Here is a 208,512-nt window from a genome sequence, read left to right as displayed (position 1 = left end):
GCACCCGTCACGTGCGGACGTGCCCATCGACCGCTCGATCGCCCGGCCTTTGTTCGCCCGGCTTTTGTTAGCCCGGCCATTGTTCGCGCGGCCTGTGTTCGTGGTACATCTGCCGACCAAGTGTTTTTTCCTGGAAGTTTTTATTTGTTTTGTTTCCTTTCGTTATTTCTGTGTTCGTGGTACATCTGCCGACAAACTGCTTTCCTGGAAGTGTTTAATTGTTTTGTTTCTTTTAGTTGTTTCCGTTTTGTTGTGTTTTTTCTTTGTCCTATAGTAATCGTGCCGCATCGCCACCTGTGTTCAATAGAACCGCTCAGGTCCGAGAAGTTGGGGCCTCACCGCAAGGCGAGTGTCTTCAAGACCCGGGGCCGCCCCACCTGGGCACTCAGCGATCATGGATGCTGTGTTCGCGGAATTCCTCCGACTTCGTCATCCACAGCTCGCCTCAGAGTTTCTGGCTTTCAAGGCCAATCACACTGCGAGCTCTCTCGAAGACTCCGCCGTGCTCGCTGCTCCTGCGTTGCCTGTACCTGCGTGCAAAGCTTCTACATCGAGCACCGCAACCTCCGTCGTGCCTGCCGTTCCCGCGTCGCCTATACTGGCGAGTAAAACTGCTGCGTCGTCCGCCGTGGCCACCGTTCCAGCTGTGCGATCATCCGCGGCCTACGTCGCGCCCTCCAAAACACCTGCTCGTAGGTCACCGGCGCCCGCCTCCTCGTCCTCCGACTCTGACTCGGAGATGGAGGTCGACCTCGCCCCCGCCTCATCGACGGATGGATTTACCCTGGTACAAAGGGTAAGAAGCGTGCCGCGGAGTCTCGAGCTCCCGCGGCCGCTAAAATTAGCAAAGCCGCGAACGCGTCGCGCCCCCGCCCCCAGACTCCCGTTGCGCCTCCAGCCCGTGCCAGTCCGTCGCCGCGTCCGGTGGCACAAAATAAAACCCAGTCCCCTCCTCCGGTAATCCTTCAAGAGAAGGCAGCTTGGGATCGAGTTTCCCGGGCCCTTAAGGCCAAAAATATCAATTTCACGAATGCCCGTAACCTCGCGAACGGCATCCAAATAAAGGTGCATTCATCTGATGACCATAGGGCCCTCACCTCTTACCTCCGTAAGGAGCGTATAAGCTTCCACACTTATACGCTTCAGGAGGAGCGCGAACTCCGCGTTGTAATACGCGGAATCCCTAAAGAGTTAGATGTAGAGCTCGTAAAAGCCGACCTGTTAGAACAAGGCCTACCAGTGAATTCTGTGCACCGTATGCACACTGGTCGCGGTAGGGAGCCATATAATATGGTTCTAGTCACCCTCCAGCCTACCCCCGAGGGTAAGAAAATCTTTAACACACAGACCGTCTGTAGGCTCTCTGGTATCGCTGTCGAAGCCCCCCATAAAAAAGCCACTCCTAGCCAGTGCCATAACTGTCAATTGTATGGGCACTCTTCCCGTAACTGTCACGCGCGCCCCCGATGCGTCAAATGTTTAGGCGATCACGCCACAGCCCTATGCACTCGCGATCAAAAAACCGCGACGGAACCGCCTAGCTGCGTCCTGTGTCGAACACAGGGTCACCCCGCAAATTACCGCGGATGCCCCCGAGCCCCGAAAATAAATCGCCGCGTCGCCCGCCAAAACCGCCTCCGAGCTTCCGGCCCAGACATCAAAGCCTCGGCACCCTCTGCGTCGCAGGCTAAGCCAGCGTTCGTTCCGGTGGCGGTGCCCAGTGTCTCGGCCTGGGCGAAACCGCTGCCGTACACGAACACGGCTACAACTCCCTCCTCCGCGATTCGTCCCGCCCCCGCGACTCGTCCCTCTCCCGCGACTTGCCCTCCGACTGCGTCCGAAAATCTCGCTTTAGCGATCGACTTCTTTCAGTCGATCAACTTTGAGCGCGTTAACGCTTTGGGCGACGCCATTCGCGCTGCCTCCACTGCACAACACTTTATCGCCGTTGTGCAGGAATACGCCGACGTATACGCGTCATTAAATACGTACGTCCTCCCCTCACTCCGCCGGTAATCAATGGCGTATATAAGTAGAATAAAGCCCCTATCCGTGACGATAGGATTTTTTAACGCTTACGGTCTCGCAAATCAACGTGATCAGGTTTCTGACTTTTTGCGTGACCATCAAATTGATATCCTTTTAGTGCAGGAGACCCTACTTAAGCCCGCGCGCCGTGACCCTAAAATTGCGAACTATAACATGGTCAGGAACGACAGGCTCTCTGCCCGTGGTGGTGGTACCGTCATTTACTATAGAAGAGCCCTGCATTGCGTCCCGCTCGATCCTCCCGCGCTCGCTAATATCGAAGCATCAGTATGCCGAATCTCACTGACGGGACACGCGCCGATCGTTATCGCGTCCGTTTATCTTCCACCGGATAAGATCGTTCTAAGCAGTGATATCGAGGCGCTGCTCGGTATGGGGAGCTCTGTCATTCTGGCGGGCGACCTAAATTGTAAACACATCAGGTGGAACTCACACACCACAACCCCGAATGGCAGGCGGCTTGACGCGTTAGTCGATGATCTCGCCTTCGATATCGTCGCTCCGTTAACCCCGACTCACTACCCGCTAAATATCGCGCATCGCCCGGATATACTCGACATAGCGTTATTAAAAAACGTAACTCTGCGCTTACACTCGATCGAAGTAGTTTCAGAGTTAGATTCAGACCACCGTCCCGTCGTTATGAAGCTCGGTCGCGCTCCCGATTCCGTTCCCGTCACGACGACTGTGGTGGATTGGCACACGCTGGGCACCAGCCTGGCTGAATCTGATCCACCATCGCTCCCGTTTAACCCGGACTCTACCCCGTCTCCTCAGGATACCGCTGAAGCCATAGACATCTTAACATCACACATCACCTCGACATTAGATAGGTCATCGAAACAAGTTGTAGCGGAGGACTTCCTTCACCGCTTCAAATTGTCCGACGATATTAGGGAACTCCTTAGAGCTAAGAACGCCTCGATACGCGCCTACGACAGGTATCCTACCGCGGAAAATCGTATTCGAATGCGTGCCCTACAACGCGACGTAAAGTCTCGCATCGCCGAAGTCCGAGATGCCAGATGGTCTGATTTCTTAGAAGGACTCGCGCCCTCCCAAAGGTCTTACTACCGCTTAGCTCGTACTCTCAAATCGGATACGGTAGTAACTATGCCCCCCCTCGTAGGCCCCTCAGGCCGACTCGCGGCCTTTGATGATGACGAAAAAGCAGAGCTGCTGGCCGATACATTGCAAACCCAGTGCACGCCCAGCACTCAATCCGTGGACCCTGTTCATGTAGAATTAGTAGACAGTGAGGTAGAACGCAGAGCCTCCTTGCCACCCTCGGATGCGTTACCACCCGTCACCCCGATGGAAGTTAAAGACTTGATCAAAGACCTACGTCCTCGCAAGGCTCCCGGTTCCGACGGTATATCTAACCGCGTTATTAAACTTCGACCCGTCCAACTCATCGTGATGTTGGCATCTATTTTCAATGCCGCTATGGCGAACTGTATCTTTCCCGCGGTGTGGAAAGAAGCGGACGTTATCGGCATACATAAACCCGGTAAACCAAAAAATCATCCGACGAGTTACCGCCCGATTAGCCTCCTCATGTCTCTAGGCAAGCTGTATGAGCGTCTGCTCTACAAGCGCCTCAGAGATTTCGTCTCATCCAAGGGCATTCTCATCGATGAACAATTCGGATTCCGTACAAATCACTCATGCGTTCAACAGGTGCACCGCCTCACGGAGCACATTCTTGTGGGGCTTAATCGACCAAAACCGTTATACACGGGAGCTCTCTTCTTCGACGTCGCAAAAGCGTTCGACAAAGTCTGGCACAACGGTTTGATTTTCAAACTATTCAACATGGGCGTGCCGGATAGTCTCGTGCTCATCATACGGGACTTCTTGACGAACCGCTCTTTTCGATATCGAGTCGAGGGAACCCGCTCCTCCCCACGACCTCTCACAGCTGGAGTCCCGCAAGGCTCTGTCCTCTCACCCCTCCTATTTAGCTTATTCGTCAACGATATTCCCCGGTCGCCGCCGACCCATTTAGCTTTATTCGCCGACGACACGACTGTTTACTATTCTAGTAGAAATAAGTCCCTAATCGCGAAGAAGCTTCAGAGCGCAGCCCTAGCCCTAGGACAGTGGTTCCGAAAATGGCGCATAGACATCAACCCAGCGAAAAGTACTGCGGTGCTATTTCAGAGGGGAAGCTCCACACGGATTTCCTCCCGGATTAGGAGGAGGAATCTCACACCCCCGATTACTCTCTTTAGACAACCCATACCCTGGGCCAGGAAGGTCAAGTACCTGGGCGTTACCCTGGATGCATCGATGACATTCCGCCCGCATATAAAATCAGTCCGTGACCGTACCGCGTTTATTCTCGGTAGACTCTACCCCATGATCTGTAAGCGGAGTAAAATGTCCCTTCGGAACAAGGTGACATTTTACAAAACTTGCATAAGGCCCGTCATGACTTACGCGAGTGTGGTGTTCGCTCACGCGGCCCGCACACACATAGACACCCTCCAATCCCTACAATCCCGCTTTTGCAGGTTAGCTGTTGGGGCTCCGTGGTTCGTGAGGAACGTTGACCTACACGACGACCTGGGCCTCGAATCAATTCGGAAATACATGAAGTCAGCGTCGGAACGATACTTCGATAAGGCTATGCGTCATGATAATCACCTTATCGTTGCCGCCGCTGACTACTCCCCGAATCCTGATCATGCAGGAGCCAGTCACCGTCGACGCCCTAGACACGTCCTTACGGATCCATCAGATCCAATAACCTTTGCATTAGATGCCTTCAGCTCTAATATTAGGGGCAGGCTTAGGGACCCCGGTAACCGTACTCGTCGAACTCGACAAAGAGGTCGACGTGCAACCTAACCCATGCATCAGCCCGCTGAGTTTCTCGCCGGATCTTCTCAGCGGGTCGCGATTCCGATCCGGTAGTAGATTCATTCGCGAAACTATTGCTCTTGAGTTGTTAGGTCTCCTTCGGAGGCGCTCGGGCAGTTGTTAGCAAATCCCACCCCTCTTGGCTGAGCCTTTGCTCGCCCACCTGTCCTGGTGAAACTGGAAAGGCCTTCGGGCCACCAGTAAACTTTCAATCATAAAAAAAAAAAAAAAGCTATATATAAATAACTATGACATCTTATTCGCTGGTTCGTGATTTTATGTACTTATGGATCTATAATCTCCATATATAAATAAAAGAGAATGTATGTGTGAATGAATGAATGTATGCCAGATTAATATGAAACTTAGCACACATGTAAGGGGTAACATGACCATTTCGACGAGAATAGTTAGTTACTAGTGCTGGATAAGTGGCGCTGGTGGCAGTGATTTTTAACCCTAGGTCACTATGTAAAAGAATGTAGGTATGTGTCCATGTTTGTTCACCTAAAATTATCTTCTGTAGTTAGCTTCAATCATCATCTTATAGCTTTTATCGTTTAATATAAAATTGCATTTTGTTGTGGGCGTAGCCGTGGGCGCATTTAGTATTATATATGTACATCAACTGACAGCTTATGGACGAGAACATGACATAAGAGCTCTTTAACGCGGGAAAATGCATCGTTACCATTACAAATTAGACTGTAATAGTTTTTGAATTACAAATTAAAATCTTATGAAACCGGGGATACTTTAGTAATGAATAATGAATTATAATTTAAGAATATTTAACCATCTAATTCATAATGGAGTGGCGTAAAATTTCATTTAAGTTTGATAAGAAATATGAGCAAATTGTTTATGTATTTTAAAAACAGTTAATTACAAAATTACGTATATTTTAAACAATATTTAATCTTCTTCTTTGTCTCCACCTTATCCCACTAGGTGGGGTCGGCACAACGAATTTTTCTATTCCATTCTCTTCTATCAGCCGTCATCTCAACACTCAATCCTCTCTCTCTCTCATATCGTCATTCACATATTCCATGCATGTCTTCTTCGGTCGACCTCTTCCCCCTCTACCTTGCACTACCATTTCCATACATCTCCTAGTGACAGGCATCTGATCACATATCCATACCACGCTAACCGTCCGCTCTTTAATTTGTCAATCAACGGGACTATTTTCACACTTCCTCTGATGTACTCATTGCCTATTTTGTCCATTCTTGTCATTCCATACATCCATCTCAACCTTCGCATCTCTGCCGCGTGCACTCCTCTTTCATGCTTTACTTTCGCCTCCCACACACGTCATCTCGGATCCTCCCGATCCACTAACGGTGCTTTTAGGTACTTCAAGCACCGGTCACCGTTCTCGTCAAACCCGTCGCTTGCGACGAAGGGCTCGACGAGTAAATTAACTCTCAGACACAACCCACTGAGTTTCTCGCCGGATCTTCTCAGTGGGTCGCGTTTCCAATCCGGTGGTAGATTCTGCGAAGCACGGCTCTTGCTAGGGTTCGTGTTAGCAACGTCATCAGGTTTGAGCCCCGTGAGCTCACCTACAAACGTTAGGGTTACGCTGAAATAGCCCCTAAGGCTATCAGCTTAGGTAGGAAAAAAAAAAAAAGCCTCCCAACATTCAGATCTATACAGCACGACAGATCTAAAGATCGTTTTGTACATTATTCCCTTGATCGCATGCTGTTGCAGAGACCTGTCGCCATTTCAACAATATTTAATGTTTTTACAATAATAAGCTACATTCTACAAATAAATCAACATTTATAGTATATATCTTCAATGTTTGCGGTTAGATAATAACACACTAATGAATTTTCCTGTTTGTGTCTTCGATTAAAATATTGTAGTTATAATTATTTCCTCATCGTCTAGTAGTAATCAATATAAAAAAAAAACGAAAAAAAGAATAAACATTACTGATCTTATACAAAGCTAGTAAAACGTTAATTTAGTAAATACCCATTACTAGGATGTAAGTTTTAGGAATTATTTCTATTAACCGAGGCCAATATTATGTAACTGTAATTTAACATGTAGGTAACTTACCGTCACTTATCTATTGAGTAAATGTCCTTGAACATTCAATCTACGTACGTATGAAATACGTACTCAACAAATGTTCACGATTGACTTCCGCGGTGAAGGAATAACATCGTGTAATAAAAATCAAACCTGCAAAATTATAATTTGCGTAATTACTGGTGGTGGACCTCTTGTGAGTCCGCGCGGGTAGGTACCACCACCCTGTCTATTTCTGCCGTGAAGCAGTAATGCGTTTCGGTTCGAAGGGTGGGGCAGCCGTTGTAACTATACTTGAGACTTTAGAACTTATATCTCAAGGTGTGTGGCGCATTTACGTTATAGATGTCTATGGGCTCCAGTAACCACTTACCATCAGGTGGGCTGTGAGCTCGTCCACCAACCTAAGCAATTAAAAAAAAAAATCTTAGCGCTAGTACTAACATTTATCGGAAATGTACCAAGGCTGAAATCATCTCCGCATAATTTTGTTGGAAGTAGTAAATTATGTTACTGTGATTACCATCGCTGTTGTAGCGTGTCGAGGTTACGTCAGACATCGCTCCGGGCGTCTACCATTAGGTATATAGTACATATATGGAATATAGATTATTTGGATTACATTTAAGGATATACGAAAGCGTAGATGTATAAAATTAATGAACCATATATTGCATAAAGTTAATAGATCCACAATTATAATTGAAAATTCCCAGATGTAAGAATAACATCGTATAATCAAAATAGATAACGTAAAATTTATAGTTTGTGTAATTATTGGTGGTAGGGCATGTTGTTAGACAGCAGGAGTAGGAACCAGCGATGCATGGCGCTGCCATTTCTCCCGGGAAGCAGTAATGGGTTTCTGTTTGAAGGACGAGGAAACCACTGTACAGTACCTAAAACTGAGATTTTTACTCGCATTTCAAGGTGGGTGGCAACATTTGCATTGTTGATGTTTACGGGCTCCGATAACCATTTAGCATCAGGTGGGTTTTGGGCTCGTTCATTTATCTAAGAAATCAATAAATTTAAAAATGTAGGTACTCAAATGGATATCATGTAATATTATTATATTCGCATAGTATTTATAATGATAATATTCTTCTTGAAATCAAGTCATCTTCTATATTTACTTTGTAGGTAGTCATTGTTACGTAGGTAAGTGACATGCACTTGAACAAATTTGAAAAAGAAACGGACAAAGATTAACTTTAATTTCTACCATAAATGCAAAGGTGTGTATAAAAGCGGAGAGTTACTGTTTTCAAATGAGCAAGAGAAGCTCATTTTCCACCGGGTGCTATCAAAGCTCTTGTACATTATTTCAACGTAAATTCCATGGCCCTTGAAGCGTGAACCCGAAGTCTACGACAAAAAAATCATGAAATATATAATTTCTAGACTTTTTTATAATGTTTACAATAACAGATAGATACATCTGTCTAATCATTACCTATACCTACTGTTTTAACACATAAGTATATAATATTTGATTAGGTAATCATAAAACTCGACAATCATAATTATAGTGAAGTTGTTACTTATTTTTGCAGCTTTACATATTGTTGGAAATTCTCGTTCTGTACACTAATGACTACAAAATGATGGGGTATTTTGGTCGAGTCCAAGGTCAAACTAGGACCGATACCATCAAAAGACCGTTTGCTAGTGATATAATTAAGAAGAAAAAAACGAACAACAGTAGCAGTAAAACCGATAGTTGTATATTAAGCTCAACAAGATAATAACATTCATATTTTTCAATAAAATATTGTTACTAAAATATGTTCTTAAATATGGTAATAAGTGTAACGTGTTAAACGTAATCGATTTTATGTTTGTAACGGGTTATATTATTTTCCAAGAGGGCGAGTCTTACAAAAGACTGTGACCCGATTAATGCAAGCTTTAGATTGACGTCGGCGAGTGTTGCGTGGCGCCCGCCGCCCATTGCCACCTCTGTCCGAGTGGGCAGCTCGTCGACTCTGCGGCCAGTCTACGGCTCGCGCCCTCCGCGCCAGCCCGCCCCTAGCGAGCTTCCTTAACCACCACAACCACGCCATTCCCTGACTCATGATACGCGACGATCTTTAACGCACTCTGTTATGGACAAGCGCGCGACCAGCGGCAGGGGCGAACCCATTCCGAGCATCTTAAAGAAACCAAAGAGCCGACACAAGGGCGACCTCCTGGACAAGAGTACCAAGATCAAGCTCGAGAAAGTGGAGGGATCTAAGAAAGGCGGGGAGGTGAGCGCACCGTTGCCGCACGGCTGCACCCCGCTCATGTACGCCTGCCAACAGGCCGACTACAAGACTGTCGTTGAGATACTGAACAAGGATGTGAGTTTATCATCACTCCACTCATTCACTGGTCATAATAGTCATCATTCAGTATTCCATCGTGGCTGTGATCATTCTATATGACAGGGTGGTTATAAATAGATATTAGTTAATAATTACGGACAAGGCAACATTAAAAAAACCAACCTGAATTTAAAAAAAAACCATTTAATCCAGAATCTTGAAATTATCGAAGTCCTGTTGCTCGTATATAACGGTTCATAAAATTCGAGGACCATCAATTATTTTGATTCAATTTTGAAAACTGTGCTTGAACTATGAGATTGTTATAAGAATAATAATTAAACGAATAGGTACCCTAAAAATTTTTTTTGGAGACGAGCGTATATCTCTGCGTTACGATTTACACGTATTTTGAGATCGAACATTGGCACTATCTTTCTTCATCCCCACAATTTCTGATGCGAAGCATTTCGTTTCCGTTTTATCTTTAATTAAATTTAGTTTAGTAGTTCCTTGAATTATTCGTTCAAAATTGTGATATGTGTATGTGCGTATATAACATTCTTTGAAACAATAATAACAAAGGGAACACGATAGAACGTGGGGTGCCAGTCAATCAATATATTATTATGTAAATCGACATCAATTGAAAGGGAGCGTTCTCCACACACGTGTCTGTTTCACGTGTATTTGCTTTGAACATAATTAATTATCGTTTGTTATTGAAGTTTTGAACTAATAAAATTACAATTTTTTTTATTTTGTTCGTTTTCATTCATAAATTACTTTCTTTACAAACACAATACAATAAATTGAACAGCAAGACTTTAAATATATTTCGTTTAGCATTCATCGTCGTCAATACGTGTTACTATAGAAATCGTATTACGTATTTCTTTTGTACCTGTACCATTGTTTTAATGAAATTCTTAAGTTGTTAGTCCTTATGATATTACGTTTATTTGTTACTAGCTGACCCGGCAGACTTCGTAGTGCCTGAATCGATAAATAAAAGACTTAAACTTTTGTATAAAATAAACTTAAAACAAACAAAAGGAATCTGTCCGACGGGGGACACATCAAAGGAAAAACAAAATTGTTATTTTTATTTAATTCCGAGCATTTTCATATTTATCTACCTTTTGAACCTTCTCTGGACTTCCATAAATAAATCAAGACCAAAATTAGCCAAATCGGTCAAGCCGTTCTCCAGTTTTAGCGAGACTAACGAACAGCAATTCATTTTTATATCTATTATTTGTTATGAGTAGCCATCGTCTGTGCGTGTTCGTGACCGCGGCCTGCGTTGCGCGTTGCACTACTGCGCGTCTAGCGGGGCGGGCGCGAGTCAAGCGGCGAGGGCGGCTTGTGCGGACCGCGTGCTCATGGCAGCGCCAGCGCTTGCCAAAGCCCGCGACGCCGACGGACTCACACCGCTCCACCTCGCCGTTGTTCACGGAAACGTTCCGCTCGTGCAGACGCTGCTTGCCGCCGGCGCTGACGTCAACGCGACGGACGACGAGCAACATACCGTTGTTCACTGGGCGACCGGTAGGTTCAATATATTTATTTTTTTATCTCAAATTTTGAGTAGTCGAAACAAATAATTTCAGAGGTTGCACGAACGATGCAATAAACCCTTTTCAATATCGCCTTCGTTTTTTTTACTAATGAGGGATTACTGGTGGCCCTGAGGCCTTTCCAGTTTCACCAGGACAGGTGGGCGAGCAAAGGCTCAGCCAGGATGGGTGGGATTTGCTAACAGCTATCCGAGCGCCTCCAAAGGAGACCTAACAACTCAAGAGCAACTGCTTCGCGAATGATTCTGTTATCGAATCGCGACCCGCTGAGAATATTTGGCGAGAAACTCAGCGGGCTGATGCATGGGCTAGGTATGACTTTCGTCTTGCGGGAAAAATGGGACACATTTACTATACCATCGCACTTATCTATGTCTTAAGATAATAGGCGAAACTGGTGGTAGGGCGTCTTATGAACTCGCACGGACAGTTACCACCACCTCGGTTATGTCTGCCGTGAAGCAGTAATGTATTTCGGTTTGAAATGTGAAGACTTAGATTTTATGTCTCAGGGTGGGTGATGGCATTTACGTTGTTGCTGCTATGGGCTCAGATAACCACTTAAACCCAGGTGGGCCGAGAACTCCATCCATTTAGGCAATAGAAAAATGGAATTGTCATACATATATGCAAATCAGACCACGCACTCACGTATGGTTTCCTCGCACCTGAATTATTTCCTACATAAGCTGGTGGTCTTGAGATGCTATTCCAGCGCAACCGAGCTTATCGACACGTGAGATACTATACTACCAGTAAAATTGGAGGAGCAGAAATAATTTGGAAAACAACGGATAAGTTATAGGGAATGCAGTAGCCATAGCGATAAGTGGCTGCGATCGTATACCTCTTATCGAATAAACAAAGATTAGTGTCCTCTATTTTTTTTTATCATACATGTTGCTTGCTGCTGTGTTGTTTTCATCATCCGAACAATAACGTAGTAGATTTCAATCAATTAGTATTTCCAAATCCATTGTAACGCAAGCACTTTGAATAGTTCATCAAAACGATCAAACCGCAAGCCGCTTACGATTCTATTTGTGGTAAACTGAAGAGAATCGTTATCTAAACGGTGTCACTGAGCGATGTGTTGCCTTGTCGGATATCACCGCAACGGGCGCGGGCTGTGGTTGACGGAGCGCAGACACGCGACCAATTAGTCACTTCTTCTGCCTTCACTTTCTACCCATCGATTATTATCTATTGAGTCATAAAGAAGTATTCGCCGAGTGAAAATACATATCTCTGATTCAGTTTTCGGATTTCGCTTTGCATTATCAGGTCCATTTTAGTATCTTCTATCTACGCTAGGATAAAGGCGCGTAGCGTTTCATTACGTCACCGCGTGTTTTATGTGGGCGTGCCCCTACATATCCACTCTTCTTTATTTAAATTAAGAATTAATAGGTACGTAATTTTACAACTAATGGCACAATGATAGGCAGCGGCTTGACTCTGCCCCTGGTATTGCTGAAGTCCATGGGCGACGGTAACCCTTCACCATCAGGTGGGCCGTGTGCTCGTCTGCCTACAAGGGCAATAAAAAAAAAACGTATTTGCTGTTAGGTTATAATACTCCGATTGTGAAGCCCTGCCCATCAGTGATTTTGTCTGTGAGTCCTAGGTTGGGAAAGATTAAAAATCAGTTTTAATTAGAACGCGCAATTTGAGCAACTGTGATTTTGAACGTTACGAAAGTACTTTGTATCAATCTAATCTTTAGGTTAAGTGGTGACACGAAATTTCATCAATGAGTAGTGTGTAGAATGGATACTTCGGTGTGTCAAGATCACAGTTTCGTTTTTTTTGTTTTTGGTTTCGTCACGTTTCGTGTTCGTTCGTTGGACACCATTTATTCCGTCAGAAAATGGATCGCGTCCAGTTATTTCGTGACTTGATTTCATTTCACTTAGGTATACATACATATATACAAAGTATGCCCATCGAAAACGGAGAAAGTTACCAAGTGAAACCGATGAGATTGAGTTCATTCTGATATGTTGCAATCGATAAAGATTACAGATATCGAGATATCGTGCGCAGTATTTTGAGAAATCGGGGCTTCCCATACATTTTATAGTAGGTACTTGTGTTGTGTTTTAAATACCCATAACGCAACTTGAACCAGCATGACTTAGTGTTGACGTAGTGTAAATTTAATCTAAAAAATATAAATGTTTATACGTTCCTAAGCCATTCATTTCTTTGTGATGAAACTTGCGACTTTGTTATTATTGTTGTTGGCATTCCATTGAAGGTCTCTGTCATACCATCAAAGCGGTGATAGGTAGTACGCGAGTAGTTTCAAGAAGTCGATGTTTCTTAAATAATCAGAGAAGTAACACTTGGTTTCTAATAGTAGGAAATGTATTAAATAGAATTGTATGAAGATAAAATTAGGAAGAAACCCACACTACACACACAGTAATAAACGTTTTGACATCAAAAACTTCCAAATGTTAAATTTTCAGTGTTCACTTATATAATATTTAACCGTATGTAATAGTTAAGGTACTATTGAAATACTGCAGTATAATGTTGTCATTTTCTAGTGGCCAGCGGAATCAAGGGGGAACGTGGGGGTAGTCCGGCGTCCGTTATTGAGTGACTGGCAAGGTTAAGACCTTGGTATATATTGTTTATTAACGTTCGTGATATTTAGCTAGGACATTCAGGTTTAGTGTTAAAGGTCACGTTATATTCATAGAAAAACAATTCTCAGATTTGTGGTTAAACATTGAAATTGTTATCAATTAGCATGCTACTGCTAATACGTACTGTTACGAGGACATTAAGAAAAGCTTTTTAAAAAAAAGAAGTTTATTTAATTCTAATAATTAAAACATTTGTAACTGACAATTGAAATTATTTGGGGCAAGTGTCACCGGGAGCGCGGTTAGAATTCAACTGCGTGATCTTTCGGCAACCTAACTAATAGTCCAAGATCCCATTTTTTTACAAATTAATTTTTAATTCTTTACCTGATTATTTAATTTTTAACTGATTTTCTTTTAATATTAATATTTAATTGATATGAATCAACTGTAAGAGAGAGATAGAGAGACAGAGAGACAGAGAAGTCAATATATCCTAATACATGTCTCACTCAGTCTCTGCGCGTGGATAATGCCCTCGCGCTCTTACTTACCCACAGAGGTATTAAATTGAATTTAGGGGATGATTGGCCCCTTGGATCGGTCTGTCTTTTTGTAAGAGGTTTTAAAATAGTTGTCTGGTGGACATATATAAAAATCAGAATTCACGTGAAGTTAGGTCATTATTTTGGGAGCTTTAAAGCGTCTGCAAAGCAATTCGGCCGACGGAAAGTGTCTGGGAGTACTGGCGACTTATTTTTAAGGATATTGCCTAAAATATACGTAAAAATCAGCTTTCAGAAAATACGTGAAGTAGGTCATGATTTTATGTACCTTGAGTACCTGATACCTGAAAATTGGCCGTCTAAGCAAGGTAGCAGGTAGGCATGCATTCTTAGTACATACTAACACTACGCAATCGGCCACATTTCGTTCGTCAGGAAATACGTGACGTCTGGGGGCCCTGGGATCTTACTCTACTAGCTGCATTACGTCGTGACCTTATGTTGCATTTTTAGGTACATTAAGAATATATAACAGTGCCACTCGCTGAATCTACGCCACTCGTTCCTTATTTATTTTAAAATTCGTTTAACATAGCAACGCTTGGGAAATTTGACAACAATCAAAGCGGAAACACTTCTACTGTACAGTACTTTTATAACTCTTTTAATGCTGTAAGCATTCTATAATTCATAAAATTTGAGCGCAACAACCAATCTCCATTTCCAATAGTATGGCATACACCACATTCAACCATTTCTATCAGATACTACAAGTAATAGCGTGCAGTAAAAGCGTCTACTTGGAATCGTAATTAAAACTGATATAACAATAGATGATTCGTCATGAACTTTATACGTTTAACACTATTAAAAATTAAGGCAAAAATTCAATGAGATACCTAAGACTATACAGTTCTTAGAGAATAGTTTATGCGACATTAAGTATCGCTAAAGTATTATCAAAATGATACTATTGATAAAATGATACTGATACACAAGAATACTTTAATCAAGTATTATGTAATTACTAGTAATGTTCCGTATATATACGTATATATATATAGTGATATTATTAAATTAAGCAACGAATTATAAAATATTAAATACCAGTTAGCTAGTGATAGCAAAAGCGGCCTTAAAATGTGCCAACCAAACTCCTCTAAACCAAAAGCTAAATGTAGCAGTTTTCGTATATTGTTGTCAGTTTGTGGTGAAGTCGGTGCATTACGAGCTGTACTAGCGTCGGGGGCTGACGCGGCTACACCGGACCAGCACGGCGGATACCCATTGCACTACGCCGCACAAATGTGCGGGGCTCCAGCAGCTACTGATCACCAGGTAAAGTTCTAAACGTACAAAAACGTAATGTAACTCTCAACACCTATAGAAGATATAAGATAATTTTTTTAACAGAGTAGAGGGGCTGCATTAGAAATTTTGCGAGCTTTAATCAGAGAAGGAGGAGCTAAAGTAGATGTTAGAGATGCTGATGGACGTACGCCCTTATTATGGGCGGCTTCCGCAGGATCAGCAGCAGCTGTTCTCGCCTTACATCAAGCTGGAGCCAAGGTTGATGACTCTGACAGGTACTTTTGACTTTATACCTTGAATTGTAAACAACACTTTAAGAATCGATATTAGTTCTTCTCCGTTTTTTACAGAGATGGTTTGACTGCTTTGCACTGTGCAGCAGCACGCGGACACACCGAAGCTCTAGAAACTCTGATAGGTCTGTGTGGAGCACGTGTCGATGTTTCTGATTCACACGGCTGTACGCCACTCCATTATGCTGCGGCGCTCGGACACGCTGACGCCACGGCAGCGTTGTTGCAGCATGGCGCTGACGCTCATCGACAAGACAGAAAAGGCCGCAGTCCAGCTCATACTGCTGCTGCTAAAGGTCAAATAGAAACTGTCCGTATACTTGGTAGGTAAAACCAAAGTATATCAATGCAAACATGTAAATAGGAACTGAGCGCTGTTGGTTAATAAAACGTATTATTTATTCTAGGAGCACGGGGTGCAAACTTGTGGCTTAGAAATTCTAAAGGTGATCTACCTTTACACGAAGCTGTCGCATCTGGAAGAAGGGAACTGGTCAAATGGCTGTTAGATGGCAGACCTTCCCAAGTAAATGCAACTAATCACGAAGGTCGAACACCACTGCACATAGCCGCTGCCACTGACAACGCAGACCTTTGTCGTCTGTTATTAGATCGAGGTGTGGATGTTAATTTAGTTGCAAGATCATCTAAGAATGAACCGATCACGGCTCTCGATTGCGCCACGTCTCGTGGGCATCGTTCAACTGCAAAATATTTACAGATGCATGGAGGTTTGCCTGCCTCTAAGTTATCTAATACTCAAATTATGATTGATGGTGCGCCTATAACAGGATTACCTACACGAAAAGTCACGAGTACTAAAATAGACGTTCGTGATAGAATAAGAATAGAGAAAAGAGAAGTTGTCGAACTTTCCAGTCCTGTAGTTGAGCGCAGGCGAATAAAGGATAACAGTGACAGTGATTCTATGAGCACTATTTCATCTGATGATAGAAAAGTCACAAAAAAAAAACGTGAACACAGATATGCTGATAAATATTGTGAAAGGAGAAAGAGGTTAATGTACTGTCAAAAAAGTTTTAGCGATGGCTATGATAGTGATTTAGATGGCAAAAGTAAAAGAACGCATTACGAACGAAGTTACAGGCGCCCCAAAAAAAGCAGATCGAGGAGTGAACCCTCGAGAAAACACAAGAATAACGCAAAACATCACCGTAGATATTATAGATCAGATTCAGAAAGCTCTTCAGACACAACAACGAGCTCTTTGCATAGAAAAAAAACTAAGCGACACCGTAAGAGAAACAAGAAAAGAAAAAGTTCTTCGTCGGATAGTAGTAGTTCTGAATCTACCGAAAGAAGGAACACGAAACGTAAAGGCAAAAAAACTTCAATCCACATAGAAAACGATGAAGAGAAGCAAAGTATTAACATAATCAAATACAATCAAACGAGTGTAGATAATTCACAAACTCACGAAAAAAAGGAAGAAATAGCAAATGTAACAGAAACTACCTTGAAAAATTATATTGAAAAATGTGAATTTGAGATGCACAAGACAAAGACACTGAGTGAAACCGAAACAGATACTGTATCAATTAAAACAAATATGGTTGTCACAGAAGCTCAAATTCACATGGAACGTGAATCTAGTCAACAAGGCAATTCAGAAATAACTGTAACAGTAGATTCTTCAAATAATGTATCAATTGAAACGGCTAACATACCTGTGGTATCAGCAGAAGCTAAAACTGAAAACAGCTTGCAGAAAGAAACTGAATCTTTAGACATAGTAAAAGCTGCCGAAGATTCGCAAGCTGTAAACAACGAGTCGGAGTTATTAGTTGATACTCAAAAAGAAGAAATTAAACTTGATAATTCTACAACAAGTATCACAGAGAATCGATCATCCACTAATATTGAAAGTCAAGGAACATTGAGCGAAAACAATACAATGCCAGAATTGGAACAGAACCAATCTGATGATAAAGAACTTGAAGAAAAACTAAGCAAGGATTCACAAGATTCTAGCAAAGGTGATATAAGTGCTGCCACAAATTTAAAAACGGGTGAATCTGAATGCATTTCTACTATAGAAGCTACACAACATACACCACAGCGTTCATTTCAAATACTCTCTACTCCTGATGAGGCTTATAATAAAAGTCAAGAAACATTCGATGATTTAAAAAATATCTCAAATGAGTCTAGTGTCGATAAATCAGCATCTCACGATAGAGGTAGCTCACCTGTTGCGGGTCACAATCTCATGGGAGAAGAAGTTGATCATACAGTTGAACAACAGAAAACAGATGTTTCAAAAAGTGAACAAAAAGAAAATGGTGCTGAAGCTATGAAAGCCACTGATGAAAAACGAAAAGAGTTTAGCTCCACGACTGGAAGCAGTACAGAAAATTATTCCACCACAGAGAAAGGTCTTGTATCGATTCTTAAAGATAGCTCTAATAGTGAACGTGCGTTGCAACAGGTTATTATGGATACTGTCTCAGAAGAATACGATGTGAATTTACCTTTAACGCCTAAGCAAAGTAGAAAAGCATCTAGAGATAGTCAAGTAATCAGCAGATCAAATAGTATTTATGAAACAGAAAGCTACAAAGTACTTGCTGAAATAGGTGTAGAGGACACCTCTGACATTATGAAATCATTAGACATGCAAAATGACATTGAAGATGAAAAGGATATGTGTTTTGGAAGCAAATTATCAAAAGATGCAAGTATAAATGGAAGAGTTGCTAGTATAAGCGACAATGAAATTTATAGTCAAACTGAAGCAAACGGTCGAAGGAAAAAATTTAGGAAAAAGGGTCGGGCAAAAAGTAGGACAACCATTCGTTCAAAAAGCGAGGTTTCGGAGCGAGGTTATGAATCAAGCGGAATGATGGACTCTGGGTTTGAACCTAGTCCAAGAGCATTGCAACGTCGTATTGTTAGTCCCCGACTCGCAGCTTATTATCGTCAACGAAATGCAAGCGGTAAATATTCTGGGAAATCCGATAGTAGAATCCCTATTCGTAAGCCCGGAGATAAATGTGCCGTCGATATGAAATCCGTTACGCAACGAATTCAAACAAATATGAGAAGGTAAGTAATTATCTGAGTAACCATAACCATAACGATATATTAATTTGTGAAACTTATCGATTACACTAATTTATAGATATTATTGTGAAAGAAAAATATTTCAACATCTATTAGAGTTAAAACGTTTACAAATAAGAACAAGTAAAACAAACGAAGCAGTTTTGGTCAAAAGGGCAATAGACGAGTATAACAAATCAAGCCTAGCAAGCGTTGGACTGGGGTCTTACAACAATCCTGATTATTCCTTTAGCAGTTTTGAAAAATTTCTTTATGAAAGCCTCAGAAAGTTACAAAAAAGTGGTAAAAAACATTTAGATAATTTGCCCGAGAAACCTTTTGATTTCGACTATGGCGAGAGCGAACTGTATAAGATGACTGCAATTCCTGACAATCCATGTTTATGCACCAGCAAAACGCATAGATGCTTTCATGCGATTCATGCGTACACTGGAATACCGTGTGCTTCTTATTGTAAGTAAAACTAATGAGTTACTTGATAATTTATTTAACTAAAGCTAATTATGTACTTTTATTATTTTTAGTACCATATAAATGGGATCACCACACTATGCCAAAACCCTCAACTACTGGTGTGACAACAAAATCTAAAGGGTTTCTTCCTAAAATCAACTCGAAGCCTCCTACTGCAACGAGTAGAGCTCACGTTACTTTAGAAGTTTCTAATGGGACAGAAAAACAATTAATTGCTTTACCAGCAGAAAAACTAGACAAAAATAAAAGATATTACGTAACATTTACCGTGAAAGGCTCCGAAACTCCTTCTGATAATGATCAAAGTTCACCGAAAGGAAAAATTAAGAATAAAAGTGGCTAAGTAACTTGGAAAGCATAGAACTGCCACAAGAGTTGAAAAATTTAGCTTTGACTGAAAAAATCCGTCCGGTATAGAACATTTATTTTTGTATAGAAAAACATGAATTGTTTACATAACATAGTAGAAACAACGGTGACGCATTGCAATGTGTAGTCTTCCTGAATCAATTTTATAAGCACTAGTGAAATGTTTCATTGTCCGTTGTTACCTGCACTGAACGACAAAATACTTGATAATTATTAAATGTAGATATTTCCTATAAAATGTATTATTTTGGAGATCCCACTCCCTTTCCTTTTTGGGTCAGAAGGGAATCGCGGAATCACGATCGTTGCGTTGGGGACACTTTGCATAACGAAGTTCAACGGATTCAAAACCATTGTCATTCAACATTCATAGCTCATCAGAGGCAGGCTAGGCCAAGGTGACACGTTTCACACGGAACGCATATGTACACACTGCGAAGCACTGCTCTTGCTAAGGCCAGTGTTAGCAAAACCTTCTGGTTTGAGCCCCGAGAGCTCACCTATACGCTAGGGTAACGCTGATATAGTCTCTCAAGGCTAGCAGCATGGGTAGGAAAAACAGTCGTAATGTAGAATGTCGTTTTGTTTTCAAAATAAAAGTGAAAAAAAAGCAAGTGTGGAAGTATTGCATTACAGTTTATTTTAAATAAGTTTAAACATTACAAAGATAATATTTTCTAAGAAGACTATAGTTTACACTCCGAGCAGTAAGGCGACGCCCGCCAGTGTCCAGCGCGTGGGCTTATCTTTTGTCTTCAAGTTGAATGTCCACACGAAAGTAGGTCCTCGCATGCTACAAAAACAATACACTTTAATTTTTTATCAAATGCTTAAACGACAAGCAAAATGAAATACATAAACAACAAGCAAATGACATTTCTATTTTTAAGAGATACACATAATAAAGTGATTTACATCTCGATCAGCAACATTACCGTATGTATTCACTGGTGGTAGGACCTCTTGGGAGTCTGCACGGGTAGGTACCACCCCGCCTATTTCCGCCGTGAAGCAGTAATGCGTTTCGGTTCGAAGGGTGGGGTAGCCGTTGTAACTTTACTGAGATCTTAGAACTTATATCTCGAGGTGGGTGGCGCATTTACGTTGTAGATGTCTATGAGCTCCAGTAACCACTTAACACCAGGTGAGCTGTGAGCTCGTCCAACCATCTAAGCAATAAAAAAATTAAAATTGAACGTTGTGAACAACTACAATGCAGACTATCTATGCTTACATTAAATATACATGTCCTGCTATACCTGTTTTAGTATCTACTACTACTACTACAGGAATCTTCCTGTAATCGTGTGCTCAGTTTTATTCGAAAATATCTTTTTATTTGCTAGCAGAGATTCAAACTCCGGCATACAAAAACGAAGTCTCACCGTATCTTATAAACGGGACATTCGTAAACGTTCCTGGTGTCTTGTTTGTCCTGTGTGACGGCCTTGACGTAAATGACTGGCATCATGGGGAAGAGCTCCATCATGCGGGACTCGACGATGCCGCCGGTGGCCGTGTCCCAGCGAGCGCCCTCCATGTACAGACCGTGCACGTTTGCACCTTCGCGGGGTGGCGCACTGAAATATTTTACGTCATAGGCTTCGATCAATAATGGACTATTATTGATCAAAGGTCATAAGCGTATTTTTCGCCTAATACGTGTTCATAAATGACTTCCACGGCTATTATGGGATAAGGGTCCAAGCTGGTTACTGGAGGCCAAACCAATTGCGACGTTAAGGTCGCCACCTACGTTGAGATTTTTATTTTTTTAGAAAGGAAATATTACTGTTGGCCTGGAGGCCTTTCTAGTTTCATTAGGACAGTTGGGCGAGCATGGGCTCAGCCAGGAGGATTATGTATGGCCTATGACTCAATTAAATAGTATCACGAAAATTATATTTTTATACTCATTTATCCTTGGAGTCATTCGTGAACGTGACTTTAGTACCTGTATTAGTGTTATTTTAGTATTTTAGTAGAGATTTGTGTACCCGCTGCCGCGCTGGTGAGATATGAACACCGCTCGTTACGATTACACCGGGTGACCTATTGTTTAGGGGCACGACGATATAAGAATGACATGGCGTATGTAATTAAATAAAATCTCTAAACCTAGTAAAATATTAACGCGTAATAAGTTTCTTCATGCAGCCAATTTCTCGGTATTTTAGAGAACTTTATATTTGGTAGGCTGGGTATCTACGGTATATTCTAAAATTGCGACAGAAAAAGATTAATTTGATTTTAAGAATTGTGTGGTTCAGGCCACTGAATCGATTTTGATTAATTTCGCTATGAAAATAGTTCGAACTCTGTGAAATAAAGCTAACTTTTCTACGATTGAACTATGGTGCTTACTTGAAGTCTTGTCGGCTCTTCTTAGTGACGTCGCAGTTGAGACACATCTTGTCTAGAGGCCACTCATTTTTTCGGGCTGTCTGTTGCATGATAGCGGTCAGGAACGACTGCGGGTTGAAGAACCCTGCTAACCACACTGCAGGTGGCAGCTAAAATAGATTACAACAATGAAATCAACAACAAAAATCGTCATATTTAGCTGGAAATTTAAATAGGTCCTGGTGGTAGGACTTCTTGTGAGTCCGCACGGGTAGGTACCACCACCCTACCTATTTCTGCCGTCAAGTAGTAATGCTTTGCGGTTTGAAGGGTGGGGAGCCGTTGTAACTATACTGAGACCTATGAACTCATATCTCAAAGTGGGTGGCGGCATTTACGTTGTAGATGTATATGGGCTCCGGTAACCACTTAACACCAGGGAGCTGTGAGCTCGTCCACACATCTAAGCAATAAAAAAAAAATAAAAAACAAATAACCGGTAACATTACTGCTCAACGGCACATTCTAAATTACTTAACTCTAGAAAACTTCCAAATTTATAATTTTGTTAGTAAGACTAAACGTACATTAAAGTCACCGGACCAATTCTCCAATTCAGTCAAACGCAGGCACAGATCCGAGAACCACGCCGCCAAGCCCAGTAGACTGGGATACGCAAGCTTGGTCCACGAGTCCGGGACATTGTCCATGAACAGTGACTCCATTAGCTTTTCCATGTCATTGCTGATTGTGAGTTCACCCTGGGTCGAAACAAATAATCAACACCAGCTTACCAAGAAATATAATACTGTTCTTGCATTAAAATTTGTCAATGGGTGAGCCAATCGTTGATAACGCGTATCAAAGTCAGGTCAGAGGGTCTTAGATGATGATATTCTGTTCGAGTTCAGACTACTATTATAAATAATGTTTAAAACGGATTCTGGCTACGATTTTTAGTTTTAATGGGTTCCCAAAATTTCGATTCGGCTGCAAGGACCATGATCACGGGTGGACTGCGGGTAGGATATAAAGAGAAAGTCGTGTTTAGAGTCCGTTAAATAATAGTGTTTATAGTGTAGATAACCGCATCAGTTGAAAACAATCCAGATTATTATACAGAAGATATCCAAACTCCGTCTCTGCTACCATTTTCCGATTATAGGTTCGAATAGAACAAATATTATCTTAAGCTTCTATCTGGAGTACTAGTGATAGAGTATGAGTTATGTTGCAAATCCTAACGGGAGCGTACAAATATAGTTCTTATTTCTAACGCGAAGGATCAAACGTAATTTCATTCTTATCTCAAAAATAAGCCACTTTACTGACATAAGAGGACATTAAAACATCAGAAGACTTTTTAATACTTCTTCGTCTTCTTTAGTTTTTTTTTTCGCGACTGGGGATGCGTGGGGTATGCGCTACTCGTTGGGCGAAAATGACTGAATCCCACCCACTAAACGACTCCCCTGTACTCTCATCCGACGCCTGTGTGCTTAGTGCGAGTTTTTTAACGTTCTCGATAGCGTAAAAGTTAGCTCATATTTGTATGGAATCGTTTGCCTACGCTTGCCGCTAGGGGCGCTGTTCCAACTGCATACAGAATTGGGCTAGCTTTTACGGTACCTATCGAGAAAGTAAAAAAACTCGCACTAAGCATACTGATCCCCGTCTGAGATAGAACGCCTGAGATAGAAATATAGCAAGGTAGGGGAGCTACCGCGGAAGACTTTAATACTGCCCCCATTACGGCGGTAAATTACTTCTAAATAACAAGTTATTGAGTTATTTCTGCAGAACGCTTGATGGACTGTACCATACTGTCGGTAAACTCAAAGAATCAAAATCATGACTTCACCTTCAAACCAAGCTCCAACTCTTTCAGCGATCGTCTGATTTCACCCATCAATCGGTTCATACGTTCACACTCCTGCAGAGCGACAATCGTATAAGGAGTCAGCTCTTCCACCTTTCCCATCAGCTCTTGTAGATTGAAGGGCTCGGGGACCCGGTCTAAGATGTCGTCTAGCATGTAGCGTACCTATGAAATTTTTCATTACTTTATTCATTTCAAAAAATACTCCAACTTGGTAATCGTGATGTTTTAAAAGCTCAGGAACTATGCTTTTCGTTCACATTTTAGGGAAATTACACGATAATTTTCAGAGTAGTTTCAAAAAATAGGTGTGTGGTTTATTTAATTTAAATTTTTGGTTATGTATCGCTATACATAACCAAAATACTGTTGTACAACTTAACGCTAGCTACGACAAATTCACAAATACCAATTCTTCTTTAGTAGCGCCTCCGCCGGCCTGAGCACCGCTGTCCCTTGGCTGCATTTCGAACACGACCTTGTGACAAAAACATATACGTCAATTAGAAAGATACTTACGAGAATAGAAGGAACGGAAACAAGTTAAATAAAATATAATACCTTGAAGAGACGTTCTGATACAGTTGTTAAATATCCAATTTCTGCATTAGGATGAAGACCGTATAGATATGGAGTCTCTTCAGGTAGGAAATCGTCTATGTATTGATGATAGCCAATATAATCAGAATTAGGGGGAGATATAAATCCGGGCGCTAATTGCAGTTCACCATCAACCTATAAAAATAATGACAAATTAATATCTTATTTACTCTCCCCAACTACCTTGGAATCAAACTATAAGGAGCAGTAATTCTTTTACCAATTCCGGTTGCATGTACTCAACGAGGAATGTTCTGCAGAGTCTCCTGTCCCAATCATCTGTAATGTGACCGCCGTACATGATCTCTCCGAATAGATACCTCAAGTCTTCCCAAGGAACCCGAGGATTAGCCTCCAAATAGTTATAGAGCACGTAAACGCAGATTGTTAAATCGCCAAAATTGAATGGATATACCCTAGTAGGGGTTATAAAAAACCAAATTAAATTATAATAAGTCTGGGTTTGAGGAATTTATACATAAAAAATTGGGAATTGGCAAGCAATTGAGAATTTTTAATATCTAATGCCTAAATAAATTACCTGTTCCAACCTTGCGGCCCAAATTTCCGTCTTTCAGCAACGACAGCGTGGAAATAGCAAAGCGCAAACAAAACTGACTTGAACTCGGCCTCTTTGCTGCACATCTCAAGAGTTTCCTGATTGAAATTATCTAGAGACTGAAAACGAAATATTAAAGTAATAAGGCGTACAATGTAGCTAATTTTAGCGTTAAATGAACATCATAGTATTTTCGATGATACCTTGTGCAAATTAGCCCACATACCGATTGGAGGCTCATTAGTAATTTTGATTGCAGACTCTAAGATACCTTGAGGTATAATATGGTAAGCCGGATCAGCTGCAGGCTCTGCGCTCAAATAGAGTCTGAAATTGACAAAGTTCAGATTAAAGTGCCAATTCTGTTTCATGACTAATATTTTTTTGCGTTACCTGTATTCTGGTAAAGGATTTTCAAATGTTTCTTCCATCTTCTTTTCTAAAGTAGCTAGCCATTTCGCTACCAAGTGTATGTTCTGCAGGATGACCCAATGTCCGTTAGCCGAAGCCACACCCATAGCTTCCTCGGCCACTATCTCCTGACCTTGACCAAGTGAAACGATGTGGAAGTTCTTCTTGTCTGTCGAAAACCCTAATTTACGGCCTAATTTTTCGAGATCCTACAAAAATACGATTTTTTTTATAATAAAAATACTTACAACGACGGATATTAGTAAGACTTATATACAGAATTATGAATTGAAAAATTGTATGTACAACTGGTATATTCCTTATGTGTCAAAGTAAAAATGAAACAAAATTAATACCGTTTTTTACGGGTTTCTCCTACAAGCTACCATAATTTAATGATATACGTTAAAAAAGTTATATGAGAACACATAAATGTGTTATAATACAGCACTCTAAACATAAATGGGACTACGCTGATACCTTGAGCGGATCCACTCCGGCCGACAATATAAAGAACATAGCCGTAGTGGAATTACTTTCTTGGTATGACTTTTCAATCGGAGGCGTCCGAGCTTCCACATACTTCGTGCCCAAATTCTCTTCACAAAACGCACTAAAGCAAATTCGTATATTCGTATATCGACTTTTTTTATGTTTGAGACATTACTGGTGGCTCGAAGGCCTTTCCAGGTTTACCAGGGCAGGTAAGGTAGGTATATCGACTAAACTGACTATCGCGATTAAAATGAAACTCAATTATATTTTATATTAAAACATTTCCAAAACTTTCCGACTAAAATCTGACCCAAATCTATTCCGATATTTTACTCTAATCAAATCAGGCTCTTTACTTAATTAAATAAAGTAAGTACAGAGCATCATTTATTTTAACTTCGTGACGTAATTTCCGTGTTTCTCAAATTGTATTGAACAGTAATCAAACAAGTCATAACTAAATTTTTTTTATGGTTTTAATATGTTTTACCTTGAGGCGTATGACATGCGGTCAGGTCGCAACGCTCTCATGATACACAAACGCTGTAAAGAGGTTTTGTTCTTCCATTCACCAGGAAGTTTATCTCTTTCTGGTGCCTCTCCGTCAGTGTACTTTTGCCATCTGAGAGACAAAAACCACTTTTTAAATTTGGAAAAGCCTTATAATACATAAACATTGATAAAAAAACCCACATTCAAAAGAAGACGGAATTTACGCACTCAGTGAATATGTATTACGAAATGTATGATAACGATCAAAATTCGACCATAATCTACAACTCCTTTGGATTCATTTTATGTATAACATTTTGAGATTCGTTTTGTTATTGTCATTTATTTCTTGTAAGGATAAACTCCTTCCTATTATTTTTTATCGGTATCAGTACATAATGCTAATTAATAATTAGTTAGTTAACAAACAAAAAAACCGGCAATTGACAAGCAGAAAGTAATATGTTAACATAATATATGTAACTATTTTCTTTAGTTTGTGCGAGTAAATTACTTTTTCTTTACATTACTGTAAATACTTTACAGTTTTCGTGGTCACGGATTACTGAAACGTCAGAAATTATCTAATGAAATAATTTAATGCGTTTCGGTTTGGAGGGTAGGGCAGCCGTTGTAACTATACTATATCTTAGAACTTGTAACTATACTGACTATACTGTTGTAAATATACTGAGATCTCAAGGTGGGTGGCGCGTTTACGTCTATGGGCTCCAGCAACCAATTAACACCAGGTGGGCTATGAGCTCGTCCACTCATCTAAGCAATAAAAAATAAAAACATAATGTTTAATGACAACAGAAAATGCTGGATTAAATAACCGTAAAAGTAGTTTTATGTCGTACTTTATTGTTTTATGTTTGGATTACCTTTTAGTAGCACCTTCAATGTCTTTATCGAGATTTTCGAAGGCGTCCATTTTTGATAAGGCAACGATCCCGCCCCAGGAATTATTCGAGAGCCACGAATATGGAGACACTTCGGGAGCGACCGCGTATTTTAGTAAAAAGTCTAATTCTCTTGGATCTATTTTACCTTCTCCTTGTAAAACCTAAAATTATATATTGAGCATATAAGCTGCAGATTTTTATTTGCATTTTTTTTATAAATGTTCATTACTGAATCTAGAATATTCATTAAATCAAGCATAGTTGAATATAGTTAATTAAAGCTACACTACAATCTAGGTTAAGGCAAAATAATACTCAATTTAAACTAAAATCTAATTTCTTTTAGTAAGAACATAAAATCGAGGAAATGTTAATGATAGCAATTGATTGATAGCATTCGTAACGCGAAAATCAAGAAAGCTAAGATAAGTTTATTTTTAAAATACTCAAACCGCTCCCGAAATCACAAAGGTACTTACGTCTCATAAGTGAAAAACATTATTTGCTAAGCCATGTATAATATTTGAGTTGCTAAATTTTGCTTTTGCATTTCGGGAACGTTCGAGAAGTTTCGATCATATTATATAAACAATCTTAAATTGCAACGGGAAACCCCAGCTCCGTTATGATTTAGTAATGAACCTCATTTACCTGTAGCGTGATTAAAAACAAGAACACCAGCTTGTCGCGTTCAAAAAGCCCTCTGCTGGTATAGACGAACACCGAGAACGTTATACTGTCCAACAAGTTTCGTACTCGGCCTTCAAGATCGTCAGCCGGCTCGGCCCGGGCCAAGGCATCTCTGAACACAACGCTATACGCCTTTAGGGAGAACTGATACATAGGGTTGATCTTGTAGATCTCGTTCAATATGAAGTAGAGGAGGGAAGCGCGGTTTGCAGCTCGTCTGTAAATAAGGATGTCATCCATAATTCACAATTCTTTTCTTGTAAATAAATGACGACAGGATATTCCATAAGTTCTTAACCAGCCTCGATCAGTCGGTTTTAAAATGACGTGAATACAGCTACACAATAAAATTTACGTGGGTCGCACATCGCACGTCATGATATCGACGGGAGAAAGCGAAAATGTCGTAACATGCATTTTGAGCTAACTTTTTACCATATTAAATTTATTATACATTATGGCTCTGGCGTCAAATTGGTTTTTTTAAAGTTACGGCAATTCCGGTTTCTTTCGTCGATATCATGTTCATCATTGTTATTTGTCCAATAACTCCTGCAGCCAGTTTTCGAAGGTTCTTAGCTTGGTTATGTCTAAGCGGATTTATGATAATTTTGATAATTTTTCTAATTCTATATTCCAATGTCATTTCTTTTTCAATTAAAAAATGGCTCAATGGCTTATTAATGGTTTATAAACATGCGTACTTTAAAGAAAAGAAGCCGTCTGTAGTATCACTTGGAGTAAATCACCAAGTGCTGTTAATCTCTTAGACAAACAGAGCCCCTGTACCCGGTATAGGCATTCCGTTCATATTAAATTTAGAAAAATAAATAAATTGCATTACTAAAACGGCTTTCTAATTTAAACCGCATCGTATACCACGCATTAAGAGAGAGGGTTCTGTTTTTTTTTTACTTTTCATCTACCAAACCCACCGGTTATCCTATAAAAAAATATTTGTAACTGATCTCTAAACACTGAAGACATTTCATTTACCTGTAACGTTCTCGAGCCTCATCTATTTTGACTGCCGTAATTTTTCCTTCTTCGACTTTTATTTCTATATCGGCGGCAGTTTTCTTCGTGATCTCCAAATTAATAACCAGCGCTGAATCGCTAAGGATATCAGGGCCGGCGGAAGACAAACGCTTCAAAAGATCGTCTTCTAGAGTTTTAAGCGTAATCTTAAAATCGTTTTGTTGCTTAGTGAGACCGGCACGAAGACTCTCGAGATCAGGTCTTTCAGCTTTCACTACTTCACCCAGCAGTTGTTCTTCTAACCTGGCAGATATCATTACATCATCCAAATAAATTGTCTCAGTCTCAAATATGATGATAATAAAACGGTTAAATTCAATTTTAGGGTGCGATTTATTTGTTTCGTAGGCATTTTAAATGTATAATAAATGTGGGTGCACACCAGTACACAAGCTATGTGACATGATAAACATTTTAAATATAATCTTTACCCGTCTCTTGTGACTGTGAAATTTATGAGTGTACATTGTGCTTGCATCTCTGGTTGGTAATGTGGATTGGCCAATTTCGTCTGTATTACCAGACGGAAGTTTGGATGGTAATCTATTTCTCTATCACCAATCTGAAAGCGAACACAATGTGAAGAAATAAAATCAATTAACCTTATAAGATAATACTAAACTGTGTCGTTTGTAAATAAATATAAGGGATAATTATTATTTAACAAATATGTATTGTACAAAAATAAGAAGAAAACTATTTTTTCATCCTGCTAGGATATTAGGCACACGTAATAAAGTTATTGTATTCTAATCGGTATTAAGAACAATGACAGTGGACAGGCTGAGATGATAATGAATCTGTATTTAAAACGTTTAAGTTACCTTTAAGTTACGTTTTTAAAATTTTCAAGGCTTAATCGAACGACTTGAAGTTGGTTAGAATGTAAGATGAAAGATCCTGTCGCCCCCCGTATAAGATCAAGGGAACAAAAACGTGATAAAAGGGTTTAATTTGTATGTACTTATTACTCCAAACCTATTTTTATTAGAGTATTCGAAAAATAAAAGCCCACAAAATTACGATCTTGTTTCGTCTACTGATCCTCTGGTTACAACAGATATTTCCACTACTTGTATAATTGTGTTAAAATATTTACGTTTTAGCTTAAATTTGTATGTGAACATTTTTCGCTCGTAAAAATGTCGTGTCCCTGTTATATACCCAAGTCATATATAAAATTGTAACATAGAAAAACGTAAAATCTGTGATTAACTAATACTTCAAACGAGGCTTGTGGAGAGTATTAAGCGGTAGGCAGCGGCTTGGCTCTGCCCCTGGCATTGCTGAAGTGAAGAAGAAAAAAAAATCTGAAAGATATTTAGTTATATTGACTTTAGGATTTCCTCAAAACTAAATCAGACTATTATAGCAGTTTTATATCACTATTGTGCAGCTGACAATGTATTTCGTTACCTTTTTTTTAGGATTGTAGGATTACTGGTTGCCCGGAGGCCTTTTCAGTTCCACCAGAACAGGTGGGCGAGCAAAGGCTCAGCCGAGAGGGGTGGGATTTGCTAACAGTTGCCCTAGCGCCTCCGAAGGAGACCTAACAACTCAAGAGCAGCTGCTTGGTTACCTTTAAAACTTTCCCTTTGCGTATGAGCACACGTCCTAGCAGAGGCTCAAGCACAGCATCCACAGTTTCTCCAATGTTCTCCAGCAGAACCACGTTTCCGTTAGTCACAGCACGTTCGATACGATCCAAATAATTTCGTTGCGTCAGTCTTATCACTACTAAAGAGTCGCCATATCTTGATTTAATCCACTTTATACCTTGACTGGAAATTATTAAACCATTTAAATGACTCGATGGTTCAGTAGCTACTTCGTCTGACTGTTGCGCCGGGAGTCGTGGGTTCGATTCCCACAACGTGGAAACATTCTTATTCTGAACACTTTTGTTTGTTTACTCGGTCTGTTTGCTTATCTGGGTGTTTTTTATCTATATATGTAGTTATATATTTAAACGTGTTTGTCTCATGTCCTCATAGTAAAGGGAATCCTAATTTGGAGTTGGAAGACCGTGTGTGACTTATTCGTGGTTATTTTTATTAATTTTAGCTTTATAATAAAACTTTTAGTAATAAGTAATTTATAAAATTACACGTCCTTTTTGCTTAAAACCCAATTTCAGAAGTTATGCGGTGAAGTCAGTTAGTTCTCTACTAGCATTCGTATTTATAATCAATCTTTATATAATTATCATGTCGAGCGCCGGACATTGGTCTATCTGAATACGGGTCAATATCGTCAGGTCTTGAGAATAGATACCGCAAATTAAAACATTGACTTTTTTGAACATTTTCATTACCGAGATATAGAAGAACTTTGCTGAGTGTATAACTTAACCAAATCGAATATTGTAACTACGTATGGCCAAAACTTACAGCTGCGGATCAATCATTAATGGCCAACGTGCCGAATTTGTCAAAATAGTAGCATTTTCGGTGCTCATGGAGTCAGTAGGCAAACCCTCGTTATTCCAGCAAGCCACTTGAGCGTCATCGGTCAACATTGACAGTGGATCCAGTCCTTCGGTGGTTTCGATTTTGGGCTATTAACACAAAGTCGAAACATGTTTTTAGACTAAACTCAGACATAACAACTCCTTAATTTAAAATTCATTTACAATAATCAACACTTAAAGTATTGCGCATTGTCCAAAATCGTTGTGGCCTAAAGGTTAATACGCCTCCTGGTGTACTCGTACCGAGTGTTACGACTATGCCCGTGTTCGAATTCAATTTCTGGTGAAGGATTGAAGGATCGTGTATATCTTTATAAATATATATTATTTATTCTGTGCGTGTGTTTGTCACAACTCCTCCTAAACGGCTGGACCGATTTGAATGATTTTTTTGTGTTTGGGTGGCACTCTGGATAGTTTAGATTCACAAATCAGCCTGGCAGATGGGCTTTAGTCAGTATCCATCTATCAGTATTTATCTTTCCTAGAAACAATTTATATGGCAAAACAACGTTTACCGGGCCAGCTAGTATATTAATATAAATAAAACCGGAATATTTTATAAATTTGGATAATCACACACACAATATACAATTGAAAATTGGAACAGCTGTTATACAAAACACTTGAGGCTTCGACCTCACATCTAAAGAGTGAGGAACTTTAAGTTGTGATGTCTAGCTTGATCATCCACTTAACACCAAATTGGCCGTGAACTCATTCACCGGTCAATACAACAATTCATAATATTTTATCGCCTAGTTTATCAAATATCTTACGTTTGTTTTCTGCAGAGTTGGTATCCAATCCTCGTACATTAGCTGTTGTCGGTAGCCTCGCATGAAACACCCCACGTAAGATATGAAAGCCGTTATCAACAAAACATCTCCAGGTAACATAACACCAGATTCCTTCAGGTTCACCACCGTTGCCGACCATCTGTATTGAAATACAGTTTATCGACAGTGAATATGTATATACATACCTTTAAACGAGTAATTCTTGTATATTAATATATACTTATATAATCTGAATCTCGGAAACGGCTCCAAAGTTTTTATAAAATTTAGTATACAGGGGATTTCGGGGACGATCTAGCTACGATTTATTTTCAGAAAGTGTTGTTTTATTCGTGTTTTCAATAATCAACTCTTCCCGACATCTATTGGCGAATTATAATACTATTTTTCTTAATTGAGGGCAACTAACCGCTTCAAAGACACAACAAGATGGCGTTATCAAAAAGAAAACCGAACAAAGCTCGGTCATCATCTAGTATGTATAGTATATATGACTAAAAGCGAACCAAACGCAGTTTGTAGACACTCGGGGATAATATTCAAAATTATTTGCCTTATTTTTTCCGAAGCGAGACCATTCACAAGTCTGTTTGCCAAATCGATTGTCGCATTAGTGGCGTCAGCTTCGGCTTGACACTTCATCTTTTCGTTGACCGCTTCTTGGAAGGCTTTTAATAATACCTCTAATTTCTCTTCCAATTCCTTGAAGATTTAAAAACCGGCTAAGTATTTTCCGAAGGATGTTGTTTTTATCATGTCAACTTTTAAATAATCAGTCCTAGTCGGTGTTTATAGTACTCATATTTCATATCAGAGCTAACAGGTTTGGCTATAAGCATAGAACTTCATTGTTAGGGTTTAACCGCGAGCCTTTTAATCGCTGGCTTACAACCGCAAACTAGTAAAAATAAATGTAGATAAAAATATCTACCAACCGACCGACGAATTGTTGTACATATTTCCACATAAAAGCTTTAGAGAAATGTATATTTGCTTAATTTCAAAAATCTATTACTGCTTAGTTATCTAAATAAATTTGTTACCTTTTAAAATTTTCAAAATAAAATGTTTCACTTGTATTATTTGACTATACCTTGATCTGATCAGTCAAGAAGGCAAGTTTATCTCTTGCCGCTTGAAGTTCGGCATTAGCCTGGTTCAAAGCTCGACGCTTGGGTTCGACGACAACGTACACGTCGTAGAATTTCACTATATTAATCACCCAAGCACACAGACCAGCTGCTGCAGCCGACTTTGACATTATGAATTCAGCGTTAAACTCCGGGTTCTTGATGTAAGGCATAACCGCCTACGAAAACATAATCCTTATAACTCTTTTATATTTCGTCATTAAAATCAATAAGTCACATACGGTACCTTTATAACGTCAGGATGTATATTCTCCTTGTCATAGAAAACCAGATCATTCAAAAACTGATCGACTTTTGCCATTATACTCTAAAAGAAAGATATGATTGCATTAATTCCATAATGTGACGAATCTATTATAGGAATACGAGATTGTGGCTTACCTTACAAGATTTCCATGACCTGTCTTTGGGGATCTTCCCTTTCTTAGAAAAGAGTACGAGGACAGCTGCCGTTACGTTAACTACGGCGTCTGGAGGTGAGCCGAAAGACTTTAGCTCGGTTAAGTTATTTTTGTTTAAGGTGTTTAAGGCTTCTTGTGCTGCGAGTAAAGCAGGCTCAGCTTTTGCTAAATCGTCAGCGCAGATTTTAGCTTTTATTGTAACGTCTTCTTCTATCACTTTCACTTTCTTCTCTTCTTCAGCAGCTGTTTATGTCATAAGAAAACTAGTTACATTACTTTTACCAAATGCATTAGTTTCGTCTTTAGCTAAGTATAAAGGACATTCATTCATTAAGGTAATGATAGTTACCAAATGCCTTTTCTTTGGACACTTTTTCACTTTCAGCTCCAACAACTTCGATAAGTGCTTCAGCGGCCCTGTTCTTTTCTTTTAAAATTATTTCTTGTTCAGCTAATGTGACCTTAAAATAAATTTAAAAATTTAAATCACAGGTATGATTTGCTTTTGATATTTCTAATGATACATTAAAACAGACAGGCATTACCTTCAAAACGGCTACATCCGCAGCACAGGAAGCCAACTTCTCCAAGCCGTTTTCCAATCTAGCGATCATCATCTTCAAGTTTGTTGTCTTTTCATTTAACAACTTCGTGTAAAGTGATATTTGTTCGAGGAACGTTTTAGGTGTGGTGTAGTTGTAACGTCGCTCGTTTTGGAAATAAACGGCTGACATTTGATTCACGCTTTGATGAACGTGCGACATAAAATTAGATACAGGATCTACTAAATCTGGCTGAAATGTTTTATTGAAAATCAATGAGAAAAAATATTTGTATTGCATGAGTATGGCATTTCTGCTATTATAAGAAGTTAAAGTAAATAAAGTATCAAGTAACATAAGTGTAATCAGTATCAAACTATCATCTATTTTTTTAAATGAGCGACGCTTATAGCATTGGATAAATTTCAACAAATTGATTTAACATTGAACTAATAATTACCGGTAACGATTCCACTTCAGATATAAACCGTTTCGACACAGACCGTAAAGCCTCACGTGGCCACTCATGGAACCAGTTAATAGCTGTGCAATTGACAATGGATGGGAACTTTCGAGCTCGGATACGTAATGTTGCACCTACTGGTGAAAAGCATAGTACGACCTAAAAGCAACAAACATTGTAAATATTTGAGTTTTTTCAAATTCTTTTTTTTTTTTATTGCTTTGATGGGTGGACGCGCTCACAGCCCACCTGGTGTTAACTGGGTACTGGAGCCCATAGACATCCACAACGCAAATGCGCCACCCACCTTGAGATATAAGTTCTAAGGTCTCAAGTATACTACGGCTGCCCCACTGAAATAGGCTGAAATAGGCAGGGCGGTGGTACCCATCCGCGCGGAGTCACAAGAGGTTTTACCACCAGTAATTATGCAAATTATAATTTTGCGGGTTTGATTTTTATTACACGATGTTATTCCGTGGAAGTCAATCGTGAACCTTGTCGAGTACGAATTTCATTAGAAAATTGGTACCCGCCTAGGTTTCGAACACCGGTGCATCGTTCAACACGAATGCACCGGACGTCCTATCCGTTAGGCAACGACGACTTTATTAACTGAATGATAGTGATTTTATATAAAGTTATACTAACTTTTAGCATCGTTCTTACTCGATTGATGAAAAATCTCCAGCAATTCTCTCGAGTATCCGGGACACCCGAAGCTTTTGTCTAAAATATTAGTGAAAGTAAAAATTTCCATTTTCATATTAGAATAAATCATGGAGTAAGCCGCTTACAGCAACATACCTCTCCTCTGACTCCGTTTATAATATTTTCAATTTCATCATCAGCAAGCAACTCTGGTATTTCACCAGAAGCCAACAAGTCGTTGATCAGTACGAGGAATCTTTCATCGGCTACCTGAGCGTCCGTCATTAAAAACACATTTCCTAAATTCTTCAAACCGGATTTAATATAGAGGGTCGCTGTAATAGAAGTTTAAGTATCATACATATAAAGTAGACATTTTTTTTGTATTAAAAACTTTCTTTATATAGTTCCCATGGTAATCACAAAAACGAAATAAAAAATTCGATACTCATTAATTACGTACCTAAATCTACTTTTAAATCGTTAATACTGTATCCTTTTCGCAATTGTATCTGGAAAACTTCTAATGAGGATATAAATGCAGACAGTCTGGATAACGACTGTTTTCCTGATCCTCCGACGCCGACCAACAGGGCATTACCTCGGGGTGCCTCTAATATTCGATTTATTCTAAAATAATATTGATAAATAATCTCAAATTATTAGGATAGACATAATGATTGAAAAAAATCTGCAAGCAATTATTACAAAACAAGTTCGTTCACCTGCAAATATGATACATTGCATCTTCAAATAGAACGAGGTTCATAGTGGCCACGAGGTCATTATAAGAAGACAAAGATTCGTCCAACAGCTTTTTTACTTGAGGCCAGTCTCTGATAGGAAAATATTTTGGGTCACCCACCCCCTCAGCAAAATGACAGTAGATTAAAGGTTTCTCGAATACTACATTTTCATCGTAATCCTATAAATAATAAGTGGTTAAAAAAGGACCAAAATGTACGCGTACTTGTTAATTGTTTAATTTAAGTAGAAAATGTATTTGTCGCTAAAGGCTAAACCTCGCAATTTTTCTTGATAACTTCACTGATGAGCTTCTGGAAAGCTTCATTGTCAGCTTCCTCGACCATTTTATCGGAATAAACACGCGTTGCTTCATGCATCCATAGTCTGATCAAATCTGATTGCGTTTTTATCGCGTCTCCGGTTGTAAAAAGCATGCCCTGTTAAAATTATTTTTACCAAACTTTATTTTTATGATATACTAAATTAAAAATAATGTATTACACTAGAAATCTAGTATTTGAACATCGTAATCATAATCTTAAGTATCATAAAATGTTTCATTGTTTTTAAAACTCAATTTTTGCATTTTGTTGATGTTTGGTTTCTGATAAAGCGTACCTGGAATATATTTGATAGGTCTCTCAAATTAAATATGTAATGAAATTTAATTGCTGTTGGCAAAAATGCCGAAGCCAATTTGTTGTGGAGTGTAAGCGCTGCGTTCACGAGAGGCTCAGCATAACGCTGCACTAAAGGACCAAACTTATTCAACGGGTTGTTTACATGCTGAGATAGGATTTGTTTGTAAATATGGAAGCACGCATCGATACCGGGAAAACTGAAAAAGAAACCAGTGCTTTGTAAACAAAAGCTCATGGTGACTTCTCAACACATAATAAGGTCAATGAATTACCTGACGGCAAATGTGCAGAAGTGTCTCTGTAAACGAGGATCAATGGTAAAGGAGCCGGCTGTTGGATTCATGCACGCAACGAACATACAGTTAGATATTTCTTTTAATGATAACTTTTGGCGGTCGTACCTGAATGAAATTGTTTCTTAAAATTGTAGTCCATTTAAAAGCTTTGCAGCATACTGTGTGGGGTTTTACCTACCAATGTTTGTAATCCATAAACTCTCGGATAAGTGTGTGCGGTTGAACAGTACCATATGTATCAACTTCAGGCATGTTAAGATCATCAACGAAATAAATCATGAACTTGCTTCCCGGCGGGCCAAAATTTCGTCCAGACTTCTTTTCTAATGGCTTTTCTAGAACTTTCTGCATCATTTCTGTAAGAATCAAACATTTCTATGACCGTTATATTACACTATAAGTACACAAAAGGAAAGAATACTTTTTTTTAAACTAACGATGAAGTAGTAGTTAAATTTAATATTATAGCTAGTTATATATAGCACTTACCAGATGTCGTATAAAAGTTGAAAGGTACATTTGTGATCGCGTACGATTCCGGTAATGAATTAAGTTTAGCAGCAACACTAACAGTTTTGCCACTACCGGCGCTACCTACTAGCATCACCGGCTTTTGTTTGGCCAGTAGCAGATCCATAAAGAACCTTATACGGGTGGTCTCCGAAGTTGATACTAAGCATGACTGAAAATAAAATTTTGTAGTACACTGCGCTGCATGTACTTAAAATGGCTAATGGTGGACACAATCAATCACCGTTGTATTAACTATAATAAAGCATGTAAAAATAACAATTTCATTTGACTTCACTTAATTCTGCATGACATTTGGCATATTAAATCAGCATTACAAAACACTTAACTCTCAACACACCTGCAACGGTAAATCGGGATCGAGCTCAAATGACTCCACTTTCTCCGACCACGGGAGAAATTTCTTTGTCTCCGGATCGATAAAGAAACTGAACACATTGCCGGTTGAAGGGAATTTAATTTGCTTAAATTCGTTACAAAACCATTTGCTGAACTCATTGCGCCAATCTACGAGTTGATCTTGGAACAGACCAGACCCAAAGCCCCATACAACGGAAAACGCAAAGTATGTCTCATACCTGTAAAATACGATAATTGTAACTACATATACATATTAGATGTTTATATTTAATGATTTTTTACAATATAAAGGGTATCTAGTTCAAACAGACTACATGGCTTTTGGTGTTAGTAGTGGATGAAAAATGCATAGTAACATTAGATTTAAACAGACCATTCCTTGGGACAGTCGCTGGGTAACAATGATTTGTTCAGAAAGCACTCCAACAAATAGCATGTCAGCTGAATCTGCTGCAAATCCGTTAATGGAGTGATACGCTTGTACTTCTTGCACGATTCCAGTAAAGACGGTATGTACTTATCAAACATTATAGTCAACATTGCTTTCTCTGATTCATCGTCACGAGTCGTATCTATCCATGAGGCTACGAAACTGCAATAACATATTAACCTTTCTATATTTCAACTATCTTCATTTTTAAATTTTATTTAAAGCTTTATCATTACATAGGGCACTTATCTTTCAATAATTTTCAAGGTGTCTCATTTTTAGTTGGTCGTTATTACTATCCAGTTAAAAGTACAATTTCTGTTTTTTACTAGCGTAAATTGGTAGACGATTTCTGGTTTCACCTGATATTGAGCGGTTATTTGGGCTTACCGACACCACAAAATAGATGCCCCTACCAACGTTGAAGTTTATTTGCGAGATAATGTTGCATTGGAATAAAGAATATTTTACGCCTTATCTACCAAAACATACGACTGCTTAACATTAGCAATACGGAGCACCTATCACAAAATAGGCTCGAAAACAAAATAGATATTTTGGTAATATAAAAGTAGTGATTTAAATTAGCTATCTCTTCTGAATAACCGAATATTACCGTGCAAAAACTGTTGGCCAAGTAAATAATGTCTATATTTCACTTACGGATTCCAACCTAGATCCTGAGGGTTGATGTACAAAATACCGGCTCGCGATACCGTCGCCGGTGTCGCGGTACGCAAATTAGATATTTCAAACAACAGCCTCATTGATTTCGTTAATGCGATTCGTTCATTGCTGGCCAAAGTTAACACCTTAAAATAATAGAATATCCCAAAAAAATATTGTACCAATTTATCAAAATAAGAAAGTACATAATATTCCATCAAAAACACATACTTTATTGTCGTCCATTAAAGTGTTCAAGGATTCAATCCACATTGGGTCAATATCACCGTCCAACACGATCCATTTTGGTCCATCCCCAGGCATGTTTGCCATATCCCTCATGATCGTCGAAAATAAGCCATCCTTCCATTCTCGCGTAGCTTGATTAATAACACCGAACAACTCATCATTAGTTACAGCTTTCGGATCCAAATCATTGTAAAATGGTTTCTGTTTTAACAAGTAATATGTCTTGTACAAACATTGCCACACCATTGATTTGCCAGTTCCAGCAAATCCTATGATGAATACTGAGTGACGAACGGCAAATAATTCCACTAACTGTACCATCTGAAAACAAAACATGTCATTTTTCAGATTGTAAATCCTCATTGTGATTTTGTCGATCTCAGGCGTTTTTCTCATAATGCCTTATTATCTTAAAAAAACTACCAATATTATATATATTATTTTACATTATTTTAAAAAGAATAGCCAATTACTGCTCGATTAATGTAACAGCCTTCATTTAAGTTTCAAAGACCAGTGTCATCTTTCTAGGACAGTAAAGACGACTTATAGGTTTGGCAGCTCTTTTTGTGCCAGATTTGTTCCTATAAGATTGTAGATTACATTCATACCTTTACGGTGAAACAATATGTGTTCTGTTTTGAAAAATGGCACAATTATATGCAATGAAACGAATACTTCGACCAGTTTCACCTTTTGCCTCAGATCACGCCAGCATTCATGTTGTGATGTAAAGTAAAAGGTATTTAAACTCTAGTCACGTGAACTCTCGTGACTTGGCCGATATCGGATATATTAACTGGACATTCTAATAAATAATATAAGATCCTCTCTTCAACCAAATAGAATTTTAGTTATACATAAAAAACAACAAAATCTCTTCGAAATTCCAATCAAACCGATAAAAATCTTTACTTTTAGAATAAAGCCAGGTTCAGGCTGCAGCTTCATCGAAAGTGCTCCCTCAATCAAACTTTTCTCAAAGTCCATGTCTCTTTTTCTCGGTACATCTAATGCCGGGAAAAGATCTCCAATGAGTCCCATAAACACAGGTGTGTCATCTGTTACAATCTTCGGGATGTTGAAGTCTCTTAAAGCTCTCATCAACACTTGATCTTCTGGACGCTGACGATCACTACGCTATAGAAACGAACAAGTTTCGTATACTTCTCAAATAATAATGCAGTTTCAATGAGTGTATATAAAGACTTTTATATACCTTTAAAGATCCAGCAACCACCAGTACAGATTTGATGGCTCTCAAACCCCAATCATAGTGATCTTGTTTAGATAACAACTCTCGGCACAGCATATACAAGGTAATAAACTTGCGCGCCAGTAAACGAGCTTCTTGAAATCCTTCGGCAACCAACATGATCTCACAAATCAGTTCAAAATCCGGTACCACCATGGCACAGGGTCTAAAAGCATATGATGAATTAGAGAAAAACCCAAGTGAACCAAGCTCTACGGTCGCCAGGCCAGAATAATTTCTTACTACCTTACCTAAACAGAGCCTTCAAATTCTCTGGCAGTTCCGTTCTTCCCGCATACCCTGGATTCATAGTAATAAACATTCCCACAGTGGATATGAGCGTTATGTACTCTCCCATAAAGTCAAACTTTTTCTTCTTGGCTTTAATTGCATCTAGTACACTCTTCACTTGGACTGACACTACTGACAAAACTTCCACCGATATTCTATTGAACTCATCGAAACATCCCCAAGCACCAGTTTGGGCCAAGCCTTAAAGAAGACCATAATATACATATATTGAAGTTTTCTACCAAATAAATTAAATAATAGAATATTTTTTATAAATTGCTTAAATGGGCGAACGAAATATCCGCACGCACACTAGTGTTGAATGGTTACCAGAGGTGACCGGAATTAATGAACAGAAGGGGTGTGGTTTTGCATCATGATAACGCTAGACCTCACACATCTTTAGCCACTCAGCAAAAATTAAGAAAGCTTGGCTGGGTTAATGCATCCGCCGTCCTGACCTTGAACCTTCACGTTTCTAACTGTTTCGGTCTCTCCAGAATTTTTTAGGCAGTGTCAGGTTAACATCACGAGAGGACTGCCAAAATCAATTGTCGCGGTATTTTGATCAGAAGCCCCAAAATTTCTATAGCAATGGGATCATGTCCCTAACTACAAGATGGCAAAAAGTTATCGAACAAAATGGTACCTACATACTTTAGCTAAATGTAAATAAACTATATTAAAAACTGTTATGAATTTTCTTAAAAAATGCGAAGAAACTTTTCCCCAACCTATTATATTATATTATACTAATATATAAATCTACAGGGGTTTTTACGGATGTTCCGTTATAACTACTGAACCGTGTATCTGATTGACTTGGAACTTGGTATCCATGTAGAAAATACGTATACTTAATGGATAAGCTAATATTTATATGAGTGTTGGACTTCCTACACCAGTTGCGGGGGCTTAATGATGAGAATCTTTGTGGAGGTGAGAAATAATAATGTTAATTTTAAATGCCCGGCGAAGCAGACGGGTACAGCTAGTATACTAATAAGAATATACAACATTTTCTTCTCAGTAAGTACTCGATGACTAATGTATTTTGTTTTACCCAAGATCTAACAATTAAAATTTGACAGACGTGGGGCCACTAAATCAGATTGTCACTTCACAAAAATTGAACTTCCTAAAACAGTGAGCCCTTTTGCGACCATTCTTAATTTCAGTTTTTGTGCTCAAGACAAGAACTGCGTATGAATACCTTTGTAAATATTTCCACAAGATTTATAATCCATTTGCTCTGAACAATTGAACACGTATACCATAATTCCTAGAGCTCTGCCCAAATCTTTGGTGGTTTCAGTTTTACCAGTACCAGCTGGACCTGCTGGTGCACCGCCCATTATCAAATGAAGACTCTGGAAGTTGGAGTTAGTTAAAACTCTGCTATTTCATACAATAGTTACAAATTTTGCATATACTTAAACGTATATATTATATTGAGGTAGAACTCGTTCATACCTGTGTCAAAGTAATGTAGCATCTATCAGTTAGAGGTGTGATGACTAATCTAGGTGTGTTCCCTAAATATTCGTAGTCGTATAGAAATTGAGCATCGCAAATATTAGCGAAACAATTATTTAAGTTGCTGTCCCAGCGATGCCTAAAACATGCACAACAAAGTTTTAAATAGTGCTAGTCAAACTTTTACGGGTAAATAATTTGAGAAAAGGCATATATGTTAAAAATATTCAACCTTAACTGACTTTGCCATTGGAACGCATTTGAAGTTTCCACCTTGGCAACTATGAGTTTAGCTACAACGTCTCGTGAATGCACGTCTATGGTACAAATAGTCATGATTTTCTGACGATCTCCCACAGTCAGATCGCTAAGAAGTAGAACAATTAATGCGTTCAGTTGGGCGATCTGTTTTTTTTGATAATCTTTAAGTGCGTTTTCATAACCTGTAATAAAGTATTGGTTATATTGATTCCGTTCACATAAATATTCATCATCATCATCAACAACGTTCACATCATGATATTTCAGTTCTATAAATTTAATGATACAGAACAACGGAACTCATTTGAAACTTCTGAAACTCATTTGAAAATATTCAAGGAAGTCTATCTAACCTTCTTCCAATTTTGCAAACGCCTGGTTTGTCTCCGTGGTCCACCAGATCTGTGTGCCAACCAGCGCTGGCTGGGCCGGCCAGTCGAACACCCACTCGTCTCGTGATTTATCCTCATACGATTTCACACAATGCTCGAAAATATCGCGCAAAGTATAACGCATGCAATCTGTCACTCGGTTTAACCAAAGCTCCACCTGCAATCACCAATTACTTACATTCTTTCATTTCTTACATTCTTACTCTCAAAATGGACCCTTTCATACACATTAAGCCTAAATTTATTTTTACAAGTTTGGTTTTAAGCGCAATCTTAGCAGTTTTAAATGAATTTAAAAGATGAAAATTGACTTCACCTTTCCAGAACAATCACAGCATGGTGCTTTAAATGGCACATGTTCTTCGTTCTCTTTGGATATCATCTCATACGCTTGCTTACTACCCGGTTTCGGAAACACCAGTTTTGCTAAATTATCATACAACTTGGTAAGATGGCGGCATACTGCAGGTGGATTGTTGCCGTTTGATAAGATATCTGCCAAGAAAAATATCAAAATAGCCAAATTGCATTATTTCTTAATGTGATAATTTATGTACGAATCGTTTTACCCAACAAATCTGCAGAAGACACAAAATAAAATCTTGGATAAGCCAATCGTTTTGTTTCCAAGTAATCGTTAAGTGCCTTTTCGCAAAGATTGAGAGCCTTCATTAGGTCTTCAAGTTTGTCCAGAAGTCCGGGCTTATTCGTAGCTTGCACAACGTTTGGAGTGACTCCAATATCTTTTAGTAATTCCTAAAATTTAATGGAAATAAAATTGGTTTCAATTAGGCTTAATGAATTATTATTTATCTCTATTCTTATCGATGGTACCTTAAATGTCTTATCAATTCCATCAAATCTCTTGGAATCTTCCGGTAACTGTGATCGAATATCATCAGAACCGACAAAGATGCTTTCCAAATACTGCCATTTCCTTTGTACCTCGAACCATAAGGCGATCACAGCATCAGCGGTTCCTAATTTCTTTTGCCAAACTGTTACCTCCGTTTCGTAAAAACCAATGAACTTTGAGGACATCATATTTTGCACTTGGTTCTGAAATAGAGAAAAGCAAGTTAAATCGCTAGAAATATTGCTAACTCTACATGACTACTAAAGTAATATTATTTGTAAACTTGAATTTTGTAAAAATTTAAGGAAACCTGGTTGTCTTCTAATGTCTCCACCAATTCTTCGCTAGCTTTCGGTAATTTTGTACCAGTTCTGTCATGCGTGGTATAATCGAATTCCATGATAGCCCATGTTGCCTCCAATTCTCTGAAAATAATTATTTATTAGAATGATCGATTTAATTGTCGTTTGTGCCTTATATTCAATAGATTTCTTTAAATAACTAATAATTGGGAAGGTATCATACCTAAGCGTTTTTTCCATGGCTGCCTCCTTAACAGACTTATCGACAATAGTTTTTACCTCCTCTTCATATTTATGTAGACTAAGAGCTAACAGATCAGCTAACGTGGTATCATCATCGATGTGGAACTTAACCTAGAAAACATCATAGCGTTGTGATTCTTAAGAGCAAAAAGCGCTTAAATTGAAATTGGTTTTCTAAATTAAAATTTTTGTTTTAATTATAAAGGAGTATGACTTACCTCTTTGTATAATGTATGAATCTTATGTTTATAATAATCAAAATATGTACAGTAGTATAACAAAACACCTTAATCTACGTACGTATGAAATCTACAATAGAAACTCAGACAAAATAAATGAATGATCTGTTAATTTATGTTGTGATGAACTTCGTGTGGCACGTAAATCGAGACCATTATCTTGTATTTCTTTCATCGAATAAGATCGATTCATCATCCTGTATGATGTCCTATCAGTATTATCTTCTATTAACTTAGGCCGTCTAAAGTCTTGCAACTGAAGGTACTTTATATTATTATGTTCTTTAATTTCTTCATCTGGTGTCGTTACTTCTATGCCTTTTGCGCACTCTTCTATAGATTTAAAATCTTCTAATACTTCCTCGAAAATAACATTTCTTTCTAGTGATGAAGTTGATGGTGATGATGGGTGTGAGTTGATAGTCATGAGGTTTAAATGAAGTGATTTCTAGGAAAAAAAATGAATATTACTTACAAACTCAAATATTACGTGAACATTTTGTTAGTATAAATCGTACCTTTGTCGCCATCATCAGTTCGATCCAATGTCTGTCTTTTATAGCTGGGTTCTGTAAATCGGTGACGGCTCGTAGTGATGTCAGCAAATTCTTTATTATCCCCTCAATTACCAGGTATGGTTCCCTTATTCACAACAGGATAAATTAATTAATTACTTTAAATAATGACTCGTTTCATCTATTTTTCAGTTTTCTGTTCCAAGATGCTTAAATCCGATTATTCAAAGAATCACTAACAAAAAAACAATAAATGACGATATCAAAAACAATGTTGCTTACCAAACCCTCATTTCCTTGTCCAACTGTCGCAAATCTTTTGTGAAACGCTTGCATTCCTGATCCATACCATCTGCATCTATCTTCTTCCATGGAGATTTCTTCCAAAACTCTATTGTTCCCATCACTAGAGAATAATAGTCCCAAAGTTGCTACGAAAAATTACAAAATATGTAATAAATACATTTAAAAATACTTTTTTTTACTTTCTCAAGTAATCGCGACTGGTCATTGTGGCGAATCTTGTTGTTGTTAACAATATAACAAAAACATATTATATATATAAAAACGTGTGCAATTCACACGTGGGAAAGTTAAACCTTCAAAAAGTTTGGCTTCAAGATAATGTGACGTATGTATATTTCGGCAAGAGGATAATTGTAAGTTTTAGTAATCATCATAGTGATACAAAGTTTGATAATTATTTTATTTTTTATTTGTATATATCACATAGATTTATTCAGAATGTATGAATATTAGGTACGAAGCAGAGCACAAAGGTAACCACGTATATAAGAAACACTGTAAAATGCTTCCTATCTCATTTTCTCCCATGTTAAATCTTATGAATTGATGTGTCTGTCTCTTTTTACTGTCGCTTTTTCGTTTCATCGACTTTCGAATCTCAATTTGTTAAAGAAGAACTTCAGAAAAACAAGTAAAATGTGATTTGATCGCTACTAATTACATAATATTATTAATTTTGGCAATCCTTAGCAAAATCCTTTACCTTAATAAGCTTAATTTCTCGCCTACATTGTTTCAAGTTCTTCTCATCGGGAGGTTGTATGTCAAATAGCGTACAAGATCTCTTCAGACCGTCAACAATTTCTTCGAAATTCAGCAATTCTTGGTGAACCTTATCGATTTGCCTGTACGGTTCCTTACAAGCCTCTAAGAACATCTGTTTCAAATAGAAAATCATTGTCAAATAAATTACCTTTTAACTACATTATCAAGCGCAATGAAACGGCACTGGTTTATGAATCGGATTTTTTGTGGATTTTTGAAAATGTGAATTGACTGTGTTAAATCAATTTTGCAATATTTTATTTCTTCCCATATTATCCACAACAATCTGACTATTAATTAAGAGAATTTCAGTCCAAACACGACTTCACCTCAGTTAGCGCACATTAATTGCGCTCTTTATTTTCGAACCTAACTTTCTCTATTTCTACTAATGGCAAGGAATGCTATGCATTCGCACAATATCACTGTCCAAGAACTTCGGTAGAACAGGGTTCAATCTGATAATTCCGAAGTTTGAAGGAGAGGGTCTGGTAGGCCTTAACATCACGTGGACAATGCGTGGGCCATAGGAGCGCCGTGCGTCCTCATACTAGCAATGTTAACCAAATTTAACAATACAATCCCGTTTAAAAGGTGAGGATGACTGTTCAAGAGATGCGTCTCGATTAGTATTATATTATAATAAACATTTGTGCACACCTAAGTTCTAAGCTATAAGGATTTAACAACTGACCGAACAGATTTTTTTAAAGATGGTAGGATACTGGTAGCCCTAAGGTCTTTCCAGATTCGCTAAGACGGGTGTGACTACTCAAGGCTTTGCTAACAGCACAGCTTTACTGTTCTCGATCCTTTCTATATATTCGATTTATTTTTCTTTATAGCTTGACTTATTAACAAACTCATCGTGGGTTAAGATGACCAAAAACTATATTGAGGGGTGAAAGTCTATTTGGATTAAGCGACATTTTTGCAACTTTACAGGAGAGCCATTTAAAGTTTAAAATTAGGAAAAAAAATGCATAACAAAAAAATCTTCTTCAGCTATTTGAATGGAGTAAATTTAATTGAAGTTCAATTAAAAACATCGAACTGCTGATACTGACACCAAATAAAACGCACCTTTAATTACAATAAGTGTCGCGTATTAAGCGAGGTGTGCTTAAACCAAGTGACTATTCACGCTTTATATCATTATTACCGTTATATACAAGTATACGTAAGCTCTACGAACCTCTTTCAATTTAAACTGCTCCCTGTACATAGTTAGCCGTAGATTGATAAGGGCTACTCGCTTGGCGATGAGAGCAGCTTGTGCGGCTTGCAAGGGTGCTACGTTGTTCTTCATTACTGTTGCCAGTTTAACTAAGTTACGCCATCTCTCCGGTAAGACGTCCAACTGGGATAATGGTTAATGCCTATTTTAGTTAAGCGAGAGCAACAGCAGTAACACATTAGTAGCATTGTTACTTTAAAGTGGTTGGATAAAAGTGCTATAGAAAGCGAATAATCTGCTCATGTCTAAAAACGCGACATGACATGCGATAGATCGCAAATTTGAAACTGATTACGGAATTATCTCAACCGGTTATCGGCCCTAAATCCCTTAATTCAAAAAGGCAATGTCTTGGACGAACGTTTGTTCGCCAGAATAACGAAAAATTAAAAAATAAATGTTATGTAATACCCACAAAAACTATATTCATATGCAACCATTAAAACTCTTACCAAAGTATGTACCGAATAAATATGAAGTTCAGTTGACTGCAATCCAGTAGCGTAAATCAAAATGTAAAAGTTTATAAAAATATATATATTTTTTTGACAAAATGATCACCAATTTCAAGTTACTTTCAACAAGGGCCTTTAAAAACCTCACCTGTTCATATGTCTCTTCAGGGAAATCAACGCCGTATTCCTTTAATACATCAATAATATCCCTTAAAGGGTCAAACATCTGCTCCGTGCCCGCATCTACCTTCGCTCGGACTTCATTAAGAACGCGCATCACCTTCAGAAGACCTTCATAGTCATCATCTCCCAGTTCCACTGATAATTCTTTTGATGCATAGTTAATAAATTTCTCGAGATCATCCAAACTATAAAGGAGATTACCCATTCGATTTGGTCGATTATTGGACAAGATGCATGTATTATAATCATAACTATAGATAGGTATACAGGGTGTATTGCAACTATTCCGTCAAACAAAGACAGATGGTAATAATGTAGATCGTGATTTATTGTATATGTATTGGATATATGTATTGGGAACAAATCAAATCACCTATATATAATTTCACGATCTCAAGGGATCGCGCGTTATTTTAAAGGTTCGTGAAACATAAAGCTACTGAAATCTCAAGCGCTTATGCTTAAATTTAGCTTAAAATTAGCTTGGTAATAGCATCTTTGATTATTGGAAACGGTCCCATCCCACCTTGTATTTTGTTGACTAAACTAACAAATGAAGTTGCTGCAAAAGATGATAAGAATAATCTACTATTTAGGTAACTCAGTCCGATGCTATGTGCGATAAGTCAGTTCTTTGGTGACTAGATCTTTTTGGCGGTTATATTGGCAGTAGTGACTAATGGTTCAGAGCGTTATCGGAAATGAGGTAATTATAATAATTAAATACCACAACTGGTTAATCCTAGCGTTTATTCGCGTCTGAAACTTAAAAAGTAAAAAGCAACGGAGCTTGCAGTCGCAGCCGCATGTCATGACTGCGCACAATTTTGTTTAAGTAACAAACTTTGTCCCTAAACCTTAATAATCCTTTCAAAATATTTGTATAGAATACACTAGTACAATACCTAGTCTGCACGTGGTCTTTGAGATTCTGTTTGTAGAGATTACTCCATTTGCATATAATATTCATAATGGCTTGGTTCAATCGTTTCAAGTTAAGTTTTAGCCAACCGTTGCAGAGATAGTCGCCTGGAAGGGCCGCGACTTCATCGTACATGAGGTTATATTTGTCAATCTGAAATTCAATTTTGATTTCACATTTTTTTCCTACCTATGCTGATAGCCTTGAGAGGGTATTTCAGCTTCGCCTTGACGTGTAGGTGAGTTCAGGGGCTCATCCTGAGAAAATTTGCTAACACGAATCCTAGCAAGAGCAGTGCTTCACAGAATCTACCACCGAATCGGAAACGCGACCCACTGAGAAGATGATTGGAAATGAATCATTGCTCACGTTTTTATTTGTGAATATGAGAAAAATCATCTCACCTCTTTCTGGTATTGCTCTAAACTTGGTTTACTCTCGGGGGGATCGCAGCAATTCTCAAATCTGTACTTATCAAATTCCTCCGGCGGTATGACGCGGCCGTATTTCATGAAAGCAGCCAGCGTTTCTTGCCTGTCCTCCATCCACAGAGGAGTGTACTTTTCATACCTCTAAAACGTGAGGAACCAATATAATAGCTATAAAAAAATTCATACCGTCCATCTGGGTAACTTAAGCTTTCCGTTTAACATTAGCCCACTTACTCACTTTTACATACTTAATATCTATTTTTTTTATTTCCAAACGAGATAGATTTTAATAGGTAATGTTTTTAATTTCAATATCTGATTTATGCGTTTTCTTACCGTTGCATACTGAACGATATCATTAATACTGTTTTCAACTCTTTTTAATATTTCATGATAGAGATCTATCATGGCCTCCTCTCTGGCTATATCATCTGTAAAGTTCAATCGGCCATTAATTCTATAATATGTAGTTCCCACGGCACAGAAAAATCATGAGGCACTGGAGATATTGTACCAACCAGGTAGCTACCACCATCCTACCTATTACTGACGTAAAACCGTCACGCTTTCCGATTTGAAGAGTGAGACAGCCCGAATGGAATATAATTGAGACTTTAACCTCATGTCTCAACGAGAGTTGACAGTTGTAATGTCTTTGACTCCAGGGAATTTAGACAGGTTGGACTGTGAGATCGTTCAGCCACGTAAACAATAAACAAATAACGGGAAATATATGACATAACACTGAACCTTCATAAGTCGCCAATGGAACGATTGGATCGATTCTCTCAAAGAGTGTGGCCTGCAGGAACATGTCCTTCATCATTTCTCTGAGTGTATCATATAAACCATCCTCGTCGTCTATATCAAGCGATGGTGAGAAAAATATATCTAAAACGTAATCAAAATGTTAACGAAATCAAAATTAAAATCCACAACATAAACATTTCAAACTTACACAACCAATGTACCAAGTTGCTCAAAAAAACAATTTCAACAAATTAAATTTTATTAAAAGGTATTTTTAAATTTGTAATGTTGTTTAGACAGTTACTATTTACTTATTATATAGCTAAACTAATACAGCAGCAATTATTGAATAAATTACCTGGATCTCTGAGTTCAGCAATGATTTCCAAAAACGCAACTCGGGGACCTTTCTCCAAATCTGTTTGTTTTTCGAATAAATCAAGACTCGATTGTATGGCTTTCATTATTTGTTTAGAAACCTATAATTTTATATGTCGAGACAGTTTAGCGATATCAGCTCCTTTGATATTATAATTATAAATTCGATCGCGTTGGAATTACTTACCAATGAATCAACATACTCTACATAGGCAGGCCATCGTTCTGCTCTGAAAGCCTCTTCCTCCATTTCTATGCGTTCCGCTTCGATATCTGCCAATTCTTCAGGGTCTACAATTTCTTCCTCTTCCTCTGCAGGAGATTCTACCTCTTCACCTTATGATAAAATTATGTAGTTAGTACAGATTCACTTTCTGTAATATTCCGATTTATTTTTATAATAAGAAAGCTTTTGTTGAAGTACAAAAAATATGTATTATGGATAACATACTTCCAACCTAATTTTCATAAACTTTCATAAATAATGAAACAAACCTGCATCTCTTCTTGATTGTCTGTCTGCTTTTTCAGCTGCTTTTTCCTCAGCTTTTAGCCTGCGCGCTTCTCTTCTTTCAAACTTAATTCTAGCTGCCTCCGCTTTTTCCATCTCCCGTTCTTCCCGGACGAGTCTTTTTTCCTCTCGCCGCTGCATGATCTCAGCTAATTTGGCAGCTCGAGCTGCTTTCTCATCTTCATCTATTGTACTTTCATCAACTTCTTCCAATTCTTCTTCTTCATCTTCAGACTTAAATTAAAAAAGAATAAAATAGTGTACTTTTTTTTACTCAAGCCCAATACTGAATGAAGTTCATAGTAACAAAATGTATTTAATTAGGTTATAGATTTAATATTACAAGTGATGTAACTTACCTCCTCCTCTTCTTGAATATTGAAAAATAGCTTATAATTATCTTTCAAGATAGTCTGAAACTCGTCATGACTTGCTATAATCTGGCTACGTCTGGAACAATAATACATTAGTTGTTTTAAAAATTTAAAGGAACCCCACTTTGAAACTTGGCAACATCACTGCCCACGCGAAGACCATACCTCTTGCTGAATCTATGATGACGTTCGTTTACAGCCAAAAGTTCTAATTTGTCGGGATTTACTTTACGATTATGTAGCGGCTTGTCGCCCCATTCGGCGATGTTTGCCAGTCCACGCTTGACATTGTTTTGAGCTGTTAGTACACGCTCTTGCAATGTATTGATGGCCGCGTACACTTCGGCTATCCAATCGGCGACTGTAGAGAAAATGTTTCGAAACGTATTGCATTTATTATTAACTAAGGTTATTTTAAGTTATCTCAGATTGTACACCAAATCATATTTAATTATGTGTAACTAATTACTATCGATATATAAAAAAATATGGAATTAATGAAGTTGGAATCTAGTTGATTATGAAATATTACAGTCATCGTTCCAGGTGAGTTCTTCAACGCCGCGACCCAGCAGTTCATCAATAGCCGAAATCTCCTTCTCAATAAGCGCCACCTCTGTTTCATGGCTTCCCTCTCTAATAGCGTTATACCAGGCTATCGCACGGTTTAAGCGATTCATATCGTACTGTAAACACGTAAATAGTGACGTGTTAAGTTAACACAACCTTACTGGGAAATTACCGAAGTCGCTTGTACTATATGTACCTGTAACTTCTCATTACGACCATACAATTCCAGGCCATCAGGCGGAATCCCTTGTTTGTCCAAATACTTCATGTATTTTATTTCTCTCAAAAGCATTACCAACTGAAAAAGTTAATCTCATTTGCTTAATCATCAAACAGATAATGTTAAATATTTCTCTAATATCATCTGACTCACCTCTGGACTAAAGTTATTCCTTACGAATGGTGGATCTCTGTATATAAGGTTCTTTGCTAAATGTGTTTTGCAAATAGGCGGCACAGTGGCGCACCATTGCTTGAACTGTCTATCCTCTAAAACGTTCAAGTATCCTAGCATCTCATTGTGCTTTTGTTTCATGTACAAGGCGGATTCTGTTTCGATTATTCTAGAAAAAAATTCACTTTCTAAGATGAGCATCATTACTTTAATTCGATTTTCGCAAATCGTAAACATAATTGAAATTAATTTTACGGTTTAATCTCACGTTTTTAATATCATTAAGTGTATTATTTCCGACTTTTCAAATTTTTAACATTTTCGTGATCCCGTAAAAGTATTTTGACTAAACATGGCTAGATTGCATTTAAATTGTGTACCAGAGATTTTCACTATAAATTTCGCTAAATTAAAGCATTGTAAAATTTGGGTTTATTTGTTAAATTTTCATTAATGAACTTACGGATCTTCAAACAAAATAAAATCTTCCATGGGCGCTTGGATTCTCCTTCGCAATTTGTGAATCCACCAAAGCATACCACCGATTGGCGGTAGATACGCGTCTACCATCGGTCTTTCCGGACCTTTCGTCATTTTCTGTACACACCCAATATTTCAAACATGAACCTAATTTAGCTTGTTCAGGCAAACCGAGAGTAGTTTTAACACGCTTTTATTAACTTGGTATGTACATACATACACATAATATGATTATATTTATGTATGTTTGTTTATATGTAACGGAATCTTTGTACGTCATTTTCGATTTCAACACGTCCAATTAACTTTAATTTATTTTATTTTTTTAGTGCTTAGATGGGTGGACGAGCTCACAGCCCACTTGATGTTAAGTGGTTACTGGAGACATCCACAACGTAAAGGCGCCACCCACCTTGAGATATAAGTTCTAATTTCTCAGTATAGCTACAACGGCTACCCCACCCTTCAAACCGAAATGCGTTACTGCTTCACGGTAAAAATAGCCAGGGTGGTGTACCTACCCGTGCGGACTCACAAGAGGTCCTACCCACCAGTATTTACCCAAATTATAATTTTGCGGGTTTTATTTTTATTACACGATATTATTCCTTCACCGTGGAAGTCAATCGTGAACATTTGTTGAGTACGTATTTCATTAGAAAAATTGGTACCCGCCTGAGATTCGAACACCGGTGCATCGCTCAACACGAATGCACCGGACGTCTTATCCGTTAGGCCGCGACGACTTCAACTTCAAAATATGCACACACACTAACGGACTAATGACAATAAATGTAAAACTTCGCCAAGGGTCCTGACTAATATAAACCAAAATAAAAAAAACCATGTAATTAATTATTGTTTGCTTGGTTTGCTATTTAAACTTTTTTTTTAGTTTAAGATCTACTTAAATTATTATTAGCTTCTTCTTACAGCCATTTCTTCGTCAAATATTTCTTTGACGGCATCCAAATTACTGTGCATAAAGTCCAGTAACTTCGTTAGTTTCGGTTTCAGTTCTTTTTTTATTATGGGACGATGAAACAAATCTCCGATGATTTGAAAGAACTGAAACAACATGTTATGATTTTAATGCCATCGTTGAGTAATATTGACTTTAAGCATATTTCCGATTCTTATAAATACCTTGAAGAAATGTTCTAAATTATGACATTCGTCTAAGCCTTGGGAGAACAAAGACGCAAGACGTCTATCAACATCTTCTAGCACGGCCATGTGCTTTTCGTAATCAGCAAGAAACTTCTCATCTTCAGGATCGGCTGGATCGTACGTCATATTACCCAGATTTTGATAAATTATTGTGTACTCTTCTAGAACCTGACAACAGACAATATTTGTGGTCAAATTAGAAAAATTAATGTACATACGTATTTAATAATGACAATGCAGTTTCGCTTACCTACAGGGATTCTGCGTTATATTACATAATTATAAGGAACACCGAACTCTCCTCCATCGTTATAAGTGACGGTGGATTGAAACTGCCCAACCCACCAATACGTATACATTTTCACTCAAAGACAGTTAATTTCATAGCGTAAATGCCCATGGCCTTAGTTTGATGGTTCTATGTACTTAACAGTATTTTAAAACTTAAAGCCACTATCGGACTCAACAAACACCTCAATTACGTACGTTACAGAATAACAACTCTCTAATCCTTCATTCCAGAAGGAAGGTCTATTTCATAGCAAAAATTGGCAGGATTTGTGTCACAAAAATCACCCATGCCCTTGTTATTTTAAGGACAAAATATTTTCATGTACATAAATCCTAGGGTTGGGATTAGATAAGGATTGAATAGGGTTGGCAGTTAGTGTTTTGTGTTTTAATTACTTAAACAATGCAACCCAAACGCTAGCCTCTATACACAATCATCATAATCGAAACAGTAAATTTGCAATTTTTTTGCTTTGGTGGTTGAATGAGCTCATAGCCCACCTGGTGTTAAGTGGATACTGGAGCCCATAGACGTCTATACCGTAAATGTGCCACCCACCTTGAGATATGAGTTCTAAGGTCTCAGTATAGTTACAACGGCTGCCCCACCCTTCAAACCGAAACACATTACTGCTTCACGGCAGAAATAGGCGGGGCGGTGGTACCTACCCGTGCGGACTCACAAGAGGTCCTACCACCAGTAAAAATAATACGTCACTCAATCTAAACATTGTACCTTCATGCATTCAGTACTCAGGATCTTGCCTCTGAGACCGCAAAATTCAACTTTCTCCAACTTCAGTATTTCAACGGTCGACTCTAGAATGTTCTCGATCATTTTCAAACGCTTCATGTACACGTTGAACCGCATGAACACGCGGTCAAAATCGAAAGACCAACGGACCGGCATCACGCCGCCGGGAAAGAACGTATGCACTTTGTCACGATTTACCTCATAAGTCTCACTGCAAAATTATATTTTTAAATATGTTTATCTGTTTCGCGTTATAGCCGGATAAGCACAACTTTGTAGCGGACGCGGTCTGTCTGTAGTCATGTGACAAACAAAGTTAAATTTTAACACGACATAAATATCGGGAACCCTCCAAATTTAAATTTTTTTTAGATCGTTAGCCATTTCACAAATGCTCTTATATCCGTTTTTTTTTCAAGTAATTTTCAGTAACGAACAACAACGCACACACATCTATAACAGTCCTACCTGACTCTTACCTGAGTGAGTAAATACCTATAACTTACATGAAATGATTTAAAATGCTCATTGCTTTTCTTATTTTAAGAAGCTGTTCTTCAGCGTCTCCCTGAAATATGGCCGTAGGGTCTATGGAGTTTGTACACTGCTGGATAACTAAGTTACACACTTCACGAAGTAAAGCTAAAAAACCACAAGACTATTATTAGGGTTTTTTTTTACATAAACTATGTAATCAAAACATTTAAATTCATCAAATATTTCTTGACAATTAAATTAAACAAAATATTACTTGAACCGTAACTTACGAATTAGCTTTTCGATATTACAGTAATATCTTGAATTGCCCCACAAGAGACAGATGCAGTGAAACATGGGTCGGATGAGACTCTTCGCGTCAGCAAAATCTGTTCCTTCAAATGTCTCAAAGTGCATTATCAATGGTTTTTGGTACACGTAAATGTCACGGCACTCGACGATGGCTGTTAACAAAACAAATAAGATTTGAGAGAAAACAAATGAGATTTGTTTTGTGAGAGTTTTCTCTATTGGATCTCCAGACTTCAGTCCTCGTGCTAGTGAAAAAAACTCCTTGCTAATTCTAAATGAATTTGGTTTTTTTTTTCTAGCAATGGTAATTTCAAAAATCAAACAAAAAGCTTTTTAATAAAAATCCAAACTGGATATGAAAATAAATATTTTTTTATGCTCGTGATAAAAGTGAAAATTACGTTGGAAGATACCGTTTCATGGATAGATAAAGCATTACTAAAAAAAAAATATTATCCTATCCTTTAGGCGATAATGACATATTAAGCGACTTGAAATTTCACTAAATTTTAATCGTTCATATTATGAACTATAGGCCAATTCCACTGTTCGACATCGACCGATATTTGCCGTAAAGCAGTCAATAGTTTCGCTTTCAAAGTTACAATAGTCGTTATCCTAATGGAATCGAGACTTCTACATTGTTGTTCAAATCGGAGCGTGAACTCCAGATGGAACGCGAGCTCGTGTGCTCATTTATGACAAAATACATCAAATACTTTCGAGCCGGGTACGATCCAGAGTGGCTTGTTTGACTAGCCGATGCCTACGCCCGCATTGCTGTTAGCGTGGACCTATATGTTACTCATGACGACTCTTGTAGCTGAAAGTAAGTATTGTACTTTTTGACGAAGCATGTTGCGGATAATAACATGTACTTTTAGGCTATTTAGGAATATTATGTTCTTTTTTATAACAAATACAAAATAAATTATTTAAATACATCAAACTGCCAAAGACTCACCGGCTACCACATTAGTTAGCATAGACTTGAAGCAATTGAGATAAACGCTTTGGGTCTCCTCCAGATAATTGGCCATTCTCTTGACGCGAGGATCCCTTAGTTGAGAATATATGCCCTCAAGGTTGCGGAGTCTGGTACTATAGAACTCTATATCGGCGGTTGGTAATGGGAATCTTGTTCTCTTAAAGGCTATAGGTATTGTTTAAGCAAAAAAACATTAGTATTCAAATACAAATGCAAAAATATCCATATTTAATGAATAGATCAATAAATCACCCATATAAGAGTCTTCCTTGAGCAAATCATGAACTTGTTGTGCCCATTTTATGACAGCGCCTTCGATGTTGGTCTTTAGGTATAAATCGACATCTTCACCGTCACTACAAAAATACAATTTTACTCTAAAATTATTCTCTTCATATATACATAGTTGAAATAATGAAACAAACTTCAGTAAGACTTTGTGAAGTCGTCACCATTATTTCGCTATTTCTGTCACATAAACGTATTTTTTACCTTTCTTTTAGTCTAGCTTCCGCGTGATAAATATTCTCGACGCCAGCCGGCATGGGTAGCATGACCTGACTCGACATTTCGCCTTTCAGCTGTGAATATTATACGAAACAAACGTAAGATACGCATTATAGATAAGCCATTAAATTTATTCGACTCTAAAAAAATTGGTCAGTACAAAACAATAATGATCAATGAATAGGTTTTATTAGAATAGGTTACACGGGCATTATTTTAAATTCATTTATACACATTGAACACAGACGCGTTTTGTACATAGGGATCGTCAAAAAAGAAATATTAGCGAGAAAAATAACTGGTGCTAAGACGTCATGTAGGTGCCAACAACCTGCCTAATTCTGCCACGAAGCAGTAATGGGTTCGGAGTTGAAGGTTGGAGCAGTCTTCGTACTACAGAATTGAGATTTAGAACTTATTTTTCAAGGTAGCGACATTTACATTCTTTATGTCCAGGTGGGCTGTGAGCCGGTTACCATCTAAGCAATTTACAAGTCCTATAGCATCGAAAACAATAAAGTAATCTTGTCAAACTACTCGTGACCGGGAAATATTCTGTTCCACAAACACAATTATATCCCAACCTGATGCATTAAATTCCTTAAATCATTAACATGTCTCTTCATATCGTTTTGCACAATTTTAGGCCATCCCTTTTGATTCTCTGGATTACAAAGCATAGGCCCTATTACTTCATCGGCCAACACGCTCAGATCCATCAGAACGTTACCTGACATTTCACCTATAGTTACTGCCTGAAAAGTCAGAAACGAAAATTCATCATCATCCTCAGTAGTAGTATAGGCTGAATAAAGTAATTAAATCCCAATTTCATCGGATTTTGTGATGTTCACATTAACCCAACTGACTGAAGCTACAATTTTCTTGCTATATATGTATGTCGGAATTTCCTCAAGAATATTGTCTCCAACCATGAAAACCTTGTTACAGTGCTCAGGATCACTATAAGGTAGTCAAAAAGAAAAAGTACCCGCAAATACACACTACGGGTCTATTTACGGTGGAAATTTACTCGTACTCGCTTTTTGTAGAGCTTGTGCGGAACTAGATATGTCCGGGTAAGATTTTAATTGAACACAACTGAGGTTCCGTCATAATCACGACACTTCATTATAATAATAATAATAATACAGGCCTAGTTCCGGTCAACACTCTCGCTTGTTTCAAAACCGTTCAAGGCACGGAATAGATAACCTTGTGTATCTATTCCGTGGTTCAAGGTAACCATAGACCTTTAAAGGTAACGTACTAGGTTAAAACAATCCTGGTGAGAGCTCACTAAATAATATTTTAATAGTGTAAATTGTCGCGCACATTTAAAACAATTCGTAGCCATAAATAATAAATAAATAAGTACCTTACGAAAATTGGCTTGTGTTATTTTATCGTCAACATTTCTTAGGAAATAAACCATCTTTCCCCTGCTTATAGGTGGAAAACTTGTCGAACATGTTAGCATGCCAGCCGTGTTCATTCGAAAGACTATTATGTCATATTTTGGCATATCAAAATATCTAAATAGAATATGCTGAAATTAAACAAACAATTTATTGCATAGAGTGGTGAATGAACCTGGTGTTAAGTGCTCAAGTAATCAGGTTATACAATTTTCTGAATTGCATTTTCATCAAAATGCGTTAGTAATTAAATTATCTAATAAACATATAAGAGCTTATTAAACCCACTCTTTCATCTCCAGTGATGAACTTAGCCCACTTGTCTGCCTTTTGCTTTAATGTCTTCAGTAGGTATTCACTCATAAACTCCAGACGAGTATCGACATCTTCTTTCTAAAATGAGCAACCAAAATAAAGGTTACGTGCAAAAAAATCGTTTTCATTTTATTTTATTTAAACCTTATTTTGTTGATTTTCAAAATTAACATACGTAAATCATTTAATCTATTTATAGTAATATCCATAGTTTAACCAGCCCATTCTTAATTAAAAATTAAATAAACGAGTGATCTCTTGTTGTTTCTATTTGTTGTGAAAAAATAATTATTGTAGGCTAATCTAATTTTGTATTTCCAAATATCCATAAAGTTCTTAAAAATAACCTGTTACTCTCTTTTAATTCATTTATTTCACTATAATTTCAGGCGCTTCAAATACTCCACAGTAGAAATGTGTAATGTTAAAATGACAATGAAGCTGTAGGAGTTGAACAAGAGACAGCATACTGTGCTAGATTAGCCCGTGACTGCACTATCTAAGGTTAAATCGCAAATCGTTCCAGTCATTGGAACATCTTTGCTGAAAAAAATCCTATAAATTTGGCTTTGGGTAGCCCATTGGGGAAAAAAACGCATACGTGCAACATAATATGCTTATACGTTTTTATTCTTATGGTATACAGGCCCTTATGATATTGCAAAATAGGCTTAATTTACTACTTTTTGTCAGTTCAGTGTCTATTGAATATTTATCGCCAATGTCGACAAAGGCAAAATAATTATAAAAATATCTCCTCCTATTTAATTAAAAATAACTTCTATTTTCACTTACATCTCCCATGACTAAATTTGACTCATAAATTAACTAGATAACATTCGTTATACTTTCATTTTGCGTAATTAAATAAGAGATATTTGCATACAACTCAAAACAATCGATCGATATTTAATCAACAAATTCGTAACCATAGCAACCCCGCCGTAATTTAAATTTTACAAACAGTTGAGGTTTTAAAATAGTAGCGATGAAATGTTAAAAATGATCACCTCCTTTAATTTTAAAGAGAAATAAACAAATAAAATAAAAATATTAGGTATAATGATTTTATTAAATTGAAATTGAGCCTTCGAACTCAAGCTCAATTAATTAAATTGTTCTGGTGTTTTGTTACTCAAGTGCAGTGCCAACATCCACATTGTGATGTCAACATGCTCCAGTAAGGTCTCAATTGCATAGTGGCTGTCCCAATCCAAACGGGAAGGCATGAATCACTTTTTTTTCTACCTACGGTGGTATCGTTAGAGGGTTATGCCAGCGTCACTGAACTAGTAGGTGAGCTCACGGGGGTCTAACCTGAGGACGTTACTAACAATAACCCAACAAGAGCAGTACTTCGCAGAATCAACCAACGGAGCGGAAACGCAACCGACTGAAAAGGAAAACCGGCGAGAAACTCAGTGAGCTGTGTCTGTGGGTTAATTTACTTACCGAACCCTTCGTCGCACGCGACGGTTTCGATGACCGGTGCTCGAGGTACCTAAAAGCACCTACTCAGGAGGATCCAAAATGACGTGCTTAAGGCGACGTCGACTGTTTCGGTCCGCAAGATCGGGTATGTAGTTACCAGCGGCCACGGCAAGAGGGTTTTCGTGTCGAGCCGCTTTCTCAAAATGACGCACCGATTCTGACTGTATACACCTACTGATGGAGTCTAACTCCATATCGTCGTGAAGATCCACGTTCCTCATGAACCACGGTGCTCCAACGGCTATCCTGCAAAAACAGAATTGGATGATTTGAAGGGGCTTCAAAGTAATTCGAGCCGCGTGAGCGAACACTACACTTGCACAGTTCATGACTGGACGTATGCAAATTTTGTATAATGTCATCTTATTACGAAAGGACAATTTACTTTGCTTGCAAATCATCGGATAGACCTGCACAAATGCGGCAAAGAAACAAAGGCACTGGATGTAGCTTCTCGGGATCTTCCAAAAAGTCTCAATAAATAACCACTATTTTACTGAGACAATATTTCATCCCATATCATCTCATCTCATTTCATTTTATTTCGTTTTCATTTCATTTCATGCTATGTTTCTTAATAATCAACTTCACTTCATTTCATAATATCATTTAACTTAAAAAAAAGTTATCATTTATATTAACATAAGACTTGACCTAAAGGTCTTAGTAACCAGGTCATAAAATCCCTTAAAAAAAAAAGTTTCGCGCCAATTAAATGTGTTTGGGAAAGGTAAACTTGTCAGTGACGATAAAATTAGTTTTAAATTTAAATTAAATAACATATAACGGGTTAGTTAGGTTGTGATTTAGTAACATGGAAGGTTTTGATGATCCTGGTGTATTTTTCTCTGATAATTTTGGTGTAGAAGAAAACGAATCTCAAGATCATGTTAATTTACAAGCAGTCAAAAAGAAATTCAAAGAATTCATGAGACAGTTTCATACTGGAAACTTCAATTACAAATACAGGTAAAAAATCGTTTCTTAACCAGTACCTAGCATAGGATTTCAAACTAAACTTCATTCCTTGATACAAATTGTAGAGATGCCCTCAAACGCAACTATAACCTAAACCAATATTGGGTCGAGATAAATATTGAAGATTTGTCTAGTTTTGATGACGTTCTTGCTGAAAAATTATACAAGAAACCAACTGAACATTTGCCTATACTAGAAGAAGCTGCTAAAGAGGTATTAAGACAAGTTGTTGATACATAATATTATGGTATAACTAATTATTTATTACTCCTTCAATAAAACTGTGGATAGTTTGACAATGCACACCCACTTAAAGAGACTTGTAACATTAAATTGTTTTGGACCAAATTATTATATAGTAAAACTTGAATACAGTGTATATGAGCTGTTAAAATCCTTACATAAAAAATTTAAAGGTATTACTAAACAAAACTATCTTTAAACTAGATAAGGAGTAAATAGGCTGAGTTGACTAGTTTTTTTTGAAGTCTAAACATCATACACGAGAATGCCACCATCCACCTGGAAATAAAGCTATAGTCATTATCATACTATTTTCAATCACACTTAAGATAAGTGTAACAACATTCTAAATTTAACCTACATAAGAAAGAGACTGTTTTGAAGTCGTTGTGACCTAAAAGATAAGACGTCCGGTGCATTCGTGTTGAAGCGATGCACCGGTGTTCGAATCCTGCAGGCGGGTACCAATTTTTCTAATGAAATACGTACTCAACAAATGTTCACGATTGACTTCCACAGTGAAGGAATAACATCGTGTAATAAAAGTGAAACCCGCAAAATTATAATTTGCCTAATTACTGGTGGTAGGACCTGTTGTGAGTCCGCGCGGGTAGGTACCACCGCCCTGCCTATTTCTGCCGTGAAGCAGTAATGCGTTTCGGTTTGAAGGGTGGGGCAGCCGTTGTAACTATACTGAGACCTAACAACTTATATCTCAAGGTGTGTGGCGCATTTACGTTGTAGATGTCTATGGGCTCCAGTAACCACTTAACATCAGGTGGGCTGTGAGCTCGTCCATCCATCTAAGCAATAAAAAAAAAAAAAAACTTATTTTTTTTATAATCTGTTAACCTCTGCTTGTTTTGATATGCAGCACCTAAAGGTTGCAATCAACTAATGTACATTTTCCAGTTAGCTGATGAGTTGACTGCACCGAGACCAGAAGGTGAGGAGAAAGTTGAGGATATTCAAGTGCTTTTGTCATCAGATGCACATTCATCAAATTTGAGGGAGCTTAAAGTAAGTTAATATTTATCTAGTTATAAAATTTAAAAATAGTAAACAGATTCAAATTTAATTAACATTTCGTTATGAGCTTGTCTATACATTTAGGTTAGTAAAATAAATGTTGATTATATGACAAAATACAAAATGAAAAATTTTGTTTAGTCAGAAACTGTATCAAGACTAGTGAAGATTCCTGGTATTGTAATATCAGCATCCGGTATTAAAGCAAAAGCCACAAAAATATCCATACAATGTCGCTCATGCCGCAATGTTATTCCCAATCTTCCTGTGAAGCCAGGTCTGGAAGGATATGTCATGCCAAGAAAATGCAATACGTAAGTTAATTTCATTAAAGTATCCCAATTTTAAAAATAGTATGTTCTTTGGGACCACTAAATTTGAACCTAAAGTAAATATTCTCTATTACTGAGTCATACCAGTTTTGATTTTAAGCCACTAATCTTATGTTTTATTATATGAAGAAAAAGGAGAATCTATGGAAGAAAGTTTCTCAATTACTATACCCTGGTTATATCTTGAGACTGCTCTAGATAATATATTCCCTAAACTCATTCGTGATTTATCTTCATTTTTGTTCTTTCATTTACACATTTCATGTTTCAATTTTCAGAGAACAATCTGGACGTCCTAAATGTCCTTTAGATCCATATTTCATTATTCCCGACAAATGCAAATGTATCGATTATCAGGTAATTGTAGTATTAAGATGTCATTATGTAAATTACATTACAATACTTCTATTTATAACTGTCAGAAATGTTTTGAAATGCATCATATTAAAAGTATTAATGGTTTAGTTTAGTGTGCACATGTGAATATCTTAGAAATAATAAGAGATATAAAAACAGTGATTTTCAAATTAATTTACAGGTGTTGAAACTTCAAGAAGCACCAGAAAGTATTCCACAAGGAGAAATGCCAAGGCATTTGACTGTATACTGTGATCGTACATTATGCGAACGTGTTGCACCAGGCGCACGAGTCACGGTTTTGGGGATTTATTCTATAAAAAAGATAGCAAAAGTAGGGGTTAGTACTGAATATGACTATCATTTAAGAATGACAGTAATAATAATTATGCCAATGATTTTATCAAAACTTCGAGCCTGCGAATTATTGTAGTTCGTGATTTGACATTTACAGCGCGAGGGTCGCGACAAAGGCTCCGTAGGCGTCCGGTCATCGTACCTACGAGCCGTAGGGCTCACCGCAGAGGAAGGTGTCACTAGCGGCCTGAGACCCTTTACTGCAGAAGAAGAAGAGCAATTCAGAAGACTCGCTGCCTCTCCAGACATTTATGAAAGGATCGGAAAGTCCATTGCTCCAAGTGTTTTTGGTGCTGTTGATATGAAGAAAGCTATCGCTTGTCTGCTTTTTGGAGGTAACAAATTACAACAAAACAATGAATAGGTTGTATTGGAAAAACTCTTGCAAACGAAAGATGGATGTAATGATTTCATTAATGCAACAAATATTGTTTGCATGCAATGTAACACGAATACAATGTATCAATAATAAATTTCTATAGAAAGAGTGGCGTTCTAGAGGTTGTGCTATCATATACTTTGGCTCTCATTCTGGAGTTATTAAAAAGGCAAAAAAAAAATATTTGCCTTTGTTACTTAAAAGTAGGATAGTACCTCATTACCCTTTCATTCTTAAGAGTGATTTCACAACCCGTACAATTAAGAGTGGCTTAAATGTTTGTAGAGTATTTTTATATTTCTGTTTTTTTAAATGCACCCTTAGATCATATGTTCTTCATTACTAGTTACTCCATGTCTACTTACAGGATCTAGAAAACGCCTACCGGATGGCCTGACTCGTAGAGGAGATATAAATATACTTTTACTTGGAGACCCTGGTACTGCCAAATCTCAATTGCTAAAATTTGTGGAGAAGGTTGCCCCGATTGGCGTTTATACCTCAGGGAAAGGTTCGAGTGCAGCAGGTCTCACCGCTTCAGTCATTAGAGATCCTGGAAGCGTAAGAAATCCTAGTAATTTAATCAGAATGCCCAAACACATTCATTCTGTTTAACCTGACAAGAACTGAACAACCAACAATCCCAATTCAACAATCAATAATTCCCCAACAATCGCTAATTATCAACTTTTTAAATTATCAAATGACTACTTTGCTATTACTCATTCTTACATACTGTTACTACATACATCTTGCTCATTTCAACTCTAAAATAATTTTGCATTCTAATGTAAATTAGACGTTATTTCTATTGGATTTATTATTGAGGTTATGCATTTTTATAAATTACTACAGTATCTTTTTTCTTTTATCATTAGCGTAACTTCGTAATGGAGGGAGGGGCTATGGTTTTGGCTGATGGTGGTGTTGTTTGTATAGACGAATTTGATAAGATGAGAGAAGATGATCGCGTCGCCATACACGAGGCAATGGAACAACAAACTATTTCTATTGCTAAGGTGAGTTCATATTACCCTCTTATCCTAACTAACAATTGTTTATTGATCATAATAAAAAAAGCAGATGCAACTCAACACTTGCAACAGAACTCAAACTTCTAGAATTACTTTTCGTCCTTATAACCAGTTTTGCTCATTGCTCACAAAAAGAATTTCAACCTGTTTCATTATTTCGGTACATTTTTATTTATTTATTTATTGCTTAGGTGTATGGACAAGCTCACAGCCCACCTGATGTTAAGTGGTTACTGGAGCCCATAGAAATCTACAACGTAAATGCGCCACACACCTTGAGATATAAGTTCTAAGGTCTCCGTATAGTCACAAAGGCTGCCCCACCCTTCAGACCGAAACGCATTACTGCTTCACGGCAGAAATAGGCGGGGCGGTGGTACCTACCCGTGCGGACTCACAAGAGGTCCTACCACCAGAAAAATATAAATACAAAATTATACTATATTGCTTTATTTCCAGGCGGGTATCACCACTACATTAAATTCTCGTTGTTCTGTCCTGGCGGCCGCCAACTCTGTATTCGGACGATGGGACGATACTAAAGCTGATGATAACATTGATTTCATGCCAACAATTTTATCCAGATTCGACATGATTTTTATAGTCAAAGATGAACATGATCAGAACAGAGATATAGTGAGTATAGCCTATATCAGTTATTTCAGAAGCATTAGACCATTAATAATGCCATAGAAAATACATACTAGCACGCGCTTTTAGTAAAGAGACAGAACAATCTTGTCCTTGCCCTCCTCAATCTGAACAAAAAATGGTGTGTACGCTGGTAACGAAGTAAAATTGTTGTGACGTTATATAATTACTACTAGCTATTACCCATGTCTTCGCTCGCGTGTTCAAACATTAATGTCGTTGTAGTTACCCGCGGGAACGAGATGTTTTTACATGATAAAAGGTAGCCTATGTCACTCGCCTAGCCTAATACTATCACATTAAAAAAAAAACATTATTCCTCTGCTTCGTTTCTACGTGATAGAAAGACGTTTGGCTTTCTTTTACACTTTCACTTTTGAAAATCTAAATGTGATTTATAAACTCACACATGTATGTCTTTTTTAAATACACCCTTGGTGTCTTAATTTTTTTTTAATTTGTGTTACTCTCTTTAGCTCCGCCTTCGTGGAGTCTAAACATTTAGCTCTCTTTTTGTCTACGTAACATCTTTCTACTTCAAATTATCGTCCACCTTCCACGTCCATGACTAAGAATTTTACTTTTAAAAAATTGTGTAACATCGATGCACGTGCACAGCAACTTCATCTCGCGTTTAAAGTACACTGTTCCCTGTACTCACCGAAAAACATATTACAAAAAGAAACTAGTACGTAGGTATTAATAATATATTATTAAATTATAGAACTTTAATTTAATTTATTTAAAATTATACACGTATAGCAATATTGACGATCAAGTCTTTTTAATATAAGGACCGAGTCACAGCGGAATGGCAGCGGCCGACGGCTGTGTCGCAACCTTTTCAAACTTTTCAAGCGATACTTTTAAGTGTATAGATAAAGTTTAAAATTATTTTACACTGAATGTGATCGCCGCAGCGCTGCCATTCCGTTGTGACTCGGCCCTAATACTCATGCTTAACGGCCCTCGGCAGACGCTCGCGAAGCACATAATCAGCGTGCACATGGGCGGAGAGAGCAGCGAGCGTGCGGCGGCGGCGGGCGAGCTGCCGCTGACGACGCTGCGTCGGTACAGCGCGTACTGCCGCGCGCGCTGCGGGCCCCGCCTGGCGCCGCCCGCCGCCGCCCGCCTGCAGGCGCGCTACGTGCTCATGCGGACCGGCGCGCTGCAACACGAGCGACAAGCCGACAAGCGTCTCTCCATACCCATCACCGTTAGGTATCTTTCATCCTACATTTAACACCAGAATTTATTAATACTAGTGGTCCCCTATTTTTTTTAATTTTGATTCGAGCAGCCCTTGATACCACAGTGCACGATGCTCTGCACTCAGCTGCAGATAGGAACAAATGGCGGTGCATTATAAAAAACAAACTGTTTCAAGGCCATGACCACAACCCTCAGTAATGAGGAAACCGACGCAAGGAAGATGAGTGGTCCCCCGGTAGTCGAAATTCGTCTATAATTAATTAAAATTATAAATACACTATTACGATTCATCATAATAAGATTAATAATTTTTGTTTTTTATGTTTAATTTATGTTTAACGGTATTATTTATTTATTGTATTTATGTATTTTCTTTAATAGTGTATTGTTAATAGTACACCGCAACATACATGCTGTATCTTTATCTGTCCAGAATTTCGGGTAATTAAACGGCTGTCTGGAAGAGATCGCTTTTAGCGATAAGACCGCCTATTGTACAAACGTATCTGCTTGTTAACTATTTTCTGATGTTGTGTTTTGGTGTGGTATGTAATAGTTTTGACAATTGAGAGAGAGAGAGAGAGAGAGACTCCCTCTCTCAATTGTCAAAGACTATTATTATACTTCTATAATCACAGATTTCGCCAAAACTACACTTCAGATAAATGTAAATAAAGACAAACAATATTTAATCTATTCTCCATTTGAGCTCAGATTATAAGCAATAAGAAAACTTTGACAACAAACAAATAGTATGCATGCGTGTGTATGTATGTGTTACATACATGGTAGTGTGTTTAATGTTTTTTATTATTGATTTAATGTATTTTTTATGCATAATTTAAAAAAATATTAACATTCTGCAGTCCCTCTCTATATCTATACTAATATTATAAAGCTCAAGAGTTTGTTTGAACGCGCTAATCTCAGGAACTACCGGTCCGATTTGAAAAATTATTTCAGTGTTAGATAGCCCATTTATTGACGAAGGCTATAGGCTATATAATATCACGATAAGACCAATACAAGTGGAGCACCAATAATGTTTCAAAATATTTTCACTTTCTACGTTAATGAAGTTGGGGGTAAAATTTTGCGTTATGCCAAAGTAACTATTCCGCGCGGACGGAATCGCGGGCAAAAGCTAGTTCTCTATAAGTGTGGGAAATTTCATACTCCGTTCGCGCAATTTTCGTAAAAAGGTATACAAAGTTTTTGCGTCACGTATTAATATATAGATACCACTTCTCTCAGTGTATCTCCCTTAAGGAGCAATGGCATGGCCACTTTGATGCAAATTTATTTTTAAAGCCAAAGTAAAAAACAGTATGCTACGTATTTCAGGCAATTGGAAGCCATAGTTCGTATATCAGAATCTCTCGCTAAGATGCAGTTGCAACCGTTTGCGACTGAAGCTCACGTAAATGAAGCACTTCGTCTGTTCCAAGTGTCCACGCTAGATGCGGCTATGACTGGAAGTTTGGCAGGTAAATAGAAATTAAGTAGTAAATACTGAAGGTGAAATGAGTTTATTGAAAGAAAATACGAAGTTGCCCATTGTATACAACTATAAGATCATTTTAACAACCTGTACAATATAATGTAAATGTATACCTGTACAATATAATGTAAAATGTAAATTTTATAAATATCTAATTACTCATTTAATTATATTAAAAAAATAACTAAGCCTCGCATCTCGGCGGCTCAAACTTTGAAAGTACTTTATTTAATGATAATGTTACCACTTCGTTAAAAAATTCAGGACTATAAATAAAATGTTCTTCTCTATTCTTAACTGATTACTAACTATATTCAAATTTCGTATTTACTTGAAGTCAAACTTTAAAATGTGTTGTGAAAATATTAACAAAATTGTATTACTGATACTAGGAGCTGAAGGTTTTACAACAGAAGAAGATCACGAAATGCTGACTCGCGTCGAGAAACAATTAAAGCGCAGGTTCGCTGTGGGCTCTCAGGTTTCTGAACAGACAATCATTCAAGACTTCTTGCGACAAAAATATCCAGAAAGAGCCATTCTTAAAGTAATACATATGATGATACGACGAGGGGAGCTTCAGCATAGATTACAGCGAAAAATGTTGTATAGACTCTCATAAGTTTAAAATTTAAAAAAATAAAATTTCTTCAGTTTTTTTAAATAAAAAAGTGATTTGATTCCGTTTTAAACGAATTTTATTAATGCGGAAATTGCATTTATTGGTCAAAGCGCCAAGCGTACATCATCAGTTTTACTGATAAAACAACATAACAAAGTTGCATGCTTCACAAATTTAACAGCAATTAAATTTTAAATAAAATCTAAATTACATTAATGAAACCATAAATAATTTTAAAAATACTTCAGTGGAATTAATTATATATTATCAATGGTTATTTATAGTTGCCTTACAATAATGCTGTTCCATAGCAACTTATTCAAATGAACGTATTAATTAATGTTTGTCTTTGCTGGAATCAATTTTTTCAATATGGAACGGATATTCTGGGTGTTTCTCCACACCTTTCCAGAATAGAAAATTAAAAATACGACCACTCTCCCCCTTGTCCAACTTCTTTAGCAAATCCATTTCAGGCGCTGACAACTCGAAATCGTAAATATTCATGTTTTCCTGCAAATTAAATTGTTTGTTAGTTTTATTTTCAAAAACACTATATTTCATTATTATTTAGACTATATAAGAACTCACTCTTAGTCTATGTTCACTTGTGCTCTTTGGTATTACAACGACCTTTTGTTGTACTAAGAAGTTTAGTAATATTTGTGCTGGTGTTCGGCCGTGCTTATCAGCAATCTCTTTTACTGGTGGTAAGTTTAGTAAATCGGGGAACGTATCCGGGCTATAAATTAAAAATAATTTTATTAATATTATAACTCAACATGCCTTGAATAAATAGATTTTACTAAACTAACCTATAGTTGTATTTGGTAACGAAATGATCTTTAGCTCCGGGACTACCCAAAGGCGCGTAAGCCGTGACTACGATGTCATTATCGGTACAAAACTTCCGAAGTCCCTGTTGTTGGAAATACGCATGCAATTCTACTTGGAGGACTTGTGGCTTGATTGTAGATGACTTAGAAATTTTTCTTATCTGCTCCTCGTTGAAATTCGACAAACCAAGATTACGGATTAAACCTTCCCTTTGACATAGTTCCATTTCCTGTAAATGCCTCTGGATTATGCAAATGAATGGAATGGCCTTCTTTTAACGAGGTTCCAAATAATCAATGCTAGGCATCAGTAATGCCACTCGTTAGTTCACTGATGTCCAAGAGCTACATTAACAACTTACCAGCAAACAAAAGCAAAACTTATTCAATAATTTATGTGGATTATTTAATCTGAATCAACATGGCCGTGACTTTGTACGTATATATTTTGTGTAAATTACCTACAACATATATCACAGATTGCGTAGTTGGAGTACCTTCCAAATAGTAAGATGATTGGTATCCATATCTACGTCGTATTCCCCATCACTCTTGACCCTTGGAGTCAGCGTCTCCGGATCGCAGTGGAACCCGAACGGAACGTGAATTAAATATAAATCGACATAGTCCAACTGCAGTCGACTAAGCTGGAGTTCTAAAAATTTCTTCACATCAGATGCGCGATTACCCACGTGAGGAAGCTGTAAAGATTATCTGAGTAGTACCTACTTATAAATAAATAATCATACACGAATGCCATAATAAAGTCGATGCTCAGTTTCAAGGATAGGGCCTTACCCAAACTTAATTTTATTTCGAATTGTAATTTGACTTTCATGTACTTATAAATATAAATACTGGCGTCCGTGGCCTCAACGTTGAAAGTGAATGGAAAGTGGTCTTCTTTAAAGAAGCCAGGTGAACTTGAAACCAACTTATTTTAAAGTAGCTAGGTACCTAAGCCCTTAGACGTCTCTTTCCGTGAAAAATAAGTTCGAAGCCTGTTGTATTGTGTCGGGTGTCTAACCTGTTAAACTGAAACGCGTGACTAATTCGAGCAAATAGGCAAGATGGATTCAATTTAATACATAAGGTTATTGGGTCAATGTAGAAGTCGTTCTGAACACGTTGGCAAAGTCGCTTTACTTGATACTAGTGCACAGGATGTACTTACCTATAGATCTTAAATTGACGACATTAATCTTATAATATAGTACCATACATTCTACGTACATACATATACATGCGTACACTAAATGTGGAACTCAGTGAAAATTATTTAAAGTATTTTCGGCAGGTAGCCTAATTACCTTAGTCGTGACAAATAAATCAGTTCTTGTTCCTTTGCCATCATCAATCCACTTCTTAAGGGCTCTTCCGATAGATTCCTCATTATTATAATTAAATGCTGTATCTATGTGCCTATAGCCCAAATCTAAGGCTTTGTATACAGTAGACTCTATAACATCAGAGGGAGCCTGAAAAATACGTTTTAATGAACATAATAAAATAATAAAAAATGCAAATGTATGTGTATTTTACACGTTACATACTTGCCACGTTCCAAGACCTAATGTTGGCATCAAGTCTTTCGTATATGAAAGTTCCACGTGCTTCATTATTTTATTGTAGCAGTAGTAAAAACAAAACCTTGTTCGAAATGATATTTTTAGAACACGAAATAGTTTTAACCCACAGTCCATCTACTGAAACTCGCAGATAATCTCAAAATTGGCTGAACGCCAATTTCCGAGTAACGTTTTCTTATTTCTTCACAGTACTGTCTGCTCTTAATAGATGATGCACCCAATCATTTCCCCAAAAGAAGTTATTGATTTTCCGGTGACAGTCCAAATTGAATTTGTATTTTGTTTTAAATTTCGCGGGTTCTGTTGACGTTTTGCAGACCCGTGTTACTGTTTAACTTTCGCATGATGTTTACGGAATATCTTAAAAATTTCACAGGATTAAAACTTTAATACGCTTTTACAGGTAAGTAAGGGTTCACCTGTCTAAAGTTTAATTTGTTTGGAAGTGGAATTCATTATTTCACTATTTACTCAAAATATTAGTTTTAATATTGATATGATAATCTATATATATAAAAGAAAGTCGTGTTAGTTACACTATTTATAACTCAAGAATGGCTGAACTGATTAGGCTGAAAATTGGTGAGGAGGTAGCTTAGAACCAGGAGAAGGACAAAGGATACTTTTTATCACGTTCCCGTTGGACGTGACATAAAACGTGGTATAACAAAACGCAACTGATATTGAATAACAAAACGCAACTGACAGCGAAACGTAATATATTCTATGATAATTATAGTAGAATTTTGAAGTTGGGTAGGTAGCACCACCCTGCCTATTTCTGCCGTGAAGCAGTAATGCGTTTCGGTTTGAAGGGTGGGGCAGCCCTTGTAACTATACTGAGACCTTAGAACTTATATCTCAAGGTGGGTGGCGCATTTACGTTGTAGATGTCCATGGGCTCCAGTAACCAGTTAACACCAGTTGGGCTGTAAGCTCGTCCACCCATCTAAGCAATAAATAAATAAAAAAGTTGACGTGTTTAAAACAAACTGTGTGGCGGAACAAAGTTCGCCGGGTCCGCTAGTATTATTATAATGATCATGGTGATGAGAATGTTGAAATATTTGAAACATGTTTTACCTCACTAGGTACAATTTTTACCAAACCAATAACAACCAGCAAGTTATACCACACAATATCACGGTCGAAACAAATACCTACGCTTTCAATAACACCTATAATAATTAGTCTGATAATGACTACATATGAACTCACGTAACTCATCTTTGTATGGTTAGCTGCAGAATTGCATGAATATCTTAAGTTATATGACCAGTTGAATCCAAGAGAACTCTTCGTGTTCTAAAGAATGACGTTACCGTTGAACTCCTATTTTATATTTTCAATTAAATTTACAATATATTTTTATATATATAATGTAATTAATTTATAATTATTATTTTTATAATAATGTATAATAATTATTTTTTTGATAACGATTGAAATATAATGATTTTAAATGATAACTATGATCTAGTTATCCTATTTATTAACTCATTCTAAACGTAATCCACCTTACCATAAAACCAACTGTTAAACCCAGCCCCGTAAAGACAACTCCAAAGCAACGTTTATAAATTCTATCTATCTGATTGCGACTTTAAACACGAAATTTTGAAAATTGAAATAAAATATATAATTTACACTACTAATGCACTAATATAATGTTTACTAATGTGATGTACACTAATATAATGTACACTAATATAATTTACACTAATATAATGTGCACTAATATAATGTACACTAATATAATGTACACTAATATAATGTACACTAATATAATGTACACTAATATAATGTACACTAATATAATGTACACTAATATAATGTACACTAATATAATGTACACTAATATAATGTACACTAATATAATGTACACTCACAATTAATTATATAGATAAAAATTAATGTATGCTAACATATTTGTGCTTTAAGCGTTTTTATGCCATTCGTTCAATTGTGATAAAACTTGCCACAATTGTTGATGGCACTCTAGACAGCTCCATAGTCCCATAGCAGTGTACTAAAGTTAAAAAGACACAGTTTCTCGGATTTTTCTGATAGTGTTAGTAAATTCCAATATTTTACTGAGACAACTCGCCTTACCTCGTTCCTATTCACGTATTTCCATCGCATAGTTAATGAGAAATAAATTTATTTCATTTAAATACTTTTCATGAAGATTTGGCAAAAAGACCAGAAGTGCATTGAAAAACAAAAATAGATTTTTTGTTTATTTTGTCCAATTAGACAGGCAAAGGGAATAAATCCATACTATGAAATAAAAAAACCAACTCATGTCAGTTATATTAACTTATGCACGTTTTACATTATTCCAGTCCAGTGATCCAGCGAGGATCTGTAACGTCTACATTATTCCAGTTATTTAGAAGCCGTTGAAGTGTGAACTCTAGAGTGATAATGATTTCAAGAAGAAATCAGTTTCGAGAGTGTTTCAAACATGCTCAATTACTCTTGCTATAGGAAGTTATTAATGAGGTTGATAAGGAACTGTTATCATTAGTTTCAATTAATCATGACATGTCCCATAAACAAGGATTTTCTCTGTATAAGCTGACAAACTTTAAAATTTGATGTTCAGATAATTTCTTCACCATATTTAAATTCATTCTTGGCCACAGTAATCCGCAAAAACAACCAATATATGTTTACTGTGTCAGCACTGGAATGGTACAGGATTGTATGTACTGGATTCAAAAGTAGACCGCCAATCCAGTTCCTGGACTGGAGTGCTAACTGGATTCAGTGCATTCCAGTGCCGGTTTACATTTTTCCAGTAAGCAATCCAGCACTGGATTCGATCGCTGGACTGGAATAATGTAAACCGAGTAATAAACTTTTTATAAGGGATTTTATGACCTGGTAACTAAGACCTTAAAGTCATGTCTTATTTTAATTTATATTCATATTTTTATGAAAAATGATATTATGGAGTGAAATGAAATGAAGATGATTAATTTGAGATATTAATCAACTGGAATGAAATGAAATGAGATGATATGGGATGAAATATAATCGCAGTAAAATGGTGGTATAACGGAACGAAATTTCCGAACGTGCGCTACCGCCCCCGCCGCCGCCTTACCGCCCGCTGAGACAGAGCTCTCTGAGCGCGAAAACACACGCCCTCAGCGCGCGCGACGACGACCAGTAAGATATTGCGAGTCTTAGTGTAACTGTACGATTCTCAACACATTTTGTATTTTATGTTAATCATTGTGTCGCTTTTATATTAAAACCTCATACCAAATCAGCGTAAACATTATTTCTATATCATCTTCGCCAACAGCCCGGAACAACGAACTCACGAAAACTCACAAAAGCCCGCCAGTCGGACTTGTAGTGTTAAAAATGGCGCCCAACGTGGGGCTGTGAAGTGATATTTATATGAAATTATTGTGCCTACATGAACGATTTGTGTTTTCCTGACTTTACCGACTAAACCGTCGTCAAATAATGCCGCCAAAGAAGATGCCGAATTCCGAGGAGCGCGACGCGAGAGCCGCGTCGCCGCCCCACGCGCCGTCGAGTGACGCGCCGCCCGCCAGTGTTTGCTTCCGCTCGGAAGACATCACCATGCTGATCGACACCCTTCAACGAACGCAGCTAGACGCGTTCCGGGAGCTGTTAGATAGCGTCAGGCAGTCGGCGACTCCTACATTCGACCATCGGCCCGCCAACAACTTCAGCCGCTGCAAATCTGTATTCAGCGGACGCGCAGACGAGTCAGTAGAAGGTTTTATCGACGCAATAGAATCGTACAGAGACGCCGCCAATGTTCCCGATGACGTAGCCGTAAAAGGTATTTCCATGTTGCTAACACACACCGCCGCTACCTGGTGGCAGGGTATCAAGCATCAAGTTTCTACATGGGAAGACGTCATCTCAAATCTACGAAGTGCTTTTGGTGATCGCCGCCCACCCCACAGAATTTATGTCGACCTATTCGCAGACGGCCAGCAGCCTATGGAGAAAACCGACCTGTTCGTCGCCAGGGCTCGAGCACTCCTCGCGAAGCTACCTCGAGGCGACCTATGTGAAAAAGTGGAGCTCGATATGATATACGGATTACTGCATCATAAAATTCGTAAACGCCTTCGTAGAGAGGAAATCACCAGTTTCAATGTTCTCCTGCAAAAAGCACGAAGTATTGAGGATTCTACGAAAGAAGCGCATACTTCAAACGCCGTCGCCGAGACATCAAAGGGTGCCGCCGCCGCCCGCGCTCGACTCGAGCCGCCGCGGCCTACAACGCAGCGTGTACCTACGGCCACTGTAGAAGTTTCCCCGCGCCAACGTTCGTCAGGCGATAACGCCGACGCCACTCCGACCGCCGAAAAACCCGAGAAACGTCGATACTGTGTTTATTGTAAAAGTTACGGTCATACGCGTGATCAGTGTCGTAAATTGTTATTAAAACAAACCGCGAATGACAGTAACGATAACGTAGTTAGTAAAGTAAATAATATTAAATGTTACGGTTGCGGCGCGAGCGGAGTCATACGTTCTAATTGTTCCAAATGTAGTTCAAATTTTAGCGCGGTCGATTTTATTCAAATACCGCGAACGCGATCGCGAGGTACAACGACCGCTGAGACATCAGCTGTTGGTAAGCCGTCCGCCCAGGTGAGTAATTTGGCAAGTTTACCTATGGTTTTTACTGGGGCTGTACCTGACTTGTTTTTATCCAGTAGTGTTCATACCGAGCGCCCAAATTATGTTAATTCATCGCTACACACTGCTCAGATAAGTTTGGTATCATGTAATAATGTAAGTACACCCCCCGTAAATAATAATTTTGCCCGTAAATGTAATGTAAACTCGTCCCATAAACGTGTTGATAAACAAATTGTTTCAAATTTGCCGCGTTCCGATGATACGCCTTTGTTTACATACTTATCTCGTCCTGTTAAGCAGGGGGAGTGTTTTAACCGCACTCATGTACCTAGCGAATTGAAATCAGTATCTCCTAGGGAATTTTGTGTTAATCAGTGCGTCGTAAATAATAGACATAAATGGAAAACGAAACGTTCTCGTCAGTGTCCATCACGTGGTCCGTTACCAACTAGGGCGACCATGATTTTTTCAGGACAAAACCAGAAATTCGATAATAAAAGTAGGGTGACCAAAATTTTTTCAGGACACAACCTGGAAAGTTGTGCACCGGTTAAAGGGACCACAAATTTTAATTGTGATAGTTTTGTCACCTTTTCGTCTGTAACTTCTTCGCAAAATGGCAACGCGCGACGACCTATTTTAGGTATAGAGATTTTAGGAATCCGAGGTAGGGGTTTAATCGACACCGCAGCCAAGCGAACTGTTGTCGGTTCTTCACTCTACGCCTTACTGCAACAGCATAATCAGTCTTTTGTGTCTAGTTCTATGCGTGTTAAGCTTGCCGATGGTTCAATTCAAACGCGACAAATGTTGTCAACGACACTTGATGTAAAGTTATTACCGGGTAAAGTTATTCCCATGGAATTTGTCGTATTTCCGGACGCCCAGGATAATGACACATTATTGGGTGTAGACTTTTTAGTAGCAGCTGGTTTAGCCATCGACTTCCATACTTCGACATGGCGCTACCATGGTTCTGAACGAGTTTTTCCATTGGAGTTCGAGTACCCCAGTGACCTCACGCCTTGTTCTGCTGCTGATTTCTTAAGAGAAGACGAGGGAACTATGCTGTGTCCTCCAAAGCGTTAACCGCCTAGCTTCTCTTCTGCAGTGCAACGAGGATGTCTTCAGACCAGGGGGAGCCCCAATGCCTTACGCTGAACATCATCAGGATGATAGGAAGTAGCAAACCGACAAAATTCAGTTATCTGGTCCCAGTTACCAAGTAGGTGATCTAGTCCTTCTCTCTACGCACTTGTTAAGTGATGCCGCCAAAGGTAGAACGAAGAAGTTCATGCCTAAGCGTGACGGACCCTACCAGATTAGCAATATCGTTAGTCCTACTACCTATGAGGTTACTGATTTGAATTCGCAGGTTTTAGGGAAATTTCATGCTTCTCATTTGAAGCCGTATCATAATCAAACCGGTCAGGTCTCAGCTCCAGTACAGCCTCGACGCCTGCGTGGACGGCCCCGTCTTGTTGTTTCTGCCGAGCCACTAACGAGGCGTTCTAGTGACTCGGAGGGGGAGGATATAACGGAACGAAATTTCCGAACGTGCGCTACCGCCCCCGCCGCCGCCTTACCGCCCGCTGAGACAGAGCTCTCTGAGCGCGAAAACACACGCCCTCAGCGCGCGCGACGACGACCAGTAAGATATTGCGAGTCTTAGTGTAACTGTACGATTCTCAACACATTTTGTATTTTATGTTAATCATTGTGTCGCTTTTATATTAAAACCTCATACCAAATCAGCGTAAACATTATTTCTATATCATCTTCGCCAACAGCCCGGAACAACGAACTCACGAAAACTCACAAAAGCCCGCCAGTCGGACTTGTAGTGTTAAAGTGGTCATTTACTGAGATTTTTTCAGTGGACTTTTTGGAGGAACCCGAGAAGTTACGTCCAGCAGCTTTGTTTCATTTTCCCACATTTGTGCACTTTCACAGATATTAAACGGTTAATAAACCACCATTATTACACATTTAAACCTGAAGAAACACTAAATAGACAAAATAAAACAAATCACACAACTTCACTCCTCGCGTTCCCGCCAAAAAGTCCAGTAATAAACTCTCAATCAGTCACCATAGATAATACACTCATTAATTGATCAGTCACTAATGTCAACTTATCCAATTTTCCTGAGTTCCCGCTATATTTTTAAGATAATAATTTAAATAAACAATCACAAATCAAATAATTTGAAAGTAAAGTTTTATTACCTACAATCAGTTCTAATTTAAATAATGGGAGTCAGTATATTGTGCACATTAAAATAACAATACTCTTGCAAATTATGTATATTTCTGAGCATTTCGATTTTTACAATGTTTTCAGAAAAAATCAATAACAGCTACAAACAAACAGAAAGATAAGCGGCTTGCTAGAAAGCAAGAACAGAGGCGCATTGCTGATGCTATGACCCACGTTACAACTGCAAATAAACTTCAAGACTTGGCATCCTTGTGCAAAGAATTGTTAGTTTTCCGTAATCTCGACCTGGAGGTAGACATGTATATACAAAAGGTCACTGAACTGGATAAAAAGGTGTTACAGTGGGCCATAGACTTGACTGAAAAAAATATGAAGACACTGTAAGTATAGCAAAGCTTTTTGCTTTCTCATAAAATTAGTCACATAATCTCTAATCCATAACAATAATATTATCATAAACTACATACTAGCAACAAATAGAAACACAACCATCATACATTTTATGCAGTTTTGAATATGCCACTCTTGAACCACTATATTTTTATTTATAATGGCCTCCTTTGTATTTGGTACAGGAGTCTATGTTCATTGAAATGTCAATGCTGCTTAGGGAAAGCTGCAACCATCATGAGACGAGACTAATTATATTATAATAGTGACTTTTTTTATTGCTTTGATGGGTGAACGAGCTTACGGCCCACCTGGTGTTAAATGGTTACTGGAGCCCACAGACATCTTCAACGTAAATGCCGCCACCGACTTTGAGACATGAGTTCTAAGTCTCAGTTTTTAAAGTACAACAGCTGTCCCACCCTTCAAACCGAAACATATTATTACTTCAAGGCAGAAATAGGCAGGGTGGTACCTACCTATGCAGACTCACAAGATGTCCTACCACCAGTAATGACTATTCTATGGAATGACAATTCTATTCCTTGAAGCTGAAAACATCATAACAGAAATAAGCAGGGTGATGGTACCAACTTTTGGACTCTCATAACTTTTCATATTTAGCTAATATATAATTTTACACAATTGAGTCGTCTATTATCAAAGGTGGCAATCTGTGCATTTGGACAAATTTTTTTTATTGATATGTCAATACAGATTAATTTGAATATAATCGTCTCCTTCAAAGAATACGGTTCAAAACCTGCATTAAATAAAGGTTAATACTTAACCTGTTATTTATCTAAGATGTCGATCAGAAGAGTTTTGTGACTACCAATGGAATACAAAGTCAATAATTCGTTTTTCTGATTTACCAATAATTGTCCAAAAGTCACATTGCCGGCTTTGATAATTAACGTTCCATTAAAATAAATTTATAGCTATGAAACTTGTGCATGGGGTTGGAATCCTAATCGTAAGCTGGAGGAAATGACTGATGATGCAGCCTGGTATCTGATAGCCCGTGAGAAAAATGGAACACTCCTAGCTTTCTCACACTTCAGATTTGACCTGGACTTTGGAGAACCAGTATTGTATTGGTAAATATCTAATAATGATAATAATATGAATAACCTTTTAAAATAAAAGCATTGAAGATTTTGCTTTTGTTTTAAAACAGAAAAAGTTTTCTGAAAGCTTTATTTGGTATTTAAAATCTAAATGGCCGTTCCTATGTATTTATTTATTTTTAATATCTATGAAATTTAATACATCAATTAAAATGGCGACTGCCATCTATGGCTATTAAGACACATTCAATTAATCTTTACTTTACACTTCCTCAGAAGACATACAAATAATGTTACATTATTTTTAAAGAGTCTTTTTTCAATTACAATTTTTTCTTTAGGACACCATTTGATGCATTTTGTACACAAATATTTAAACAAAGCATGTAAAATGAATACAGACACAATTGTAATAGTTATATTAATTATTATCACATCAAACAGTAAGTACTGTGATAAGGAAAGGTCTAGGGCTGGTGATCTCATATGTGGCGCACCTCGGTATCTCAGCACATATTCAATCCAGTAGACGCCCATATCTAAAGGATTTATTGGTCTATCTAAAAATATTTCTTTTAGCGTTTTTGAATTTTCTCTATACCTGAAAAGAACAAAGTTACAGTATACATTTAATTCTCAATTTACTGAATTTCCTTTTTTTTTTATTGCTTGATGCGTGGACGAGCTCACAGCCCACCTGGTGTTAAGTGGTTACTGGTGCCCATAGACATTTACATCGTAAATGCGCCACCCACCTTGAGATATAAGTTCTAAGGTCTCAAGTATAGTTACAACGGCTGCCCCACCCTTCAAACCGAAACGCATTACTGCTTCACGGCAGAAATAGGCAGGGAGATGGTACCTACCCGCGCGGACTCACAAGTGGTCCTACCACTAGTAATTACGCAAATTATAATTTTGCGGGTTTCATTTTTATTACACTATGTTATTCCTTCACCGTGGAAGTCAATCGTGAACATTTGTCGAGTACGTATTTCATTACAAAAATTGGTACCCGCGTGAGATTTGAACACCGGTGCATCGGTCAACACGAATGCATCGGACATCTTATCCGTTAGGCCGCGACGACTTAACTTGGCTCATCAATCAAATTCAGTCAATTGATACAAAAACTAATAAGATAACAATCCCAAGTTTGAATTTGGTACTCACTTTTTGTTACTCAATAAATCATGTAAAGCTCTCTTCCATTCATATTTATCAGCCTCGTGTAGATCCAGAATTCTGGCAACGTTTTTATCAAACATAGACTGAGAATTAAGAGCTTGGTCAGCATATAGAGGCACCATTAACATAGGTACCCCACAAGCCACTGCTTCCTGTGTGCCAAGCAAGCCTCCATGAGAAATGAATAACTTGACGTTTGGGTGACCTGAAAACAAACCAAGTTGTAGCCAAAATACAAAAAAAAAAAAGATGTGTGGTGTCCTGAGACACCCACGAAGGAACGAAGTTCCTTATTATAAAAATATTAATTTTAAGTTCTATTCGAAGTACAATGAAAATAAAACTGGAGGTTTTGCAACAACCCACGGTCATTCGGTAATGTGCGAACTTATTGTGGTACACTTCATTCACGGTTGTTTGCATAAGGGTTAGTGTATTGCGCAAACGAACGCTCCGAGATCGTGGTCAATGAATTATAAAAAAATATGTTATTTTTTGTACGTTACTACAAAGTTAAATCGTACACTGTGTGCATTACTAATAAAAATCTGACGTTACGAACGTTTTTTCCCGGTTAGGGTACCCCTCCGGAACGTGGTATAAGGAACTTCGTTCTAAAAAAAAATTATGTCTAAACGCAATAAAAGTGAAAAAAATATTTGGTTTATTAAATATTCAAAACTAACTCACATAATGTAGCATACTGCGGAATCCAATCCATAGTATATACATTGTCAGGCACAGTGATATTCTTTGTGAGCCTTCTTCTATCCATCTTCACGAAGACCAATTGTGGTAGTTCAGATATTGCTTCAAATATACCTGAAAGCTTTTCGCTAGGTATCGTTTCTATTCTGGACATCGAGCCAAAGCTCCAGTAGATGACACCGTCTGTTGACGCATCTAAAAGTTTCTTCATATTCTAGGAACATTAAAAAACTGGTATGAAGGTTTTGAAAACAGGATTCGTCTAGTTGTTCTAGGCGATACAGTCGAGATAAACCGTCCAAGCTAACCTTCCCTCATGTCATTATTCTTTAACAATGATCCCTCAAACAGTGAACAAGTTTATTATTGTCGTAATATTCTGCTCCACAAATCACTGACGGGCGTAACCAGCACGCAAAGAAAACAATTGAACAAATTTATCATTGACATAATTTGTTTGAGATAAACAATAAATGATAATAAAATTAATAGGGTCGTGCAGGCGACAGTGCACCTTATATTGCAATTGTAAAGATATCGAGCTATAACTAACCGAGAGATGATTAATTCTGCCCACCAGGAAATAAGCTGATTTTTTTTTTCAATGTTATATGCCTACCTATTAAATTGACAGAATTCATAGTTGGGGCATGAGGGGCTATCGGAGCACACAGAAATGTCTCCTCATGCTGAAGTCTCAAATGTTCCGTGGAACATATGCACAACCCTTCCAACCGACATGTGTAACTGCTATGCAGCAGAAACCGGCCGAACAAACCGGTGTGGACCCACTATACAATGTAGCGTCAGTAAAAACGATTCCAGTAAAAAAGATTCACTATTGTTTTCATTATCGAATTACATTAACTGTCGTCTACAGTTCTATTTCTTCAAGCCAAAATTTCCAAAACGAAAACCTTGGAACCTAAATATCGTGCGTTCGTTAGTAAGTGACTAGCCCAAAATATACAATTAATTCTTCGCGCTACAATACTTGCTGGTGTCACGGCGGTACTCATATACGATATTTAGGTTTTTCCTTAATCATGGACATGTCAGAGCGTACACAAATGGCGACGTAAAAACCATTTATGAATGAAAACCAACTTATGGAATTTCGACTTTATTATTATACTTTTTTTTTTTTTTTTTTTTTCCTACCTAAGCTGATAGCCCTAGCGGCTATGTCAGCGTAACCCTAACTTTAGTAGGTGAGCTCACGGGGCTCAAACCTGACGATGTTGCTAACACGAACCCTAGCAAGAGTCGTGCTTCGCAGAATCTACCACCGGATCGGAAACGCGACCCACTGAGAAGATCCGGCGAGAAACTCAGTGGGCTGTGTCTGAGAGTTAATTTACTCGTCGAGCCCTTCGTCGCAAGCGACGGGTTCGACGAGAACGGTGACCGGTGCTTGAAGTACCTAAAAGCACCGTTAGTGGATCGGGAGGATCCGAGATGACGTGTTTTGGGCGACGTCGACTGCTTTCCATTCTGTCCGCAGGATCGGGAATGTTATTATACTAGCGACCCGCCCTCGCTTCGCTTCGGAAACATTAAAACACACAAAAAACCAAAAAAAAGAATAAAAAAAAGTAGCCTATGTTCATCAGGGACAATGTCGGCTTCTAATGGAAAAAGAATTTTTCAAATCGGTCCAGTAGTTTCGGAGCCTATTCGAAACAAACAAACAAACAAATCTTTCCTCTTTATAATATTAGTATAGATTAGTATAGATAAATTTTAATTTCAAATTGCAAAACAACAATATGACGCTAATAATGACGCTAAGGGCGCTGTTCCAACTGCATACAAAATAGGGTTAACTTTTACGCTATCGCGAACGTTAAAATACTCGCACTAAGCAGACTGTATTCGTATTGATGGGTGGAAACAGATGCGTAGTATAGAGAGGGCGGTGAGGGCACCATGTTTTGGGAACGACTGAATTGCACAACAAGTATCGTTGTCACAACACGTCTTGTAATCTTAACTAAAAATTTGGACCATTTATTTCATAAGAGTATATTCCGATCATTAGAACAGGCATGGATCTGGCGATGGTCTTAGTTTACATTTTGTGAAGAAAGTTCTTAACTTAAAATATTCGTATCGTGATCTTCTATTATTACGGCTAACACGGTCAATAATAGAAAAATCTTGAAGCAGCATCCAAGTTAAAATTTTACTTAGTATCGATATTTTACGTATCTAGTGTCAAATCAATATTCAGGACTCACTCGAAAGATGAGGTCAAATTGTCATCTAAATTGTTGGGCGTTTAGGCGTTAACAGAAGTTCGTAACAATACTTCACGCCTAGAGTAAAACGTGCGTTATAAGGTATACTAAACAGATTTGGCCTCAAGTGGTATACTGTTTTCATTTCCGTATTGGAGGTCCCATGTATGCACAACCTCAATATACGCTATGATAAAATGTTCATCGATTGAGTTTGAACCTATGTTTTTTTTTAATCCTTAGAGGTATGGACGAGCTCACAGCCCACCTGGTGTTAAATGGTTACTGGAGGCCATAGACAACTACAACGTAAATGCGCCACCCACCTTGAGATATAAGTTCTAAGGTCTCAGTATAGTTACAGCGGCTGCCCCACCCTTCAAACCGAAACGCATTACTGCTTCACGGCAGAAATAGGCAGGGTGGTGGTACCTACCCGTGCGGACTGACAAGAGGCCCTACCGCCACTATGTGCCATTGCTGTTGAGTCCTCGGTTTTTAACGTGGCGGAAATGTATGCTCGCGAGTCGTTGCTCCAAATAAATGCATTTCATAGATTTAGCGATCAACACATCTAAGCGTGACCGGGATTCACTAGTAGTAACTAAAATTACATAACGCTCATATAATGATAGAAAGAGTTGAATATCTGACCTAGTGACTTTAGGAACACGACAGGCGCAGCACACGCTCTATGATATGAATGGAGATAAAGTTTCGAGACGAATGCCTTATCGGGTGATTCATTGGCATAACAAATCAATAGTCTTTCGTAATATTTGTTTAACTTAAACAATTATCGAGCGCCAAAATGTCTCGACTTTTCGAAGCGGTCTTTTGAAATATTACCATGATTTTTTGTATGTGTAACAACATTATTTAAAAACTTTACTCACCTTAGGAAGTGTTTGACTGTGATCCAAATGTAGACCGCCTACTTCTACTAGACCAGGCACAAGAGGTCGGACTTCGTTAATGCTAAAGTGACTGTTAGATAAAATCACACTGTAGTTTTTCGCGAGCTTTTGTAAGTTATTTCCATGTCCGAAGACTCTGTCTACTATCACCTGCAATTATATTAATCGATTTAACACAAACTCAGAATCAGATGTCATCCCTAATGCTATAATTAGAGAAATAGGCTCCCATTGCTGAACGTAGATTCCCCGTGGTTCATAAGACGGGCTTTTCAGGAGGAAATCAAATGATTTGGTTTGGGAGTTAAATCGCTGTATTGGTAAGCGTAATCATAAATGGACAAGGGAAGACACGGCCAACTTGGTATTTAGGTTACCGTATCCCATTCACATCACATTAGTGACTTGAGTCACTAATGACTAATGACATAGTCTTATTGATTATATTTGGATAGGGGCAGTCTTTATCCTATTTAACTGGAATTCATTATTTCTGTCCGGCATAATTAGGCAGGACAGTAGGAATGACCAGCACGTTGTTTCAAGAGCTTGATGAGGATATTAATACTACATATGGATGATAGAATGGTATGGCATATGGTATGGATGGAATGGCGTTGTATACGCCGGGTTTCTTGAACAAATGTCACTACATTAACCTCACAGACTATTATCTCATTCTTCTACTCATAAAAAAATATTAAATTTAATATTCACTTGTGAAGGAATCCTTGATTTGTATGTGTATAAAATCTTAGCTAATATAATAGCTATTGTGTTTGATAATCGTTCCCATAGGCTCATGTGTTGTCCATAACCCATCATGTAGGACGGTATGTAAGACGCTGTTTCTGGGTTGCCAAGGTAATCATTGACCCAAGGTAGCGGGACGCTAGACAATAATCCGACAACGGGGGCCCGGAATCTATGACCTAAAGGTAAAAAACAATCACTTCCGAAGACTTCTACGATAATTAAATCAAAAGAAGCGGTCGAATTAAGTAACTCTTTGAAGGAATCTTGCTGTACTACTGTTTCGCAAGCATTAACGCATTCACTGATGATTTGTTCCAAATTGCGGATGAAGTTCGGCTTCAAAGAATCATATTTTCTTGTAAGATTATTAGTGATCTCCGGTATTGTTCCAGCTAAGCTTATTTGATTAATGTTAGGTTGCGGTGCGTCCTGAAACAAATTATAACGTGTAGCTAGATAGATTATAAAAGAAAACTATACTTAGGCTTAGAATAGCACTGCCCCATGACTTTTTATATATGTCAAAGCGCATTTTCTATGAATTATACCAGCGCGGGTGTGTGCCACAATAATGCCGATTTTCGTGACGAAGTAATCATACTTTTCGATTTTAGGATGAGACCGCTATGACACAATACAACGGAGGTTTTGACCTTATGGTTCAAGCAATCATGCCTTAAGGTAGATGGCGGCATCCATATTATGATGTTCATTAACCTACCTGTGTATACGCGATAAAACCTAAAAGGGTCCATATCTATTGTAAAATATCTTGTTGTTTTTAAATAATAGGATATTTACAAATATAGATGATATTTTGGTCTTATGGCGCTGTCTTATCACTAATGGTTCGCTTAATAAATACAGTTTAAGTACTCCGTAAGTGCTTTGTAAATTTGGTTCGGCAAAATGCCAATGATATGGACGACACAACCATTTTTTATTAATTCATCTACACACCCCACTGACTGAATGTACTGGCAGGCCGCATTGCAAGACTTCTTCTAAACTTCGACCAAATACACCAAAGTGGGTTGTGGCAAGCGTTAAATTTTTTGTACAAAACCGCCTCTGCATTTAGAACTTTAGTTAGGGATAAGTGACTATTTTACGAGCACAGAGAAACTTTTAAGAAGAAATACGTCTATGGTTCTGGCGGCAAATATTTATCACATATCACAAACACTTCCGTATCTATACATTCAAATCTCCACATAACTTGGGACTCAACTCTCGTTTCGTAATATAAATTCGTTTTATATATTTAATAATGTCAATTATTAACTAAAAAAGTTTTATTTCATACTCAATTATTATGAATTTATTATAATAATATAATAATTCAGGAGGCAATTAAAATTCTCAAAATAATTATAGTTTTTTTTCCTTCATAATAAAAGCTCGTATACTCATTTAGTGCAATAAAAATAGCTTAATACCGTTGTAACATTCTTTCTACATTAAATACGATACGCTACATTTCTTACATTAAAAACGAAAGCTTTTGTGAGAAAACGGGGTGTCCCTTTAATATAACAAATGAAAATATTATAAAGTTTTATAATATTAGAGGTTTAAACTGTCAAGGTTCGAAATTTTTTGAAAAAGAAAAGAAACACTCTTTAATTATTAAGAGCAAAGTTTTACACGGCTCATATCGGTTTCTTAGTTACAATTCCCAAATACTTACCACAGGGAAGTGTGTGATAACGGTAAGTTGATGGTCCCTTTTCGCTAGCGCCTCAATAAGCCTGCTATACATGGCGTAATGGCTCTTAGTGTTTGTGGGCAGCACCACGAGCAGACGAGCAGCGCGTGCGACCGTCGCTAACCACAGCAGCCACGCCACCCGCATCTCTCCGATGTTCGAAATCGTGTGTGACTAGAAATATCAAGTGCCCGTTGCGTACATTGCATTTGACGTCACCCTTATTGATAACTGCATAATCCTTTGGAAACACTTTGAACTCCTTTATAACGAAAAACTCTTATAGCACATACACTGCGTTTTGTTTATGATCGTTCGGTTGACACCCTTAAACTAAAGCATTATTTTAAAAAGAAATAAATCGATATTAAAAATGACATAAAAGACCGTTGAACTTGGCGTTGAGACATTTATGTTTCCTATTTTTTTGGTGACAGCATTTATAATTAGACTACGACTTTGTTTACATTACGTACACAATCACATTTGTAAATGGATGGAGCTTATTTCAACAAACTAATAGTTTACATTCGATTAGACAGCGTCCGGTGAGTATTGTCGTTCTGTTGTTATAACTGTTGTATAGCTTCCCAGTTCGATCAAAGAAAAGCCTACCTATCTAGAAAAGATACCCTTGGCTTTTCAGTTGTCCCATTCGCAGTGTGACTGCTCGTATACCAGTGTGCTTAGTGTGAGTTTTTTAACGTTCTCGATAGCGTAAAAGTTAACTCAAATTTGTATAGAGTTGGAACGTTTGCCTACGTTTGCTGCTAGGAGCGCTGGTCAAACTGCATACAGATTTTAGTTAACTACGCTATTGATAACGTTAAAAAACTCGCACTAAGCACACTGAACACTGTGCGAAACAACTCGTGCGAAGCTTTTTTTATTTTATTTTATTGCATTGATGCGTGGACGAGCTTAAAGCCCACCTGGTGTTAAGTAGTTAAGTAATGGAGCCCATAGACATCTACGACGTAAATGCCGCCACTCACCTTGAGATATGAGTTATAAGGTCTCAGTATAGTTACGACGGCTGCCCCACCCTTCAAACCGAAACGCATTACTGCTTCACGGTAGAAATAGGCAGGGTGGTACCTACTCGTGCGGACTCACAAGAAGTTCTATCACCAGTAATTACGCAAATTATAATTTTGCTGGTTTGATTGTTATTACACGATGTTATTCCTTCACCGTGGAAGTCAATCGTGAATTTAGTACGTATTTCATTAGAAAAATTGGTACCCGCCTGCGGGATTCGAACACCGGTGCATCGCTTCAACACGAATGCACCGGACGTCTTATCCTTTAGGCCACGATGACTTCAAAAGTCTATGAGGTGTAATAAGTTTTAGCGAGAAAACCACAAAGAACCGGTGAAGCTGTTATCAGAGTACCAGAATGTCAGTGACATTGCACAGAACGCATTCTTGCTTCAGAAGATTTCGAATTCATTTTTTTTAAACTTGAGAAATTTGTTGAACATTGTTTGAATTTGAATAAATTCTGGGGTGAATTGAATTTAGTTTATTTCAAGAGATGCGCGGAAATATACATATCGAGGGGTGAAAGGCTGTTTGATTTAAGCGACATTTTTGCAGCTTTACAAGAGCCATTTAAATTTTGGAAAAAATATCATAAAAAGTTCTTCAACTATTTGAATGGAGTAAACTTAATTACAGGTCAATTAAAAACATCGTATTGTTGATGCTAATCACTACATAGTATAGAACAAAGTCGCTTTCTCTGTCCCTATAACTGTCCCTATGTATGCTTAAATCTTTAAAACCACGCAACGGATTTTGATGCGGTTTTTTTTAATAGATATAGTGATTGAAGAGGAAATTTTATATGTATAATAACATCCATTAAATAGTAGAGAAATCAATAATAAATTACAGTTTCCGAAGCGAAGCGTGGGCGGGTCGCTAGTACCAAATAAAAAGGACCTTTAATTACAAAGATAAATGTCGCTTAAATCAAATAGCCTTCCACTCCTCGATTTAATCTATTGTGTTTGTAATGTATACGGTAGGTGGTGGTTTCGCTGTGTCTCCGACCTTGGTGATATTCATGAACTACTATGGCCACTCATATCAAGCGGGCCATGTCAAAGTCACATAAACACGCAATTTTCTTTTTAGTGAACTTCTAGTAATGATTATGTATGTATATAAAGTGTTATATTTCATTTGAGATCATCAGATTATATTTGACTAGCGGCCCGCTCCGGCTCCGCTCGGGTCTTTAACAAAAATTTCAACGATATTTGACGTTGTTTTATTAAAAAAAATAAAAGAACACCTATTACGACATAACTATAATAGTTAAATATATGCTGTTACGACACTTTTTGTAAATAATGATCTAAAGAATATTTTAGGTATTTTTTTTACACCTTGGGTTACATCATTGGAGTTTTAGTAAGGATCCCTGATTTTTTTCAGTAGGGAATAGTGTAGCTTCCAAATAGTGAAAGAATTTTTCAGATCGGTTCAGTAGTTTCGGAGCCTATTCAAAACAAACAAACATACAAATCTTTCCTCTTTATAATATTAGTATAGATTAATTTGTATGTAGAAGGTTTCTTATGCGATGGACCGACCAAGTCAAGTCGGGTGTTTACCTGAGTGTACCAGGCTCACCACAAACCGGGAGAAGTGACGATTAATCTGCCCACAGCAATGATATTGTATGACGACCACGACCGCTCTGACAAGAGTGATAAGACAAAGAAAAGAAATTTAGTTTAGGTTTAGTTTAAGTGAATAATATAATTAATATTATAAACAGTTACGAGGTGCAGGTAGAGAAGGGCGGGCGTCGTCGCGGGCTCGGCCAGCGCGTCCTCAGCGTGCTGGAGAAGCTTGCCCGCGCCACCCACATGCGTTGCGTGCGTCTCACTGCGCTCACGCACAATCCCTCCGCCGCCGAATTCTTCAAGGCTTGCGGGTTTGTATTGAACGCTAACCAGATTTTCTTATTGCCGATATATAGATAGTTGCACGGACGCCGCGCTGGCGAATGAACTGGTGGCAGGACCTCTTGTGAGTCCTCGCGGGTGGGTACCACCACCCCGCCTATTTCTGCCGTGAATCAGTAATGCGTTTCGGTTTGAAGGGTGGGGCAGCCGTTGTAACTATACTTGAGACCTTAGAACTTATATCTCAAGGTGGGTGGCGCGTTTACGTTGTGGATGTCTATGGGCTCCAGTAACCACTTAACACCAGGTAGGCTGTGAGCTCGTCCACCCAACTAAGCAATTAAAAAAAACTGAAGACAACGTCACTTGTACATGAAAGAATTTAATTATATTTATTCGAAATTAGCACTAGCCTGCGGCTCAGTGGTACCTCTAGCATCTCTGATGTCCATGAGTATCGGTGACCACTCTCTGAGTGACGGTAAGCTCGTTAAAGCCAATGATTTTTTTTCCTTTTTTTTATTGTTTAGATGATTGGACGAGCTCACAGCTCACCTGGTGTTAAGTGGTTACTGGAGCCCATAGACATCTACAACATAAATGCGCCATCCACCTTGAGATAAGTTCTAAGGTCTCAGGTATAGTTACAGTTTATTGCCCGGCTCACTTGATGGTGAGTGGTTACCGTCGCCCGTAGACGTCAGCAATGCCAGGGGCAGAGACAAGCCGCTGTGTACTGTTACTATGGTTTGAAGAAGGACATGTCACAGAGCTCGGGAAACACCATAAAAGGAATCTCATTCCAAAGCCGAATTGTACTTTGATCCGCCTTCTTGATTTTATTAGCAATGTTTTATCTACTAGTGTCTATATAAATAAAATGAATATTTAGGTATTGTCTGCGTTGTCTAAGCCGTTCATAGGATCGTGATAAAACGTCGTAAATTTGTCGTGGGAACTCCAGAAAATGATTTTAACATAGTGCCATTAACGTACGATAGATGGCGCACAAATAGTTTCAAAAAGTTTTTCATACAAATATTGCTGCGATAGTCATAGCGGAGCATGACCATATGTCACTCTTGTTTAATACAAACATTACTAAGCAATAATTACTTGTTTTTTCATTAAATTTAATGAGTGATTACTTATTCATGGGCAAAACTCAATAAACAAAAACATTACCTTGTATCATTATTTTTTGTGGTGGAATGCTATCGACACGTGTAGGTTCGTTTGTGTGAATGAACTGAACCAAACTATTTCTTCCAATATTTTTTTTTTCTATTTTCATAACAAAAATGAAAGCATCTCCAACAACAACACGTGAGACATGTCAAGCGAACCAAATCTCGATTGCATTCATTATCCTATTTTACATTTTAAACGCATGGGTGTTTTCCGACAAAAGAAATCGAAACAAGAAGATTCGAGTTTTCTATTTTCACAATAAAAATGAAAGCATCTCCAACAACAACACGTGAGACATGTCAAGCGAACCAAATCTCGATTGCATTCATTATCCTATTTTACATTTTAAACGCATGGGTGTTTTCCGAAAAAAACAAATCGAAACAAGAAATTACGAGGTTTCTATTTTCACAATAAAAATGAAAGCATCTCCATCAACAACATGTGAGACATGTCAAGCGAACCAAATCTCAATTGCATTCAAGATCCTATTTTACATTTTAAACGCATGGGTGTTTTCCGACAAAAACACATCGAAAAAAGAAGTTACGAGTTAATTCTTTTAGAACGTGTTCGATGCGTTGAAACAATTCGGATATGTCTTTATTTCGCAGATACAGTATAGACGAGACGAGTCCTCCAAAAGACGAAGCGGCTCATTACGAGATCTTAAGCAAGGCAACTGTTAAATCAACAGATGAAAGTGCCGTGAAGGTATGAAAACCGTACGTATGGAAACCGAAGGACTAAACGAAAACAATAGTTCATAAATTAATTAACGTAATGCCAAATCTAAAGGTCGATTCTAGGTTTTGTCGTCAGTATACTAATACATACATGCATTCGTAATGTTTTATTTTAGTAGATGATAAACTTACAATGTAGTGAAGAAAATGTTGTTTGTAAAATTTTATAACTGGTGAGTTTCGAATGAAATTGTCTATATTTTCTACTCGTCTCACAGAATATCTAGTACAAAAAATGTGTTGAACCTTTTTATATGAGTTCAGTTGGAATTCTCACGTTGGCAATACAGCTCCGAGAGTACCTACGTCGCTAATTTGGACTAAAGGTCTAGATACCAGGCCACAAACTCCAAAAAAAAAACGTCGCTAATTGTTGCGAATGCTATAACGTTAATGTGACGTCAAGAGTAAATATCCCAATTTTGGTTTGTCTGTTAGTTTATTTTTTAATTTTTGTTCTAAATTATTTTTAGATTCCGCTTTAATCCTATTAAATCGTCTTTTATATTATAAGAAGCTGTCCAATATAAGGGCGGCCCACTAATATTAGCGGTTTCAAATATGTATGACCAAGTATGTTACTTGATTCAAATCTCCACCACTATAAATAAAGAAATTAGTAAATTAAGAAGTAAATTTAAAAAAATATTCGAATAATTGTTTATTCGATAACACCAGAACGCAAATATGCTATCAGTAAAATGTTAATGAAAAACAACTCTGTGTTACTTTTTTTATTCAAAACTATCTTAATACTAGTACTTAAATAAAATAGAAAGTATCTATACGAGATTCTGACCAGCTAGGAATGGTTTGGTGACGCCAATGATGACCACTGCAGGAATTTAGCCTTTAAAGATCTAATATAAATCTTCTAATATAAATCTTTCTCGGATCGTTCGGGTATCTTATGAGGATTACCCCACGCAAAGAAAAATTGTTATAATCTATACTTCTATACTAGTATTACAAAGAGGAAAGATTTGTTTGTTTGTTTGTATTGAATAGGCTCCGAAACTACTGAACTGATTTGAAAAATTCTTTCACTGTTTGGAAGCTACACTATTCCCGAGTGACATAGGCTATACTCTTTTTTGAAAAAAATTAGGGATCCTTACTAAAACTCCAAAAAATGTGACCCAAGGAGTAAAAAAATTACCTAAAATATTCTTTACATCGCGTGTCCTGCGAACACTATTGATGATAGAATAAAATAATGTACTACGACTTTGTAGAACACATTATTATCTACAAAAAGTGTCGGCACAGCATATGTCTAACTATTATAGTTATGCCGCAATAAGTGTTATTTTATTTAAAAAAAATAAAACAACGCCAAATATCGTTGAAATTTTTGTTAAAGACCCGAGCCCGGCTAGTTTAACTATAACTATAAATTATTCCAAAAATGAAAACTAAATTGAGAATGCGTCACAATAGTTTAATAAGTTTCAAATTTTTAATGTAACTGCAATTTTTTTTACATCTTTTTATGAGGCTATTTAATGTCCTGAAAGTGAACTTGTAAAATTTGTTCTGTGCTGCTAGTGGCGGACATTTGGACGGCCTTGGTAATTGTCCTTTAATTATTACTTAGTACAAACTCATGAAAATTTTTCCTTAGGTACATAGAACCATGCGATTTGTTAGATCGCTACCTACCACTGGTTGTGTCTAATGTGAAATCAATGTTTTTTTTTTAATGTAAAATAAAATTTATTACAAGAATGAGACTTTTACTTATAATTTATTGCATTGATGAATTACAAAAACTGAATAATTTCGATTTCTGCATTTTATTGTATGTACAGTATTCAAATGGCTCATGACGCCTCTGTGTGCTTAGTTCCTTAACGTTCTCGATAGCGTAAAAGTTAACTCAAATTTGTATGCAGTTCGAACGTTTGCCTACGTTTGCCGCTAGGGACGCTGTACCAGCTGCGTAGAGTTAACTTTTACGCTATCGAGAACCATAAAGAGTTCGCACTAAGCACACTGGTGCTGAGAGGTTCACGGAGCTAGTAAAGGGGAACGTATAGGCTGCCAACCACTTTGATACATGAGGTCGAAATCTCAATTGTGTTGGATAATAGCCGTCTCATTGAACTAGTTTCATCAATCCAGAGCAGAACTCTCCAGAATTACGGCCAAAAAAATTCGGCACAAACTGGTGAGACACGTGAAGAAAATTCTATCAGTCTTTTTATTACCATAATATGCAAACGGGCCATCTGGTAGTAAATATTACGGTCACTTATGAACATTAGCAATGCAAAGGCCAAGCCAAGCCGGTATCTGTCTCCAAGGAACAAAAAAATCAGGAGAAATCCTATATTCACTTTCTAGTTTTATTGAAAATTAAACTTTAACAAACAAATACACAGGGATTAATTTGATTAAATGAATTTGTTATCAATAATTAAAACTACTTTTAAACCTCACGTTTCTTATTTTCCATTTCATTAGTTCCGGCGCTTCGAATATTTTGCTTTCTGTGGCCACGGACCGCTGTTATCAGTGTTAAACTCCAGACCCTCGTAACCTTTGTATGCAAATTCAGTTTATCGATGACACCATTTACGGAATGGTTTTACATTATTTGAATATTATTAATACTGACAATGACTTTACAAGAATACCAACTGGACCTGCAAAAATTACTTTACATACTTCGTCAGTGAATCCTTTTGGTTTCTTTAAAATAGTGAAACGCCATCATCCACGACATAAACAAATGCATATTTGGATGAGGCTGGACAGAAATAACAACAGAAGCATTTATTTTATGGGTGGACGATCTCACAGCTCACCTAGTATTAAGTGGTTACTGGACCCCATAGACATCTACGACGTAAATGCCGCCACTCACCTTGAGATATAAGTTCTAAAGTCTCATTATGGTTACACCGGCTCCCCCACCCTTCAAACCGAAACGCATTACTGCTTCACGGCAGAAATAGGCGGGTGGTGGTACCTAGCCGTCCGGACTCGCAAGAGGTCCTACAACCAATAATTACGCAAAATAATTATTTTGCTTTTGATTTTCATTACACGATGTTATTCCTTCACCGTGGAAGTCAACCGTGAACATTAATTTGCTAAGTACGTATTTCATTAGAAAAATTGGTACCCGCCTGCGGGATTCGAGCACCGTTGCATGGCTAGATAAGAATGCACCGGTCGTCTTATCCTTTAGGCCACGACGACTTCAAGTTGGTTACCCCTTGGGCCCGCGGTTCACTCCCGACCTCTGCGGACCGTCCAGTCCACAAACACGCGGGGCCCTCGTAAGAGGTTCGACCCTCGGTTTCAAAAAAAGGTACCAAGTAAGTTTTATAAAAATGAACAGTGCAGTTATTCCAGTGCAGTGCCAATTATGCAAAAACTGAATTCTGAAGAAACATTCTTTCGTATCGTCGTGAGGAACAATTAATCTTAAATCAATAATTTACTACAGCTAGAATAAAACCTTTATTTTTTTAGTATTTTATTACACTTCATGTAATATTTCAAATGGCGGACTTAATGCATAAGCACTGAAGTATGAAACCTATGCCTAGGGCCATTCTCTACCAGTCAAGCAAAGGTAGTTCAGAATAAATAAAAAATAGTTTAGATATCACTAAAATATAAAATGTTTTGCTACTGCTATATTGTGTCTCCTACAAATCATATTATCAAGAAAAGATGCCATAACAAAATTTTTACATGGTGTTTTTCATAAACGCACAGAAAAGTTTAGAAGCCACTTGTTATAAAATTTTCTTGGCAAGACACGATAATAATATGACTATTGCTACTAGAAAATGGAGAAGGATACGAATTATAATTACAGAAGATTATAAGACGAAAACGAGGACGTTACTACAGACGGAAATGATGAAGTAATTATCGACATTACAAGGACTCGAATTGGCCGAGGTTGCATATAGGTACCTATCGTCATATGAATAGCTAGACTGTTGGACGGTTATATTTGAGTAGATTGGATTCTGGAGGTGAGGGAGTATTTTAAAACACTCTGCTTCATGGTTAATATATATACATATATATATAACAAACATTATGTACACTATTATACAGTTACAATATTTTATTTTAATAAAAGCCTAAGATTTTTCCTGTTTCACTGTCCGTATCTCTAAAGAGAAGACAATCATCTGTCTTAAACATTTCAATAAACATTCAAATATTCGAAGACTGTTACTTCACAGGTGACAAGTGTTGCCTGCCATTACTTACTTAATCAAACTCCAACACAGACAGACCATCATTACTAAAGAGCTGTCTTTTTATGTTTGAAAATGAAACGAAAGTATGCTTGAGTTTCTGGCCGGATCTTCTCAGTGGGTCGCGAATCCGATCCGGTGGATTCAGCGAAGCACTTCTCTTATTGTAGGGCTAGTGTTAGCAAATTCTCTCAGGTTGACCCCGTGAGCTCACCTACCCGTTCCGGCATAGCTGAAATGGCCCCTTAGGCTACCAGCGAATAGTTAAGGGAAAAAAGTTTGTCTTGACTATTTGTTACGTGCTGCAGTCATGCGTTCCGGTTTGAAATATGAAACTTCCGTTATACAATAAAACAGAGACTTAGAGCTCATAGATAACGAGTCTCAAGATGACGTTTCGCGTTGTGATGTCTACGGACTCTGGTAGGCACTTAAAATCAGGTGAGCCGTAAAGTTATTCACTGGTCTATGCCATAAATAAACAAATTGATTGCTTTCTTCAAGCGGGAGGTATTTAATAGATGCTAATTTACAGAGAAGCCAGTATGATAGTTAAGCTGTTCGTCGTCTGTATGAAGTTAGGTACCTACCTATCTATCTAAATTGGAAGATTGGATTGATATCGTTAAATGGGAGACAAGTTGAAGAAGTGTCCAGCTGGAAGCAGCAATTTACAACTAAAAATCCCACACCGAAATAGCACTAGCGTAGCAAGTGTATATATAATAAGAAAGTATGAAAGTAAGGGAGTGAAATGCGACGAGTTGAAAATTTTAATATAAAAACTTTTGGGACTATCTTTAAAATTACACCACTTGTTACGGTGACGCTACCTTATTTAATGGTTCTTCGACGGACACTGTTTCATACTTTTCTGGTGGTAGGACCCCTTGTGAGTACGCGCGGATAGGTACCACCACTCTGCCTATTTCTGCCGTGAAGCAGTAATGCGTTTCGGTTTGAAGGGTGGGGCAGCCGTTGTAACTATACCGAGACCTTAGAACTCATATCTCGAGGTGGGTGGCGCATTGACGTTGTAGATGTCTATGGGCTCCAGTAACCACTTAACACCAAGTGGGCTGTGAGCTCGTCCACCCATCTAAGCAATAAAAAAAACTTGGAGAATGCTCCTTACCTCTACCCTCCATAGTTGTTAGTCGGTCAGTGTTAGGTATATTTTAATTAAAAAGAAAATGATAATAGTCTATTATCACACAAAAAATACTTCATTCTATATATCACAGGATTTAATCGTTTATTTCTAAGAACAAACATCTTTAAATTATACATTTAGTCTAAATTTTTACTACTAAAATACATTATGAGGTAATGTTTCTTTTTTGTTTATAAATACTATCGTACCCTGTCGTGCCCATATTAATTCACAGACAAAAGTGGTTATACATACTAATAGGTCACTCAATGTTCATATTATTCTGGTTCACATCAGCACACGAATAGTTATCATCTCAATGTTCCACAGTTTCGACATCTAATGGAGATTCCGATTTTTCAATTTCGCCAAAAGACTCCGAGTCTGTTCCACACGTTAACATTCCATTTGCTTCTATAATTATATTTCTAGTTACATTTGCCTCATTTTGTGCCATCATTAAAGCTTTCGTTGAGGATACTCCAAAGTTATGTTGTTGAAACCATACCGAATTGTTTATAAGGCCGGTTCGAGATGTAGACGTAGGTGGTAGTGTGACAGCGACTGGTGGCCTAATGTTCGCACACTTCTCTCTGCGTTCACGAGCACGACGATTTTGGAACCAGATTTTAATCTGTGAATGATTACAATACACTCATCATTATGTTAAGCGCCCGTGGCTTAATACATAGTATGCCTGGTGTAGCAACGCCAGTACATCATGCTTCGATTCTGCGGAGGAACCGATTTTTATATAATCATGTACAAGATCCCCGCACGTGAAGTAGGTATGCGGGATTATCGTCTGCCGAAGCAGGAGTCATCGGAGATTGACTAAGGCGGAAGAAAGATCTACTAAATGACTACTCGCGCCATTAGGTAGAGAATCCAAGCCTCGCCTAGGACTGCACCCGGAAAAAGTACAGGGATAAATCTACTCAATAACGAAGGTCTCTTATGGTCGGCAGCTAGACTAGCCGCCCAGGCGCCGCTAGCGGTACTTCCGGAATTTTTTTTTTATTTTTTTATTTATTGGTTAGGTGGGAGGACGAGCTCACAGCCCACCTGGTGTTTAGTGGTTACTGGAGCCCATAGACATCTACAACGTAAATGCGCTACCTACCTTGAGATATGAATTCTAAGATCTCCGTATAGTTACAACGGCTGCCCCACCCTTCAAACCGAAAGGCATTACTGCTTCACGGCAGAAATAGGCAGGGTGGTGGTACCTACCCGTGCGGACTCACAAGAGGTCCTACCACCAGTAATCATGTACCTAAGTATCGGCCCCTTGGGCACGATTGATCGTTTTCTATTTCCTTATTGTTCATTATAGCAGTTCGTACTGGCAGTCCTCATCGTGGCAAATCAAACATATTAAATTGTCTGCATCACTGCTAAAAGTGAATTAGTTAAACCTTCAATGAAATTATAAAAGTCGGCTGCATATTTAGTAAAAACTGACCCTGTCGTCGCGTAGCTGTAAGGCCGCAGCGAGAGCCCTCAGTGCCGGTGGTGCGAGGTACGCAGCGCGAGAGTATGCGGCCTCCAGCGCGGCCGCCTGCGTCGCTGTGAAGGGGACCCGCGCGTGACGTCCTGATCTACGTGACCTGCAACCACTGTTCACGGCACCTACAAAATACGAACAAACATTCAGAAATTTAAAGTATCTACCTACAAGAAAAGCAATCACCTCTATATTGTTTTGTAATCGAATAATAAAATTGAATATTGTTATGTCGTGCAAAACAAAAACATTTCGCCATTTTCCTGAATGATTAAGCAAAATTTTCTTTAAATGCCGAGAGCTGGACATGACATAGCACTGAGTGAACACTAGGAAAGTATATTCCTATGAAGACAGTATAAGATCTGGAAAACAACTGTTCGTAATGGAAAAGGCTCCTAGAATGAACTTCTTGTCAATGCTTCTAGAAGGTGAAGATACGAACAAAAAATTTAAATGCTCTGATGAGCAGAGACAGATATCTATAGTCTTATAGATAGATACAGTCTTATAGCACTTCCCATGCTCCCATTTTTTTGTGAAATATACTTAGAGGCCTAAAAGTCCATTCGCATATCGAAAGACTTCAAGACAATCGGAATTCCCGATTGGAATCCCCCACTTAAAAATGGTATTTAAGAGGTCCGGCCCAGATCTTAGAGCAATGTTCCACTCGAGGTTTGACAAGCGATTTGTATAGAAAATTTGTATAATCACTTCATGCGTGTAGTAACCTATTTCACCTGTCTAGAACAGGAAATTTATTTAGTGTCGGACTTTTATTCTTTTTTTTGTAAACCTTGGCCCCGTCTGGCCCGTTGGCTCTTGGGTCTGCTTGACACTAATTTACTAAAAATATTCAAATCAGAAGCAAGTGAATCAATTAATAAACTATCGATGCAAACGACGACCGAAGAGGTAAAATTAAGTTCAAGTATATGCATTGGAAGTTGCAAATTGGATATGTATCGTCTTTTTTTTCGTACTTTTAATCCATTATCAGCTTAAATAAAAATATTTTATATTGCGCAACATTTAAACACATTGATCGTCAATACAGTCTTTAAATAATTATATAACACACTCTGAATAAATCAGTACTTTTCTAAAATCACTAACGTGGCAAACGCGGTGGTCTATACCGGGTACAGCATAACCAATCCGGAACTTTCTTGTCTTCTTTATTTTTTGAATCATCACTCAAGATTCTTTCAATGCTAAAGTCGGAATTACACTTGGAAGTGGACTGAGCTGACGATGGATCCATGGCCTTGTTACTGGTCCGAACAACAAATGACCGGGATTCAGAAATTCTACCCTAAATTTGTTGCACAATACTGGGAGGAGTCACGACATCACCCCGCCCTTACCGGAGGTTGGATGTTGGGCTCCTAAAATGTGTTTATGTTATCAGTGACCGCAATCAAGAAAAGCTTACGCCTCACTGAACCCACTAGTTGTAGTATTGTGACGTCCTTTCATTCATACGATACTCAAACAGAATGGGGAATAGATACAATTTACACACAAAAGAATGTTATAACTTTAAGGGTATGTGGGAAAATTAATTTGTAATTGATATTATATTGCTTTTGTTCTCTTGTAACTTGATCCTTTATTGTGGAAGGTGAATTAAAAATAGCTAATCCCATCTGTCATAACACTAATACATTTTCAATTAACGATCTTACACGGAGGATTTTGCTGGTTTTTTTTTGCTGGTTAGCGTAAAATTCTTAGTTTTGTCCGATTTAAAAATTAATCAAGGCCTTGAATGCGGGAATTATTTCTTTATACAGGCTTTTGGTTGTTACCGTTTTGCAAAACGAAAACAACGGCCGTCTGGTGTAGTGGTAAGTGACATGGTCACTACACAAGGGGGTCGCGGGTTCGAATCCTGCCAAGGGAAGATATTTGTATGATAAATATAAATGTCTTTTCCAGGGTTATGGATGTATATTAAATATATGTATGTGTATAATAAAAATCTTACATTTATTTCCGTTATCTGGTACCTGTAACACAAGTTCTTTACGAATTTATCACGGGACCAGTTAACGTGGCGTGATTGTTAAAAAAAAAAAGAAAAAAAGGTATGTCTTGTTAAAGGCCAAATAGTGTCACCACTCACTTTTCTAATAATATATTTACTTACAGTAGGTACATTGCCGAGCAATACACTATATTCTAAGGACTGTTAGATTTTCGGAAAGCGTACGTTAGTGCGGTATCCTTTGTATATTAAAATGAACAGATAAGTCTTCTCAAGTGCCGTTGACAGATAACTAAACGTTTACTGCTCCACTAGTATAAAAACAAGCTCAAGTACCACATTATTATATGGTTAGACGTTGCAGCATAATGGATTTGTTTACGGAACCGCAACTGCAACAATGGGACAATTACCTCAAACATTTCATTCAATTATATCCGTTTATTGCAGATGTTGGTTTCGACATTCTCGGACAATTGCATCTTGCATAGGTACATACTTAGGTATATTAACAATAACGAAATTGATTAGGTGTGTAAGATAGACACACTACTAATACGAAGTTTGGTATTAAAAAATATAAATGTTAAAATGCTGTTTTTGAAGTGGAGCTTGACCTTTTTCAGATTGAAATGGAAAGTTTTCTAAAATCAAAACCTTAGCATTACCATACATAAACAGTAATTTTTTTTTTATTTGTTAAGTTAAGCTTTTCAGATATTTCTTTAGGATTCGCATATTTTGTGAAGCCGCAATCATTACGCAGAAGATTAAGCCAAGCCCACATGTAGAATAATCTATCTATATCCATGAACGTAGTCTTCGCCATGACGACATCGAATTTATTAGCTTATCTACTGTAAGCCCACAAGCTTTGGACGAGTTTCAAGGTCTTTATATGATATAGCTCATGATATAGCTTCCAGTAAGCAGCGTGGAATTCATTCTAGAGCTGAATGGTCCGAGACAAGAATGATGCTTGAAAACGCATTGTGGATGAATGTATTAAGGATAAAGTGAGATGACGTGATCATTTCGAACAATTGTTCAGAGCGTCCACCATAGAATATATTGTGTTTTTTTAGAAAAAACTTATGATTCTATTAAAAATTTGAAACTTATTAAAATACCAACTGTGCCCGCGACTCCGTCCGCGTGGAATAGCGACTTTGGGCAGCAGTTTTAGGACATATCTTTTGGTTTATAAACACCGTCATTTGGGTATTTAGAAAACTAATTTAAAGTAATGCTTTTCTATACACGACATTATAGCCATCGGGGATCAAAGCATACAGGTTGCTAGGATTGCTAACATGTGACAGAGTTACATAACCGTGAGACCGAGTTGACTGTTTGAAAAGCAGTTAACACTTAAATCTACACCCACAACTTTTAGCGTCTGACTTTGGGGCTTTATTTATTATCATCACGAAGCACTCACTGGAAACGCGATCGGTAGTGAGTCGTGCTTCCCGTTCTTCTAGTGTCTCCCGAGACCGGGCATGCTTTTGCTGTCTGAACCCTCTGAAAGCTCAGACGGATTGCCCTATGAGTAAAGGTCTCAAACTCAAGCGATAATGCATGAGCCTCGCGATCGGCAGTGAGACGTGTTTCTTATTTTTCAAGTGTCTCCTAAGACCGGGCATTTGCTGTCCGAACCCTCTGAGAGCTCAGACGGATTTCCCTATCAGTAAAGGTCTCAGACTAAAGCGATAGTGCATGCGCCTCGCGATCGGCAGTGAGACGTGTTTCTCGTTCTTCAAGTACCTATCTCTTGAGACCGGGTATTTGCTATCCAAACTCTCTGAGGAGCTCAGGCGGGATTCCCTATCAGTGGAAGTCTCAGACTCACGCGATAGTGTATAAGATTCACGATCGATGGACAAACGTGCGTCACGCTGTTCCCTGTTCACCCTAATTCGAGTGGCCATTATTTGAAAACAATGTGAACTCAATCGAGATTCTCGCTGAGCCGAAGTTTTAGAACACGAAACCTCGCCTGACGTTCCTGAGATGTAGTGAGTCTTGCCTCATAACCTTCTTCAGATTCCTGTGATCGAACTAATCTCATCCTTTTAGCATTCCTGCTGCACTGGGAGAGATTGGATCTTTTTCGAGGCATTCTTACAATAAGTAGTAGGTACCTACTAACACAACGTTGTTTGGTAAACACGTTCTTATCATAAAACTAAATTATAATTACTTACAGATTATTACACAGTTTAACTTTATTACAGTTTATTAAGACGTGTCAACCTAATCTTTTAACTATAGAAAACAAACGTGCCTATGGCTTAATTTACTCGTCGAGCCCTCGGCTCAGCAAGGAGCCAGCGGCGCGGCGTCGGTGCGCTTTGTATATGATGAGAGTGAAATTTTACGATGCGCGCGCACCGTGACACTTTCTTCTTCGTCGCTTTCTTCATTGCTGAAGGTCGTGTCCCTGAAACTGAAACACCGTGACACAAAATTAACAGAAATGAAGTTGCCCACTAAATCGCTCATTACAATACGACCGACGTAACTTGGCGAGTCTGAATATAGCCGCAGGTGAACTTTCGCGCATGTACACTCGTAAAAAAAAGTGTTATTAGCATTCATTTTTTAACCTTAAATATTTATTATTAATTATTTAATATTTAAAAAAAAAATGAATAAAAATAAAGTATAACTTCTTACGCACGTACACGCAACTTTTTTTTAATTTATAAACCGATTGACATGAAACAAACACTAAATGTTAAGTAAAGCTTACCACAATAAATTAGTGAAAACCACATTTAAATCGACAGAGCTGCTTTCTGAGATTAGCGTGCACAAACGCACAGACAAACAGATAAAGAGACAAAAATTCTAAAAATCATTATTTTGGGTTCTATTGCGTTCGTAAAGCCCCCTATAATAATTTTCCTGAGATATCTTCCATGTACAGACAGCGACCAGTTACAATTTTATTATATGTATTGATGATGATTAATGATTGATATTGATTGATAATGTATTGATGATGTATTGATTGCTGATGATGATAGTGAAATATTCTCAAATTAGTTTTCATTTTCGGAATAGTTTAGCTATAGTTAAATTATAAGAATCTTTCTTTGCATGGAAAAGTCCTCTTAGGACGCCCGAACGATTTGAATATTTTTTTTCTACCTATTCTGGTAACCTCGAGGGGTTATTCTAGATTCACCGAGTTAGTAGGTGAACTCACGAGGCTCAAACCGGGAATGTTGCTAACATTGGCCCTAGCAAGAGCAGTGCTTTGCAAAATCTACCACCGGATCAGAAACGTTACCCACTGACTGAGAAGATCCGGCGAGAAACTGTGTCTATTGGTTAATTTACTCGTCGAGCTTTCGTCGCAAGCGACGGTTTAGGGACGAGGACGGTGACTGGCGCTTGAGGTACCTAGAAGCAACGTTAATGGATCGGGTGGATCCGTAGTGACGTATTAACATCCAGTACAAAGCACAGAGAGAACCTTTGTTATCCCATACTTAATATTTAATATTTTTTTCTTTGTTCCATTTCAATATCTCTTCGTCGACAAGACAACATAATTAAGACTAGGTATATTTCTAAAATCACAATTACATATAAATAAATTATCTGGTCAAATCGTTACGATATTATTCAGAAAAAAATATATTTAAACTATGATTGTATGGTTGTTTTGCAGACCGACGCGGCGGCCAGTGAACCGGTAATTGCTTCAAGTGCGCCAGGCACCAAGGCTGTACCGAACCGGCAGTCAGTGCAACCTCTCGCTTTCATTGTGTTTTTACACAGTCTGCAGTTAAGACTGACCGTAAATACAAGTGTAAAAAAAAAACAAAAATACACTATAAATTTCGAACGCTGAAGCATTAAACATATTTAAAATGTCGGTCCCAGAATACTTCGAGTTAAACGGAGGAGATCGCATGCCCAAAATTGGATTTGGTACTTGGCAGGTAAGTTTCTCTTCGACTATAATAGACAATTAATTATTTTATCAAAATCAAATTTCCAAAGGTCATTATAAACTTTATCGGAACGCGTTCAATTCATATAATAGCTTTGACCTCAGTGTGAACTTGAATTGCTAAAAACCTTCCAGTGTATTGAGGTTTCACTCAAACGAAATAATGTTGTTTTACACGCGATCTGGAAGTTCCTGAGATTAACTCTTCTATACATCTAAAGCCTTTTTTTTCCTAACTAAGCTGATGGTCTTGAGAGACCATTTCAGCGTAGACTTAACTAGTAAGTGAGCTCACGGGGCTCAAACCTGACGACATATCTCTAACTTTTGAGGATTCAATTTTCATAGGATAAACAAATATTTTGAAATCTCTACACAGTCAGTAATTGGCAGAGATTCTTTTTACGGAAGAGTGAAATATATAATCTTTCAATGGGTCTTGTGATTATCAAAAAGACATAGGATCCACGCAGACAGACATAATGCACTGCAGCCGTGCAGAAGAGAACATGGGGAGGTTCGACATGTGCACGCTCTCCATTCTGTGCATTACTTCACCCCTGCCCTATGTGGCAAGGAGCCCATGCCCGGACAGGGGTGTTCGTCCCGAGGCCCGTCCCATGCCCCCGTCAGGAAACATGACGACCCCAGTAGTAGACAGACATCACATGTTTCCAGTTGTCTAGTACTCTCGGATACACCTCTATCATGCATCCGTCGTCTCCTACGTCTTTTCTGAATCTCACTGTGACTCCCGTCCTGAGAGCTAGTGGTATACTATGGTCCAAGCCCTAAACAGGTCGCTACCACAGTTGATCTATATCTATATGGTATACGAATCGCGCGTTCCACTTTAATGAATGGATCACCGTTAATGAAATACAATCGAAACTTCAGTCTCATGTACCAAAGTGGGCTGAGCGGTTCACCGTTCTATGACCTACGGTACTCGCTTAATTTGCTTAAAGCTTAACGATTATGTTAAAATCTCGATTAGGTACATTTACTATTCTCCTCGGCTGGATATGAATGTTTCAAACACCGAAGTGAGGGTCAATGCGTATGTAGATATAGAATATATATATTTTTTATTGCTTAGATGGATGGACGAGCTCACAGCCCACCTGGTGTTAAGTGGTTACTGGAGCCCATAGACATCTACAACGTAAATGCGCCACCCACCTTGAAATACAAGTTCTAAAGTATCAGTATAGTTACAACGGCTGCCCCACCCTTCAAACCGAAACGCATTACTGCTTCACGGCAGAAATAGGCAGGGCGGTGGTACCTATCCGCGCGGACTCACAAGTGGTCCTACCACTAGTAAAAATATAAGTAAGAATATAGACCAATATACAAAGTACTTACGGCTCTAAGCTATAAGGCTGCCTATTGTTATTATTATTGTTCTCATTTGTGGTGTGGCAAAAGCTTTCAGTGTTATAAAAATAACTAACCTTGACTACAATGGTTTCTAAATTATGTCTCCAGTGAATTGGTAAACTACACCACTGAATTATAATCATTAAATTATTTCACGGATTGAAAGTTAAAACTTTTTTAATTTCTAAAATTCACAACAAAAGTTTTAATGATCGAGATAATGTGAGAAAGAGTGAACGTACTCGTGAGAAAATATTTTACATATTCTCATGAACGAATTGTTCGTCGATACTAAAAATAACAGTAAAGGTACTTTCAACACAACTTAGTTATTTTATTTTCTCATATTCATTTCAAGTCCTTTTCGCTTTGCTCGTACACAGCGTTTCTCGATTTCTTTTCTTTATGAAAGATTTTGTTCCTCTGAATGTTTCGTTTAAGGTAATTCTTGAATGTGCTCCATTTCGACTTGTGTAGGACGGTCGAAGAATCCACTATCAAGAAAGGCTTATTGTATTTGACAGATTCACAGGAACACCTATCGCTTACAGAACAGTTCTCGCTTCCGTCGTAATCGCCGCTTGAATGAGACAAGCCTCTCGAAGTTGAAGCTCTGCATAGGCTCAATTGAACAGGCCATTTCTCTTTAACCGTATTCGTTTTATTGCAACTCGCGTCTACATTATGATTGTTATTCGTATCGGACATTAAAGTACGAACTGTCCATGTATTTTCATGTTATAAAACGGTAATATTAAAGAGAATCTTGTACCTACACGTTAAAATATTGATTTTGTAGTGTAAATAATTAATTGTGTATTTTCTATGGAAACATTCGATTTGAAAACAAAGTCATTTAATTCTCTTTGCTTTATTTTCAATCAACATTATCTTTGAAATACTCTAAGCAAAGAGAATCTATCTACCTATAAGAAGAGAATGAATTTAAATTTTTTCGCATTTCTCCGCTCGCACGGTACAAGAAATCATCTGTCACCAAAACTAAACTCGATGATTATAATAATGTAGACTAACTAATCTAATATAATGAAATAAAAATAATAAACCCGAGTTTAAACTGTAAGAATAGGTTTAATTATGTCATTGATATAATTAAAACTCGTGAAAATCGAAGAAAACACTAAACACCTATAGGATCGGTTCATTCTTTAAAGTCTTTGTCCCAAAAACGGTGGGAATTCTATTGATATTAGTATTTAGTTTGTGAGATCTGCGCTTGCAGAATCTAAGAAGTTTGTTTGTCCTTGTTCCGTATCCCATTTTTTTATATTTTCGTTTCGGCACTAATAATTACTGTGATTAATTTTAGTCGCTAGGTCGTTTTATCTTTTATTACTGTCAGATTTATAATTTATTAAATACTTTTACGATCTATACCTGCTTTCGAATACCTACTCTATAGATTCTGTGGTGACGAACGAATCATCCGTGAGTTCCATTAACTGAACTAGTGTTCGCCCCCGGGTCGAAATTCAATCTTATTCACTTACTTATATCTCAGGACACTATGTACTACTTTTTCTCTTGTTTATATTAACAACTTGTATTAGCACTTTTTCTTGCAAAGTTAGGTAAAAAATAACTATTATCCAAATGTTTTCATTGATAAATAATATAGCGAGTCATAGATACTTTAAAAAGATCTGTTGACATACAAAGGAGAAAAAAGTCTTCAATTGATTTGTATTTTCCTATGTATATTACAGATTTACGTACGTAAATCTTATGTATCATGATATTTACCATAATTTTACGTAGTGCATTAATTAAACCATCAGAACATAATGAAAACCACCCTGGTGTATTAACAACGTTGTAATTATTTTTCTAATTTTCACTTATTATTATCCGACTTAAATATTTCTTGTTTAAAATCATTCGAGCCTTTCATCAACAATATTGAGTCTTTGTTTCAGTCATCTGATGAAGTCTTAGAGAAGGCTGTACTAGCCGCTTTGGATGCGGGCTATAGACACTTCGACACCGCCCATGCCTATGAGAACGAGGCAGCTTTGGGGCGAGCGCTACGGAAATGGATCGGTGATAACCCCGCCAAAAGGCGAGAGCTATTCGTCGTCACCAAATTGCCACCAGGAGGTCGGTCCATTTAATGAAACTTTTGTATTAATTCTATATACCTACCTACCTTATTGCATGAATTTTTTATTCAATTTAATTTTATTATGTCATTTGTCTGCATCTACAGCTAATTAATTATAATTAAGGATAAGTCATCGAAAAATAAGACTGTACTGCGCGGGGTTTTTTTTTATAGAAGAATGTCTAGTCTCTTTGATGCCTTCCCAGCTTCACCAACTGGGGCACGATTCCATAACTAACTAACAATTTAATTTCCATTTTCAATCATTTGCTATGAGAATTTTAAAAACAAGACAGAGAATAGTTAGTTTCGTTAAAAAAAATTACAGAGTAAGTAATGATCTTTAATCATCAACAGGTAATCGTCCAGAATTGGTCAGGGAGTATTTTGACACGTCTTTCCGTAACCTCGGATTGGATTACATAGATATGTATTTGATGCACACACCCTTTGCGTTCGAACATGTACCAGGTGACCTGCATCCTAAGAACCCTGACGGCACTATGAAGGTGGACTATTCCACGGATCTAGCAGCAGTCTGGAAAGTAAGTGAATTCAACTAATTTACTAACTAACTAATTTACTAAAGTACAGAAAATTATGACCTTACAATAAGTGCTAACTAAAGACATAATAGAAATTTAAATGCAGTAAGTGAAATTTTTACGATTCGTAGAAATAAAACTACATTTACAGTTTAATCTCGCGTCTTTTATTGAAATTATTTCCGTTGTTCCGAATACTGTACAGTTTTCATAGTGATGAACGATTGTAACTGTGAAGTTACCACGAAAACTGTAATAAGTAAATAACTGTCATAATTGACCCGTAAAAGAATACTGAAAATGTCTACGTACTCCAATAAGTGCTTCACAATAGTACTATAAAATCATCCATCTAATGTTAGGTACTAACAAAATGAAATATTTCCTTGATTTTTTTTTTGTCAATTAATTCGATACAGTTTTATAATAGCTTTAGGTACCAAACTTTTTCGCTATATCATTATAATGTAAATGTGACAAGAACATGATTACTCTAAAAGATAACAAATGTCAAATTGCGTACCATCACATTCATAATATATTACTTACGCGTTGGTTACAAAATTGTAAATGTGGTTCAATAAGTTAGTAAATTGGTATAGGCTGTAAAATGGGCGTTTCATTCACTGATTCTTACGAAGTAAATAACAAAAATAAACAATACAGTGACATCAAGAATATAAAATTGAATGCGAATTATAGAAACGATGAAGTATACCAAGAATGTAGCTACCAGACGCCGACGCTAAAATCTCTGAAAAATGTGAAAGATGTGTCCGACCTTGTAGGAGTTCATAACAACATCCATCACAAAACAAACATGGAACAATCTTGGTCAAAAGTGTACAAGTCTCCGCCACCAAAAAGACATTCTCCACAATTAGAAGTTGGAGTTAATGTTATCAATTCTTTAAGTAATTTAAATAATTTAACTGAAATAGAATATAAGCGGACGAAAATTAATGAAGTCGCGGTCAGTCCACGTACTTCTATGACTTGCGTAAAAACCACTGATAATGACAGAGTCCAGAAGTCGAGATGGAATAAAATAACGTTCCCAAAATTTGTTTGTCCCTGTTGTACTGGAGGTGATGATGATGTAGAAAATTTAAACAATCAGCGCCCAACAACTTCTTATGAAAGTATTGACTTGAAAGTTGGTTCTGATTCAGAAATGTTTTCAATTAACTTAGATCCCTCGCTAATGAGCATAATACGACTTCAAAAACATTTAAAGGCAAGAAGAACACCGAACACATGCGGCAAACTCGTAAAAGTATTACTTCAAAATACATTTAAGAACATTATAACTTCGATTAGAAAAATATAGAAAATTCCGCTTAGAAAAATATAACTTGTACCAACCAACACTTCTATAACCCCGGAAAATATTTCTACACTTTTTAGGAATCAATATTATCAAACGTGTTCAAACAAAAAGTTTCAATATATTTTGAGGAAGTCTGACATGACCAACGTACGTTGTCAAAAATGATAAGTTTAACATACTATAATATGATAATTTTATAACCTACATATTGTCCATCCTGTCAATGTGTCAAAAACGTGTGTTAAAATGCCACATACGCAAATTAAAACTCAATTTATTTATTACTGGTGGTAGGACCTCTTGTGAGTCCGCACGGGTAGGTACCACCGCCCCGCCTATTTCGGCCGTGAAGCAGTAATGCGTTTCGGTTTGAAGGGTGGGGCAGCCGTTGTAACTATACTGAGACCTTAGAACTTATATCTCAAGGTGTGTGGCGCATTTACGTTGTAGATGTCTATGGGCTCCAGTAACCACTTAACACCAGGTGGGCTGTGAGCTCGTCCACACAACTAGGCAATAAAAAAATAAATAAAAAGTTAAAAAAAGTAAGCCCCATGAAATAAAATACAAACCTGAATACTTAACACGTTGACTGCCATGTAGGTCATCGGTGCCCTACGCGGCGCACTAAAATAATTATGTCGATTTCTGTTATTAAGCGCCCGGATTGCCTCACTTTGCCTTCTTTTCTTGTTAATGTATATTGTTTTAGCCCTTTAGGTCTCTTAGAAATAGATACATTCTCAGTATCTTCGGGGTCGTCTTCCCCAGAGTCTACTAGATATTCCGGCGCCTTAATAAGAAGATCGAAGAGAGAACTCGACATAATTATTTCATTGCGCCGCATAGGGCACCCGTGACCTACATGGCGTTCAATGTGTTAAGAAAACGAAGAACCAAATAAGAATGGATTAAAAATTCAAATACAAACGTCAATTCTTTTTATTGCCCAACTAAATAAGAAAAAATTTAATAGACCCCCAAATAGCTATTCTCTTCCAGTTTTCCCGGAAAATTTCACCGATATTATGCCTATCGCAGTGTAAAAAAAGTATAGTCAATTTATCAGCTACGAAAAGAAAACCATCCAGTTTTCCGATCGCTCACAAATAAGAACTTTGAATTAAAAGTTTATAAAAACAAACATATTTTACAAGGGCGGGATGATAAGTAACTAGCCTAATAATAAAACACTTAACTTTCGGTGATAATATTAATTTTATTTTTTGACCTAGTCTCCGTGAACCTCTACACACTTATACCATCTTCGTTCTAAAGCAGTAATGCCTTCCATAAAATAATTTCTTTCGAGGCTTGCAAAATACTCCTCTACAGCGGCTATGACTTCATCATTTGTGGCAAATTTCTGTCCGCCCAAAAAAGTTTTGAGCTTAGGGAATAAGTGGAAGTCTGATGGCGCTAGATCAGGCGAATAAGGTAGGTGGGGCAGCAAATCTTACTTCAATTCGTTGATTTTTGCCATAGCTTTAACACATGTGTGACCCTAGGGTGGAAGATGTTTTTTTTTCGCCATACCTGGTTGTTTTTACTGAATACATTGATGAAGATTATCTAGAAGATTAGCGTAGTATTCTCCGTTAATTTTTTGACCTTTAGGAAGGTAATCTATCATCAAGATCCCATCTGCATCCCAAAAGATGGAACCCATGACTTATCCAGCCGACTTTACAGCCATGGCCTTTTTTGGAGCCGACCATTTCGAATGCGTCCACTGTTTTGATTGAATTTTTGATTCTGGCGTGTAATAATGAACCCATGTTTCATCTGTTGTCACAAATCGACATAAAAAATCGGGTTTATTACTCTGAAACGGTCCAAGCATTCTTTTGAGTATTGCACCCGAATCCTGTTTTGATCGTGCGTAAGCAATCGCGGCACCCAACGGGCCGATAACTTTTTCATATTTAATTCCTCACTTACGATATGATGTACCCGTTCTTTTGAGATACCTGTAGTGTCAGCTATTTCAGATAACTTCAATCGTCGATCTGTTAAAACCATATCATTTACTTTCACGACCATTTCCGATGTCGTGACGCTTTTTGAACGTCCGGGGTGGGCTTCATCTTGGACACATGTACGACCGCGTTTAAACTAATCCACCCAGTTTTTTACTGTGGCATAAGAAGTAGCACATTCACCCAAAACATTCTTTAGCTCGTCATAGATATCTTTCCCCTTCATGCCCTACATATGAAGAAACTTTATCACCGATCTTATTCAAGTTTATCCATTTTGAAAATACTTGACGAAATATATTTTCAAATGACAAAAAATCAATAAAATTTTCACGCCACCAAATTGAAATTTAGAACACAGGTGGCCAGAGAGACGAATTTACAGATGACATATATATTTTTTGAATTTTAATTTTTTAAATAGCAGAGGCTAGTTACTTATCATCCCGCCCTCGTATGTACCAAGTGAAATGAACCCCTGGAATATGATGAACCCGTAAAAGTCTTTCAAAGTATTGTTCCCACATAAAACCTCAAACCTGTCTAAATACATGTTGCCTGAAAAACAATCAAAAGAATGATTACCTAAATCCTAAAAGGTATCCACTAACACGATAATTCGAAAAAAAAACATTGATAGTGTGATTTCAATGAATTCAAGCGATTGCGGTTGTCAGTACCTACAGCTTAATCACATTCTGGAAATACGTTTCAAAAGTTTTGACAAGATCATTTTCAGGATCGTTTGTCTCATCAGCCTAATGCCTAAAGCCACAACATTTTTTTATGGAAAATTTAGTCAAGTTAAAAGAAAAAGAAAACATAAATAACAAACATAAATTTTACAATCATCATAAAAGTACAATGCTTAATACTGAAAATAAATTAATTTATTATCTTCCGCGTGATGTTCGCCAAAAAAAAACTATTGATGATTGAAGACTAACCCTCGTAGAGTCTCCTAAGAACATTCTTAAAGTTGAAAGTCACCTTTTGAGGTGACTTTCAACTTTAAGAATGTTAAGAAAATTCACATGAGCTACGTAAATATTTATTTCCATGTCGAAAAAATACAAATCTCAGTAATTTTGTACTAACAGTATCATGGCTGTAGTACGATTGAAACTGAAATTCACGTTTCGGTTGCTTATGACTAATAATGTTTCAGACACTCCTAAAATTAAAAGAATCCGGTCAGGTGCGTCATCTCGGAGTTTCGAATTTGAATTTAGAACAACTGACTAGACTCAGTAAAATCGAGAAGCCAGCTTGCTTACAAGTAGAAGTTCACCTGCTGTGCCAGCAAAAGGCTTTAGTCGAGGCTGCTAAAAAATTATCAATACCTATTGTGGCGTACTCTCCGCTCGGATCAAAAGCGCTCGCGGACGCCTTAGCTGCTAAAACTGGGTAAGTAAAGCAAAAATGTTTAGAGACTCTCGATCCTGGCTGACAATAGTATTTGTTCGTGTCACTCTCCTTTACATTTCAATTTGAATAAGATTTTTATATAAAAGCATTAGAGATGTTATATCTTGTGTGACTATAGGCTATCGATATGTGTGTAGTAGTATATTACTTACCTAGGAAAGAAAGTGCTACTTTCCGATCCACTTAATATACACATACTACACTTGGGATAATATACAACACACTTAATATGTATAGTGTTGGGAAGTCGTGTTCTGTATTTCCGGCAGCGGTAAATACACAATTTTCATCACTATAAATAGGATAGCGAACGTTCGTTAAAAATAAAAAGATATGTTTAAAGAAAATTAGATAAAAGGTACCTTGGGAGAGACACGTGTCCAACAGTGGACGTCACACATTCAAAAAATAATAATTGAGAATGCAAAAACCTTAAGTACGTATGCGCCATTAAAGTAAATGCATTCAGTGGCGCTTTTTCGTGAAAGTAAGAAAAGAAAAGCGTGATTCAAAGATTTTTAAGGGTAACTAATAATCATTCAGGCGTGATTACCCGGATCTGCTACAGCTGCCGGTAGTGAAACGTATTGCAGAGGCACACGATCGCAGCCCCGCACAGGTGCTACTCCGATATACGGTGCAACGTGGACTGGCTGCTATACCAAAAAGCACTAATCCTACTCGTATTAAACAGGTACCAGACCTTTTTTGTATTTGTATCTGCGATCAGCCCTAAAAGATACCAATTAGGTATAACAGATACCAACTAGGTATCGAATTAAATGGCCATCTCCATTAAAGTCAATTTAATTTTGAATCAACTACCTAGTCAGGTCATAAATTCTGTCACATGTTTAATGTAAAATAATTGAAACAAGTTTATTCGTTATGTAACCGTTCATATACCAAAATGAACTTAACAAAACATAGATTCTTATGACACTAAAGTTTATTCAAAATGACCTCCGTGGTTTTGAATACAGGCCTTCAATCTGCGCGGCCAGTCGTCTATCGCAGCACGAACGAGGTCCATGTCAATATCGGCGGCTGCCTTAATCAAGGATGTCTTGAGTGACTCCAAATTGGGATGAGGCTTTGAGCACGCCTTTTCCTCCAAGTGTTGCCATATCTTGTAATCTAACGGATTCAAATCTGGACTGGAGGAGGGCCAGTCTTCGTGCCGGATGAAGTCGATTTCACGCGCTGCCAGCCAGTCTTGTGTGCTCTTCGCTCTATGAGCTGGCGCCGAATCTTGTTGGAATACCCAGTGCCTGTTATTGAACATGGTATGAGAAACAGGTTCCACAAGGTTCGTCAGGACTGTATTTTGATACACAACTGCATTCGTTTTTACACCTTTCTCACAAAAATGTACCTCTGTTAAGCCCCAATAAGAAACTCCCAACCATACCATGAGCGAGGATGGAAAATGACCTCGTTGGACACGCGGAATACGGTTGCTCGCTTCTTCACTACTGTGTGTGTACACCTTATCATTTTGTTTGTTGTAGCTCTCTTCTACGGTAAAAATTTATTCATCCGAAAAAAGAATTTCCCGATATTTTTTTCCCGCGTACCGCTACAACAAAGCGCAGCATCTCTTCAGTCTCAGGTCCATTAAACGAGCATTCAAACGATGTCCTGTTTTTCTTCGATATGCCCGAAGCCCTAAGTCTTCATTTAACACCCTTTTCACCGTAGTTCTGCTTAACCCCATCTGAAGGGCCAACAGTTTCTGCTTACGTTTGGGATTTCTTTGAATTCGCGCCTTCACAGCTTTTATCACTGCTGGAGTCCTAACAGACCGAGGGCGACCATTTCTTGACCTGTCATCTACACTAGAGTCTTCATTGTATCGTTTGGTGGTACGATAAATGAATCCTTTGGTTATATTCAAATTTTTCAGTATGTTAAAAATTTGAATTGGCGCGTAACCACAACGATGCAACGCAATAACTGCAACACGGTCTTCTTTAAGCGTCCACTCCATATTTAAAAATGAGTAAAATTCTAAAAGTATACATTTTTATTTTCATGAACAATTCGAAATTCGAATTCAATAAACTTTTTTGTGGCCAGCATTCTAAAAGAAAAGTTTTTACTGTGTGACAATACTTATGACCTGACTAGTTATATTTTATCGAATGAAATGGCCATCTCCATTAAAGTCAATTTAATATTGAATAATAATTATTCTGTTCGGCCAAAACAAATTGAATTTTCACAAATGGCAAATTTATGAAGGGCGAATCAGCGAAATGTTACCATCGTTTCTGTGTTAAGACACGCGCATAAGATTTATAATATTTATATTGCAGAACTTATCTATTTGGGATTTCGAATTAAGCGATTCCGAAATGAAAGACCTCGGTGCTTTAGACAAAGGAGAGGAGGGACGTATATGTGATTTCACATTCTTCCCAGGTATAGAGAAACATGCAGAGTTTCCATTTAAAAACTAAACTTAAGCTGATAATTGACATTGTTTTTGGCATATCATGTGCTTCAGAAGAAATATTTTAATATATATTTGGATTTCTCGATGAGTACCTACTGTTTTAATGACAATTATACACATGTAACATTTTCGAAAAGTGTTTCATTTTAATTTCTATTTTTGCAAACGCAAAATGATTCCTCCTTCCTGTCTAAAGAGATTTCAAAGGTTCGCTGAAATACGAAGCATTTTGATTCTAATACCGGTCACTCACATGCGCACGAATACGCAAACCCGCAAGTGTGTGACGACATTTGCAAATGATTATGCAAAGTTTTCGCTGCATTCATGGTTTTCCAAGCTGTGTCGGTTTTTTAACAGACATCAAAGCGCGCGAACCGTGAACCTTCGCGTAGTCTCCCACACATTCGTTTGCCCAGTTGCGCCGACGATTGCGAAGGTAACGGACGTATCGCCATTTTCATAATTCGTGACGTCTACTGTGTAGCGTATCTTCATCAAAAGAAATCCCATAAAAACAGCATGGCTGTTAATGATGTCTGGGAAAGAATTCAAAACTCTTTTTCTCTTCAATGTTCTATTGACGAATTAAAAAGGAGGAGAAATTCGTGAGACATTCGTAAACAACAAACAAGAGGAAGCGCAAACGGGTTCGCAAATTGAGTATGCGACCCATTTGCACAGCCGCTAGGTTCACATGCGCGCAAACATTCGTACAATGTACGAATATTTGCGCGCATGTCAGTGGCCGGCATAATGCTTGCTTACACTGAACTGCCGACGTGATCCTTCGAATACGCCAAATCGTCACTAACAATCAAATATCAAACAAAGTATCCTTCCTCTGCGACGCAGTCTGGAGAGTAGCATTGGCTAATGGTGCATTATTTGTATTCATCGTAGATTAAGTGTTTATGTTCAAAATTAAATAGACCCTACACATTTATATTGTCATTTTTATAGTTGATAGACTGTAAATAAACCTGAAATAAATCCACCAAAGGTAAGCTCCCATTAATAATAATGCACTAGTATTATTTAAGTCGTCTTGGCCTAAAGGATAAAACACCCGGTGCATTCGTAGCGAGTGATGCGACTCTGCCGATGTTCGAATCCCGCATGCACGTTCCAATTTTTGTAATGAAATACGTAGGTACTTAGGTAGGTAGGTACGTAGATAGGGAGGTACTTAACAAACGTTCACGATTAACTTCTATGGTGACGGAATAATACATCGTGTAATAAAATCAAACCTGCTAAATTTTCGTAATTACTGTTGGTGGGGTGTCTTGTGAGTCCGCACGGGTAGGTACCACCACCCTGCCTATTTCTGCCATAAAGCAGTAAAGCGTTTCAGTTTGAAAGGTGGGGCAGCCGTTGTACTGTAAAAACTGAGACTTAGAAGTCGTATCTTAAGCTGGGTGGCGGCATTTACGTTGTTAATGTCGGTTACCATTTAACTCCAGGTGGGCCGTGAGATCATCCAGACATTTAAGAAAAAGAATCACCGCGGCTGAATTCATTTTAATACTGTTTAATTAATGTGGAAATATATCAATCGGATCTATACTTAAATAAAAATTAAAGAGACAACACTTTTGAAATACGGACCATTTTTGTTAACACCTATATTACATTGCCTACACGAATATACAGCATATTAAACGAAGCTCACCAATTAGGCGATAAAAAATAATAAAAAAATTACATTGTAAAAGTATACCTATACCAAATATTGGAACCAAGACATGGGATATCCCTAAGTGACGTTTTGACTCAGGCTAATATTGATAAATAAAAAACGGCTATTTTAAGATTAAACAATACGATATTTTTAACTGTATTAAAAACGATCGCGAGCACGGACAAAGTCGCCCTCTTTTCAGTAGATTATGTCCATCTTTAAATTACCTATTTGTCCAACTCATTAAATGTAATGCTTATTTATCGGCTCAGTTACCTACATAGATTTTATATAGAAATTAATCAATAATTGAGGCTGGAAAAAACACTTTTATTAACCCCGAATTTCAATAACAGACAATAAAAATTAAAATTTCACATCACAAGATATAGCTCCGAACACGTAATCAATCCAATCAAAAAAAAATTATTCAACACTAGCTGACCCGGCAAACTTCGTACTGTCTCAAACGATACATAAAAGACCTTAGGTTTTTTTTAAAAATAAACTTAAAACAAACAAAATGAATCCGTCCGACGGGGGACACATCAAAGGAAAAACAAAATTGTTATTGTTATTTTTATTTAATTCCGAGCATTTTCATATTTATCTACCTTTTAAACCTTCTCTGGACTTCCACAAATAATTCAAGACCAAAATTAGCCAAATCGGTCCATCCGTTCTCGAGTTTTAGCGAGACTAACGAACAGCAATTCATTTTTATATATATAGATAGATAAATGAAATTACATACTTGTTGAACGTCAAAAGAACTACCGCCAATTCACAAAAACTAGCCTCCGTCCTGAGAAGAATTGGCAAGAAACTCAGCGGGCATGTCTTTTTTTTTTAAATATCAGATTTTTTTTATATTAGATTTTTGAAGTGAAAACTTCTTTAGAATCGTTGTGATTTCAAACCGGATGCAACGGAAAAAACGACAGGTAAGAGACACAAATACAAAAATGTGTAGGATGAAGCCAGCAAAGAATGAGACAGAAATATACATACTATTTAATACAGCGCCATCTGTGAGATTTTTTAATACTAACGTGTGTATGAAAGCTCTTGTAGTGAATTTTAATTTAGGATTATACGTGAAATTAAAATATCAATTCACAGAGGGCGCTACCTTACAATTATTTACTAATGACAAAATTTTACATATACTTAAGACGTTTAGGATAATTGTATTTTAATTTTGGAAGGTTTCACTTCTACCACGTGTGAATTGCACACATGTTTTTTTTTAAATATTCATTTTTACCATGAGTAATATAGCCCAAGAGCCCGTGGGCTCTACCTGTATGTATTTGACCAGACCTGAATTTTCGTACATTGAGACCCCTATACCTACCATGCATGAGGTGGGGACTCACTAAGCTCAAAGTGGTCGACGCGCCGAGCGCTCAGGTAGGACAGGTACCGATTTTGACGGATTTTAAATCCATTTGACCACGTCTGCCGTTTTGAAATTTTGAAAATATATGATTATTATTATCGGAAAATAAGAATGGCAGACCATTATCGCGCATTTTACTTTGTGGCAGACCACTTTGAAAATGCTAAAAAAATTAAATTTTTAAAGTAATTGACCAGATCTGCCATTGATATAATAATATGTTGTTTATTATAGTCTTAAAAACTTATATTGATCACGGCAGACCTCTACATTGCGTACACACATCAACATATAATAAAATCTTAGCTACTACCCGGCCAGATGTATATTATGTTTTCCGTTCACTGTTTTAGAGGAATATAATTTACTTGCGATTTACTTTAGCAATGTATTTACCGAAATTAATATTTTTTTATATTCTATATACTAAACTTCATTAGTTAGACAATAAAGAAGTGATTTTTTATGGAATAATTATAAATAATACGGTATAATGCTGATCAAAAAATAATTCAATTCCTCATTTTTATCAATCATCATTTAACTTGCCAGCTATACAATGCCAAAAAATCTGGTGATGTAGATGATGGAAGGTTCCAGCTATTCGTTAGCAACTATAAAGATTCAGACATCAATGAAAATTATAGAAAAAAAAATCAAAATTTTGAGGCAAGCTCAATACCACCGCGTAAGAGTGAGCTTTATCAACAACTTTTGAGGGCCCACTATATTTCTTCTATTTGGAGAAATGCTTACAAAAAGCAACCCACAACTTTAGACCCATTGGAGTATGGTTGGATTGAGCAGGACAACATATATGCCTTCAAAGGGTTCGAAGGTGACCAACTTCCATATTTTGTGAGTGACTTAACCACCAATGTTCCTGGTAAGTTGATGACAATTCTTTCTCGAACATGTTCAGATCAATTTACGTTCATTTTACAATTTATGTTTTATTTTTGCAGTATTCGATTCAATGGATGATGAAGACGAGTCGCCTAACGATAAAGATGACTCCGATGATGATGATGATGAATGAAGATTGATATATATATATATATATATGTAATGCATGCATGATATATTTTTTTAACTGATTTAACACTTTTAAATTTTGTCTTGACGAAATAAAAATGAGGAATTGAATTATTTTTTGATCAGCATTATACCGTATTATTTATAATTATTCCATAAAAAATTCACTTCTTTATTGTCTAACTAATGAAGTTTAGTATATAGAATATAAAAAAATATTAATTTCGGTAAATACATTGCTAAAGTAAATCGCAAGTAAATTATATTCCTCTAAAACAGTGAACGGAAAACATAATATACATCTGGCCGGGTAGTAGCTAAGATTTTATTATATGTTGATGTGTGTACGCAATGTAGAGGTCTGCCGTGATCAATATAAGTTTTTAAGACTATAATAAACAACATATATTATATCAATGGCAGATCTGGTCAATTACTTTCAAAATTTTATTTTTTTAGCATTTTCAAAGTGGTCTGCCACAAAGTAAAATGCGCGATAATGGTCTGCCATTCTTATTTTCCGATAATAATAATCATATATTTTCAAAATTTCAAAACGGCAGACGTGGTCAAATGGATTTAAAATCCGTCAAAATCGGTACCTGTCCTACCTGAGCGCTCGGCTCGTCGACCACTTTGAGCTTAGTGAGTCCTCACCTCATGCATGGTAGGTATAGGGGTCTCAATGTACGAAAATTCAGGTCTGGTCAAATACATACAGGTAGAGCCCACGGGCTCTTGGGCTAATAGGTATACGTATAAATTAGGTATACGTATTAATAGGTATACGTATAAAACTCACTCTTTGAAACATTTCTATATAGTACGTTACACTCTAATCGGCGCCGCGGCGCCTTGGATCGTTATTGGCTTCGAATGGCAGGGCCGGATTAATAAGTCTAGAGGCCTCGGGGCAACAGAAGAGCGGAGGCCCCCTGGCCCCCAAATTATTTTCCAAATAAAATGAACAATTTTTTTCAGTCGAGTTTTCCAATCAATAATTTATTGTAAACCACGTAGATTATCTTAGTATTTAAGAAACATACATAAATATAATCGGAGACAAGAATTATCTGAAATTTTCTGAAATATTCTGAAATACAATTTTTTTAAATAATATTGAAGGAGAAGGAAGACGTTTACTAGTGTTTACTTTTCGGAATTTGAATTTTTTTTCTTCCAAAGTCTCTATTGTGGGGGCCCTCCGTTTGTGGAGGCCCCGGTTGCCCTCCCCTAAATCTGTCCCTGTCGAATTACTTCGTTTTTAATCAATTCCACCGTGAATCGTGAGTGAGCTCACGGGGATCAGCATGAAATGATTTTCCAACATATTTTATTTTTTATTGCTTAGATGGATGGACGAGCTCACAGCCCACCTGGTGTTAAGTGGTTACTGGAGCCCATAGACATCTACAACGTAAATGCGCCACCCACCTCGAGATATAAGTTCTAAGGTCTCAGTATAGTTACAACGGCTGCTCCACCCTTCGAACTGAAACGCATTACTGCTTCACGGCGGAAATAGGCGGGGTGGTGGTACCTACCCGTGCGGACTCCCAAAAGGTCCTACCACCAGTGATTACGCAAATTATAATTTTGCGGGTTTGGTTTTTATTACACGATGTTATTCCTTCACCGTGGAAGTCAATCGTGAACATTTGTTGAGTACGTATTTCATTAGAAAAATTGGTACCCGCCTGCGGGATTCGAACGCCGGTGCATCGCTACATACGAATGCACCGGACGTCTTATCCTTTAGGCCACGACGACTGTCAAACATGTTCCCTAGCAAGAGCAGTGCTTCGCTACCACTAGATCGAAATCACGATCCACTAAGAAGATCAGCAGAGAAACTCAGTAGCTGCGCCTGTGAGTTATTTTGCTGGTCGAACTCCTTTGGACGTGCAAATTCGACGAGAACGGTGACTGATGCTTGATATGTCTAAAAGTACGGAGAGTGGATCGGAAGGATCCGTAAGGACTTAACTAAGAAGTGCGTCGGACGTTGTCTTCAGAAACTTACTAATCGGTTCTAATTCTAAATCGTCGTGAAGATCTACATTCCTCGCATACCATGGCACTCCGATGGGTATAACGACACGTTCGTTCCCGCTTATACGCTCCACCCTATGGTCTGGCTTACAGTTGAACCTTCCAGAACTTCGATACGATGTTTAGTACAGACGCGATCGTTCCATGAACGTTCATTTACTCCTCACCAGTGGCGCTAGTTGCCATTCCCATTGTGTTTGTTTACGCTATTTGTTGGTGACGCTGTTGTCCATAAGGGTGCTCCTGCAGTCACTAGGCCCCGTCTGCGAGAAGCTGGAATTGCCCCTTAGACCACCACCGTATAGGTAGGCGAAAAAAAAACAGTGGGTGCAATTGTAACAATATGTTAATTAGTAAATTATAATTCATTAATGAATAATAATGAAAGCCACTGATTGCGCATTGTTATATAGAGCGTTGGGTGAGCGTATCGTATTTTTCGTCTTTAAGAATAAAAAAACAAAAATAAACACCAATGTCGGTTATATTACGTGGAGCAGTGAAATTATACTATTTTCTCAATGAAGAAATTGCTGGTAAGAAACATATTAACACTACTTTCCTGTGAATTAAAATCTTGATTTTTTTAAATTTTATTATGTTGCTGGCTTAAGAGACATCACTCCGTGAATGTCGCCATCCAACTTGAGACTTGCGGTCTAGGTCTCAACTCTAACAACGATTCTTCAAACGACAACACATCACCACTTCGCTACCCGCCAGCTCACAAAACATCCTATCACATTATCTTTTATTTTCACAAAGAAAATACATCATTTAATAACAACAAAAAATAGGCGTATGTACCTACAAAGGCGAGCTCAATTCAATCGTTAGTTTTCTCTTCTGAATCTTAAGGAGATGTTCAGTTATTTTATCTCTGCTGTTCAAAGAAATGCATATTTATCTTGTGAGGTGTTGATAGATTATTTATCGAGTATTTGCGATTCGTGACATGTATTGAAAGAACGACAATGTTGTTGCTCCAAAGCACTCTCATTTCAGTATACTGATTTAAAGAGCTGTCAGTGACCATGCATATCTGTCGATAGGTAACCTAGTTTGGAATCTTATATTTTAAAAAAAACTCCGCATTTAGCTAACTCCGGAGGCTACTATTAGTGGTTATAAAATTTGAACAAGCGGACTTTAGAATTCTCCAGAACCGTCCAGCGCTTATTTTTTATATTCTACGAGCAGGAAGTCTGTAACTATACATAGACATTAACAAAAAACCAGTAGTTAAGGGACAATGACTGTTCATCATAATTATTATCAGTACAGCAGTCCACGGACATAGCCTCTTCAATTAGACGCTTAAATTTATGGTACTAACGAGACCAAAGTTACAAAATGTTCCAATATTGAGTCGTGAACACCGCAGTTAAGATCGCAGTAAAAATATGGTATCAGTACAAAAGTTGTGATTAAACTTAAAAATATTTTTTTTTATTGCTTAGATGCGTGGACGACCTCACAGCCCACCTGGTGTTAAGTGGTTACTGGAGCCCATAGACATCTACAGCGTAAATGCGCCACACACCTTGAGATATAAGTTCTAAGGTCTCAGTATAGTTACAACGGCTGCCCCACCCTTCAAACCGAAACGCATAACTGCTTCACGGCAGAAATAGGCGGGGCGGTGGTACCTACCCGTGCGGACTCACAAGAGGTCCTACCACCAGTAATTATGCAAATTATAATTTTTGCGGGTTTGATTTTTATTACACGATGTTATTCCTTCACCGTGGAAGTCAATCGTGAACATTTGCTAAGTACGTATTTCATTAGAAAAATTGGTACCCGCCTGCGGGATTCGAACACCGGTGCATCGCTACATACGAATGCACCTGACGTCTTATCCTTTAGGCCACGACGACTTCGAATTAAAATATTTTTTTACTTTTTTGTGCGACAATATGTACAAGGTAATTCTACCGAATACATTGATGTTATATTAATCTATTATCGAGTTCGAGACGATTCCTCCGATTCTCGCGGACTGGCACTGAACGGTGAACCGTGATCTAAGACGTCTGACCTCCCGGCGACGCAAGTGCTCACGTGTCACGAGTGCTTCGGCCATTATCTCTAACATGCCACCGTCGCGATAACGATGACAATACGACAGAACATATGCTCATCGCCATTCCCGCCAATATGGAACAGTGTTATGTTGGTCCTACCAAACTTTTTACTGCTAATCGTCGCTTCATGGTTACGATGTATTGCACGCATGACTGGTTTATGGTTTATCGCGTTCCTAATCGGCTGTTCCATTATTACCCGTATCATGATTTCCTATGGGCGACGAAATCGTGGTATTAGCTTTATTTTAAGAGAAGCTACCAGTTACAAAAAATTTAACGGTAAATAGGTACGTCTTTTACCAAATAAATCAACAAAATAAATGATATTTTGATATAGTTCTTTTAGAGACATACTCTTTTTATAGGTTCTTGAACCTACTCCTTTTTTACAATAAATACGTAAATAACTGACAACCCTTATTCAAAGCAATAACAATTTAAGGACTAGAAATAGCATGATACCTGCTATATTCAATTATAAGATATTACCTACTTTCGATTTCTTAGATTCCAGAACACAAGATTGGTTTCTTATGAGATCACCATGGTTAGGTCTGGGCATACTAGCTATATACCTGATGGCAGTATTGAGATGGTTACCAAACTACATGAAGAATAAGCCTGCCTTCGAACTACGCGAAATTATTGTTGCATTTAATATCCTTCAGATAATTGGCTGCGGATATGTTTTTTATCAGGTATGTATAATCCTTCTAAAAACGTATTGACCCTTATTAAAAAAATCAAATATTTGTCCGATTATAATTATTTATGTTATGTAGTTTGAAAGTCAGGAAATCAAATGTTATTAATGTTTAGACGCTGGACTAAAGAGTTGTCATTTTCACAGCGCATTCCTGTAATAATATAGATAGTAATAGATAGATAATAGATAAATAATAGACGGGTACAAGACGGAACAGATGAAACTGTGGATTAAAACCGGCGTTATCGATCTAATACCACACCGCTTTGTCATCTATTCCTTCTAAACTCTTAATTCTCTCTCTAAGGTCCTTTTTCTCTCTAAGCCCTGTCCTAAATATAGGTAAAGAACATTGTGAATCTGCACCACTTAGTCCAATTTGTTCTGCCGTCCTACTTAATGCCTTGAAGCAATCAGGCGTTCGTGTTGAGTATATAGTTTCAATTAGAATTAATATTTCGATTATATTGAGATTCACACAATATAAGGTTGATAGTGACGAATACAAACTCAAAAGTTGATTTACAGAGTCTATCATTAGCTTGGCTTAATCACTACAAATTGATATGTCAATCGTCAATAGACGATGGACCATATGGAATCGACATCGCATGGAGAGTCTGCTATGGATATTTTATGTTAAAACTATTAGATCTTCTCGATACGGTAAGTTACGTCGATAATAATACTGACGGATTTTTCTTTAGTTGCATAGAAGGGTAGTAGAGCTGTCGGTCCATTTGATGTTACGTTGTGTCCGGAACCCATGGATATCACGTGAATGCCGCCAGCCCCTTCGGGATATGAGTTCGAAATCCCATACACAGTGCTTCGGCTAATCTACCCTTCGAACCGAAACGTACGATTAGTCCGTGGTATAAAATTAGTGAAAAAATACTATCTGAACGTTTAATGCTCAGGAGTCATTAACAATAAAAGCTATTGTCATTTTCGAATTAGGCAATAAAATAACCAACTCTATTATCTACGAGTATTACTAATATCAACGAGGCCAAGTTTCAACACGCTACAAACAAGTCAGTAAGGTTCATCGAACCATTTTTTTATTGTTTGGATGGGTGGACGAGCTCACAGCCCACCTGGTGTTAAGTGGTTACTGGAGCCCATAGACATCTACAATGTAAATGGGCCACCCACCTTGAGATATAAGTTCTAAGGTGTCAGTATAGTTACAACGGCTGGCCCACCCTTCAAACCAAAACACATTACTGCTTCACGGCAGAAGCTGTTAAGTACGTACTTCGTTAGAAAAATTGGTACCCACCTGCAAAACAAACATGTTTGTGTTCGAACTTAAATATTAAGTCTGTATTTTAAAAAACTCGTGTTTTAGCACGCAATGTTAACTATTATAATAATTTCCAAACAGGTATTCTTTGTTTTACGAAAAAAACAGAATCAAGTAACCTTCCTACATGTATACCATCACTTTGGAATGGTAGCTGTATCTTGGGGAATTGTGAAATGGGTACCAGGTACGAAACCAACCAGAAATTTGTAAAATAGAAAAATATGCCTTAAACTTAGAACAACATTTTCTCCTAACACAAATCGTACATTACAAAACAAACTGATAAATATCTCGAGCTGTCATTGACGTGTTGGTATTTAGATATATTTAAGCTGCATTTATTGTGAACTATATTATGTAATTACTACCCCACTTTCCGCCACGGGAAAAGAAATTATCTACGGTGTGCTTAAAGAAATCATTTTTGCCACGCACCGTCGTATTCTGGAATAAGCTCCGGATGTTCCCTACTCCCTGATCACGTAGACGGGTGGACGAGCTCACATCCCACCTAGTGTCAAGTGGTTACTGAAGCCCATACACATCTACAACGTAAATGCGCCACTCACCTTGGGATATAAGTTCTAAGGTCTCAAGTATATTTACAACGGCTGCTCCACCCTTCAACCCGAAACGCATTACTGCTTCACGGCAGAAATAGGCAGGGTGGTGGTACGTCCGCGCGAACTCACAAGAGGTCCTACAACCAGTAATTACGCAAATTATGTTTTGCGGGTATGATTTTTATTACACGATGTTATTCCATTACCGCGGAAGTCAATCGTGGACATTTGTTGAGTACGTATTCCATTAGAAAAATTGGTACCCGCCTGGGATTCGACCATCGGTGCATCGCTCAACACGAATGCACCGGACGTCTTATCCTTTAGGCCACGACGACTTCTAAAAGCCACGACGACTTCTTGTATGTATCTATGTCTTCTTGTATTGTATGTCCGTATTACGAAATTGACAGTTGACAGCATTATTTGCACAATATTTGTCTTCTGCTAATTATCTGCGAAATAAGTGATAGCGCTGCCGATTCTAAACAATATGCAGCGGCTCATCTGTGCCCTTGGTACGGCTCACCAAGAGACTGCTCTTTCTATGGGAATAAAAAATACACACTAGGCAATTCATGTTCGCTAACAATGTTAGTAAAACATTATATATAAATTTCTTTTATGCGTGTTTATCACTGAACTCCTAAACGGCTGGACCGATTTGAATGATTTTTTTGTATGCGTTTGGGTGGCACCCTGGATGGTTTAGATTCACAGCCCGGCAGATGGCGCTGCAGTCGGTATCTAGGTTATTTATCTATACTACAACTAAACGACTTGAGTGAATTTATGCAGGACAAGTCTGTCGGCTAGTGTTTTTATAAATTCATAACATTTTAACAGCTACAGTACCTATTCGGTTAGTATTCATAATCTTTTTACAGGTGGCCATGGCATGATGTTGGTGACACTGAATAGTTTCGTCCATATAATTATGTACTCGTACTACCTACTAACAGTGTGGGATAGTTCTTATAAAAAATCGATGTGGTGGAAGAAGCATGTTACCCAAATACAAATTGTAAGTTCTTAGGTAAACATTGAAATGAGAAAACAAACTTTTGCAATTTGAATATCGATAAATTCGTACAGAATTGCAAAAGTTCGATTAATCATAACTATTAGTAGTGATAAACGGGATAGCTGTTTCGCCGGATAGTCAACCTTGAAATGTGAACGGTGTGTTAACATTTACAGGCTGCAAGTATGCGTCACATAAGCCGGATATCGGATAGTTTCCGGATATTTTGGTTACTCAAATGCGATATAGACTCAGTACCTGGTAGATACAACCAATTTAAATTAAAAACATACCTTAAGGCCAAAGTCGCAACTGTATTATTTCGATATCATAGAGTCCCTTGTATTTGATAAAAACAACGTGCCATTCTAAAACAAACGTACAAAATATTGTTGTGATATCTGTGTTTAATTTCTTTTTCTTTTTAGGCTCAATTCACATTGGTATTGGCATCTTTCCTAGCAACAGTTGTAACACAAGATTGCGCATTTCCACGACAGCCTGCCTACATCCTTATACCACAAAATCTCTTCATGGTTATTCTATTTTTAGATTTTTACTACCGTTCGTACATTAAGTCTAAACAGGAATAATGTTATATGTCTTTTTTATGTAACCACATAAAATTGTAAAATAGTATTTCTATTTTATATATTTAGACTGTTTAAGAAAACATACTTATCAATGTTGTTCGAAAATAAATTATTGGAATACAAAGTATTTCTTTTTTTTAACTGCACCGAGATGGGAAAACACTCATGGTTCAACTGATGTTCAGTGATCGCCGGCGTAAAGTAAATATTGCTAGAGATAACTTTAAAATTAGATTAGATAACTTTATTCATTTGTCAGTTTCGGCTACCAATTTTTGGAACGAAGTTCCTTACGGCAGGCTTGGAGTGGATAGGGATTTTGCTGCGCGACCGAACTGAAAAAAATGTGATAGTAAAACCGTAAGAAAAAATCCGTGGAAAAAAGTGCGTGGAATAAAACCGTTAAATGAGACGTGCGCAGGCGCGACAGTCGCATACACAAGCGAGTAGTGTATAATACCTTTCTCTTTCTCCCTCTTTCTTTTACTTTTACATACTTTCCTGCACTTAAATAAAAACTAATCAGCAAAATTTAAGAGAAAAATCAAGAAAACCTACATAAAATTGAGCACGATTTTTTTTTTGCAAATTATGTCGATTCTACATTAGCCGAAGGAACTTCGTTCCTACCTGGTGTCCCACGACACCACATCTTTCATTTTTTTCTAATGAAATACGTACTCAACAAATGTTCACGATTGACTTCCACGGTGAAGAAATAACATCGTGTAATAAAAACCAAACCCGCAAAATTATAATTTGCGTAATCACTGGTGGTAGGACCTCTTGTGGGTCCGCACGGGTAGGTACCACCACCCCACCTATTTCCGCCGTGAAGTAGTAATGCGTTTCGGTTCGAAGAGTGGGGTAGCCGTTGTAACTATACTGAGACCTTAGAACTTATATCTCGAGGTGGGTGGCGCAATTACGTTGTTCACGTCTATGGGGTCTGGTAACGAGATAGGCGTTCAGCTCATTCACCTGTGTCAAGAATAAAAAAGATGGAGTGTCAAAAATAAAAAAGATGGAGATAGCAAGAAGAAGAGAAGAAATGAAGAGAAAAGATAGCAATGGTGATACCCACTGATGTACACTTGCAACCTTTTTTCCATGTTATATCGACCTTCGAAAAGGTTATAATGTTTATTAAATAATAGAAACCCGCGTGACTATTTATTTTAGGTAAATGATACGCCTGCAATTAAATTCAATTTTTTATTTGATGTAATAATTGTAATGACTGCAAATGAAAATTAACATTTAGAATATTCCAATAAGGCATATTATTGCTAGTAACATTCACTACGTCAAAAACTGATACCTATGCTATTTATTTAATCAGAATTGTCATTTTTATTGCAGAAATTTAAAAACTTATTTATACCTACTAATATTAAGTTATTTCTTAGATATTAATATAATTAATAATTTATACGAATAAAGATCTGTTTTAAGCAAATTTAGAATCAACATGATTTGCAGAGTTTAAAGAATCAAAACGAATCGAGTAATTTTACTCATTTGAGATCCGTGCTTCTAGCACAACCAGTCTTCCAGACCCTGATATTTCCTAACCGAACCGAGCTTAGCTTAGTCTGGCAAATAAATTCTCCTTTACAATATCTATGACATTGCTCTGCGTGAACGCGTCTATAAGGGCTTTAGTTAAACAAAGGCTTGAAGTCGATCCATCAATCTCGTCGTCGTGTAAAGGCCGTTCGAAATTAACATATTCGCGCAGATTTTGTCTGATCATGTCCACAAGTTGTTCGCCAGTTATCGGCGGCGGTACCTCCAGCTTATTACACTCGTTTTGTATGAGAGCCTCAATATTGAGTTCTCCGCTTTCGGTTGCCGATTGATTCTCTTCGCAGGTCTTTTGTCGCTTGGCGCGTCGCGTTTTACGTCGGTTATCCAAATAACTTTTGGCGACCATCTCTAGCTGCAGGAACAGCACGACCAAAGGCGTCACCGATATATCATCCTTGAATGAAATTAAAATTTCTATGAAGTGCATCTCATAAAATTAATCTAATTTAAACATTCAGTGAATTGTTTAATCCTTTAATGAGGAGGGGAAATTTTAAACATTCAGTGAATTGTTTAATCCTTTAATGAGGAGGGGAAATTTTGAACAAGTGTCGATAGCAAGTACAATCAAAAACTAATTTTATATATGATGATTTATTATTGGACTTTTTTCCTGGAATAGGAGGAAACAGCCGGCTACGACATGAGAATTAAGCAGGGTGGTTATGTGGGAATTGAACTAAACTGACTCCCGGTCAATAAACCCGCGTCCGAGCCCTAGACGACATTAAACTCAATGGAGGTAGGCAGGAGACAAAGTGACACGCTTTGCGTGGAACATATCTCTCCCCACCACAAATCTGGAGTGGGGAGAGCTGAAACGACAATCGTCAGCACTACGACCACCGGGTCTCTCAATCAGACTTAATAATGAACTTAAGACAGTCATATCAATACGTTGATAAAAATGACTGTAGTATAATATTATTTACCTCATTCGGATTTATCAACAATTTTGCTGTATCTTCAGGAAGATCCTTACATATCTGTGCTACAAATATTTTGATGAGAGCTTCCGACACCTGAGTTGATGTATCTTTTTCCTGATAAATAAATTGAGATAGTTAACAATAATTAAATCTATCTAAATTAACAAATAAATCTATTATTGATTACACATCTTACATGAGGTAGCCAGGTATTCAGAGATATGTTGAGAGGATCCATATTTTGTACGTAATGCCACCATGCCCTGGGTACCACAAGCGCATCACCTGCAGTCAGATCCACTACTCTAGCTCCAGTCAAGTCTAAAACACAATTACAGTTTTTGCTAAAACAAAATTAACGAGTCATCTATTTCATAAAAATATTCTCATCATAAAATCTAAGTTAGTGTTATTGTTTACTGTATTAACATACAAATCTTGACTCACGCTTAAATTGCTCCAAATCGCTTGGACAATGGAAATTTAATTCACTGTAAATACTTGACTCTTCATAAGGCACCCTAGTCGGTTTTAATCCACCGGTTTCTGGGGGGAACAGTATCCAACGCTTCCTAAAAATGTGCATCACATAGTAACTAGAATGAATTTTCAGTTAACTTCATGTAAAAAAATTATTTTATTAATTAAGTTAAATGTTATTTTACTTGTATCTTAAGAAATTAAATATCACCCTATTTGTAGGTTGATATTTAATTTTTGGATATTTGTATCCACTGCTAGACAAAGACCTCTCATAGGCTTGCCACAAAAACGTATTCTGCGTGGCCTGCATCCTGCAGATTTCTGAAATCTTCAACAAATCTTCAGTCAGTCAGAACATGTTTCAGTTATACTAATTTATTGAAAATAACTATTATGCTTCCCAATTTTAGTTTGAACAAAAAATTCTAAAATAGTTGAACAAAAGGCCTAATCAACTTAATTGCATATTTATATAAGTTAACATAAGGGTATAAAAAGTCACATAAAATAAAATGTATCAGTTTTAATTTAGAATATCAAACGGACTTAGTCTACTTGGGTAAAAAATTTAAAGATTAATCCTAGAACTAGATATATCGATAATAAAAATAATTTAATTGAAATTTTAATAAATAGCTCGTGGGTATTTTTTGCAAAGTTGGAGTATGTTTTCTAAATATAATCATCAGTTTATTTTTAATTTTGGCTTTTTTACTCCCTTCAATTATAGAACTGAAAACAACTCACTTTCCATATAATTGTGCCACAATATTAACTCCATATGTGTCTTGGTGTGCTGGTGTGTGTGAGCCCTTGCTGCCAATCCACAAAGTAGTATCTGACGCTCCTTTATTTGGAAAACCAAAATCCTTCCATGATATGTCCTAGAAATTGGGATATGCAATTTTATTGAAACAACCTACTTACTGCTAGCTGCTTACAAAGCTCAACAATTCTACTTCCAACCAGAAAGCTGGGATACAGAAAAATATATCTCCATTTTTTCGGTTCGTTTGAATTCGCCGTAAGACCAATGCTGAATATGTATTTAGAAAATTTACATTCGATATTCACCTTATAAAGTTCATCCTCGCTTACAAACCATTTATGGACGTATTTGTAGTCGAAGTACATCCACTCTTCGCTGGTGTCCAAATTATCTATAAACTGCTTGAAAGTCATACTTTTGACCTCACATCTACGCTCCCAACAAGGTTCGTCCGATCTGAAGTCTTTTTTCATACAGCGAAATGGTATTTCCTTATTACCGAATATTGTGGTCCATTTCTCAACATTCCAACTGCTTAGTGGCCAAGTATTGACAAATTTTCTAAATACTATTGGTTTGTTGGCTGTTACAACTATGTTGCGAACAATGTCTTCGTTCATAGTAGACATTTAGAGGCCTTGGTTTAGGTTAGTCACGTTTCACTGAAAGATTTTGTTGAATAGTATATCGCGAAATAGCACCAAGCACCAGTCACATCATAACCACATTGCTTTATAATATAAAGTAATATTATCCTAATTTTTTATTGAATAATATTATTATTTTTTGTTTGAATATTACACAAGTTTTGAACTTTTGACACTGACACTTCTTAAGTGTATAATCTATGCTTCAGAGTATTAAAAGGGTTGAGAGGGACTTTTTGGCGGGAACGCGAGGAGTGAAGTTGTGTGATTTGGTTTATTTTGTCTATTTAGTGTTTCTTCAGGTTTAAATGTGTAATAACGGTGGTTTATTGATCATCTTCATTTCATTTCACTACATAATATCATTTTTCATAAAAATATGAATATAAATTAACATAAGACATGACTTAAAGGTCTTAGTTACCAGGTCATAAAATCCCTTTAAAAAAAAAGGGTTGAGAGTGTTGAAACTTTTTGGCGGGAACGTGAGGAGTGAAATTGTGTGAGATTTGTTTTATTTTGTCTATGTTCTGTTTCTTCAGGTTCAAATGTGTAATAATGGTGGTTTGTTAATTGTTTAGTATCTGTGAAAGTGCACAAATGTGGGAAAATGAAACAAAGCCACTGAACGAAACTTCTCGGGATCCTCCAAAAAGTCCACTGAAAAAATCTTAGTAGATGACCACCATTTTACTGAGATTATATTTCATCTCATATCATCTCATCTCATTTCATTTCATTTAATTTCGTCCCAGTTGATTAATGTCTCAAATTAATCATCTTCATTTCATTTCAGTCCATATTATAATTTTTCATAAAAATAAGAAAAATTTTAAATAAGACATGACTTAAAGGTCTTAGTGACCAGGTCATAAAATCCCTAAATAAAAATTAAAATCTATAGGGTTGAATTGAAAATGTTAGTGTTTTTAAAAAATCACAGAATCTGTACTATTCTGTACACTACTTTGTTATATTCATCATCTTAATATTTTTATGAATTAGGTGAGAATTAAGTGAAATAATTGAAATAAATACCGTACTATTTAACAACACCAAACATGATGGAACCGTGTGTTGTTTCCTCATTCTTTTCGGAACCCAAAACTAACAAACATAGTACTATTGCCGAAGATTTTTTATTTTATATTGATGAATTAAATCAGCAACTAGATGATTTTAAAACACCAGCCTCCGTCCAATGTGTTTATAATCCTACTAAATATGCTCGAGAATGTTTCGAAACGTATGTAAAAAAATATTGCAATACAAAAAAGCGTATTATGTACTTTGGTATGAATCCAGGACCCTGGGGAATGTCACAAACTGGAGTAAGATAAGAATACTGCGTTTTAGTAGTGCATGCATGTTTCACTATCTGTAAGTAGATTAAGTAATTTTACATGAGTGTACCAGGCTCATCACAAACCGGGAGTAGTGGCGATTGCTCGTGAGGCGCCTAACGTCTGCAATGGTACTAACTGACGACCACGACCACTGAAAAGGATAGTACAACAAAAAAGTAGATTAAAGTAGAGCTAGGGTAGCATCTGGTTCCTTGCAGGTAATTTGCTCCGCTTGTTGTATCAAGTCATATAAGTCCACACTGAAGCTTGAAATCTAGGCCAGGTACAAATTTTAATAACACATTACTTTTAATAGTTTCAATGATCTTGATGACAAGTGTGTTTATTTTATTCATCCAGTAAATTTTAACAAAATATTAGCTGTTTTCAAGCTGATAACAAGATATTAGCCATATGTGATATCCACCACTAAAGGTATTTCTATCATTTTTAGTTTCAAACTTAGAAGAGACTTTTAGCCTTTAGTAAGACTTACCTCAAATATGCCAAAATGTTCTAAAAAACTTGTAAACACTATAATTTAACAGGTTCTTAGCAACTGTTCAAATAATAAAGTAACAAAACAGGTGTAATGTAAAAAAATTAAATTCTAATTTTGATTACTTGTTTTCAGGTTCCATTTGGTGAAATTTCTTCAGTCAGAGATTGGCTGGGTATAAATGGCTCTGTTGGCAAACCTCCACTGGAAATTAAGTCTAGACCAGTCAATGGATTTGATTGTAAAAGAACTGAAGTAAGTCTATGGCTATGCTCTGAATAATTCATTTCAAACTCAGTCTAAGTATAAGCATCTCCACAATACAATTAGGTGAGCTGCTTTTTTTTCCAGTTTAACTTCTCCCCAAGGTGAAGTTTTGTTGCTGTTTCTCTTGTTTGGATTACATTACAGTTAAAGAACTATATTTATTTTCATAAAGCATACTGTTGAATTCCCCCAAGCCTCACCATAACTGTATTTAAAACAATGTTCAGATATAGTATTAGAGTTATTCAAATTTTATAAAATTGAAAGCAAGGTAATTTTTAATAAATACATTATTTTAAACATGACATGCCACTTCACGCCAATCCTACGTAGGGTGAATGATTCAATTGTTCAGTTGATGCAATCAATTCAATATACCGCTTCCATGTTTGACTATTTTAGTTCATTTGCTTAATCTTTATTTGGGGATCAGCTGTGGTCCTTGAGGTCTCTTGCACAAGAGCACTAAGAAATTACTACCATTCACTTTGATAACTTAAGGCTCAATTGTATTTAAAATGAAAAGTTTTTAGATTTTATTTTATTATCATATAATAATACTATTTATCATAAAGTTTTTAATGAATACTCATACATTTATTCCAGGTAAGTGGGAAACGATTCTGGGGATTGTTCAAGAATTTATGTGGAGAACCAAACAATTTTTTTGAATCTAGTTTTGTATATAATTATTTACCAGAACAATGGATGAAGAATAATGGATGCAATTTGACTCCTGGTGATTTCAAGGTATGTATTTTTTAGTTAAAATACTTATTATGGTTTTGTAAAGAAATATTATTATTTTTTTGCGTCATTGGGTGGACGACCTCACATTCCACCTGGTGTTAAGTGGTTACTGGAGCCCATAGACATCTTCAACTTAAATGTGCCACCCACCTTGAGATATAAGTTCTAAGGTCTCAGTATATGTAGTTAGTTACAACGGCTGCCCCACCCTTCAAAACAAAACGTATTACTGCTTCACTGCAGAAATAGGCGAGGTGGCGCTACCTACCCGTGCGGACTCACAAGAGGTCCTGCCACCATTAATTACGCTGTTAAAATTACGCTAATTAATATAAGTATTGTTAAATATAAATTGAACATTATCTTAACGAAAATGATACTGCAGAATATAAATTTGTATAGGAACATAGCAGAACCCAGAGTTTACTTGTAGTTAATGCAAACGGAAGCTATAAGTTTTATTAATATTACCGTGTATTATCTATGACGATAACTTATAGGCTTTCTGATTGACGAGAGCATTTATTCTTAATTTTACCGATATTACTTGATAGGCCGTAAAACAAAAAATTCAGTTGATAATGAAAAGGTGTATAATTTACCACAACTCAACTCATTAATTAACGTATTATTCATTTAATTCATTTATTTTAGGCCGCAGAAATAGATTCATTATATCACATATGTGATCCAATATTCAAAAAAGTTCTCGAACTTTATGATGTACACATCATAGTGGCGATCGGAAAATTTTGCGAATTACGCGCACAAAAAATTCTGGACAAGTATTCATTTCGAAATAAAATACAGGTAAATAGTTAAATGTATTATATATCTCACTAGTTTTATGAGCACCTTTACCATCATATCCTGTGTAAGAATAAAATATAAATTTACCAAATTATTATTTTTTGTATATTTACAGGTAATATACATGCCACATCCAAGTCCAAGAGCTGTAAACAATAATAACTGGGACGACAAAGCACTTCACTGTTTAAAAGAAAACAATTTATTGCACTTTTATCAAGGATTTGCTTGAAATTGTATCGTTAAAAGATTAAGTCGAATATGGTTGATCATATGAGAAGGTGTCTTGAATTAGCAGCTGAAGCTCTGGCTCTTAAAGAGGTGCCTGTTGGTTGTGTATTCACAGTTAACGGACAAATTATTGCAGAATCAAAAAACAGTGTAAACGCCACACACAACCCAACTAGACATGCGGAAATCAACTGCATTGATCAAATTCTAGAATACTGTAGATTAAACAACATCGATTACAAGCTATATTTCAAGAACGTAATTGTGTATGTGACCGTTGAACCGTGCATAATGTGCGCGGCAGCGCTCAACAATCTAAACATCCGTGAGGTGGTATATGGTTGCCCCAATGACAGGTTTGGCGGAAATACCGTTTTAGATGTCAGTAACTTTTATGAACAAAATTATATTTTAAATGGAAACTTGTTGGCAGATGAAGCTATGATGTTGCTCAAAGAGTTTTATAAAGGGATAAACCCTAATGCCCCTGAATCAAAAGTGAAGAAAGATAAAAAAGTTTAATTTAATTAAAATATTGTCGAAGACTTCCTAAAGTGAAGAAAAGTGTAATTTAAACGTAGAGAATTATACAATATTAGTCTATTAAAGATTGTCCACATAAAACTTCAGTTTTATCAACAATTTTTTTTTTTAATTGAAGTTGAGATTACTATAGTCGCCAAACTGAATTTTTTTAGTGTATATGATCTGATTTTTTAATGTACATGCACAATACAAGTAATTACTGTGAGTTCACTATTTATCAAAAGTATTAAAAAGGCTCATATGATTTTTGTACGATAAATCCTTATCATGTTGATACTGATTATACAAATATAAGTGATATACTGTTGGTACTATGTTTAAATCCCCATTATCAATTTATATACATAAACCACTGACAGCTTACCATAAGCATTACTATAAGTATGTATAATTAAGATAGGAAGTTTTCTGAGCTCACACAGATAGGCACCATTCTAACTGTTCCTGTCATTAGTCCATTCCAGGTAAATGATGGATAGATCCTCAGTCGAATGGGTCGGTAGTGCAGTAGTTAGCCTATGGTAGCTGCCTAACAGGGTAAAGCTCCGATCAACAATTGTAACTAGATAAATGGACACTTACAAAATCAAAGCAAAAGCTGTCCGCGTGAATATATACATACATAGCTACATTGGTTTACAACAAACTGAGAAAAAAGTTTTGAAACAGTTTTAAGTTCAAAGTAATTACGACTATAGCACCTGGTAATAAAGTCACAAATCTCCAAAACATCTAATACTTACGATCATTCGTCACAAAGCAATAAATTACTCCTGTCACTTAAAAATTAAAAGACATAATAATATGTTAAATAACCTTTAGACCTTAGATATAGATACCTTTAGAACCTTTAGATCAACCTTAAGAGGCAACAAATAAAGTAATTTTTCCCGTTATTGCTTTGAAAACTAACATCATTTATTTTTGTTTCTTGAAATTTCGATTTCTATTTACTACAGGAGGTAAGGGAATCGCGTTGAACACTAAAATAATTTATTAAATGAATAAAAGTAAAAGTTCAGTTGTTTACTTTTTATGTTTTGAGAATTTGTTTGTTAGTATCTATACATTACTTATTTTATTAGCGTTACGTTTTGTGTAATACATATTTTTATAGTATATTTTTAAGTTTTCGCGACTAGTACAAATAATAAAAGTTTAAACGGTTTTAAGCGCGATATTGACGTGAATACGTCTTTAAAATTACTTCCATAGGGACGCAATCCAAAAAAACGAATTATAACAAAATCGAGGGATACAGTTTAGTGTTGTAGCTACATATCTATCATCTCCATCCAAATTTCAGTTACACCATTGGATAGCTAAAGAATCAAAGAATTTATTACGCTAAGTGAGTCGACTATTATCAAAGGCGGCAATCTGACTTTTGGACAATGATTGGTAAATCAGAAAAACGAATTATTGACTTTGTATTCCATTGGCAGTCACAAAACTCTTCGGAACGACATCTTAGATAAATAACAGGTTAACTATTAACCTTTATTTAATGCAGGTTTTGAACCGTATTCTTTGAAGGAGACGATTATATTCAAATAAATCTGTATTGACATATCAATAAAAAAATTTTGTCCAAATGTACAGATTGCCGCCTTTGATAATAGACGACTCAAGTAAGGACTGTAACCATAGACCTAACTGTAACACATCGCACGCGGGGGAGGGGGCAGCCCCGCCATTTGAAGGTAATTTTGCTGCGTATCGATATTTCCATTTAGTATAACTTTCGACTCGGTGAAGCTATGACTTTCATTCAAGTTTCAATCGTCAGCTCTCGTCAAAATCTATCGATTATATATATAACATTAGTGTAAAATTGTAACTGTGAATATAATGTGTTAAAATAAAAATAAAAACCAAAAAATATGTAATGTCGGCCAATACGCGTCGAAAAGCCAAATCGAAATACAGAGTATTACAGAGATCGTATACGGTTGGAAAGGGCATCTCAACAGCAATCGAATGGTACCAATAAAACCATATGATCTAGTCAAGCAGTGCCGGCAACGTAAAGTAATGAATGCGGCCGAGCGGATCAACGACGGTGCCAGTACATCTGCAGCTGGGACGGTTGAAATTACGCAGATGGATGATGAAATCGCTTCTGTAACGACATCTTTTGAATAAGCACTGCGGCATTGTGAGACACGTTGACATTGGCTGTCTAAAGTGAACTAAACAAAATAAGAGCTCAAGTGAGCTGTTATTTGACGAGACGGATTTTTGCGCTGACCCGAAATCTAGTTACTATTGTTGATCGAAGGGGTAAAGGGTCGTGTGTCCGATTCCCACTTTGGGCAAACACCCATGTTATGAACAGGTTTATTTGCTCTTTGTCTGACTTTCCAAAATAGTTTGTTTACCATAGAAAAGACAATCTCAGTTTAGAGCCAAATTACTGTTTGATTTATTATTATTAGTTAGAATGTGGCATTTTCCAATTTTTCAACTCGCATGAAAAACTGTTCATAGCAGAATGATGATGTCTATGAGGAACAATATTGATATTATTGTATTTTGTAATGGCTTTCTCTTTTACACAAAAAGGCTCCCCGCGCACTAGGCAGCCAGGCTGCGGCAATTGACGTATTTGAGCAGCCAATCGACGCCCATTTATGATCCTATCGTCGAGCGATTTTGACTTTATCACGTAAAAAAGGCAAAGCAAAGAAAAGATACTGGATACATCCTCTTTTTCTAGAACAGCTCTCAAAAGGCCTATTCTAGTAGTATTTTAAAGTTCATAAATACTCAGACCAGTCTTTTTAAATACAAGAGAACGTATACACATGCTGTGTCATATAACCAACATTTGGCAAAACAAATATGCATTGGCTGCTACAGTACTGGAGACTGACAGCAGCCACATACACTCGCTCTGGTTGCTCTGGCTGTGCAACAGGCACATTGTATTGGCTGCTACAGTCAAAATCCGGGCTGCTTATGTGCGCGTCCCCCATGCACCATATTATATTCGTCTGGCTGCCGTAGCCAGGCTGCCCAGTGCACGGGGAGTCTAAACCTCTCTTATTCCATATCTGAAGCTATATAGTTGTTGAAATTAATTAATAAAGTGGTTGTATATACAATTTTGTTTCACTTATAAACTATTGTAACAATTTTGAAATCATATCTATTATGTCAATTGTAAATAGTTTAACATGGCATCAATATGTTTTGAAATAAGAAAACTATTATTTAGAGCAATAAAATATATTAGTAGCTTTAAAATATATTATTCCCTGTTGCAATAAACTTATCCAGATGTAAATATTCATTTTGGTTAATATTAACAAAAGAAAATATACAGGACTAAAAACTACAAAGTGAACTTCAGGCATAAAGTAATAATTTAATTTAAATATTAATTCTAAACATGGAAGCAAAATCATGGCAATATATTGTGGCATGTCATTTTGTCAATATTCACTTTTCTTCAAAGCATAAAACATCTTCATCACTGAAACTAAAATGACACAGCAATATGTGCAAATTGTTTACTTGTGTTTTCTTGCCTTTCCCCATTAAGCAAGTTTATAAGTATAACATGAATCCATGTTTTAGATCATTTAGCTTGATTCACACATCTGACTGCCTTACATCTCGAAACTGTAGGATGGATTGGCAGAGTAAGAATTAGTCCTAATATTCAATTAAAATTAAGTTTCAAATAATACTACAGGCAGAAATAGAAAGCCTTTTATGTTTAAGTTTCTCAAATACATTTTTCCTAATGCATTGTGTTTCTTTACTTGGATTAATTTGTGTTCCAATTCTCTCAATGCCATATATTTACTTATTTTTCTCAATATAAATTACATTCACAATCCCTACAATCACATAAAAGTGAGATCAAATAATTAAAATACAAACATCTACAGAGTTATTGCAGACTTGTGTGAAACTAATCTGTCTTGGAATTTAAGGTTTACATTTCCAGTGTTAATTGTGCACTTTTATGATTTGAAAATATAATTAAATGCAAAATTAGTACAAATTTTAAGCATAAAATAACACAATTAAAATTTCAATCAAGTTATAAAGAAATGAATAACATATGCTTATAACATAAAGAGTTTAAACACTTAATATTTACATTTTTAACACACACACACTCACACAAATGTGTGGAAACTAATCCTTAGTATGGAACCCATTCACAAGGGGAATTGGATTTTCTAGGATTTCAAATTCTTGGCATCCATTTGGTTGAGCGATATCATTGACAGGTTCATTTTGGACCACTGGTTCATCCACAACTTTTTCACTTCCACTTGAACTATTACTATCACTTGTAGATGAACTGTCACTTTCAGAATCCTCACTAGAGTTATGTTGCCTTTGTCTTAAATGTTCATTTTCCAATAAAAGCTTTTCATTTGAGATTTGCAACTCTCTTATTTGATCTTCTTGGTCTTTAAGGCGTTGCCAGATTTCGTTTGAAGGCGGATCCTCTGCGGTAAATGTTTCAACAGAAGTCTCAGATGTATCTCTGTCAGTCACCATACTATCTTTATCTGCAATCGACGCATCTCTGTCAGTGCTATTGTCTTTATCTTCCTCCATTCGTTTCATCTTCGAGCGCTCAGTCCTTTTTACAAGGTTTTCAAACTTTGCCTCTAACAGAAGATATTCTTGTATAAGTTCGTTTTTTGTCATATTTGATAGACGCTCACATTGCGCATCCTCATACACGCTTGAAAATTCTTTTGTCAAATATTCTTCTTCGTCTTCAGGCAGAGCATAAAAATAGTTATCATCTGAATCTACACTAAAACTGGAATCACGAGTGCGTGCTGAAGGCGTCTGAAGTATATTGAACGCATTTTCGGGTTCAGGTTTGTGAATTTCCATCAAAAATTGATTATTGTTGAACGGGGCATGAGTTTTCGTCAAAACAATTTTACGAAAGCGATTATTTCTTTTAGGTTTTTCGTTTCTCCTCCTATCACGCCAAGGAGCTTTTACAAAAGGCGTCATAACTTTACGTTTGGTATTCGCGCGTCTCCTTTTCTTTTTGACGTTTCCGTCAACGCTAGCCGGTTTCTGTTTTTCAACGATGGATGGCGCCCCGACCACTGGTGATTGCGTCGGTTCGCCATCTTCTATGATAAGATTATCCGCGTCCATTAGGAAACAATAATTGATCAATAATACCTTCTTTTCTGTTAATTATAGAAGAACAATCAATACGAATAGTACACTGATTTATATGACCAAAAACTTCAGTTGAACCAACAGTATGAATTTTTTTTATCACGAAGTACTCTTTTCTCGACCGCTAGAACCACCATTTTATTTATTTGTATTTTTTTATTTTAGGGATGCTAGCGGTACCAAATTTCTACTAATTACTACTATTTCTATGTAACATTTTTGTTATAAGTACCGCTAAAATGGGGCGACTAGGGACAAATTCCAACTTTATGACCAATTTTAAGGTAGTTGTTGATGTATATAATGCTATATTAGGATAAAAATGATTGAGTCTTGGAGGCATCTTTATTGTCCAATTTAAAACTATGCAACTAGCATTCCAGTTTATGCAGAAAAAGCAAAAGTAGGTGTAATCCCTTTTTACCCGGATATTGCGGTTAATGGGGAAGAAATGAGAAATTTGCTAGGGTTGGCACTACTTGGTTTTAATTTATTTATTTATTTAGTTGCACCAACAAAGTGATCATCAATAAAAAACATTGAAAAACTGATAAAAGTACATGGCAGATGTCACCTCAATTATAGGTGCAATCGACAGTGCATTAACAACAACATATATATATAACTAAAACTTGATTCATTTATTTACTTATGATTAATTTATATTTACTTGGGAAATGATCCGCGACAGATTTGTCCTGTAAGTTGTGAGACAATTAAAAACATATATTTCATCACTTAAAATTAGTTCAGCGCAATCAGACAACTCCGAATGAACATTAACGGACACCACGCTACCGTAGTCATTATTGTAGTCCCAAAGGATTCTGTATATGGGAGAGTAAGCGCCTAAATTAGAACGAGCGGGCTTTCTTATAAACGGTTTATATTTCTTCGTTTTTGGTAAGTACTTAGGGGCTGATATTTTTATCTGGGTTAAGAGATTAGGTGTGTCGGTTATTCCATGGATTATTCAGATGAATACCCCCACTCTGAACAAATATTAAATATTTTATTATGTATTGTTGGCGAGGAAGAGGAGGCAAGCAGTGGTGTACAGACGAAATGAATATTTTATTTTTCCTTCCAAAGTATATTTAAAATAACGGCCGTGACAATATACAGGTACATAGGTGTTGTGCGTAAGGTTGCTGCGAGAGAAGTGTCGGTGCGGTTGCAGTAGTGCTCGTTGACCGATTTCTTTTTTTGGTAGTTTTTGTGCGCATAGACATGTATTACTTAGACATTTTTGTCCACCTTGAGATTTCATTGTTCTTGTTACATGTCTGTGCAAAATCGACTTACTTATATTAAATTGCTTAGCTATTTCAACTAAAGACTTATTCCCAATTTCATAGGCTTCTATTGCTGTTTTTAATATTAAGGGATAATATATCTTATAAGGCTTTGCACTCTTTGATACGTACATGCGAGGCATACCTAAAAATAGAAAACAATACGTAACTGATAATATAAATATTTACCAAACAATAAAATAACACATTGATAATTTTGAATAAAAGTCCTAGACAAAAACATCATGAATCAACCAGATTTTACCAACAAATTTAAAAAATATTGTTATAACCATATAGACAACCCTACAAACCTGTACCTATTTATACTAAGGTAGTTTCCATTTCACTTATTCTCATCCCAATTGACCCCTTTTTCATTGTTATTTGTACCTAGGACGTCCCCAATATCCCCAAAAACAACAGATTTTTACATGTATTTTTATTTTATCAAATACATTAATACCAATAACAACTGAGAGTTACCTTTGACATATATGATGGTTCAAACACTAAATAACGTTTATAAATCACAGTCGTCTTCTATTATTATGAAATGAATAATAGAGAGCAAAGTTTCTAGCACTAAAATAATTACCACCACAGGAAGTTAATTTGAAACGCGATTTTTTTTAACTTAGCAGCTATTATCATGCATATTCAGAGTTGTTTTGTAAACTTTCAACATTCTACTATTAAACTACAAAAAATGGAAGATTTTGTATTGAATATAAAACTAATATTGAGCGTCGAAAATTTTCCCGGTTTTTTCCCGATTCGCCTCTCAATCCCTAATCGCCCTATTTTACGGTATCTGTGAAAGTGCACAAATGTAGGAAAATGAAATAAAGCCACTGGACGTAACTTCTCGGGATCCTCCAAAAAGTTCACTGAAAAAATCTCAGAAGTAAATGACCACCATTTTACTGAGATTATGTTTCATCCCATATCATCGCATCTCATTTCATTTAATTTCATCCCAATTGATAAATGTCTCAAATTAATCATCTTCATTTAATTTCACTCCATATCATTTTTCATAAAAGAATATAAATTAAAATAAGACATGACTAAAAGATCTTAGTTACCAGGTCATAAAAACCCATTATAAAAAAATGTGGTTAAGTTTGGACTTTTTGGCGGGAACGCGAGGAGTGAAGTTGTGTGAATTGTTTTATTTTGTCTATTTAGTGTTTCTTCAGGTTTAAATGTGTGATAACGTTGGTTTATTAACTGTTTAATATCTGAGAAAGTGCGCAAATGTGGGAAAATGAAACAAAGCCGTTGGACGTAACTTCTCGGGATCCTCCAAAAGTCCACTGAAAAAATCTCAGTAAATGACCATCATTTTACTGAGATTATATTTCATCCCATATCATCTCATCTCATCTCATCTCATCTCATTTCATTTAATTTCGTCCCATTTGATCTCAAATTAATCATCTTCATTTCATTTCATTCCATATTATCAGTTTTCATAAAAATAAGAATTTAAATTAAAATAAGATATGACTTAAAAGTCTTAGTTACCAGGTCATAAAGTCCCTTAAAAAAAATCTTTAAAAGCACAAATGTGGGAAAATAAAAAAAAGCCGCTGAACGTAACTTCTCGGGATCCTCTAAAAAGTCCAATGAAAAAGTTTTAGGAAATGGCTACCATTTTACTGAGATTATATTTCATCTCATATCATCGCATCTCGTTTCATTTAATTTCATCCTACTTGATTAATGTCTCAAATTAATCATCTTCATTTAATTTCACTCCATATTATCATTTTTCATAAAATTAAGAATAAAAATTAAAATAAGACATGACTTAAAGGGCTTAGTTACCAGGTCATAAAATCCCTAAAAAAAAGAAACTAAAATTAAAAAAGAATTTACTCAATTTACAATACAAAAGTTCCTTTAGCCCCTTTTTTCTTTCCGTGTGTGTTTTCATTTGTAAAGACAGATTATATTACCTACGAAGCGTTATTATTATAAATAAATATGCAATGAGTAATAAACCTTAATTAAAAATATCTGGACCCCTCAAGAATGGCCGACGACATCATATTTGAATTATTACATTCTGAAATTATAAATTATTCTATTGAAAAATTCAAGAATAACGATAATGGCGAAAAGGTTTGTTTAATCAATATGTATGTAATGTTAAATACTAAATAATCGTTTGAGATTAGGCAATATTATTACAATAAATACATTTTAATACATCGATTTCAGGAAACTGATTTGTCTGTTGTCGAATACATCGGGTTTGCGGCAGGCTATAAAATCATGGAAAGATTAACGAGGGAATGGCCGCGTTTTAAAGATGAATTAGATACTATGAAATTCATATGTACAGATTTTTGGACTTGTATTTACAAAAAACAGATAGATAATCTTCGTACAAACCACCAAGGAGTTTATGTACTTCAAGATAATGCATTCCGTTTTCTAACAAATTTTTCTAATGGTCATCAGTACCTGGAATATGCTCCTAGAGTGAGTAAAAACTATTATTTCTTATATTTCTTTTCATTGACCTTTGGAATTAATAAAATTTACTATCAAAGTATTGTTTCTAAATCAGTGTTTTTACCATTTCAGTATGTTGCTTACACTTGTGGGCTCATTCGAGGTGGATTGGCTAATCTCTGTATTAACAGTATTGTCACAGCAGAAGTTCAGTCTATGCCTTCATGTAAATTTCATATACACGTTCAAAGAACATAATACAAATCTAGATTTGCTTTGTTTACATTGTTTTAATATGTTATAACATGTTATGTTATTGTTTAATGTATTATTTTTTTTTAAATAAAGGAGTAATAATATATTGCATATTCTATTATTTATTATGAACATTTGGGGTCCTGGACATGTCAAGGTCACTAGTGCCATGAGTGTATTAAGCACTTTATTGTTCACTTTGGTTATAAGCCTTAAACAGGATTGTAATAACTATTGTAACTATTAAAAGTATTCTGAAGTTGTCATGGCCTAAAAGATAAGTCGACTCGTGCATTTGTATTGAGTGATGCACTGGAATTCAAATCCTGCATGCCGGTACCAATTTTTCAAATTTTCAAAAGATGTTCACAATTGACTTTCATAGTGAAGGAATAACATTATGTATTAATTAAAATCAGTGTGGGGCAGCTGTTTGTAACTACTGAGACCTTAGAAATCATATCTCAAGGTGGATGGCGGCTTTTACCTTGAGCCTATGGGCTCTGATAACCACTTAAGGTCAGCCGGGCCGTGAGCTTGTCTACCCATCTAAGCAATAAAAAAAAAGTAATTGCTTAATATAAGGACTATTGGATCTCAAAAAACAAGCATAATAAATATCAATAGATTCTTAGATACTTTATAAATCTTGATATCTCAGTTGTAAACCACACAAATTAAATAATTACTAGATAAATAACTAAAGCACCATCAGTTTGATGTATAATTTCTTACCAATTAATTGTGAAAACAATTGTGTAAAATACAAGATGTTCTCACCTTAACCGTACATAATTAAAGGTAAAAAACAAAAGGGTTTTCACTGAGCACTTATTCAGCAATATTAGTGGTTAACAAAGGAAGCGGGACACTACACTTCTCCAAATATAGATGGCTCAGCCTGCTCTACTGTTATTAATGAATATTTTCAATCGGAATGGGAATCCCTGAAAACGTTTTACAAATTTGAAAAACTTTTTCTCCATAAGTCAAGGTTTACCTCTTTACGTAAGTGGGACACGGCCATCGCAATCTCACCTGTGAGTCATATAGCTATGCTTAGACCATGGGTATCTACCTGAGCTTACACCTGCCTTTACGGTTCACACAGCTGATAACTCTTCAAACATTTGGAAGATTTCAGTTTCGATCAGAAGGTCACCAGGCGATCTGAGCGTGTTGATACATGTGGCGCACTACCAGGACTAGCGGGTCTCCCGGGAGTACATAAGAGCGATCGCAAATCTGCGGCACCCCTTGGATGGCCTGACGGACTCGCGTAGTGAGATGGCCGACGTTTCAGAGCTGTCGATTCGCCTCGAAGGTTCCATCAATCGGGTGTTCGTGGGGTGAACTGAGCCTATTTGCAGTGTTGACTGTAGTCTAACTGCCTTACCCCACCCGGGTTCTGACCTCAGGGGGGTGAACTAACACTTTGGCGAAAGTGCAGGGGAGTCGTTTAGTGGGTAAATACCATCCTTGGGCCCTCGGTCTAATCTGTGAACCGTCGAAGCCCACATAGCGTGCCCCCTAGACGCCGGGAACTCATACGAGGTTCGGCCATCAGCCAAAAAAAAAGCGCTACTGATCTCCAGGGTTTGACTGTTTTTCGTTTTGACTTACCAGTTTTTTACACAGTCCATTCGTATTTACAGTCATTAAGGTGTGCGTACTTAAATAAGTGAAGAAACCCCATTACTACCGTGGGACCTGGAAAAACCGGCATAAATATGAGTATAAAATAAACAAACAACCCCCGTGGTCACTACGGTGCCAAAGAACCGAGAATCGCGGTTTTCGAGGCGACAATGGTTTTTAATTTTTATTGCTTAGACGAATGACCGAGCTCACGGCCGACTTGGTGTTAAACGGTCACCAGAGTCTCTAGACATCAACAACGTAAATGACGCCTACATCGAGTTGTGGTTTTCAAGTCGGTTCTACTACCTATATTATTGTGCACTATAGTACAATGACTGCCCTTGAAGTCGCTTGCTGCTGCATTGCTGCTTGTGAAGCAGCAGTAGATTGGTGGGGTATAGCAAAATCTTGGTCATGGATTGTGTGAGGAACTAATGGACACGGGAGGGTATCGGTCTTTCCTGCGAACGATGGGCTGTATTGGTCTCTGCGTAAACTCACCACACTTTATAGACACACAAATACGTCTGCCCCGTAAGTTCCAGAAACCACTGAGACACGTCACAAGCATTAAAAAAGGAGACCAGAAAGGGGCAGAAATTCGGCGACCCGATAGTGGAAAATGGACGTTTGATGGCAAACATAATCAGGAGGGTGGGCGCCAGCCATTCGTTTCAAGTCCTACTATCTACTGAATTTTTAACCCGATTTTACACTACGCAAGCTTCAATGATTAATGGCAGGATATTGGATGGAGCTGAAGTGTCGGGAAGTGCGAAATGGGAAGCGAGAAGAACCCTTGAGGCATGAAATCGCATCGAATGTACTTTAGAATGGTTGGAGCTCTTCGTTGACGGTTACCCCTGCACTATCATCACCATTAACTCTGGCGTTCCAGCATGTTATATGCCCTATTGATGGCTTGTATTAATAAACAGGTAAAATCAGAAGGGATTGGCAATGTATCGGTCATCCATATTTCTCGGAACCTAATTCAGGCGAAATAATCAACAAGTGAGTGAAGAACATAGCTCTTTGAAGCGGGTCTTCAACTGGGGTAAATTGAATTTAATTCGGTTTATGGAAGAGTTTCTTTCTAGTAAAAAACAAATAATATCCTAAAGTAGGTACTGTTAAATTTAAAACAAATGAACATTGTTTCTTGCTTTTTGATTTTGTTAAGTTAGTTGTTTATTAAACCATTATAAACAAAAACGTAAAAGAAATCTTTGCGACGCAGCACAAAGTCACTGATTCGTAAATTAAAAATTTACTTTACAATGACAAGACAAGTTACGACTGATTTGACTGTTCTATGGCAGGTTTTAAAAATTTTCGTTTCTGGCAACCTCTTTTTTGACGCAAACTTTCGGATCGGCGTTGGCGCTCTTTTGCTTCCTTTTCTTTCATTTGCTCTTTCAATTACAGAAAATGGCCTCCGAAGAGTTGGTGACTGAGCAATTTAAATTTTTTGGCATAAACGTTGAACAAGATGTTTTATTAAAATGTAAGTAAGCTTGTTTAACGGTTAGAAACGGTTTGTCTTTTCTGTTACCTGTGCTCGATAAGTTCTATCAATGGTGATTGTAATTAAACATTGACAAATAACATGTTCAAGGTTGTTTCACGAACCATTTTTCCAAAGGTGTAAATTTATGTGAAGAGAACAATATTGATGCTGAAACTTTTATCGAACAATGGATGGCATTCAGTTTGAATTATGTAAACGGTGCTTCACCAAACTTGGAAAACTTAGATTTATTCGTAAGAAAGGAATTTTCCAAGCGCCGAACTAACGCGTCCGCTAAAGAAACCACACGACCAGCTGCCGGTAAAAGTCTTACCGTTTATGGAGCAAAAGCCACTTCGCCGTATCCTTTGACACAAAGTACGTTGAAATTTGCAGTATATTAGAAAATAACTTTATGAAATGTGCTTCTTATATTCATTATGTTTCTTAAAACACTATTGTGTTAGTAGCGTTATTTCAAAAATTTTGTGCAATCATTTCCTATACTGATATAGTCCAGACAGTGAAGTACTGTCAAGTTATGTTGCCGTAACGCCCAAGGTATGTAACTGGATTTTAATAAACTTCGTGTTAGTTTTGAGTTAACGTTTCAAGGTTATGTACGTAGTTTTTTTGTTTCTAAATCTCTAAGCGATGAATCTTAATTCTCAGTTAGTACCTTAATACTGAATTTTGTGTATGTGTTAATAAATCTTTCAGTTGATGAAGAGTATTTGAAGAAAAACGGATCTTTCTCCATTTGTAGTTAATGGGTATAGGTCTAGTATCACCGGGCTGATTCTGTGACTAGATCTACACTCATTGAGTGCTTATGGATTCATCTTCAGAGCATCTGACTTGTATCAATATTTTAAACATACATTTCATAATCTACCCTACAAATTAAATATAAATGCATTTTGAAATCATTATTGCAAACAAAGCATCAAGAAAGGAAGTGGATAAATAACAACTAATTAAAATGGAATGTGCGTATTAAAAATCAACCAGTGACTTGATGATATTTGTGGGCGAGTTTGCTTCTGGTTCATGTTTTATATTGATCATGACTAGATCCATACTCGTCTGCAGCCATCAACTCATTCTTCTTATGAGTAAGTTTTATAGTCTATTTGTATCACAGACATTTAACATAAAATATTGTTATTGTAAAATTGGAAATACATCACACAGAAGCATTAAAATAATACTAAACTAAGTTAAAAAAATGACTTGCATGTTAATAGTATATTCTGGTAACCATCAAACAGTCCAGCTATAAGTAATGCTGAATGTTTGAATCTAACTACTGTAAAACGATGAGTATCTCACAAATGTGAAAATTTGTACTGCAACCAGTCCGGTACAAATATTGTTTATCTTGTTTATAATTTTTTGTAAGTCTTAGTTGCCACAAATATATATCTAATTTTTTATTAATATTAACGGTGAATGTTTAATCTAACAATTGATTTCTTATAAAGGTTATGTTTGAGTTCAGTTTTAAAATTAAAGACAATAACAGTGAAAGAGTCTGCTAATTATGTACCAATTGAGACTACACGGCTGTGGTTATATGCTCTTGGTATGCAGTTGCTTGAGAGTACCTACACTTTTTTTCTGCTTTTGAGGTAGCTGTGCATATATTCCACCTGATGTTGAGTGTTCATTGTTGCCCAAATATTAGAAAAGTATGGGAAAGTATGGTCTTGGGACTTTTCAAAACATGTTTAATACAAAACTATGTCGCTAGCGCTCATAGAATGCCAAGGAGGGGTACTCACTATAGAGCCAGATTTTAAGTGTCAATAATGATCACTGGAATCGCATTAGGGAGGAATGGAGTGGTTCTAAGTAGGTACATGACCAAACCGTTCCGACGGCGGGTGGTACAGTTAGGGAACGTACCCATACTACGTGACCTATTTTTTTTGTTTTTTCGACCTCCCTCCCCACGGTGATCACTCGTAGTATATGCCAAGACCCCCCCCCTCTCCCCCTTTAGTTTTCACGTAGTAATTCATTATGATTTTTAATCATTACATAGGCAAAAATTGAAAAAATAAAAATTGGTTCATACTCGTCTTTATTGCACAAGACTGCATGCACATTTAAATTACTAGTGAATTATGTAGTGTGAGTTTACAAAGCGCTAAGCACTGTGCGCTATATTCAAATATAGGTCGAAAAAATACGAGATTTCTCTCACTAAAATCGACTACGTGACAAAAACCTGAGCCACCCCCCCGCTCCTGTGACTGACCGTAGTATTTTAAAGACTCCGCTCCCCGCCCTAAACGGGACACGTACTATGGGTACGTTCCCTTACTAAGGAGATGACAGAGCCATCTCAGAATATTCCTTAGACCACTCCACATGGTTCATACGCTACAAATACCGAAAGAATCAAAGTAAAATCATAGATGCAGGGGCTACAAAAGAACTGAGATAGAGCAAACGATCAAAACTGTTCTTTTCTGTATTGGGTTAAACGAAAAAAGTGGATACTTAAGAACCTCGGCACAGATATAGGAGCAAACTAATCCGCGGGGCCTCTATGCTTTTACAAAAAGAAGTATTAGCCCGAGCTTGAACTATCGTTTCTCTCTGTTAAAGACTACCAACATTTTAGAAGCCATCTTAGCTTAACTTTCCAAACTACTAATACTGTACGTCATTCGAAACAAGTATCCCGAGAATTCCAGTACGGTCATAAGGTTAAATAAAATAATAAATGAACAATTCAGCATATATCGCAATCATCTGGCCCAAATGAGAATCAAAGATTGAAATTCATAATTCTCTACGTTTAAATATATACATATTTTATGTATATGGGGAACCGCTAATAACACTGCAATCTGCTTGGGCGGCGATATCGTCGGCAAAAATAAGTGTTTTGGCCACCACGGTCGGTGACCCATTCGAAGAACCAGCCTGTGTCGCTGGTGATCCACGATACCCCGCTGTACCAGAGTCAGCCTGCTAGTTGTGAAGGTGGATCACAACGAACCGGGCGCTCTTTAAGTTAACTTTATGCTGTGCGCTAAAGTCCATAGTGCGTGGCCTTGAACTCCAGTTGCACCGAACCGGATAGTCGAGGGATCCTGGCTCCTACAGGACGCCCCAGGCGTAACTCCTACTGGATTGGTGCAGTGAAAGTAGAGTGCTATCTCGAACGAGTGTACACTTCCAGTTGCGAAATGTTGGTGGACTTCACAGAAGTCGAACCTCGCGTTCCAAGAACAAGACTCCTACCAATAATTTTAAACACTGGTCGTCAACGACAAATCCGGTCCTATTTGAGCGAGGCCACTACTCCCCTGAACCACCCTCCACTAATCCCCCCCCTTGATTGATATTTATTAAAATAGTGTAGGAAAACTATGTACATACGAGTACTTGCATAATTTTTTCCTTAACTTCATTATTTGCGTTAAAAAAAATTTTTGAAATAATGAAAACCTCAGGCAAAAATATCGTAATACATATATCACAACTCTGTTGTTTTGAAATTAATTTAATGTGCAAATCCTTAAACTTAAATATTCACAGAGAGTCAAAATCGAAAAAGACGCGACGACAAATCCGAATAACATAGTTCCTGCAACTTATTCACCGACCGTGTAAGTTAACGAAGTTAAAATTCCGTGGCGCCATGTGAATATTGAAACAAAGTAAATACTTAACCGAATATTCCAGCGGTTCAGCGAAGTACGCGTCGAGAACAAACGCAGGCACGGTGGTCCATTCTTATGGAGATGAGAAATTACTACAAGAATTAGGTAAAGCGAACAGCTCGAATGATGTGCTCAGTTTGAAAATCACGCAAGTGCCTAATGACGATGACGAAGTTTACACAAAGGCGATGTAAGTTATGTTCGTACGATTGTGACGTTGACGAATATTCTTGTAATATTGCATACTGGTTTTATTATGTTACTAGTTCTTCTAATTCTCATTATTTGCATAATGTACTATCATCTATCACCGTCCCACACACTTGGCCTGGTGTCTTAACAATAGTTTTAATTAAATAATTTATACGGTTTTTAATCTATACGATTTTATTTTTTTTGACCTTTCGAATAATTAATAGTTTTCGTGTTTACGAACGAAGCTTTACGCCATAGACGTTAAACCTTAATTCCTTGGAAATTATTAAACCGTATAAATAATTTTAATTGAGTCTACGATTCGCGAAATCCGAGAAAAATACATTTTTTGTTGTTATATGGGAATAATTGGACAGTGACTCCAATTTTTGTTGTACGGAAAATGGTAAAAATCGATGTGAGTGATGTAAATCATTATTACTTACACACACCGTTATTAATTGACTATTATGAATGAAGGTGTTAATGAAAAAAAAAATACATTCGTAAATAAACTTAAGTCGCAGTTGACTTTTAGGTTGGGTTTTGAACTTCTCCACGAAAAAGCCAGTACGTTTGATAATCACATTCGATACATATCGCAGTACATAATGAAGAAGGCGGGTGTAAAGGAAAGTACCTCAGTTAGACACAAAACACAGGTGGGTTCTAGTAGTGATGTGTTCTGAACCTATTATAATTGATTCGAATTGTAATTTGTATTATTTTAATTAACCAAAGTATCGCCGACAGATTTTCGGATAAAAAAATACTTTTTTATTCGGGTATTACGAAAATTGTGTTAGCCATGTGGGGGGGGGGTGCCATAATCGCCGCGCTTGACATAAGGTAGACAGCGTGGGTAGTTCTACAAGATGGACTGACAACCTATTGAGATTGACAAGGTTCCGCTGGGTGCAAGCAGCGCAGGACTGATCGTTGTGGCGAAGCTTGGGGGAGGCCTATGTCCAGCAGTGGACGTCTGGGCTGATACATAGACAGATTACGAAATAAGGAATGATATATTGGTATCGATATATATTTAATTGCACTCGTATTTTTAACACGTATTCTTAAAGAAACACAGTATTGTTGCAGCTTTTGAAATTAAACAAAACATAATAATACTAGAGTTCAAAAATGTGCATTGAAAGATTACAATACAGTTATGATTTGTACAATTGAAATTTCGGCTTCATGTTTATAAACAAGTCGCTGTATTTACCTTGTTTCCTTCCATATACATTGTTTACCTTAGTTGGGTCTTGGGCTTGGTAACTACTTGACACCAAGTGGGCCGTGAGCTTGTTCACCTATCTAAGCTTGAAACTGTTATGGCATGAGGTATCTTTACGACGAAACTGGTTGCTCGTTTTAACCCTCAAACACAGCCTACTGAGTTTCTCACCGGATCTTCTCAGTGGGTCGCGTTTCCGATCCGGTGGTAGATTCTGCGAAGCACGGCTCTTGTTATGGTTCGTGTTAGCAACGTCGTCAGGTTTGAGCCCCGTGAGCTCACCTACTCGTTAAGGTTCCGCTGATATAGCCTCTCAAGGCTATCAGCTTAGGTAGGAAAAAAAAACGGTTGCTCGTTTGAAGAAATTCGCGCGTTCCCTAAAGCTTACAAAGCAAATGAAGATTTCATTGCGGAACACAAATCTTCGTGAACTTCACATCGTTATACGTTCCACTGTAATCGTTGGGAGCTCTCCCGCGTGGTCTTGAAATTTCTGGACGTGACTTAATATTTCGTTGCAGACAAACGTATACGTTGCTGGACGTATAGAATGTGATGCAGATGCGAGGTTAAATGCAAAATGTGTGGTGCTTCAAGGTACGTGGGAGGAGTCACTCAGTCAGTCGGTACCGGTGGACTTTGACAAGTAAGGACTCTTAAAGATATTACACAATGTTTATGTTAGACATTGAACATTATTTGCAAAGTTCGACGAATACATTTTCTAATACGCTAAAAATATATAATAATTATCGTTGGAAATGAATTGTAAACGATAATAATAGCTTTATGGAATTAATTTAATTACCACCGTTACGACGGTTTCGATTTCAAATTCGATAAAGCGATATCTAAAACCAGACGTATCTACAGCAGAAAATATTTCCGAACGTTACATTTTTAGAGTGGTTCGTTATCATAAACGTCTTAACGACCTAATTTAAACATATTTTTATAACTACATAATATAAGAAGACGCTCTGTGAATAATATTCCTTTAGTGAAATTCACTGAGATCAAGCACGACTCTATTAGTTCAGTTCCTTTCATGGCTGAACGTAACCCAATACGTGTGACGTCACTTGTGGCCTAAAAGAAACGACAATGCTATCCATGGATCGTATAATAAAAAACAACTATTACCCGCATGTAACATCGTGCACTGTCATTTGTGATTCTCAGATTTTATTTACCGCTTTCAAACTAATGTTTGTGTGGTTAATTTATGTGTTAAGTTTGACGAAAAAAATAATATTAATTACAACTCTTCATTTAGCGACTTTAATAATATATTTGAAGTCGTCGTGGCCTAAAGGATAAGACGTCCGGTGCATTCGTTGTTGCGATGCACCGGTGTTCGAATCCCGCAGGCGGGTGCCAATTTTTTTAATGAAATACGTACTTAACAAATGTTCACCATTGACTTCCACGGTGAAGGAATAACATCGTGTAATAAAAGTCAAACCCGCAAAATTATAATTTGCGTAATCACTGGTGGTAGGTAGGACATCTTGTGAGTCCGCACGGGTAGGTACCACCGCCCTGCCTATTTCTGCCGTGAAGCAGTAATGCGTTTCGGTTTGAAGGGTGGGGTAGCCGTTGTAACTATACTAAATAAATAAATAAATAAATAAATAATAAATAAATATTTACTAACAATCACGCCACGTTAACTGGTCCCGTGATAAGTTCGTAAAGAACTTGTGTTACAGGTACCAGATAACGGAAATAAATGTAATATTTTTATTATACACATACATATATTTAATATACATCCATAACCCTGGCAAAGACATTTATATTTATCATACAAATATCTTCCCTTGGCGGGATTCGAACCCGCGACCCCCTTGTGTAGTGACCATGTCACTTACCACTACACCAGACGGCCGTTGAAACTGAGATGTGGCGCATTTACGTTGTATATGTCTATGGGCTCCAGTAACCACTTAACACCAGGTGGGCTGTGAGCTCGTCCACCCATCTAAGCAATAATAAATAAAAAAAAGATTAATTTAATTATTTCCAAACCCAAACCTAACTTTGAGGCCATCAGCGTAAAAGTGGCCTAACCACAATTTTCCAAAATTGGTGCTTCTAAATTGCAATTTATTTGAAACAAAATAAAGTTTGACGCAAAACCGGCCTATCCCAAGTTTCAGCGATAGATAACAGATGGCTTTGTAAACATTATTTTCCCGCATATTGTTTTTTTTTGTTTATTGCTTAGATAGTTGGACGAGCTCACAGCCCACTTGATGTTAAGTGGTTACTGGAGCCCATAGAAATCCACAACGTAAATGCGCCACCCACCTTGAGATACAAGTTCTAAGGTCTCAAGTATAGTAACGACGGCTGCCCCACCCTTCAAACCGAAACGCATTACTGCTTCACGGCAGAAATAGGCAGGGTGGTGGTACCCACCCGCGCGGACTCACAAGAGGTCCTATCATCAGTAATTACGCAAATTATAATTTTGCGGGTTTCATTCAAGCTTTCCTCCTTATATTTTTTTTAATATTTACTTTTATTTCAGTGTATATCAGTATTCCTTATTCCCTGGTCAAGTGGTGGTGCTGCGCGGAATAAATCCCCGCGGTGATAGGTTTATAGCACAAGAAGTTTATTGTGACGCAATCCAACCATTACCTGACCATAAGTTCGATATAGCCGGTACGTACGATCAATGGTATCATCAAAATCGGTTTTCTGCGGCTATGGTTCACATTAAGTTTGTATTTTTTAGGTAAATTGTCGATGGTCGCTGTGGCGGGCCCGTACACGACGTCGGACAACATGGCCTACGAACCTCTCAAGGACATGGTGACGTACATAAACACGCACAAACCGCACGTAGTCATAATGACGGGGCCGTTTATTGACAGTGAACACTCCAAAGTCAAAGACAATACGATGGCCGAGACATTTAGCTCGTTGTTTGGGAAAATTCTCGATAGTCTGGGAGAATTGAGCAACACGAGGTTGGTACATAGCAAATATTTCTAATATAAATTTAATCCTTTTGTAATCACTTTTTGTGTTTTTGTTTTGTTTAAAAGTTCTTTCAAACAATGCTATTTTTAACTTGGCAACATTTTTCTTTTAAAACATCCAAGACTATCGAAAAGAAGTGTTTTAAAGTATACTTCCTGCTTTTTGCCACGAAAGGCAGACTACTGCATGGTCCATCTAATGATAAGTGACTATCATTATTGTTCGTGGACATCGACAGGGTTACAACAATCATATTGGCGCTTGTCGATTTGAATTTGGCTAAGTTAATAGAATATTATAATAAACTAATAAATTCAATCTATACCAATATATAAATCTACAGTGGCTTTTACAGATGTTCCGTTATAAATACTGAACCATTCATCCGATTGCCTTGAAACTTGGTATCCGTGTAGAAAATACATGTACTTAATAGATAGCCTAAAATTTATATGAGTGTTGGACTCCCTAACTGGAGGAGAATCTTTGTGGGGGTGAGAAATAATAATGTTAATTTTAAATGTCCAGAGAAGCGGACGGGTACAGCTAGTATGCTAAAACTCTAGTGGTTAGTCTATATTAAATTTTATTTTTTCATTTTTCAGTCCGGTCACGAAAATCTATATCGTATCGAATTTGAAGGACGCTTTCCATGTTAATGTCTACCCCACGCCGCCGTACGTGAGCCGAAGGAAACACCCCAACATACATTTTGTACCGGATCCCTGCACTCTTACCATTAATGGTATCCACGTGGGAGTTACTAGTACAGATATCCTCATGCACATTAGCCAGGAAGAAATATCACTGTAAGTGTCGTGTTGATTTCAAACGGAATCTGATTTAAAAATGAGAGGTTAATATGCGGTTCATGTCTCACACACACTTCATACTAGGCAATTGGTACTATGTCAAATTCAAATTCAAATTCAAAATCATTTATTTCAACTTAGATGTCAGTATGACACACTTGTTGAATGTCAAAATACAAATAACAATGTTAACTCTACCACCGGTTCCAAAAAAAGCCACAGTCCTGAGAAGAACCGTGGATGTGTCGACGGAATGTGTAAAAATGTTAATAGAGCTGTCAGTTAGTGCAGTCGAGTCCAAATTTGAATGGTGTGTTTGCTACAGAGAGAAAACACGTTTTTATTCGGCTCCAGCTTCTGAGTTTGTGAACGGACAATCTTTTACACGTGAATATCGCCTTTGATATATTTAGTTTGAAATTGTATTGTACAACAGTTATACCATTCTTCCAAACCGGAATCAATGATTACTTCGCTGCAGAACTAAATAAGATGGTTTTATCTGTTCCCAGTATCTGCAGACAAATCACGTAATCACGAAACGGCAGTCCACATGTTAAATTCTTATATTAAACTAGCGACCCGCCCTCGCTTCGCTTCGGAAACTGTAATTTATTATTGATTTCTCCACTATTTAATGGATGTTATCTATACATATAAATAAAATTTGAGTGTCTGTTTGTAATATTGAAATAACAGCTTTTTACTACATGCATATATATACGGTACATACACCAAAATATAATTTTTTACAATTTTTGTCTGTCTGTCTGTTTGTTCCGGCTAATCTCTGGAACGGCTGGACCGATTTTGACGTGACCTTCAGTGACAGGTAACTGATGATATAAGGAGTAACTTAGGCTAGTTTTTTTAGAGTAGCTTCGCACCGCGGTGTTACCCGCGGGTAACATCGCGGGACTAAACTATCAATAATAAAATTTAATGTTTCCAAAGCGAAGCGAGGGCGGGTCGCTAGTTATACACATAATCCTTCCCCTTCAATCACTATCTATTATAAAAACCGCATCAAAATCCGATGCGTAGTTTTAAAGATTTAAGCATACATAGGGACAGAGAAAGCGACTTTGTTTTATACTATGTAGTGATACCTAAATCCGTTAGTGTTGAGAATATTTGTGAACACAGAGGCACCGGCGGCGACAAGCTGTCCCGCTTAGCGAGCCACGTGCTGTCGCAGCAGACGTACTACCCGCTGTGTCCGGCGCCCGTCCCGCTGGACGCCGCGCTGTGGGCCGCGCACGCACAGCTTCAGGCATCTCCGCATCTGCTCGTACTACCCTCCAATTTCAGATATTTTGTTAAGGTAAAAATCTATTACATTAGGAACGTTAAGGTCATCATATGAACGTCAGTCACCGTTTTCATCAAACCCGTCGCTTGCAACGAAGAGCTTGGCGAATAAATTAACCCACAGACACAGCCCACTGAGTCTCTCGCCGGATCTTCTCAGTGGGTCACGTTTCCGATTCGGTGGTAGATTCTGCGAAGCACGGCTCTTGCTAGGGTTCGTGTTAGCAACATCGTCAGGTTTGAGCCCCGTGACCTCACCTACTAGCCCGGTGACGCTGATATGGTCTCTCTAAACCATCAGATTAGGTTTAAAAAAAATAGAGGATCTTGAATCCATATATTTGGTTATGCTATTAATTATTTACCCTCAAAATATCCTTTTTTATCATTTCATTTTTGGACCAGTTATATTTGAGAATTTACTTTCTAAACGAACTAAATTAGTACTACTACTACTACTACTACTAATACTAATAATTAGTACTAATAAAGTAATATTTTCATGTTTTTTTTTTACAGGATGTCAACGGATGTGTAGTTGTCAATCCAGAACATTTAACAAAAGGCACCGGCGGAGGGACCTTCACTCGTGTATTAATCGATAGCGACAACGCCACGAAACGAATTGCAGCACAAATTGTCCGCATTTAATGTAAAAGCATTCCATTGTGCCTAACGAACTGACCTAGTGAGATATATTAAAATAAGTTTTATTTTTCGAAAAAGTGTAGTTTGATTTTTATTCACAATTATTTGACACGGTTGTCAAGTAATTCTCTATTTATATATAAATCCACATATATACTTGTAGTTTTTGTTTTTCGCGAGTGGTAGACATAATTAAAACTAATTTAACGGCTTAATGTTTTTGCCTTTTTTATTGTCGTTATACATATTATTGCCGACGATAAGAATAATTTATAGGTATTGTGGCTTACGGCTAGTATTCGAAATTTCGACATATGAATAATGTGTTAACGCAAAATATTGAAATGTGACATAAAACCGTAAAAAAATACTTTCAATTAAAATTTGAATTCACACGTGGTTAGGTAGCCATGTTGCCTATTTCTACTTTGAATCATACTAAAGTATTATTATTTATATTAGATATTAGATTTTAAAATAAAATGCTTTGCAATTGCATGACCAATATCGCTATTCAAACTTCAGTGTTCATCATTCATAATAATTTGGTACATAAATTTTCAATAACCGAAACGACGCTATAGTAGTTTTCCAATTACAGAGCATAATGCGACTCAGTGACGCACAATGCCGAAATATGCTGAAGCTTAATTGAGCATTATGCCGCATAATGCGCTCTTGTGCTGTAATTGGAAAGCTACCTATATTTCCACGTTAAGACTTTTTAACGGCTTGGAGTCTAGACCTTTTGTCAAATTTCCGTTACTTATTCGATACTTTTACATAAAAATAGCGAGTTGGAACGGAATGAAATGATTTATCTAAATCTGTTTATTCGACGAAATGAAATAATGCCCCCCTAACATAATGGGGATTTTTAAATCCACCGATATTATTTCCTTTTCCCAAACTTGTTTACCTACAATGAATAGGTCACCACTATTCACACAACTCCTCTCCTCGTTTACCCCCGATAAAAAGACAAAAACCATTTGAAAGTTCTCAAAAATAAAAAGCTAAATTGAATTAATAAAATAAAATAAAAATAATATGTATTTATTAAAAAATAAATATCAATTAATTAATATAAAATAGATTGAAGAAAAACAGATTACAGAAAGATTCGAGAAAAATGTCAATGTAGGTATAATGTTACTCGATTTTTAACATAACAATTATATTTAATTAAGAAAAAGAAAATTAATAGAATATTAAAAAGTAAAACATATAAATCGTTTTCAGTAAAAAAAAATTAAATCTGCTATTCATGCTACATAAATAGGATCGTTCAAGGAAACTGTGCCGCCGGGTTTACTTCGCAGCGCCAGTTGCACGCCCATACGCGGAGAACTGCCGGACGACCTGCGCTCTTCTTCGTTCTCTATTTGACGATATCTGTAATGAAATAAATAATAGTTTAAAAAAAACTAACAAAATACCCTTTTATTAAATAGACAATCCGACTAAAAAATAGAAAATAAATTTGAATTAAAAATAGTGTAAGAAAAAATGATTTTATAGTAAAAAAAAGTTGGGTGTTTTTCAGGATATTATCAAAATAACCCTTCTACTCATATCTGTTCATAAAATAAAAATTAAATGCTGTGCGTTAGTCTCGCTAAAACTCGAGAACGAGTGGACCGATTTGGCTAATTTTGGTGTTGAATTATTCGTGGAAGTCCTATTATTTATTTTCCATTTTTTAGTTGAATTTCAATTTTTACAAAAATAATTTTCTTTTAATTTTTTTTTAAATATTGAATTGACATCGGTCCTTAATAAGTATACCAAATTTCGAGTTAATCCGACGTTTTGAAGGGGGTCAAAATCATGTTCAAAGATTCTGTTACAAACATACATACATACGTCTGAAGCTAATAAAAGCGTATTAAAATTATTTGTATATCAATTAACCATCTGCCCGCAACTTCTTCGGAGACCCATGCTCGACATCGGAATTAGAGGTAGGCTATATTGACCCGGGGGTTCAATTTTCAGCGCGAAAAACTAGTGCCAGTTATTTTAGCGTTATTCATATTTGCCTTTTACTGACCGTTTAAATTGCAAATTTTTTCAACATTTGATTTTAATGACTCGCAAAATTTTTGATTTTCCCCAAATTGTTAGTATTAAGTTGGTTTTTGATCTTAATATGAGAAGAAAACAGATATAACAGATGCACGCTATTGATATAAAATAAAACTGCTAATGCTCAAGCAAAAAACGTACTAATTACATACGCCAGTAGTCATTGCTATAGTTATAGCTATATTACTCATTATAAGCACTATAAAAATAACAGAATCGTTCATTAGTGTAAGCAATTAATCAAGTTGAAGCAAAAAATAAATTATGATTAATGGTGTACTTTTATTAAATACACATTTTTCCTATTTGTATTTGCATTTGAAGACTATACTCACTTTTTCAATGTATTCAATGGTTCAGAAGCAGAATTGCGAACGCCAGTTTCTGGATCGACTGTGGTCATCACGCATCTGAAAAAGTGTACTTTATAAAAAAAGTCCTAATGTTGAGCTGTTAAATTCAATATCTAATCAACTCAAATGTCATCCTTTTTTTTCCCTACCTAGCTGACAGCCTTGAGAGGCTATTTCAGCGTAACCTTAAGTCGTAGGTGAGCTCACGGAGCTCAAACCTGACGACTTTGCTAACACGAACCCTAGCAAGAGCCGTGCTTCGCAGAATCTATCACCGGATCGGAAACGCGACCCACTGAGAAGATCCGGCGAGAAACTCAGTGGGCTGTGTCTGAGGGTTAATTTATTCGTCGAGCCCTTCGTCGCAAGCGACGCGTTCGACGAGTTGTCATCCCAATATCCATGCCGAAACTCAAAATATGTTAACCACAAAGCCCAAAAAGAGTCGGTCCTGGCGATAAAAAAACAATACATTTTTTCAAAGACATTTTATTTTCATTTTGTTCAGGTCTCAATGATTATGAGCTCAATCCAATAAGTTTTGCTATACTCAGATTACATACCTCGTGCACGGCTTTATAACTTCGAACACGTTTTCGCCGATCTTCACGAATTTCCATCCGTCTTCAGCGTAAGGCTCAGCGCCTTCCACCACGAAATTCGGTCGGAAATTGCGTGTTGTTACACGACAGTTCTCATTCAAACGTGTGTTCAAGTCCTCTACCGATGCTTCGTTTATCATATTAAACGATAATTCATCCGGAAGAGCACCCTGTAGCACAGAATAATGTTTTTTTTTTTGTTGCTTAGATGGATGGACGAGCTCACAGTCCACCTGATGTTAAGTGGTTACTGGAGCCCATAGACATCTACAACGTAAATGCGCCATCCACCTCGAGATATAAGTTCTAAGGTCTCAGTATAGTTATAACGGCTACCCCACCCTTCGAACCGAAATGCATTACTGCCTCACGGCGGAAATAGGCGGAGTGGTGGTACCCGTGCGGACTCCCAAGAGGTCCTACCACCAGTGATTACGCAAATTATAATTTTTGCGGGTTTGGTTTTTATTGCACGATGTTATTCCTTCACCGTGGAATGTTATTCTATAGTACAGGTCAACACCCTGTACTATAGAATAACAATAATCATCACGGCAAAGCAGTTAAAGGTTATCTGCGTGTACATTTTGACACAGAGACAGATGTTGTTTTTATTTATATTGCTGTAATGTAAATAAGTCATGTTATTCCAATTTAATTTTTTTCTCCTGTCTGTGATATTGAATTATACGCGACAAAGAATGATATTTAACACGAATTTATTAAACAGACTAATGCTAACTCATTACAAATTACAAGTTTTGATAAGCCGACTCAGTATGTGCAACGGTTCAAAATAAAAGGAGGTTATGGGGTCAGAAGCTAGAGGAGTACTTACGTATTTTAAAATATAAAAAAAATACAACCACTCGCAGTTTATTTCACTGCCAAACCAAAAGAAGAACAGGATTAGCACTGAGGTCTGACTCGGCGGTGTAGTAATTAATGCCCCTGATTGTGGCGTCAAGGGTCGCGGGTTCGATTACCACATCACCACCACCACCAAAATTAATAAACATAACGTGTTAATAATTCGAATACGCACCATATCCTTTGGAGTAAAGTTGTAGAATTTGTTTGCTGTAACTCTCTGTTCGCGGCAGGATTGCGAGGCGTAGTAGGCCAGCCGATAGTTCGCGGCCGAACTATCTAAGAACCTGTTAAAGTTACCATTTATAAAAATATATAAATCGTTTATTTAAAACGACATTTACGGATTACAGTTTTCGTGGTCGAAGAGTACTTTTTTTTCCAGCTCCCATAGGTTCTACTGTTGGACACAGGCCTCCCCCAAGATTTGCCACAATAACCAGTAATAAAAAAGTATTTTAAATTGCAAATAATATAATGACAATTAGATTAAACTGTAAAATCATTTTCGATTATGTCTACGAATCACGAAATTATTTATCACTAGCAACAAGCCCCGACTTCGCTTGGGTAGTAGCGCACGCGATGTAATGATATAAGGATCCCAATTTTTTTTAAATATACTATAAATATAGCCTATGTCACCCGAGGATAGTATAGCTTGCCAACAGTGAAATAATTTTTTAAATCGGTTCCGTAGTTTCGGAGCCAATTCAATACAAACAAACAATAAAATCTTTCCTCTTTATAATATTAGTATAGATATAGTTTAATTTATTTAATAATAACTATGAACGGAAGAATGAGAAAAAGCAGTTCGAGTTTTGCGAGTCATGGTGATCTGATTTATAGCCGAAAAGATTATATCGAGGGGTGAAAGGCGAAAATTGGTTTAAGCGAAATTTTTTAAATTTTACGTGAGTGCCATTTAAAGTTTAAAATGTTGGAAAAAATATCATAACAAAAAAGCTTCTTCAACTATTTGGATGGAGTAAACTTAATTGAAGTTCGATTAAAAACATCGAACTGTTGATGCTAATACCAAATAAAACGCGCCTTTAATTACAAAGATAAATGTCGCGTATTAAACCAATCGTCGCTTAAACCAAATAACTTTTCACCCTTCGATATTATTTTTATGATCCCGTGCTGATTCAATCAGCCATCGCCATTGCAGCAGAGTTAATCTCTAAGTTCTTACTACGTTCAAAGTCTATACGTCACCAGAGATTTATTTTGGCCCCAGAAGGTATTTCGTAAACGTATATGACATATCCTTAATCAGTGTGCTTAGAGCGAGTTTTTTAACGTTCTCGATAGCGTAAAAGTTAACTCAAGTTTGTACGGAGTTGGAACGTTTGCCTACGTTTGCCGCTAGGGCGTTGTTCCAACTGCATACAAATATGAGTTAACTTTTACACTATCGAGAACGTTAAAAAACTCGCTCTAAGCACACAGAAGTGATTTAAAAAGCCCTCGGTTGGCATCGGCTCGCCCGTAAAGTTTGGCAGTGAAAATCGAATTTAAGGAACAAATCAATAAAATATGATCTTCACACGAAAGACAATTCGTATTTTCGTTCGGTTTCGCGACTCTTAGAGATAATTAAAATGGATTTTACGGTGTCACAACAATACAACGCCTTAATTGGCTGTGACCACGAAAATTCTATTGTATTCGAAACTTCTTAAATCATAGAATGAAAATAAAAAAGGCGTTATTAAACCGTAAAAGAAATATGATTTTTTTTATTGCTAGATGGGTTGACGAGCTCACAGCCCACCTGGTGTTAAGTGGTTACTGGAGCCCATAGACATCTACGACGTAAATGCGCCATCCACATTGAGATAAAAGTTCTAGGGTCTCAAGTATAGTTACAACGGCTGCCCCACCCTTCAAACCGAAACGCATTACTGCTTCACGGCAGAAATAGGCGGGGTGGGGGTACCTACCCGTGCGGACTCACAAGAGGTCCTACCACCAGTAAAAAATAATTGATTATACAATATACATATATACAATGATTATAATACATGGCTTATGTTTTACCTAGAGAACCATTCGCTGGCCTCGAAGCCGCAGTCATAAACGGGAACTGGTACACCCCAAACGTAGGCCGTTTTACTTTTTTGTAGTGCTGCAACCTAAAATAGTTCGTATGGCGCTTAATTTAGGGTTGATTTAGACAAGGAGTATTGGTTTGATTTGGATTAGCATTTCAACGCATAATCTTCTTGTTCACAACAGTTTTACGATTGTTATTTTTTGTCTTAATATTCGCTGGATTGTGTTAAGTTCAAGGGAATTTTCTCGTTTAATGTATACTGTTTATTCATTACCTCGGCTAAATTAACATGCAAAGGTTCCATTTGCGCGTGTTTCACAGTAAGAATGGAGCTCCTAATTGTCGGCTGCACAGTCAATAGCTCAGGAAAAGCCCGCGCTGTAACGAAGTTGTTCTTTTCATCTATAACCATTACGACTCTGTAAGAGATTATTGATGTTGTTAAATAATATATTTAGTGCTTGGAGAATGAGTGGTATCGAAAAGAAAGCGAGATAGATGAACATCTTGACAAAAGGCTTTTCTCTATCATTAAACTGAATACATGAAAGTATTGATTAATTGAGCCGATAGAGATAGTCTACCGTTGCCGCCGTTGGGATATCCTTAAACTAATGGAATTGAGACTTCAATCTAACGTTTCAAGGTTGACGGGAATGTACGCACATTGTGATGGATGTCTTCAAGCAAAACTTCAAGTCGACTGAAAAGTGGTTTCTGCTACAAAAAAAAACTTAATAAAATAATTAAAAATAAGACTGACAATACTAACTTATCCACAACCGTTTGTTTCTCTCAAGCCGCTCTGCAAATGAGGCTTTTTTATTAATACATTTTCTATATATTTTTTTCCCTACATTCCCTTCTATTAGAGTCGTTCGGTGTCATTCTCTTACATAGAAATACTCATAGACCTACCAATTCGGAATAACAAATACTCTTTTCTTACCTGTCCCTTAGCCAGCCGTCTTTGAGGCCTAATATTGAGCACTCTGCTTTCTCCAACATTACTGGCGCACATGATTTAATTGGATAAGCGTTGATAGCTTTGAGCGTTCCGACTTTAGTCCAGTTTTCGGGTATTTTTATCTTCTTGTTTTCTTGACAGTACAGGCGATAAGCGTAGTAAGCACCGCCAAGCACACCAACTGCCGTCACGGCGGCAGTTACGTACGGTACTGGACCTATTTTAAGAAGCTAATTTAAAAAAAGCCTTTAAATAATATGAGCGATACATAGCCGTAGCGATATTCAACACTCAATAGCTATTAGGCACTATTTATTGACAACAAATTATCTATTTAAATATGAATAGTAAATAAAACACTGTTTTTCTTCCACATGCCACGCGATTGTAGCTTCAGTACTTAGTTAATACTGGATATCTTATGACTTTGTTTACCTAAGTCAAGGTTAATGCTACAAGCAGTAACTGTTCCACAGCATTGACAGATAAAATTAAAAAAAAAAAAAATTTGGCTCGCAAACATTACATTACCTACGGATATAACATATTATTAAGTGGTTTACATTCCTGTGGTTTTTAGCAAATGTAATTTGCGGCGTACTCGCCTTTACAACCAAATCTCGGTATTACTTTCAAGGATTGTATAAAACTGTGGATAACATTTCATCGGGTTATTTTATATGACTTTGATTCTTCTTTTTATTGTGATAAAGGACGATTCCAGAAAAGTCTATTCTTAGTCGTTTGTGTTCATTGTATTGCTTTAAGTGCAATACAATGAACACACTTTGCTTAACTGTGTTGTCTTGTTTCAGCATTATTCCCAATTGCAATGTCACGCTCTCGTCGTCATATGGACGTGGAAACTGCGACAAGGGGCGGTTGTTTTGTTTCAAGAGGGAAATCGCAAAGATCTGTTGCTATTCGCCTTGGTGTGTCACGGCGTCACAAATGTATGGAAACGATTCCAGGAGACAGGCAGTATGGCTAGAAGACCTGGATCAGGAAGAGTTCGAGCCATAATCGTATAAGAAGACCGCTACATCTGATTGACAGCTCGCCGGGACCGCACAATAACCGCCCGGACCTTACAATCTCGGCTGAGGCAATCCACTGGCACATACGTTAGTGATCAGACCATTCGAAATCTACTCCACGAGGACAGGCAACGATCCTGGATACGTGTTATCCGTTTAAAATTGACAAAGGCTCACCCGGCAGCACGTTTGAGGTCGTGAGCATTTGGACTAGACCGTGGCTAATTTGAGGAGAGTACTCTTCACAGACGGGTGCAAGATCAAGTTTTTTAGCGATGACAGACGTGTACCTACGTGTGTATGGAGAAGAGAAGGAGAACGTTTTACTGAACCATGCACGCACGGAACTGATCGTTTTTGGGGCCCAAGTGTAATGATATGGGGCGGCATAAGCTTGTTAGGCGAAACAGATCTTGAACGAAGGGACTGCCACTGCAGCCAGTTACGTCGAGCACGTAATCCGACCTTACATCATCCCATATTCACAAAAGGTGGGTGATAAATTTGTGCTTGTGTAAGATAACGTTGGTGCGCATAAAGCTCGTGTCACTCTGAGGGCACTCTCTGATGCCAATATTTCAGTTTTATCTTGGCCAGTGATGACTCCCGATCTCAACCCGATTGAGCATCTAAGGGATCAATAGAAACGAAGTCTCAAATAAGCCCATAGACAAGTCAGTAGACGGTAGGACCTCATTAACGCCCTGTAGCTTTGTTGGCAACGAATACCCGACCAAAACATCACTCATCTGATCGAGAATGTTTCACATAGGCCCAGAGAGTGCATACGACGCAGAGGAGGTCCTACTCAATACTAAAGGAAAATTCCCGCCAAATTAGTGAAAAAACAGTGGTAATAAAAGTTTTTATCGACAATCTACTTAGTGCTCATTTCTCTTAAAGTGGGTATTTGTATATAAAATGATCAAATTAAACAATATAAATGTTATTTTGCCTTTACATAACGTGTAAAACCTTAATTTAACGTTGACTAATCGTAAAAACCTATTAAACTTCTATGTATATAATTATGAGACAAAAACATGGTGGCCCTATTTTGTTTTGAGTGATTTATATCTGAAAGTTGTAAGCAGTTACCGTTAAAAGCAGTAGAATGCGTAAGAACAAAAGACTTATTTGATCTTGATCTAAGACAGAGAATTATTTACTGACTAATCAAAACGATGATCGTGCATTCTATGCAGATTTCGGCAACCGTGGTAATTCTTCATCATTAGAACTAGAGTTTGTACTACACTGTATATTTTATATAAAAGGGTGACTAGTGGAGAGAGAGCCTTATGTTATAATTAACGTTATAAGTCTTAGACATGTTTCTTTTTCCTACTCTCTAGTCGCTAATAGCTGGTAGCCTTAGAGGCTATTCCAGATAATCTTGGACCGGTAGCGAGCTCACAGTCTCAACATGAGAGAATTTTCTAACATTGGCCCTATTAAGAGAAGTGCTACGCTGAATCTACCACCGGATCAGATTTGTGACCCACTAAGAAGATCCAGCGAGAAACTCAGTGGGTGGACAACATAGTGATTGTCACACAGAGTTTAAAAACTGAGACCTAATCTCTTACTACAGGGGTATTCATTTGAGGGTCTCTAAGTCTGCTCCTACTGAGATCCAGGCGTCTAATAATAGTGTTATTGTTCACGCCGAAATGTTATTGCTTCGAACATGTATTGTTTAAGCTTATTTTGAAAATCTCGTTAGCGAGATTCAGACATCTGTCAAATATCTTGTGTTTTACGATGGCTACCGCCACAGATTATCACACATTGCTGGGTAGATTCGTCTGCCCAAGCAGAGAGATTTTTTTGTTATAATATTGAAACGTTTTTCGTATGGTTGATGACGAAAACGGCGAAAATTCCCACTTCGGTGTGCTTAGTGCGAGTATTTTAACGTTCTCGATAGTGTTTAAGTTCAGTCAAATTTGTATGCAGTTAGAACGTTTGCCTATGTTTGCCAATAGGGGCGCTGTACCATCTGGATACAAATTTGAGTTAACTTTTACGCTATCGAGAACGTTAAAAAGCTCGCAATAAACACACAGTTCCATCGCCAATACGTATCTGGATTGTAAGCTACCCAATCGTTATTGGCTAACGAAAACTAGTAAGGTGTGAAGTCGGGAGATGCGATGTAAGCATTAGACCGGTAGGTACCACTATTGAGGCGAAGGGAATAACATAGGATACTAGTACCGTGCCGGCTGGTGGATTCGTTCAACTACAGACAACCCATAGTTTAGAGATTATAAACATATTATTTAACAAACTAACCAAAAACGCTAGATGTGACAGCCTATGTGTGCTATATAGCGTAATAATATATTATGTTGCGTTCAATACTATGTACCTACCATCTACCAAGATGAGTATAATCAACATCGACTTTGATTGCTTTATTGAGAGAAGGGTTCTTCTTTAATCATAAGGATAGAGTTTATTGTTCGTTTTGAGAGTCGATAAGGTTTATGCCAAATACGCAATGTACCTCCATAAAATTAGGAAAGAAATTAAAATCGATCAAATATATAGGCAAGCTCAAACAACGGTATTACCAATTATGAAATACCAAACAATTACACAGAGATAGACCGCATGACAATTTTTCATTTTTAGAACATAAATTCAAAAAGTAGGTACACCAGTTCTCCATGTGCAGTTAGTTACCATCATGCGATCCGAAAAACCTATTTATGTTAAATAATGTATCGATTAAAATTCGTTTCAGGTGATCTTCAATTTTTGTTCAGTGGCACATGAATAACAGAATAATGAAAAAAAAAACAAAATAAATCCTCATCCATCCACCCGACACAATTACATCTCATCATTTGATAATAGTAAAAAGAAATCAATAAAAAGGATTAACGCTTACCATTCGACATTTTAATACGAAGAACTGCTTTTATTCTAAGTCTTACACAAACACCATTGAATGAGAAAAGTAAGTACTGACTTCAACTTTGCTGTTATATTGGCGATCATAAAAACTTATACACTGATAAATAAGTACTTATTACCTATTATTAAAATTAATGTTTTCTAGCGTACAGTTGTAATGAAGAGATATCGTTCAATTAAACTGTTTTGTAAAATCCGGAATAATATGTGGATCAAAGAGTAAATTAATTAATTATATAGATTGCAGGTAGTTCTGCTTCATATCGTTTTAGGTAATAAACTGGCTTTCGTGTTTCGCTTTCGTTCGTAGTTCACACATCATCCATATAAGATATCTATGCTATTGTGACACGAAGATAGTAGAGAATATTATTAAATTAATTTTGCTCATGATCTGATATTATTATGATATCATAAAATTTTTGCTTTTCACTTAGCTAGGTTGTTTGAGACAAAAAAGAAACAGGAAATAAACATAATATTATATTATAATTGGTATATTAAATTGACTACGTTTTTAATAAGTTTAAATATCTACATACATACTAGGCGCTAAACAATTTTGCAGTCTTAACATTTAATTAAAGTCTAGTCTAATCAAAGACCAAACAGTCAAATCTCAAAATTTGTTGTCTTTTGTTTGTCAAAAAATTCTTTTCTTTTCTTTTATGTTTTGACAATAAAAAAAATGGGAATTGTTGTGTTTTCTTCAAAAAACAAAACAGTGAAATAAATACGGTACCAATATTTTTTTGGTTTTGTGTGGAGAGTAGAGGTGAGCAGAACACTGTTTAGGAAAAAGCGTCTGTTGAGAAACGACCAATTAGGAAGGCGCCACCGAAACAGGTGGTATGGTAAAAGTTATTTAATTAAATTTTTCAACACAGCTTACACAGCACACCTCAATTCGTTCAAAATTGTGCTAGTATTACTATTGTCTACTATATTATAGTACTATACCTAAAGTACTATATCTGTAACTTTCTGCTCACAGATGAGCACTTTTTCTAGTCGCCCAGAGATATTGACGAAACTTAAGTGCTAAAACAAATAAAAAAAATTAGTAGTTTATATATTATTTTCTAAATGTTAATGTTGTACTAAAATATTATAATATTAAGATATGTCTTCAGCTGTCAATGATTATGGACCAATTAATCATTCGGCCAACAAATATTATTAGTTATTGATTTTGTGCCGAGTTTAAACAAGTCCAGGGACAAAAGCTTATTTATTTCAATAATGCGTTGGCTAATTGGGCGAAGAAGGCGCAAGTGTAGTCAACATGCACCTACAGTATCTTGTAGTAGGTACCTAGCTTATACTCAAAACTTTGCAAGATAAACAAAGTATGTACCGGTAAAATGGGGCGATTAGGGATTGAGAGGCGAATCGGGAAAAAACCGGGAAAATCTTTCGACGCTCAATATAAGTTTTATATTCGTTGCAAAATCTTCCATTTTTTGTAGTTTAATATTAGAATGTTGAAAGTTCACAAAACAACTCTGAATATGCATGATAATAGCTGCTAACTTATATAAAATCGCGTTTCAAATTAACTTCCTGTGGTGGTAATTATTTTAGTGCTAGAAACTTGGCTCTCTTTTATTTATTTGATAATAATAGAAGACGACTATGATTTATAAACGTTATTTAGTGTTTGAACCAGCATATATATTAAAGGTAAGTCTCAGTTGTTATTGGTTTTAATGTATTTGATTAAATAAAAATACATGTAAAAATCTGTTGTTTTTGGGGATATTGGGGACGTCTTAGGTACAAATAACAACGAAAAAGGGGTCAATTGGGATGAGAATACGTGAAATGGAAACGACCTAAGTATAAATAGGTACAGGTTTGTAGGGTTGTCTATGTAGTTATAACAATATTTTTTAAATTTGTCGGTAAAAATCTGGTTTATTCGAAGCGAAATTGGGAATAAGTCTTTAATTGAAATAGATAAGCAATTTAATATAAGTAAGTCGATTTTGCAGAGACATGTAACAAGATCAATGAAATCTCAAGGTGGACAAAAATGTCTAAGTAATACATAATAAAATATTTAATATTCGTTCAGAGTGGGGGTATTCATCTGATTAATCCATGGAATAACCGACACACCTAATCTCTTAACCGAGATAGAAATATCGGCACTGTCGATTGCACCTATAATTGAGGTGATGTCTGCCATGTACTTTTGTCAGTTTTTCAATTTTTTTTACTGATGATCACTTTGTTGGTGCAACTAAATAAATAAATAAATTAAAACTATATATAAAAATAAAAGTAGTGCCAACCCTAGCAAATTTCTCATTTCGTCCCAATTAACCGCAATTTTCGGGTAAATAGGGATTACACCTATTTTTGCATTTTTTACTTAAACTGGAATGCTAGTTGCATAATTTTAAATTAGACAACAAAGATGCCCCCAAGACTCAATCTTTTTGATCCTGATATAGCATTATATACATCAACTTAAAATTGCTCATAAAGTTGGAATTTGTCCCTAATCGCCCCATTTTACGGTACATACCTATTTGTGATTGATTTCCTGTAATTTTTAGATGTAGTTTTTAGTGATTTAGCTGACTGACACTGACATGACTGACATTACAAATGTCAAAAATATTGAGTTGAAATGAGTTGTCAAAATTGTCAAGCAACGTGTCCTAAGTAATCGCATATTTTAGAAATTAGTAACAATTTTCGAAAATGCTGAAATTTTAACAAATATTAACCACTTACTGCACTACTTACATATAAATTCCAATTATTGTTGTTAAATTTTAACAATGGTTTTATTGAGCAACGATGAGGTATTGTAACGTTAAGCATGTTTCTTTGAAATTTTAATAATTTGTAATTACAATAGAAAATTATTTTCAGTTTCTAGCAGAGTTAACAAAACTTTTCCAAAAAGCACGATTAGCAGGATCAATCACAATGACTATGAAGAGATGTAAGTTCTGCACCAATGTTTAAATATTCAGTTTTTGTATTCTTCATTACTAATGAGATTATTACGTTATAGATGACGGCCGTAGCAAACCAATGCCTCGAGACGGAACTCCTGCAGTTAAAAATCCCGAATACAAATGCCTATTACGGGCACAATCTAAAAGTAAAAAGATATCAACAGTTGTGGAACAGCGTGATGTTGAAAAGTTCTCAACTGCATATTCTAATCTGCTGAAAACGAGTGTTAATGGCTTGAAACGCTTGAAAAAGCCCAAGAAAAAAGCAATGGCGACTCAGTAGTGTGTAACAGTGACTGTGTCATAGACTGATTATGAAGTGCACAACTTAGTGTTAAGTATGTAAAGTGACAAGTGACTTTATGATACCACCCTGAGATCCTGGCGTGTGGGATGAGGTCCATTGAACTGTGCTTTTCTCTCCAAGGGAGATTGAAGAGTTGGAGTCTTACCTGCTTTTGCTAGTAAGGCATAATGCAGTCATTGACCAGATGTACAACACTTTTTATACAAAAGATAATATATCTTGTGCTTCTATTAAATATAATATTCAAAACTTTATAAAGAAGTATCAATTTTAAAACAACATCCAAGTTATCAAGGAGCAACACATTACACTTGATTAATTTTATTTTGAAGTTTTAAAGTTTTAAATAACAAGTACAGAATAAAAGATTTCATTTATTTTTACCATAATAATGTGTAACAAAGATAGAAATGTCTTATGAAAATATAGATCATGATATTTATCACATTTTTTGAGACCAATTATAATAATAATAAAAAAACTTTCAACTTATGGAAAGCTGTTTTAACATACAAAATGAAATTTTAGTTACATAGTAGGTATGGGCTAATCTAATTATTATTAATTTTGATTTGTGCATTGTGTTTTCTGATTTCGATAGTTTAAAAATAATACTGGGTTTTTATTGTATATATTTTTGTTTTTGGTTCCATTGTCACAGGTCAGATAATATGTTTCTAAATTAAAAAGGAGTATTTTTTTATTGGTTTTCACGCTGCATAAACTTAATTCAATTGCAAGAGTATTTGAAATTACATAATATTTACTGGCATCGTATCACACCTAGTCACTTATGTACAATATTAAAATAGTGAGTAAAGATATCACTAAATAGTATAAAATTTTTAACTGGCAAAATTTTATTAAATCAAATAAACATACATAGCACCTATTTCTGTTGGATTTAAAAATGTTTTAATCACACTAACCATATTTATTTGCATAGTAAAGTAGTTCTCTTAAGGCACTAATGACTTATTTTGAAAGCAATATTCCTACAGAAGCTAACACTGAATATTATATAGAAAATAAAACGGCACTGAAAACTGTCATTGTTATCAGAGATCGATTATAAGCCTAACTTTTATTATAGAAATGATTACACTATACTGTTTAAATTTTTCTGAACACATTCATTCTAACTATACAAAAATCTCTCTTATAATCATCATCTTATTGCATTTTCACTTCTTAATTACAAGACATTCTTAGAAGTTAGACGTTTCAAACAAGCATTCCTGACTTGATCATTTCTTAAGCGCTCGGCTTCATCTAGTACACGTCGAAGGTCGTTCGTACGATCATTACGAGCAGCCAAAATATAAGCATTGCTCACGTTTCGGCACACCAAGTAACAAGATATCTAAAAAAGAAATTTAGGGACATTTTCAATATAATATGCACATTGGACTTTGAACATATTTTGTTTGTTAAGTTTGATTATGTATTTAAACATGCCAACACACCACATATCTTCGTGTATATATATATAAATATGAAAATTCCTGTTTTTATTGCTGTCGAAGACAGCTTACATGCTACCTGATAATGAACGGTGAATGTGCTTATGGCCATTGACAATGCCAGAAGAAAACCACTGGCTCGTTCATGACTGATTATCATTGCCAAGATTTTATAACAATAAATTACAAAAAAAAAATAAGAGAATAAAAATATAATCTAATATATAAAATTCTCGTGTCACGGTGTGCGTGATTGAACTCCTCCGAAATGGCTCGACCGATTATCGTGAATCTTAGCGTTCATATCGGCCAGGGTAGAGAATCGGACAACATTTATTTTTCATCCCTCTAAATGTTAAGGGTTGTCCACACCAAAAAATTTTTTTTTTATAATGTTTTTTTTGTTATAATTAGGTATTATGTGGTTGAATGAGGTTTTTTTTTCTACACTAGAATTTCCCTAGAAATCTTATTTAAGGCAACACAACGTTTGCCGGGTCAGCTAGTTTTAAATAAAATTGTATTTCATAGCATTCAATATTGACTGAATTCTGAGGTAATAAATTACGAGTCAATTATTATACTATTTACGTAGAGCTACGCATAAGAGATGTGATGGTCAAAAACTAGGTTGAGTAAATTGTCATGGAGCTGAACCAAAATAATCATTAGAAAGTATTGCAATAAATTCATATATGTTTTTACTACACTCATTTGATGTATGAAATATTACCTTAATGGTAACACTATGTATATCGGCGATCAATATTTCTGCTTGTTCGTCGTGTAACTGACCGCGGGATTCGCATTTCTTCACCACAGCACTAACTCCAGATTCCAAAACTTGATCGCTCATCAAACTAGAAAAAAATTCTTTTAACAATTTTCTGATCATTTCAATTTACAAACTTTTATTTATTTGATAGATGACTCTCAATTTCATCCAAACCATTCTAGAGTTTTAGCAGTAGTGCGTTTCGGTTTGAAGGGTGGGGCAGCCGTTGTAACTATACTTGAGACCTTAGAACTTATATCTCAAGGTGGGTGGCGCATTTACGTTGTGGATATTAGCATCAACATTTCAATGTTTTTAATTGAGCTTCAATTATGTTTACCCCATTCAAATAGCTGAGGAAGTTTTTTTATATGATATTTTTCCAAATTTAAAATTTTACACGGTTGAACTGCACAAAGTTGCAAAAATGTCGCATAAATCAAATAGCCTCGATATGTATGTAGTCTTTGATTAGTTACCTAGCTGCGGTTTCTTTGGATGCTCGTATGCATTTGGCTAACGTTTTGACTTCTATAAATCGATCGACTTGCACCAGATATCTCGCTACATGCGTGTATATATTCATAGAGTCCAGTTTATGTTCGGTAATGATTCTGAAATTCCAATTTTTTCTTTTAATTCTGTAATACTCAAAAACAACGTAAGCATTATATATATTACATTAGACTCGTCGTGGCCTAAAGGATAAGACGTCCGGCGCATTCGTTTTGAGCGATGCACCGGTGTTCGAATCCCGCAGGCGGGTACCAATTTTTCTAATGAAACATGTACTTAACAAATGTTGACGATTGACCTCCACGGTGAAGGAATAACATCGTGTAAGAAAAATTATAGTTTGCGTAATTACTGGTGGTAGGACCTCTTGTGAGTCCACGCGGGTAGGTCCCATCACCCTGCCTATTTCTGCCGTGAAGAAGTAATGCGTTGCGGTTTGAAGGGCGGTGTAGCCGTTGTAACTATACTGAGACCTTAGAACTGATATCTCAAGGTGGATGGCGCATTTACGACGTAGTTGTCTATGGGCTCCAGTAACCACTGAACACCAGGTGGGCTGTGAGCCCCTCCACCCATCTAAGCAATAAAAAAAAAAAAAATATATATATATATATTGATAAACTCACTTAAAAGCCAGTTCAAATCCGTTTTCTATATTGGGACCAGTAGCGAGGACAGCGGCAACAAGTCTTATTTTATCTGTGGTCGAGCCAAACAGAGTGAGCGGACGGAAGTCAGCACCTCTGGATTCCTGTGCAGTTTGCACGGGGATCACTTCGTTTAACACTTTCTCTGTCAATCTTTCGCTGGCTTCTGCCGCAGCCAAATATTTGGCTAACTCCATTTGTCGAGTTATCGTCGTCATCAGATTATCTATAGTGGCCTTGTCTAAGTTGAAGTGAATTGATTTTGAATCTGTAGGTTCTGCAAACATAAAACAATAATAAAAAAAATACAATATGAGACCTCTCTCAAGAATATTACGGTGTTGCTTTGGTAATAGCAATGTACAAAATGAGCATTACGAAGTGTACTAGGTGGGATATTGGCCGATTTCGTCATCCGCAACATGCTACAGACTTATCTATTATGATAATATAATTATTTCTGGCATTGTGTTTCTGTTTATCACATTTGTACAATTATAAATTGACTGTCCAATTGACTTGAAACTTGATACAGCTGTTGTAGGTACCTACATATTTCATATTATGTGTTTTGTAGTACTGTCAATGTTCGACAGATGGCGTGTGAATGAACTATCTATATCTATACTAATATATAAATCGACAGTTGTTTTTACGGATGTTCCGTTATAAATACTGAATCATGAATCCGTTTGACTTGAAACTTGATATCCATGTAGAAAATACATGTTCTTAATGTATAGGCTAAAATTTATATGAGTGTTGGAGTCCCTACACCGTTTCAGGGGCGTTAATGATGAGAATCTTTGTGGGGGTGAGAAATAATAATGTTAATTTTAAATGCCCAGCGAAGCGGATGGGTACAGCTAGTCTATACTAATATTAGAAAGAGGAAAGATTAGTTTGTTTGTTTGTTTGTATTGAATAGGCTCCGAAACTACAGAACAGATTTTAAAAATTATTTCACTGTTTGGAAGCTATACTATTCCCGAGTGACATAGACTGTAATCTTTTTTTTTTAAATTAAGGATCCTTACTAAAATGCGACTTCAATAGGACGTCTAGATCAAAATGAGTCTTGGTACTGACTGTTCGACAGCGGAACGCATTGCGAGAGATGATGCAGAGCGGCGGTGAGGTGGTGCTGCCTGGCGAGGAGCGCGGCGAACGCTTGGCGCGTGCGCACGGGACGCGCGTACAGCAGCGCGCACGACGCGGACGCGCGCGCGTGCTGTCCCGACCCGCACTGCACCGCGTATAGTGCCTCTAGCCTCTTGCTCACCTCCAGCGTCCGACAGATGTGCATTATGTAATCCTAATAAATAAAACGCACTTTTAGGACGCTTAAATAAAAGCGGCTCTAAATAAAATAATAAAATGTTTATTTTTATGTAAAAATGTACAATCTGTTTTCTAAGGGCGGCTCATGGCCTCCTTGATTTTTTTCTAGCCGCGCATGCGCGTGACGGAAGCAATGGTTTCGCCACACACTTATTATTACTGGTAGGACCTCTTTCGAGTCCGCACGGGTAGGTACCACGACCCTGCCTATTTCTGGCGTGTAGCAGTAATGCGTTTCGGTTTGAAGGGTGGGGCAGCCGTTGTAACTATACCTGAGACCTTAGAACTTATGTCTCAAGGTGGGTGGCGCATTTACCTTGTAAATGTCTATGGGCTCCAGTAACCACTTAACACCAGGTGGGCTGTGAGCTCGTCTACCCAATTAAGCAATAAATAAATAAATAAATTAAAAATAATATCTATAAGTTCTAAGATAGCCTGCTTCATACCCATAATTTTTCTGTTTATGTTAATTTATATTAGTTGAGGCTCCAGAAGACACTTTATATCTATCACCAATCCAATATATTATGTAGTTCAAAATAGCTCAACCGTACAGCCTCAACACAAGGGTATATAATCAAGAGATTCAATCTCTCATATAGTCTTACAAAATTAGTCTTAACTAAATAAAACTCACAGCTACCAATATCTTAAAAATTATATAAAATACAATACTCACCGACCACATATTCAAAGAGCTATCCAAGTCGGTCATAGTTTTCAAGAGGTCATTGACTTTATCTTTTTTTAAGCACTCCATGTACACGGAATCCGTGAAAGTCTCCTTATCGACCATGTTATCGTAACAATATCTCAGTACCTCGGTTAGATCGCTGTGCTTCATGTAAAACGCTATGTTGGCTACTTGAGAGCCGTAATTAGCGAGATAGAACAGGCATTCCTTGTAAAAAAACGGATCTAGTCTTTTTAGGGTGTAGTCAATTTTCGGCTCTGTGCTGTGGTTGTTACGTCTCAAAAGCCCTTGAGCCAAGCTCTTTTTTGGTTGTGCAACAGCTGTTTGGAAATCGCTGTAGTCGCCTTGCTTGATCTTTTTGACGCTAGCTAATGTGTGCATGATATTAAGCGCCGGCTCAGTTAGCTGGATCTTCTTTTTGCTCGTGTTCATTGTGGTTAATTTCTCATTTGTCGCCTGAAATTCAAATATTTCACATCAGATTCAGACAAACTATTCGGTGCTTTAACACTAATCATACCAACACTTACTGGTGGTACCTATTTCTACCATAGCGGGTAGATAACGGTATACGACAAGTATTACTCAAAATAAACAAAACAAAACAAAAAAAAGCATAATAACTGTAGATTAAATGGTAAGAAAATGTCATGAATGTAATGTTTTTATTGCAAAAGCAATAAAATGATACGTGCATTTTCAATGGAAAAGTTTAAAATGGGTCATTTGACCCGTTATGCTATGTTTAGTGTTAAGTGCACTGCTACGCCATGCTAACCTTGATCGTTTCCGCTTTATTTAACAGCTGCTGGTTGACTGGATAGTTCATGTCTTCAAGCATACTGATTATCTCATTCAGCAGTGGTGGATTGGTGCGCGGGCGGCCATCGGACTGAGCACTCGACACTGAGCTCGTTCGTTCTGTATATCTCCTATTCTGGAGTCTTCTATTCACATATTGCGGCTCTGACGCTTCCCGCCCGTATTCACAGTCGTCGGGTAGGTCGCTCGGAATGTTCATGGTGTTCTTGAAACAATGCGCGAACTTCTCTCGCGCCTGTTTGAAGCACCCGGCCTTAAGGCAAGCTTTGCCCCATGCCGCCAAAACGCTGTTCCTGGGTATCCCCGACTTCGTGGCTATCTCTAGGGCCAGTTCCCATTTTTCCGCTTCTAATAACGATCGCACTATTTGACCTGAATTAAAAATGCGAATGTCATTTTCAATTTGGATGATTCTTGGACTTGAGTAGAAATGCTAGTGACATTTTTAAAAAAGTTTCGGGACAATTGTTTAAAGCAATCAGTGATTGGAACGATTAATCCTGCTAAGTCTTCACTTTGTTTCAATTACAATCAAGAAGACCGGATATTCGTCATTTTTTTTTTTTTGTAGCCGGTCAGACTAGATCAGGGTTCACACGGTATTATAATTGTGTAACGAAACCATCAGCCACCTTCGAGTTTAAAATTAAGGCTAACCTTAATTATTTTGTAATCTTAACGCATGACCGCTTCAGCAGAAATAGGCAAAATAGAGGATATTTATCTATTCGTGAAATACATAAATCGTGTACAGTAATATTATTATTATTATTTTTTTGCCTACATTGGTGGACGAGCTCACAGCCCACCTGGTGTTAAGTGGTTACTGGAGCCCATAGACATCCATAACTTAAATGCCACCACCCACCTTGAGATATAAGTTGTAAGGTCTCAAATATAGTTACAACGGCTGCTCTACCCTTCAAAGCGAAACGCATTACTGCTACACGGTAGAAATAGGCAGGGTGGTGGTACCTATCCGCACGAACTCACAAGAGGTCCTACCACCAGTAAAAATAATCAAAATATTAATGAAAATATCGTTTTATTGTAGTTATGTACTCGGATGAGCTCCCTGGTGCGGTATGAGATGGTGCGCCTGGTGCTTGACGAGCGTGGCCATGGCGTCGGCGTGCGCGAGGCAGCGCGCGGCATGCGCGGCGCCCGTCTCCGCCACGACGGAGCGCCCGCCGCCCCTGCATCGCGGGGGACACCATACATTAACACTAATAATACCAACACTTTTTGTTGAAGTTATACTTCTTTAGGCGCATTATGAAAAATTGATGAGAGTGAAATTTTACGATGCGCGCGCACCGTGACACAAAATTAACAGAAATGAAGTTGCCCACTAAATCGCTCATTACAATACGACCGACGTAATTTGGCGAGTCTGAATATAGCCGCAGGTAAACTTTCCGAAACGTACCGAGAATTACCGAATTTATAAGATGTCAAGAAAAGGGATGTCCGATATGCGTGTTTGAGGATGTTGTTTAATCGATTTTTTTTCAAATTGATTAAAATTTAAATAAAAAAAAAGAAATAAATTTAATAAAAATAAAGTATAACTTCTTACGCGCGTACATAAGTACACGCACCCTTTTTTTTTATAGCTTAGATGGGTGGACGAGCTTACAGCCTTGGCTCTTCAGAATTCTTTAGGCAGTGTCAGGTTAACATCACGAGAGGATTGCCAAAACCAACCACCGCGGTATTTTGATCAGAAGCCCCAAAATTTCTATAGCAATGGGATCATATCCCTACCTACAAGATGGCAAAAAGTTATCGAACAAAATGGTACCTAAAAATGGTACATACTTTAGTTAAATGTAAATAAACTATATTAAAAAATGTTGTAAATTTTCTTAAAAAATGCGAAGAAACTTTTTCCCCAACCTATTTATTACGTCGTTTTAACAGCTTTACCACAGTATTAACAAAGCCTAATTGAACCGCTTTACAAATTAATAGCTTCTTATTGACATGGTGATGTTTAATTGAATTTTTTTTATTGCTTAGATGGGTGGACGAGGTTACAGCCCACCTGGTGTTAAGTGGTTACTGGATCCCAAAGACATCTACGAGGTAAATGCTCCACCCACCTTGAGATATAAGTTCTAAGGTCTCAGTTTAGTTACAACGGCTGCCCCGCGCTTCAAACCGAAACGCATTACTGCTTCACGGCAGAAATAGTAAGGGTGGTGGTACCTACCCGCGCGGACTTACAAGAGGTCCTACCACCAGTACTGGTACCTATTTCTACAATAGCGGGTAGATAACGGTATACGACAAGTGTTACTCAAAATAAACAAAACAAAAAAAGAGTATAATATCTGTAGATTAATTGGTGAGAAAATGCCATGAAGTCAAATGTGCAAAAGCAATAAGATGTTACGTGCATTTTCAAGGCAAAATTTCAAAATGGGTCATTTGACCCGTTATGGTATGTTTAGTTTCAAAAACCCTTTATTTTTCAGTGTTACCGTACCGAAAACTTGTATAACTAATTAGGAGCATTTGATTTGAATACAGAAACATTTTGGTGCGCTAGCAAATTGTTTGAGATTATCGCGCCATCTTATTTTTACCGTCACGTCGCCTAGATCAGAGTTCGTCCGAACATGTCTAAACTCACTGCGTTTTAAGGCACCATTTGGGTCATTCACCACACAGCTCTCAAATGAAATTCCCTCCATACTGTCCTCCTAGTACTATAACACGTCCTTCTTCATTAGAGAGGAATTCTTAACGGCTTGGCTGTGCCCTTGGCATTGCTTGCACAATTGTTTCGCACAATTTTCGGGGGTACCTTTAAAAGCCATATTTCGGTACAGTAACCCGGTCTCTATTTAATACTTACAAGGACTTTATTTATCACCTTTCACCTATTTATTACCTTTAAAAGCTACATATCGATACAATAACCCCGTATCTATTTAATACTTTCAAGGACCTTTTATTTATAACCTTTCTTCTACTCTACCGTCTAGAAAATTATGAGTATGATGCTCAGAACATACCCAATCTCGTTCGGTGTTCGCGAGTATATCTCGGCAGCGGCAAGCAGCAAGGATCGTCTCGCTCGCACCAACAAGCGCGAGTCCCCTCCGTTGGACAGTTCACGGGCTACCTCGTCGCTTCGGTCCAGTAAGAACCTGCAATAAACCGAAACAGTTTGCTACATAGACTACAATGATAAACAAAACGCACCACTTGTCGAATTTCAAAGCTATATAGCCTCTTTGGTAATACCATGGTTCCCGGTCGAAGTTTTTTTTATTGCTTAGATGGGTGGACGAGCTCACGGCCCACCTGGTGTAAGTGGTTAATGGAGCCCATAGACAAGTACAACGTAAATGCCACCACTCACCTTGAGATACAAGTTCTAAGGTCTCAGTATAGTTACAACGGCTACCCCACTCTTCAAACCGAAACGCATGACTGCTTCACAGCAGAAATAGGCAGGGCGGTGGTACCTACCCGTGCGGACTCACAAGAGTTCCAACTAACAGTAAAATGATGTGCTTAAGGTTAGCACGTCTGTGTAATTAGAATTATAGATTAACAGGAAGTAGAGGAACATTTATTTTATGCAATCAAGATCTGATCTTGTCGCACTTTTACTTTAGTATCGTTACCACTACTACTTGCCTCGGATAGTCCAGATTAATTGTGTGCATTTTCATGATCGACAAGCACAAGGTGACGTTGGGCGTGAATTCATAGCTGAACTCAGTCCGGACCGCTTCGTTCTTTTTAGAGTTGACGGAGAGACACCAGTCCATGCAAGTGACTCCGCTGCCCGCCGAATCCGAGTTGCTGCTCATCATCAGGTTATCGTTGTCTGTTCCGCTTCTCTTGTTCATTGTTTGGACGTAGCAATCGTCGCAGACTCTGAACTTCACCCCGCCCGGGTATGTTGGTACCTGGGAATACCCAACAAACCATAATACCTTACTGCAACTCAGTCACTAACGTGAAATATAGAAATATATCAGATAACTATTCGAACGCTACCTTTCATACGTTTATGGTTCAACGGCCGTCTGGTGTAGTGGTAAGTGACATGGTCACTACACAAGGGGGTCGCGGGTTCGAATCCCGCCAAGGGAAGATATTTGTATGATAAATATACAATGTCTTTTCCAGGGTTATGGACGTATATTAAATATATGTATGTGTATAATAAAAATCTTACATTTATTTCCATTATCTGATACCTGTAACACAAGTTCTTTACGAACTTAGTACGGGACCAGTTAACGTGGCGTGATTTATTATTAAAAAAAATGGTATCTCACCAGAAACACTCTCTGAATTGTCAACAGTAGCTGCCTCAATATAGAAACGTGAACACAACACAAACAAAAAAGCATATACATACAATTATTAATAGAAATTAATATGAATAAAAAAAAACATTTTTGGTAACTTTAACAACAAAAGGTCATCGTTGGAAGGACATTTTTGAAAAACAAGGCTATAAAAATATCTATGTTAAGAAGTCAGGTTTCGCGCGAACGTAAACAAGTGATCCGCGTATTTTAAATCATTAAAAATAGTTTTAGAAAAACTAAATATATTTTTTAACGTTTACAATTCTATAATGTGCTTAGTACATAAATGGAAATTCAAAAAAGTAATTGTATGTGGTGATTTTAATATTGACCTATTGAAGAGAAACCCTATTTCTCTACGATTTGAGCATTTAACTTATAGCTTTAACATGAAAATAGGTACACGTGAAGTAACTCGCCCAAGTAGTAATACATGTATTGATAACATATTAAATCGCAACCTCAAAAAACCGTTCTGCTTACAGTAAACGCAGTCGGTAGTCTGGCGCTCCGTTTACAACAGGATTTTTGAACGGAACTTGGCGCCAGATTCTACCAAATCTGTGGATAATGTACAAGGTAGCAAATGTGAAGTAATTGATCTTGGTCAGACCACACAGCTCAGATGTTAACGTGCCCCGTCAAAAAAACGTGTACTCTTAGTCATTGGTATACAATACGAAGAGATTTTAGTAATGAAAACGTAAAAAAATTTCAAACATGTTTACAAAGTCTAACTTTTTATGATGTATTTAGTTCAAATGATCCCGAATATGCCTTTGACTCATTTTTTGAAGATTTTAAACTATTTTATGACCTTTGTTTTCCCAAGATAAAAATAAGAAATACCTGTGTTAAAAAAACAAGGTGGCTATCTAAAGGGATTGGTAAATGCTGTAAACAAAAGAGAAAATTACTTTGGAATTATCGAACCAACCCTTCAGAAAATCAAAAGCAGATTCTAAAAAATTATAGTGCGCGACTTAAAAGAATTATAAAGCTAACTCAAAAGTGTCAAAACAATTATTATATATCAAATGCAGACAATAAATCGAAAGCTACATGGAGAATAATTAATGCAAGTAAGGCAAATTTTCCAAAAGAATATATAACACGAATAAAAGTAAATGAACGTATAATAACAGACCCCATTAACATTGCCAACGAATTTAATACCTTTCTTATTAATGCTACCAATACTAATACTGATAATGATATTGATAAAATAAACTCTCCGGTAAATTTAATTTTTTTTTATTGCCCTTTTAGGCAGACGAGCATACGGCCCACCTGATGGTGAGTGGTTACCGTCGCCCATGGACTTCAGCAATGCCAGGGGCAGAGCCAAGCCGCTGCCTACCGCTAAATTAAATGAAATGCTAATGCTAATTTAAATAAAACATCAGAAATTTTGATAAAAAATAGAATAGTCACAGTACACCTCACTCTTTATTCATGAATCCTGTTATTCCGTACGACATCTTTTTGGTAATGAAATCCCTTAAAAACACTCATAGTTCTGGTTATGATAATATTACTACATTGGCAATTAAATCGGTAGCACTTATTATAAGCCCAGTACTTAGCCATATCATAAACTTATGTATAGAACATGGCGTTTTTCCAAGCAAGCTAAAAAGATCTGTCATTAAGCCACTCTTTAGGAAAGATGATAAAGAAAACATTGCTTGTTATAGACCGGTATCTTTACTTCCCATTTTTTCCAAAATTATAGAGAAAATTATTTACGAAGCTATTAACTCCTACTTTGAAAAACATAATTTATTTACACAAGAGCAAAAAAGTTTGAGAAGAAATAAATCAATTAATATTGCTGTACATGACCTATTAAAACCTATATATTACAACTCAGATAATCGAACTCCTACTGCTACACTGTACATGGACATGACTAAAGCGTTTGATTATGTGGTTCATAAAACCCTTCTAGATAAATTAACTGCTTACGGAATTAGAGGCAAAGTCCATAAATTATTAAAATCATATTTAACTGACAGATATCAAAGGGTTGAAATAGACAACATATGTCCACTGAGTAGGACTGTACAAAGCTAACACTCAAATTGGATGAAAATGCAATTCGGTGTACCTCAAGGCAGCGTACTAGGGCCGCTCCTTTTTCTAATTTATATTAATGACTTCCCTAAAGCCATAGAACATCCGATGATTCTCTTTGCCGTCATATTTACAGAAAAAGAATTAAATTCCTTAGAGTCCGCTATTAACACTACTTTTAAGCTAGTTATAGAATGGTTATTAAGAAACAATTTAGTAATTAACCTAAATAAAACAAAAATTGTCACATACCCACAAGAAATACAACACTCTTTGAAAATAGAATATGATGGGACACATATTGAAGAAGTGAATAGTACTAAATTTCTGGGTATTTGGATTGATAATGATATGAAATGGCAAACGCACATTGATACAATATGTAAAAAATTAAAGCACTATACGTATGCCTTGTATAAGTTAGCGAAAGTAGTAGACCAATCAGCTGTACTGACAGCTTACCATGCATATTATTGCATATGTGGCGTCAACGCTTTTTTTATTTTTTTTTATTGCTTAGATGCGTGGACGAGCTCACAGCCCACCTGGTGTTAAGTGGTTACTGGAGCCCATAGACATCCACAACGTAAATGCGCCACCCACCTTGAGATATAAGTTCTAAGGTCTCAAGTATAGTTACAACGGCTGCCCCACCCTTCAAACCGAAACGCATTACTGCTTCACGACAGAAATAGGCGGGGCGGTGGTACCTACCCGCGCGGACTCACTAGAGGTCCTACCACCAGTAAAAAACTACTCCGCTGCAAAAAAACGCTTGTAAAACTTACCTGCATTCTGTGCCTGGAGCAAGCGTGACACACGAGCCGCCCGCACCGCCGACAATGGTGCCGGCGTATTATCATCGAAAACATCGACGTACGACACAGCATGCATCGATCCGTCGAGTAGTCCTCGGTCCACTGGTCTCTTGTGGGCACTTGTTCGGGCATCACGAACGGTCTCGTGGCGGCCTCTATATTTATCGAGTCTATTGATTGGAGTAACGAATCGTCGGACGGCTTCGGGAGTACGGGACAGTTGTTTCTAGGATTCTTTAGGTCGAGAGCCTTCTCGCCGTAAAACCTGAGCAGGGCGTCGACAGCGTTCCGAGATATAACCGTGCCTTCGATTAGTTTAATGTTGTAATACAGATTATCGCCGCTGGGATCCTTTTTCAAACTAGGCGCTATTTTGTTTAATATGTTGGCCAGAATATCGAGTTTCGCATTCATTAAAAACTGTTCGATCATCAGTAAAGGACGATCTATTAGATCCCAGAACATGTGACGCCAGTTCTTGTCGATTTCCAACATTATTTGCAAACCTATTTTGATATTCTCGAAGGCCTTCCAATCGAATGAGCGTTCGGATATGAACTCTACGCAGACTTGCAGGATTTCAACATGCCGGACTTTGGACATTTCTTCCTGAATTAAGTCGATGGCCTGGGAAGCCGAGAGTCTGGAGAGAAGTTCTTTGACTAACAAAGGCGTCGCTTGATTTGTATATTCAAATAATTGACGCAAAAGATTCATAACGATCAGGTTTTTCATATTATCTGATACGTTGTGGACGTCTGCCCATTCCAAGCACAGTTTAAACTGAAAGCGGCGTGTTATTTGTTATTAATTATTAATAGTTGTAGGTTTAAAATAAAATAATATATTATAATATGTTCGTGGAGAGTGATATTATATTTGTACCGCGTTATTAAAACTGTACGCAACAGAATTTTCGATACCATCATCATACTTTGTGCACAATTTCTTTTTTATTTATTTTATTGCTAAGATGGGTGGACGAGCTCACGGTTCACCGGTTGTTAAGTCCATAGACATCAACCAAGTTAATGCCGCCACACATCTCGAGACTCAAATTCGAAGTCTCAGTTTTTGCAGTACAACGGCTGCCTCACCCTTCAAACCGAAACCCATTACTGCTTCGCGGCTAAAATAGGCAGGGTAGTTAGATTTATTTTTGAAACGATGTTATCCGTTCGCCCTAGAAATCATTCGTGAACACGTGTCAAGTACGTGATTAATTACACAAATTGGTACCTGCCTGCGGGATTCGAACATCGACACAGTCGCATCACTTGATACGAATGCACCGGGCATCTTATCCTTTAGGCCACGACGACTTTAAAATACGTTAAGGGCAGTTCCAAAATAGAATGTGACATTAAAGAGGTTAGCGATCACTAATAATGATAGTCTCGTGGCAGATTTGTATCAGTTTTAAAAAATACTTTCATAAACTATTAATCGTAAGGCGTAAAAAAATCTTCAACAAATTAAATACAAATTCTTGATCACATACCTGCTGACTGTCCATTAGAGCGTCGATAACACATTCGGGAGTTTCACAGGATTGCTCGTAAATATCGTACCAGTGGTGTACACCCATTATGGGGGCGATCTAAACAAATATAGAAAATTCCTTTTAAAGTTCTAAAAATGTTTAAATACAGTAAAACCTCTTTCTTCGTACAGTATATCTTTCGTAGATATGCCGCGAATATAGAAATCGTGAATAGACATCGGGGCTACATTTCTAGATGACAAAATAAAAACATGTTTTAGTCTCAGTTGTAATAAGGTCTATTTTACGTTTCTATTAGTTATTCGGTTGGATACCTACATATTGGAATCCTCTTTGTTAATGTGTATGTACCGATGTACCGATCAGATCCGCGAATAAAGAAATCTTTAGCCACGAATATAGGAATTGAGTAGCACTTTTTTAAACCGCCAATGAAGGAAGCGCGAATAACAAGGTTTTACTGTATATGACAATCAAAATTTATATTTTACTTAAACAAAAAAATTACCTGATCATACAATGGAATTTTTATCATCCACTCAGTGCATCTGTCATAGAGGCTCTCCTCCAAAGATTCTTGATTCAACAAAAACCTTAGATAATCTAAAGCTTCCAAAGCTCCGTCCGCCGGCCAACAATTTATATTATTCAATACGAGATCCACTTTGAGTTCCGAACATCTTAAATATTGACAATAATTCCAGTTATCGGTAATCTTTGGATTCGTAGCGAGCTTAAACAGTATTAAGTCCCTCAAATTCGTCAAATTAGAACTGCACATCAACTGGCGTTCTGATAAATTATCTATCAGGTTCAGGCATTTTAATATTTTGCCTGAATCTAACAATTCCGGCATGAATGCGAACAATTTATCGAGATCAATAGTTGTGTGTAGCGAAGCCAAATATTTGTTGGTCCCAAATAAATCTTTGGTATAGTTAAACCTGTCCAATTCCATATAATTATTAAGACATCTTGTGCGAACGTCCATGCTCTGTTGCAGGCAGTTTTCATCGGGCGATGTGTGAACCTTCTTGATTATATGAGCTAACACCCAGTTGTTCAAAACGATGTATGTCAAACACTGCGTGTCAGGTCGACGGGGCAACGGCGCAAAATTAGCAACCGGGTCTAAGAATAAGTTCTCTTCGGGATTTTTAAAGTCATATACAACTTGCAGTAAATTATTAAATATAATTTCGCTGGCCTCTTTGTGTTGACCCGACAAAGTGATGGATGGACAAAAGTTTAGTATCAATTTGGGTATTAGATTCACATTTAGTTTTTTGCAAATCGGTTCTAAATAGGTTACAGGGATATCTTTGCTATTTATCATTCTGCCAAATATGTCATGAAGCTGTTTTTCTAGCACGAAAAAGTATGGCATATCCATCGAACCAGAGTCCTGTTTTTTATCGTCTTCTTGTTCTAAATGAGAGACGGTCTTGCAGTACATGTAACACATTCTCAAGTAAGGTGTTCGAGTCTTTTTATTGCTTTGACGAGACACTTCTGCTATATTGCACAAATCCTTATCGGATGCGGCTACGACATTCATATAAATCTGATGGTACTTTTGTAACAAATTGAAATCAACTGGACTGGATTCATTTGGACTAACAATGCCCGCTAAATCTTCACATGATTGTTTTAGTTCTTTAGATATTTGGTTTAGCTTACAGAACTCTTTGTATTTAATAGGAACGCGACAGTCACTTAGCAGACCACAAATATTGTCAATGAAGTCAAAGGATTTTTCTGTATACCCAAATAGTTCAAACATAACACTAACAATGTCTTCCACGAAACGTATATAATTTGTTTTCTTTACTGCCGATATATCTGTGCAGTTTCTCACTTCGGCGAGTTTCCTTTCTACTACGTTTATGAGACCGTAAGTAATTTCTTTATTCAGCCCACTACTGATTAATATGTCAACAGAATTAATAAAAGGTACGTTTTGATGGCTGTACAGTTGTAAGTGTGGATGTCTCGCGCCTAACTCCATAATATCAAAAGAATTCGGAGCTCTATTCGAAGCTAAAAATCCTTCAACTAGACCCATTACTTCTGTGGAAACAACGGATAAAGCAGACAGTTCTTTAGTAGGATAACGCGTGTCATCTCTATAGTAAATGATGTTCTTTATTTTAGCCACTAAATTTCGTAATTGTTCAGTGAATGTGACTTCCGTTGCGATTTCGGAGTCAGCTAAATCGAACATCTGAAAATAATTAATCGTTCAATTTAATGACATCCGAATTACATTTAAGGTCCTACGGTTCAATCCATTGCCAACGTATAATCACTAATGAACAAATAAAAAAAACATTACACAGTTTATCATGATTCACAATACATGTTTAATTTTAAAACAAACATGCCAATGACCTATGCGGTGTGCACAGTTGTTGCTAATAATCGAAACTGGATATTTTCGAGATTGTTTAAAAATAAAATCATTGTGAATCATGATTGCAAATAACATCTAAATAAACAAAACGAACAGTATCAAAAGGACGAAGTTGTTACAATGTTGTTCACGATCTGAACATATTTAGCATTTGCTTTAATAGCATTTTTTTTATTGCAGTGCAAATGCGACAACCTACCTACCTGTTCATAGATGATCACCGTCATTAACATCGACAGAACAGCACAGCAAAAGCCGCCGGCTTCTAAACCATAAAATATAATGGTTGAAACTCACCTCCAATATTTGATTGGCTTTGGGAAAATCGTTGTTATAAAGTGCCAAAGCCACCAAGCATGTTGGCTTGGCTAGCATTATTGAAACGAAATCTATAGCGTTCCCCGTAGAAGACATGTAAGCTATAAAAGAAACAAGACATCTATAACAAATGTTGTATATCGTTGAATGTACGCAAGATGCCAGACTTACATTCGTCAGTCGATATTGTGGATGCGAGCATCACTTGCTCTACATCATGTTTACTGCTGTGTTTCCTTCTGACTTTTGGCCTCTTTCTTTGGGGTTTCAATTCTACAAGTCGTGATTCTTCATCGCTGCTTTCGTCTACATCGACATAATCTAAACATAGTTTTAGTCTCAATGGACTAGTGTCGGGCGATAACGTTGAAACAAGCTGCAACTTCCATACGGAATGATTAACAACCTTCACCAATTGCTTGAATCTCACGTTCAGACTTTGCTCTATTTCATCAATGTTATTGTTATCTTCCAAATTCTCTAAACATAATTTTAAAGTGTTCAAAATTATTTGAGTCGTATACGCATTGCACATAAAACCGGCTGCGCCACTATTGATGCTGGTGTTTTTGGCCTGCTTCTTTGAATAAAAGTATGAACATTCCGAATGGGCGCCACACGAGTAGTCCTGATTGTGCTCGGCATAACAAGAAAAGTATTCAAATCTCAAAAAAAGGCAGGCAAATATATTTTCTATTACTTCAATGCAGAACTGTAGTGGTTGGATAGCTAAAATTAGACGTCTTATTTCGTCAACAGATGTTGTGGTGTGCTCCACATTTTCAGATCCTTCCGAAGAATTCACGATTGTATCAATTATTTTGGTTATCGCACAGTAACTATTATAAGTGGAGAAATCCCAGTTGACATTAGATTCGTCTTGCGCCGTTAAGTTCTTCTTGTTGCTTAAAACCAGGAGTTCATTTATAAAGTCATTATTAGTGTTTAAGAGACGCGAAACTTTGTAGCGGTCGACTTTGGAAAGTCTACATACTTGGGATATCACAGCCAGAGCACTTTGTGTCAAAACTTGGGTGAATACGGATGTGCTCATAATTTTGCAATTATTTTCTAAGCAAAATTTTATTATAGTCAATTCTCTTTTTACTTCTGTTATATAGAATTGTAACTGATCATCCGTTGTAGTGTACGTATCCAATATCGAAAATATATTTGTTAATTGATGTACTAGTGATGGGAGATCATAAGTTTCTGGTCCATTTGTAAGGTCTATTAAAACCATGATAAGAATCTGTTTTGTAAAATTATTTATTTTAAATGTGACATTTTTTAAATCGTGCAGTTGATTTTTGTAAACCTGTGCTGCTTTTAAAAGCCAATGAGTTTTATCTTGGTAGCAAAGTTCGAGCATGTACTCCGGGGTCAATTTGAATTCTTTCTGGGGCTCATGTTTATGTATTGAATCAGCTGCGTCGTTCAGAATTTGTGGTACATCAAGTGGTATTAAGCTTAATAATATTTGTTTCCTGTATTGCCTGAAGGCATCTTCCGATATATATTTCAAAACATGATTGACAAACTCTGGTTGAAAATTTTGATTCCACTTTATTAATGACATTAATGTTATCAATCTTTCTATGGATTGGGCTTCTGTCACTTCATTTCTACATACTTGAAGGCAGAGAGCCTGAATTCTTTTGGCATTATTTTCAGAACAATACTGTTGTATAAAACTAAGGACAGTATTTGTTGTCACTGGATTATTCTTAAGATTTTTTGTGAAAAAATCAAATGCTTCTTCACTTAACTCTTTCGGTGATTTTGATTCATCGACATCTTCATAGAACTGAAGAATTTCCTGTCAATTTAAAGCACACCTTATTTAGTCAGCTCCAAAATATGTTGCTTTATATGAATCAACTTGAATAATTGAAGTTGAACATTATTCTATTAAAAACCCTTACCTCAAATACTTTTTCACTTCCATTATCCAATAGTTGTAGTACATATTTAAGTTCCTCTTCATTCATGGCTCCAGATTATTGATACCTTAATTTATTTTTTTAAATTAATTTAATGTACATACATAATGCAGACTTTTAATAGTTGACTATATTAAGATATTTATATTAAGATATTTTTTAAATCAACTTTTTTTCTAAAGCTTTCATAATAATAACACATCTATATTTTTTAGTTAAATTCACTTAAATTGATGTGTGAAACACAACCTGACATTGAAGTTTATTTGATAATTGATAAATTAATATTAATTATTTTGTCAATTATAAACAAACTAAATCCTTCATTAAATTAACAAACAAATATGTAGATGTTTGTTTACCTTTTAAATGTTACATTTAATAATGTCATGTTATCTATTGTGAACCTCCTGGGTCACAAGTCATTGACATATGTTACAATTAAATATTCCTGAGAGATAAAATTACATAATACCATGTAAAAGCATTGAGCATCAATTGCTTTGTCTAATTGAAGAAGTGTGTGATAATTTGCCTAATATATTAACTATTTGAAATAAATTTTTCATATATAACTTATCTATGTGTTAACAACAATCTACATGATTGTGTTTTAATTTCAGTACCTTAGGTTAACTGAAAGTTATTACTAATGAACATGTGGATGGACTGTCTTACATTAAACCTAATTTTATCTAGATTCATTTAATTCTAATCTTGTTATTTTTATACATAAATAAATTATTAGTACTGTTATTATTTAAAAATAGCCTTGCGCTAGCATAAGCCCTCTGCAAAAGACTATTGGACCATCAAGTCAGTTACTATGAATCTGGAACCTTCTATTCATTTTATAAAGATAAATAACCCTCGCATTACATATTGACTGACCCTGTGATTTGTCAGATTTCAGAATAATCTAATATATGCCACAAATAAGCTAGAGCTATAAAATATGAAAAAAAAAACTGTAAGTTAAAAGAAAATATTTTTTTTTGTTTAATGAATATGTTTGTGTGTTTTATTTAGGATAAGACAAAACTAGATTTTTGTATATTATAATAAATAAAAAGACAACATGAATATATACATACCACATGTTTTACTTTAATAATCTTTAAGAGCTATTGATAAACTAATTAACTGTTTAGAACTTTTTATGAAGTACATTGTGTTAATCAATGATTTTGGTTGAGTGTTCAAATTATGCAATTGTCTATTGTTTATTCTATATTTTTAGTTAGTGATCAATAATAGTTAAGATGCGTAAATTTAAACTACGTCCCTATTCAGTAGGTTTGTATAAAGAAATAGCAACTGCTGACTGCTGTTTCAAAGTTGGTGTAGTAATTTATAGGAAAATAATTGAATAGTTTACGTTATTTAAGTTTCTTAGCTTATTCATACGTTACTCACGGTTTGGATTTTATATGGTGGGCAACTTAAATACACAATGACGAAAATACAACAATACCGGACTAGAGTATCCAATAGTATCATTTGTTTTTCAAGAGCTATTATTATATCTTTCCCGATTCTTACATTTTCCAACATTTCTGTATGATTTTACACTAAGGCAACCTTTCCCTTTTTTACTACATACCTGGTCAAGACCTTCATAAATTAAAAGCTTTAATGGCTTTTAAAAACATCACGATCAACACCCACAATTAACGTTCGGAACTAAGTAACAAAATCAAAATATCTTTATTTTATTTATAAAATTATAAATTCTGACACTGAAGAGCTAAATTCTTTGTTTTGTTATATTTATTGTCAATGTCATTTTCAGTAGCAGTTCTATTTTTCCAACAGGAAAGGCAAAGATATCGTACCATACGACCTAATCTTTTATATTTTTATCAAGAAAAGTGACAATATCACGTGAAATGAAATGAAGTTGATTAATTTGGAACATTAATCAATTGGCATGAAATTAAATGAAGTGAGATGAGATCTCTCAAATATATTAAGTGTATAATCTATGATGAGATCATATGGGATGAAATATAATCTCAGTAAAATGGTGGTTATTTACTGAGCTGTTTTCAGTTGACTTTTTAGAGGATGCCGAGAAGCTACGTCTAGCGGCTTTGTTTCTTTTTCCCACATTTGTCTTTTTTTTCCTTGTAGGCAGACGAGCATACGCCCCACCTGACGGTGAGTCGTTGCCATCGCCCATGGACTATAGCAATGCCATGGGCAGAGTCAAGCCGCTGCTTACCGTAAAGTACTCTCCACAAGCCTCATTTGAAGATGGAGGATATGTCATAACGCTCGGGAAACACCATGGAGGGGAGCTCATTCCAAAGTCGGATGGTACGTGGCAAAAAAGATCTCTGGAATCGCACTGTGGATGAACGCAGCGGTTCCAGATAATATGGATGAACTCTACTCTAATGGCGGGCGATGCGATGGTAAAAGGGAGGTGATGGTATAATCTCAAACAATTCCTCAGAGCACTCCCCATGGAACATACGGTACAAAATACAGAAGGAACCGAAGTCCCTTCGCAGACCCACAGGTTCCAAACGAGTCGACTATTTATTAAAGCCGGCAATGTGACTTTTGGACAATTATTGGTAAATCAGAAAAACGAATTATTGACTTTGTATTCCATTGGCAGTCACAAAACTCTTCTGAACGACATCTTTGATAAATAACAGGTTAAGTATTAACCTTTATTTAATGCAGGTTTTGAACCGTATTCTTTGAAGGAGACGATTATATTCAAACCAATCTGTATTGACATATCAATAACATTTTTTTGTTCAAATGCACAGATTGCCACCTTTGATAATAGACGACTCAAACGATCAATGAATGGGATTATCGACAATATTTATTTGTGTTTTTTATGTATCTTTAGCTTGTGATGTGTATTGTGAGCCTAATAAAATAAATAAATCCGAACGGCCCTCTTCTGTAAGGAGTCAAATGGAAGAAGCTGGTATTTGGTAGCCCCGGTCCAGAGATGGGAGTAGTACTACACGCGAGGCTGGACTTATGCTTTAAAAAGCAAAAGTATTTGTTCAGACGAGAAGTAACGCTTTGCTCCGTTCAGGACTCCCAGCATTTGGACGCCAACTTGGCTTTGCCTTCCAAATGACTCCGTAATTGGACATCGCTCGAAATGTCGACCCCAAGGATCCCCAAACTCTTTTTTGAAGTGAAAACTTCTTTAGAATCGTTGTGATTTCAAACCAGATGCAACGGAAAAAACGACAGGTAAGAGACACAAATACAAAAATGTGTAGGATGAAGCCAGCAAAGAATGAGACAGAATATACATACTATTTAATACAGCGCCATCTGTGAGATTTTTTAATACTAACGTGTGTATGAAAGCTCTTGTAGTGAATTTTAATTTAGGATTGTACGTTAAATTAAAATATCAATTCACAGAGGGCGCTACCTTACAATTTTTTACTAATGACAAAATTTTACATATACTTGAGACGTTTAGGATAATTATTGTATTTTAATTTTGGAAGGTTTCACTTCTACCACGTGTGAATTGCACACATTTTTTTTATTGCCTAGATGATTGATGAGCTCACAGTCCAACTGGTGTTAAGTGGTCATCGGAGCCCATATACATCTACAACGTAAATGCGCCACCCACCTTGAGATATAAGTTCTAAGGTCTCAAGTATAGTTACAACGGCTGCCCCACCCTTCAATCCGAAACGCATTACTGCTTCACGGCAGAAATAGGCAGGGCGGTGGTACCTACCCATGCGTACTCACAAGAGATCCCACCACCAGTAATTACGCAAATTATAATTTTGCGGGTTTGATTTTTATTACGCGATGATATTCCTTCATTGTGGAAGTCAACCAAGAACATTTGTTAAATACGTATATTATTAGAAAAATTGGTACCCGCCTGCGGGATTCGAACACCGGTGCATCGCTACACACGAATACACCGGACGTCTTATCCTTTAGGCCACGACTTCTCAGAAGGTTACAGGGATACTCCTTGGAATTGCGGCGCCATGACAAAGGGGTCCTTCTTCGCAGTGAACGTCCAATCTTGTGTCTTTAACGGGTTGAATTGAACTTGGTCCAATTTGGCACCCTATTCGGAGACTCGCCCCAGAGATTTCTCCACTTCAGACACAAGCTTTGATCGTCTCTCTTGCACCACTCTCCAAGATAAACTCTGATGGCCGATATATCATGAATCCCCCGTGCTGTCATCCGCATAGCAATGCATACCATCATTAAACAGCATATCATTGATATATAGGATGACTTTTTACAGGATGTGTTCTATCACAGATATTAAACAGTTAATAAACCACCGTTATTACACATTTAAACCTGAAGAAACAATATATAGACAAAATAAAGCAAATCACACAACTTCACTCCTCGCGCTCCCGCCAAAAAATACACAGATCAAGCTTACGCATTCAAAACTACAGATTATTATCAGGTTGCAATGCCACCCGGTCAAAAGCAAAACATCAAACTTCGAAAGTTGTGCGAAATGTTTTGGTTATTTTTATAGTTTGAAATAGTTACAAAACATAAAATTATTAATTAAATTTAAATCCAATAACCATTTCAAGATTTATTCCACAGTAAACTGTTTTTCAAAATGGAGTTAACTAGGCCATGGCACAGTATCAAACAAATTTCCAGATTAAAGTTTTGTCTCATTAGTGCTAAAATTCGTGTGCCAGTCAGGCAATATGTAGTGTTATTAACAAACAAAAGATTGCTTCAATGTAGTTGTGCTATGAAGTTTCCCTTTACCTACAATTATTCCTCCGAGAACAAGAAACATTTCATAACCCTAGAAAAAAAAGCATTGAAAAATGCCTTTGAACACAAAAAAGAGCAACTGAAACATACCGAACACAAATTAAGGCTAAAAGGGGAAGAAATTGTGAGAGACATAAGACACCAAGGCGAAGTAACAGGACAAAAGTTACGTGTTAAAAAGGAACATATCATTAAAGATATTTTAGAAACTAAAGCTAAAGTCAAGGAAAGATTTGAGGAAGTTGTAGAGGTTAGTAAATACGGTTTTGATTCTAAATACAATGATCACAAAAGTTTCTGCCTAACTCTAAACGTCCATTGGATTTAAATTGTTTTAATCATTGGGACCATAAAAAATCAAGGTATTAAATAGTGATTTATAGAGTTATGAGAGATAAAATTTGTTAAATTGTATTTTGTAACAAGAGCTGCAAAATTCAAAGTTACCACCGAGGAAGACATACGGTCAAAAGCATCAATGTTTTATATACTTGAACTCAGGACTTGAGACATCAAGCTTGGAATCAGTATACTATTTCTATAGTAAACTGACTTCATTTGAAGACTAAAAAGGAAATTTTATGTTTTTTTGCTATGGATTCTTTAGTAGTTAAATAAGCCTATTTACACAGACAATTTTTTAAGGAAACTAAAGAGTTAGGATCTAGTGCTATATATTTCTGGTTATACTGTGATTTTATGCTATACACATATTTTATAAATGTGCTAGATGATTGTAGTTTTAAATTATATTCAATTTTTTTTTTCAGAAAGAAAATGTCTTCACTATCCCAAACATCTTATGTATCACTAGAATAGCAATGTCGCCATATTTAGGTTATGTAATAATCCAGAATAATTACAACCTGGCACTGGGGCTATTAGTATTCGCTGGAATTACAGATTTGGTAAGATAAGAAGACAAAATTAAGAAGTCATTAAATACACAGTGTAAAGGTATTCATTCCCGATGCTGAAGAGGGAATAACACATTATAATTTTAAATATTAACAGTAGATTTAAATATGGCTGTCAACTTTTTTTTTATGGCATAGATTGCTGGACGAGCTTACAGCCCACTTGGTGTGAAAAGGTTGCCAGAGCCCATAGACATCTTCAACGTAAATGCCGACACCCACCTTGAGATATGAGGTCTAAGGTCTCAGTATAGTTACAACAGCTGCTCCACCCTGCAAACCGAAACGCATTACTGCTTCACGACAGAAATAGTCAGGGTGGTAGTACCTACCTGTGCAGACTCATAAAAAGTCCTACTACCTGTAATAGAGTGAACATAAAACTTTGTATTTGGTAGTGCTTAGTGGACTAAAAAAATGTCAGCCTTGGGTGGTTTATCTCCCTAGTTCCACATATTAAAGATGCTCTTACTGTCATATTTACCATTGCATTTCTTGTCAGTTTCTTGAATGAGTATGGACTGCTGGAGCCCACTTGGTATTAAGTGGTTATCGAAGCTCATAGACATCAACATTGTAACTACCGCCCCACCCACTTTGAGAGTTCTAAGTCTCGGTTTAATACTACAAGTTCTCCCCCGCCCTTCAATCTGAAATGTACTGCATCACAGCAGAACAAGGTGGCGTCATACCTATCTATGCGGGATAACAAAACACCATTACACAAGTAAAAGACACACTACAACCAGTCAACTATAATTATAACTTTTTTATTTCAGCTAGATGGCTGGATAGCTAGAAATTGGAAAGGTCAATCAACAAAGATGGGTTCTTTCTTGGATCCAATGGCAGATAAAGTTCTCGTAGCAACTCTCTTTATCTCTCTCACTTGGCAGGACCTCATACCTATTTCATTGACACTGCTAATAGTTGGGCGAGATATAGCATTGGTTGTGGCTGGATTTGTCATTCGATATATAAGCTTACCACCACCGGTATGATCATTAGATTTAAAATTTTCATAGTGTAATAGGTTCCAATGTCATCAATATACAATATATGTAACTATTTTTGGATTGGTTCAGAGATTAGGAACGCCAAGAAAAAAGTGTTTTTATTAATGTAGATTCTGTCCTTTAGATTTACGAGAGCCACTTAAATAACTACAGTGAAAACAATATCGCTTAGAATAAGCAGAAACGGTTAACGTTTCAGCTACTTAATGTTCGTGAACACATCTTGTGTTTAGTTTTTGGTTGAGTAGTTAATGACCCCACTACCTACCATGATATATGAGTTTGATTCTCAGTTACAGACACACTGGTGAAAGATATTTGATATATGGGTTCCGAGTGCATATTTAATGTCATGTTTTTTTTTTTTTTATTGCTTACATTAGTGGACGAGCTCATAGCCCACCTGGTGTTAAGTGGTTACTGGAGCCCATAGATATCTACAACGTAGACGCCTAGAAAGTCTCAGTTTAGTTACAACGGCTGCCCCACCCTTCAAACCGAAACGCATTACCGCTTCACGGCAGAAATAGGCAGGGCGGTTGTACCTATCCGCGCGGACTCACAAGTGGTCCTACCACCAGTAAGTGTGTGTGTGTGTGTATCATGTTTCGGCATAACAACGTAAAGTCCCATCTCGCACGACGAACATCCGTTGCGTTTGTGTAATCCATAACATCAACTCGCTAAGTTTGTCATAGTATGACTTCATATCTGGTCACGATCGACCTGGTCCGGTCACAGCTCACGCAGAAAACAGTCTCAGATCTAGGATCAACAAATCACAAATATATAGAACACAAACGAATTTAGCTTCGGTAATTGTTATTAATGATTAGTGATTTTTTTTACAGCGAACGTTGAGTAGGTATTTCGATGTAACACACGCAACCGCACAACTTGCACCGACTTTTATCAGTAAAGTGAACACAGCTGTTCAACTTCTATTGGTATGAATATATTTTGTTCTTTGATAATAAACAAAAATGTAAACTATTAAGGTTTTTATTGCACCAGATGAGCAGATGCCCTCCTGGGTAACAGCGCTGTGCTGATAGATGCCATATTGTAATTGTTGTCAGCTAGGTATATAGAATAATAGCTTTTCAACCTTTAAATAAGAACACATGATTGCTATAACGATTATTTGCGTCCCCTGTTTATTCTGAACTACAGGTCTGATGGTTGTGTACTTAGTTATTTTCTCTTCTCTTTGTTCTTTTACCATCAAGTGGATCGTATACTCGTCTGCCTAAAACGGCAATTAAAGAACACGTGAATACCGTCATCCAACTTTGAGACTCGAGTTTATTCTTAATTGTATTGTATAACGGCCGTCTCACCTCGTAAAACAATTCGGATGACTGTTTCGCCGTTGAAATAGGCAGGATAGTGGTACCCACTCGCACGCCTCCCAGTATGCTCTATCACCAGTTAATACTAGTGAGATAGAGAATTGACTCGAACCCGAAAGTTATAAGCCTTCGTATGACGTTTTGCGACCGTTATTTGAAATGATTTTTTTAACACATACCATAACGTTTTCTTAGGGTCGGTTGCTGAATAAAAAAATCATATTCATTAAATTTTTTAGGTAGGCACTACGCTGGCGTCCCCAGTTTTTGGTTATGTTGATCATCCAGCATTGAAAGTCTTGTGTGGAATTACTGCAGCCTCAACTATAGTGTCAGCCGTCAGTTATCTAGTTAGTAAGGACACCTACAAATTACTAAAGAAAAAAATATGAATATCGTGAAGTATTGTGAAATATCTCTATTCCCATTTCGAGATTATTTTTTATTGTTTTCAAAATTTTATTAACCATCAAAAGTACTGTTCATTTTATTAATTATACAAAATAATGTAAATAAATTATGAGACTAAAACGATATTTTAATTTTAAATATTAAGTCCTTGTTTAAGACCAAAATTTTATGTGAAATGATAAAGTTTATGTACAAATTGAAACAATTTATTGTTTTTAAATTTTATATATAAACTGCGGGTATGAATGCGAAACATTTAAATTATAAAAATATATTGTCACTAAACTATGCTTAGTAGTCTAGTCATAGTGAATGAAATGCTTACGTTTTCTATATTGAAGAACAGTAACATTTCTACCAGTTTTACATTTTAAACTAATTTTACGAAGATCATCAAAAGCGATAGTTGGAAGCTGATGCTGTAGTGGAATTTTGTGGAGGCCAATATAAAATTACAAAATAAAGATGTGGAATGTCGGTCACTTCTTGTTAGTTATTAGTCTTATTATTTCCACAATTAGTAATGTTAACTTCCTGGCAACATTATTGTAAAAGTGGTAAAGTTCTCAACTTACAGTGGACTATAACTGGATGGTGGAGATTAAATTTTGAAAGGCACTAATATAGGAGTCTTTAAACAATGTTATAACATTCAAATTAACCCAAACAATTACAAATACACTATTGATCTTCATTATATTACACAATTTTATATTCAAATTGGAGTACTCATATAGTTTGAAATACAATAATTAACTCCAATACAATGCCATACTACATCATGTTTTTAGATCATATTGATTAATGCTGTTCACATAACAATATTATTCAAAAAGAGATGAATCACCCTCACCTTTATTACACTATTTCTGATTCCCGAAAGGTTTATAATATTTTTAGTTAAACTACTTAACACAGACCTTTCATAATTGAAAAAGATGTATATTTTCTGCAATTCAAAATAATGTATACTGTGGGTGCATATTTTCAACTGAGGACTAGAAGTTTCAAAAATTGTTACTGATATTTTAAGATATTAATTTATACTTATGTTATTACTACAGGTTTCAAAATATTAGTATTAAATAATTATAAAAAACTTCAAATTAAATATGGCAGCTAGCATTTTAACTGAAATACAAATAAAATAATTATGTGCCACATTCTAGAGAGCATTATAAGTGGCACTTACAATCTCATATTGAACGATCATATAACAACAAATAGAACTCTGCTTCGACATAATCTTTGGAAAATAAATATTATTAATATGGATTGCTAATTTTTATTTGGTTTATTACTCACACGTATTAGTTGTGAGTAGTTAAACCATAATTTTTAGGCATGCATATTATTTACAATTGTAATTGTATCATATTATCAAATAAGTCAGGCACCAATCTTGAATACTGAAGATTAAACAGTTCAAATTCACAACTTAAACACAACATCAAAACGTCACATTATAAAAATAATACTCTATACAAAAAAAAATGTACAAAAGTAAAAAAAATACATATATTATGATGATTGCACAAAATAATATAATTTATTATTTCTATGTTACTTATAAAAATATGTTCTAATAATTGGTATGTAAAAGGAATCTTCATATAGCTGTTACTGCAAATCTAAAGTAACTCTCAGAGTGAACTGCATAACTATATTATTTATTATAAATATATTAATACCTTATTACAAATATAACTTATTTGCATACAAGTATAAAATGCATGAGAATTCTAATGAAGTTTAGATGATGAGTACATAATTACTATACTATTGTTTTATCCTACTTTATTAATGAGCTCATCACAGATGGCTGTGAGTTCCTCATTGTCTTTTATTTTCTGTGCCAATGACTCCTGCAGTGATGAAGCATGTACCTCACTTTTCTTGAGCATTGCATTTAATTTCAGAATTTCTGCCTGATGAGTCTTTTTAACGGCATCCAATTCAGCATTTGCTTTGTTGAGTTGCTGCATAGCATGTTGCCTCAATGTTTCATACCTCGCTTCTAGTTTTTGTATGGCATCATTATTCTCCTCAACGGTATGTTTGAGTGTCTCTTCATTGCTTTTATAGCCTTGAATGATAACTTTACATCTTTCATATTTGGTATGAACATCATTGAATGCATGCTCCATAGATGCAAGATGTGCTGCCGCTTCATCTCTCTCTCTTACAAGTGTAGTTCTTTCCTCAGTCCATCTTTTACCCTCTATCTCACGCTCACCAATGAGTGAAGAGATTGTGCGCTCATATTCTTCCATAACTACACTCATCTGTTTATTGTTTCTTACTTTTTCTGCAACTCTCTGTGATAAGGCTTTTTCTTTCTCTGCATATTCTTCATTTTGTTCAGTCAATTTCTTTATTTTGTTTTCACATTCTTCAAGCCTCTCTCGTAATTCATGATTAAGATCTCTCAAGCTTTGAGCTTCTTCTTCTTGAGTAGTAAGAAGTTCTTTGACGGCTCGCAATTGTTCTACTGTATGGGGATCCATATCTGAAGTACGAGTAATAACAGGTGGAGGTGGAGGAATGTTAGCACCCAGACTAAGCAATCTATCAATGGTAGCTATAGCAGGTGAAACTGTACTAGCTTTTACTGGTGTTACTTTCGCGGAGGGTTGACTTCGGTTAACTGCAGGAGTAACCACTTGTGTAGGCTTTTCAGTAGAACCACTGCTAGTCTGTGTTACGGATAATTGTTGCATTGAGTTTACTATATTTTGCTCTGTACCTGACATGGTACTATACACAGCTGTATCTGTTCACAAGTTCTTACTGTTATTTGATAAATAATTTACATGGTCTCGTCTGAAAGCAAAGAAAATATTTCATTATGCCTTTGTTATGTATTTCGAAACTGTAAAACAAATAAAAACCTAACTACATGAAGCAACCATAAAATTACGTATTATATTTTGTGTATACATTTCTAAAATGCCTCTATGACGAAGTACATAGTCCCACGCAGAGTGGAACTCATATTGAACACTATAAGCTGTTAGAGAATAATTGCGTTGGTTTAACTTACTGCAATGTCCTCGAACCACTTCGAACGCTAGAAACACAGTAAGAATTCACAACCACAAAAATGTTCAGGCTAATTATATTTAAAATCTTTAGTAATGTGTGTTATTAACATTTATCATTTATTTAAACTTTTTAATAAATTTAGACGATGATGACGGAAGATTGCACGCACAGATTGAAATTGTTGAAAATGTTTCAGTGACTGAATTGATTGATGACATCAGTCTGACAGTTTTTTTTTAATTATAGGCCGACGGTTCCTACTCTTAGACCAACCTAAATTTGACATTGGAATGAAAATATTCGTAATGTACTGGAAACGTGATTGACCGATAGAAATTTTCGCTTTTATACGATCGATTACATGAGATTTTTTCTTTTTAAATGTATTACTTATATTCGTATAGACTGACATAAAATTATTTCAATTCTAAAAAGTTTTCGGCTTTCCTTATTCCGCATTAAATTCTGAATTTTAATTAATTTGAACGGTCAGCTTGTTACAATGTTATTTTTTATTTTATTTTTTTATTGCTTAGATGGGTGGACGAGGTCACGGCTCACCTAGTGTTAAGTGATTACTGGAGCCTATGGACAACTACAACGTAAATGCCGTCACTCACCTTGAAATAAAAGTTCTGAGTTCTCAGTTGTAACCATAGATTATACACTTAATATATTGGTTGTAACAGTACAACGGCCACCCCACCCTTCAAACCGAAATGCAATTTACTGCTTCACGCCTTCACGGCAGAAATAAGCAAGACAGTGGTATCAACCCGTGCCGACTCACTTGACATTTACGCTACAAACTATATTTTGACTATACTTTTCTGATAAAATTTAGCCTTATTGATATATCTTTGCTACAGCGAATACTTTGCCAGAAATAACGAACGGCTGAAGAAGAAAACAACTATTTTGTGTTCGTTCTACTAGAAAAGTCCGAATAGAAGAATTTCGTTTTTGTTCAATTCTCATAATGTAATAAAGTTATTCTATAATAATTCTGATTCTGATTTAGGGCACTTTCTCTTTATTTTGTCGAACTGAAAATACTCGACGAACTAAGGGAATCGCTTACTTCCATAGCACGACATAATACTAATTTGAATATTGGAAAAGGCTCTGTATGTTGTTCCACGCTTTTTATTATTAAACATACATAATAAATGTTGAGATGCATGTTATACCAGGTGAAGATCACGAACCTGCATAAAGCATGAATTGTTGAGTATACGTTCGCTTTTTTATCGCTCTATATGGGCAGACAATCTGACGGCTCAACTGATGTTAAGTTGTTAGCACGGCCTGCAGACGTCACAACGTGAATACCATCAACCTCCTTGAGATACGAGGTTGAAGTCTCCACTGCTTTATATAACAGCTGTATTGTCCTTCTATGTTTACGTGAACACATGCCATGCCATGAATTAAATTTAAAACATATCTGTTGGCGCGAAAACGATTAGTTATATTATTTTAATGTTTAAAACATTAATGACTTTTTAAGCGCTAATGTCGAGCTAAGTTACACGAAACTAAATTTAAATGACAGAAGAGTTGACAGAAGACTAAGCCTAATAATAATAATAGTCTAGAAATAAGCAAAGCGAGAACACTTTAACGATTTTGAATATGTACATTCTCCGCATGTACATATCGCACCGATAGAATTAAAGTGGCATAACTAAATTTTTTAAGAAACTGAATTTTATATTTCAGACTTTTTTTTTCTACCTAAGCTGATTGTTTAGCTAGAGAGACCATATTAGCGTTACCTTAACTAGTACGTTAGCTCACGGGGCTCAAACACGATGATGTTGCTAACACGAACCGTAGCAAGAGCTGGGCTTCGCAGAATCTACCACCGGATCGGAAACGCGACCCACTGAGAAGATCCGACGAGAAACTCAGTGGGCTGTGTCTGTGGGTAAATTTACTCGACGAGCCCTTCGTCGCAAGCAAAGGGTTCGACGAGAACGATGACCGGTTACTTCGGACGATTTATAAACATTTAATTTTATTCTATCAGTATATAATTAGTCTCTTTTACTTCAGG

The 208,512-nt window shown here is 36.9% G+C and overlaps 21 protein-coding genes, 1 long non-coding RNA gene and 2 other non-coding genes across 28 annotated transcripts; 14 read left to right on the top strand and 10 right to left on the bottom strand.

Moving 5' to 3' along the window:
• Positions 1-7,523: 7,523 nt before the first annotated feature.
• Positions 7,524-19,727, top strand: LOC101742761 (ankyrin repeat domain-containing protein 12). The gene is made up of 8 exons (XM_012689925.4): positions 7,524-9,311; positions 10,547-10,826; positions 15,163-15,296; positions 15,372-15,544; positions 15,620-15,885; positions 15,970-18,628; positions 18,705-19,099; positions 19,171-19,727. The coding sequence occupies exons 1-8, from the start codon at positions 9,075-9,077 to the stop codon at positions 19,461-19,463; spliced, it is 4,437 nt and encodes a 1,478-aa protein (XP_012545379.1). The 5' UTR covers positions 7,524-9,074; the 3' UTR covers positions 19,464-19,727.
• A 379-nt stretch (positions 19,728-20,106) lies between these two features.
• On the bottom strand, positions 20,107-60,054 carry LOC101742915 (dynein beta chain, ciliary). The gene is made up of 82 exons (XM_012689786.4): positions 59,916-60,054; positions 59,094-59,198; positions 58,766-58,936; positions 57,972-58,142; positions 57,373-57,461; positions 57,133-57,236; positions 56,857-57,045; positions 55,871-56,044; positions 55,610-55,745; positions 55,086-55,314; positions 54,035-54,226; positions 53,822-53,956; positions 52,872-53,005; positions 52,388-52,577; positions 52,211-52,312; positions 51,977-52,130; positions 51,610-51,805; positions 51,430-51,520; positions 51,055-51,304; positions 50,747-50,895; positions 50,540-50,660; positions 50,182-50,322; positions 49,768-49,862; positions 49,405-49,572; positions 48,984-49,153; positions 48,044-48,263; positions 47,399-47,563; positions 46,142-46,315; positions 45,415-45,563; positions 45,136-45,259; positions 44,359-44,489; positions 44,144-44,258; positions 43,812-44,036; positions 43,547-43,733; positions 43,294-43,472; positions 42,939-43,134; positions 42,557-42,767; positions 42,322-42,463; positions 42,062-42,218; positions 40,809-41,049; positions 40,522-40,723; positions 40,218-40,442; positions 39,285-39,623; positions 39,051-39,199; positions 38,331-38,549; positions 37,938-38,175; positions 37,556-37,748; positions 37,245-37,422; positions 37,043-37,171; positions 36,748-36,967; positions 36,405-36,566; positions 36,108-36,307; positions 35,846-36,012; positions 35,539-35,717; positions 35,383-35,460; positions 34,729-34,890; positions 34,272-34,520; positions 34,076-34,187; positions 33,707-33,969; positions 33,552-33,632; positions 33,268-33,483; positions 32,728-32,876; positions 32,154-32,313; positions 31,295-31,461; positions 30,484-30,685; positions 29,336-29,466; positions 28,863-29,147; positions 27,828-28,083; positions 27,156-27,337; positions 26,267-26,398; positions 25,762-25,894; positions 25,264-25,490; positions 25,074-25,197; positions 24,853-24,989; positions 24,532-24,727; positions 24,273-24,446; positions 24,121-24,189; positions 23,694-23,876; positions 22,420-22,593; positions 21,854-22,002; positions 20,875-21,069; positions 20,107-20,282 (listed from the first exon to the last, which is right to left on the bottom strand). Exons 1-82 carry the CDS (start codon positions 59,922-59,924, stop codon positions 20,183-20,185), a joined length of 13,767 nt encoding a protein of 4,588 aa, XP_012545240.3. The 5' UTR covers positions 59,925-60,054; the 3' UTR covers positions 20,107-20,182.
• A 1,262-nt stretch (positions 60,055-61,316) lies between these two features.
• Positions 61,317-69,376, top strand: LOC101746319 (DNA replication licensing factor Mcm5). The gene is made up of 13 exons (XM_021347196.3): positions 61,317-61,580; positions 61,655-61,802; positions 62,745-62,852; positions 63,003-63,175; positions 63,472-63,550; positions 63,732-63,890; positions 64,005-64,242; positions 64,654-64,847; positions 65,165-65,305; positions 65,780-65,956; positions 66,948-67,192; positions 68,528-68,670; positions 69,077-69,376. Exons 1-13 carry the CDS (start codon positions 61,426-61,428, stop codon positions 69,304-69,306), a joined length of 2,190 nt encoding a protein of 729 aa, XP_021202871.1. The 5' UTR covers positions 61,317-61,425; the 3' UTR covers positions 69,307-69,376.
• LOC134201434 (uncharacterized) lies at positions 61,816-66,326 on the bottom strand. The gene is made up of 2 exons (XR_009976725.1): positions 66,155-66,326; positions 61,816-62,111 (listed from the first exon to the last, which is right to left on the bottom strand). It is a non-coding gene; the product is annotated as an uncharacterized LOC134201434 (long non-coding RNA).
• LOC101746082 (aldo-keto reductase family 1 member B1) lies at positions 69,360-74,091 on the bottom strand. 2 transcript variants are annotated; one of them, XM_021347201.3, is made up of 7 exons: positions 73,844-74,091; positions 71,696-72,091; positions 71,453-71,620; positions 70,640-70,843; positions 70,122-70,372; positions 69,898-70,048; positions 69,360-69,819 (listed from the first exon to the last, which is right to left on the bottom strand). In XM_021347201.3, the coding sequence occupies exons 2-7, from the start codon at positions 71,843-71,845 to the stop codon at positions 69,643-69,645; spliced, it is 1,101 nt and encodes a 366-aa protein (XP_021202876.1). In that variant the 5' UTR covers positions 71,846-72,091; positions 73,844-74,091; the 3' UTR covers positions 69,360-69,642. The 2 variants fall into 2 exon arrangements, with proteins under 2 accessions (XP_021202876.1, XP_037876275.1); XM_038020347.2 differs by lacking the exons at positions 70,640-70,843; positions 73,844-74,091 and having other exon boundaries at positions 71,696-72,082.
• A 1,017-nt stretch (positions 74,092-75,108) lies between these two features.
• On the top strand, positions 75,109-78,404 carry LOC134201416 (uncharacterized). The gene is made up of 2 exons (XM_062676181.1): positions 75,109-76,384; positions 77,808-78,404. The coding sequence occupies exons 1-2, from the start codon at positions 75,215-75,217 to the stop codon at positions 78,045-78,047; spliced, it is 1,410 nt and encodes a 469-aa protein (XP_062532165.1). The 5' UTR covers positions 75,109-75,214; the 3' UTR covers positions 78,048-78,404.
• A 70-nt stretch (positions 78,405-78,474) lies between these two features.
• On the top strand, positions 78,475-94,161 carry LOC101746457 (N-alpha-acetyltransferase 40). The gene is made up of 5 exons (XM_004921790.4): positions 78,475-78,634; positions 78,720-78,976; positions 79,928-80,086; positions 90,367-90,525; positions 92,302-94,161. Exons 1-5 carry the CDS (start codon positions 78,629-78,631, stop codon positions 92,405-92,407), a joined length of 687 nt encoding a protein of 228 aa, XP_004921847.1. The 5' UTR covers positions 78,475-78,628; the 3' UTR covers positions 92,408-94,161.
• Positions 80,303-87,720, bottom strand: UGT47A1 (UDP-glycosyltransferase UGT47A1). Its single transcript, NM_001257044.1, has 6 exons — positions 87,556-87,720; positions 85,827-86,294; positions 85,089-85,259; positions 81,935-82,166; positions 81,230-81,449; positions 80,303-80,657 (listed from the first exon to the last, which is right to left on the bottom strand). The coding sequence occupies exons 1-6, from the start codon at positions 87,718-87,720 to the stop codon at positions 80,303-80,305; spliced, it is 1,611 nt and encodes a 536-aa protein (NP_001243973.1).
• Positions 94,162-97,891: 3,730 nt separating the features above from the next.
• LOC101743056 (homeobox protein MIXL1) lies at positions 97,892-100,084 on the bottom strand. The gene is made up of 2 exons (XM_021346745.3): positions 99,281-100,084; positions 97,892-98,449 (listed from the first exon to the last, which is right to left on the bottom strand). Exons 1-2 carry the CDS (start codon positions 99,629-99,631, stop codon positions 98,132-98,134), a joined length of 669 nt encoding a protein of 222 aa, XP_021202420.1. The 5' UTR covers positions 99,632-100,084; the 3' UTR covers positions 97,892-98,131.
• Positions 100,085-100,108: 24 nt separating this feature from the next.
• On the top strand, positions 100,109-116,663 carry LOC101746883 (aldo-keto reductase family 1 member A1). 2 transcript variants are annotated; one of them, XM_004921793.4, is made up of 7 exons: positions 100,109-100,240; positions 104,998-105,271; positions 108,603-108,783; positions 109,145-109,332; positions 113,810-114,048; positions 114,613-114,763; positions 116,388-116,663. In XM_004921793.4, exons 2-7 carry the CDS (start codon positions 105,200-105,202, stop codon positions 116,529-116,531), a joined length of 975 nt encoding a protein of 324 aa, XP_004921850.1. In that variant the 5' UTR covers positions 100,109-100,240; positions 104,998-105,199; the 3' UTR covers positions 116,532-116,663. The 2 variants fall into 2 exon arrangements, with proteins under 2 accessions (XP_004921850.1, XP_062532178.1); XM_062676194.1 differs by lacking the exon at positions 100,109-100,240 and adding an exon at positions 103,173-103,333.
• Positions 116,664-122,858: 6,195 nt separating this feature from the next.
• LOC101747016 (elongation of very long chain fatty acids protein 2) lies at positions 122,859-129,112 on the top strand. Its single transcript, XM_004921794.5, has 6 exons — positions 122,859-123,236; positions 125,298-125,488; positions 126,025-126,162; positions 126,887-126,992; positions 128,259-128,395; positions 128,824-129,112. The coding sequence occupies exons 1-6, from the start codon at positions 123,176-123,178 to the stop codon at positions 128,986-128,988; spliced, it is 798 nt and encodes a 265-aa protein (XP_004921851.1). The 5' UTR covers positions 122,859-123,175; the 3' UTR covers positions 128,989-129,112.
• A 1,077-nt stretch (positions 129,113-130,189) lies between these two features.
• On the bottom strand, positions 130,190-133,581 carry LOC101747156 (HSPB1-associated protein 1). Its single transcript, XM_004921795.5, has 6 exons — positions 133,065-133,581; positions 132,738-132,874; positions 131,955-132,079; positions 131,704-131,828; positions 131,511-131,621; positions 130,190-130,972 (listed from the first exon to the last, which is right to left on the bottom strand). Exons 1-6 carry the CDS (start codon positions 133,386-133,388, stop codon positions 130,574-130,576), a joined length of 1,221 nt encoding a protein of 406 aa, XP_004921852.1. The 5' UTR covers positions 133,389-133,581; the 3' UTR covers positions 130,190-130,573.
• A 1,044-nt stretch (positions 133,582-134,625) lies between these two features.
• LOC101743203 (single-strand selective monofunctional uracil-DNA glycosylase) lies at positions 134,626-138,162 on the top strand. The gene is made up of 5 exons (XM_062676196.1): positions 134,626-134,652; positions 135,387-135,506; positions 136,125-136,268; positions 136,923-137,078; positions 137,194-138,162. Exons 1-5 carry the CDS (start codon positions 134,641-134,643, stop codon positions 137,308-137,310), a joined length of 549 nt encoding a protein of 182 aa, XP_062532180.1. The 5' UTR covers positions 134,626-134,640; the 3' UTR covers positions 137,311-138,162.
• LOC101735362 (tRNA-specific adenosine deaminase 2) lies at positions 137,340-138,162 on the top strand. Its single transcript, XM_004921796.4, has one exon. It carries the CDS (start codon positions 137,340-137,342, stop codon positions 137,829-137,831), a length of 492 nt encoding a protein of 163 aa, XP_004921853.1. The 3' UTR covers positions 137,832-138,162.
• Positions 138,163-141,067: 2,905 nt separating this feature from the next.
• On the bottom strand, positions 141,068-143,226 carry LOC101735632 (protein HEXIM1). Its single transcript, XM_004921797.5, has one exon. The coding sequence runs from the start codon at positions 143,001-143,003 to the stop codon at positions 142,008-142,010; it is 996 nt and encodes a 331-aa protein (XP_004921854.1). The 5' UTR covers positions 143,004-143,226; the 3' UTR covers positions 141,068-142,007.
• Positions 143,227-146,269: 3,043 nt separating this feature from the next.
• On the top strand, positions 146,270-147,155 carry LOC733029 (trafficking protein particle complex 6b). Its single transcript, NM_001047022.1, has 3 exons — positions 146,270-146,455; positions 146,555-146,818; positions 146,924-147,155. The coding sequence occupies exons 1-3, from the start codon at positions 146,366-146,368 to the stop codon at positions 147,047-147,049; spliced, it is 480 nt and encodes a 159-aa protein (NP_001040487.1). The 5' UTR covers positions 146,270-146,365; the 3' UTR covers positions 147,050-147,155.
• Positions 147,156-150,016: 2,861 nt separating this feature from the next.
• Positions 150,017-161,151, top strand: LOC101735774 (DNA polymerase alpha subunit B). 2 transcript variants are annotated; one of them, XM_004921799.4, is made up of 12 exons: positions 150,017-150,194; positions 150,333-150,558; positions 150,713-150,758; positions 153,753-153,823; positions 153,900-154,067; positions 154,611-154,734; positions 155,831-155,955; positions 157,846-157,982; positions 158,056-158,290; positions 158,909-159,112; positions 160,262-160,439; positions 160,946-161,151. In XM_004921799.4, exons 1-12 carry the CDS (start codon positions 150,119-150,121, stop codon positions 161,075-161,077), a joined length of 1,722 nt encoding a protein of 573 aa, XP_004921856.1. In that variant the 5' UTR covers positions 150,017-150,118; the 3' UTR covers positions 161,078-161,151. The 2 variants fall into 2 exon arrangements, with proteins under 2 accessions (XP_004921856.1, XP_004921855.1); XM_004921798.5 differs by having other exon boundaries at positions 150,041-150,194; positions 150,306-150,558.
• On the top strand, positions 150,957-151,033 carry Mir279b (microRNA mir-279b). The gene has a single exon (NR_107313.1). It is a non-coding gene; the product is annotated as a microRNA mir-279b (primary transcript).
• On the top strand, positions 151,217-151,296 carry Mir279c (microRNA mir-279c). The gene has a single exon (NR_107314.1). It is a non-coding gene; the product is annotated as a microRNA mir-279c (primary transcript).
• Positions 161,152-162,114: 963 nt separating the features above from the next.
• On the bottom strand, positions 162,115-172,246 carry LOC692954 (Mo-molybdopterin cofactor sulfurase). Of its 2 annotated transcripts, none has more exon segments than NM_001046794.2 (8): positions 162,115-162,469; positions 163,498-163,572; positions 164,079-164,287; positions 165,163-165,274; positions 167,037-167,131; positions 167,327-167,471; positions 168,002-168,236; positions 171,956-172,246. In NM_001046794.2, coding segments are annotated over 8 exon segments (1,011 nt in total). In that variant the 5' UTR covers positions 171,966-172,246; the 3' UTR covers positions 162,115-162,339.
• Positions 172,247-174,654: 2,408 nt separating this feature from the next.
• On the top strand, positions 174,655-175,918 carry LOC778480 (signal recognition particle 14 kDa protein-like protein). The gene is given in 3 exon segments (NM_001098305.1): positions 174,655-174,797; positions 174,868-174,940; positions 175,013-175,918. Coding segments are annotated over 3 exon segments (324 nt in total). The 5' UTR covers positions 174,655-174,773; the 3' UTR covers positions 175,240-175,918.
• LOC101743338 (zinc finger FYVE domain-containing protein 26 homolog) lies at positions 175,618-196,708 on the bottom strand. The gene is made up of 17 exons (XM_012689402.4): positions 196,540-196,708; positions 194,919-195,003; positions 193,165-194,812; positions 192,973-193,094; positions 190,771-192,486; positions 190,260-190,358; positions 188,729-189,541; positions 185,179-185,453; positions 184,548-184,682; positions 182,587-182,720; positions 181,481-181,896; positions 180,688-181,158; positions 179,754-179,979; positions 178,644-178,941; positions 177,981-178,115; positions 177,460-177,586; positions 175,618-176,626 (listed from the first exon to the last, which is right to left on the bottom strand). The coding sequence occupies exons 2-17, from the start codon at positions 194,982-194,984 to the stop codon at positions 176,459-176,461; spliced, it is 6,849 nt and encodes a 2,282-aa protein (XP_012544856.2). The 5' UTR covers positions 194,985-195,003; positions 196,540-196,708; the 3' UTR covers positions 175,618-176,458.
• Positions 196,709-199,202: 2,494 nt separating this feature from the next.
• LOC101735985 (probable cardiolipin synthase (CMP-forming)) lies at positions 199,203-203,528 on the top strand. Its single transcript, XM_004921800.5, has 5 exons — positions 199,203-199,962; positions 200,483-200,620; positions 201,409-201,624; positions 202,497-202,592; positions 203,237-203,528. The coding sequence occupies exons 1-5, from the start codon at positions 199,546-199,548 to the stop codon at positions 203,387-203,389; spliced, it is 1,020 nt and encodes a 339-aa protein (XP_004921857.1). The 5' UTR covers positions 199,203-199,545; the 3' UTR covers positions 203,390-203,528.
• A 64-nt stretch (positions 203,529-203,592) lies between these two features.
• LOC101736118 (transforming acidic coiled-coil-containing protein 3) lies at positions 203,593-206,694 on the bottom strand. The gene is made up of 2 exons (XM_004921801.5): positions 206,452-206,694; positions 203,593-206,231 (listed from the first exon to the last, which is right to left on the bottom strand). Exon 2 carries the CDS (start codon positions 206,159-206,161, stop codon positions 205,196-205,198), a length of 966 nt encoding a protein of 321 aa, XP_004921858.1. The 5' UTR covers positions 206,162-206,231; positions 206,452-206,694; the 3' UTR covers positions 203,593-205,195.
• Positions 206,695-208,512: the final 1,818 nt, after the last annotated feature.

Source organism: Bombyx mori, chromosome 25 (assembly GCF_030269925.1).
Source record: "Bombyx mori chromosome 25, ASM3026992v2".
Taxonomy (NCBI): Eukaryota; Metazoa; Arthropoda; class Insecta; order Lepidoptera; family Bombycidae; genus Bombyx; species Bombyx mori.
This window is presented reverse-complemented; position numbering and strand designations above follow the sequence as displayed.

Bases quoted from the DNA above. Each gene is read 5' to 3' on its own strand.
- LOC101742761 (XM_012689925.4), top strand. From the start codon at position 9,075: ATGGACAAGCGCGCGACCAGCGGCAGGGGCGAACCCATTCCGAGCATC. The intron at 15,297-15,371 runs GTAAAGTTCTAA...TTTTTTTAACAG, and splicing joins CAGCAGCTACTGATCACCAG to AGTAGAGGGGCTGCATTAGA. The intron at 18,629-18,704 runs GTAAGTAATTAT...ACTAATTTATAG, and splicing joins ATTCAAACAAATATGAGAAG to ATATTATTGTGAAAGAAAAA.
- LOC101742915 (XM_012689786.4), bottom strand. The intron at 51,305-51,429 runs GTAAGTTACATC...TTTTAATTTAAG, and splicing joins ATATTCAAGAAGAGGAGGAG to TCTGAAGATGAAGAAGAAGA. The intron at 40,443-40,521 runs GTATATAAAAGT...TCGTTTCTATAG, and splicing joins TGGTTGCTGGATCTTTAAAG to CGTAGTGATCGTCAGCGTCC.
- LOC101746319 (XM_021347196.3), top strand. From the start codon at position 61,426: ATGGAAGGTTTTGATGATCCTGGTGTATTTTTCTCTGATAATTTTGGT. The intron at 63,176-63,471 runs GTAAGTTAATTT...TTCAATTTTCAG, and splicing joins ATGCCAAGAAAATGCAATAC to AGAACAATCTGGACGTCCTA. The intron at 64,848-65,164 runs GTAAGAAATCCT...TTTTATCATTAG, and splicing joins TCATTAGAGATCCTGGAAGC to CGTAACTTCGTAATGGAGGG.
- LOC101746082 (XM_021347201.3), bottom strand. From the start codon at position 71,845: ATGGACTGTGGGTTAAAACTATTTCGTGTTCTAAAAATATCATTTCGA. The intron at 70,844-71,452 runs GTAATTAGGCTA...TAATCTTTACAG, and splicing joins ATTTATTTGTCACGACTAAG to CTTCCTCACGTGGGTAATCG. The intron at 70,373-70,639 runs GTACTCCAACTA...AGGCATTTACAG, and splicing joins ATCATCTTACTATTTGGAAG to GAAATGGAACTATGTCAAAG.
- LOC134201416 (XM_062676181.1), top strand. From the start codon at position 75,215: ATGCCGCCAAAGAAGATGCCGAATTCCGAGGAGCGCGACGCGAGAGCC. The intron at 76,385-77,807 runs GTGAGTAATTTG...CAAACCGGTCAG, and splicing joins TTGGTAAGCCGTCCGCCCAG to GTCTCAGCTCCAGTACAGCC.
- LOC101746457 (XM_004921790.4), top strand. The intron at 78,977-79,927 runs GTAAGTATAGCA...ATAAATTTATAG, and splicing joins GAAAAAAATATGAAGACACT to CTATGAAACTTGTGCATGGG. The intron at 90,526-92,301 runs GTTTGTATTGAA...TTTATTTCGCAG, and splicing joins GAATTCTTCAAGGCTTGCGG to ATACAGTATAGACGAGACGA.
- UGT47A1 (NM_001257044.1), bottom strand. From the start codon at position 87,720: ATGCGGGTGGCGTGGCTGCTGTGGTTAGCGACGGTCGCACGCGCTGCT. The intron at 86,295-87,555 runs GTAAGTATTTGG...AATTTGTTTCAG, and splicing joins TTATCACACACTTCCCTGTG to GACGCACCGCAACCTAACAT. The intron at 85,260-85,826 runs GTGAATATTAAA...ATATAATTGCAG, and splicing joins AATCAAGGATTCCTTCACAA to GTGATAGTAGACAGAGTCTT.
- LOC101743056 (XM_021346745.3), bottom strand. From the start codon at position 99,631: ATGTCCAGCTCTCGGCATTTAAAGAAAATTTTGCTTAATCATTCAGGA. The intron at 98,450-99,280 runs GTCAGTTTTTAC...AATCATTCACAG, and splicing joins TACAGCTACGCGACGACAGG to ATTAAAATCTGGTTCCAAAA.
- LOC101746883 (XM_004921793.4), top strand. From the start codon at position 105,200: ATGTCGGTCCCAGAATACTTCGAGTTAAACGGAGGAGATCGCATGCCC. The intron at 108,784-109,144 runs GTCGGTCCATTT...AATCATCAACAG, and splicing joins CACCAAATTGCCACCAGGAG to GTAATCGTCCAGAATTGGTC. The intron at 109,333-113,809 runs GTAAGTGAATTC...ATAATGTTTCAG, and splicing joins ATCTAGCAGCAGTCTGGAAA to ACACTCCTAAAATTAAAAGA.
- LOC101747016 (XM_004921794.5), top strand. From the start codon at position 123,176: ATGTCGGTTATATTACGTGGAGCAGTGAAATTATACTATTTTCTCAAT. The intron at 123,237-125,297 runs GTAAGAAACATA...TCGATTTCTTAG, and splicing joins TCTCAATGAAGAAATTGCTG to ATTCCAGAACACAAGATTGG. The intron at 126,163-126,886 runs GTAAGTTACGTC...ATTTCCAAACAG, and splicing joins TATTAGATCTTCTCGATACG to GTATTCTTTGTTTTACGAAA.
- LOC101747156 (XM_004921795.5), bottom strand. From the start codon at position 133,388: ATGTCTACTATGAACGAAGACATTGTTCGCAACATAGTTGTAACAGCC. The intron at 132,080-132,737 runs GTGAGTTGTTTT...GCACATTTTTAG, and splicing joins GTGGCACAATTATATGGAAA to GAAGCGTTGGATACTGTTCC. The intron at 131,622-131,703 runs GTAAGATGTGTA...TTTATTTATCAG, and splicing joins TGAATACCTGGCTACCTCAT to GAAAAAGATACATCAACTCA.
- LOC101743203 (XM_062676196.1), top strand. The intron at 136,269-136,922 runs GTATGTATTTTT...CATTTATTTTAG, and splicing joins TGACTCCTGGTGATTTCAAG to GCCGCAGAAATAGATTCATT. The intron at 137,079-137,193 runs GTAAATAGTTAA...GTATATTTACAG, and splicing joins CATTTCGAAATAAAATACAG to GTAATATACATGCCACATCC.
- LOC101735362 (XM_004921796.4), top strand. From the start codon at position 137,340: ATGGTTGATCATATGAGAAGGTGTCTTGAATTAGCAGCTGAAGCTCTG.
- LOC101735632 (XM_004921797.5), bottom strand. From the start codon at position 143,003: ATGGACGCGGATAATCTTATCATAGAAGATGGCGAACCGACGCAATCA.
- LOC733029 (NM_001047022.1), top strand. From the start codon at position 146,366: ATGGCCGACGACATCATATTTGAATTATTACATTCTGAAATTATAAAT. The intron at 146,456-146,554 runs GTTTGTTTAATC...CATCGATTTCAG, and splicing joins ATAACGATAATGGCGAAAAG to GAAACTGATTTGTCTGTTGT. The intron at 146,819-146,923 runs GTGAGTAAAAAC...TTACCATTTCAG, and splicing joins ACCTGGAATATGCTCCTAGA to TATGTTGCTTACACTTGTGG.
- LOC101735774 (XM_004921798.5), top strand. From the start codon at position 150,119: ATGGCCTCCGAAGAGTTGGTGACTGAGCAATTTAAATTTTTTGGCATA. The intron at 150,559-150,712 runs GTATCCTTTGAC...ATACTGATATAG, and splicing joins GGAGCAAAAGCCACTTCGCC to TCCAGACAGTGAAGTACTGT. The intron at 160,440-160,945 runs GTAAAAATCTAT...TTTTTTTTACAG, and splicing joins ATTTCAGATATTTTGTTAAG to GATGTCAACGGATGTGTAGT.
- LOC692954 (XM_038020200.2), bottom strand. The intron at 164,288-165,162 runs GTGCGTATTCGA...TCTGTGCTACAG, and splicing joins ACTTTACTCCAAAGGATATG to GGTGCTCTTCCGGATGAATT. The intron at 163,573-164,078 runs GTATGTAATCTG...ACACTTTTTCAG, and splicing joins GTTATAAAGCCGTGCACGAG to ATGCGTGATGACCACAGTCG.
- LOC101743338 (XM_012689402.4), bottom strand. From the start codon at position 194,984: ATGAATGAAGAGGAACTTAAATATGTACTACAACTATTGGATAATGGA. The intron at 184,683-185,178 runs GCAAGTAGTAGT...GGTTTATTGCAG, and splicing joins ATTAATCTGGACTATCCGAG to GTTCTTACTGGACCGAAGCG. The intron at 178,116-178,643 runs GTGAGTTTATCA...TTGGAATTTCAG, and splicing joins GGATTTGAACTGGCTTTTAA to AATCATTACCGAACATAAAC.
- LOC101735985 (XM_004921800.5), top strand. From the start codon at position 199,546: ATGGAGTTAACTAGGCCATGGCACAGTATCAAACAAATTTCCAGATTA. The intron at 199,963-200,482 runs GTTAGTAAATAC...TTTTTTTTTCAG, and splicing joins GATTTGAGGAAGTTGTAGAG to AAAGAAAATGTCTTCACTAT. The intron at 202,593-203,236 runs GTATGAATATAT...TAAATTTTTTAG, and splicing joins CAGCTGTTCAACTTCTATTG to GTAGGCACTACGCTGGCGTC.
- LOC101736118 (XM_004921801.5), bottom strand. From the start codon at position 206,161: ATGTCAGGTACAGAGCAAAATATAGTAAACTCAATGCAACAATTATCC.